The following is a 284,312-nucleotide window of genomic DNA, read 5'->3' on the forward strand; positions in this document are numbered from 1 at the left end:
AGATGTGGGGAGCAGGGGGGAGCATCATGATCTTACAAACTGAACATATCATCTGAGCATATCAGAGAAGAAATGGTGGCCTATTTCTTCTTTGCATTTTCTGCAATGACTGGTCATTTCTTTATTTGAAAATAAACCCATACACATAGACATTCACATTTAAATACTATTTTGGGGCATATTTTCTCAAAATATGAATTTCTATATATATTTATCTCAAAATATGATTTTAAAATGCATTTTTGTGTTTTCTGAGTTAAGCACTGCATCACATAATTCAGAGCATGTGAAATCAAAAGAATAACTATGTTCTGTTCTGTACAGAAGCCCGGGAATCATTGATCGGGTCCGTTCCTATTGAAATCTGCAAAAATCAAATAAATCAAACATCCCTACCCCCACCCCCAGCTACTTTATAGGCATACGAATGCAGACCTATCTTATAGGATTGCAGTTATAGTATATTAAATCACTGTGAACACTCTCAAGTGCTACACAAATGCTAACTATTATTTGTATTAAAATGCTATTTAGATATTGTATTAGTTTGAAATGTTAGGTTAAACTGCTTTTATGAACAATGGATTCAATCCATTGTTGCACTTAGGGAGCAAACCTAACCCATCAAAGATGATGGCTGGGTGGAGTTTAGGATGAAGTGCAATTCTCTCTCTGTTGGTGGAGAGGAGTGCCACTGATTCACCAGGGCTTTCCTGTGGCAGAGGCCCGACCTCTGCCCAAATGGATGGGAAGTTACTACTGGCATAGCCTCTGTTGGACTCAGGGTGGAACTGGTCTAGCCAAAGATATGCTAGACCCTGTGCTGGCCCATTGCCAGGCAAGGGCCCCTATGCACTGCTGCAGAGAACCCCCCCAAGAACCCCCCCATTCCATCCTGACCATGAAGAGCCAGCAGGGCTTTGCATGCAGTGGTGGCTCTGCCACTCTGATCATTCCCAGGCAGCATTGGAATTGCTCTGCTCAGCTTCAATCCTGTACTCCATCACCTGGCAGTAAGTCCCACCAAACTCAAGAGGCTTACGTCTGAGTAGAATAGGGCCATCCCTACCATGAGGTAAAAGCGAGACAATTGTGTCAGGGAGCTATTGTGGGGGGCAGCAGGGATAGTCCCCCAGCAGTTCTTCCTGAGCCTTCTGGCCATACCCTTCTGTTGGAGGACAAAGCTTTGTCACAAGGCCTGTTCTGTACCCCCAGGTGCACTCAGGTGTGTTCTGCATAGCCCTTAGGTGCACCACCCTGTTGCAATTATTGAAGTAAGGTTCCACTCCCAATCCAGTCAGTTTCTGAACATGGAATGGGTGGGGGGACATCTTGCCCTTTGCTCCAGGCAACAAAATAATTTAGGCTTCTCCTAGAACAGGCATATTAAAATTAATGGTACTTCAATCATGATTAATTTTTCACATTGATTTCAATGTGATCTAAGTGTAAATAATACAGTCTGGATCCAACCCAATGTTAAAAGTGATGTTCGATTAAATGCCAGTTCTCCAATTAGGCTATTTGGCTGGAAAATAATGTTTTACCAAAAATGCAAACTTTAGTGAAAACCCAAACAAAGCAGAAAATTCAGGTCATCTACTGGAATAAAATACACACACAGTTCAGGTACAGCTGACACTTTATTCCATAGTGATGCGTGTACATAAAGTATTGAAACTGCAAAAGACATAACAAAATGGAAAATCTGGAGCAACTTTTTCCGGTGTTAACAGACTATGGAATGCATTAATGTTTTGGCACAAAAAAGTGAGCAACAATATACTGTATTGCAATAAGGGTATCTCAAAGGTAACAGAGTCTAACGTACTGTGGTAATTTAGTAATCATATTTATGTACTGCAGAGCAACACAATGTACATGATTCACATGCGACTTCATACAAGTTGCATCATCAAGCATCCACTGTCAGGCTTTCTGGGAGTTCAAATGAGGTCCCTGATATTTTGCTCACAGCTACTAACAAATGAAAAATGCTCTTCAAAACCAGTCTCTCATATTTTATGAATAGGTACCACTCCTGAGAAACATTTGATTACTCAAATTAATTCTGCCGTGCCTATGTTTAAATAAGTGTCTAGATTGTACCAGAGTTTGCTGTCAATAAGGGAGAAGACGGGAGGGGGGGTGTTGACAGTTCTGTACCAAGCTGAACATGGTGTTCTATATGAGCTATGATCCTATCTTAAGGGGATTGTTGTGTTCCACATGTCCTTAAACAAAATTCCATAGTCTACATCTAAAACATTGAATCTGTGAAAGATTTAACTGAGTGTATACTTTGTGGTGTGGGTGGGAGTGGAAAAATGCCAAGTGTAGCAACATAAGGTACAGCATGTATGCAAACTTCTCATTGGCACAAGGAAGGAGGGAACCTTAGCTGACACAGTTCACATTGTCCAACAAGGAAACCCACATATTGCATCACTTTCTTTAGCCCCCCAAACAAGCAAAACAGCCCAAGAAGCCAGACAAGAATGCTTATATCTAGGGCTTCCAATTTTATAACCATCATAGGCTATCCCAGAAAAAAGTGGGACAAGTAAGTTGTAGAATAAAATAATGCTAGGGTTTAGGCAGTTCAGAACACAGAACTAGATCGTGTAAGGGAGACCATTTTAGATGCTATTATCAGAGATTCAGGGTCAGTTTACGCTATCAGTTGAATCATCAAGTGGTAAATCTCTTTGTGGACTATTTCTTTGGACCACAGTTCAGGGACAGGATGTCACATTTTTAAAATGTCAAAGTCAGCCCAAATAACAGTGCTGATTTTGTTTTAGCAGGAAGGAAGTAACAATATTAAGACAGTTGATACGGTTCAGATAATCACTTTAAATGTTTGATTTACTTTGCAATTCTAGTGGTTTCCTATAGTAAATTATTTTCTTTTGCTTCTGTTTCTTTGAATATGTGAAGTACAGCAACACTTTGCATAATTTACACTAAAAAACCTCCAAATGTAATTGTAGAATAATGGCATTGACTATTCTGCAGAATTGTCTCCAGTGGACATGAGGAGTGTCTCAGTTTGCACAAGATAAAACAATGGGAGATGAAATATATTCTAGCAAATTTCTAGGTGTGCTCTATGTTTTTAATTGACCATGCCCACCCTTTCTTTAAGTGGAGTGGTTTAAGCACAGCAGGCTGAACACATGCATCTTGGGCAGACCAAGTTTTTCCCCAACAGCTAGATTACTTAAGTTTCAGATTCAACTGTTAATGCACCCAAAATAGAAATAGAACATAACCTCCAGTTTGAAACACAAAAGGATGTCTTCACCATCATAAAGGCTTTGAAATTACTAAAAAATAAATTTGACATAGATTTCTAGGGTGAATAATGAGAGAAATATGATTTTCTAGGTTAGCTTCTCTGTAGAAACAGTAGTAACACAGGAAATTTTATAAATTTGTAGGGCAGTACATTATCTCAGAGAGGAGGTCAAGGCTCCTGCTCCCCTGGTGCATTCACTATAGCTGCCCAATTTCCCTGCTTTGTATGTTTGATAGCATTATCTGTTGGCTACAGGTACGTTCTTAAACCACAAGGGTTTTTTGCCTATTAGTGAATTTCTCTGCTTTTTAATCTGGGAGGTAAGAAGTGGGATCATGTGCAAGTTTATTGAGAATGGATTGATCATTTGCATGCTTATTGAGTTAAATGGGATTTACTCCCCTGCAATCATACTTAGGACATGTGAAACTAGCCATGGGGGGAAGGGAAGGGGAAGAGGGGGATAGGAGCAGCCAGAAGAGAAGGAGGAGGGCAGGTTTCATTATCTGCATGCTTATTCAGTTCAGTCGGATTTACTCCCATGCAATCATGCTTAGGATAGGTGAAACCTGGCCCTGGGGGGAAGAGAAGGAGGATGGAGGGCTCAAGAAGGAAGAGGGGAAGGAGAGGAGAGGGGAGAGGGGTGAGGAGAGGGGAAGAAGACAGAGGGAAGGAGGAGATATAAGGGGAGGGGAGAGGAAAGCAGGTCTGATCATTTGCATGCTTATTGAGTTCAGTGGGATTTTTTCCTGTGCAATCATGCTTAGGATAGGTGAAACACCATGGGGGAGGAGGAGAGGGAGGCAGGGAGGGCAGGTTTGATCATTTGCATGCTTATTGAATTCAATGGGATTTACTCCTGCATGATCATGATTAGGATAGATGAAACTGATGTGGGGGAGGGTCAGGGAGGGGGGAAGTAGGGAAGCGGAGGAAAGGTAGGGGTAGGGAGGAAGGTGCAGGGGAGGGGGAGGAGGGGAGGAGATTGGGTGGGTGAGCACTGAGCAGAGATTGCCCTTTCCTTTTCAAAAGGAAAACACTGTTAACAGTATCATTATTTTCCAGGGTTTCCCCCACCTTTTTATTCCACAGGAGACACGTGTAGTCTCCCACCCAAATTTAAACCAAAGCTGTCCTTGGCCACATCCACACCAGACATTTATTCCACTTTAAACAGTCATGGCTTCCCCCAAAGAATCCTGGGAAGTGAAGTTTGTGAAGGGTGCTGAGAGTTGCTAGGAGGCACCCTCCTCCTCTCACAGAGCTCCTCTCAGCACCCTTCACAAACTATGCTTCTCAGGATTTTTTGGGGGGAAAGCTATGACTGCTTAAAGTGGAATCAGTCTGGCATGGGTGTGGCCCCTTGATTAGCCAAGCCAAACAGCTGTTAGTCTGGCTTTTATAACACTGACAGTTGGTTCTTACTGAGCATGCCTGTGCTATCATAGAGTCCAATGTTAAATGTATTAATTAAAAATCAGACAGGCATTTTAAAAACTTTTAAACTGCAGAGGATGAAGGTCAGAGTGTGGGGCAAGGTCTGTAACAGGATTACAGGTACTCTGTGAACATGGCTGGTTTTTAATTAATTTCAACAAATTATGAGACCACTGACAGAAAAAAGTCCAATAGAGGCTTTTATACAGCCACTCTTGTGGCTGTATAATAATGAACTATTCAGACATGAAGCCTGAAATAGTAATGTCTAGGAAAGGTTTTACCACTTCATTCTACTGTTTGTACAACTAGCCCTGTGTCAATGCCAAGCAAAGGCTTAAATCATTATTTTTTAAATAAAGGTTCAGTGCCTTAGGCCAAAACTGGATAGAAGTGGGACAGCAGCTGAAAATAGCTCCATGTCCCCTTCTGCTTTCCTTGTCCCTACCCATAACATTTAAGGATATTCAATGCAATGATGTTACATAACAAATCTGTAGATATTGTGGGGGAGAATTGGCTTTGGCAGCAGCTCTGCATTAACAGTAGAATCTAGGTCCAGCCTCAGAAAGAAATTTGCTATGCTACAAAGTTGAACTGTAAGCATTGATTCTGGAGCATAGACTCCATATGTTTAACATATGTGTTCATGTTGTGCACCATGAGAAGGGAAATGTACCTGCTGGAAGAATACAAAGTTGACATACAGAGAGAGAGCTCAAGGAGTCCCCCCCCCTTTAAATTCAGAGAAGTCCCATTGTAGCAAGATGGTTCTTGATTCAAGAATGGGTGTGATAGTGATCTCCTGGACCCTAATGACATTCGGGAAAGCTGGCAATCCTAAAACTGTTACATAATCAGGCACAACTATCAATCTTTTAATTTGGGAACCAACCTGGAAACTGATTTTGGAGAGCAATAAAGCTACCTGCCTAGAAAGCCTTTAATGAAAGATCAAAAGCTCAGGAGATGCAACATCACAAAAATCTCTACTCAAGCCTTCAGTTAGAAAGATATATGCATGGTACATTGGAAGTGTTCTGACAACACAGCTTCTATAGTTGGAGAACAGAGACAAAAAAAGCACCAAGAATGCAGACCCTTTGATAGGAAATTCCAGATTTCAGTTGCATGACAAGAAGTCCACCGAAGCTGGTTTAGCACTCCTTATGGCAAGGATTAGAGAAACAATAACAAAACTCCCATCTTTTGGGCTGTGGGGTTTGTGTTTGGGTACACTAACTTCATGTCAATGGTGGCTGGTGCCCATTGGGACTGGTAGGGCAGAAGGCAGGGAGAACCGCAGTAGATGGAGGGGAGTCAATCACAGGTGGATCCAGAGCCAATGAGAGGTGGAGCCAACTAACTGTAGTTTTGTCCCCAACCTCCCGAGTTCCAAAAGGGGCATTACTGAGACTAAGGAGGAGGAGGATGCTGGACTGTGCCCCCCTCTGAACTGGATGCAAGTCGAAAGGCAGGCAGAGGTAGGCTGGTGTGGGGCAGTGCCACACTTGCCCTAATAGACCAGTATCCACTGGTGGAAAACAGGGAGCCCAACAGTAGGTGTAGTCAAAGCCAGTAACAGGCAAAGCTGACTAATTCTAGTTTTGGCCCAATCCTCTTCGCTGCATCCTCCTTTGTTCTACAAAGAAAAAACTGGCTGTGTACACACCTCTTCTGCTTCATACCTCTTCCATTTTTCTTCTTCAGATGGAGAGATGAAGACTTCTTGAAGAGTGGGCTTACACAACCATTTTTATTTTATTTCCCCCCCAGGGAATTGACACAAAATTGTAATTCTTCTACAGTTATTTGCTTTGATTTTTTATAAATTCACTTCCAGATTAATTCCCTATCCAAATGAAATCCTTCCCTTAAGGATCAGCACTGCCTCTTGCATGGATATTTCTCTATTTCACCTTGCAACTTTCATATATATGCATTCTACAGCTTCTGGATTGATTGAAGATGAGCAATACCTGACAGGGGAATAAGATATATCCCATTTTGGGAGTATAATTTCTAATTAAAAGGAAGGGACAGAAGAATTATTAGCCAGAAAGTTTTTAATTATTCTAAAAGGCAACAGAATGGTACTGATGACATTTCCCAGTTTACATTTCTTGGATTCCCAACGTAGTTACATCAAACAGTTTCATTTGTACTTTCCTTATTACTTGGTTAGCTGAACTTCCTGATATTACACCTCAACCACTAGCCAGAAGTAGCACTGGAAAATGGTTGACTTAACCAGGAAGTTGATAAAATACTCAGACTGTATGTCAGCCCCTGGAGATTTCCTACCACTGCTTTTGTTAGATACTACCCTCTTTCTTTGAAATACTACAACAGGATTCATGAGAACACAATTGTCTATTCTTGTGTGTATGTGCAGTGAAAAAACATATGACTAAGGCCATAAGTGTGTTGCAGAATTTGCCATAACAATTATTTCTTTCAATTGAATTCCATAGTAAACATTCACACAAGTAAAAGTTAGAAAAATCAGATATTTAGAGTTAGATATTCATTGTCCCAAGCACAACAACCTGAATGCTTAGATAGTCATGGCAGCCTGCTGGAAGACAACTCTCTTCCTTATTCAGAGGAACACACCACAGTAAAAGTAAAAAACTCTTTAGCTAGAACTCCCACATTCTCTTTTTCACTGCCAAACCTTCCCAGGAAGTTTAGTGTTGGCTCTCAGAAGAACTCTGCTGATCAAATGAAAATTTAAAACAAAACATTAATTCCATAAACGTAAAGCATAATAGGTGAAGGCAAGATAAAGAAGAAATTTGTTAACATCATTTGCTAAGACTCACTACATGGGTGTCAGCACATTAAGCTTGAGAGTCATATAAACACATGAATTATTTTTAGAACATGATTTATATAAGACTTACTTAGGAGCTACCTGAATTTCCAGTGGATAAACAAAGAGGCCACTGTCTCAGCTTCTAGGATATACTCACAAGTGGTTTAAGCCTTGCTGAAATTCAAGACTACCAGAATAAAATCCCTAGTGAATCCTCCTCTGCAGCAACATTTTTTCCCCTAGGTGCCACCTGCAGTTTGCAATGGATTCTGCTCACAATTATTTTCAAATGCACGTCCATGGCATAAGCTGTAACGTGATACTTTGGAGCAATAAACACAGTACATTTTACACTGCAGCTGATGCTGTGAAAAAGACTACACAGAAGCCCAGGTTCATGATGCTATTGAATTTCCTTTTTAGTTACCTATAATACGGATTTTTGGAAGAGAGCAAGGGAAGAGTAATGGGGGGGGGACAAAGGAGAAAAAGAAAAATTAGGCAATACCTACAGGGAGACACAGAACAAAAGAAAAAAGGGCAGAGATGATTAAAACTGGGCTGATTCTTGCATTACTCTTAACACAGGTTTTAGAACCAATGTCAGCTTTTGATGTTCATTAGAGACATTTGCAATGTGAGTATTCTGGCCAATACAGATTTCACATTTACGTTAAAATAGATTGAAGCAAGAACTAATATAAGCCACAAGTATGATAACACCCTATGTAAATTTCAATCCCAACAGATGCATTCAGAAAAGCAACCCACCTAATGAAGGTGCAAAGACCTTGTTATAATGAGCAAGCATCCACAAATCAAGGGAAAACTTGAGGTCAGCAAAGTGTAACTGTCCCATTTGAGGGCATGAAATCCCTCTTATTACACACCTGTCCCTGGTTAAAGGCATTGTGTTATTCCGAGCTATTTCTCTCCCAGCTATGGCTGAGTCTGAGGGCCAAAATAGAAGTCACATGGCAGGCACATATAGACCCATTCCTTTTGCCAGTGAAAAGTAGCTGTGCAAAGCGTCAAGTCCAAGTGGATGAATAAGCAGAAGAGAGAATGCTTAACCCTTTCACTTCTAACCATTCTCCTCTCCTCCCCGCTCACAAAGAAAAACTCTTCTCATATTGGTTTTCCACCCACAGGAGAAAATACAGTACCATATTTTTCCCCAGAAGGCGTAAAAACTGTTGGAGGGCAATATTGAGCATAAAAGCAATCAGTGGGCAGGAGTCAATTAGCCCCTTCCCTCTGCCATTCTTCTTTTCTAATATGAACCTTTCCATAGTTTTGTTGTTGTCTCTAAAGCCTATTTTTGGTCATAAGTACCAGGGCTGTGTAATTGATTAAACCAAATCTTGAATCCCAAGCTAAATCGAGGTGCCTCAGGACAATTCATGCTGAACACAGGGTGGGACAGGATAGCCCAGGGTCACTTTGAGGTGTAGTGGGCTTGCCTTGAATTGCCTCAGAGCTCCAAGGGGATCCCCCAAATCCCAGGCTGTTTCAACGATGAAACTAGAAATCAGACAGACAGCATGTAAAGAAAGTGGCAGGGTGGGGAGAGGGTAAGGTGGGAGGAGAGCTGGATTTTACTTATTGACAAGCTCTCCTTCCAATCCAGATCTTAAAATGCTAGAGTAGGGAGAGGGTGTGAGAGAGGTGGGTTTTGCTTATTGAAACAGCCCCTCTTGCTTCCCATCCAGGGCTAGAAAATCTAATCTGGTTGATACATAAGAAATTTAACTTAACCTGAGAAGCTCATATTACAAAGGGTGAGTGATATAAAATACAAGTATTCCCAGAGGAAAAATTGAGATTCCTGTATGAGGCATTCTAATTGTATTTTTCTGTAAATTACTCTACATTTAAAACATCTTTTCCCCAGTTCTAGACTAACAGAATGAGTATGATACATATATTGTATACGTGTTTTTTCTGCATATATAGAGGATATATACATTTTTTGTGTATATATACTGTGTATATATGTTGTTATATGCCTTTAAGTCAATTACAACTTATGGCGACCCTATGAATCAGCAACCTCCAATAGCATCTGTTAGAAACCACCCTGTTCAGTTCTTCTAAGTTCAGGTCTGTGGCTTCCTTTATGGAATCAATCCATCTTGTTTGGTCTTCCTCTTTTTCTACTCCCTTCTGTTTTTCCCAGTCTTTTGTAGTGAATCCTGTCTTCTTATTATGTGTCCAAAGTATGATAACCCCAGTTTCATCATTTTAGCTTCTAGTGATAGTTCTGGTTTAATTTTATAAGTGCAAACGGACATCCTTGATTTTCACTCTATAGATCATATTGTTGATGTTGTTATTAATATTGTCCATTGAAGAAGACCTGATAAAGGTTGAAATATGTTTGGCTACACACTTAGTCTAAGATTAGACTATCTTGATAGTATGCATTGTTCTTTTGCAAAGTCTGCACAATAGGACTCCCTTGTGAAGTTGGCATGCTAGGATACATAAGACAGTGAGAAATCATGTTTGTTATGCAAGCTTTCCATCTCTCTCTATGTTTGTATTGACATTTTAATTGTATATTTTGGTTGTTTTACGTTATGTTCAATTGTGTTATTAAATTTATATTAAAATACATTAATTTTAATAACAGTATATTACTTACCCAATTTTGTAGTTCAGCTAGAAAATCTAATCCAACACTCTTCAGACACAGTGCTGGGGTGGGGGATGGTGAAGTCTTAAAACCATGAGTTTTTTTCCCCCCCACTGACATCACTCTTTGTTAGTTCGAGAGAACACTTTAGAGAATTTGGTGATCAGAGTTTGTCTGGTAGTTAGTTAATATTATTCAGCTTGTCTTGTTTTATCCTCCATCCTTACCCCACTAATACTGAGCCTTATAACTGTTTTGTTTCCATCCTTTCCAGTCAATTAGTCCCATCCTTCCTTATAGTAATAACATTTAAAAATGTTTGTGGTCTATGCCTTATCTTAGCTATGTAGTCAGTGTGTCCCCCTTTGGCCCCATTTTTGTAGGTTTTGCATAGCCGTGTCTTCTCTTGCCGTGGGTGTGCATGCCAGTATGTCTTTCCAGTAGTATCCTACCCAGCCTTTCTTTCTGTTAGTAGTTATTTTCTATTAGTGGTTTTATTATTCAGATTGTCTTGTTTTATCTTCCTTTCCCTACAACTACTCAGTCTTGTATCTCTTTGTTTTCCAGTGCTTTCCAGATCAAGCATTCCTGCTCACTCTTATGGTAAAAATTATTTAAAAAATGGTTTGTAACACAAACATAGTCAGTGCAGTAGCACACATCACACAGCACATAAGATGAGGCATATGCATAGCATCCATGGTGCCAGCAGAGGCAAAAGTGGCAGAGGTGCAGGCAGTAGCCAAAGCACCACTGGCCAGACTCCCCCAGTCAGGTTAGTCTATCCTGCTCGTGGTGGTGGAAGCTGAGAAGGATCCCTTAGACTGCTCTTCCCTAAGTAGCAGCAATAGTCAGCAGAGTGCTGGGGAGCATCAAAAGCAGCAGCAAGCATACCGTCCACCATTGCCATCAGATACCTCCTCTGATGTCCCTACTCCTCCTGTGATGATCCCCAGACTGAAAACAGCAGCAAGTCTAATTCATCACCACAGACGTGGCAGAGCATTGTGCAGGACCACTTTGAGGTGGGAGTGGATCCCAGCACTGCTACCTGCCATCATCGCAAGCGGGCAGTGTTCAGGGATATCGCATTACAGTACCAGCAGCCTGCTCCTGCATTTAAGAGGCAGAATTAATCTGTCTTGCTTGGGACAGAGGCAGACATGCCCCAGCAGTCAGATAGCAAGGGCAAGAAGGCAGTGCATGAAGGAGCAAGGAGAACTGAGTCCTCTGCCAGCTCTCAGTCTCCCACCCCCCAAGAGCCTTGGGTAAGCAATAAAAGAGGACATCGGCTGAGGGAAGTATGGAGCCTAGCTGCCTGCCGCTGCTCTGTACACCTGGCCACCTTGCTGCCTTTCAGTTCAACTCTGCACTTATGAGACACCTCCTAGTGCCCACCAGGCAAGTGTGTCATCTCTCTTTCTTAGCTACCTGGGAGAATGAGCTGCACCCTTCAAGTGATTTGTTTTTTAAAATCTTCATGGAGCAGGCCAAACAGGAAACCCTCTGGAGCTACTTATCTGAAATTTGGCTGGGTTAAAACCCTCTGTACCTATGTGAAAAATTGGAAAGTTATGGCTGTTTTGGTTTCCCAATGCAAATCAATGGGATTTCCAAAAATTTGATCACAATCCAGATCTGGTGGTCGGGCTGGGGCCAGATTATCTCAGTCAGGTCTGAATCCAAGACAGATCAATGGGAAAGAAGTTGACAAAACCCTCATGGAAGCATCATGAAGTTCCTGTGACAGAGTTACCATTGGCAGAACCAAGAGTTGAACCATTGGCTCCTAACATCTGTGTTACATTTGGGCATAAGGGTGTACTTCAGCACCATATTACTAGATGCAAAATACCTTCACAAAGCTGGTTTGTGAAAGAGGATCAATTAAAAAAAGTTATACTTTCTCCAGCAACTGGCCATAAGTCCTTAAGGAGACTTGCTTGCCTTATGCTTTTGGAACCTAGCGCCTAAGAGATGCTTTGGGAGTAATATGTACACAAAATAAATATACATCTGATCACTGTAATATATTTCGACATAGGTCTTAAGATTTGTGTCTTTTAAAAGTAATGTTAGAAGTGGACCCTACTTCTGGTTCCTAGATCAGTTTCACACCAACTATATAAACCACTAATCATCATAATGGTCTTCTGTAAGCCCAGACAAACATGCAGCAGAGTCCTTTTACATCAGAAAAAGTATACACACACACACCTTAATTACCACCTGAAGGGGCACCATTGTAAACTAAGATTAGTAGCACAGTGGTACAAGTAGATTGTCAAGAAAACCAATAAAAGTGGATACAGATTCATCTACCTTGCATGTTCATTATTGCCAGTTACAAGGGAGGGAGTCTGTAAACTCATAATGGTGAACTTTTATTAATAAGGACAGAACAACAAGTGAGTGCCCCATCTACTTTTTCTAGCTCTGTGTTCGCTATAGGGATCAACATGTGGTCCTTCAGTTTTTCGAAGACCTATTCAGGAAAAAGAAAAGAAAAAGGTGTTATGTTTATGAATTTCTTATTCTCACAGAAGTGGTTTCTTCAATAAGAGGTTGCAGTAATAATTTGTTTTATTCCAGATTGACTTATGCCACATACAGACACTAGTCTACAGCTCTCAGATCACAATGGGAGCACATATTTCAGTCTGATGAGGTCCTAAAATGAGCCCTTTTTGGAAGTACTTTCTGGATGACTGGAAAAGCCTCTCTCATTCCAACAAATTGTTAACATTGGAAAGAGTGATATGAGGAAATGATTCATCAGAGAAAAAGAGCAAGTGTACTATGGAGAGAATCAAGGAAGGAGTTATACAAATATCAGGTTGTGAAAATCATTGCATGTGTTAGCATCAGTTCTAGAACTGATTAAATGGAAGAACAATTTTAAAGTAGCAGCGAGCATCCCAGCCTACATTATGAATTCTTTACCCTACTAAAAGGCAGGGATACTGGAAGGTATTAAAGATTTACTAAGGAGCAAGAACTGTAATTAGGTCTCCTTATGCTTCAGTCATGAAATTACAGAAACAAGACAAATAAAAAGACTTTGCACTTGGGCATATGCTTGGGAATGGCAGCCTTTGTACCTTCATCTAGAGCAGCTAAGAGACGCTCTTGGAACTCCAGTACAAGCCCCATTGCCTACAACTCTCACTGGCTCCATGCATGCTCATCTCCACCATTATGCCTCATCTCATTCTTTTCTTTTTTATGCACAAAAATATTTTTAAAAAATTGGTAGTATTTGGAGGCCTGGTTAAAAATATGTTCCCCTCCCTCCCCTACACAGCCATTCTTAATTTAACATTGATCACCACCTTATAGGAACAGGCGACTATTCTATTTGCTTTTACCTTTGCACTTTCTGGATATTCTTCAGGGGCTCGGTGCAACAAAATATTTCCTTTGCCAGGAATGTTTAAATATACACAGTTTGCTGCAGCATCATCAGGAACTGTAAGCTTGTCATAGCGATGATCACTCATCTGCTGCATGGTCTGTTATGAAAAGTTAAGATGGAGACAGGTTTAATCACCTGTAAAAAAATGGGTTTGTCTGGGAAGGGGGTTACAAAAAATAATCACATAAAACATACTGTTGCCCCAGAGATGTGTTTAATTTATACCAGGAGACCTCTTACCTAGTAACAAGCACTTCATGTGACCCAGCAAAGTCACAATGAATTTTTGGACAATTTAGGCCTGCTTATTTAAGACTTCTGGGGGGGGGAGCAGAAGAGGGACAAATATGTACAAAAATAAGTTCCAAGATGCTTAGCATATCTACAAGACTGTCTGGAAAATGTTAAACCTAAATTTGCAGACACCCTCAGAGTTTTAAAATCTAAGGTTGGCTGCTTTAATTCGTACCTTCTTTGAGAGATCTCTCTGTAAAATTAAGGTAAACAATATTTAAATAATTGTGAGGTAACAGACCATCATAATTCATGGCACTGTAAGGTAAGCAAACTAAGGCAAATGCTATATTAGGCTGCATTAACAGGAGTATAGTTTCCAAATCGCGTGAAGTACTAGTTCCCCTCTATTCAGCACTGGTTAGGCCTCATCTTGAATACTGCTTCCAGTTCTGGTCTCCGCACTTCAAGGAGGATGCAGAAAAACTGGAACAGGTTCAGAGGAGGGCAACAAGGATGATCAGGGGACTGGAAACAAAGCCCTATGAGGAGAGACAGAAAGAACTGGGCATGTTTAGCCTGGAGAAGAGTACACTGAGGGGAGATATGATAGCACTCTTCAAGTACATGAAAGGTTGTCACATAGAGGGCCAGGATCTCTTCTCGATCGTCCGAGAGTGCAGGACATGGAATAATGGGCTCAAGTTCCAGGCAGCCAGATTTCGACTGGACATCAGGAAAAACTTCCTGTTAGAGCCATACGACAATGGAACCAATTACCTAGACAGGTAGTCGGCTCTCCGACACTGGAGGCATTCAAGAGGCAGGTGGACAGCCATCTGTTGGGAATGCTTTGATTTGGATTCCTGCATTGTGCAGGGGGTTGGACTTGATGGCCTTATAGGCCCCTTCCAACTCTACTATTCTATGATTCTAATATATATCCTGCTCTAAATACCATGATCACAATCACACTCCATTTCCACCAGTGGCACAAACACATGCTCCAGCTATTCTTACTTACCAGGAAGTCTTATAATCTGGTACCTATTTCACTCTTTTTGTTTTGTCCGTTTTGCATTTTGGAAAGACCTTAGAACTTTTCTTTCAGACCTTTCCATTTTCTTTTAGAGTGCACTGGATTTGCCATACTTGAGGATTCAGCTGATTCCCTCATCAGTCTCTAGAAGTTAAATCTATGAGGATGGGCATAAAAGTACTGACATCAAGTCTTCTCGGTTTTACAACTGAATTAACAGATGAGTATGAGTACAAGTGAAATGAATGCTGTTAGTTCAAGTTGTCAGTCTTGTCTTTTCCAGCCTGCTCATCTGTTTCTCCTCTTCAGCTGGGGAGCCACTACTGGACAATGCTTAAGATGGAATCCTTCCAGATGTTGTGTGAACTTTCTGCAGTTAGAGGTTGAGGAGAGGTTTGTGGAAGGGGCAGCAAAAGAGGGTATGGGAGGGGGCAAGACACCTTGCAACAACATTTGATTTGCTGCTATGTTCATCTATCAGCTGTATGTTCTGAGGCTGTAGAGCCCACAGATAGCCTGGCAGTCAGGAGGCAATAGTAAAAACCAGGATCAAAGAAGAGAATAGTTCACGTTATGATATCTGCAAGAAGAGACAGGCAGCCCATATAGGTACAGAGTTCATGAGAAGCAAGAGAGTGAGACAGAAGGCTTGCAGGACCATGGACAGATCATTAGGTGCAAGGAACCTTTTCCAACTAGACTGTACCAATCATGTCTTCTCACCTCTGAAGGTCCACAAAAGTCGGGAAACATTTTCTGCAATTTTTGGAAGTGGCAGGAGAAAAACTGCAAAATTTTCAGAGGGGCAGAGAGCTTACCAGGAAAGCAGCAATATCAACACAGGCTTTCCCTTTCTTCTCTTCCAAACAACCTGGCAGCCCTGTCTCTCCCTCCCCCCCATGCTTCCCTAAACAATGCTATGTCCTGATGTCGCATTGTTCGAGGTGCACTGTTGGGTGGGGGACCAGAGTGGCAGCAGGAATGAGACATGTATTGGGTAGAGATTGGACCATTGGTCTCACCTGAAGGGTGATTTTCATGAGGATGGCCATCACTGCGGGTTGTAGCTCCACCTATCGTGCAAAGGCAAGAATGTTTTTGAAGTCAAGACTAGGGGCGTCAAGCCCCTCCCACTCTCCAGTTCATTCGCAGCGAGTCTATAGAGAAAAATCTAAAAATACAAGGACAGGGCCAACAGGCTTGCCAGCAGGAAAATAACATGCCTAATAACATGACTCTAACATAGCGATATAACAGAACTAGTAGTCTTGACTTCACTAGTAACTTTAAATACAATAGCGTAACAGTAATATATAACATCTTAGTAAAATATCTATACATCCTCCAACTGGGAGGGTCGTGATGGCCGTCCTCATATGAAAATCACCCTTCAGGTGAGACCAATGGTCCATTTTCCATATGAGGCCGGCCATCACTGCGGGATGTACCAAAGCAGCCCATAAGAGGGAGGGACCACCCACATGCTAATCATCATTAAGAACCTGTTGCAACACTCGTCTGCCAAAAGAGGCATCGGCAGAGGCATAACGATCTATTTTATAATGCCTGATAAACGAGTGAGGGGTAGACCAAACAGCAGCCCTGCAGATATCAGCAACAGGAGCGTTGGTAGCAAAAGCAGCCGTAGTGGCCGCTGACCTAGTTGAATGAGCCGTTATACTAGCTGGAACTGGAAGTTTAAGGGACTCATATGCTAAGGTAATACATGCCCTTAGCCAGCAAGATAAGGTAGAATTGGCTACTTTATGCCCCACAGACCTTGGATGAAAGGATATAAACAGAGACTCCGTTCGTCGAATCTCTTGGGTCCTAGACAGGTAGGTCTTGAGAGCCCTCCGAACATCCAACAAATGCCAAGCCTTCTCCAGAGGATGAACAGGAGTCGGGCAAAATGAAGGCAGTACAATGTCCTGATTGCAATGGAAAACTGAATTGACCTTAGGATGGAAGGAAGGATCAGTTTTCAACACAACAGAGTCCTTGTGAAAGACACAGAGATGGCGAGCAGAAGACAATGCGCCCAGTTCTGAAACTCGTCTGGCAGAAGTGATGGCGACCAGGAACAAGACCTTGAAGGACAGTAGACGTAAAGGCACAGCCCTAATGGGTTCAAACGGAGGGCGTTGTAAAGCTTGTAGGACCTTGGACAGACTCCATGAAGGAAAACGATGGACTACAGCCGGTGAACATAAAGCAGTGCCTCTGAGGAAGCGTTTAATGAACGGATGTGAGGAAATAGGGGCACCAGTGGAGGAGACTGAAAGAATGGACGAAAGAGTGGACACATGTTGACGTAGAGTGTTGGGTCTGAGTCCCATCATAAAACCGCTATGGAGATATTGCAGCACCTGATGCACAGTGGCCTGGGATGGATCACAGTGTTGAGCCTGGCACCACTTAGAGAAAGCCACCCAAGTATGTTAATAAATACGGGTGGTAGATGGCCGTCTCGAGGATAAGATAATATCAATAACAGCGTCAGACAGTCCAGCCGACCTCAAATGTCCCCGTTCAAAAGCCACGCTGTTAGATTGAGCCAAGTGGGATCCTGATGCCATACTGGACCCTGGGATAGAAGATCTGGCCTGACTGGAAGTGTCCAGGGATCTGTCACCGACATTGCAAGAAGATCCGAGAACCGCGGTCGGCGTGGCCAATATGGTGCTATCAGAACCAACTGTGCCCTCTCGCTCCGCGCCTTCCGCAGTGTTTTGGCTAACAGCGGTATGGGAGGGAAGGGGTACAAAAGACCGTCTGGCCACGGTATGGACAGAGCATCCACTGCTTCCGCTGCTGTGTCCAGGTATCTGGCAAAGTACCTGGGAAGCTGGTAATTGCGACTGGAAGCAAACAAGTCGATCGAGAAGACACCGAACCAACGCTGGAGACGCTGGAATATGGTCGGATGAAGTTTCCATTCTCCCGGAATGAGCTGTTGTCTGCTGAGCCAGTCTGCTGTCACATTCCAAATCCCTCTGAGATGCTCTGCTTTTAGGGATTGTAGATGTTGTTCTGCCCAGACGAAGATGAGGGAAGCTAGGTCCTGCAGAGGACGGGACCTGGTGCCCCCCTGTCTGTTCAAATGTGATTTTACACATGTGTTGTCCGTTCGAATGAGGACATGGTCCAAAGGGAACAGAGACTGAAAATGAAGTAGAGCTAGGTGGACCGCCTTGAGCTCCAGCCAATTTATGTTCTGAGTCTGCTCTGCTGTGGACCAAACTCCCTGAACGTACTGGGAGTTGCAGTGTGCTCCCCAGCCGATGAGACTGGCATCCGTGGTGACAACAGTCCTGCGAGGTTCTCTGAATGGAGTGCCTCTGGAAAGATGTTGGACCCTCATCCACCAGCGGAATGAAAGGCGCAGTGTGGGGCTCAGAGGAACTGTGCGATGATTGGAGTTGGCAATGTCCTGTTGAAAAGGCAACAAAACTGAAGGTGGAGAGAGTGGGCTCGAGCCCATGGCACAATGTGGATGGTAGAGATGAACATTCCGAGCGCCCTGGCTAGAAGCATGACGTCTGCGGTTGTTTGTTGCATCAAAGACCTCACGATGTTTGTGATGGCAGTTATGCGATCTGGAGACAGAAACACCATTGCCTGCAGGGTGTCCAACATTGCCCCTAGATGTAGTAGGCATTGGGTCGGTTGAAGATGGCTTTTGTCAAAGTTGACAAGCCAGCCGTAGGCCTCTGCCCTGGAAATGTCGGTTCCAGGTTCCCCTGAAAGAACTGGAGTCATAGGATCGGAAGTCGCGGCCTCGTCCTCCTGGCCGCGTTCCTCGAAAGGGCTGGTTAGTACGGAAAGAGGGAAATCGCCTGAAAGGTCTATGATCGATGTTCTTGACAGTGGCCAAGACCGGTTTGTGAGCGTCTTTGGGATCAACCAGCACTGCCTTTAGAGCTTCCTCGCCGAAGAGCAAAGATCCAGCGTAAGGAGCTCTAGAAAGATTCACTCTGGCTGTAGAGTCAGCTTGCCAGTGGCGAAGCCAGAGGGTCCGTCGAGCGACTATTTGAGCCGTCATGGCTTGTGCCCCTAGTTGAGTGGCATCCAAAGTGGCATCAGCCACAAATGCCGCTGTCTTGTGCAACTTAATCAATGATCGTCTGAGAGAAACAGGAACAGGGGTAGGGTCCTCTAGCATATCATCCAGCCACATCATTGCTGCCCTGGAGAAGACGGAAGCTGATGCGGAGGCTCGCATGGAGAAGGCAGTGGCCTCATGATTTTTGTGGAGAGCGAAGTCTAATCTTCGCTCAGTAGCATCCTTTAGTTGGGATTCTCCTTCGCTAGGCAAAAGAGATCGCGAAACTAGGCTAGCGATCGGCTCGTCTATGCCGGGAACGGCCAGCTTGGAGGCAAATTCAGGAGCCAGGGAGTAAAGCTTGTCAGCCAGGTTTTTGAAGCGGCGAGTTTGGAATGGATGAGACCATTCTTCGGTGGCCAGTTTAGCGATGGGATCCGGCACCAGGATGTAATGCTCAGTAGGTGCAGGGGATGTGAGAACCCTGGCCCCTTTAATAGCTGGAGCGGCAGCTGTTGGGGGCGCAGCTTGGAGACCAAGGGTGTTAACTACCCTGCGAGCTAGAGGTTGATAGTCTTAGTTGCCTTAGATGGTTGTGGCTTGGCTGTCTGAGACATGTCTGGCTGTTCCGCCATCTTATATTCACTATGGGTGCAGTACACGGCCACAGCAGGGGCAGAATGTAGAGACCCGAACAGGCACAGTACGCGACCACAGAGGGGGTAGAATGCACTGGCAGATGGCTAAGTACACGGCCACAGAGGGGGCAGAATGTACGATGGTAACAGCATCAATATGATGCAGACTAGACTTCGGGCTAAGTACACGGCCACAGAGGGGGCAGAATGTACGATGGTAACAGCGTCAATATAATGCAGACTAGACTTCAGGCTTGGTACACGGCCACAGAGGGGGCAGAATGTACGATGGTAACAGCGTCAATATAATGCAGTCTAGACTTCAGGCTTGGTACACGGCCACAGAGGGGGCAGAATGTACGATGGTAACAGCGTCAATATAATGCAGACTAGACTGCAGGTTTGGTACACGGCCACAGAGGGGGCAGAATGTACAGTACAGAGCGCCCTGGTACACGGCGGAGGGGCAGAATGTACAGTTCAAAGAAGTTGTTGTTTGTACAGGAGCAACTGGTTGTGCAGAGCAAACAGCAGCGGAGGTACGTTCAGTAGCTGCAGAGGGCTAATGTTGCAAGAGGCAGCAGTATAAGGCAGTGAGAGAGGAACTCTTGTAGAGCTAACTAGTCCTATCTGAAAACTCACATACAAGACAGCCTTCTCAAGGTAAGAAACCCCCTTTGTTTAGTTCAGGAGAGACGAAAACAAAAAGGGCGGGAAAAAACGGGACAATCAAGATGGTGTCCGTAAAGGGAGCGGAAAAAGAGCACTTAAAATGGCGGAGGAAGCGGAGTAATGGCGGGCGCTGAGGTGCGACAGCGAACTGACTGAAAGGCTGTCTAGCGCCGTCTCGAGAGTGTGCGATAGCCATGTGAGGAAGGCACAATCGCGGCTCGTAATAGTTAGCACCGTAGCAGATAAGGGAGTCGGTAGCGGAAGCAGCCGCCGACGACTACAGAGACTTTCGCGGCGAGACTTAAAGCCACAAGTCTGGGAAGCAGTTCAACGAATAAAAATCTCCAAGGTGAGAGCCGCAGCCGCAGGCTCCCAGAGTGAATTTTAAAGGCACGTCCGCGAGGCAAACCGCCGCGGCAGAGCTCGGGACGGCAGCGAAAAACAAACAACCTCCTAGGGGAAGTGAGGCAGGGAGCTGCAGCCGCAAGCTCCCGCTAAGGCTGGAGAGAACCGCAACCGCGGTCTCTCTAAGATCTAAGGCTAAATAAGCCGGGGAAAGAAAACGGCCCCGGCCAGGGAGAACCCCCCCCGAAGGGAATTCCCCAGGAATTTCAAACAAACAGTGTTAAAGACAAGACAGAGGAAAGGGAAGCACTTGGATACACACAAACGACAATACCCTCACGCCCTGTCATACAAAGACAAACGAACACAAAAGACTTAGCTAAATGCTACGCTATAGAAATCTCAATCTTGTTCGTACGAAGGCAAGAATGAACTGGAGAGTGGGAGGGGCTTGACGCCCCTAGTCTTAACTTCAAAAACATTATTGCCTTCGCACGATAGGTGGAGCTACAACCCGCAGTGATGGCTGGCCTCATATGGAAAATTTATCAGTTTTGGCATAAGCAGTATGTGGGACTTAAGATCTTTTCTCACCTTTGGTTAAATGGATGCTAATGGGAGTGACTGATCATCTTTTCCATGTTTGGCTCATCCATTAGTGAGAGTGGGGTTTGGGCACAGGGGGATACCTGGAGGGGCTGTGGGGCTCAGGCCTCCTCTAGATTCTTCTGGTAGGACTCCGCCCCCCTCACTGGGCAGCCGTTGCCAGGTGGTATTGATAGGTTCACATGATGGATGCAGTAACAACAGCAGCTGCAGCACAGGACTGCCCTGCCTCTCTGTTGTGTGATACTACAATTTCCATGGTTCTTTGGGGCTTTGTTCCTGTTTGCCAGTGTTTATTTGTTTGTGCCTTAAAGAGCCTATGGTTCTCACAAGTTGGCATGGTTCTTAACCCTGGCTCCACTTACTTTCTTTGGAGCAACAGACTGCAAGGACTCAGATGGGCCCAGCAGACTGCAAAGCTGTAAAGAAGACTGAACTAGGTAAGTCAAGAGCCTCCATAATATTAAATATAAATAAATTCTTCAAAGTATTTTACAGGGTCAGTAACCATTTTGTCACAGCTGGGGTGGGTTCTCTCAGTCACCATTAAAAACAGCAAAGAGGCTGTCGGACTTTAATGTCTGTTTTTATTATAGCATAAGCTTTTGTAGGCTAGAGCATATATAAATAGGGTTTTCATGGTAAGCGGTATTCACCATTGCCTTCCTCTGAGGCTGAGTGGCAGCGACTGGCCCAAGGTCACCCAGTGAGCTTCATGGCTATGTGGGGATTTGAACCCTGCTCTCCCAGGTCATAGTCCAACACCTTAACCACTACACCACACTGGCTCTCATACATACATACATACATACATACATATGAGTTTTAAATAAGTTTTTACAATAAACAAAGAAACAAACAATCATAAACAATCTTATTTTCTTATTGTTTTTAGTCTAACTGGAGTCACCTTGAGATTGTTTTGAAGTTAAGCTCTTGTGTTGGGCTGGCATACAAAAACATATATATTTTAAATAAATACAGTTAGTCTTTAGAGTGCCACAGACTCTATGGTTTTTTCCCGATACTACAGACTAAAATGGCTAAGCCTCTCCTATCTTTATATGCAATTTTGACCAAAAAAGTCAAACATTTAAAGCAAAGATTAAGGCAGAGTGGTTATAAAAGAGGGTTTTTGTCAGCTAACGTGAGCTTGTTCAGCTGGCCAGCTTGACCCAACATGAGATAGACTTATCCCTAGTCTTAAAACGGCAGGGGTTTTTTTGATCAATGAATATACTCAGGTCTAGAGTAGTTGCAATTGTGGTTCTCCTCCTGCACAATCCTGATATTTCCCTTTGAACTGTGTTCAGTCCACCATTCTCACCAATTTGCCATGGATAATTTTGTCATTAAAAGCAGAAAGTCCATTCTGAGGTTGATGCTTCCAACTGGGGAAAATACACCTACAACATCCTATAGTGGAGACCTGAATGCAGGGCCAAAAGGAATCTCCACTACTTCTTCCTTAGCAAGAAACTTAGCTAAGGGGGAGGGAAAGTCTTCAAAGATGAGAGCTGCTAATATGCCAAAATACTTGGAAAAGAACCTATGATTGCTTCTCATATGATTTGTTAACAAAGTATATTGTGACATCTGTTGCTCAGCAACAAATGACATGAATGCTCCTCTTCCAAACATATCAAGAAACAAGTTTAGGAGGGGGGATGGGATTGTTTGAATTTTTTTTTTGAAATTTCACAATTTCAAAATATTTTAAAAAATTGTTTGCATTGTTGATTAAAAGTGAAAGGTGGTATTTCAGCTGTCTGAAGATATTTGTTAAAGCCAAATGTGTTTTACAAGTTGAAATAATACAGCAGAAATAAGCACCAGTAAGTTTGATAGTGCTTACTCCCAGGTAACTATGCACAGGATTGCAGTCATGCCCCATAAACTTAATTATGATATTTTATTAGTAGCTTGTTTGTTTTGAATGTCTTTATTAAAGTGGTGTTTTTAAGCAGCGTGTTAGAAGAGCAAGTTATATAAAATCCCAGTGGCATGACTCTGGATTTTCCTTGGGTGCATTACTATGGGGGCTATCATTATGCACTTCACTATTGTTAGGAACTTCCCCAAAATGTGCTTGCACTCATAGGAATCTTGGTTAACAGTCTGAAATGAAAAGAAGATTGCCACTACTTTGAACTCTGTACAATGCTCAGAAATTGAGTCAGTGAACAATAATGGTTTTGCACTCTGCACTGGCTCAGAGACTACAAACATGCCTTTACCAAGTAAAGGGACCCACGATGTGATAATTTAGTCAATTCATATTGCTAAGTCACACTTTTTAATAAAGAAGAAACAAGACTCATGAAAATGAATGGCCAGGAAAATTAAAATGTTCCCCTACAGCCTCAAGTTTTTCTGTGTTACCTTTCTTCATGTCAAATTTATGTCCATTTATTATTTTGCATAGAGACTAACTCGTTCGTCCTATGTATACTTGCATTTGCTGCCCTGGGCTCGTGCTGGGAGAAAGGGTAGGATATAAATCTAATAAATAAAGAAATATCTTAAAGTGACCATCCTAACAACAAATTTCAAAGACAGGACACAGTGGGATACCACTGAGATACCACTATAAGCACTAGCCTGCACCCACCTTTTCCTCGGTTCCCCCCCCCAAAAAAAATTAAAAAGTCTGCTCCCCTGGGTTTGGGCCCAATTCTGTGAGATGGTTGGATGGCTTGGGGTCTCTTATAAGGGAAACTGGGAATACTGAACATTTTTGTGCCTTTGTCTTTCTTTGTTTTTAGAGTTTCTGCTCTTTTTTATTCTTGGTTTTATTTTGATGATTTTTTGAGGGGTCAAACTTCATTGAAATCCTTTTCAAGATAGTATTCAGATTTAGTTATTATTAATAATAATATTAACAAATAAGAACAGTAATAAAAAGAAATGTACAACTTAAAAATGAGATGATCCTCTGATAGATTATATATTAATACAGTATACAGAATAGGAAGCTCTATAGTACAGCAATGTACTCGCAAAATGGTACACATATCTTCCAGCAGTTCTTTTGTATATCTATATATAATAGCTTCAGTGCAGCCTGAATAATAAATAACCTGTGGAGAATATGAAAATATGAAAGTGAAGTGCAAAATGTCATGTATTCCTGAAGAAATGTCATCAGTGTATTCTGAACTCTGAAGCCAAGAAGTCCATATGGATTTCCAGGGCTGCATCTATTTCCCTAACAGAACAAACATATATGGCTAGAATATAATACTATCTTATGCCTAAATACTTAGTAAAACCTCCATTGTGTCCTGCCAGAAGTCGAGAGATTCACACTCAGACTATGGTTTTTTCTCTTTTTATTAAAGTAACAGATATAGCCAAAGCAGTTTACCTCATTAACTTAGCTACTCTTTCTAGGAACTCAGCTCTGCGCTAGCACTGAGTAAGCATGACTTTGCAAGTCTAAGACATTGACTCAGCAACCAGGTGCCCCCTCCCCAGTCAGCTTAAGTAGGCTTGGATCGCGTGAGCAAACGAAGACTCCACCTCAGCTCTGACTGATGAACTTCCTGCCTCAAACGCCTCCAAGCGTGGTGCAAAGGTGGTTTGATCTCAACTTCCCCCTCTGATGGAGGGGGGCTGCTAACAGTAAGTTCAGGCATGAAAAGCTAGGCAGTGCTTGGCTGGGAAACGTCTGATGTGTAAGGCTGAGTCTCTGGCGTGGGCGTGTCCAACTGGAGAACATCCGATGGGCCAGGTGGTGCTTCTACAGGGGGGTTAGGAGCTGAGGGGACTGAGCTGTCAAAGATGGGGGCTGGGGCACCCTGGAGTCCACCTCCTGCCTGCCCCCTCCTCCTTGGGTTCCCAGTCCAAATCCTCATCATCTGTTTCGCCCTCATCTACCTGCCCCCTCCCTGCCTGGCTCACAACACCTTGTGAGGAAACATTTTCTTTTTCCCTCTCTCTCTCATTCTCACACACAAATGCACACCCCGCACCCCATTTACAGACTCATCCCACACCCCATATATCTATTTCCCTAGAGGTGGCCTTGTTAGTCTCTTGCAACAAAAACAACAAACAGTCTTGTGGCACATTAAAGACTAAAATTTTGTTATGGCGTAAGTGTTCATCCACAAAAACTAATTACATAATATATTTGTTAGTTAAAAACAAGAAAGAGTCCTGTAGCACCTGAAGACTATCTACTGGCTGTTGCCACAACTTCCACAGCAACTTGTGCATTTCCATTCGTTTCTAAAATGGAGCTATAACACTTACAGTGCAATCCTGTACATGTTTACTCAGAAGTAAATCCACTAAGTTCAGTAAACTTGCTCCTAGGTAACTGTGAATAGGATTAAGCCTAAGCAGGCAATATCACATGTCCTCCACGAAAGTTAAATCTTCAATTTCAATTCCTCAGAATGAAGTGATAAGTTGAGCTGCTATAATTCTGGGCTATGTCCCTTCAGAGTGCAGAAAGAAGCACTGGTATTTTTAAAAAAAAAAATAGCAAAAATCTCTGCAGTAAACCAGTGCAGAGTGTTGTACAAAACAGTTCTCCCTGATATGCTAATCCTTTATGTGGTAGTAAGCACTACTGGATTCAGTGGGACTTACTTCTGTGTAAACATGCATAGCATCACATTGTAAGCTCCATAAATGTGAACACCTCAACAAACCTAATACAGCCACTATGCTCAGGTGCAGTAAACTTCTGATTATCAGATACTGAGAACAAGCAAGAAAATATCTGGCAGGCCATTGTAGGATACAGAACGCTGAGCTAGATTATCCTTAGAACAAATTCATGCTCTTATATGCCTTAATATTTAACACCAATTAAATAGATCAATCTAAACATCAAACAAGTAGGATGATGAATTATGCAAAGTTTGTAAATATATGCAAATATCTTTCCTTTGCAAAATTTTTATCATATATTTTAACTTTTCTTGGTACAACATTTGGATTGCTTTGGTTGAGAATTAATACAGAATATATTAGATCTGTTCATACTAAATCTATCTAGGTTCCATTTAAGGTCAGTTATTAAAAGGTGTTATTAAAAGGCCTCTGTGGCGCAGAGTGGTAAGCGGCGGTAACGCAGCCAAAACTCTGCTCATGGCCGGAGTTCGATTCCAACAGAAGGAGGAAGTCGAATCTCTGGTAAAAGGGGTCGAGGTCCACTCAGCCTTCCATCCATCCGTGGTCGGTAAAATGAGTACCCGACATATGCTGGGGGGTAAAGAAAGGCCGGGGAAGGAACTGGCAATCCCACCCCATATATACGGTCTGCCTAGTAAACGTTGCAAGACGGCACCCTAAGAGTCAGAAACGACTCACACTATAAGTGCGGGGACACCTTTACCTTTTATTAAAAGGTGTATAATTTATTATAGTGGCATCACAATACTGGTATTAGTGCAGAAAGAACCTGTGATTGGATCTGGTCTGACACAGTGAAGTGTCTGAATCTTGAAGGGAAAAAGATAAAAACCTGTTGTTGTACTTTTTTATGGAAGCAGTTGCTCAACTCTCAAGAATGTATTTTGATTCAGTTGCAATCATTTAAACAGAAGGCACAGAAACCAGACACCTTTTGCTTTTGTTTACAATATGCAATGCTTCTTTGGAAAATGTAACCCAATGTTGAGCAATAATTTCTGAGAGACATAAGGCCCCAGGTGTAATAGCAAATTAAACCAAGACCGAACTCTGGAGTAATAGAAGGCAGTTAGGAAGCACATAGGATATTAAAAATCCAGAGATGTGACAGTTGTGTTAATCTAAACACAAAGATAGAAAATAGCAAAGTGAATCTTTGTATTGTATACTATTCCATATTCCATGTTCCAAGATAGAAAATAGCGAAGTGAATCTTTGTGTTGTATACTATTCCATAGTTTGCATCTGTGGAAAAATATCAAACCAAGAAGTTAAAGGCCTTTTCAAAGACTTTACTGGTCTCAGAAGCCATATTTAAAATTGGGGGTTCCAGGATTGGCCCACAGCAGTTCTTAAAAATCTGTGACCTGAGGGATAACATATGGACAATGGAAATTATCCTGTACCAGGTCACATTATTTCTCCATCTGACACAGTACTGTGCATGACTAACAGCAGCTCTCCAGCTACCTGATCCTTTTAATTGGTGACTGAACCAGGGATCACCTTTTACATATGCAAACCATGTGCTCTACCACTATAGGTAGTGGCTTAATCTGTGCAGCATCTCTCAGCTCTGGTCAAATGAGAGAACTGCAGGAAAGCAGCCTCAGTAGTCAATGAAGCCTCTTGGGCAAGAGCAGGTACTTGTTGTATAAGTGCTTCTAGGCCCGACCTTTTCACCCATGTGAGCATTGAAGAGCTGTTACTGTCTACAGACTTGTCTTTGCCACACATTTGACAGCTCAGGAGCCACATCTGACAGTGAGAAATTCTGCACAGATGATCCATCTGTACATGGTTGCATTGCGTGTTATGTTGTTGGTGTTCTGAGAACAAAACATTTATACTTGCTCTTCTCCACCATACCTATGAAGATACACTTTAAGCAAGTGTACAAATTGGGCTTAAGCACAAAGACAAAGCTCATATGCTGAGGCTTCCTGAAGTATAAAGTAGCATAAGTATAAATGCTCTAAAATCTCATCTCAAATTTAATCCTCTAGGAGACAGTAATCTTTTAAATATATGCATGTGTTAGAAGATGAAATAGAAGGAATATTCAAGGAATAGCAGGGAAACATGAAGTGTATGCAAAATGTATAGTTATGTCTGTATGAAACTATTGTGAACCCAAAATGATGTTAAATGATATTATTTCTAAGGAAAAATAAATTCTTTGTCCAGCAGTTTGCTGTTTGGTCCCTTTTCAGGCAAGGGTCAATGGAGAAATAAAAAGGCAAACACTTTAGAAATACTAAATATCAGTATTTTGTCTCTAATGTAACACCTACAGGTCTACGTAAGAGGAATCACATCCATGTGGTGCAGGAATGGCTTTGCTAACTACAAGTATAATTGAAGAATGCTGATTTAAAAATTGCTATTTTTGAGAGTTCTTTATTGGCTCAGAATGCTTTGTGCATGTCTCTCTTCCCACTAGAAAGGTTATGAGATGCATGCATGTTCTCACACCACCATTTAGTGTGGGGGCTGGGAAGGCAGCACAATGCCTGGTAATCACGAGCAAGGATAATTCATTTATGGCTAAAGCCTTCTGCCAAGAGACTCTCCCACCCTACTGCTCATCTGCATACAAGCCTCCACCCCAGTCATTCCTTGTCTGGATTGGGCTGCACATGAGGGATGCATGTCTTTGGGGCATACATGACTTTTTCATACTAGGAAATTCCAGGTCCAATTGACTACTCACAACTGGAGCCAAGGTACAGTTCTGTAAATTACAGGTCCATTTTTTACAATTTTAGTCTATCAACCACAGTTTCATCAAGATAAGGATTTCAACAATTAACTTCTGAACATGCACCAACAATGCTGCTGGCTTTGAGTGCCTAGTATAATGAATGTAGACTGCACAAGCGCAAACATGGGACATATACTCATAGTATTTTTTATTTAAATTCCATGTAGACAAAGGATTTCAGGACAAGTTGAGATCTTCTTAGAATACATCTGAGGATTGCAAGCTGGGAAAATTCATATTCTGAACCTTTTATTTACCGAATTTCCACATTATCACTACTGGGAAACCTCCAAATGAGACATTTTGCAGGATGTATGGATAGCATAGTCAACTGCATATTTATGCAAATAACTATGGGAACAAAAATGCAGTGCAGTGGTGCCAACAGCATCAACAGCAACAAGTAGGGTTTCGTTCTGGAGCTATTAAGGGGAAGAAGCCCCTCTATTTATCACGTAAATACAAACCAGTATTTTCCACAATGTATCAAAAAGGGTTCCTGAAGGAAATGACACCCTCTTCTCAAACCTCTCTTTCAACTAGCAGTTAAGAGATGACAGTAATGGATTGGAATCTTCTCTTTGTTGTAAAAAGACCTTCTGAACAGATGGTGATCACGAGTGTATTTAATTCATTGCAAATGTTCAAAGTATAGAAGAAATGGCATTCATTTTGCCAGGGTGTGCTGCGTTTAAGATGTACTACCGGGAAAACTTCCTTGTTTACCAAAGATTATAACAGTAACAAATTCAGTTTGTATGAATCCGGATTCCTGCCTAGAAACCTTTGCATGACCAGCTATACTAGCAGCCTGGCATTTCCTGCATGCATAGTTTTTCTGGGAATTCTGTCCTTCCTGTACAGGTTAATTTTTGCTCTGCATTCTCTAAAGCCTGAGTCATGCCTTCCTGATGTCAAACAAAGTAATTTCCAAAAACCCCAATCTCATTTTTTCCAATTGTGTTTTACAAGGTATACTGTGCGAACTGAAGTCTAGGATAACAAGTAATGCAATTAAATGTGCCCAGAAAAGACCCTAAAATGTTTGAATATTCTTCATGCAAATGCTGTCATTCCAGCACTGTTACTTTATGTCTTGAGCCTCATTCCAGTCAAATCATTGTTTGTTGTTGTTGTTGAGACATCAGATACTTGTGTTTCTTGCAACTGTTAGACGCCTTACTGTAAATATATGTTGCACTGGGAAAGAGTGAATACAGGAGAACCAACTTAACATGTGGTAAGTATGGGGAAGCCTTCACATAAGGGCAGCTAATCCTTTTCAGCCTGAGGGCCACATTGACACTCAGTCACCCCTCTGAGGGCTGCATGCCAGCAGTGGACATGGCCAATGCACATTTAAGCACACATGTACATTCACCACATATACAGCATATACACATACACACCAGCATTACACATGGAGCCCACAGCAGACCGCATACACACTGACCACACATGCAGGCACGTGACACTCTGTCTCTTTAAAACACATAAATATACATCTTACCACCATTACTGCCACCACCATTGTTTCTTTTTGTCTTTCCGAGGCAATTAGGAATTTAACTGGTAACCCAGGCTGTAGATTCACACTACTCTTAACACACCCTTGAACTGCTCTACCTCTTCTGAAATAACCTTGAACCAAGGTCACACTGATAGGTTAGCATCAGTCATTGCATGGGAGCTCCTGCAGAAAGCAAAAGCATGTCCAGGAAAGGGCACAAGGAAATGGCTCAAACTGTTGTTGCATTCAAGAAATTTTGGAGAATGAACATCCTGCCTTTTGGGACATGAACATGGGAAGAAAAGGGAAGCTGGTCCTCAGAAAAGCAAAGGAAAGCAAACAAGAACAATAACAAGGGAAGCAGAGTTCCTATTTGCGTAAGCCAAGCTGAGAGCTGCCTCAGACACAAAGGCTGGCAAACTCTGGGTGGTCAGAGGTGCATAATTAGAGGATTCCCAAATTCTGAACACACCTTAATTTACTAGCTTAACTTCTTTGCTCACTTTTCTTTGCTATGTTAATTGTTATGTTTTCAGCATTAATGTGGTTAACTAGCCTCAATCACAATTACAAAACCTTGCAGTTCAAAATGCAGGAGCAAGGACAAGACTTCTGAATTTTTTTTCTAAAGAGTGTATAAGGAAACCAGGTAAGGTAGAAGCTGAAGTTAATAGCTCTCCAATAGCCTGAACTGAAGAATGATTGTACGTGCTGCAAATGGCTGCTTAAAGTGGAACGTCCCAAGTCCTTCATCAACATATCACAGAACATTATGCAGGAATGATGCTGTAAGCAGATATGCTGGGACAAAATGGGATCTAGTGTAAATTTAATAATCTTTCTAAAAAAAGTTTAAAATTAAAAAATTACATGTAGGTCAGCTGCATTCAATATTATGCTTCCCAGGTAGCTTTATACCCCATGAGCATTCTCTTCCCTCCACTGGGCTCACATTAAAGATCAGTTTGTCATTTGTCTTCTGCAATTCTTTTCTCTCATTTTTCTCAAAACAAGGCACTATGAGGAGAGACAAAGAACTGGGCATGTTTAGCCTTGAGAAGGGAAGACTGAAGGGAGATGTAATAGCATTCTTCAAGTACTTGAAAGATTGCCACACAGAGGACGGCCAGGATCTCTTCTCGATTGCCCCAGAGTGCAGGACACGGAAAAATGGACTCAAGTTACAGGAAGCCAGATTTCGACTGAACATCAGGAAAAACTTCCTAACTGTTAGAGCGGTATGACAATGAAACCAATTACCTAGGGAGATGGTGGGCTCTCCAACAATGGGGGCATTCAAGAGGGAGCTAGACAACCACCTGTTGGGTATGCTTTAATTTGGATTCCTGCACTTAGCAGGGAGTTGGACTCGATGGCCTTAGAGGCCCCTTCCAACACTATGATTCTATGACTATTCTAAGCCAGAGGTGGAGAACTGGATCTGGCCAGTGAGTCAGATTCTCATCTCCATACACAATTGTGGGCCACATTTAACCCATTTTTGCCTGCATGGTTTGAAATCAAACTGCATGGGTAAAAAAGTGTGCATAGCACTTTCTCAGCACACCAACAATCAGTTGGTTGCCAGTGTGGGGGAAGTCCTGTGTGCATGCTTCTCACGCCTTGAGTGTCAGTTGACAGTCACACTTGGGAAGTGCTGTGCAAGAGGATTTGCAGACACTGTCAATCAGGTGATTAGTGGTGCCTGCAAAGCCCCTTTTGTCCAAGCCAATGCCTTTACCTGCATCAGGTGTAGGGCATGTAGGTATGGCTTGGCTGAAATGGCCTCATGGGCCAAATGTGGAGGCCTGCAGGCCTGAGGCTCCTCACCCCTGCTCTAAACTCTGGCTTATTGTCTCATTTCTAATTGCTCCTCTTAGAAAATCCAGTTTCTGTCATGGTACACAGTGACTTTTGGTTAAATATACCTACATGTGTTGCAATATATGCATGTAGACAAAGACACGTGGTAACCAGGAGCCATCCTTGATGCTTTGTTTCTCTGGTTATTGGGCTCTTGCAGATCTTATTCAATTGCCTTTTGCACCAGTGGTAAAATTCCAAAATGTCTGCCATGCTCTTCTACAGCCAGAATGCTCTTGAGAAAGTTGTGGACCTTACTTTACAGATATACTTGGAGATAATTAGCATTATTGCAATTACTATTACATCCCATGGCAGAAGTCTCACTAGGTTACCATGATGCAATTAAGAATGGTCAACATCCCTTTGTTGAAGTAGTAGAAAGCTTACCTAAAATTAACAAAGCAATATGTTGGTAATATATCAAACCCAGGATGAAAAGCATTTGAATCACATGGCTTTTAGAACAGCTCACTATGAAAAGCATTTCCAAACCTTTTTTTTAAAAGCCAACCCGTTTAGCAGCTTTGATCTCTGTGTAACAGTCTTCACTGGATCTACCCAGGAGATGTTCCAAGCTGTCCCTGTTTGACCCATCCTCATCAAATATGCTTTTAGATGCTACAGAAATGAGCAGACAGATGCAGTTTCAACAAACCTGTAACTATCTGTGCCCCTTGCAGACCTTCCCTCAATTCCACTCCCTCCCACCCGCCAAACAACCTGAGTTATGCCCTATATACTTCTTTTGCACAAGAACCCAACCCTCTGCAGAGGAGAACAACTCAGTAACACACTCATCTAATGATCTAACCAGCCAGAAGACTCAAGTGTAAAGCATGTTACCTCTTCATTTCTCTGTAAAGACAGCAGTTAATGAACTGGAAAATATCTAATAGAAAATATTTCAGAAATAGGCATAAAATTTTGTTTTGTTTTTTGCTGGCGCATATGCAATAGTACTTAAGTCTGAATGGGAATACATATTGTCATACACAAAAGCCTTTTGGAACTAAAGAAAAGCTCTGAAGCATCTAAAAATGGCAGATGGCTTGAAACACAAGAGATGCTTCTTTAGTCAGTGGACTCAGCATTGAATATGCCAGAATCTCTGTCTACCTAAGATAAGTATGTTGCTTGGTAAAGTTGATACAACTGCTAGAGGATTATACAGAGCCTAGTAGCTGGACATTTATGTTTGCCCAGCCAGCTAAGTAAACAAGCAGAATCTTGGGATTTACATGTGAAGGAAGGGAAGAGAAGGAGTGCATAATAGGAATGAAATTAGTTTTTGTCCTTTCAGTAATTCCTGGTGGTGATTTTGTCTAGCCTGTGCCCCCAGGGCTAATGAAACTTTAACTGAATTACATCAGAAATAGGCAGAATTTCAACTATTGCTTCAGCAGGACTCTAAGGGCTGCTAAAAGTGACTCTTGAAACAAAACACAAGATAGGGAGACCATTTAAAGCATAATACTTAGACATCTATTGGCTGATGTGGAATCTAAATTACACTGAGCATGCTTCAGACTTCAGAGACCTCAAGTTCCTGATGGAACTCAGCAGCAAGCACCATTGGCCTACTAGAAGAGGATTTAGGAAGAGAATGCAAGTTACCTCACTTTTTCATATTAAAACAAGCAGCATTATCCAGTGGAATCAATCTAGGACGAAAGACCTTCACTTAGGGAGCAATCCAATTCACTTTTCCACTAGGCTGGGGTGAGTTGGATGCAGTGGATTGCCAGCAGGTTCCCAGCGCTGCCACAGGGATGGGCAGCCAGGTGGAAAGAGAGCCAGCAGAAGGCCCCAAAACAGGGGCTTCCAGGAGTGTGGAGGAGGACGGGCTGAGGCAAGGGAGCGTATGCCGTATCCAACTCCTGTTCGGAGCTGCCTCCAAGGTTCCGAGGCAGGGAAAAATTACGCTGGCAAAAAGTCCGGTCTAAGGAAAAAGTCTCCATGGAAGCCAATGGGGAGGGCTCGATCCCCTCTGATTGGGCCCAGGCACACTGAAGAGCCCCTCCCTCACCCACCTGAAACAGCCTACTGGATATGGCAGAGTCTGTGGCCAATCAAGTAGCAGTAGCAACAGGATTTAAACTGAGCATGTCCCAGCCCCTCCCCAGTCCTCTCTCTCTCATGCATGACATACTGCTGGTTGGAGTCCTGATGGGGGGACTTTGTGCTCGGGAGAGGGGCTCAGGGCAGATGGGAGAAGGCACTTTGCACTGGGGAGACACCCTCACGAACACTGGGCACTCTGAGCACAACTGCCACAAAGGCCACGCCTCCTGAGATGGAGGGAGCAATAGCTTTGCACACTTAACTCCCCTCTCTCTAGTTTTCCTCCCCAACAGAATTCCAGCAGCAGCAGCTCTGCAGCCCCAGGAAGCCCGTACCAGCCGCACACAAGCAAAAGGGGAAGCTGCCAGGGAGGAGGCAACCAAGGTCAGCCAAGAAAGCCGCCCCCTCAGCAGCCAGCCCCCCACCTGTCACAGAGGGTTGCGGCCAGCCCTAGGCACCCCTGCAGCCCTCCCAACAGCTTACCATCGCCCATGCAGACCCCCAGTTACATTAGTGAAGGGAGGCAGCCACCACCACAATCCCCATGCTGACCTAGGCAACCTCTGCACAGGGGAGGCATTGCCGTGGTTGCAGGAGCAAAGCAGCCAGGGAGCCTGCAGGGTGGGGTGGGCTCCAACTCTCAGGCCATACACTCCTAATGCTTTGTCTTTCCCTTGCAGGCACGCCATTCCCTTGGAGCCAGCTGCAGCAGCAGCAGCACGTGCAGTCACACCAGGGAGACACAGCTGGTGTGAGAGGCATGCGTCCATGCTAGCAGGTGGCACCACCAGGCAGCTGCTTCCTGAACCACTCGCTGTGCATCCTCCTTGCCTTGCAGGTCTCGCTAATGACATCCCGGCCCAGCAGCCACATGCATCAGCACACCAACATAAGCAGCAGCAGCGGAGGTAATCTGTGAGCATCCTCAGGAAGCCCACCTGCAGGGAAGGAGGTGCCATCTGGCACTGCCAACGTCTGGAGGGAACTGGCAAGGCATCACCCCCTAAGTCCCCCCACCCCTGTGTTTCCCCCCCTGCTGTTGCCACCCCTCCTCTCCACAGACTACCACCCACCTGGAGCAGAGACCACCATGGCGGCTGTCTGTGTCACCATAGTGGCGCCTGGACATATCAACAACAACCACTTCCCATTTTACCAGGTGAGTTGCTGGCAGTGCAATAAAGATCACTAGTGTCACTGCTCAAAATTGTGTTGTTCTTCATTGGGAGAATCAGGTGAGCTAGACAGGGCTAGGAAGGGGAGGGTGTGGGTGGGCGACAGGGTAATGTGCTGCAATCGCACACACACACTGACCCCGGAGTAAGCCCCATTGAACCCAATGGAGCTTAAGGCTGAGTAGACATGAATCTGATTGAAACCTCAACCCCCAGAAGGCATCTATACTGCTGCAGCTGCTGCTGGAAGTTTCACAGAGAGGCCCTTTGGGAGAGGAGATGTGAAGGCAGCAAGCCAGATACACATCCATCCCCCATGCACCCACCCCACCTACAAGTCGGGTGGAGCCTTCAGAGACACAAGTGGGCAGTAGAGGCAAGTGGAAGTGGAATTGGGGAAGGGGAGCAGTGGGACAGGAGTGTCAATCCCCCAATGAGGAAGTGGGAGGGGGTGCTCTCAAGGGGGGCTGGCAGACATTGGTATGAGCCACCATGCCACAGGGTTGGCCTGGCAATGGACCCAGGGAAGGCAAGAGCATGCTGACGAGGACAGGCAGGAGAGTGGTTTCAAGGGCCGAAGAACTCCCTGGCGATGCAGTCATGTGCAGCTGCTCCCAGGGGATCAACACCATGGTGGAGAGGGACCTCCACCTCCAACCCTTCCCAGACCCCCTCCCCAGGGGTGCTTGCATGCCAGACTCCACATCCAGGTGTAGGTGCTGCGACATGGCAACATTGTGCAGCATCTCACAGGAGACCTTCAGCAGCGTTCGCATCATCCAGCTTCCTGTCAAGTGCAGGCAGCGGAAGCATGACTTGAGCATCCCAAACGGGTGCTTGATTGCCATTCTTGTCAACCAGTGGGCCTAGTTGAAGCATGCTATGCAACCAGGCAGGTTGGCAGGATAGGGTGTCTAACAGTCAGTTGTGGAAAGAAGAGGAGAGCTAACAGTGTTTGGTGATGGCTGCCAAAGCCCCCCCACCTACCAGTCGGCCACCCCCAGTCGGGGGGGCATGCTTCCAAGGTGTTGAGGGCTCCAAGGTGCATGGAGGGCAGCTGCGGGCAGGCAGGAGTGGGGCAGACACCAGTGCCTTGCTGCTGCTGCTGAGGAGAGTGAGGGGGAGGGGTGGTTGCATGGGGTGCTTGTGCATGGGACCACCCCAGCCTGATGTTCGGTGAGGATGTACCATGGTGTCTGTGGGGCGGGCATGGTGGGGTTTTCCCTCCCTGACTTCTTTCTGTGCTGGAGCTGTGGCACTGTGTCTGTGCTTGTTGGCTTTCAATCAATGTCCTTTCTTATTCTGTCAATGTATGCTGCATGCTCTTTGGGCTGCGTAGTGAGGTGCTGTGAGTGTGTGACTGCGATGTGGGTCTGTGTGTTTTGGTGTCCTCCATGCGTGTTTGTTTACCTGGTCGTACTGTGATGCGCTGCCTGTGTGTCCGCACATGTGATTGACGGAGCTGGTATTGGGGGGGTGGTTAGGAGCCCACTGTGCTCTGATGCTGGGTGGCTGCTGCTGTGCCTGACACAACATCTCTGCAACACCACGGTGCGTGTGTGCTTGCATGCCACTGCTGCAGATCATGGGTCGCTTCCCAAGGGCTGTGACAATCAAACAAACAAGCAGCAATACTTTGTGCTACACAAACCTTAGCAATTATTAACAGGAGGAAAACACAAAACAAAAGCCATAAATAACTTTTTGTCAACATTCACAATAGCCTTACGCAGTTCTATGTGCCTAGGAGCATCTGCTCATCTTAACAGAAACTATTTTCTCTTCTGTTTTCAAAAAGAGCAAATGAGGAAAAAATACTTTGGATATTGCTGGGAGGTCACTAGATGGCGCTATAAGTAGTAGATCTGATTTTACTTAGCTGAACTGAAGTATAATCTTTGAGTCCTTAGGCCCAAACTTAATTTCACAGAAAAGATCTATTATTCAGGCCCTTTGGATATCGTTTCTGTCATACATCAAAACCCGCAAAAGAAATACAGACTCTACTCAGGCCACATGGGGAAAATCTATAAAATGATTTAGTATCAGGAATCTGGTTGTAACATCACCTTGATGATTGCAAACCTTATAAGGAGTCCACAACATGCAAGTGATGAAATAGACTCTTAGCCCATGAAAGCTTACAATATATCTTACAGCCTGAACCACAGATTAATTTGGCTATATTTCTGGATTTTTTAGTTACAAGAAAGGTAGAGAGAAGTGGAGTGATTACAAATGTAAGCCTATGTTTCTCCATAACTTGGGATGTTCCTGTGATTACTTTGTCTGCCATGGCAGGGAATTAGGTAGCTAAACTATATTTTCAGCCTCAACTTAGTTACTTCTCTCATGGATAGTTTTGCTGGGAGCTCCCTAAACCTCAGGTGCATCCACTTAAGTTTTCATTTTGCCTTCCACAGCAGTATTCACACTGTTCACTAGGAAAGCTGCACTCAGAAGTTTGCTAATGTCTAGACAATGTCATGTCCCAAATAAGAACAGAAGTTAGTAAAGGTCTCACTAGTCATGACATTGATAAGGGAATGCAACAAAGGTGCATGCTTTTGTTATGTAAAATAGCAGTCACAGGGAAGCCTCAGCAGCCTTTCTCTCCGCCATGGTTCTGACCAAAATCATACCTGTTCTGAACCACATTTCAGGGGAAGCCTCCATTGGCTAGTCTGACCCCAAGCTCTAAATTGGCAAGATGTGTGTGTGTGTGTGTGTGTGTGCATGCACGCGCACACACACATGCACCTACACTTACACACATGCACATACACTTACACCTGCCTGCAGGTTTTTAATTTTTTAAAAAATCCATGAAGCGATGTAACTTTTTAAATCATAAGAACACAGGAGCATAGAAAGAGCCCTGCTGGATCAGGCCAGTGGGCAATCTAGTCCAGCATCCTATTCACACAGGGGCTAAACAGATGCCTATGGGAAGCCCGCAAGCAGGACCTGAGCACAACAGCACCCTCCCCTCCTTGGTTTCCAGCAATTGGTATTCAGAAGCACACTGTCCCTGACTGTGGAGGCAGAGCACAGCCATCGTGGCATAAGAATAAATACATAGGGCAGGAAGATACAAGTTTGGAGATGCACCTGCTAGTCCTTGCTATGCCCTGGAGACTTTCCTACTCCATGCCAGTTCTGTAGCGCCACAAGGAAACCTTTTCTACTACAACACAAAAACAAGCCTGATCAGCTTATATATATGCTGATCCAAAGAAGGCCAAGAGACCACGTAGGGCCAGTTGTTGAACTCTTGCAGAGTGCAGACTTATAAGAGTGTCCATGGAAATATTTCAGGCATGTGGGAGAGGTCTCTAAATTGTTTACTACAGGTCACTGGCAACCCAATTCACCCACCATTACATTTAGAATTCCAGGGTGTGCAAGCACCCCTTCTCCTTCCACCCCCCCCAGACACCCTTGCAGACTTCCTGTCCTGTTCATTCAAAGTTCCCTTGAGCATCTGCCCTAGAAATTGTCTCCTTTTGATAGGAGTCCTGCCTATCTCCACTGCCCAAAACTTCTTTGCCTGGCATCACTTGCACACCAGCTTGTCCAGCTTCTGAGTTACCTTGATGCCTGCCTTAATTCCAGTCTGTGGCACTTTGTGTTTTTTCCCCCCTGCTTTGTTTAATCTATACGCAGAACATATCATACGGAAAGTAAGATCGGACCAAGATGAAGGAGGTGTGAAAATTGGAGGGAGAAATATCAATAATACAACATATGCAGACAACACCATACTACTAGCAGAAACCAGTAATGATTTGAAACGAATGCTGATGAAAGTTAAAGAGGAAAGCACAAAAGCAGGACTACAGCTGAACGTCAAAAAGTCTAAAGTAATGACAACAGAAGATTTATGTAATTTTAAAGTTGACAATGAGGACATTGAACTTGTCAAGGATTATCAATACCTCGGCACAGTCATTAACCCAAATGGAGACAATAGTCAAGAAATCAGAAGAAGGCGAGGACTGGGGAGGGCAGCTATGAAAGAACTAGAAAAGGTCTGCAAATGCAAAGATGTATCACTGAACACCAAAGTCAGGATCATTCAGACCATGGTATTCCCAATCTCTATGTATGGATGTGAAAGTTGGACAGTGAAAAAAATGGATAAGAGAAAAATCAATTCATTTGAAATGTGGTGCTGGAGGAGAGCTTTGCGCGTACGATGGACTGTGAAAAAGACAAATAATTAAACCAGAACTGTCACTAGAAGCCAAAATGATGAAACTGAGGTTATCATACTTTGGACACATAATGAGAAGACATGATTCACTAGAAAAGACAGTAATGCTGGGAAAAACAGAAGGGAGTAGAAAAACAGGAAGGCCAAACAAGAGATGGATTGATTCCATAAACGAAGCCACAGACGTGAACTTGCAAGATCTGAACAGGGTGGTTCATGACAAATGCTTTTGGAGTTCACTGATTCAAAGGGTCGCCATAAGTTGTGATCGACTTGAAGGCACATAACAACAAGGGTAGGGTGAATTTTTAACATTGAAGAAAATTAATGTTGAAATGGCTTTAATATGTCAGTCCTATCAAGGAACAACAGAGAGAAGCACAGCCAGGAAACCATTTAGCAACTTTCTTTTTTGGGTACTCTGGCCCCAATGTGTTAATTAAAAAGGCTTTTGCCTGCTCTAGACATAATGTAAAGTCCAGAAAGGAAGAAGTATTCAAGAGAAATTGAAGCTGGGGAGTGGGGGAGCAAAGTCATGAATCTGAGAATTGGCTATGAACACACTAGTCGCCAGATCAAAGTGTTTCCATTAGCCACACCTGGAGGGGCCAATGGGTTGATCTGCCAATCAGTTGCAAAATCTCTTTAAAGCTGAATTTAAAAAATGCACTCAGGCTGCTCCTTTACAGTAAAAAGGGCGGGGTTTGACTAATGTTGCATCCCCGTTTTCAGAAGAAATAGGTGGAGACGCTCTGGAACCAACAGAACAGCATACTCTATGTATACTCTAGAGCTGTCGATCAATTACAGGGTTTTCTGAGTCAACTGGCTATCTTTCACTTTCAGTATATAAATGAAGAGATTCAATTAAGGGAGCAGTTTCTTCCACTTAACACAGACAAATGTGTAGTTTATTGGTTGAGGAGGGGGCAAATCGCCCTTAACAAATTTCCTGAATCAAGAGATAAACATATAATTTACAACTCCCTGAGCAACAAAGATCAGAAGCAACAGTTATTATATAGCCACAAGAGTGGCTGTATACTATAGTCAGCATGGATTTTTCACATTCTGCAATGTTAAATTGAAAATACCGCCCATTGCCATTCTGATGCTTGCCATAAACTCATTTCAAAACAAAACCTTACAAAACTTATAGTCCTGGACTCAGAGACACTTGCTTAACAATCCTCTATTCATGGCGATACAAAAAACAATCAGAAAGAATCGAGAGTTCAAAGTGTAAAAAGAGGGGGGAAACCAGACCCCTTTTGAACTTTTTTCTGTCAGAGATCTCATAATTTGTTGAAATTAATTTAAAATCAGCCATGTTCACTGAGTACCTGTAATCCTGTTACTGACCTTGCCCCATACTCTGACATTCATCTTCTGCAGTTTCAAAGTTAAAAAAATGCCTGGCTGATTTTTAATTAATTTAACACATTTTACACTGAACTCAATGATAAGGCCAGGCATGCTCAGTAAGAACCAACTGTCAGTGTTCTAAAAGCCAGACTCATAGCTGCTGGGCTTGCCTAATCAGGGGGCCACACCAACATTTCACTTGAGACAGTCATGGTTTCCCCCAAAGAATTCTGGGAAGTGTAGTTTGTGAAGGGTCCTGAGAATTGGGTGGGAGGCTACATGTGCCTGCTATAGAATAAAAAGGTTGGGGAAACCCTGAAAAAGAATGATACTGTTCAAAGTGTTTTCCTTTTGAAAGGAAAAGGGCTTCCCATCTGCCCAGTGCCCACCCACCCAATCTCCTCCCCCAGGTCAGTTTCACCTATCCTAAGCATGATTGCACAGGAGTAAATCCCACTGAACTCAAAAAGTATGCAAATGATCAAACCCACCCTCCCCTTTTCCTCCCTCCTATCCCCTCCCTTTTGCCCCTTCCCTCCTCCTTCCTTTGTCCCTCCCCATCCCCTTCTAATCCTCTCCTTCCCACTCCTCCTCCCCATGGTCAGAATTGCACGGGAGTAAATCCTAATGAACTCAAAATGGAAATGGACTGCCTTCAAGTTGATTCTGACTTACGGTGACCCTATGAATAGGGTTTTCATGATAAGCGGTATTCAGAGGTCGCTTACCATTGCCTTCCTCTGAGGCTGAGAGGCAGTGACTGGCTCAAGGACACCCAGTGAGCTTCATGGCTGTGTGGGGATTCGAACCCTGGTCTCCCAGATTGTAGTCCAACACTCTAAATTGTCCTCCCCTCCTTTTTCTTCCCATCACCTCCCTTTCCCCTTCCCTCCCCCTTTCTCCCTCTCCTTCCAATATCTTCCTACCCCCTCCCTCTCCTTCCAATCCCCTCTCCCCTCCCTTTCTCCTTCCCTCTCCTCTCCCCTCCCCCATGGTCAGTTTTACCTATCCTAACCATGATTGCATGGGAGTAAATCCCACTGAACTCAATAAGCACGCAAATGATCTGACCTGCCTTTCCCCTCCTTCCCCTCTCCTCTCCCTTCCTCCTTCCCTGCCCACTCCAGCCTTCCCTCCCCCACCCGGTCAGCTCTACCTATCCTAAGCATGGTTGCACGGGAGTAAATCCCACTGAACTCTATAAACATGCAAATGATCAAACCTGCCCTTCTCCTCCCCCTCCTATCTGCTCCCCTCCCCCTCCTCCCCCTCCTCCCCCTCTGCCCTTCCTCCCCTCCCTCTTCCTCCTTCCCTCCCCCTTCCTCCTTCCCTCCCCATCTCCTGTGGTCAGTTTCACCTATCTAAGCATAACTGCAGGGTGATAAATCCCACTGCACTCAATAAACATGCAAATGAGCAATCCATTCTCAGCAAACTTGCAAAGGATCCCATTTCTTACCTCCCAGATAAAAAAGCAGAGAAATTCACTAATAGACAAAAAACCTTGCGATTTAAGAATGTACTTATAGCTCACAGATATTTCTATCAAACTTTAAAAAGCAGGGAAATTAGGCAGCTATAGTTAATGTACCAGGGGAGCAGGAGACCTGACCTCCTCTCTGAGATATTGCACTGCCCTACAAATTTGTCAAACGGCAAACACCATTTGGGTTGATCTTTCACAGCCCAATCCACTTCCTGTGTAGCTTGGGAAAATTTGGTAACATGTGTCTCTGAGCATATGGTGAGTGGTGGCAACACCTGCCATCTCCAGATCCTCCAAAAGGATGGAAGTACAATATCCTGGTTACAGTGAAACACGGAATTTACTTTGGGGTAAAAAGACAGATCAGAACATAGAACAACGGAATCCTTATGAAATATTATTATTATTTGATTTATATCCCGCCCTTCCTCCCAGCAGGAGCCCATGGCGGAAAACAAAAGCACCAAAAACATTAAAACATCATAAAAACAAACTTTAAAACACATTAAAACAAAACATCTTCAAAAATGTTACTTAAAAAAAGCTTTCAATACATCTAAGATTAAAAACATTTTAAAAAGAAGGTTTAAGAACATATTAAAAAGCAATTCCAACACAGAGGCAGACTGGGATAGGTCTCAACTTAAAAGACTTGTTGAAAGAGGAAAGTCTTCAATGGGTGCCGAAAGATAACAGAGATGGCGCCTGTCTAATATTTAAAGGGGGGGGGGAATTCCACTGGGTAGGTGTTGCCACACTAAAGATCAATATGCAGAGATGGTGGGTCGATGATAGTGCTCCCAACTCTGATACTCATCTAGTCAAAGTGACAGCTACCAGAAAAAGGACCTAAAAAGAAAGAACTTGCAAGAGCACAGTTCTGAAGGGCTCAAAGGGGTGAAGCTGCAGTGCTTGCAGCACCTTCTGTAAGCTCTAGGACGGAAAACGGTAACACTGCTGTGGAGAGCGAAGCTGCCCCCTTCAGAAAACACTTGACCAGAGAGTGAGAGCCCATAGGAATACATGAAGGATTAACTGATAAAATTGATGAAATAGTAGAAGCCTGGTGATGCAAGGTGTTGGTCTTCAGTTCCATCTTCAAACCTTTGTGAAGGAACCGTAGGACAGTAGCTTTGGAAGGTTGGAGACCACAGGAGTCACACCAGCTGGAAAATGCAGACCACATACTCTGATAAATTTGATTAGTAGATGGCTATCTAGAGGCTAGAATAGTATCAGTAACCTCCTGCGATAGACCTGTGTGGGTCAGCTATGACGCCAAGCCATCAGATTCAGCCTGTCAGGATCTGCATGCCAGATCAGGTCCTGCCAAAGAAGATCTAGCCTCACTGGAAGCCTCCAAGGGTCTGCGACCCACAGGGAGAGGAGATCTGAGAACCACGGATGTTGTGGCCTGTATGGCGCGAGCAGAATCAATCGAGCATGTTCACACCGAAGCTTCCTCAGTGTCCAGTTCAGCAGGGGAGCTGGAGAAAATGTTTATAGGAGGCCTTCCAGCCAAGGAGTCAGGAAAATGTCTATGGACTCAGCCTTTGCCTCTAGGTATCTTGAGAAAAACTAGAGAAGCTGAGTGTTGTGGCTTGAGGCAAACAGATCCACAATCAGAAGGCCAAAGGAGCACTGGAGAAGGAGAAACACAGCAGGATGTAGCCTCCACTCCACCAGAATCACTTCCTGCCTGCTGAGCTAGTCTGCAGTAACATTCAGAACCTCGCTGACTCTCGGTCCAATTGAATACAGTAGGGCCCCACTTTTCGGTGGCCCACTTTTTAGTGTTCCGCTAATACGGCGGCTTTCAATTAGAGTAAGGCCCCATTCATACGGTGCTTGTTCCGCTTTTACGGCATTTTTGGGTGTTGAGCGCCATTTTATTGACAGAGTTCCACTTTTCAGCGGGTTTCACTTTTAGGCTGGGGTCTGGAATGTAACCCGCCGTATGAGTGGGGCCCTACTGTATAAGAATGGCATCTGCTTGAAGCGTCTGAGACCTAGTGCCACCTTGCCAGTTCAAATGTAATTTCATGCAGGTGTTGTCTGTTGGGATCAGGACGTGGGTCAAATGAAGCATAGGCTAGAAGTGACAGAAGGCCAGATGGACCACCCTCAGCTCCAGCCAGTTAATGCTGTGACCACTCTCTGATGCGGACCAGGTGCCTTGCATGAAATAGAAGTTGCAGTGGGCCCCAGCTGATCAAACTGGCATCCATTGTTATTACAGTCCTGTCTGGCTCTCCGGATGGGGACCATTTCTGGAGATTATTAGTTAGCAACCACCACTGGAAGGAAGACCGTAGCGAGGAGGAAAGGCGAAGATCCCACTGTGTAGAATTGGCAATATCCAACTGAAATGGCAATAAGGCCCACTGGAGTGGATATGATGGCAAGCCCAAGGAACAATATGAATGGTTGATATGAACATGTCCAGGGCTTTTGTGAGTAGCATGATGTTGGCCACTGTGCAGCGCATCAGCTGTGCCATGTCCTTGATCACTGAAACCTGCTCCGGTGCTAGGAAGACCATGGCTTGAGCTGTGTCGAGAATGGCTCCTAGATGCTGAAGTCATTGAGTAGTAGATGACTTTTTTTGAGGTTGACTAGAAAGCCGTGGTCCCTCAGGGCTAAAAGGGTGATATGCACATGGATTTGTGCCTGATCCACAGAGTCCGCCTGGACCAGAAGGTTGTCCAGATATGGATAGATGTGGATACCCTGGAGGCAGAGATAGGCAACCAGGGTAACCATCACCTTTGTGAACACTCTCGGAGCCAATGAGAGACTGAATGGCATGGCCCAGTATTGTAAATGGTGCTGGCCAAAAGCAAATCTTAGGAAGCATCTGTGGGCAGGGCAGATTGGAACATGGAGATATGGCTCCATCAGACAGATGGATACCAGGTAGTTCCCCTCCTGAATTGCCTCTATGATGGAGGCTAGGAAGTCCATTCTGAGGTGGTGATATCTCACAAACCTGTTGACAAACTTGAGGTCTAGAACAGCCTTCCAAGAGAGATCTTTCTTGGGAACAGCAAACAAGATGGAATAAACTCCCACATATCATTTGGCATGAGGCTATAGTGCTATGGCTGCTAAATCCAGAAGGTGACATATGGCTTCCTCCATTACCATATGTCTCTCAAGAGAGTGGGACAGGGCATAGGAGAGGAACCTTTTGGGGGGAAGTAGCCAAAACTCTACTTGCGCAAGCTATCAGATCTCTTGCCCAGGAGTCCATAGTTATGTGTTGCCAAGTTTCTGCAAAGTAGAGCAATCTGCCTCCAACTGGAATGGTGTCAATATTGCTGCTGCTGGCAACCTCCTCTTCCAGAGGAGAAGGATGAGGACGACCTGGCCTGGTATTGAGAGTGACCCTGGAAGCACTGCTTGGACCAAAAACCTCTGGAGAGCCAAATTTCGCAGCTCCTCTCCCCAGGAAGCATTCCTTGAAATGACTGAAAGGAACAGTATAGAGCAAATAATCTGAACAATCTCTAATCCTCTTTTTTATTTGTGGCTAAAACTGGTTTCCGCTTATCTTTGGGTCCACCAGTACAGACTTCTTTTCCAAATAGCATTGTGCCAGTGTAAAGTGCTGTGGAAAGATTGACTTGGGCTGTGGTATTGGCATCCCAGTGCCAGAACCAGAGAGTCTTCCACGCTACCACACCACATACATAGCTTGGGCTGCAAACTGTTGCATCCAGGGTGGCAGCAGCCACAAAGGCTGCTGACTTGCAGAATTTCACCAGAGTCCTTCTAATCTTGACAGGATCAGGATTGGGATCATACAAGAGCTCATCCAGCTACATCATGGAAGCTATACTGAATATGGATGCTGTGCAGGAAGCTCGGACAGAATAGGCTGGTTCTTACGGACTGCAAAATCCAGTCTCCATTCAGATGGATCCTTAAATTGGGAATCCTCTTCATTTGGAAGAAGGGATTTGGTAACCAAACCCAAGATCGGCTCATCTACTGCCGGGATTTTCAAGCAACGCATAAAGTCCGTAGCTTCTTGTTGTTGTTGTTATGTGCCTTCAAGTCGATTATGACTTATGGCGACCCTATGAATCAGTGACCTCCAACAACATCTGTCATGAACCACCCTGTTCAGATCTTGTAAGTTCAGGACTGTGGCTTCCTTTATGGAATCAATCCATCTCTTGTTTGGTCTTCCTCTTTTTCTACTCCCTTCTGTTTTCCCCAGCATTATTGTCTTTTCTAGTGAATCATGTCTTCTCATGTAGTGTCCAAAGTATGATAACCTCAGTTTCAGCATTTTAGCTTCTAGTGACAGTTTTAGTTTAATTTGTTCTAACACCCAGTTATTTGTCTTTTTCGCAGACTATGGTATGCGCAAAGCTCTCCTCCAACACCACATTTCAAATGAGTTGATTTTTCTCTTATCCGCTTTTTTCACTGTCCAACTTTTACATCCATACATAGAGATCGGGAATACCATGGTCTGAATGATCCTGACTTTGGAGTTCAGTGATACATCTTTGCATTTGAGGACCTTTTCTAGTTCTCTCATAACTGCCCTCCCCAGTCCTAGCCTTCTTCTGATTTCTTGACTGTTGTCTCCATTTGGGTTAATGACTGTGCCGAGGTATTGATAAATCCTTGACAGGTTCAATATCCTCATTGTCAACTTTAAAGTTACATAAATCTTGTTGTCATTACTTTAGTCTTTTTGACGTTCAGCTGTAGTCCTGCTTTTGTGCTTTCCTCTTTAACTTTCATCAGCATTCATTTCAAATCATTACTGGTTTCTCCTAGTAGTATGGTATCGTCTGCATATCTTATATTATTGATATTTCTCCCTCCAGTTTTTACACCTCCTTCATCTTGGTTCAATCCCGCTTTCCGTATGATATGTTCTGTCTATAGATTAAATAAATAGGGTGATAAAAGACACCAATCGGTTTCTCCATATATTGTCCTTACAGTAGCCTCTTGTCCAGAGTATAGGTTGCGCATCAGGACAATCAGATGCTGTGGCACCCCCATTTCTATTAAAGCAGTCCATAGTTTTTCCACAGTCAAAGGCTTTGCTGTAATCTATAAAGCATGGGGTGATTTTCTTCTGAAATTCCTTGGCCCATTTCATTATCTAATGTATGTTTGCAATATGATCTCTGGTACCTCTTCCCTTTCAAAATCCAGCTTGGACATCTGGCATTTCTCACTCTATATATGGTAAGAGCCTTTTTTTGTAATATCTTGAGCATTACTTTACTTGCATGGGATATTAAGGCAATAGTTCAATAATTACTGCATTCCTTGGGATCCCCTTTCTTTGGAATTGGGATGTATATTGAATGCTTCCAGTCTGTGGGCCATTGTTTAGTTTTCCATATTTCTTGACAGATTTTTGTCAAAATTTGGACAGATTCTGTCTCAGTAGGTTGTAGCAACTCTATTGGTATGCCATTTGTTACTGGTGATTTGTTTCTTCCAAGTATTTCACCTCACATCCTAAAATTTCTGCTTCTTCTTCATACAGTTCCTCCATGAATGAATGTGTCATCCTGGCATCTCTTTTATAGAGTTCTTCAGTGTATTGCTTCCATCTTCCTTTTATTTAATCTCGGTCAGTCAGTGTGTTCCCCTGTTGATTACTCAACATCCCTACTCTTGGTTTAAATTTCCCTTTCATTTCTCTGATCTTTTGGAATAGGGCTCCTTTTCTTCCCTTTTTCTTCCCTTTTTGTTGTCCTCTTCTATTTCTATACAATAACTATTATAATAGTTCTTTGTCCCTGCGTACTAGGCGCTGTATTGTTGCATTTAAGGTTCTGACCGTGTTTCTCTCTCCTTTTGCTTTTACTTTCCTTCTTTCTTGAACCATTTTAAGAGTTTCTTCAGTCATCCATTGAGGTCTTTCTCTCTTTTTAATTAGAGGTATTGACTTTTTGCATTCTTCCCTGATAATATCTGATTTCATTCCATAGTTCTTCTGGTTCTCTGTCAATTAATTTTAAAGCCTCAAACCTTTTCCTTATTTGATCTTTATATTCTTCTGGGATGTTATGTAAATTGTATTTTGGCATTATGATTGCTTTGTTGTTGTTCTTTAGCTTTACTCTGATTTTCGATACGACCAGTTCATGATCTGTACCTCAATCTGCTCCTGGTCTTGTTTTTCCAGAAAGTATGGAACTTCTCCATCTTCTGCTACCAATTATATAATCAAGTTGATTCCTATATTGACCATCTGGTGATGTCCATGTGTACAGTTGTCTTTTCAGTTGCTCAAAAAATGTGTTCGCAAGAAACAAATTATTGGCTTCACAGAATTCAATAAGTCTTTCTCCTGCTTCATTTCTGTCTCCTGGGCTCCATTTTCCCACAATTCCTAGTTCTTCTCTGTTCCCTACTTTTGCATTCCAGTCCCCCATGATTATCAGCACTTCTTGTTTTGGTGTGTGATCAATTTCTTCCTATACTTCTGCGGAAAATCTCTCCAATTCCTCTTCATTTGTGTTTGCTGTTGGAGCATAGACTTGGATGATGGTTTGTTGATAGGTTTCCCATTTAATCTCATTGATTAACCTTGCGTTGCAGCTCCTAATTGCTTTTGCTACATCACTTCTCACTATTAAAGCAACCCCGTTTCTTTTTAATTTCTCATTTCTTGCATAAAATGTTTTGTAGTTGCCTGATTGAAAATGTCCCATTCCTGTCCATTTTAATTCACTCACGCCAAGTATTGTAATGTTGATACGCTCCATTTCTTGCTTGACAATCTCTAGCTTTCCCTGATTCATGCTTCTCACAATCAATGTTTCTATTGTGTGAGTTGTACAACTCCTGACTCTCCTTTCGCATCTGTGTGCATCAGCCTCTGGGCTTCCTTTCGACTTTGACCCAGCTGCATTATTAATCACAGCGCTACTTGTCCTTGTCCTGTGTTCTTCCCCAGTAGCTCGGTGAGTGCCTTCTGACCTGGGGGTTTCATCTTCCAGCATTATCTCATGTTGCATTTTGGATACTCTGTTCATAGGGTCCCTCTAGGATGCACACCTTAACGTGGTGAGGGGGTTTGAGAGTGTTGAAGAAGCTGAGAGCAATGCCGTCAGGAGTCTAGACCAAGAGGCTAGACTTCTAGCAGGGGCACCCAAGGCAGAATGGTCAAAGCTGAGACACCAGACTAAGATACATCCAAACTCAGAGGAAGGCAATGGTAAACCACCTCTGAATATCTCTTACCACGAAAACCCTATGAACAGTGCCTGTAGCTAAGGAATAGTATTTATTAGCCAACCCATTTAGCATGCAGAGGTCAAGCCCATTCCTCCTTTGCCAACTTATCTAGAGGATCAGGAATGGGAAGTGAATGTACCACAGACTTGGGAGTTCTCAGAACCTTGGTGCCCTTAATTTGAGGAGGTGAGGGTTCTGATGCAGCCGACTGAAGGCCAAAGGTATCCAGCATCTTGCGAAACAGCGGTAAAAACTCACCTGACTCAGAGACAGTGGGAAACATCCTCTCCCACCTCTGTTTGCCACTTCAATCAACCCCTTCAGCCTCTAGAGGAATGGACAGATCCATTGGATCTGCCTCATTGATAATAGCTTACCTCTGGCGACATCAAAGGGGTTCACAGAAAAACTGCCTGACCCTCATCTGAGTGACAGTGAAAAGAAGCATTCCTGGCATGAGGCTGTGAGAGAGGTAGGACTTGAGAAGATGGTGGGGGCTGGACTTGCGGCTGCACTGGGAGTTGGACTTGCGAAAAGGAGCCCAGCAGTGCATCTTTTAGTTGAGAAACGAATTCAGGGGTCAACTGTAAGCCAAGCAAGGGTACTTGTGCATGAGGCAGTGTCAAGTTGTGGATCCATGGTCACTGGATGCACCTGTTGAGATGAGAACATGACTGAATGGTCTAACTGGCAAACAGGAATTGAGGGCAGTCCCAGTATGGCAGTGGCAAGGGACTGAGCCCTAACCTCAGGGATGGGCTGACTGGAAGTGGAAGGAAGAACCAGTGACTGGTGAACTGACAGTACAGGTGTAGATGGCTGTTGAACAATGAGGGGCTGTACTGGGAAATTATCAAAGTCTTCCTCCGATGACACAGGTGGAGAATGAAACAGCACTGCCAGTCTCTCTTGACCTGTTACAGGGGCCTCCGTAGGAGTCTACAGCAATGCTGGCCGTAGTGGATGGCGCCTCCAGCAAACTTGGAATGGACACATACCATGTCCACCTGGCAGCCAGCTGAGTAGAATTATGCTTGTTCTTGGTAACGGCTTAGAGTGGAGTTCGGAGGCTTTGAACTTTGATGCCTTGGATCTCATAATGGAAAAGACTTTGAGCTGACATCTTGTGGTGAATATGCACTGCTGCTCTTCATCAGAGGGCTGGTCAAGAGAATCTGCAATTGGCTCTGGGTCTGGCACGGTATACATGCATACAGTAGAGGGGTGCGGTAACTGAAGTCCAACACACACACCATAGGAGGGGTGCAGTGATTCCGGAGCTGGGACACATGCACACAGCAGAGGGGTGTGGTGATTTAGGAGCCCAGGCACACACACACAGTAGAGGGGTGCGGTGCAATCCCCAACTACAGGTTAAAGTCAGCTCCCTGCCTTCAGTTCGATGTAGAAGGGAGGAAACAGGGAACAGTGGCAAAGAAAAACAGGAGAAGGTAGCAAGGATGGGAAAATGCCAACCAAATTACAAGGGGAGCAAAAAGAGCAGGAAAATGCAAACAAAATGGTGGTTGGGAGGGAAAGAGGACAAAGGACCAAACAAAATGCCTGCTGAGGAAAAAGAGAGAGAAACGCCAAACAGCCCAGAGCCGCAGCTGTGAGCTCCACACAAAGACAGGAACTCACGGAGGTGGGATCACCTAACATGGTCGCCTCTGCCTCAGTTACCAGCTGCAGCCGCAAGCACTGGGAGAAGCAGGGGCGCTTGCTTCCACTTTGGTGAAGTCAAGAGCAGGTGAAACCAGCCCAGCAATGGGCCGGAACTACAGCTGCGAGCTCTGGACAAAGTTGGGGCCCCACTGCCCGCAGCAATCAGGCCAAGGAGAGCTCTGGGGCCACAGCTGTGAGCCCCATGGGAGGGAAGGAAGCATCAAAAGAGACCTCTAGGGCTTCAGCCGTGAGCCCCATGAGGGAGGGAGAAAGAGGCTTGGAGACCTGCAGGGTCACAGCCAAGAGCCCTGTGATGTAGGAGGAAGCAGCTTGAGAGGAGCTGCAAGGGCTGGAGTCAAACCAAGGGACCTGCAGGGCCGCAACTATGAGCCCCACAGGGGGAGGACTAAGAGGTTGGAGAGGGCTACCAGGGCTCCAACCGTGAGCCCCGGAAAAACTGGAGGAAGAAATGAAAATCCCCCCCTCTAAAACAACACACACACTCTCATCACTCCCCAAAGTATGCAATCACACACAACTCCTCACACGCAACACAAACCAAAGACTCACTAACAAAAGTCAACAGAAATTAGCTGCACCAAGGAGAAAGAGAACAGCCTCGGACAAAGGCAAGAATGAACTGGAGTGAAGACTGGAAGGAGCAGCCTGGGTCTTGACTCCTCTGCATTCTTGCCTTTGGATGCTAGGGGATGCTATAACCCACCTGATGGCATACTGCCTGGGGAAATTATCAGCTCCTCAAGCTGATGTCGTTTGCATTTTTTCAAAAACCGGCACACTGAATTTAAAGATACCTTGAATATCACAGCTAGAATGGTCCTTAATTTGAAGTTACTGAGGCTGTTTATATTTGCAGATTGGATAGAATGTATTCCATCTTACATGGATTCTATACAGAAACACTGGAGTGAAGAGCGTTTTTAGCACAGATTATTTTTAGTATGTTTTACCTTGAGGGCTTTTTGTGCAGCTTCACTTGAACCAATAGCAATGAGGTTTGGTCCGGCCATACTGCAAAAACTCTTCAGATGCAAGGAATCAGATACAGGGACTGTAGAAACAGCATAATCCTGTATGGAAATTAGGCAATTGCAAGGGAAATACATTAGACCAGTAATCTTATAAACTAACTCAATTATAAACTGTACTTTTTCAGGGCATGAATGAATTTGTGTGTCTTGAAGATATAGAAAAGTCAGCTCTAGAACCACAGAGCTGGGGATAGTTTTGGCTTGTTTTGTGCACCAAGTTAATAGAACACACTTCGGTGCCATCATTATTTTAGGAAATAATTGACAGTGACTTCAAGAGCCTCTAAAAAAAGAAATGAGGAGTAGCTAACAGCATGAAAAGGATACAACTGCTTCTTAGTAAAAAGCATCCTTATCTGGGAGGCTGTCATTCTTATATTTGGGGATAATGTGTAAATTAATATTTTGTATTGATTTCAGACATTGTCTATTTATTATACTGTACTCCATTCTTCCTCCAATGGTTTGACTAGGAACCTGACATATGGTTCCTATTTATTTATTTAATTTTTATTTATTTAAAATACTTATACCCCGCCCTTCTTCCGAGGAACTCAGGGCGGCTCACAATTAAAACAATAAACAATCAGAACAACCAATATACATGTTAAAAACAATTAAAAATAGATTAAATCAAAATAGATTAAAACTATAACATTTTCAGTTAAAAGCCCGCCTAAATAAAACAGTCTTCACCTGGGCGCGAAAGGATGACAGCAAGGAAGCCAACCAAACCTCGCTAGGGAGGGAATTCCACAATCTAGGGGCAGCCATCGAAAAGGCCCTATTCTGTGTCTCAGCAAGAAGAACTTGCGAGAAACATGGAATAGTAAGGAGGGCCTCACCGGATGATCTTAAAATCCGGACAGGTTCATAGAGGGAGACCCGGTCTAACAGATAGCCTGGACCTAAGCCGTATAAGGCTTTATAGGTCAAAACCAGCACTTTGAATTGTGCCCAGAAACAGATTGGCAGCCAGTGGAGCTGGTATAGCAAAGGAGTAGTATGTTCTTTGAACCCAGCTCCAGTTAACATTCTGGCTGCCGCTCTTTGTACCAATTTAAGTTTCCGAGCAGTCTTCAAGGGCAGCCCTACGTAGAGCGCGTTACAGTAGTCTAATCGGGATGTAACTAAGGCATGTGTTACTGTAGCCAAGTCTGACAGGTCAAGGAACGGGCGCAGCTGGCGCACTAATCTTAATTGAGCGAAGGCACTCCCGGCCACAGCAGAGACCTGCACCTCCAAGCTCAAAGTCGAGTCCAGGAGTACTCCCAAGCTGCAAACTTGAGATTTCAGGGGGAGTGTAACCCCGTCCAGCACAAGTTGAATCCCTATTCCCTGATCCGCCCTCCGACTGACAAGGAGCACCTCTGTCTTGTCAGGATTTAGTTTCAACTTGTTCGTCCCCATCCAGTCCATCACTGATACCAGGCAGCGGTTTAGGACTTGTCAGCTTCCTTGGTTTCATTAGGTGGAAAGGAGGAATAGAGTTGGGTGTCATCCGCATATTGGTGACACCGAACCCCAAAACTCTGGATAACCTCTCCCAGCGGTTTCATGTAGACATGGTTCCTAGACAGTCTCCCATCTAGGTAGCTTTTAGTATAGGGATGGGGAACCTGTGGCCCTTTAGATGCTGTTGGACTACAACTCCCATCATTGACTACCACTTCCTATGCTGGCTGGAACTGATGGGCAGTTAAGAGTCTAATGGCATCTGGAGGGTCACAGGTTCCTTATCTTTGTTATAGGGTCAGATCTGCTTAACATCACTGATTCATGTGTAGGGATGGGAAAGTCCAGTCTATTCCCAGCCTGTGTTAATTCTTCCATGTGTTAATTCTTAAATTTATTCTATCCCATGTTCACATCAATCTGCATTTTTAAAAAGATTGGTATGAAAAAATTGTGTTTAAATGAATATTTACATACATATTCATTGTTGTTATATGCCTTCAAGTCGATTACAACTTATGGCAACCATATGAATCTTTTTTATATATATATTCATAGGGTTTTCATGGTAAGAGGTATATATGTATATTATCACAAAATATTTATTTAAATTTGCAAAATATCTCAATGTACACATTTCTAAACCTATTTTATCCTAAAATAGTCAATTTTTAAATACATTTTGGTACATTTCCGTATTGTAACATTCAGAGAAGTGAGAAATCTGAAGTATAATTATGTTCCAATCAGTGTGCTTGTCTGGGAAGTTCAAATTAGGTCAGTTCACTTAAACATGCAGACTAAACAAAATTCTCTTCCACCCCATATGTGTCTTCAAAACATTATCTGCCCATATTGTAATGATGCTTAGACACAGAAGAACTATTGAACATCAACTTTTTGGGAATGCTGACCACTTTTTAAATAAAAAATGAAATGCTGATTAGGGAAGCCTTGAAACATGAACATTTTAAAACTTTACACTGCAACCCTGTGATACTTATTTGTATTTGGATATAAGTTCCACAGTATGCTTTTTATTATGTATTTTTTCACAAGTGTTCTCCAAATTCTCAGGGCACCATGCATTCTCATTGTGTCTGGCCAAAACCCAGCGACACTCATGGTTGGGTGGAGTTTTCAACCTGGGTCTCACCAACTGAAAACAAATACCCTTTCATCTGCCATACTGACATTTTGTAGCTCACCAAAATCTTATAGTGTATTAACGCAGACATGAAGTTTTAAGAAATGAACAATCCTTTTTCCACCCTCACTGCATAAGAGTTAGGTGAGGCATAAGATCTTTTAGGCGCTTCAAAGTAAATTTGCCAAAATCAGTTAAAGGTGACTAACAACAAAAAGTTACTATGACACTGTAATAATCTCTTACATTAGTTTTAGTTCCTTGCACTGTAGTAATCCCTTGAAATATCTACAGAAGATGCCTCAGTGCTGGCTTATTTCCTGGCTCCTTCCTTTTACACACTGTACAAAACATCACCACTCCTTGTGTCAGTGTGTCCCCCAACAGAAAGTCAATCTGCAAGTCTGCTAACCTTAAAGGTGTCTGCTAGAATTTCTGCACCACGTTGATTGGTTCGCTTCGAAAGACCCACAAAAAATTCCCTGCCTGGGAAAAGAAAAGATTAATAAGTATGGTCAAGCTCATATGCAAGAAAATTGTTTACAACTTTTTCTTTCAACCAAGTTGAAGCCAATAACATTTGAATAATTAAACTAACTACAGAACTGTCATTTGAAAACACACACAAAACACATCAAGCTTAGCAATAGTTCTACAATTTTTAGAAATAGTAACTTACAAGTATCATCATCAGCTCCTTCTGAAAGAAAAAAATAAGTCCAAAAAAGTAGAAGGCTTATTCATACTTATAAGTAGACACCTGACCTATTAAAAAGTATGATCATTCCTGCTTGGTCTCTTGTTCTTGGGATCAACACAATAATCAGTGCTACTTCTAGGTTTTGAGGGACAATTTGGCATGATGCTCTCAATGAGCTATCCCTTTCAGAGTGACTAAAAATATGGTACAATTACATCCCCAAACACCTTAGGACCTAGACATTTGAGGAAGCACCTCCTCCCATGTTGATCTGTTCATGTACAGTAGGGCTCTGCTTGTCGGTGTGCTGCTTTTCAGCATTCCACTAATACGGCGGCACCAGTAGGGCAATCAGCTGTAGCGCGGGGAGCTGCAGCTGACAGCTGGAGTGTGCGATCAGCTGTAGCATGGGGAGCTTGCACACTCCAGCTGATCGCTGTCAGCTGGAGTGCAGTGGCTGGAGCTCCCCACGCTACAGCTGATCACACGATCAGCTGTAGGGCAGGGAGCTCCCACGCTACAGCTGAGTAGGGCCCCACTTTCCGGTGGTTTTTGCTTTTCAGCGGCAGCCTGGAATGGAACCTGCCATATGAGTGGGGCCCTACTGTATTAAGATCAGCAGCTGAGGCCTACTTGGCTGTTCCACAGCACAAGGACATTTGTTATGTGGCAACCAGGGAAAGGACCTGTTCTGCAACGGCACTCTAAATGGGTAATGCCCTCCCTCTTGCTGCAAGACAGGCATAATGACAGACAGTTTTCAGGGCCATCTGAAGTCCCTATTTGTGTTGGTCAAATGAACTGGCCTGGGTTTGATAGTTTCTGCTGTAATACATTCTTTTGTTGGTTTTTATCTGCTATTTTGTCTTGCATTTTGGTTCTCTCTCTCTCTCTCTGTAGATAGAGAGATAGATATAACATTTTTAAAATTATGATTGTATCCCTCTCTGATATTATGTTGTAATGAAGGGTGGGTTTGAAGTATTATACATTGCACTTTTAATAGGACAGCTAATTAAGATGGAACCTGACATAAGTGACAGATATTATTTGTCACTGATCCTTAAAGTACTGTACTGACCGCCAGTGAGCTACTGGCCCCAATTCAAAGTGCTAGGATTAGCACTGTTGTTGTTATGTGCCTTCAAGTAGATTACGACTTATGGCGATCCTATGAATCAGCGACCTCCAACAACATCTGTCATGAACCACTCTGTTCAGATCTTGTAAGTTCAGGTCTGTGGCTTCCTTTATGGAATCAATCCATCTCTTGTTTGGTCTTCCTCTTTTTCTACTCCCTTCTGTTTTCCCCAGCATTATTGTCTTTTCTAGTAAATCATGTCTTCTCATGATGTGTCCAAAGTATGATAACCTCAGTTTCATCATTTTAGCTTCTAGTGACAGTTCTGGTTTAATTTGTTCTAACATCCAATTATTTGTCTTTTTCGCAGTCCACGGTATGCGCAAAGCTCTCCTCCAACACCACATTTCAAATGAGTTGATTTTTCTCTTATCCCCTTTTTTCACTGTCCAACTTTCACATCCATACATAGAGATCGGGAATACCATGGTCTGAATGATCCTGACTTTGGTGTTCAGTGATACATCTTTGCATTTGAGGACCTTTTCTAGTTCTCTCATAGCTGCCCTACCCAGTCCTAGCCTTCTTCTGATTTCTTGACTATTGTCTCCATTTCATTAATGACTGTGCCGAGGTATTGATAATCCATGACAAGTTCAATGTCCTCATTGTCAACTTTAGTTACATAAATCTTCTGTTGTCATTACTTTAGTTTTTTTGATGTTCATAGAAAACTCTATATGGTGTGGGACCAAAATACCTAAAAGAGTGCCTCTCCCAAAATTAATCATCTTGGGCCTTGTGATCAGCAGGGAAGGCCCTGTTGATTGTGCCACCACTGGGTGCAGCTTGGTTGGCACTGACCCATGACAGGACCTTCTCAGAGAAAGTTCCCCATTTGTGGAATTCCCTCCCTGGTGAGTTACGTCTCACTCAAGAGGAATTTAAAAACATTCCTGTTTAATTTAAAAAACATTCTGTTCTCAACAACCCTGAAATTATTAGCTGTGACAATATGTGACTTTAAAAAAAATGTTTTTATATGTTCTTAATGCTTTTAAATGCTTTAACTTACTTTATTTTTACTTGTGCAATTTTGCTGCTTCATTGTTTACAGCCCTGGGAGGAATGGCAGGCTAGAAATATAATAAATATATAAACAATGCTTTATTTACTTTTCCTAATTCACTTGTTATTCTGAAATTAAGGAATTTGCATTAGAAAATTCTTTCCTGTGTTCAAAGCCTCAAGTCACTGCTTGGCAAAGAAATCAACTAATGAAAATGTTATGTCAAGAGAATATAGAGATGGATGTTAATGGGTAGCCTACCATCAACCTGTCTAGGCAACAAAACATTATGCTGAAGTTTATTTTATTTTACTGTACCTGTAAATAAAACATCTCCCCCATCTAAGGTTGCATGTTCATCTGTCATCTCTACAATATTCAGATTAAGGCTTTCAAGTGCTCTCTTCATTATTTCCACCTGTTTGAAAAAGGATAACACTTTAGAATTCAAGTTCAAGCTGCAATTCCAGGCACACTTTTTAAACATGCCTAATATTGGGCTTCATGTCTGCTGCACTGTAACATTCATGAATCAAACCAGAAAGAGATGCCTGGAAATTTACTTTTAGATACCATGATTCTAAACAATTTTTAGAGAACTATCTTCCAGTCTGGCATAATCACACCGATTATGACTACTAATTCACTAATAGGCAAAAAACCTTGCGGTTTAAGACCGTACCTATAGCCCACAGATATTTCTATCTAACTTTAAAAAGCAGGGAATTGGGCAGCTGTAGTGAATGCACCAGGGGAGCAGGAGACCTAACATCCTCTCTGAGATATTGGACTGCCCTGCAAAGTTGTCAAAATGCAAACACCATTTGGGCTGGTCTTTCACAGTCCAATCCACTTCGTGTGGAGCTTGGAAGAATTTGGTAATATGTGCCTCTGAGCATATGGTGAATACCTGCCATCTCTAAAGATGGAGAATTACATTTTTGTATATTTGTTGGTGTTTTTATTTTGCTTCATTCGTGTGTTACTATTGTTTCTACAGAGAATCTAATCTAGAAAATTTTATTTCTCTCATTATTCATCCTAGAAACCTGTCAAATTTATTTTTATTAATTTCAAAGCCTTTTTATTGGTCAGTGTCATATGATGGTGAAGACAACCTTTTGTGTTTCAAATTGGAGGTTATGTTCTATTTTGGGTGCATTAACAGCTGAATCTGAAACTGCAGTTTGATGTAAAATCAGACTGATTACAATATATGTTGCTACTTCAGCAATGACTCTAGCTGTTGGAAAAAACAAACTTAGTCTGCCTGAGATGCATATTTTCAGCCTGCTATGCTTAAACAACTTCATTTAAGGCAAGGTGAGCATGATCAATTAAAAAGATAAAGCACACCCAGAATTTTGCTAGAATATATTTCAGCTCCTACTGTTTTATCTTGTGCAAACTGAGACACTCCTCATGTCCACTGGAGACTATTTTTCAGAATTATTTTTGGAGTATTTTTAGTGTAAATTTTGCAAAGTCTTGCTGTACTTCACATATTCACAGAAATAGAAGCAAAAGAAAATGATTTCCTATAGGAAACTTCACTAAAATTGCAAAGTAAATTAGACATACTGAAAGTAACTATCTGAACTATGTCAACTGTCTTAATGTTTCTTCCCTGCTGAAACAAGATCAGCACAGCACGTCTTCTTTCTATTATTTGGGCTGATTGCAGTTGTTGCCACCACTCACCATATGCTCAGAGGCTTCACAAGCTACACAGGAAGTGAATTGGACTGTGAAAGACCAACCCAAATTGTGTCTGTAGTTTGACAAATTTGTAGGGCAGTACAATATCTCAGAGAGGAGGTCAGGTCTCCTGCTCTCCTGGTCAGCGGCGTCACTAGCGGGAGTGCGGGAGGGTGCGGACCTCCGGCGCGCACCCTCCCAGGTGCATGCACGGGGGTGGCTGGTCTTGCACGCGCATGCGCGCACACACACACGCACCATGTGCTCCCGGCTGGCGGTGGAAGGCCTGTCCCGGCTTCACCGCCAGCGAGCGGGCACCTGCTTTTGGTCTTGGCTGCCCGCCGCCGAGGAGTTGGTGCGGGGCAGCGGCGCGGGGCGGCTCTGGGTGTCACCCCCCTCAGGGTGTCACCTGGGTGCGATCCGCACCCTCCGCACCCCGGTAGTGATGCCCCTGCTCCTGGTGCATTCATTATAGCTGCCCAATTTCCCTGCTTTTTCAAGTTTGATAGAAATATTTGTGGGCTATAGGTACATTCTTAAACTACAAGGTTTTTTGCCTATTAATGAATTTCTCTGCTTTTTAATCAGGGAGATAAGAAATGGGATCCTGTACAAGCTTGCTGAGAATGGATTGATCATTTGCATGCTTACGGAGTTCAGTCAGATTTACTCCCCTGCAATCATGCTTAGGATAGGTGAAACTGACCACAGGAGATGGGGAGGAGAGGAGGAGGAAGAAGGGGAAGAAGGGCGGAGGGGAGGAAGGGCGGAGGGGAGGAAGGGCGGAGGGGAGGACAGGGATGGGAGCAGGTAGGAGGGAAAGGGGAGGACAGGTTTGAACATTTGCATGTTTATTGAGTTCGGTGGGATTTACTCCCACACAATCAGGCTTAGGATAGGTAAAACTGTTGGGGAGGAGAGGCAGGGATGGCTGGAGTGGGCAGGGAAGGGGAAGGAGGAAGAGGGGAGGGGAGGAGGGAGAGGGGAAGGAGGGAAAAGGCAGATCTGATCATTTGCATGCTTATTGATTCCAATGGGATTTATTCCTATGCAATCATGGTTAGGATAGGTAAAATTGACCATGGGGGAGGAGCAGGGGGAGGGGTACGAGAAAGGGAGGGGTGATGGGAGCAGAAGGAGGAGGAGAGGGAAGGGGATTCAAGGGGGAGGAGCAAAGGACAGGCCAGGGAGAGCAGGCTTGATCATTTGCATGCTTATTGAGTTCAATGGTATTTACTCCCATGCAATTATGCTTAAAATAGGTAAAACTGACCATGGAGAGGAGGAGGGGGAGGGGAAAGGAGGGGATTGGAGAGGGGAGGGAAGAGGCAAAGGGGAGGGGATAGGAGGGAGGAGAAGGGAGAGTGGGTTTGATCAGTTGCACACTTTTTGAGTTCAGTGGGATTTATTTCTGTGCAATCATGTTTGAAAATGGAAATGGACTGCCTTCAAGTCGATCCTGACTTATGGCGACCCTATGAATAGGGTTTTCATGGTAAACAGTATTCAAAGGTGGTTTTCCCATTGCCCTCCTCTGAGGCTGAGAGGCAGTGACTGGCCCAAGGTCACCCAGTCAGCTTCATGGCTGTGTGCGGATTTGAACCCTGGTCTCCCAGGTTGTAGTTCAACACTGACCTGGGGGAGGGGCAGGGAGGGTAGGTGGAAGGGAGGAGATTGGGTGGGTGGGCTCTGGGCAGAGAGGAAGCCCCTTTCCTTTCCAAAAGGAAACACTGTGAACAGTATCATTGCTTTTCAGCATTTCCCCTACCTTTTTATTCTACAGCAGGCACATGTAGCCTCCCACCCAAATTTAAACCAAAGGCCACATCCACAGCAGGCCTTTTTTTTAAAAGGTAAAATACTTTTATTGTTTACAGCCATAGGCCATCACAATCCGGGAATAAAAAAAACATGAGCATGGGTAATTCGCAAGTAAGACACATATAACAAAATCGCAAAAATTATACATAGAATTCACACTACCCGTTACTCCAGTGCATGGGGTGAACCTAGCCCTATGACAAATCCCTGCCAACTGTTTAGTAATGAGGCGTCCGGATGTGCCGCGTAGTCTTGTCCTTTAAAACGAACTAACATTTTTTAAACTGTTGGACACTTCAAGGAAGTATTATTGACCACCGTTACGAAAGGGTCATAATGGAGAGTATGAGGAGTGAACTGGGAGGTTGCATTTTTGTCTGGGGGACTACAGGTAGGGACAGATTAAACAGAGTTATGCTGGTTTGTGCAGTTTAGCACATTTGGCCCGTATCTTGTCCGCGGCCGATGCAAAGTTGGCGACCCTGGATGTTGTATAAATATCCGTGCCAGCCAAGAGGATGGCAATCTGTTCTGGAATGGCCCTATCCACCATGGGGGAAATTATAGGTGATATAGTTTTCGATCTCAAGTCCGCATAAAGGGGACATCTCAAGAGGTAATGGGCCAGGTCTTCGACCTCCCCCATCTGACATATACAAACTCGTGCGTGATAGGGGGTATTGGCGTAGAGTCCTTCGAGGAAGGAAGTGGCCATTGTTTGTAATCAAAGGGCCGTGAATGATATCCTCAAGGAGGGTATTGTTAAGAATGAGAGATATGGTTCCATGATAAAGGTGGTTTTATACCAGGGATACCATATTGAAAAGGTTGATTGAGAGGCCGAGTACAAGGACCATCTTTGCGCATAGAAATAGATCCTACCTTTAAATAGTTTAATGGCTTTTGCAGAGACAGACTTGGGTAGAATGGAGAGAGAGATCCCATATGCAGCCAGTTTATGTTTGGTTTGGTGGAGCCAAGGGAACTGATGTGGTGATTGCATCTGTTCCAAGAGACACTTCTTGGGAAGAGAGGAATCATCCATTCCGGACAACCGCAGCCAATAAGAGCCCATGGCAGCATGTACCAGTGATTCTAGTGGCTGAGAGCCCGTCTCGAGTCTTAACAGAGCGGCTGGAGTACCACGCGGGGTTGCCAGAATAAACCTGAGAAAGGCAGTCTGAACTTTCTCAAGGGCTAAGGTGTTACAGTAGCCCCAAATTTCTGCTCCGTAGAGGAGTTGAGGTACTAGTTTCCTTCGGAAAATTTCCAGAGCAGGGGGAACAAGGTGTCCGCCTTTGCAAGTGAAGAAACGGTTAAGCTCATAAACCGAATGTAGGGTTTTCAATTTAACCGATTCCAAGTGGGATTTCCATGATAAATTTGAGGCAAAGTTAAGGCCCAGGTATCGGTAATTTTGTTGCTGGAGAATGGTTCTGCCATTCAGTCTCCAAATATGTTTGGTGCGTTTCTTCCCAAACACTACCACTTTGGTCTTGTTGAAGGCCTTCCTTTGCACAGTATGAACCTAGGCTGTGTAGGAGTCTCCTCATTCCTACCTGTGTTGTAGAAATAATGGCCAGGTCATCTGCATAGAGTAGAACTGTGAGTTTATCTGATTGAATTGATGGAGGAAAGTATTTAGGGCCCGAGAGTTCCCTTACTATATTGTTTATGTAATAATTGAAAAGGAAGGGCGCGAGAACGCAACCCTGGTGGACCCCACAGTGGGTGGTGATCAGCTCAGAGAGAAGGCCATTGGCCCCTAATCTCACCCTGAGTGATGTGTTGGAGTGTAAAATTTGGAGGAGAAGGAGTAAACGCTTATCGATATTGGTATCTCCAAGTTTCTGCCAAAGTCGATCTCTATCTACCGTGTCAAAAGCCGATGTGAAGTCTACAAATGTGATAAAAAGTTCTTTCCCTTTGTAGAATGCATATTTCTGGATTAAATGCAGCAGTACGAAGCATTGATCTATTGTGGATTTGCCTTTAACGAATCCAGCCTGCTCCTTAACAATTATGCCATTCTCACTGGCCCATCTATCCAATTTTGCTAGCAGATATTTTGAGTATAGTTTGGATATAATGTCCAGCAATGAAATGGGTCTGAAGTTTTTTGGATCAGACTTAGCTCCGCTCTTGTAAAGCGGAATAACTATGCTTGTTCCCCAACCCTTCGGAACTTGGCCAGAAGCATTTATATGAGAAAACACTTTGGCTAAGACAGGAGCCCACCATTCAGAGTTGGACTTGAAAAGCTCTGAGGGGAGCATATCTTCGCCTGGTGCCTTATTACGCGGAAGCGATTGAATCAGAGAGGCTACCTCCTCTTTTGAGACCGGGCTCCACACAGGGCAGAGTTGTAGGATTCCAATAAGGTCTAGAGGGATGGCCTGTGTGAGGGGCGAGGGATTTTTACAGAGCAATGAAAAATATTCAGCCCATTGGTCTGATGTAATTTGGTTGTCAGTATGAGAGCACTCTCCCCTTAGGCCGCCGGCTCCCAGCTCCCAGAATTTGGACGTATTTTTTTCCCCAACAGCAAGACCCAACACTCTCCATAGGAGTTGAGTATGATCAAGGTTTTTTTTTTTTTTTGGATAACAGTTTTTTGTAGGCCCGTCTTTGGTCCAGGAATCTAGAAAAATTTTCGTGCGTATCAGCCTTTCTAAGGGCCCTAATGGACTGTCCGAGTTTGCGTTTTGAGTTTAGACAGTCAGAGTCAAACCAGCCCCTACTTTTCGGTTTGCCTAGTTGGGAGCTAGTTAGCAGGGGTTTTAACAGCCTCACAATGGATTCATAAGAACCAATGGGGTCAAGGTCAGCAAGGAGGTGGGCTGTCAGTGACAGAAGCAGTGGCAGATTTAAAAGAGATACAACTTCATCATGCAGCTTCCCATTCCACCGTAGCCTTCTTCCCCCTGGACCACTAGTGTCTCGGGAGGAATGATGTTAGTATAGGGGGGATGTAGTGGGAGGGAGAAGCTGGCGTGTAAAGGCATGTGGTCACTCTCGGGTCGTGGTATTACCTTGAAGGATTTTATGATTGGAAGAAGAGGCTGTGATAGGGCCATGTAATCGATGACACTTCTGCCCTTAGGTCCCGTATAGGTATATGTATCAGCGGCACGGCTTAGGTTCGATCCTTTGAATATAAACAATTGATATTTAAACAGCAGCTTAAAGAAAGCTCGGCCGGCCTGATTTACTCTAGGGTCCCTTGAGTTTCTGTCTGGAAAGGCCACCAGGTCATCGGAATCTAATCCTAGCAGGGGAGCAACCGCCAGATTATTGGGGCCCAGTCTGGCATTAAAGTCTCCCATCATCAAAATTCTGGGGTCCTTGTAGTGTTGATTTAAAGTGAGCAGGACCTGATCTAAATCCGAGGTGCCCCCCCGTTTAGAACACAGTGGTGGTACATAGACATTGATCACAAATAATTCAGCGTTCTCAGGACAGGAAATCTTGATAATTAGTATGTTGTTAGATGGAATCAGTTCGAGCTCAGTGACTGAGGGGTTCCAATCAACCGATATTAAAATGGCCACGCCTCCTAGCTGCCTGCCCCCTTTTGGGATTTAATCGCCGGAACTGTGTAGGCTTTATAGCCTGGCAGTGAAGGGAAGTCGGGAGCCACAATCCAGGTTTCCTGTAAGCAAATAATTTGAAAATAGTTGCAAAACTCTATGAAGCCTTGGTCCATCAGCTTAGAGTACCAGCCTGCCACATTCCAGGAGATTACAGTAATAGTGGTTGGAGCAGTAATTGCTGGGTTTTTTTTTTTGGTCAGGTTAATACAGGATCCTCCTGATGGATTATCGCTTCACACAGTAAGATGGGCCTGCAGACATTCGAGTAATCTGGTGGCAATACAAGCAAGGGTTCCTTTGTAGTTAATAGTTGAACGCTGGGGGGGGTGCCCAGTTCATAGTCCTCCAGATATCTAGAGTCTGTCCTTCTGGCCCGGAGGTTTTGAAGAAGAGATTGCAGTTTGTCAATGACCTCACGTTGTTCATGGTCAGAGAATGAGGAAAAACAATTTAACAGTTCTTCCTCACCCTCGCAGGAGAAGTCAAAGGTCGCATCCTGTTTCGTGCAGATGTTGGCCGGAGAGGGGGAAAGGAGTGGAGATGCAATAGTAACCGTTGATGGGGCAGAGGAACTTGCCACGTCCACTGTGATAAGGTCTGAACTGATGGAGTTTAATGCTTCCAGGCTTAGTTCAACCTGGGGCGAGGCGTGAGTAAGCCCAGGGGTGTACTTCGATGCATTTGGCCCTGCAGGTAGTGGGGAGATGCGAGTTTGAGTCAGATTACATGGGAGGGCCTGATTGAAGCTCAAGTCACAGAATTCAGCGTTTGATGCAAAATTATAAGCATCCAGGGGGCATGTCACTCTCTCAGGTGTGGGGGCAGGACGTGCTGCAATAGTACGCTTCACAAACAATGGCTGAGGTTTTGCCAGGTTCGTAAAATGTCTCTGGACATGAATTCCATATCGGTTAAAGGCGGTCTTGTATGCGAGTAACCGAGATGTCACAGCTGGAGATTTAAAAGAGAGTAGCACCGATGATTTTGAGGACGAGTTATAAAGAAACTCTATGTTCACAATGTCCTCTGGCCATAAGACTTTCAAGTCCAGCAAATGAAGTGCATTGCAGACCCGTAGTTTCCTCGCAGCAGCTCTCTCACTGATTCTGGGGCAGGGAAGATTTAGTAGGGCCAGCTTGTCTTGGCTGTATTATTAAAGTCCAGGTTCCGAGAGCCTTCTTCTGCCAAGAGTTGTTCTCACCAGGTAGATCCCTCCTATTTACAGCCCTCTGATTGAGAGTGGTAGATGTCTCTGTAGTTAATGAGTGGGTCGGGGTGACATGCAGCGCCTCACGTTGTGTCGGGGGCACCGCCCCCATGAGAGAGATGGATAACGCTGTCCCCAAAGCAGGTGGAGTAGGTATCGCTGCCCCCTGATTGGAAATTTTCCGTTCTGCCATCCCCATTCGCTGGTGTGCATCCAGTAATTTGTAAAGTCTACTAAAGTTCATCTTCGTGTGTCTGGGGGGCTTATACTTTTTAACGTTCTTAGGTTTTTTCCCTTGAGTTGCAACTTTGCATTTCCTTCCATTGGGTGCCACCTGGGCATTGGCCGACTTAGGGATAGTTATGTTGCGCTTTGATATCGTATTTAATTTGAGGAGTTCTTCTATGAGGTAATTAAGCAGTCCATTTGCTTCTGTAATAAAGTTTTTGACAGACTCAGTCTCTTTGGCAACAATCGCCATTTGCAACTGGAAGCACTGTTGTCCTGTTAACAAGAGCTTTTGGCCAATTTCTACCATTTCCAAACTAACCATGGCACCTGTAGAGCGAGTGGGCGATGAGTGGAGTTGCGTGTTAAACAAGGCGGGGCAATCAGAACCTGTGGGTAAAGAATTTGAATCAACAGCTGGTGTGGTTTGTAAGTCCCCAGGGAATTGTGCTAGCTGGAATGATGAGATCTCATCTTCAGTGGGAGGGGGTGACTCCCTCAAATTGTGGGTGCGTGTGGGCATTTGTGGCACACCAACGTCACATGCCGACAACGGGGAGGTATCCAAACCAGCTGGGGAGGTCTGGTCGGAAGAAATGCCCAGGTCAGCTCTTGAAATCGAGCCGTACAGATCAGCCAGGTCATCAGGATCAGCAGTATAGTCCAGACCCAGGCTCAGCAGCTCCGTTGGAGGTATGTCAGCAGCATTCGCAACGCTACAAGTCCCATTACTCTCATCCATGCCCTGGTTGTTCAGTGAGAAAAACTGAGTGATTCTGAGTTGAGACCCTCCACTGCGAGACTCCCCTAGGTTCTCAATCAGCTTTCTTCCTTGCTCATGGCACATTTTGCGTGTTTGAACCATTGTTTGTATAATATGGGGAGCCCCCCTGCTTTGAGGTTGTTTGTTGGATTGTGGAGTCTAAGTATTACCAGATTCTTAATCAATGTTAGAGTAATACGGTGAGTCTTACAGAGGACTGACACAGCAGGCCTTTATTTCACTTTAGACAGTCATGGTTTCTCTCAAATTCTCTCAGTTCCAATCCTGGGAACTGTAGTTAGTGAAGGGTGCTAAGAGTTGCTAGGAGATGCCCTGTTCCCCTCACAGACCTTCAATCAGAGTGGCTGACTGTTAAACCAGTCTGGCCACTGGAGCTTTGTCAGTGGAATAGAAGTCTCCTCTCAGCACCCTTCACAAATGACACTTCCCAGGATTCTTTGGGGGAGGCCATGACTGTCTCACATGAAATCAAAGTATGGTGTGGGTGTGGCCCCCTGATTAGGCAAGCCCTGCAGCTGTGAGTCTGGCTTTTAGAACACTGAAGTTGGTTCTTACTGAGCATGCCCGACGCTATCATTGGGTTCAAGCCAAAATTTCTTAAATTAATTACAAATCAGCCACGCATTTTTTTAATTTTTAAATTGCAGAAGATGAAGGCCAGAGTATGGGGCAAGGTCAGTAATAGGATTCCAGGTACTCTGTGAACATGATTGATTTTTAATGAATTTCACCAGATTATGAGAACTCTGACAGAAAAAAGTCCAAAAGGGCTCAGGGGTTTCTCTCTCTCTCTCTTTAGACTTTGAACTCTCGATTCTCTCTGTTTTGTGTATCGCCATGAAAATTTAGAGGGCTGTATAACGTTAATAGGAATGTCCACTCCGAACACTTATTTTTGTGAAGGTAGATTCAAATGAAAGACAAGTCTCAGGATAGATGGAATCAGTATGGGGTTTTTTAAGCAAAGAAAATATTTCAAGATCTAATGTGCATCTTGGGCTTGGGTTCACTTTGTTTGCTTTGGGATACTTGAAAACTCTCCACAATGTATTTCAAAGCCAACAATTTGACATCATGCATGATTTGCAAAACTGAATGTGAGTTTTAGGAAATCTGTTTTGTCTCTGTAAAGTCTTCTGAGTATCAACAATAAAGCACCTCAAGCATCCTCACTCTGTGATAGCATTGCACCACTCCTGACTTAGAACACTTCTGTAGCCATAATCCATCTTTGATCTTACTGTTAAATGATGTCAGTTATGCTAATGCATGGGGGATAAGACCACTGCATTCAATTAACAACTCAGGCAACCTGAGATGCCCACTCCCTGACAAACTCTTCTCTGATTTTTGCACCATCTTAAAGCATTTATTCCTTGATTAACATTAAATGTTTAATTTGGTGAGTAAAGTTTACAAAAGTTGGTGTGATTACCTAAGGCCAATAAAATAGCCCCTATTAGTAGAGGATTAAGTGCTTTTATACACCACAACTCCAGCAATTTCAGTTACCATTCTGGACCATGCAAGTTACTGGTTCATTGCTCATATGAGATGCCCATGTGTGAAAAAAGATGTGACAAAAGTAACATGAGAACTGGCCCTAAGGTTCCACTACTTTCTCTAGATTGCACCCAGCATATCATCATCATCATCATCTCCTCCTCTTCCAAAGGAGCCCAGGGCTGCAAACATAAAGCAATTTAACAAAAAGAAAAAACATCCTAAAAACATAAATATTTCAAAAACACAGTTACAACTGAAAACCTTCTAAAACACAGTTAAAATACAGCAAAACACAGTTAAAATATTCTAAGACATAGCTAAAATGGTCTTGCTGTCATGGGAAGAGGTGACATCAATAAGATAAAGCAGGTAAAGTAAGGTAAAAGGCAAGTTCTTACAATATCAAGACCTATGCCAACACAAAGAGAGTAAATGTCCCCTCTGCCTGCAATGGAATAGTAATGCTAAGTGAATTAGTTAAACTTCAGAAGCAGATAAATTTATCCTTCAAATACAGAAGGGGGAGTAAGAGAATGTAACTAGTGACAAGCTAGGTCATAATTTTTAAAAATACATTCACACCAAATTTCAAATCTTAAGTATTGAGTCAACACTGACCAGACTTTTAAAACTAATTCTTTAGTAAAACATTGAGTGTAATGGTACAAAACACTGCATTTGTAAGAAATAACTGAAGGCATGACCAGAATAGATTATCTTAGTCTGATACCTATCAACAATATTGTGATGCACACCCCTCAAGCCTCAAAAACTTACTTTATCACAGTCTCTCTCCCTCTGGGAGAAAATGAGATTAGTGATCACAGCCAATGACACCTTCACAAAGCTTAAAATCAAATATGGGAAGGGGGGTGCTGAATCAGATTGAAAGCATGGTGAAGAGGGTTAAATCTTTCCCCCTTCACCACTTTTTTCCTGCTCAAAATCATCACCCCCAGCTGCTAACAGGCACAATGTAACCGTATTGTACCAGTCTTTTCCCCTAGTGGGCTTTTAGCAGGTCCAGGGGAGGGAGACATGGACACAGACTGAGGGACTTGGTGCAGGTCATGAAACTTAGGTTGAGCTTAACAATTAAGTCTCCTTGAGCCTGAGAGCCCTGCATCTAGATCCCCCTAGACCAACCCTTCCCAACTAGTAGGCCACCAGATGTTGTTGGACCACAATTCCCATCTTTCCTGACCATTGGCAATGCTGCCTGAGGCTAATGGGAGTTGTGGTCCAACAACAGCTGGTGGCCTACTAGCTGGGAAAGGCTGCCCTAGACTGAATCCCTTGAGCCCAACCATTTGAGAGGGCCAGCATCCTCATCCTCAGGGTCTCATGTTCCATTGAGCCTATACACCAGTGCAGGTAATGCAGCTGGTAAAAAATTATGAGGTGATGGGAATGCTCGGCTCCAAGTCAAAGGATGGCCTGTTAAGGCTTTTTACTACTCAGCACGGAGGTGGAATCTGAGAGGAATTGTCAGGCCCAAATTTAGCTCAACTGAGATTAAGCTCTTGTGGGAAAAGCTGTCTGCTCCCTGGGCTCTGTCCGGGGTCCTGAAAGTTCTGCCTGTGTCTTCTGGAGTCTTGGCCTGTCATTGAATCCTGCCTATTCTCTTCCTCTTTCCTAGAATGTTTGCATCCTACTGACCCATCAATGGGCTCTACCTCACCAAGACTGGACAGGAAAATGGCACGATTCCTCCAGCACTATGTTCTGAATCCCACCTACCACTACTCTCAGTGCTTTATGCTTTGAAAAGTTCCCAGAGAAATCTGATCATGGATCTTCCACTTCATGTCTATGTTTAGTGTTCCCTCTTGTGAGATGTTCTTGCACACACACACAAACAAGGATTGCTATATATTAGAGTAGACTTCTATAAGACCAATGTTATGTCCTACATTAGTTGTAATTTCCTCACAAAATGAACTGCAGACAAATGAAGGACCAAGATAAGGTGAAAGGATCCTATGTGCCTTGCATTCGCACTCACCTCATTGCAATCATTCGTTCTCATTGTCTCCCAAAAGACACATGCTTTTCATATGAGCATTGCTAAGATTCTGCAGTGGATGGAAGGGAAAGTGACAGGTCAAAATTCTTATTCTTATCTAGTGTTTTTTACTTGTCAGGAAATGGCTGAATAAAAAGTTAAAAGATCCCTTGCTAGTTTCAGCAGTCAAAAGTGTTGTCATCTGCAAATCACACAGAAAAAATCTCTAGGAAATATGCTAGTTTGGTTGGTTATCATTGGTTTCACTGCTTACTTCTATCTGATCAACTTTACAATCATTGTAGCCACACCAGAGAAAAGTGCATTATTTTCCTTTTTTCACCCCACCATTTTTGAGTTTAAAAAGCATGCTTATACATTTCATATGCAAAACATTAGATCAGGGTTGGCCCTCTTATGAGCTACACTGAGACCTATGCCTCAGGAGACAGAATGGAAAGGGCAATGGATATGTACACCCTTACCTGGTCACCCATCCACCACTGTTTTGCACTCTAGGAGTGACATCAATAATTTGCTGCAGCACCAAAGCACACAGCAGCACTAATGCTAGAATGCTTTTTCTTCAGAGTCCTCTCTCAGAGTGAGGCATTCTGGGTGATGTAGCCTTGGAGATCACCTGCACTCCTGCTGCTTTGCCACAGCATCAAATACTGTTTGAAGTTTAATAGTAGTGAACTGTTCAACGTTAAAAGTCTAACAATCAACTGCTCTTAAACTTAAAATAGCCTTTACTGCTGTGCCCAAGGAAGAGTGATGCAGGAGCTCTTTGGAGTCACTTCACTAACAATGCCTCACCTTGGCAAAAAGTATTGTCATGTGTGAGGCACCGGAGAGCATCAGTACACCAGCACTGCTGACGTGACAGCAAAAACAACAGGAGGAGGAGGATGGCAGTGATAGCATGTGGGACAGTGGCAGCTCTGTCTCAGGTGGCAGAATATCTTTGACTTGCCCTGGATAGAATACCTATATTTGGATGAAGATGCACATGATATAAAAAGTGATGACACAGCATGTTCTTATTTATTTTATTTATTTATTTAATTTGTATCCCGCCCTTCCTCCCAGCAGGAGCCCAGGGCGGCAAACAAGGCACTAAAACCACTTTAAAACATCATAAAAACAAATCTTAAAATACATTAAGACAAAACAGCATTAAAAACATTTTAAAAACTTTTTTAAAAGGTTAAAAACATTATTAAAAACATATTAAGCAAATCTGACACAGATACAGACTGGGATAGCTCTCAACTTAAAAGGCTTGTTGAAAAAGAAAAGTCTTCAAAAGGTGCCGAAAAGATAGTTCCCTATCATATGAACCCAACCTCCTTCTGGCTTCAGCAATTACACGACTTGTATTTCCAATGAATTAACAGAAGGTTCAGTTTTGCTCCCCCTTCCCAATGTTTCAGATAGGCTGTCCGTATTTTTTCTTCTTTGAAAAAGCAACACACATGAATTTGTTCATCTATCCATTTATTTTTTACCCTCAGAAAACAAAGGTAAAATAAGTTGCAAAACTGTTCCAGGAACTGGGTGGCGGGTGGCAGGTGGGGTGGGGAATGGGTTTATAAAATCACAGGCTCCAACTATCAGGCGTTCTCCAGTTGTGGATCTTCCCCACTCAGACTTCACTATGTTGAAAATGTGCAGTTATATTTTAAGCTCAATCTGGAATGGAAGATTTACATTTGTTTACAAAAGAAGAGAAACTGCTCCACCACACACCACACACATCCTTCAACATTTTAAAAGAAAGCTGCATACAGCCTCAATCTGAGGTCAGCACAAGGCTTTTATAAAAATTGCTACCCGTTAATATATCAAATGTTCTAATAAATAAAATAAATAAGTGGCTGAATACTTAAGCCTTTATTGCTTTGCACTGTGATTCCCCCCCCCCATAAGCACATTCCTGTTTTGAGATGGAATGTATCTAATCCATGATAAATCTGGTTGAGAGGCTCTGGGCTTAAGCCAACTGAGCTATGTTTGAAGGAAAAGGATATTAAATGTGTTTGATGGCATTTCTAAGAATCCTGTTTCCTCAGCCCCTCCACTTTGAAATGGAACTCATTAGTCTTTGCATAGATGCAGTTCATCAATTGCCTCAACTGCGGTATGCAAAATATCCATCCTCTCCGTATTTGTGCCAATGTACTTCAACTTCAAGCCATTTCTTAAAAGTTATTTATTGGCACTCACTTATCTCAGCTCTGGCACCAAAATAAATGTTTTCAAAATGAGAACAGAAGTGACAGATTGATGAGCAGAAGGAGGGAGGGAAAAGAAACAGGAAGATGGATCCTTTGTTTTCTTAGCTGTCCAGTGCAAACAGCATGCAACATTTTACAAAATGAGCTTGAAGCTAAACATGTTGAATAAATGTCTTTGGGGAAATCTGGATCTATGACAAAACACCATAGCTCTGCTGGTCTTTGCATGCATTCTTAAAAATGGCAGCACAACAGCTATACATAACTCAACCAACACAGGAGTTCAGTGGGGTTGAATTTCTCCTTTTGTGAATGCCTTGTTCAGAACTTGCTGCTATAGGCTGCAGGAAAGTATGTAAAAATATATCTCCGCCCCACTAAGCTCAATTATTTTCTTCCATGAACAAAGCAAGGTTTGAATTTCACTGTACACGTAATATTCAGGTATGCTGGCTGGTTTTAACTGTCACATATCCCTCCTTCAACCAATCAAGTCCTAGGGGAAAAGCTCTGTGAATCCTTATTATTTTCACTTCCAGCAGTTTTCTTCACTGCTTCCTCAGAAGTTTTGAATCTCCTTCAGATTTGAAAAACACTTGATGCAAGAGCTATATAATGGACATCTGAAGGGCTTTTTAAGCAACAACACTGCTTAGAAATATGTGTGTGCCATTAGCTTGTGTGTGTACATATTACATTAGTGGATTACAGATTTATGCATGTGTATTTAGAATGAGAGCAAAAAAATATCTAAAATCTTGAGACCTAATGATGAAGAAGAAGGGTATGGAAGGGAGGGCTCTAGTTAAATAATACCAAGATGAGATATGGAAATAAGTTGTAAATATATGGAAAACTTTTGCTGGGAATTAGCTTGCTGCAAAATACCAGCAAATATTTGGTTGGATAGAGATGGCAACAGAAAAATGTAAATCTTAGACAAATATGAAAACAAAGCAACATTCTAAATAGTTTTCTGCTCACAGATACAAAATGGCCAATTGTTAGACACGGGACTGAGACAGGCACAGTCTATTTTGCCTGGACATGCACGGTAGGCCAAGAATGCACCTGCATAAGCCAAGCATTCATTATCTTTGAGACACCCAATATCCCATAATACCCAGAGTGACTGCTAGTTCCAAGTCCACCATTGACCACATGCCATGTGCCCCCCCTTTTTGCAATGAAAAGTATTTAAAATTCATGAAGCTTGCTGAAAGCTCAACTGTCACATTCTACTCATTCCAAAGTGCATGGGAAAAAGAGAGCATAATGGACATTTCATCTGGAGCTATTATTGCCCTTGAATAACCAATATTCCATTAAATTGCTAATAAACCCACTTGAAGATGTTAACAATCAAGCCATACAGGAGCATTCCTCTTCCCTAACACTGAGATGTCAGATTTCACTTTGTACAGTACTGCAGTTTCTGTGCTGTTTGTTCAAAGCTTGATGCAAGATTTTCAGAACACTTACTCCATTCTAGAGAGCACATAACAACAATTAAGCACCTAAAATGAATGAAGTAATCTACAAAAATACTGTAGTTAAACCAAGATAAAAAAGCCCTGCCTAAAGCCTTACTATCAAATTAGTTAAAATATAATACAAGATGGGGGGAAAGGGGCGGGAGACAGAAAGGAAGAGAAGAAATAAAAGATAATGGGGAATTTAATAATGCAATCATGAGAATTGTGTAATTTTTCTTGCTTCACATACATTTTTTAAAGCATTATAGAAAGTCAGAAATGTAACAGGAATGTTTGTCTATTCTCCCATGATATTAAACAGTTTCACAAACCTATGTGCATGCCTGCATGAATACAAACAATATTAGAGAAAGATAAAACATTACAAGTTTTATATTGACACAGTTGTGGCTTCAAATTTGCATATAGATTCAATCTTTTCTGAAATATTTTTGTTCTAAACCAGAGACCGAGAACCTGTGACCATCTAGATGTTGTTGGACTACAACTCCTATCCTGACCACTGGCCGTGGTGGTTGGAGCTGATGGGACTTGGAGACTAACAACCTCTGAAGGACCTCAAGTTCTCCATCCCTGTTCTAAACTTTTGAAATGTTCCTAACTTTTTTTCTTCGGAATACACTAGCCTTCAAAAGGATTCGTTTAGTCTGCCAAAGTCCATACCCTTTGGATGCAAGAAATATTTGAGAGGTTGGGGAGAAAGAGAGATCTGTTAATTATTTATAATTTAATGTCTATTGCTTTCCTTGCTTTCCTTGATAGCAGTTACCTGTTTTTAGGAACTCTGGGACTTGAAGTGGGAACTTTGTGTTCTTCTGAGGCTATCCCTAGTTAACTACCCAGGCAGGTCTATGTGTGCACTAAGGTTTCAGATTGCAATTCAGGAACAGAAGGTAATGCAAACAGAATTCTGTGTGTTATAAGAATGGGCCCTAATTTGCAAAGGAATTAACAGAAAGGTGTACAAAGAGAGATGTAGCAAAAACAAGCCAACCCAAAACAATAAATGTCTTGCACAGCTTCTGCCAGTTATCAGACAAAAGAAGAGTTCTCTTTAATTGTACGTCCAAGGAAAAAGTAAATTAAAATCACTTCAATGGTGTGCATTTGGTAGGAATAAAATAGAAAGAATCTGCAAACCTTGACCTTGGGGTGTGAAGACTATTTGGACTATGTTGCTTCCCCACTCCATACGTATCCCAACACAGTCCAAATAATCTTCACATCCCAAGGTCAAGGTTTGCAGATTCTATTTTATTTATTTATTTATTTATTAAGTGCATATCCTACCTTTCCTCCCAAAGGAGCCCAGGGCAGCAAACAATGTAATAAAATATCTTTAAAATATCAATATTTCATATCCATGCTATGATGCTATCCACAGACATGCATAACTTCAGATGTTTAAATATTTTAAGATGGCAATCTAAAAGTTGAGTGAATTCACATATATGGATTAAGCAACAATTTAATTTCCACCATAAAGTAGCTTTCTAGTCATGAGAGGTAGTGACTCATGATGACTGACCAAGTGGCCACTGGTGACAGTAGTTGCATAGTTATCTGGTTATCAAGTACAAAGCAGAATCATCATTAACTGTTAAAACAAGTTTTTAAAGATAGTTGAATTGCACCAAATGCTACAGTGCCTCACAGATTTTATTTAAGATAATTTTATACCACCCTTCATTCTGTTCAAGAATTTCAACATGGTGTATGGTAAGTTAAATCAAACATAAATACAACTATAAAAAAGGACAAAAATATTAATTCTTAAAGCATACAAAATATTACAAAGTGCCTGGATGAACAAAAAATGTTTTAGCCTGATGTCCAAAATACTGCAATGTAGGTGCCAGGCAAGACTATAGCAGGGCTGGGGAACCCTACATTCCCTCACAGGTAAACTTTCAGGAGTCACATGCCAGCGGTGGACCAGGGCCAGAGGCAAATGAGAGTGGAGCAAAAGATTGATTGCTACCTTTATTCAGTAGGCTACATTCCAGCCATGCAAAAGGCAAATATTTCTACTAGGGCTGTGCACGGACCTCCCAATCCGATTTGTAAATATAGATCAGGCCCAATCCAATCCAGGCAGATCTGGACCTCATCTGACCTGATCCAGAACGAAATCCAGATCACAGCCCAGTTATTACAAATCTCCAGAAATTCCACTGATTTACATTGCAAAACCAAAACAGCCTTAACTTGTTTTTTTACCTAGGGACATGAAATGTGGAGATATAGTAGCTGCCATATAGGGGATTAAACCTGCAGGTGGATAGCTCCAGGGCTTTTCAAGCTACCCATCTTTAAATTTTAAAATCTTTTAAAATTAAAACGGACGTAATGGTTTTGTTTTTTCATACAGGGACATGAAATTTGGCAACATTGTAGCCTTTACAGGAGGAATTAATCCTACCAAATTTCAGGTGGATATCCCCAGGGGCTTTCATGCAACCCATCTTTAAAGTTTGCTTTTAAAAAATAAATAAAAAAGACTGAGCGCTCTGACATGCCAATTCTCATGCTCCTGTGTTTCTCATGTTCTCTTCTTCAAGAGTTTGAAAAAAGAGTAAAAAAAAAGGTTTGTGATACTAGGCATGAGTATGCAGCATTAGGCAGGCACGGGCAGGCAGCATCATGGAGGTAATATATGCGTATGGACATGAAATTTGGGGACATGGTAGCTCCTGTAGAGGGAGTTAACTCTGCCAAATTTCAGGTGGGTAGCTCCTTGGGTTTTCATGCTAACCACCTTTAAAATTTGTTTTTTCCAAGGAAGATTTTTTTTTAAAGACCCTGTCATATAGGGAGTAGATTGCCAATAGCAGTAGTGAGTCAGAAAAAAATACTATTTAATATTAATAATATTCACTGTGGTTAGCAACTGGAAATAATAACAATGATGATGATGATAATTCTTAACTTAGAATGCTGGCTAGTATGCCCACAAGGTTTGGTTGGCTGTCTGTCTAGCTAACAACAACAACAATAAATGTAACCACACTAGGTGGCTGCTTCTTATTGTTTGTGGGTAGCAACTTGAAAATAATAATGAATTCAGAAAGCTGTGACTAAATATGCCCACAAGGTTTAATAATTCTTAGCAATGAGAACAGAATAATTTTTAAAAGCAAACTTAAAAAAATGTAAATAAGGATGGGAATGGAATTGACTGGGAAAGAACAGAAAACATATACAGGATGAGCAAAAGCCTGCCAAACCCCACCAAACATTTCTAAGAGACAGAACTTACAAATGATTTCTGCATTTTAAGACTTCACCCCTGCCAAGCACTGAGACTGGAGAGTGTTAGGTGGGGTGATAGCATTCTAGCCTCTCCTCACCCTGGTGTTCTCCTTATCTGGTGTTGTAATTGCTCCATTTCAGAGACACCATATCTGGGTTCATTAGACACAGTTTTGATATACAGATCTGTACAGATCTCTACAAATCAATTCAGAAAACTAGTTGATCCACTCTGTAGAGATCTGTAGCTGCTTAAGCCTGATCTGGAAAGGATACAAATCGATCCAAACCCGCCCAATTTGGTTTGGGCAAATCCGGTGCACAGCCCTAATTTCTACACTCACACACACATCACTTCCTCATTCATCCAGGCAAGCAAGGTTATTATCACAATTCAAAGACACATCCCAGCTAGGCAAAAGCACTCAAGAAAGACATGGAGCAGGGGTGGTAAAAGGACACAGCCTGCAGAGACTTGTGAGGGCTGGACAGAGAGACCTGGAGGGCCACATTTGGGCCCTGGGCCTGAGGCTTCCTACCCCTGAAAGGCCCTTTCTTTTGTTTTCATATATTGCATCTGAAGAAGGGCCTCAGCAGAAGATCTTAAGCCAGGGCTGGTTGATATGGAAAGAGGCATATCTGAACATATATTTAAGGGCCAAACTGGATGATATATGAAATGTGCAGACACTTTTGAAAAAGTCACATGCACATTTAATTGCCCTTTTACCTTTAGCGCTGTCCAGGACAACCCACCCACACCCTGATACCATAACACAACATTGTGTATTTCCCCATTATTGGTCCATATGACTGTCTGTCACAATGGAGGGAAGGAAGGGTAGGCTAAGACAGCTTTACATCAAGACATAAATAAATTGTGGGGGGACTTAGGCATATGCTTGCTATTTTCAGGGGCGGTCATGCATTTACTGTATCATCTTGTTTGGTTCCAAAGCAAGGTCTGCTGCACTGGTCTGCACTGCCAAACCAGTACAACTTTCAAAGTGTTTTGCTGCATCAGTGCAACATCATGACCAACGTTGCTGAAGTGGTGGAAGAACACTTGCATCTGATCTCTTCATTCTTTATTTGCCTTGCATCCTACAATCCACACAGTTAATTTGATTTTCTGTAGGCATTTAACATAATAAATGTGAAGTGGATAAGCTATGCTCTCCAGATGTTGATGGATTTCATTTTCCCTAGCCATTAAATATTTCGGCCGGGGCTGATAGGAATTGACAGTTACCGTAAGGAAATAAAAAGAGCCTGCTGGATCAGGCCAATGCCCATCCAGTCTAGTAACCTGTTCTTGCAGTGGCCAAACTGATGCCTATGGGAAACTTGCAAGCAGGACCCATGCACAGTTTCCAATAACTGGTATAATTCACAGACATACCATCCCTGACATTTCAACATCTGGAGGGCTACAAGTTAGCCACCCCTGGTTTTACACCCACACATATTCTGTTAATTGAATTGAATGGCCTGTGTTTCTTAATTGTGCTCCTCCTGAGTCTCAGGATAGCACATGTCCATCTTTCCTTACATGTAAATCAGAACTTTTTAAAAGAAGCTGGTGATTATTCTCTGCTATGTTATACTGTGGAATGCGCCAGTGCTGTATTCACTGTATACTTTCTGGGGCTGTATGCTATCAAACAGTGATCCAAACAAATCTGCTTAGTAGTAGTTCCTTTGCAAGCCTTTCAGTGAATTTCACAGATTTCACCATAAAACTTTCAATGAATGGTTCAAATGTCGTTCCTGTTACAAGGAAAAATAAAGGCCTGGTTTTTAGTTCTAGTTCAGGTCTCATTCCCTAGCAGTATCAGAGAATACTAGCTGACTTCTTGAAACTACACTGCATAAGAGAAAAGTGTCAGAGGTAACATAAACAGAAAACAATACACGCTCCTTTCCAGACCCATGGACAGAGAGCTTGTTCATTGAAATATAATCCAGAAAGCAAGAACACTGTAGCAACAAGTGTTACTTTAGAGGTGATCTAATAATATATTTTCTTTCCCAGTCCTTTACAACTCCCATTGCTGTATCATGATCTTGAATAGGGATGGAAATGTTGCAACTTATAAAATCATACAAAGTGGAAAATGATAGCATCATGGAAAACTAGTAAATTCATTCAAGATGTGCAACTAACCAAATGTGGTTATTTCAAGGATTTCTCACAAGGGGCATTTTTACAATAAAAACCTGGAATCTTGCATCCTTGAGAAAACAATGTTTTATGCTTGGAGCATTCACACAAAAAGGGACTGAAAAGAAAGCAGCTTTAGTGTTCTTTTTCAGCTGATTCTTCCAAAAACTATTTTTATCCATCCTTTCTGAAACCTCTCTGCCATGTCCAACACTTCTCAAAAGATGCCTCAAAGAATCAGTTAGAATAGACTATAGAAGTGGTCAACTTGAAGGCACATAACAATACAAGTGGTAATTTAGAGACAGATCAAGGATTTATGTTGCTCTAAGTGTGAGTTGGTGAGAGCACCATTGCAGAAGATTCTGGGCATAGTTTTCAGTTTGCATACTAAGCTGTGCCTCCCCATCAGGCTGCATACTACACTTGCATAGTCTAGCCAAACCTGCGGCCACTTTTTACCACCATCAGGCACTTTGAAGATCTAAGCTCTTACGACAGCCTATGTAGTAACAAATAGTCCACAGCAGCCAGCCACAAATGCAAGGGCAGGGCCAAAACAGAACCACAGGATGTTATCATTAAAATGCTTAAAATCATTAATTTATTAAGTGCTCCTGAAATAAAAACAGGCCCTACTCACTTTCTAGATTTCAAGACAAGATACCATTAAAAAGGAAAGAGAATGGTTTTGCTTTCATCCATAAGTCCTTTCCCACATCCTACATTCATCAGTGGCCCTGCTCCAGATTCCTCAGCCGCGCAAGGCTCAACGGAGAGCAACAAGGAGTAGGACCTTGCCAGTTATGGCAGCCACCGTGTGGAATGTTCTTTCAGTTGAGATTGGTCAGGCCCCAACACTATGATTTTAGGCATTTGGACAAAACCTGGTTGTTCAAGACGGCATTCAACTGAAAAATCTTTATCTCCTCATTATGTGTATGTTAAGGCTGTTTTCTTTTCCCTGTGCCTTCACTTTGGGTTGGAGGGGGGGGGGGTAGCTGCTGCTTTTGTTGAGTTTTTAAAAAATATTTTTATAATGTTGGTAGTTGGTTTTATGATAGTTTGGTGCATTTTGTATATTTGGTTTCATTGCTTGTATATTTTATTCCTGCAAGTCACTTTGAGTGGAGGGTGGGTGAGAAAGCAGGATATATACAGTAGTGTGGTGGCAAATTGAGAAGTGCATACACACACACACATACACACACAACATCATTAAAAGCTGAAACACCATCACACACACACACTTTCTCCCCCTCCCCCCTAGAACATATTTTCTCTCTCTTTTCTTCCTCCTCCTCCTCTACTGCTGGTTTTGGGCTGGAACAGAACCACACATCTCCCCCCTTTTTTTGCTGCTGGGTTGAGAATGAGATCTTTTTTAACACCTTCTCCCACAACAACAGATGTCCCTAGGTGCCAATCAGCATGAAAGGGGAGTGTGTTAGTTACTGAGAAGAGTCTTCTCAGTGGTTGACTCTCTTCCTTTCACTCTGATTGGCTCTAATAAGCAGAAAAGGACAAAGATGTATGTTAGAAGACTCTTCTCAGTGGCTAACACTCTCCTTTCATGCCAGTTGGCTTGAAGGATGCTGGAGACATAGGGACCTTGCTGGGACCTGGCTCCCAAAAAAGTAAGAGGTCTAAGACTCCCCCCCAAGACCCCAACAACTTACATATATATATATAAATAAAATAAATAACTAATGATATCCTGCTCTCTCTCTCTCTCTCTCTCTCTCTCTCTCTCTCTCTCTCTCTGTGTGTGTGTGCGTGTGTGTGTGAGAGAGAGAGAGACAGAGAGAAAGAGAGAGAGAGAGAGATCCTGCAGTGAGTATCCCCTCTGCAGGCAATTAGTTTTCTCAGGCATCCTGATCAGTGAGATGTTCAGAAAATACAAACAATGGAATGGAAACAAGAAAACCACTTAATTATAATACAATCTCTATAACACAAATAGCTGGCATGGTTCACCTCCACTACTGTGCTCACTAAAGCCAAGAGTGGCTCCAAGCAATTACATGAGAGATCAATTACCTGAATAGTGTTTTAGTGCTCTCTGTTTAAGCGCTACCCTGGCTCATGCTGCTAAAAAAGCATGAAAGGCAAGACACATATGTTGGAGATTTTATTGGGATCATACATAGCAGTGACACAAAATCTTCTGCAGCGCCTTTAGAATCGAAAAAGCAGCAAGGATAAAGGTAAATATTAAATTCCACTTGATAGGTACATAATATACTTCCTATCCTTGTATTCCAATTGTATGCTTGGGAGTAGGAGAACTGGAATGAGAAACACACGCACACCCTTTGCTTTTAGAAAGTAATGCCATGCCATCTCACAGTGAACCCAAAAGACTTTTCATTAAGATTCTATGAGCTTTTTCATTTTAATCAATGGAAACCAAGATCAGTTTCTAATAGTTTGTTGGTAATTTAAATACACATGCACAAGAGGCTGCCAAAAACATGGTGGAAGGAAGGACAAACAGCAGGAAGCCTAAGGGTTGACTATAGTACTTTTCCTTCTAAGCATATTTAACCACCTCGAAGCTGTGTATTTTTTTAAAACTTTGATTAAAGAAAATACGGCATGTTGTAAAAAGAAAATCTAGGCCACTCCATAAAGATGTGATTTATTGCAGCATTAAAGAGAGAAAACAATTCTGTTAGCAGCTAGACAGCTACAAGCGCAATCCTTAGTTATTCAGAATTAAATCCTACTGTGTTCAATTACGCTTTTTCTTTGGTAAGTGTGTTTAGGATTATAGCCTACATTAGCATCTGCATATCAGTTAATGTGTAGAGGACCTTCCTGGTTAATGATAGATTCTGACATGCCTTTCTAAACACAGAGGATCAGGTAGAATAAAATGTAGACATGATGCCCAATACAGGTTTGTGAAATATGCATTCCTTCTTTTCCATAACCACCCTTAATAAACAGAAGGAAAAAGAACAAGTCACACTGAACCAAGGGAGGGATTATTTTTCGCTCCAACTAAAGTTCAGATAAACAACTTGAAAAGGGCTCAAGGCAGAGAAAAGCAACTTTGTGCCTTGGTAAGGAGTCTGCATTCATTTCAATGGGTTTTTAGGGTCATAAAAATAACCCTATTTCCTCCTATGATATACTCAGCTGTAAAGAGCAGTTCACAAACAAATGTCTATTCACTAATAGGCAAAAATATCTCTGAGATATTGTACTGTCCTACAAATTTGGCAAAATACAAACAGAATTTGGGTTGGTCTTTCACAGTCCAATCCACTTCCTGTGGAGCTTGGAAGAATTTGGTAACATGTGCCTCTGAGCATATGGTGAGTGGTAGCAACACCTGCAATCAGCCCAAATAATAGAAAGAAGACGTGTTCTGTGCTGATCTTGTTTTAGCAGGGAGGAAGCAACATTATTAATACAGTTGATATAGTTCAGATGGTCACTTTAAATATGTCTGATTTACTTTGCAATTTTAGTGAAGTTTCCTATAGGAAATCATTTTCTTTTGTTTCTACATCTGTGAATATGTGTACAGCAACACTGCAAAATTTACACTAAAAAAACTCCAAAAATAATTGTGGAATAATGGCACTGACTATTCTGCAGAATAGTCTCCAGTGGACACTCAATTTGCACAAGATAAAACAGTGGGAGGTGAAATATATTCTAGCAAAATTCTAGGTCTGCTCTGTTTTTAATTGACCGTGCCCACCTTGTCTTAAATGAAATGATTTAAACCTAACAGGCTGAAAACATGCATCCTCTCTTTTCCAACAGCTAGATTCAGTGCTGAAGTAGCAACATATTGTAATCAGTCTGATTTTACATCAAACTGCAGTTTCAGATTCAACTGTTAATGCACCCAAAATAGAAATAGAACATAACCTCCAATTTGAAACACAAAAGGCTGTCTTCATCATCATATGACATTGACCAATTAAAAAGCTTTGAAATTGGATCCACTAGGTGGCGATCATTGGAGCAACAGGGTAAGCTGTGAGCTCTGCTAACCCTGCAGCCTTTTCTATGAAAAAAGCCTTGACACGAACTCCAAAATCCTATCAAAAATATCTAATGGAATCAGGAATACCTCCTGCAGAGTTAGATCAACAGCAACACTTCTTATTTTGACAAAATAACCTTTTGCTGGACACATCACACATCGTGAATCAAATCAACTCGAAGATCTTAAAATGGCGGCGAAAACATCAACATCGTCAAAAAGTGAGTCAATACAATTATTAACCCCTGAATCAGAACAAGACCCAGTTACAAATCTCCTCTCCACACAAATTGCCTCCCTACAAAGCTCCCTGTTTCAAAAATGGGATGACAGCTTTAAGATCTTAGATGAAAAAATCTCATCCCTGGCAACCAAAATGGCCGACGTTACTAAAACTGCAGATGAGGCCTTAGAACTGGGCATTCAACACACAGAAGTGATCAAACACATTATTCTTAATCAGAAAGAAATATTAACTCGCGTCAATGACCAGGAAAATCGGGGCCGTCGCCGAAATTTAAGAGTGCGTGGGATCAAAGAATGGACTGATAATAAAAATATTATTCAGGTTTTAACAGCTTGGTGGTCATCAATCATGCCGGAAGCAGGCATTATTGCATCAGATATAGAACGCGCACACAGAAGTCTGGGTCCTCGCCCAAAAAATAATGCCCCTCCTAGAGATATTATAATTGCATTTTATAATTTTGCAAAAAAAGAAGAACTGCTTAAAATCGCACGTACAAAAAACCAAATCGAATTTGAAGGCAGCCCTGTCTTACTTCTACAAGACCTGAGCACTGCAACATTACAAAAACGTAAAGCATTTCGCCCTGCTACAGAACTTCTGAGACAAGAAGACATTAAGTATCGTTGGGGCTTCCCATTTGCTCTAATAACAGAAATTGATGGCATACAACACAAAGCATCAACTAAGAAAGACATGCTAAATATATTAGCACTATTCAACATAAACTCTCCGTGGGACGAAGAAGAAATAGAATCAGATGATTTATTCAATATGTTACTTGACTGTGAAAACTGGAAATCCTTCCCTCACACTACAAGACGCAGAAGACGCCCAAGAATGGATATAGTCAGCAATCCAACTACTACTCTAAGAGCACTGAGATCCACATCCACCAGGAAAAAATGAACATTAATGAATAGAACAACATATGAATCATCGCACAAACAAATCTCTCAAGGACTAAACCGCAAATCTCTAATACAAGCAAAGGCTAAGTTGGTGCAATTTACTACAGGCTGGGGTTAGCAGAAATATAATGAGTTATTTAGTTAAAAATTTTCTCTATTTGCTACTATTCAAGCTTATACTATTTTATTCTTCTCCGAGGTAATAAACCTCGGAAATTCGACCGACTAATACAGGGCTGTCGTAGACAACACCTGTAAGCAGAGTTAGTTTACTCTGTCTTTCATTAGTCAGGTACGGGGGTTACATGTTGGGGGGGAAGTTATGTTTTACTTGGGGTTTTCAGAGCTATACCTTCAATACAAGTCATTATAAACGGTTAAACGCAGTAAAATTAAGATGGAAATGGAATGGAACTAAAGGATATTGGTATATTCAAGTGATCGAAACACTCAATTTAAATGTTTCTAATGGTTGAACTTAAACTGTTAACACTAAATGTGAGGGGACTGGGAGATGCTATCAAAAGACGGAGAGTTTCAGATTATATTAAAAATCAACAACCCTCAATTATATTCCTGCAAGAAATATATAAACCAAAATCTAATTATCACCTTCTTCCACATAAATATTTTGGTAAACAATTTTTAGCTATGGGAGGAAATCATTCAAGAGGAGTAGGAATTGTCTTTGCTAATACACTTAACTTCCAAGTTCAAAAACAACAAATAGACCCAGAGGGCAGATATATATTCCTTTCTGGATTATTACAAAATCGTAACTTCACCCTAGCATCAATTTATTCTCCTAATACTAATCAGCTACATTTTCTATCCAAAACACTTAAAACACTTCAGAAATTTGCTTCAGGAGAAATTCTTATAGGCGGGGATTTAAATATGAGCAGTGACCCTATACTAGACAAAAGCACAAGACCACCAATATCAATTACAAAAACATCATCTCCCATGCAGTCTTTATTACAAAAACACAGATTAATAGATGCATGGCGCCACATGAATACTAACATTAAAGATTACACATATCAATCTCCCAGATTTAAAACTTTCTCGAGAATAGATTATATCCTAGTATCTTTAAAACTCCTCACTAATATTACTAAAGCGGAAATATATCCCAGAATAGTATCAGATCATGCTGCAGTAGGAATAAATTTAAACACCCTACAATACACTCCATACAATTCAATATGGAGATTTGACTCTCTCCTTATCACTGACCGATCAGCCACTAACACACTACAGGAAAAGTTAAAAGAATATTTTGAATTTAACAATACCCCTGACATCACAATGAATATATTGTGGGATGCTATGAAAGCAACAATGAGAGGTCACTGCATAAATGAAATGGCTAAGAAGAAACGTCACACTGACCCAATTAAAACTCAATTATTAACAGAGATAGATAGACTCGAATCTCAACATAAACAAAATAACTCAGACATTATATTTGAGGAACTACAACAGAAGAAGAAAGCACTAGAAGCTATAGATGCTACGAAAATAGCTAAATCTCTCTGGTACACTAAACAAAAATACTATGAATGGGGAAATAAACACTCTAGATTACTAGCTCATACTCTAAAATCACGACATACCGCCACTACAATTACAGCAATCACACATCAAGAGAACTTAACTTCTGATATTAAAGAAATCAATAAATGTTTTATGGATTTCTACAATAAACTATATAGCACTACACCTATCAAAATGGAGGAGCTTCATAAATACCTCCTTGATTTCTCCCCACCCACCCCTTCAGATGCTCAAAAAACATTTTTAAACCAAGACATAACAACAGAAGAAGTATCTGCTGCAATCAAGAATCTCAAACACAATAAGGCACCTGGACCAGATGGCTTCAATAGCACATTTTATAAAGTCTTTAAAGACGTGATAACCCCACACCTAACACAACTATTTAATTATATTTGGTCAGGTGGAATTATTCCAGAAACCTGGAAAACATCCCGCATAATAGTTATACCCAAACCAAATAAAGACAAATCAAAAGTGGAATCCTACCGCCCAATAAATCTTCTTAACCAGGATCAAAAATTATTTACTTCTATATTAGCATGTAGAATCAATTCAATGATAACTGATCTTGTTCATGTAGACCAAATAGGGTTCATTAAAGGAAGACATATATCTGATCCCATCCGAAGATTGCTTAACATCATATTTCACGCCAAAACAAACAAAAAAACACTAGGTATCTTATCTTTAGACATATACAAAGCCTTTGACTGCTTAAACTGGAATTATTTAATCAAAGTACTAGATAAATATAAATGAGGTAAAAGGATACTAAATATGGTAAATCGATTATATGACATCACTTCTGCAGTAATTCGCACTAATAATCTAGATTCTGATCCCATAACAATACACAGAGGCACGAAACAAGGTTGTCCTCTCTCTCCATTGCTATTTGCTCTTACCCTGGAACCTCTAGCTATGAAATTACGCTCACATACCCAAATACAGGGCTACAAAATTAATATGACTGACAAAGAACACCTATTGAATTTATACGCAGATGATATGACTTTAATGTTAGGAAATCCATCACAATCAGCCTCAGTACTTAAACTGACGCTTGACACTTTCTCAGACATATCTGGACTTAAAATAAATTTCAATAAATCCTCTATAATGTTTTTTCATGTTGGTCCTCAAGACCAATTGACCACCCGCAAAATACTGGGAATTAATATATGTAACTCTTGCCTTCAGATACCTGGGAATTTTGATTCCAAAAAAGACATCAAAACTGTTCTATATTAATTATCACCCCCTAATACGAAAAATGAAATCAGATTTAAATAAATGGAAAAAACTCAATCTATCCATATTAGGACGAATAGCGATCATTCGCATGAAAATAATCCCCAGATTTCTCTATCTATTTCAAGTTCTCCCTCTTCTTATTACACACAATATTATTCGTAAATGGCAAAATATGATAAATAACTTCATTTTTCAAAATAAAAGACCGAGATTAGCAATGACATCATTTTACACACACACAAACTCCGGAGGTTGGGGACTCCCAAATTTATATTTCTATTACATAGCATTTCAACTTCGCCAACTTAGTTTCATCATAATGAAATAAAAAAAATCCTGGATTGGACTAGAGGAAACTATGTTATCAAAAGGCAAGATATGGAATTTACCTTTTTACCAATTACTCACACCTGGATTAAAACTATTATTAATCCATATACAAGATCCACATTCTCCATTTGGAAACAATGGCAATTAAAACTATCCTCAATATACTCCCCTCTAACTCCCCTACCTGCTTATCCGAAAGCAGGAGATGACTTTTTGAAAAAATATATAGGAATTGGGGAGGAGAAAAACTATTTTAGATTGAGAGATTTTTTCCCACAGGGTAACCCAATCACTATTCAACAACTAAAAATTGATATCCCATCCTGGAATTTAGATTGGTTTCACACATATCAACTACAAACTATACTAAAGGATCCTCACATCAAAACATACGCCACTAAAGACATTACACCATTTGAAAAAATATTATTGGATAATGGTCACTCTGGTAAAGGAATAGTTTCTAACCTGTATAAAATATTATTAGAAAATGATATGGGGAAACTAACAGGTCTGAAAAACCAATGGGAAAAAGATCTGGGTTATCAACTGGAAACATCTGAATGGTCTTCTATTTTTCACTCTAAACACAATAAAACAATATCTGCAATACATAAAGAAACTATGTTGAAAACAATTCATAGATGGTACTATACACCAATACAACTCTCTCATATATCTTCATCAACATCTCCCTTGTGTTGGAGAGGATGCAATCAGAAAGGAACATATTTTCATCTATGGTGGAGTTGCCCGCAGATCACCACATTCTGGACTTTAATACAGACTGAACTCAACAACATTACGAAAGAAAAGATACACTTAACACCGGAATTATTTCTATTATCTTTATTCAAAAATGAAAACAAATCATTAAAATCAAAACATCTGATATGTAAACTACTTATGGCAGCAAGACTAACAATATTACAGCACTGGAAAAATCAAGATGGACCAAACTTGCAAATCTGGTTTAATAAAATCTGGACGATAGCTTTACTGGACAAAATCACACTACACCTTCGATTTCTAAGAGGTGCTGCAAAACCAGAAATGTTCACGTCAATATGGTGGAACCAGAGCTTGGAAAAGTTACTTTTTTGAACTACAACGCCCATCAGCCCCAGCCAGCATGGCCACTGGATTGGGCTGATGGGCGTTGTAGTTCAAAAAAGTAACTTTTCCAAGCTCTGGGTGGAACTATATGGAATACACCTCACAATGAGACTTACACATCCAACTTTCTCCATCTGCAAAAACTATCTGGTTTTCATAAACAAATAATAATATCCTTTAACTTACTTCATGTTTATATTGTACTCAATTGTTACTCACTAAAACAATCACTTATATACCAATACTTACCTGTACATCTTCCATAACATAGCACATATATTGAATCCCAAAAAGAAAGGGCTCCATAGAAGAGGGAGGGGGGAGGGATTTAAAGTTAAACTGTTGTATTTTTGTATTATACATTACCTATGTTAAATTACTGTAAAATCAATAAAAACAATTAAAAAAAAATAAAAAGCTTTGAAATTAATAAAAATAAAAATAAATTTGACACAGATTTCTAGGATGAAAAATGAAATAAAATTTTCTAGATTAGATTCTCTGTAGAAACAGTAGTAACACAGGAAAGAAGCAAAGTAAGAAGAACACCAACAAACTGTTGTTGTTGTTGTTGTTATGTGCCTTCAAGTTGATTACGATTTATGGCGACCCTATGAATCAGCGACCTCCAAGAGCATCTGTCATGAACCACCCTGCTCAGATCTTGTAAGTTCAGGTCTGTGGCTTCCTTTATGGAATCAATCCATCTCTTGTTTGGCCTTCCTCTTTTTCTACTCCTTGCTGTTTTTCCCAGCATTATTGTCTTTTCTAGTGAATCATGTCTTCTCATGATGTGTCCAAAGTATGATAACCTCAGTTTCATAATTTTAGCTTCTAGTGACAGTTCTGGTTTAATTTGTTCTAACATCCAATCATTTGTCTTTTTCGCAGTTCATGGTATGCACAAAGCTCTCCTCCAGCACCGCATTTCAAATGAGTTGATTTTTCTCTTATTCGCCTTTTTCACTGTCCAGCTTTCACATCCATACATAGAGATCGGGAATACCATGGTCTGAATGATCCTGACTTTGGTGTTCAGTGATACATCTTTGCATTTGAGGACCTTTTCTAGTTCTCTCATAGCTGCCCTCCCCAGTCCTAGCCTTCTTCTGATTTCTTGACTATTGTCTCCATTTTGGTTAATGACTGTGCCGAGGTATTAATCCTTGACAAGTTCAATGTCCTCATTGGCAACTGTAAAGTTACATAAATCTTCTGTTGTCATTACTTTAGTCTTCTTGACGTTCAGCTGTAGTCCTGCTTTTGTGCTTTCCTCTTTAACTTTCATCAGCATTCGTTTCAAATCATTACTGGTTTCTGATAAGAGTATGGTATCGTCTGCATATCTTAAATTATTGATGTTTCTCCCTCCAATTTTCACACCTCCTTCATCTTGGTCCAATCCCGCTTTCCGTATGATATGTTCTGCGTACAGATTAAACAAACAGAGTGATAAAATACAACCCTGTCTCACCCTTTCTGATGGGGAACCAATCGTTTTCTCCATATTCTGTCCTGACAGTAGACTCTTGTCCAGAGAATAGGTTGTGCATCAGGACAATCAGATGCTGTGGCACCCCCATTTCTTTTCAAGCATTCCATAGTTTTTCATGAACTACACAGTCAAAGGCTTTGCTGTAGTCTATAAAGCACAGGGTGATTTTCTTCTGAAATTCTTTGCTCCGTTCCATTATCCAACGTATGTTTGCGATATGATCTCTGGTGCCTCTTCCCTTTCTAAATCCAGCTTGGACGTTTGGCATTTCTCGCTCCATATATGGTAAGAGCCTTTGTTGTAGAATCTTGAGCAATACTTCGGTAATTACTGCATTCCCTGGGATCCCCTTTCTTTGGAAGTGGGATATATATTGAACGATTCCAGTCTGTGGGCCATTGTTTAGTTTTCCATATTTCTTGACAAATGTTTGTCAACATTTGGTCAGATTCAGTCTCAGTAGCTTGTAGCAACTCTATTGGTATGCTGTCTATTCCTGGTGATTTGTTTCTTCCAAGAATTTTAAGAGCAGCTTTCACCTCATATTCTAAAATCTCTGGTTCTTCCATCATATGGTTCCTCCATGAATGATTCTGTCATCCTGTCATCTCTTTTATAGAGTTCTTCAGTGTATTGCTTCCATCTTCCTTTTATTTCATCTCAGTCAGTCAGTGTGTTTCCCTGTTGATTATTCAACTTCCCTACTCATGGTTTAAATTTCCCTTTCATTTCTCTAATCTTTTGGAATAGGGCTCTTTTTCTTCCCATTTTGTTGTCCTTTTCTATTTCTATACAATAACTATTGTAATAATTTTCTTTGTCCCTACGTACTAGTCATTGTATAGTTGCATTTAGGGTTCTGACCATGTTTCTATCTCCTTTTGCTTTTGCTTTCCTTCTCTCTTGAACCATTTTAAGAGTTTCTTCAGTCATCCATTGAGGTGTTTCTCTCTTTTTAACAAGAGGTATTGTATTTTTGCATTTGCAGTTGAGGGGTGAAATAAAACACAGAGACATCAGCTTGGGTTGAACAAGGGCCACTTTATTTAAATTATAGTAAACAAAAACCCAATTTAAAGTGACCTGCAGAGGGAAACCTAGGTGCGGGAACTGTCTATAAGCAAGTAGCTTGCCACACAGCTCTCGGGCGACCAGCCCCTACTGGGGCAAGGGCAAGCCAATCTGCTTACCCTTCACCCCAGCCACACCTTGCAGGTGAGTAGGGGGGCCTTCCCACATCATCCCCACCCGGGGCTGTAGAACCCCTGGGTAGATGAGGATAAGTTGGCCCCAGAAGCAGCCCATATCCTGCCCTCGAGCCGTAAAGCCCTGAGAGACAGGCCTCCGGAACTGCCAATCACCTCCAAAGGTGCCTAAGGGGGCCACCTAGCTGTCCTTACCTATTTCCCTTCCCGCACCTTCCCGCCACAAAAGGGGGACATTTAGTCCCCCTTTACCCCACTGCCGAGAAACACCTCTCGCAGACACCCCTGCAGGTCGCCCAAAATAAGTCGTTACCTGCATGAGACAGGTGAACGCCATCGGCCCTGTACAGTTCACCCTTCCAGTGCTGAATGCGGGGATGCGGAATGGCCAACCCCCCATGCCCAAGAAGAGTCCACCGAATTTGCCAGTTGACCTTCTTCCATGTGCGATCAATTCCAGCTGGATCCCATATGCTACGCCATGTCTGACCACATCAGACGCACCAAAGGCCAACGCTGCCTTATTGCTTGCATGTCCTTACATGCCTGTACGCTGAGGGCCTTGCCCATCGCCTGCGGAAATATCTGCACCACACCTTGCTGGAACAGAGCGGGTAGGAGCCACTGCCCATGCATTCCTTGCCGGTCAAGCCACTGCACAACAGCCCCTCTACTGAGGCCCAACTGTGAGCCCATGCTCGAATTCGCTGCCCTCCAGGGTGCCCGGAAGACCATGCCGTGGCTGCATATTAGGATGTGCATCTGCTCTATCCCTGTCTAGCAACCTGTCAAAACAATGAAGATTGTGAGGCCGCCGCATTCCCCTGCCCTCTAAAAGGGGGGAATATAGCCATTATATGCATCAGAGGAGCAAAGTCCCACGTCCTGTACCAGTGCCGGGGGGAAACCAAAAACCTTCTGCCGTAGAAGCAGCTCCCATTTTAATTGAATAGGTTCCAGACTGTAAGGGGTCATACCCCAGCCCCTGCAATGCTCGTTTTGTTAACACCAAAACTGGTATTGTTGATCCAGATAGGCATATATGGCCGATAGATAGGGGGTCTAGATTAACATGGGTAAATAAATATCCTTCGGCAGAGGTTGGGCGCTGAGGCCGGGTCAACCGTACACCTCTGGTCCATTCTAGACCCTCAAAGTTGAGCAAGCATAACCCCCCCTCCATGGAAGCATCAAAACTGGAGGGCGACGTCTCAAGAGACGTCTCAAGTAGAGCCAGCCACCACCTCTTCTCTCCTGAAAGCCTCAAAAAACAGTGTATGTGCCACTGCCTGGAATAGCTTGGGTCTTAACTGAAGGAACAGACCATTTCCCACTGGTCCACTACACCCATAAAATGTCCAGCGAGAAGGGGCGATGGGGATAGGGAAAAACCGCCAGCCTGACTAAGAAAGAAGCTTACCTCGAAGTGCTCACACTGCCGAGCCCCTTCTCCTGCCGTGCCGTCTACCAGGAATATCAGCAGGTGACTCACCGGAGAAGGCCACTCTGGCATATAGCCCTTGCCAGCCCAATTCCTGAACACCTGTTTTCTGGAAGCTGGCGAGCATGCTGGGGGCAGTGGAATCCATTGAATCCAAGGGAATTCCAGCACGCAGCTCACAGGATTACCCCCCCTTCACACTGCCCCTGCTGCCCTATTCTGCATTCTGATAGCTGGTGATCACGCTAGGGCAATAGATAGGCTTATGGCCTTCTCCGACTCCCTGCTTAAACCTCTGCCAGAACAACGGAACAGGCAAGGGCCATGAATCCTAGTGTTCCTAATTATAAGAGAGTTATGAGACCCGACCCAAGGCCATGAGCCCTTCTGTCCAAAAGTCACCTTGCAACCCTGGAAAAGAGTTAATGAAAGGTAAAATTCATAGTTAAACCCCTTCCCGAATCCAGGCTTGCAACCGCAGGAAAGAGAACCACACAGCCAGGTCGGTGCATAAGGCAGCCATAACCCTGAATTCGTAGTATGGGTGTTCAAGCCCCATCATAGCATAATAACCCTCTTAAAAGACCCCTAACATCAAGAGGGCTGAAAAGAAACACTTCATGGTCCCAATCCAGGATCTGATCTGGGACAGTTCAAGCTTGCCCCTGTGCGGCTTTCAGCCCTGGGCCAGAGTCAATCCTGTTACAGAAATGTGAACACAGGGGCAGGATCCTTCATACTATAAGCTGAAACCTCAGGTGCTAACATACCTCCCAAAAGCTGCCATACCTATGAACAGCCACTCAAACAGATAGTGCCCCACTGTTTCGGCGCCCACTTGTCTCCTGACTGCCCCCTCACGGAAGGCTCTGAAGCACTCCATGTGAGAATTATAGCATTTCGTAGGTAATGTTCTGCCACTTAAAATGCATAAGGCATATGCGCGCACTATGATGATGAAGTGCAGTTCACTGATCCTAGACTAACTAGTGTGAACCCCTCACTGCCTGCCCCTTTAAATAAGACTGGCGTGAATCAGGTGTAATTTGCCCACTACATCTTAGGGCCCTACACTGCCTGGGGCATCCAGGAGGGGGCCAAGAAACCTGACCAAGTGTACTTCTGTACATTCTGACCACAGCCGTTATTGCCATAACTACACGGGGTGAAGATTATAGGCCATGAGGGCCAGCCAGGAGTTGGAGGCCATGAAAGCCAGCCAGGAGTTGGAGTATGAGATTGGCAAACAAAAGGCAAACACCATAACATAACAAACCTCCCCTTAAACCGGGTAGCCTGCAAACAAAGTTTGTAGTACCCGGAGTCTAACTGGGGGACACCTGTCCCTAAGCAGCCGGTGGCTCCTGCTTACCCTTTTGAAGGCCTCTTGCCTCCTTTCTCCCTGTTGCACATATCCATCTGCAAAAAGGGAAGGAAATAATTTATGAGTAAGTACACTTTACCAACTATTAGTTCATTGCAGCTCACCCAGTTCTGCAAAATCGCAGAGACTAAGGATAGACCTTTATCCCAATATTGGTCCCCACTTCCGTAGCTTTCTCTTAGCGGGTGTCAAACGCCAATCAAATATAAGTATCCTTGTAAGGGTTGCATGTTATGCATGACATCAAGTAATTGTGGTCAGAAATCCCACAAAGAAAGGTTTGTTATTGTGAAATTATCAGGAAGGGGTGAAGAGTCTGCCTGGATCCTAAAATGCAGCCTCCGCATCACAGAGCATCTAAGATTCTGTCAAGGTAACACATGTTTCAGAAAGTCTAAGATCCTGGAAATGAGGATAAGAACCCGATAAGTATTCTGTCTTTTCCTCTGTATTCCTATCTACTGCTCCAGCCATACTATCGTCTGTTAGACCTTCAAATCCCTGCAGAAATTTGCATGTCCTTCCTTAAATATAATTAATGCCATAAGCTTTGTTGTTGATATGAGCCCAAGTTCCTGGGACCAAATTCAAATAAATGTCAGTTCTGCCACAGAGTTAACAAGGAATGTGTAACTGACACTTGAAAAGGATCACTGTCATTTAAGCCACCATGTAATAAAATTAATAGCACAAAGTACCTTGAACCTAATATAAGCCTAACCAAATAGAACTCGCATCCAAAGGCTTGTGCCGCCTTCTCTCTTGTAATTTATTCCAAGCCTACAGCTGTCAGTGGGGATTTGAACCCTGGTCTCCCAGGTCGCAGTCCGAACACCCCAACCACTACACCAAAACCTATCCCAGGCGTATGGGGGGTGTGGTTCAAAATTGCCCAAAGGCCCGCATTTTATGAGGGGACCTTTGACCCCCCCTTTTCCTGTCTTGGTGGCATTACTGCTTTAAATCCACCCTTGACTTATAATTATAAACATTATTATTATTAATTTTATACCCAATGACTGTATGTGACTCCCTCATTCCCAGTCCTTGGCTCCCAATTATAACTATGAATACCATTATTATGATAGTATTATTAATAATAATAATAGCATAAGCCATCGACTGTCCTGACCGTAGAATAATAGATACAATTAAAATCATTAGTCATAAGTATTATAAACGGTGCATATAAAGTAGGATTTCTCTAATTAAAAACCCCCAGCTCCTGTTATCCAATCTTTAGTTCAAAACCACATGTACATTATTATTATTATTATTATTATTATTATTAGCCGCAGAAAAGAAAAGCACAATTTAATATTATAAATTACCAACTGTAATAAGTCACTGTCCGCAAAGTATGATTAGTATTGCAGCTCTTTCGCTTAAAATTATTTTGATTACTTATACTACTGTAGGTGTGTGTAATCTTGCTTAACCAGCTGGCTAAATTATAGTTATAATATAATTATCTATGTGAAGACAATACTAAGTTAATTACTGTAAAAGTATGAGCCACTGCCCCTGAAGGTGTGATCTTGCTTAAACTAGCTGTTACAAGCAGCCGTGAAGCCAGAAGCCTCAAATCAGCTGTTGGGGGGGTTGTTATGATCTTGCTTACACTGGCCGCTAAAAGCAGCCGTGAAACAGAAACCTCAAGCCAGCAGTGGGTGAGTGAGTTCCATCCCTATCAAGCCTTGTAGGCCTCTTTCACGAGGCCCGCTCCAGCAGCAGCTGCTCCGTGAAACAGAAACCTCAAGCCAGCAGGGGGTGAGTGAGTTCCATCCCTATCAAGCCTTGTAGGCCTGTTTCACGAGGCCCGCTCCAGCCGCAGCCGCTCCTTCTCCAGCACCCCCAAGCCAGAATCAGCTCCGCACCCCCCATGGGGAAGCAAAGCAGCTGAAATCGGCCCCTAATGAGGCCCGTGTGCCGCAGAAACCAAGCGCCTAAAATGGCGCCGACCATGCGGCCTTAACCGAACAGCTGCTGCCGTTTCACCGCGCTGCGTTCCACTCTGTCCCTCGTCGTCCATGTCACGCAGCAGAAGAGGAAGGTAGGAGGGGCGGCTGGACTCAAATAGTCCTATAGTCCCCGCCCCTTAAGCTGCGCGTCGCGCTGATGTCACAGGCACAACACGCAACATTGCCCATTAACAGATGGGGGCAGCATCTTCACCCCCACCTGCAATCATGCCCCGCTCGTCAGCTGTGCGGCGAGCGGAGCGTCATTCCTCCCTGATGTCCCTGACTTCAGTCCATAGTTCTTCTGGTTCTCTGTCAACTAAGTTTAAAGCCTCAAACCTGTTCCTTATTTGATCTTTATATTCTTCTGGAATGTTATTTAAATTGTATTTTGGCATTATGATTGCTTTGTTGTTCTTCTTTAGCTTTACTCTGATTTTCAATACAATCAGTTCACCATCTGTACCGCAGTCTGCTCCTGGTCTTGTTTTTGCAGAAAGTATGGAACTTCTCCATCTTCTGTTTTCAATTATATAATCAATTTGATTCCTATATTGACAATCTGGTGATGTCCACGTGTACAGTCGTCTTTTTGGTTGCTCAAAAAATGTGTTGGCAAGAAACAAATCATTGGCTTCACAGAATTCAATAAGTCTTTCTCCTGCTTCATTTCTGTCACCTAAGCCCCATTTCCCCACAATTCCTAGTTCTTCTCTGTTCCCTACTTTTGCATTCCAGTCCCCCATAATTATCATCATATCTTGTTTTGGTGTGTGATCAATTTCCTCCTGTACTTCTGCGTAAAATCTCTCCAATTCTTCTTCTTCTGTGTTTGATGTTGGAGCGTAGACTTGGATGATTGTTATGTTAATAGGTTTCCCGTTTAATCTCATTGATATCACTCGCCCAGACCTTGTGTTATAGCTCCTAATTGCTTTTGCTACATCACTTCTCACTATTAAAGCAACCCCGTTTCTTGATTTCTCATTTCCTGCATAAAATATTTTGTAGTTGCCTTATTGAAAATGTCCCATTCCTGTCCATTTTAATTCACTCACGCCAAGTATTGTAATATTGATACGCTCCATTTCTTGCTTGACAATTTCTAACTTTCCCTGGTTCATGCTTCTCACATTCCATGTTCCTATTGTGTGCGTTGTACAACTCCTGACTCTCCTTTCACATCTGTGCGCATCAGCCTCTGGGCTTCCTTTTGGCTTTGACTGAGCTGTGTCATTAGTCACAGCGCTACTCATACTTGTCCTTTGTTCTTCCCCAGTAGCTCGGTGAGTGCTTTCTGACCTGGGGGTCTCATCTTCCAGCACTATCTCGTGTTCAATTTTGCATATTCTGTTCATAGGGTTTTCGTGGTAAGAGGTATTCAGTGGTGGTTTACCATTGCCTTCCTCTGAGTTTGGATGCATCTTAGTCTGGTGTTTCAGCTTTGACCATTCCGCCATGGGTGCCCCTGCTAGGAGTCTAGCCTCTTGGTCTAGACTCCTGACGGCATTGCTCTCAGCTTCTTCAACACTCTCAAACCCCCTCACCACGTTAAGGTGTGCATCCTAAAGGGGGACCAACAAACATACAAAAGTATAATTCTCCATCTTTGGAGATGGCAGTTGTTGCCACCACTCACCATATGCTCAGAAGCACGTTACCAAATTCTTCCAAGCTCCACAGGAAGTGGATTGGACTGTGAAACACCAACCCAAATGGTGTTTGCATTTTAACAAATGTGTAGGGCAGTACAATATCTGAGAAGAGATCAGGTCTCCTGCTCCCCTGGTGCATTCACTATAGCTGCCCAATTTCCCTGCTTTTTAGATAGAAATATATGTGGGCTATAGGTATGTTCTGAAAGCCTATTAGTGAATACATTTCTATCATGTCATCTCTTATTCAGCTTTTCTCTAAGATGAAAAGCCCCCAATACTGCAACCTTTCCTCACAGAGGAGTCACTCCAACCCTTTGATCATTTTTGTTGCCCTTTTGTGAATCTTTTCCAGTTCTACAATATCCTTTTTGAAATGAGGTGACCAGATGTGGACAGAATATTCCAAATGTGGCCGCATCATAGAGTTATATAATGGCATTATATTAAGAGTTTTATTTTCAATACCTTTCCTAATGATTTGCCTTTTTCACAGCTGCCACACACTGGATTAACATCTTCATCGAGATATCCGCTATGACCCAAAGCTCTCATTCCTGGTCAGTCACTGCCAGTTCAGACCCCATGAGCATTTATGTGAAATTAAGATATTTTGCTCCAATATGCATAACCAGTGGTAGCTGGTGGGGCTACTATGAGATCACAGGGGCATGGCCAACACCTGACATGTGCTGATACAAAACAAGCCTCCCCTCTGAATAATGAAGTTTTGTAGGAGATACAGTAAATGGTTTTCTTTAGGGGTTTGGGGTGTTAATGGTTACTTTTTTGTTTTTAAATAATTGTTTTATTATGTTCATAATGTTGAAAAGTTGTTTTTGGTTATTATATTTGTTATGTCACTGTTTTATTTTTTTTGTTATTAGGAAATTGTTTTTGCAATTGTTTTTGACATGTATTTTTGTTCACCTTGTTGTAAGCCGCCTTGAGCACAATTTTATGTGGAAAGGCGGCATACAAATAAAATGATGATGATGAAATGATGATGGTTGTCTTACCATCCTCCTGCATTGAAAGATTTTGTGGATGCTTAAACATTGCAGTTTTTCAAATAGAACCTAAAGAAACTGAAAAGTGGCTTACTTTGGTTTAGAAGACAATATAGTTATTGGAAAAAAGGAGCATTTAGATATGTATAAATGCAATTGTTTGAGCATTGACTAGGATCTGGAAGAACCCCACTTAGCCATGAACAACACTAGAAGCTCTCTCCTTCTGCCTGCCTTCACATGCGCACAACACAGCGGCCACTCTTTTCTTTCAAGCTGTATCTGGTTAGATGCAAAACATCAATAACCTTCCCCCCCACAGAGCTATCCATTTGGGTCCTGCTTTTCCCTCCTCCTCCTCTCCCTCCCCCTCCAACAGCCAGCAAAAGACCCATCAGGGCCAGGGCCTATCCCCCGCTGCCACTGCCATCCTCCTCCTCCTCTCCCTCCCTCTCCAACAGTCAGCAAAAGCCCCACAAGGGCCAGAGTCAAGGCCTACCCCCTGCCACTGCTATCCTCCTCTCCCCCCCCAAACGATCAGGAAAAGGCCCATCATGATGAAAGCATACCTCCCCGCACCACTCTGTGTTTTTTTCCCTTGCTCTCCATGCAGCAACATACACCCATCCACCTACTCTGCACAATCAAATACTGAACTGAATTCACACATAAATTTTGCAGCTGGTTTCAAAGGCTGCCTGCAGAGAAAGAATCATGCTTACTGCTGCTTTAGCCTGCTGCTTGCAAAAGCGAGGGAATAGCAACGCAAACTCAGAGAGGAGCTAATGCAGATTGCAAATGCATGCATCTGATTGGTTCAGATAGAAATGCATTGGGGAGGCTCTTCACAGTCCTGCCCTAATGCTATGAAACTTCCAATGCACTTCTGAGGGACTCCTCCAAATAAAATCAAAATGGAGGTCCTGGAGGTGCTGAGGGAGCCCCTGCCCTTCCTAAGCCACTCCTACCATATTTTTAACCTTGGAGACAGGGTGGGACCATAGCAATGATTGGGATTGGCTGCACTATTCAGAGATGATTGGGCAGAACAGAAACAACTCCAGAGGGTCTCTAAATGTAAGGTACTGCATTGAATATTACTGTAAGGAACAGAGAAAGGGCACTGGGTTATAGGTTTGGAGGTTAGGGTGGTTAAAGTGGGCAGTGCCCTACCTGCTCTTAATAAAGGGCCTCCACTGTGCATAACTTTACATTTGTTTACACTGAAGTGCATTTGCCATTTTACCACATATTCACTCAATTTGGAGAGGTCCTTTTAGAGCTCTTCGCAATCCCTTTTTGTTTTAACAACCCTGGACAATTAATATCATCAGCAGACTTGGCCACCTCCCGGCTCACCTCTAACTCTAGATAATTTATGAACAAGTTAAAAGCATGGTGGGATTTTATTTCATGTTTTGGAACATCAACTACAACAGCAGTTTCCTGGGAAATGTGGAACTCTTGATTTGACTCTGGACTATTCCTAGTGATACATACCATTCATCCACTTTGAATTTTTTTCTTCTTTCCTTGGATCTGTGTTCTCTTTTTTCATAATATCAGAACAATTCAATAAAAATAGTTACAAAAAAAAAAGTTAAAAACCATAGATCCCAGGACCAATCCCTGTCAATTTGTTCCTTTTCTCCGATTCCTGCTACTTAATAAATTCCAAGTACACAATGTCAACCAGATCACCTCTATCAATATGCTTGCTGACACTCTCAAAGAACTCTAATTGGTTAGTGAGACAGGACTTACCCTTACAGAAGCCATGCTGATTCTGCTTCAGCAAGGCTCGCTCTTCTATATGCTTAGCTATTTGATCTTTAACAAAACTTTCTACCAGTTTTCCCAGGACAGATGTTAAGTTAACCAGCCTGTAATTTCCAGGATCCTCCTGGAAACTTTTTTAAAGTTTGGTGTTACATTGGCCACTTTCCAGTCCTCAAATATGGAGGCGGATCTGAGGGACAAGTTACATATTTTTGTTAGAAGAGCAGCAATCCCACATTTGAGTTCTTTGAGAACTCTCAGGTGGATGCCATTTGGACCTGGCAATTTGTTAGCTTTTATTTTGTCTATTAAGCCTAGAACTTTGTTGTTGTTGTTTATTTTTACCCAACCTTTTGGCCAAAAGGCCCTCAAGGCAGCTTACAAAAAAACCCACAAATATAAAAATACATAAATAAAAACAATACAATTTACAATAGCCAATACATAAATAAATAAATGTGGGTGAGAAGAAGGATGGGCACAAAAGAAATCCAAAGGAATGGATCTTGAGGGGAAAGACCTGGAGGAGAGATCCTTTCTCCATGACGACTGAGATGATCAATCAATCAATCAATTTATTTCAGTCATAGACCAGATACAAAAAATACAAAAAATAAAAACAGATAAAATGTATTACAATTTGAAATTAGTACAACCAATCAAGATTTTAACAAGGATTTGACCTGTACTTTTCTACACGAAATAGAAGCCGCAATATATTTGGCGACTTTATATGTAACTTGTGGGGAGCAATCTCCCAATAAATAATCAACATAAAAGGATTCTGGTCTACCTGGGAAGGAAATTAAAATAGGGGAAATTAGCTGTTGCCTTAAATCATGATAAAAAGGGCATCTCAATAAAACATGCACATTGGATTCAGTTTCCCCTTCGCCACAGGGGCAAATTCTTTGACTGTATGGGACTTTGTTGAACTTGCCTTCCAACAGGGCAGAGGGGAGAGTATTCATTCTCACCAGAGTGAAAGCCCTTCGATACTTAGGGAGTGTCAAATCCTCCAAATAGGGCATGGGAGAAAAACATCTAGGATTGTACCTATGTTTTCTTACAAGCATCAAATGGTGTTGGAAATCTATGTCTTTGATGTGTTGCTGGATGGCCACCCAGGCTGCGTCAAGGCCCATTTTTAGAATTAACGGGACGGAGAAGCCCAACTTGGCAATTTTATCTAAAATCTGCTTTCCCATATAGAATTAAAATCGTCGACTAAAATAAAAGGGGAAAGACCTTTTGGATCAAAAATCAATTTTAACCACGCATTTATTTTTAGGGCCCAGATGCGTGACTCTATGGATTGCAATCCCATTTCTAGCCTCAAAATAAAACTAGGTATACAGGTAGAAACAGCTAGAACAGATCTCATAAAAGTGTTTTGGATCGATTCCAGAGCCGAGAATTTCTCAGAGATGAAAATTTGAGATCCATATAGCAATTGGGGAATAATTTTCGCCATAAATATTTTAACAATTCATGGAAAGGATTGGCCGCCTCCCTGATAGAAAAAGGTCATTAGTGCCTTCATAGATCTTTTTGCATTTAGAGCGGCTACACCAGTCTGCAGTTGAAAGGATCCCGAGGCTTAAAAGTTATGCCTAGATATTTATAATTATTTACCTGCTCAATCGGCTGGCCATTTATATGCCAAAGGTGTTTTGTTCTCTTTTTAGAGAAGACTATAACTTTCATTTTTGCATGATTTATAGTCAAAAATTCCTATGCACAGAAAGATGTTAATGCAGCTAATAAACGCTTTAATCCGATGGGAGTTCTTGACATTAAAGCTATATCGTCCGCGTATAATAATAGAGAGCGCGGAACTCCTGCTAACCTTGGAGGGTGAGACAAAATAGGAGCTAGCTTAGATACAACATCATTAATGTAAATATCAAATAATAGGGGCGCTAAAGGGCAACCCTGTTTTACACCTTTAAAGGTATAAATAGGGTTTGAAAGATGGCCCTTGTTGGAACATCTAACTTGGAGTGATGTATTTTCGTATAGGCCTCTTATTAGTGCCAAAAGACGTTTGTCTATACCTAGACTGTTTAATTTCTCCCAGATTGTTTCTCCTAGATTGTTTAATTTCTGAGATGATGGATTAGCAACGCCATGCTACTCAGAGTGGATTTTAGTCCAGTCACCACCAACTGCCCCAACCCAGATCATCAAATGGCACCAGTCTCTTCATTCCGGGCTCGCTCCTTGGCGGCTGCTGCTGCAGCTTCCCCTCCGGCCCCTGCCCTGCCACTGCCGCCGGCGGCTTGGGCAGGCCCGGCATAATCTCTCATCTCCACTATTTGCCTCAATTCTTTAGACTCCCTTCCTGCAAAAGTTAGTTCAGGCACAGGGATCTGCTCTACATCTTTCTCTGTGAAGACAGATACAAAGAATTCATTTTAGATTCTCTGCAATCATCTTGTCCTGCTTTAGCACACCTTTGACTTCCTTCTCATCCAAGGGTCCAAACGTCTCCCTAGACAGTCTCCTGCTTTAAGTGTATTTAAAGATCTGTTTGTTGTTGGTTATGTTTCTAGCAATGTGCTCCTCAAATTCTTTTTTAGCATCTCTTACCGTCTGCATTTCTTTTGCCAGAATTTGAGTTCCTTTTAATTCTCCTCATTCGAACAAGCTTTCCATTTTTTGAAGGAAGCCTTCTTACCTCTAATAGCCTTTTGACTGTGCTAGTGAAACATGCTGGTATTCTCATGGCCCTGGTGGTACCTTTCCTGATCTGCAGTACACACTTAAGTTGACCTTCTGATAATTGTGTTTTTAAACAACTCCCAAGACTTTGCCTTTCAACTTTCTTTTTACAGGTTTCCTCTTTTGAAGTAAAATGTGACCATGTTGGATTTTCTTGACCCCTTTTTCATGATTGGGACGCACATGTAGCCAGTCTATATCAGGATAGCAGATGTCACTAATCACTACAACTTTTCCTAGTTTGGATGCATAAATCACAGAGCATAAGTTTATCAACAGCTATTTGCCATGATTGCTAAACCAATCCTCCATACTCAGAAGCCAGTTGTGTGGTGGGAGGGGGAATGAAGAGAAGCAGCAATAGGATGATTCCTTCAGGCCTTGCTTGTGGGATTCTCAGAAGCAGATGGATAACCACAGAAACAGGGTGCTATTCTAGCTAGATGGACCCCTTGGTTTGATCTGGAAGGGCTTTTTTGCTTTTATGATATGGGCAAGAAATCCAATAGAAGCAGAAGCCAAGCCAACAACCAAAACAAAGCCAATACACAATTCCATAAAAAAAATTAAGACAACTAAAATAACCAAGAAAAGCAACCTTGGTCTTCCACTTCCATCAGTCTCCTCTTCCCATCTGGCTACAGCAGCTTTTGACTAGGGTTTTCCCTCAGAGAAACCAAAACAAAATAACTAATCTTGTCAACTACTATCAGGGCCTCCATTTACTGCGCACATTACGTCAGCATCTGTAGGACACTGACAAAAGAACCCGTCAGGTTTCCCAATACAAATCTTATTTTCCATTCATTTAGAAAGGAAAGAAAAATATTTATTAATATGATATTTTTAAAAAAATAATAAATGAAAGGAGATGTTGATAAAATCGTGATTCTTTATGTAGATATTTTAGAGGCAGTTTTTAAATTAAAAAATCCATTTTTGAAAATAGCTGCAGAAAATATCTACATAAAGATCCCACAACAACAGGGAATAAGCAAATTAACGGAAAATTCAGTACCAGACACAAATTGGGTGGAATTCCAGCACATCCCTAATCCAATGCTAGTTCACTAAGAATAGACACAATGAAAATAATGACTCTCTCTGCCACCCCACCTGGCCTCATTTCCAGAAATCTCAAGCCACCTGGATAGCAAATATACCCTGCTAACACAAGGCAAGCTGGGTGGGATGTTGTGCTTACTGGGATCATGAAGAAGGGAAAGAAGCCAGAGAAGACATTTTATTTGGCAATATTGATACTTAACTTGCAGTATCACTGTAAAATTTTAACCCTAACCTGAAGAAGTTTTAATCTGCAAAACTATATTAAAGGATTAACAAAGCTAGCAGAAACTGACTAATTATGGCAAACACTGAAGCAGGTTGTACAATACAACCATCCAGTTACATTCATCATTAGGCCCATAGGGGATAATATTCTCAAAGTATGGAACTAAAAAGCTGCTCCTAAATTTAACATCTAGTTGTACCCTATGATCTTGTAATTTATCTGGTAAACACTAGACTAGAGCTAGGACACAAATTAAGGAAGACACATTTTGAATGAGAATTTTAAAAAACTCTAAACTCTTCCATCTTTGGACTCCGCACCCTTAGGAACAGTATAATTATACTGCACAGATGGTCCCTGTGGTACATGCAATGGACCTGATCATCCTGGCAGGAACTTCAGCACCCAAGATTCTTCCTGGATCTGGTAACTATGTGGACACTAGCGATGGGCACCAGTTCTGCAATAATTGGATTTGCCATCAGATTAATTATTATTTCTGATATTCTCTATCTTTGTGGGGAGAATTTTGAAGTAGCAACTCTCTGCGCCTTTTTTCTGATTAATTTTTTTTTAAAAAATTCACTTTGAAATTGATAGTGTGAGTGATACTTTTATTGATCTACTTTCTATGTGAGCTCTTCAAATGTGTATTCCCTTTCACTGATGTCAATGAAGTGTTGATTGTAACTGACAGACAGAAATCAGCAGGTGGGAATGAGGTGCTAATTGTAAGCAACAAGGGGGAAGACACTGGCTTGATTATCTGCTCTGCAGTACATTTGAAAAGGAATGTAAACAGGCAATCATTACAGAGTTCAGAATAAAGATCGATACCAGTGGAGACTTGTGAATAAATAGTGATTATAGTATCAATAATTCTCTACAAAGCAAACAAAATCAGGGATCGGAAAAATGAAAAGATCAGAGGAAAAGGGACTCAATGACTACCAGGGAGCCACATTTAAAATGAAACCTAAAAAAGGAGAGGATTCCATCCCTAGTGGACACCTAGTTTACTTTGCTTATTAACAAATGGGGAATTAGCTACTCGTTATGTACTTTGTGACTAGCTAAATAAACAACTTTCTACTGTCACTAAATTAAAAAAGAGTGCTGTGTCTCACTATGTGGTTGCATTGTTGAAAATAATGGAACTGGTGTATGCCACTAGAAGCCTTTTGAGGAAAAACTGTTCATTCAGTGGATCTTATTTACACAGGTATCATTGCTGCCAAACCACTGCATACTAGTTTTCATGCTGTCCTTCCATCTTTTTCAGACCAAATTTGTACCATTTTATTTTTTAAAAAAAATTAAAATGCAGTTGTAATACCAGCTGCTCCTGGCAACTAACCCTTTAATCAGTTGTTTCCTCCTTTCCTCTTTTTTGTTAAACTGACTTTTACTTCATAGCTTAATATTCTGGTTAGTTAACTAACATAAAACCAAAGTTAACTATTTTAGATGTAACAGGGAACTCTGGTTTAAAAACAAACCAGGATCTCTGTACCAGCGTGGCTTGTGAGGGGAGGGGTTGAGAAGGAGCATGCACAGGCCTGATACTTGTTACTGGCTTCATAAACTGGTTCATATAGCCAGAAATGTTACGTCTAAGCTAGACCATTGCCTTGAGCCAAAATTCAATTTTTTATAGATCATCATAATATCAACAAGCTTAAAAACAATACTAAAACAGAACCCTGATGTAATCTTTTAATTTCAGGGAACGTACTGTTAATTTCAGAAGGGTTTGGGCTATAGCAGACACCATAAACTTATTACACAATTAATGAAATTTAATATATGCTGCAAAGAGGTTGATATACATGTTGACAAAATACCAGGAGCAGTGCGTTATGGAGAGTGGAAGAACCATTGAATTTTTTAAACCTTTTAAGGACATCAGAGCCAGTTCAGCAAACCTGTCTCTTCACACATATTTTTTGCAGCTGCTGAGATGACTTCATTGCCAAACTCCGAATTTGGATTCCTACATTTTGCGATAATCAGCTGGGGTTTGGAAAATCCTTCAAAAATCAAACTGGTCTGGCAACTTAACAAGGCTTCTGAAAGAAACAACAGTTTAACATCTGGAACTAACATTCTTCATGGAAGCTGAGACTTATAATAAAACATTTTTTCTTATATTAAACTTTTAGTTTAATAAACCTAATTGATCTTAAAATATAAAATCAGGATTGTTTGTATATGGATGTTGAAATATTTCAATTAAAATAAAATATACAACATGGGTGCTTCATAGCTGTTTAATAATCTGGATCAGCAAGGACACTGAAAGAGAGGTTATTATCTTCATATTTAATACTCATGAATTTCTTCAAACAGTTCTTGAATACTACAGGCAAAGAATTGGCTGGTGAATTCAAATCAGTATGTCAAATTCACTCCCATCTCTTATCTTCCTCCCTTAGCCTCTGCCTTCTCTGCTCATTTACCACAGCCCCTTTCTCGTTCACCTACCCATTGCTCAATCTGTTGTTTACACTGAACCTTTACTTCTGCCCAATTGCCTCACCAGGAACATTGCCCCTTAGATTCCCTATTTCCCAGCATCTCTTTTAAGACTTCAGTCTGCCCAGGAAAGTTTCCCCTGCACCTAAGGTCAACATGTGGTTTTAGTCTCAACTAAACTTTCTGTTCTGTCACAGACACTGGACTGAAAACTGTTTCCTAAGCAATTAGAATGTTCATTAATATTGGACTTCCTGGAAGGAGTGCTGGCTGGTGGTTGTCTCTGAGGGAGCTCTGCCTCAGAGGAAGCTTTTTTCAGTTAAAAGCCGGTCAAGAGGAATCTTTGACTGGCGTAAATGTTCTCCAAGATAAAGGAGAACCGAAGAGATTATCCATGAAACTTCGTTGAGCTGTAGATGGCTGGATTTGATCAGGAATCCCCTGAGATAAGAAGGCTTATCTAGCAGCGGAAGACGGAGTCCAGACTTCCAACAAGCTGTGCTGAAAATAAGTGAGACTTTTTTTTCTTTCAAAAAACGTTTTTAACGAGCGAGCCTCCTTCTGTCTAAATCTTATCATTTGACTTAAATTACTACCGTAAAAGAGACTTGTTTACGAATCGGCAATTCAGAAATATGGGTGAGTTACACTTTTTTTCTTTCATATAAAGTTAAGGAAGAAGGGAGCAATTAAAAGAAGTTTTATTTTTTATGACAAAAAGCTGGCTTAAATTTGGAATTACAAAGATTAAAACGGATAAGAGGCAACTTATTAGATAAGATGATTTGATTATTTGAAGGAAATATATCTGAGACTATTTTTTTATTCCTTTTTTCTTGGATTTTTTTTTTTGAACGAATCTGCTGTTCGTGTATGTTACTAGCTGTTGGATGCTGAGAACTGGATTTGTTTTACATTCCTGAACGTGCTGGAGATAAGAACCGTGCTGGTTAGATCATATTAACAGGCCTGGAATATTAACTCTTTTATTGTTGGAGGAAAAAAAGAAACAGTTTGCCTCTAAGTTTGGGAACATTGACTAATAATAGAAAAGGGTTTTTTTTCCCAAGAATGACAACCAGGAAAGCAGCTAAAGTTTTAGAGCGAAGAGGTTCAATTGATATAAAAGAAGGGATAGACATGTTCCAGAAAATCATGGAGGGGATTAATGATTTTAAACAAGAGATGAAACAAGAGATGAAACAGGACAGACAAGTTTTTAAAGATGAATTTCGTAATATGAAAAAGGATTTTAAAGATTTGAAAGATCATATCAAAACAGAAGTGGATCAGATTAAAGATACAATTGGGCAACTAACACAGGACGTAAAAAATGTTAAAGACAAGGTGCAAACCTTGGAGAATAGAACAGATATTTTAAATGTGGAATTGGAAAAAAAATTGGACTATATTGCCGTTATGGAACTCAGAGATAAAGAACATTGCTTGAGATTCCGTGCAATTCCTGAGGAAACAGGTGAAGATATTAGAGAGAAAATTGTTAATGCCTTGGTAAAATCCTTGGATTGGGATGAAGACCGGATAGAATTTGAAATAGATAAAGTTTATAGAATTAATTCCAGATATGCAACAATGAAAAAAATCCCAAGAGATGTGCTTGTTTACTTTCTAAAAAAGAGGACCAGAGACATGGTTTTGCAACATCATTTTAACAATGTCTTCAAAATTGACGGTAAAGAAATACTGGTGATGAAGGAAATTCCTATTAGACTTCTATGTAAGAGAAAAGAATATGCTTTCTTCACAGAAAAACTCAAACAATGTAAAATTCAATTTAGATGGGATGTTCCAGAGGGAGTAATCTTTACATTTAGACAACAGAAGTATCGACTGAATACTGTTCAAAAAGCAAGGGATTTCTTGAGAAAAGCCTCAAAAGACATGGAAGAAGACAAATTCAAAGACATGGATATAATTCCTGGGAAACAAAGTCAACAGAAACAGGTAGAGGAAGAAAAGGATGATGATGAATTAAAGGGAGCAACAGGGACAGACTTTTCTAAAATACATGCCTAAAAATGGATTACAAATTTCTAACTTGGAATATAAATGGAGCTAATATGTCGCAGAAGAGAAAGAAAGTATTTCATTATTTGAAAAAATTAAAATTGGATATAATTTGTTTACAAGAAACTCATATTAAGAAGAAAGATTCTAAATATTTGATCTGTAAAAATTTGGGTGAAGAATTTATTTCGGCAGGATTTAAAAAAAATGGTGTTGTTCTTTATATTAACTCACAGTTGTCTCCTAAATTGATATTATTGGATGATAGTGGCAGATTTGTGGGAGTTGAAATCACCATACAGGGTACAAAAATTTTGATAGTGGGCATTTACGCCCCTAATGAAGATAAAACAAGGTTTTATACAGGACTCATGGAAAAATTATCAGAGTTTGCATATGATCATTGGTGTGTCATGGGTGATTGGAATGGGGTAATTTCACCAAAAATGGATAGACCTTCTGAGAAAAATATTAAAGAGACACAGGGCAAACTGCCGAAGATCTGCTTTGAATTGATGGAAAATTTAGAATTGGTGGATGCTTGGAGATATATAAATGACAATGCAAAGGAATTTACTTACTTTTCAGAAAGACATAAAACATTTTCGAGGATTGATATGATTTGGATGTCTAAAAATTTAGTGAAAGACATTTCCAAGATGGATGTATTACCAAAAACTTTTTCGGATCATAACCCTGTGATACTGACTTTAAAAAAAAATAATCTTGGATTTAGATGGAGACTAAATGAATCTTTATTACAGAATGATAAAGTAGTGCAAGAATGTAAGAAGAAATTAAAAGAGTTTTTTGAACACAATTTATACAAAGGAACAGATGAAAATATTGTTTGGGATACAAGTAAAGCATTTATGAGGGGATATTTTATTAAATGTAATTCTGAACTAAAAAAGAAGAAACAACAGAAAATGCAATTAATTTTGGAAGAAATAAAACAGAAAGAGGAAGAATTGAAAAAGAATCCAACTAAAGTTTTCATTATAAATCAAATAAAAATGTTACAGAAACAAGTGTCAATGTTGACAGTTAGAGAAATTGAAAGGAAATTAAATTTTGCTAAACAAAGGACTTTTGAATTTGCAAATAAACCGGGGAAATGGTTGGCATATAAATTAAGAAAAGAACGACAAAAAAATCTCATTTTAAAGATACAAGAAGGAGAAGAGATGTTGACAGACAATGTAAAAATCCAAAAAGCTTTTCATCAATATTATTCAATGTTGTACAAATGTCAGGAAATTCCTTCTGAAAAAATAGAAGAGCATATATCTAAGTAGAATTTGCCTAAAATCACAGATTTCCAGAGACAAGCTATTAATGGTCCTATTACGTTAAGAGAAATATCTGATGCAATAAGTAAAATTAAACTAGGAAAGGCACCAGGACCAGATGGATTATCGGCAGCGTACTATAAATGTTTGGAGGAGGAACTCTTGTTACCTTTACAATGTACAATGAATTCAATTTTGCAAGAGGGAAAGATACCGGATAGTTGGAAAAATGCTAATATAACATTAATACCGAAAGAGGAGCAGGACCTAACTAAAACAAAAAATTAACGGCCAATATCTTTATTGAATAATGATTACAAAATTTTTACAATGATTTGTAATCATTGCAGAAAGAATGAAAATAATATTGCAACAATTTATTCAGGAAGATCAAGCGGGGTTTTTACCTAAAAGACAATTACGTGATAACGTCAGGAATGTTTTGAATGTGTTGGAATATCTAGAACAACGAAATGACATACAAGCAGCTTTGATTTTCTTGGATGCTGAGAAAGCATTTGATAATTTGAATTGGAAATTTATGTTTAAGGTTCTAGAGCAAATGGATTTTGGAGATAATTTTATAAAATGGATCAGATCGATTTATACATCACAGAAGGCACAGATAATTGTCAATGGGGATTTAACGGACTCATGTGAAATACAAAAGGGTACAAGACAGGGATGTCCACTGTCCCCTCTTTTATTTATTTTGGTTCTAGAAGTGCTGCTTAGAGACATAAGGCAAGACAAAGGGATTTCGGGAATAAAGATAAAAAAAGAGGAATATAAACTGAGAGCATTCGCTGACGACTTGATAATTGTATTAGAAAATCCCTTGGAAGGAATTAAAGTATTGATGGATAAATTAAAAGAATTTGGACCATTAGCAGGATTTAAGATCAATAACCAAAAAACAAAGATGTTGGTGAAGAATTTATCTTTAAGGGATCAAAAAGAGTTAATGGAGAAGAAAGATTTTAAAATAGAAGAAAAGGTGAAATATTTAGGTATTATTATGACAAATAAAAATTCAAAGTTGTTTCATAATAATTATGAAAAATTATGGATAGAGATTAAGAAAGATTTGTTAAAATGGGTTAAATTACAGTTGTCATTAATGGGTAGAATATCTGTAATAAAAATGAATGTATTGCCGAGAATGATGTTTCTATTTCAAACAATACCTGTCATATCCTCTGATTTACCTTTTAAACAATGGCAAAAAGATATTTCTAAATTTGTTTGGCAGGGGAAAAAACCAAGAGTTAAATTTAAATTATTACAAGACGCCAAAGAAAGAGGAGGACTGGGATTACCAAATTTGAGACTTTATTTTGCTGCTTGTTGCTTAGTCTGGATAAAGGAATGGATTGTATTGAGGAACAAAAGATTATTGGATTTGGAGGGCCACAACCTGAAGTGGGGATGGCATGGATATCTATGGTATGATAAAGTAAAAGTTAATGTGGATTTTAATAATCATTTTATAAGACGTCCTTTGTTGAAAATATGGAATAAATACAAAACAAGGGTTTTTTTTGAAAATACCACTATGTGTTTCAAGTCAAGAAGCATTTTATAGAAGAGAAATGGCTGGAAAAGAGAAATGGTTAACTTACCAAGAACTATTAGAAAATGTGCATGGAGAATATATAATGAAAGAGAGAGAACAACTATTAAAGGAAGGATATAGTTCTCAATGGTTTGCCTATTTACAATTGTTAGAAAGATACAAATTGGATAAGAAAATGTATGGGTTTGAAATAAATAAATCTGATTTTGAAATAGGTTTGTGTACAAATGATGAATGTATAATTGCAAAAATGTATAAATTTTTATTGAAAATGGACATGGAAGAAGAACAAGTAAAAGAATGTATGGTCAAGTGGGCAAAAAATTTTGGTTATAATATACAAATGGATCAATGGGAAAATATGTGGAAAAAAGGTTTGAAATTTACATTATGCTATAATCTTAAAGAAAATTTTTATAAAATGATGTATCGTTGGTATATGACTCCAGAAAAGTTGTCAAAAATGTATAGTAATGTTTCTAATGTATGTTGGAAATGTAAACAACAAGAAGGATCTTTTTATCATATGTGGTGGTCGTGTAAACAGGCAAAATTATGTTGGGCACAGATAGGTAGGATCATGCAAAAAATCTTAAAGATAAATATTCAGTCAAAGCCAGAATTTTTTTTATTGGGTTTTATCGATAAACAAAAGGAAAAGAAATATGGAAGAATAATATTATATATGATTACGGCAGCAAGATTATTATATGCACAAAAGTGGAAAATGGAATTAATACCAACAATGGAAGAATGGCTATTGAAATTAATGGACTTAGTAGAGATGGACAAATTGACATGCCTTCTCAGAGAAAAAACGACAGATACATTTCTTAAGGAATGGAAGCCTCTTTTGGACTTTTTGTTGAAAGAAAAAAATGAAATGATGATAATGGGATTTGACGATTAATTAAAATAGACTATGGAAAAAAGTGAATTTCGTATGTTTTAGGGGACAGGTTTGATATATATTATATACTTATAGCTGATCTGTAACAAATCGGAAGTCAAGTTCTTCTTTTTATTTTTGTTGTATTGTTTTTGTTGTTTGATTTTGTTTGTGTTTGTTTTATGAACATTTGAATAATAAAAAAATTATTACACAAAAAAAGAATGTTCATTAATATTCTATGTCACCATACCAGGTCAGCCAGTCAGAGGCTTTATCGCCACACACACAAAACCATATAGCCACTGCCCAGTTTGTTTGTATTTTATTTCGTAACACATTTGACAGGGCTTGAGTATACACTGGTCCAAAAACCCAATAGCACACATTGCAATCAATTAGACATCAATTAATTGTGACTAATTTGTCTCATTGATTTCAGTGGTACTTAGGTACAACAACTAACTTCCTGTTGATTGCGGACCACTGTATTTTACTCCTTGGTCACTATACCAGTGTAGGAACACAGGAAGCTACCTTATACTGAGGTTGGCCATTGGCCCATCTATCTTAGTATTGTCTACACTAACAGGCAGTGACTCTCCAGGGTTTCAGGTAGGAGTCTCTTCCCACTCTACCTGGAGATGCCAGAACTATAAGTTATTCATGAGACGTAAGCAAGAACCTATCACAAGGTAAAGCCTGCTTTTCTCTAGGGTAAGACAGGGGCATATGGCATCAATGCTAGAATAAATACCACAAAACAATATATTTGCCATTCCTTGGCATTTTCCTACTGAATTTTATTAGAACAAAATAAACAGTAGGGAAAAAGTAGAAAAAAACTCCTAACCATCTAAGCTGCATAATTATTTCTCTGTCTTTTACTACAAAGCTATCAAGATAAAGGGAGATGATTATATTATTGTCAAAGTAATATTTATTCAGTCAGTTGTCCAGCCTTAAGAGCATTAGGATGAGATCAACTATTGCATCAATCAGTATATCACATAATGTTATACCACTGTTTTAGAAATATTGCAATTGTATTGCAATCAACATAAATATTTAAGATTACAAAGTGCCAGTCACTTGAGTAGGGCTCTCTCCAAGCTGCATATATTCCTGATGCATACACACCTGTTTTTAGGACTACACTGCAGAAGTCTCTGGTCTTCCCCCCTCCGTCCCCCAGATCAGTCCCCTCCCCCCATAAGATGAGAAAGGGACAACACACACTATACTTTCCCAAGGCATCTGGATACAATTTGGATCCTGTAGAATTGATCTGAACCTTGAAAAGCGCTTATAGCTGAAAGAGGAAGTGGGAAAGGGTAACACTCTTCCAACTTCTTCAATTCTGTGTACTTTTTAAGGAAGATTTCAAGGAAGAAAAAGGTAACCAACCTCACCATGTCATGACACAGGGGTCAGTGAGGGAGGTCTCAGAGTCTTTATGGGCACCAGGGAAAGATCACCCACAGGTGTCATGTTGGCAACCCTTGCACTATGGTGTTACACTCTGGTGCTGAAGCAAGTGGTTATTAAATGGAGGATTCTGATCAATATTCCTTTGATAGAGGCAACCTGAGAAACAAAAAATAATAAGATTTCCACAGATTTCTAATGAACTAAGTAACATGATACTGCAAGGCATAAGAACCTGCCACTAGTTTCAGCTAACACTTCACATACACCATTGATGATGGGTGCGGTATGCCAAATCATGAACATAAGGGTGTTTTGCCCAGTGCCCATTTCCCAAGTGGCTTCTCCTTTTCCCTCATCCCTTTACCCTCTACCCAGATTCTGTGATATAGTTTTGTTCTGGTGTAGTGACTCTTGTGAAAAAGCTCAAAAAAGGCTACATCCCACTGGACAATTCTGTCACAGTCACATTTATAGTACAAATTAAAAACAATTCTGCTAATCTAATCCTCAAACCACAAGGTGAATTTCAACCCCCATTGTTGTCTAACAGTGCATATAATACATCACATCGAGAGCACATTACAAAGAGATCAGGGTGGAACAAGACACACTGAGGCCAAAGTGGCTACAGGATAAGCAGCAGCAAGCTTTAATAAAACAAATCCAGATGGCTCAGAACAAGCAAGCTGTGCCACATGCTATAGGAGAAAGCAAAAACCCAGAGGCCATTTCCTTAAAAATGCAAAAAAAAAAGTCTACCCACTGTTTTTTACATTTTCAGAGATGCTGCATTCAGCTACAGTATATTCCTTGCTCTCTAATAACCAGCAACAGGCAAGCCTCAGAAATGGCTGACAATCTCAGGAGACAGGATCTCACAAGAATTTCCTGCTTCTGGTTCGGCCAGACAACAGCAGACATTCTTGTGGTATTTTGGCATTTTTATTTTGTTCCTTATTTGTTCAGCCCAAAACTTAGTTTCAGTGGAAAATTAAATAACTTAGTGTTTAAGATATTAGAATATGCTGTTCTTTGTGTCTTGCTAGTTTACAATGTTATTAAAAGCTGCTGTGTTATTAAACATATGATTTCTGTTTATTATTAAAGACCAAGAGGAAGTGTCACTCAGAGTGCAGTTCAATAAATATTGTAAATGTTACATAACTGTTATCCCACATAAAGCTAGGCGATGAACTCCCAAACCAAGATTTCTTGGACTCCAGCTAAAGTTACTTATGTCTATATGCCACTGGAACAAGTTAATCATGACTATCTTAAGTTCCATTGCTTTCAGTGGGACTTAGTAATGACTAGCTTTAGGTGAACTGGGATTATACATTAGCAACTCCAATTACAGATGTTGTTATGTGCCTTCAGGTTGATTATGACTTATGGCGACCCTATGAATCAGTGACCTCCAGTAGCATCTGTTACAAACTATCCTGTTCAGACCTTGTAAGTTCTGGTCTGTGGCTTTCTTTACGGAATCAATCCATCTCTTGTTTGGTCTTCCTCTTTTTCTACTCCCTGCTGTTTTTCCCAGCATTATTGTCTTTTCTACTGAATCCTGTCTTCTCACTATGTGTCCAAAGTATGATAACCTGAGTTTCATCATTTTAGCTTCTAATGATAGTTCTGGTTTAATTTGTTCTAACATCCAATTATTTGTCTTTTTCACGGTCCATGGTATCTGCAAAGCTCTCCTCCACCACATTTCAAATGAGTTGATTTTTCTTTTATCCACTTTCACATCTATACACAGAGATAGGGAATACCATGGTCTGACTGATCCTGACTTTAGCGTTCAGTGATACATCTTTGTGTTTGAGGGCCTTTTCTAGTTCTCTCACAGCTGCCCTCCCCAGTCCTAGCCTTCTTCTGATTTCTTGACTATTGTCTCCATTTTGGTTAATGACTGTGCCAAGGTATTGATAATCCTTGACAAGTTCAAGGTCATTGTCAACTTTAAACTTACATAAATCTTCTGTTGTCGTTAGTTTAGTCTTCTTGATGTTCAGCATTTTACAAACAGATGTGATGTATGCTGTATAAGGTCTTACAAGAAAGAAAGGAAACTTCATCCATACATGTTCATTTTGCAGGGAAACCAAAACATTAAAAATAGGTGTTTAATCCATTTATTTACTGTGTTGACAACTCTTTAAAATGATCCAAGGCCAGCACACATTCAGTTCACATTCTTTCATTGTGTAAAGAGTGTGAAGGCATTGCAAGTATCTTCCCTCCTACCTTCTGCTGTGAAGATGTGAACATTATATTCTGTATCTTTTTAGGGCCTGGATGTTTTGGGGACATGGATATACATGAAAGGGTGTGAGAAAGCATTTCTATTTATTTGTGGGAGCAGGGAAAGAAATGTGCATTGGGTGTTTTTAAGTACTTAATTCCTTGACTACATAATACATGTTGAGACAAACTGTAGTCCATGGCTATGCACAACTATGTTTTAGAATGTCTTTTAAATGCTTGATACCTTAATAACAGGCTACATTAAGTATGTGCTGTGCATGTGATGTGACATGTACATTCTGTGTTTACCTGCTTATTTACTGTGTGTGACATTTAGTTCTTGCTTTGTACTTGTGTTACCATTATAATCTGAAGTGTACTAAATTAATATGTGATGGTCTGGTATCATGTGTGAGTGATTGTTTAGAGGGAGAGAACTAATAAACATATCTAATAGCTGTACAATGAAATAAATAAATCTAGCAATATGTACATAGCACTTTACAAATTATGAGGGACCAGGTCCCTATTCTGAGATGCTTATAATCTAGAAATCAACACAAATGAAGCAGAAGATGGGAAGAGAAAGAAAATGTAGCTATTATACACTGCAATTCATGGTGCAATTATGGACTCTGCCCAGGTACCTTCATTTTCTCCAATATGAATTCTGATAAGGGGAGAAAATCAACTATACTAGTTAATTCTGACAAGGGGAGGAAATCCATATTAGAGAATGAAGAGAAAGCATACATTCTCAAGGATAACAGCTGCACTGCAAAGAGTGATTTGCAGGGAGTCATATTTATGTGTACACAATATCCATTGTCAATAGCAGAGCTTGGAAGATTACTTTTAAAAAGCAATAAATTACAGTTACAATTACATGGACCAAAAAAGTAGTAACTACCATTACAATTACAATTGCTCTGAAAGTAACTGATTACTTTTTCTCAAAAGTAATCACTGCAATTATATTTCAGTTACTTTTTTAAAAAAAACCTACAAGGTGCTGGCCTTGGCTGCTGCACATCTAAGTAGCCTAAAACAACATTAAAAATAAACACACACATACAGGTAGTAGAATAATCCTTTTTAACCATAAGATAGCAGTGGTGGTCTCTCCGCTGGAAAGGGTGGTGGGGAGGGAGGCAGAGGCCACTACTCAGATCTTTGCATGTCCAACCAAGTGCAACCCCCCCCACTCAGCCAGCAAGCATAATCTCTCTCACTTAACCCCCTCCCAGACCCTGCCCACAACTGTGGGGCACTCACTCAAGCAAACATTTTCCTCTGAGATGCGAAAAAGTTAAAATACTGCAAATGCAGTACAGTAGCCAGAGAGGGTGGTGGAGGCCACTTTGTATGTGAAGTGCAAACACAATATTCACTCACACACTGTCAACTTTCACCTCTACAGTTCTTTATCCCTATTCTGCTGCTGCCTCCTTCTCCTCCTTTATCCATGTTCTTGCCCTCCGGCTCCTTTTCCCCTCCACTCCATTCTTCACCACCACCATCTATGTTTGTTAAACAATTGTTTTCTCCACTCCACCCCATCTCACTCTCCACCTTCTCCCTTGTCGCCTCCTACCCACCCACAGAGCATGAGGGAAGAGCAAGGCTGCACAGAGGCCCAATTTGAGGCACATGTTTTTCATCCACAAATCAGAGGAACAGAAGACTTCCCCTGCCCCCCCCCAAGTAATGCCCAAAAGTAATGCTGGAAACATTACAATTACTCCACAAAAGTAATAAAATTACTCCTAGTTCTATTACAATCAAAATGTAAAGGAATTACCCACTAGTTCCTCAAAAAAGTAATGAATTACAAGTAATTCGTTACTTGTGATGAATTACTTCCAAGCTCTGGTCAATAGGACCCCTCATAGATGAGGAAGAATGCTATTGTACAATCTCACAGATCAGAAGCCACAAGGAAGGCAGGTGGCCTTACCTCATAAAAAGATCAGGAGGCTGCTCACAGTGAAAAGCCACCCCATGTGGGAAAGCATTCCACATGAGACTAGGCACACACAAGCAGTGAAGAAGCAGGGAACGGTCACAGGGTAAGAGACAGGATATGTGGTGTGAAGTGCAGCTTCTAGAGAAGACAACTTGTTCTGATGAACTCTGAAGCCAAAAGCACAAGCTGACAATGTGATGCCCTCCAGATGTTGCTGGAATACAACGCCCATCATCCCTAGCCATTACCCTTGCTGGCTGGGGTGATGAGAACTGTAGTCAAAATAATCTGGACGGCACTACATTGGCCAATCCTGCCAAAGGGACACTTTATATCTTCCTCTGCTATACTTCCAGTCCCAGGCTTCACCCCTATCTGGGTTCTGGAGATCTTAAAGATGAGGCAGCCTCCTTATCTAGAGCCTTGCACCTTTTGACACTCTGGTGTTTCTAAATGAGTTAATTAGCATCTGAAGCAAAAGGGATTAGGCAATGGTGATATAGCTTTTGAGTTCACATGTAACTGGTTTGGAAGGTTCTAGTAGCTTGCCTACTGGGATCTGGCCTACTCCAAAGCCCAGTATGTCGGGCCCTCAGAGTGTTCTTGCAAGCTGGTGCTCTCATCACTGCTTGTGGCCAGGGTCACAACAGCAAAGCTTGTACAATTACACAGGTAAGAGCACTCACACTCATTGTGTAAGTGTAGCTTCTTTATTCTTTTTCCAAGCATTTTTATTTTTACACAATGCACAACTGCTGAGGATACCTACATACCTTTTCACTTGGAGGGAACAGAAACAGCTTGGGAGGAGGAAAAATTGTCAGCAGAAAAGCAGGATGAGAGGAAAGGATTAAGAAATCCCTCTTCCTTCTGTCACAATTTCTAATGTGGGTTCATGCCACAATAATTGTACATTAGTCAGAAGCAAGCACCGCTGAACTCCAAGGGGATTGCTCCCTGATATTTATTTATTTATTCAACTTATATACCGCCCCATAGCCGGAGCTCTCTGGGCGGTTTACAACAGGTAAAAAAAAAAAATCTGGCATACAATTAAAACCTCATATTAAGCAGTATAAAATAAGTTAAAAATATCAAGAATTAAAACATAATTAAGCACATACTAAAATGCATATTAAATACTACTACTAAAATGCTGAAAATGCCTGGGAGAAGAGGAAGGTTTTTACCTGACGCCGAAAAGATAATAATGTTGGCGCCAGGCGTATCTCATCAGGAAGAATATTCCATAGTTCCATAGGATTGCACCCTGAATTGACTATGACTGTTAACAAGGGACCCCGTGAATTTCCAAACCTATAAAAAAAATACCCTGCTTATTAACGTATACATTTTTTTTCCAGATTGGAGTAAAATGGAAGGAGATTAAGTGGACTAGAACCTGGGGGACCAGGGTTAAAATTAGCCATTAAATTCACTGTGTGATCTTGGGCCAGTCACTGTCTCTCAGTTTAACGTCAGGGTTGTTGTGACCCATGAATGCCACCTTGAGCTTCTCGGGGGGAGGGCGGAATTGATATAAATGTGATACTGATAAAAAAGGAACAATCAAAATAAAAAGTTTCTCTCTAGCCCACAGGTATTGAATCATGAAAAAACCCTAACCTAAAAATCAAAGAAAGAAGAATCTGGGACACAATCAGGATATTCAGGTCTACAAACACTGGACTTTGCATGTAGATTCTTGGCAAATCCAATGTGTGGCTATCTACTAGGACAGGGTTGCCTGGGGTGTGCAGGCAGGAAGCACTTTATGCTCCCATACTACATATAGTATTTTTTTGTAATAGCATTTTAGGTTTGCCAAAATATTTTGTAGTCTTTTATCCTCACAACCACCCTGTAAATTAGATCATAGCTCAAATTTAGCAAAACAACAAAAAGAACAGCGACTTCAAGACTAACAAATCTATTATGGCATAAGCTTTCTAGGGCTAGAGTCAGCTACACTACATGCATCATTCTTGGTAATCCAAGAAAGTTTATGCAATAATACATTTGCTAGCTGTTAAAGTGCTACTGGACTATTATTTCATTTCGGCTGTAAGCCATGGCCAACTGGCACCTGCCTCCTTAATGCGGAATCTTTTTCTGTATTTAATAAGATGATTCCACAACAGTAACTTCAGCCTAAAATATAAGTTTTTCATTGCCAGTCAGTCACACAACACATGGAACCACTGCTATTCTTTTACCAAAATGCCAAGGAAGAAGAGGAAGCAACTGGCTCTAGTACCAGTAGATAGCAATCATTGTAATGTTAAGTGAATCCAGTTAGTTCCGAGAGTGGTTCCAGGCCAGGTTTTACGAAAAATTCAGAAGCCAATGTTACACTCTGGTAAGGAACAAATTAACTATTTTTTGCTGCAGTTTAACAGAGGCCTAAAACAGGACAAGTTATAGATCTTCTTCTAAATTGGCCCATAAATCTACACTTCCCTCTCTTTCCCCAGAGTTCTACTTAGTTAAAAGGGAAACTCAGATTATTCACACCTAGGCCCTGAGGCGATTGAAGAGACAGATTTCTGGTAGGCTTTTCTCATGCCTTATTGTGTGTTCCAGTTTGTTCTAAATAAAATGCTTTGGTCGCCACCATCCTTTGTGTAAAGAGTACAATCTTCCATACCAAACTGATAAAAGCAATCAGGACATTTACACAATAAATAAACCCAGGTTAAATCTATTATCATCTGTATCAACAAGTTGTCAGACTCAAAGAATACAAAAGGAAGTACATATCCCAGAATGTTTTTGAATAATGCTACTCCCCTTTCCCTTTCAGCATAATTAATTACCCTATTTATTCCATCAGCTTTTAATGAGGGTGACCTACTGCTGCAGCAGAAAACACAGTTTTAAAAAGTAATAATTTTAAGCCTCCCCTTCCCATTCAATAAACAATTGAAAATGGTATAATTTTTTTTAAAAAAACTGTACAAAGAAGGGATTTAGCAGGGTTGTACTTACACAAATAGGCAGCTCACTGAAATCAAAATCCAGCAATCATAAAAATAAGCGAACAGTTGATCAGGGAAAACAAACAGTCCTGAGGCCTAGTTAAGGCTGTCTGGGTGTGGCCTTCAAAGAAATAGCTCTGAGCATGCTCAGAACAGCTCCTGGGTCAAACACGTAGACCAGTTAACCACAGATGCCTTAGCTGGACTCATATAATGATAACAGGAGACAGGGGGAAATTGCAGACAGGTAAGATTTAAAAATGTGTTTTTTTCTACCTGGAGACAGATGGGTGGGATTTCCTAGCCATAGCAATCCTTTTGGATTGAAATTGGCTGAGTGGTGCAGAGAGCTGATTGGCCAGAGAATGGGAGATTGACAGAAAAGTATCCACAACTCTCTCTATATTGAAATAGATTATGGAAGGATGTGTGGGACAGAAAAGTGTGGCATTAAGATTTTGGAGAAAACTTAAAAAAAAAAACACTGCTGGGCATTTCACTTGGAAGGGCTAAGCTCCACTGACCCTATAAACATAGGGACAATCTGCTTAAAGAGTTAGATGCACACAGTTGGATGTATAGAAGGAACTATCGTCACTGTCTGCAAAACTTCATCATTATTTGTGAGGAAAACATACGAAGGCACCCAAAGCAGTCAACAGAAGAAGACTGCCCTTCTAAGCCACAACAACTATTCTGCAGAGAAGGGGGTAGCAATAGCTAAATATTATACTGGAGAGATTTCGGAGGAAAGGAAGGAAACTTATATGATTTAAAATGCAAGGAAGGGACCACAGTGAGCTAGTAACACATTTGGTCTCAGCAACGTTTGCAGTCAACAGAGTACAAGAAAGCCAGATCCTCTGAATTTTAACGATTTCCAGGCACATTGCTTTCAGACATCAACATCACTCCACCAAGTGAAATACAAAGGATACATAACATAAAAAGTATTCACTGCCACTTTATATTTGTTAAGATTCCAATCCTCCCATATTTCTTAGGTTCTGGTGAAAACATTACTCCAAATATCCTATGTGTGTTTACTAAGAAGTTTGGCTCTGTTTGATGGACCTTTCTCCTAAGTAAATTGTATAAGAGCTCAGATTTAGAGGTAGCTCACTATTACACTCAATTATAAACCTTGCTGGATTATCTTGGACCACAGTTTCTCAGTCTACCCTACTTCACTGGGTTGCTGTGAGGACAGAATGGGAAGAATAGGATACAAATATTATAAACAATAGTAGTAAATCAGCTCTAGTGTTAATAAGGCCAAAAAGAGGTGCGTGTATCAGGTAGGGTTGCCAGGTCCATGGCCTGAGACTGATCCTGTATCTTTAGGAGAAGAGAAAGTCAACCAAGTGCAGGTGTTCCTGCAACACTGTAATGAGAAAAACCACAAGGTGGAATTCTTCCTCCCCCCTGCACAACTTGTAAAGATACAGAAGGAGGCTGGGCCTGGCAGATGTACATGCTGTGTTAAGGCTAAAGGGACTAGACCAAGTTTTCCTAAGCAGAGTGAAAGGAAGACTAAGCACCTCCTAGAGTTGATTCACAGCGTCATTTGTGAAATGCCAATTCCTTCTAATGGTGGAAATAAATATATTCTTAGTTTTATTGATGACTATTCAAGGTTCACCATAATTTATATATTGAAGAAGGGGCAAATGCTTCAGAAATTCAAAGAATATGTTGCAATGGTGACCAATAAATTTCAGAAAAAAACACAAATTCTACATTCTGACAACGGGGGGGAGTACATGTCTCACGCTACCCAGCAGTTTCTGCGTGAACGTGGGATTGAACGTCAGACCACTGTACCCCACAACCCAGAACAGAGTTTCGGAGAGAAAATTCAGAACCCTAATTGAGATGGTGAGATCCATGCTAGAAGATGCCAATCTCCCACAGAAACATTGGGGAGAGGCAGTGTATACTGCCACCTATCTACAAAATCGTTTGCCAACAAAGGCGAATGGCAACAAGACTCCATTCAAATTATGGTATGGACGCATACCCAGTTTGGCTCATGTAAAGGTGTTTGGATCAAAAGTGTATGGTCACATTCCACACCAGAAGAGAACCAAATTGGACAACACTACAAAGGAAGGAATCTTCGTTGGATATTCTTCAAAACAAAAGGGGTATAGAATCCTAAATCCCAAAACAGAAAGGATTGAAATCCAAAGAGCTGTCCACTTTGATGAAGGTCAAGGTGCATTCCAACCAGAAGGGGCACCATTCCAAGACCACGACAGTGAAGAAGATAAAATAGAAATACCATACAGTACTACAGATTACAGCAACATGCCAGCACTGGAGGACAGTGAGGAATCACAGCAAGAAGGGGAACCTGCACAGCCAGAAGGGGCAGCAGAGAGTCCTGCACCAAGACGCTCTAACCGCACCAACAGAGGTGTACCTCCACTGAGACTGTCCTACCTGGCAAGAGCTGATGAACTTCCAGAGCCAGAGACCTGGAAAGATATTGAAGCCTTACCCAAAGCTGAAGCTGAGAGGTGGAGGCAGGCAGCCAAGGAAGAGCTGGAAGCTCTACACAAGAACAAAACTTGGACACTTACTGAGCTTGCTCAAGGAAGGAAAGCTGTAGGTTGCAAGTGGGTATTCAAGAAAAAGCCAAACACTGAAGGGAACATTGAGAGATACAAGGCAAGACTAGTGGCCAAAGGATACTCTCAAAAGTATGGACAAGACTACTATAAAACTTTTGCTCCTGTAGTCAAACATACAACAATCAGAACTCTTCTAAGTGTTGCTGCTAACAAGAAAATGCAGGTGGAACACATACACATAGATATAAAAACAGCGTTCTTGCATGGAGAAATAGAAGAGGAAATCTACATGCAACAACCACCAGGTTTTGAAATACCAGGAAAGGAAACCCTAGTATGCAAACTGCAAAAGAGCATCTATGGACTGAAACAAGTTGCAAGAGCATGGAATGACAAACTGAACCAAATGCTCTTGAAACAAGGCTATAAAAGAGGTGAAGCAGACCAATGCCTATATAGCAGATTCAAGAACAACAAATGGACTTATATTTTGATTTATGTAGATGATTTACTACTGGCTTATGAGAGTCCACAAGACAAGCAAGAGTTAGGACATAATCTAAGCAAGGAAGTTGAAGTGAAATGTCTAGGCGACATCACATACTACCTTGGAATACAAATTGAAAGAGAGGATGATGGATCCTTTCTTCTAAATCAAAAACAAAAGATTCAAGACCTACTTGAGAGTCTAGGACTGAAGGATGCACATCCAGTACCTACACCAATGGAAGTAGGATACTTGAAACCAGACCACAACAATCAACCCTGGGAAGACAACGAAAGCTACAGACAAGCTATAGGGAAACTCCTATACATCAGCATAATAACCAGACCAGATGTGGCGTTAGCAGTGGGATACCTATGCAGAAAAACCAGCTTGCCAACCAAGAAAGACTGGGAAGCAGTCAAGAGAGTGGCAAGATATCTGATAGGCAATGCAAACTTAAAGCTAAAGCTATCAGCTACTCGAGATCCTAAGCTTCTAGGATATGCTGATGCTGACTGGGCTGGAGACACCAAAGATCGTAAGTCAACCAGTGGAAACTTGTTCTACTATGGGCAGTCACTTATCTGCTGGACAAGTCGAAAGCAAGAGACTGTAGCACACTCATCTACTGAGGCAGAGTATGTATCAGCTGATGAGGCATGCAAGGAAATGCTGTAGCTACGCAAGCTTCTACGAGACTTGGACATGTCTGAACCAGAGCCTATCAGAATACTTGAGGACAATCAAGCTTGCATAAGACTCGCGGAATCAGAAGGGCAAAGTTCTCACATGAAGCACATTGATGTGAAGTTCCACTACCTGAAGGACATAAGGGAGAAAGGACTTCTAGAGATGACCTACTGTCCAACAGAAGAGATGACAGCTGATGCTTTGACCAAACCATTGGGCAAAGTCCGACACCAGAAGCTACGAGGCAAGATGCACCTTGTAGAATGAACCAAGTTCTCATTGAGAAGGCGTGTTGGAATGTATGAGGTTCAACTCCAACTTGTGGATTGAGGCTGCATGGGGTTAAAAAGAGTAGCTTGAGAGGAGACCTCTTGGTTGCTATGCTATACCTATCCCTTTGATCTCCTGCTGTCCCTTCCTGCTAGACTGATATGCAAAGGATGTTGATCCCTATTCCTTCCCTCCTTCCCAGTCTTCTTCTTTCTCTCAAGAGGAGAGCAGACATTTTTCCTTTGTCTCTCCCTCTCATCCAGCATGAGGGCCAGCACTGGGATCAGTGCTCGCTGCTCCAACATAGCTAGTTAGCTAGATATAAGACTCTTTCCTATCAAACATGTACTTCCAGAATAAAATAGTTCTTTCTTATTTTAAAGCTTAAAGTCTCTGTCTGACTAATTTGCAGGGAAGGTAGATTCAAACACACACACACAAGCTCGCTCAATACTCTCCGTTCTGCTATGCAAGTCTGCAGGGTCCTATAGGTTATTGGGCCCAGCCTCCTATAATAACATATCTTTAAACACAAATACACACAAACATAGCATTTCTCCACATGCCTTAGGATTGAACTGGGAGAGTTGGGGCCAAGTCTGATTTGGATTTCCAATAAAAAAAATCCCCAGTACAAAATACCCTTCAGGTTACAGCAAAAGTCAGTATATGTAATTTGTCGCTTCAGCCCCTCTCACCTCAAATCCAGTGTTCAAACATGTGCAGAAACCTTCTGCTCATTCCCCTGATATGCATTGCAGTTTTAAATGTTTAAAAGCTTACAATATTTTTTTCACATGAAATGAGATCTGAGTTGGAAAGAACATGAACTCTCACCTTTACTGTTATGCTTTGGTTGGATGGGGTGAACTTCTGTATTTTTCCATTGCTTTATATTATTTCCTCCCCCATGAAAAGAAGGATATATTCTACAAAGTATATAGTCTGGATTGTATCTTATTTGATCAAAATCAAATTTAAAGTATTCTACAACTTTTCTTGGATTACTGATTACCTGAAGTCTCAAAATTACTCCCACGATGTTATATTAATGGGCTGGATTAATCCTAACCCTACTTACCTGGTAATAAACGCCACTTAATTCAATACTACTCAATAGACACGGTTAGGATTGTACTGAAAGTTATATGTAGCACCAGCAGCTAATGAGGGGGGTAGCTCCTTCAATCTAGAATGGTATCATAAGGACTGTTAAATACATTTACTGAAAGATGAATACTGTTTATAACACAGTAGAAGAGTAAATTTTAGGATAACATGAAATCCTATGTGTCTTTTCCATGTTATCATTGTTTTATTTACCCCCTACATGTGACATCTTTCTTCTGTATTTTATTGACATTATTATTAAACAACAACACATTCTTCAGCTTTTCAGAGCCATACAGCTCTTTGTTGGTAGAGGCACTGAAATTAGAAACAAGAGACTAACAAACAAAAGATTTGTGTAAAAACCTTAGTAGTTTTACCACCTGGGATGATCTAAGAATAAAATATGAATCAGAGTTTGTTAATATATTTATAATTATTTTGACTTTATCCAGAAGATTTACTTTTTATTTGAAGCATGGGCATCCACCATCACATTTGCCTAAATTAAGCTGGAAGTTATCGCAACCCAGTCTTTCTTTTTTAGCATGAAAGAATTAATGTTCATTGCATCTCATGTTTGACCAGGTTTGCAAGGTCCCATTTCCAGCAGCGGTTCACCACCCAGCAGCAGCATCCTCAAGTTAGATATAGACTATGAGGGGGCCCTGGCGTGTTTCAGAAGTTTATGAACGAAGTGTTTAGAGACCTCTTGGATCAGTACGTGATTTGTTATCTGGATGATATTCTGGTGTTTTCAAAGAGCCAGGAAGAACATGATCAACACGTGAAAACTGTGTTGAAAAGACAGAGAGAACCACTTGTATGCCAAGTTAGAGAAATGTGGGTTTGACTTGTCATCTTTGGACTTCCTTGGATACCGAATCTCGGCAGGAGGAGTGGAGATGGACCCAGGAAAAGTGAGTTGTGTATTGGATTGGGGCCAGCCAACCACCAAGAAGGACATACAACGTTTTCTGGGGTTTGCCAATTACTACAGAAAGTTTATCCCAGGCTTTTCCAAGCTGACAGCTCCCCTCACGGACTGTTTAAGGGGAAAAGGAAAGTTCCAATGGACAGAGAATGCAGCGAGAGCTTTTGGGGAACTGAAAAGGAAATTCGCATCTGAGCCTCTTTTGCGTTTTGCTGACCCTACCCGCCCTTTCGTCGTGGAAGCGGATGCTTCAGATGTAGCCATAGGGGGGGTCCTTTTGCAACTAGACCTGGATGGGAAGGAATTGTATCCTTGTGCATATTTCTCCAGAAAACTAAAGGATGCCGAAAGAAATTATACAGTGTAGGAAAAAGAGCTGTTAGCCATCAAAGACTCATTTGAGAATTGGAGACAGTATTTAGAGGGAGCCCAGCATCAGATAGAAGTGCATTCTGATCATAAGAACTTGGAAAGTCTGCAGACAGCTCGGAAGCTGAACCAGAGACAGATACGTTGGTCGCAGTTTTTCGCCAGCTTTAACTTCAGGGTTGCTTATCACCCCCATGCAAAAAATCAGAGAGCAGATGCTCTATCCAGACAACCGCAATATAAAGGAGATGAAGTTTGCAGCCCTCCCCAGTACATTGTCCCGCCGGAAAAAATGATGTTGGGGTTATGCCAGCCTTCATGGGAAGAGGAGCACAAAAAGGCACAGCAGAGGGATCCATGCATGCAACAATACGTTCAGGAAATGGAACAGGATCCGGATTCAGAAGTAAGTTTCCATTGGAAGGATGGACTGTTTTGGTTTAAAGCTGCCAGATATGTGCCAAAGGGGGACCTAAGACTCAGAATTTTGTGTCAATGTCATGACTCTATCACGGCTGGACACTTTGGCATTTTTAAGACCATTCAAAATGTAGCTAAGGATTTTTGGTGGCCCCAAATGCGCCGAGACATTGAAAACTATGTAAAATTATGCTGTGTCTGTATGCGGGCGAAAACAGACAAGGGAAAACCTGTAGAGTTGCTGGAACCTTTACCAACGCCGAGTGAACCTTGGAAGGACCTTTCCATGGATTTTACAACTGATTTACCGAAGTCACAAGGAATGACAGCTATATTGGTCATAGTGGATTCCTTGACCAAGATGGCACATTTCCTTCCTTGCTCAGGAGCCTTAGAAGCTAGAGAAACAGCAAAATTGTTTATAAAGGAAATCTACCGACTGCATGGATTGCCCAATAGCCTAGTCTCGGATCGAGGAACTCAGTTCACAACTAAGTTTTGGAGAGCTGTTTGGAAGCAGCTGCAAACAGAGTTAAAACTTTCTTCAGCTCATCACCCCCAGACGGACGGGCAGACGGAGAGACTTAATGCTGTCTTAGAAAGGTATTTGCGTTGTTATGTGTCTTACCAACAGACTGATTGGGTTTCCTATTTGCATTTTGCAGAATTTGCTTATAATAACTCCTTGCATACCAGTACTGGACAAACGCCTTTCTTCGCTAACTATGGATTCCATCCCAAGGCTTTCCCCAGTAGTACAGGGAGTATGCCTGTACCAGCCGCAGGGGAATTTCTGCAGGAGCTTCAGGCGGTGCAGCAGATACTGAAACAACAATTAGACGAGGCCAAAGTGGAGTATAAACAAGTTGCTGATCAACACCGACAGGAGGGGACCCCCCTTCAGATAGGAGACATGGTATGGTTGTCTACCCGCTTTTTCCAGATGCCGGGCAAATGCAGGAAGCTGCAGGATAAGAGAGTGGGACCCTTTGAAATAGAGGCGCAAATCAACCCAGTGGCTTATCGTCTGAAGTTGCCAGATACTTTTAAAATACATCCTGTGTTTCATCGCTCCTTGTTAACTAAAGTAGCCCCCCCCCCAGTGAGTTAAGACCGGTAGAATCTCCAGGGGCGCCGTTAATAGTGGATGAGCAAACCGAGTTTGAAGTGGCAGAGATTCTGGACTCAAGGAGAAAGCGTAATAAACTACAGTATTTGATTCACTGGAAGGGTTATGGACCAGCTGACAGTAAGAGACTTTCATCAACGGTTCCCTCATTGTCCTAAGCCGACAAGTTGGGGGGGAGCACAGCTTGGAGGGGATGGTGTCAGGATGCAGGATTGGGGCCCTGAAGTTTCAGACGATGAGGAGAGGGAGGGGATCATTTGGCCAGAGTCGTGTGAAGGAGAAGCAGAAGAGGGGGAGGGAATCTCAGAGATAGAACAGTCTGGGAGCGAGGACCTTGAATGTCCGACAGACACAGATTCTTACTGTGAGCTTCCCACGCCTCTCCCCCTCCGAGCTTGGAGGAGTTGGAGAAGGAGGGAGGGCAAGGGGGAATCCAACCCCTCCTGATCCAGGGAAAAGCAAGGAGGAGCAGCCAGATGGTTTAAGCATTGCCCCCCCGCTTTCCCCCATACCTGAGTCAGATTTCTCAGAAGGGGAGGGGGCGGTTGCACCCCCTTCACCACGTACAAGGAGACAGCAAAAGAGGCGGCAAAAGAAGGGGGAGAGGTGGGGTGTGGATGAAGGCACTTTGAGGTGGTGTGAGAGAATTCGTGCTCACTTGCACCCTTCTTAAGGGACAGTGGGAGTACTGGTTCCTTGTTCTGTCAACTCTCTTCTATGTCACAGGTTATGTTTAGTAGTTAAAGTTCATGAGACGGCGTAGTCTTTGTCTGGATATCACTTTAATAAAAACTGATTTGCTTTCACCAACTGGTCTGGTTCCTGAGCCTCAACCTGGACACGACACAGCCTTGCACAATCCACCCTAGTTCTGCAGTAGTACCAGGTAGCTGAGTGGTTGGGTCTTGGTCAACTAACTTGGAGTGAAGCAGAGAAGATTCAAGTGAGAGGCTGTGTATCTAATTTCTTAGATGAGAGCCATAGGTATCCTCTTAATAGTTAACCAAAATCATATTAAGCAGCAAACACCATTTGTCCTGCTTCAAGTGGCAGCTACGAATTAACAAGGGCCAGCACCAGGAGCACAGTCTGAAGGCAGTCCAAAGTTCAAACAAAAGGTCAGCACAAGAAGCAGGGTCTAGGCAGTCCAAAGACCAGGGTGGTGGCAGGGTTCCAATAAACAGCAAGTTAGCCAGGGTCCCAGACAGCCAAGACTTACTACATAGACATTGCTCTAACACTCTGTATTTAGAGCCAAAGTATTTCAAGCCTGAGCCTTCAGAGATCCACCCAGAACACAGCTGCAGGTCATCAGTCTTAGCTGAGAAATTGTTCTATTTGTCAGGACTGGCTTACTCACAATTATCCCTTTAGTCATGCAGAGATATTATTCTTCAGACAGACACTGCAGTATCTCAGAGGGTGGGGAAGGATAAGACCATGCTGCACTCCTGATTATATCACAAGGGGTGTGACATGGTCTGAGTTAGACTTTGAATGAACTGAGCTATTTTCCAAGGTTTTTTTCCCTTCAGTTTTCCAAACCTGGATGTAGGGATTTTTGTCATTTCTACTTTTACAATCATTTGGAAATCTGCCTCCTAATCAGGGATGCCAGGTTCTTGGCCTGAGGCTGATCCTGTATCTTTAGTAGAAGAGAAAGTCAGCCAAGTGCAGGTGTTTTTGCAACTCTATAATGGGAAACACCACAAGGTGGAATTCTTCCTTCCCCCTGCACACCTTTTAAAGATACAGAAGACCTCTTGGTTGCCAGGCCCGGCCTCCAAGAGGTCTTCTGTATCTTTAAAAGTGGGGGAGGGAGAATTCCAACTTGTGGTGTTTCCCATTACAGAGTTGCAAGAACACCTGCACTTGGCTGGCCTTCTCTTCTCCTAAAGATACAGGATCACTCTCATGCCATGAACCTGGTAACCCTACTCCTAATTGAGACAGGGAAAAGAACAAGGGCAGAATAATGCCTAAATGCAACACAGAGAAAAGAGAGAAACACACAGTCCACCAAGCGTACATACTGGTACACATAAACCTTCTCTAAGCAGTTAAGCAGCTGTGTATGCCATTGGTGTATTATACAGCCACAAGAGTGGCTGTATACTATAGTCAGCATGGATTTTTTTTGCATTCCAGTATATTAAATTGAAAATACCCCCCATGCCATTCTGATGCTTCCCATAAGCTCAGTTCAAAACAAAACCTTACAAAACTTATAGTCCTGAACTCAGAAATGCTTGCTTAACAACTCTCTTTCATGGTGATACACAAAACAGTCAAAGAGAATCGAGTGTTCAAAGCGTAAAAAGAGAAAGACAAAAACCCAGACCCCTTTTGGACTTTTTTCTATCAGAGTTCTCGTAATTTGTTGAAATTAATTAAAATTCAGCCATGTTCACAAAGTAACTGTAATCCTATTACTGACCTTGCCCCATACTCTGACCTTCATCTTCTGAAGTTTCAAAGTTAAAAAAATGCCTGGCTGATTGTTAATTAATTTAAGAAATTTAGCATTGAACTCAGTGATAAGACCAGGCATGCTCAGTAAGAACCGTCAGTGTTCTAAACGCCAGACTCACAGCTGCTGGGCTTGCCTAATCAAGGGACCACACCCACACCTGACCTTTATTTCACTTTACAGTCTTGGCTTCCCCCAAGGAATCCTGGAAAGTGTCATTTGTGAAGGGTGCCGAGATTTCCCTGACAGAACTCAAATGGCCAGAGTGGTTTAACAGTCAGCTGCTCTGATTGAATCCCTGTGAGGGGAACAGGGCATCTCCTAGTTGCCTAGCAACTCTCAGCATCCTTCACTAACTACACTTCCCAGGATTCTTTGGGAGAAGCCATGACTGTCTAAAGTGAAATAAAGTCCTGGTGTGGTTGTAGCCAGGGACAGCTTTGGTTTAAATTTGGGTGAGAGGCTACATGTGCCTGCTGTAGAATAAAAAGGTGGAGGAAACACTGAAAAACAATGATACTGTTCACAATATTTTCCTTTTGGAAAGGAAAGTGGCTTCCCCCCTCTGCCCAGTGCCCACCCATCTAATCTCCTCCCTCCCCTCCCATTCCTATCCTCCTCCTCCCCTCTCTGCCGCTCCCCCAGGTCAGTTCACCTATCCTAAGCATGATTGCACAGGAGTAAATCCCACTGAACTCAAAAAGCATGCAAATGATCAAACCTTCCCTCCCCTCCCCTCCTTTCCATCACCTCCCTTTTGCCCCTTCCCTCCTCCTTCCTTCCCCCCTCCACCTCCCCTTCCAATCCCCTTCCAATCCCCTCCTTCCTCCTCTTTCTGCTCCCTTCTCCCCCGTTCCCTCTACTCTCCCACCCCCTTCTCCTCCCCCATGGTCAGTTTTACCTATCCTAGCCACGACTGCACGGGAGTAGATCCCAGTGAACTCAATAAACATGCAAATGATCAAACCTCCCTTCCTCCTCCTCCTCCTGCCTGCTTTCACCCCCCTCCTCCCCTCCCCATCCCCTGTGGTCAGTTTCACCTATCCTAAGCATGATTGCAGGGGAGTAAATCACACTGAACTCAATAAGCATGCAAATGATCAATCCATTCTCAGCAAACTTGCACAGGATCCCATTTCTTACCTCCCAGATTAAAACGCAGAGAAATTCACTAATAGGCAAAAAACCGTGTGGTTTAAGAGTGTGTCTATAGCTAGCAGATATTTCTATCAAACTTTAAAAAGCAGTGAAATTGGGCAGCTATAGTGAATGCATCAGGACAGCAGGAGACCTGACCTCCTCTCTGAGATATTTTACTGCCCTACAAAGTTGCCAAAATGCAAACACAATTTGGGTTGGTCTTTCACAGTCCAATTCACTTCCTGTGTAGCTTGGAAGAATTTGGTAATGTGCCTCTGAGCATATGGTGAGTGGTGGCAATACCCCATGCTGCTTTCACCAAGGCTAACAGAGCACTTTGGTCCCAGCCCTCCTCGAGTGAATTCAGATATGGAGCCAGAAATATGGTCTGAGCCTCCAAAGTGCTAGATTTACTACTTCAAGATAGACTTGCAGTGCCCAAAACATTTGGGGTTAGTTGTGACCTTACCAGATAACATCTGCTGTTTTTTAATTACATGACTGTTTATGCAAAAACATATACTCCACCTTACATTCAATTTTCTTTAAAACATACAATACCTTCAAGAGATGTACTAGTGTATCATGTGGAAAAGAGGAACAGAGATGCGGCTTTGCAACAATACTTCAGATACGTTTGGATTTGATGGCAAGAAAATATCTGTGATGGAGGAAATTCCTATCAGACTTTTATTATATGACTATGACAGCAAGATTTTTGGGTGCGTAAAGATGGAAGATGGAAGATGGACCCAATATGGATAATGACAGAAGAGCGATTTAAAATTACTGGACTTAGTAGATTTGATGAGTTGGATTAATTGATATGTTTATTTAGTAAAAAAATTGATTGATATATATTTCAAGGATTGGAAACTTCTCTTTGACTTTTTGTGGAAGATTAAAATGATAGGATGTTAATGAGATTTGAAATCAACTAAGATAACCGCTGGAGGAAGGTGATTTTATAATCTATTAAGAGATAGGTTTGTTATATATTATAGATTTATAGCTGAATTATAGCGATTTGAAATTACTGGACTTAGTAGATTTGATGAGTTGGATTAATTGGCATGTTTATTTAGAAAAAAAATTGATTGATATGTATCTCAAGGATTGGAAACTTCTCTTTGACTTTTTGTGGAAGATTAAAATGATATGATGTTAATGAGATTTGAAACCAACTAAGATAACCGCTGGAGGAAGGTGATTTTATAATCTATTAAGAGATAGGTTTGTTATATATTATAGATTTATAGCTGAACTATGACAAATCGGAAGTCAATATTCTTTCTTTTTATATATATATATATATATATATATATATATATATTTCTTTTTGTATTGTACTAGTTATTGATTTGTGTTGTTTTCTTTTTGTATTGTTTTGGTTCTGAAAATTGGAATAAAAATTAATTGAAAAAAAAATAAAACATACAATACAAATTATGTTAACACAAACCATTTCAAGTCTTTCTGTATTTCCCCCAACTTTTCCTATTGTATTGTTACCTCTTATAACCTTTTAACCACCCTATCACACACACAATTAAGCTAGCCAGCCTTTCCCAACCAGTGTGCCTCCAGATGTTGTTGGACCACAACTCCTGTCTTCCTGACCATTGACAATGCTGGCTGAGGCTGATGGGAGTTGCGGTCCAACAACATCTGGAGGCACACTGGTTGGGAAAGGCTGAGCTAGACAGAGCAGTAATCACGGGCAAACTAACTTGAGAGTAAGCCCTACTGAACTCAATAGGCCTTCCTTCTGAGTAATCATGCTCAGGATCAGACTGTAAAAAATGGTAAAGGAATGGGTTTTTTCAACCCTTTAAATGATTATCTGTTCCATCCGTTAGTGACGTTATGGAATTGGGTCAATGAACAAATTAACACGGAACCAAGATGGTGGCTATGTGCGCGCTCATTTGTTGCACAGAAATGTAGTTTTTCTCAATACGGAATCATTCATGCTGCTTTCAATCTAGATTTATTGTAGATCCTGCTGTTTAGGTGGTGTGTGTTGTTATTTGATATGTGTTTGAAAACCCTTCCCTCAATTAGATTATGCATTTGAAAACTCTCCCCTTTAGGGTTGCCAGGTCAGAAGCATCCCAAACCCTGAGATTTTGGGGGCAGGCCCAAGTGATGTCATGGGAAGGTCCGAGTGATGTCACAGGGCGGGTCCGAGTGATGTCACAGGGCGGGTCCGAGTGATGTCACAGGGCGGGTCCGAGTGATGTCATTAAGCATGATACATTAAGCATCAACCACAGTTGCGCATACAATTCATACAAAAACATTTATCTGATTGGAAATTAAGATAGAAATCTTAACTAAAAGATGGAGCCTGGGTGGGCAACATTTAATCTAGCCAATTAGCTTCTGGCAAAAAGCGTTCAAGTGCCCTCAGGCCAGGCCAGTCACCAGAAGGCCATTGTTGGAAGAAAGGAGCCTAGTGTTGTGGAGATTAGATGGGAGCACTCAGGAATAAAGATGGATGCCCCTGAAGAGCTGCAATTCTAAACACACTTACTAAGGGACTAGGCCCCATAGAACTCAATAGGACTTACTTCTCAGTAGATATGGTTTAGATTGTGTTGTTGGTAAAGTTTGACAAGGGATCCTCTGCAAAGATATTCATATCCAAGTAGAGTTGGCAACCTCCTGCCTGGAATGCCCAGCCCCTACCTTTTAACATCCAAATTTCTTTACAGATTTGACCCTTCACTTCAGAAAGAGGTCTGAGTAATGAGTAAGAAGATTCTCTACCCTTTTTTGTCTCCCCTGTGGGCTGCTATAAACTCACTTTATCAGCCAACCCAATTCCAGTGAATATAATTGACAGAGAGAAAGCACACAGGATTTGGTCTACCTTCATAGGCAGTAGCTTAGGAACAACAACAATTGCAGCCACACTGTCCAGTATGTGAATTCTCTTTTACCACTATTGGACAAGAAACAAACAACAAGGTGAATCATCAGTGGGTTTAAGAAGGTTGAGTGGAGTGCATGGAACCGCTGCTGTTGCTTCTATGGATGAAAGGGGGTGAGGATAAAGGTAAATGAAATGCAAATAGAAAAAGAAGAACAAAAGACAGTGATGATTTCTTAAATGCAATACCATACCAACCACAAGATTCCTATGAGTAAGGCAGAAAACTAAGCAACTCACAACCAGTCAGGATTCCTAACCAAAAACCAAAAATATGATAAATGAAGAAATATTTGTATAAGCATGACTATCAAATATATTTATTATTTACACAACCTTTAAAGATATTAATAGTGCAATCCTACGTTTATTTATTTAGAAGCAAGTCCCAATGTATTCAGTGAGGCTTACTCAAACAGGGACAGAACTGAAACCTCAAGCAACTTCATTCATGCAACCCAAAATTCCGAATCATGCCACTTTAAGCTGTTTTGCAACTGTTTATACTTGTTTTATGGTTATTGGATTTTAAAGGAATTTATCTATGGAATTTGCTCCCACAAGATGCAGTAATGGCCACCAGCTTGGACGGCTTTAAAAGAAGATTAGACAAATTCATGGAGGACAGGGCTATCAATGGCTACTAGCCATGATGGCTGTGCTCTGCCACCCTAGTCAGAGGCAGCATGCTTCTGAAAACCAGTTGCCGGAAGCCTCAGGAGGGGAGAGTGTTCTTGCACTCGGGTCCTGCTTGCGGGCTTCCCCCAGGCACCTGGTTGGCCACTGTGAGAACAGGATGCTGGACTAGATGGGCCACTGGCCTGATCCAGCAGGCTCTTCTTATGTTCTTATGTTTGTTGGAAAGATTCCCATATACACACACACACTGGAAATGTAAAAATACATACACCCCATATAATAGTTTATTGTCAAAACCAGTTGATCATTGCGGAACATTAAAAAAATAAAATCAGTATTCGTTTCCAACATAATAAAAACAGTGATACCTAAAGTAAGCCCTGCCTAATTGCTTTAAAAATAGGATTAGAGAGGCAGAGAATAATATACAACACAAACACAATTCTTTCCTATGTTCACTCAAAAATCCCATCAATATGCAGCGCAATCCTAACCATGTCTACTCAAAAGGAAGTCCTATTGAATTCAATGGGCTTTACTCTGGGTATGTTTACTTTGGAAAATAAAGTACTAGATTATTGTTGTTGTTGTTGTTGCATTTATATACCGCCCCATGGCCAAAGCTTTTTTGGGCGGTTTACAACAATTAAAAACATTTTAAAAAGGATACAAATTTAACCCATTAAAACCCATAAAAACAGATAAGCAAGTTAAAAACACATGTTATTCAAATGCAGTTAAAATGCCTGGGAGAAGAGAAAAGAGGGTTAAAGCTTCAATTTGGGAAGTTTGCAAAACACTGCCCTCTTCAAAATTTAAATCTGTCCGACTCCTACACACAGGAGAGAAAAAGACTGAAAGCTTACTTATTCAATCTGTGAGATGTTCAGAAAAGCAGGAAAAAGCACGTTTCTGAGCCTTGGGCCAGTCACTGCCTCTCAGCCTCAGAGGGAGGCAAAGGTAAACCCCCTCTGAATACCTCTTACCATGAAAACGCTGTTCATAGGGTCGCCATAAGTCAGAATCTACTTGAAGGCAGACAATTCAATTTGACTCTACATTCCTTGTCAATCACAACCCTGATTTCTTATTGGCTAAAAACCTGAAAGGGCAGGGATTAGAGCAGAACTTAGAGCAACCAATAAGTTGGGGGGGGCTGACGTTTTGGTGTGTATCTCTGGAACCAGACCACCTAGAAACATAAAAAAAAAATTAAATGAAAGCTGAAAGTCCGGAGATTAAGGTGAGTCAGCCAGAGAGCCAGAGGGAACCCCCAGAAACCAGAGTCTCAGGCTGAAAAACAGAGATCTGACAACCCTATTCCCCTTGCGATCTTGCTGTATACCCACCCACAACATCATTGGGCAGGTGCATTGCTATGACTACCTACATCTGTTTTCAAATGGACACACTCTGTGATAATGCAGAATCAATCAGGAATTAGCTTTTATTTTTGGAATGAAACCAGTTTGTCAAAAAGCACTTTTCAGGGGCCAAAAATAAGAAATGGGCCTAGATTGTGTGTCGATTAGGTAGAAAAAACAAGTACTCACTCTCCATTGATTCTAAAATAAAATGTCATCTGCATGTAGCCTGTACATATAGGATTTCCAAAGCACATTCTGTTTCATTTTTTTAGTGGGTCTGTTCGATAATGAACTGACAGTGCATCTGTATATACATAACAGGGCTGTCAGCCAATCACAGAATTTTAAGCTGATAAATCATCTTCCTTTTAACAAATTAACCAATTAGTTTTAAATAAAATGTGCCTATTACAAAACTCATGAATTGCCTTTTGCAATTATTGACATTAAGCCCTGTTGAACAGGACAGCAATCTGAACTACAGGGCTCATCAAGGTTCAATTTGTGACACAGCAGGACTATCAGTTGCCTTAAGGGAACATGGGGCACTGCCTCACCATCTTCAATCTGCCCACAGCCAGTCCTCCCCACTTAGCTGCCTTCTTACTTATAGGGGTGGGGAACCTCCAGCCTGTGGGCCAATCTTGGCCTGCCAAGAGGTCCAGTTTGACCCCTGAAGCCATTTTCTCCAAACCATGCCTACCCATCCATCAGCTATCATCACTGGCGATGTCAGCTGATGGTTGGGACCTTCTTGGAAAGCCCGCCCTGTGCTGATCTCTTCAACCTCTAAAAAGGATCAGCACAGGTTGGGCTTTCAAAAAAAACCCCTGGGTCTGCTTGCTTTCACTGTGTCTGTATCTAAAACAAGCAGGCCCAGTTTTTTCTTCATCACTGTGTGACAGAGGGACTGCTCTGTTGCACAGCGATGAAGAAACATGTGCATTATTTTGCAGCCCTCTTTGAAACAGTCGCCCCACACCCTTTAAAGAACACTGGAGCAATTTTTAAGGTGGGGAAGAATACTTCAAAGAGTGCTTGCTTTAAGATAGTCTGTGTTCTCATGTTCAGACAGGAGCATGGGGACTGCCTTAAAGCATTTTGCAGCACTGTTTGAAGCCTCCCCCCTTTAAAGACCACTGCTTTAAAAAGCGCTTGCTTTAAGACAGTCCCCACTCCTGTCTGAGCACTGGGGCACATAGACTGTGTTAAAGCAAGAGCTCTTTGAAGCAGTCTCCCCCCCCCTTAAGAGACTACTTCAAACAGTGTTGCAAAATAAGCGCCTGTTTCTTCAATGCTGCACGATGGAGCAATCCCTGTCAGAGCTGATGTCTGCAATCCATCTGTCAATCATGTGACCCCAGTGATGTCATGCTATTGTCAAGTGGATTGCCCCACCCACCTGTCAAAGTTGGCCTGCAAGATGGAGCCAGATCTTGGGATCCCCATCCCTGTCACACAACACTGACCTCTCTGCTGCAGGAACTGAACCTGGGATCTGGAAGAAGCTTGTAGAACCAATTTTGATTTGATGATAAATAATGTCATCTAGATTGGTTGGCTAGGTCTCAAATCTGGATGTTTAATGTTTTTGTGAACTCAGAAAGAGAACCCAGGCATTAATTACTTTTTGCACTGTGCCTGAGGCTCTGGGTTCCAGGGTCAACACAATTTAATGTTCTGAAGTACCTCATTTAAAAATCTCTGGAAATAAATGCAAGGTTCTGCATATTTTATTGATCAGTAAAAAACCTATCCTTTTATCTATCCTTTGGGGTGAAGCAAAAAGTTCAGGGTGGCATTCATAGAAATTATCCCATTTTAGCCTCATAACAACCTTCTCAGGTAGTTTGGATTGAGAAACAACCCAGTAAGATGAATGGGGATAAGCTCAATTCTTCTTGGCCGAAGTCTACACTACACTGGCTTTCTCTGTACATATTAATGTCGCCAAGTAAATCAACTCCCTAATACGTGTCATAGTACATGATTCACAGTACATGTTCAGTGCTGCTCTATGACAGTACAAATAGCTCAGGGAATTAAAAAAAGAAAGTACTGCTTATTAACACCACTCATCTTCTCTATAATTCTTGATCTACAGAGTCCAACTGTAGTGGTTAGCAACTATGACTCATAATTCCTTCAGTCACAATGCCACAGCCTATTGTCCTCAGGCTATAGCATGCTTATAATGAATCGTGGGTAAATATCCTTGGAATAGATTCAGACAGATTTCCTCTTCTCTAATGGACATGGGCTACTATCTTTTCCAAAACTTGCTGTTTGTTTCACTGCTCAGTCAACCTGGTTCCACTAGAACCACTCAACTTGGTGATTCCAACTTAAGCGCTATTGGGGGGAAATTGTTGTTTGAGCATGTGCTTAAGGAATGCAACTGGGTGCATGTTTTCTGTCTGGATGGATTTTGGTATGCCCATGGCAAAATTGTCTTGAGTATTCCACTATAAGCACAAATTGAAATTCAGCACACCCTCCACTCAACCTTCTTTGCAGACCAAGTTGTTACTGTCAACATGAGAAAGTAAAATGGAGACAGTAGCATTCACAACTCACTCTGCCCCAAGAAAATGTTTAAAAGGTCATTGGAGTCCAAGTCCATTACTTTGTCCAATGAATACTCCTGTCTGTCAGTCAGCAGTTTTATTCCCATTAATTTCTTACATAAAAGTTATCCTTAAAAAACTTTTCAATAACTAAGCCTGTAACACTTTGAACTTTGCACTGTGCTTCCTCTTAATTCTTTGCCAACATCTCTTTCCTCCACCTGACGCACATAAGCAGTGGGAAATTTTAGGAGAGATACGAAAGATCTGAGACAATCTGTTGCTAAAGCAGCTAATAAAAGCAAAATGCTGGGTATGATTTAAAAGTTTCAAAATAAATTAGCAATAAATACTTCTGAATGTAAGGGTCCCACTGTAACAAATTACTTGCACCAGTTTAAATACCAGTCTGAAATGCAAAGAAATCTTATTCTCCCACTGTGCAAGAACTTGGGGTGTAGAAGCAATGCAGGATGAAACTACGGGATTGAAACACCCTAGTTGCACTAATCAAAGCAAACTTAAATTTTACTCTTTTAATTTAAAATTTAAATAGAAAAAGAATAGAGTGCATCTCTTACTACAATGTACGTATATTCTGCTTACATGGCAAGTAGATTAATGTATCACTCTAGTTTAATTACAGGCAAGTTTTTCTTCATCCTCCCAGATATCACTGCTCCTCCCTCCATTTTTCTTGCTTCTCTCTCTGCCCCCTCCAGCTTATGGCAACAGTAGGTGAGAAGAGGGAACCAACAAATATGTGTACTCACTGCTTAGCAATGGCCACACACCCTTCGTTACTGCTTCTAGATAATTTACTCTTCCTTGCTCAGTTATAGGCATACCATTGTCCATCTAATTCCCTAATGTTGCTTGAATTGTCTTTTTTCTTTTCCAGTGAGCAGAGAAAGAGGGCGGTCAGCAACTGGAAGGGAAAAGCCATACCCTTTAATAAATTTGATACGGCCCAGAGAGCTATCCCAAACCTATTATGGAATCCAGTACTCCTCAAAAGTTCTGATAGCTGGGGCACACTTTCTAACTTGAAATTTGATCCATGTGCTTTACTCTTTGACATGTAAATGTTTATTTTTCGTGTGTATATGAGAAAACATATCCCACTTTAAATTAAGCTAATGTAGCCCCGGTGTTTCTGCATGAATTGCATTTCTAGGTGCACCTGCTGATTGGAAGCAGAAAACCCAGGTTAATTACTTATGCAGAGATCTACCAGGCACCCCTCATGACATGGCACTTCTGCCACATCCATGCATTTGGAGTGACTGAATGACCTCATCAGTTGTGGCAAAATTACCCACTTCTAGTAGACACTGTTTGAAAATAGGCAAGGCTAGAACAATGAGTAATGCAGAGATGCAACCATCTCCTCTGTGCATGGGAGAAGGGAAGGGTGTACTTTGGGCTCAGAGGAGCCTTTAATTCTATAATTGTATTTATTACTGTATTAATAATTGTATATTAATGTATTTATCACAACAATTATTGAATTGATGTGTTTCTCATAGTTTCCTGTGATATATTACTACAATTGGGACACAGTCTGGAAATGTCTGATATAATCACATCCTATTAAAGTCACAGACACATTTCTTGAATATTTGCAGAAGATTTTAATGGGATATAAATTCATTTAACTTTCTCTAGACCGCACCCATGAAACATTTCTTTCCTGATATCTAGCAATTGGCAGTTCATGGAAGATCTTTGGTATATTTTCCTGTTGCATTATTAAACAGCCTGGTTTTTCTTAGCTGCTAATCTGTTTCAGCCTTTTCCCAAATCATACTCTGCTGACTGCTTTTATTTCATTTTCTGGCTCGCTAATCTCATTCCTGTCTGTCCAAATGGATTGCAGAAGTGGTTCTTGACATGACTGTCTTCTATCCTGGAAACCAGTTACAACTCATAGGGTATATGAGCAAAACGTAAAAGGGCAGAGCATAATGCACTTGGACTTTATATTAATAAAATATTACTGAAAACAAAAGCAAACTTTAGAGCACGTACCGCTAAATAAAATGAAAAATTTAGCACTCAGGTTCCACCCAAGCTATCTATCCCATTTGTTCTCAACCTGAGATCTAAAAATCACTCAAGATCTCCACAAAATCATGGTGGAAGAAAGGAAAGGTGTCTTTGTAACTACCAAATAAATTAGCAAAGTCTGTATTTATAAAGGACAGCATGTAACATATGAGTATGTCAACAGTTTGAGAATTCTTCCATTCCACTGTGCAAATATACATTTCAAAATATACACTGGAGGAACAAAGACTTTTTCTTTGTTTAGGATGGATGTTGTAGAGGAAAGGTTGCTGCACAGAAAAAATATTACCATCGCCTGCCCCCTCCTTCTGGCTCCCAATAGTTTTCCATCTGTTTGTGAAGTTCTACAGCTGCGGCAGAACCCGCTGGAAGTGTGATGGTGGTTGAGAGAACTCTGGGAGGCTGAGCATAATCTCCTGCTTATACATATAAAAAGCAAGATGCTGCAGTGCAGTGGGCCAACACTGAAGAGCTATACTAAAGGGAATCACCCCTTTGGGGTTTCACTTCAGGGCCATCACATCCCCTTTTTTATTTTTTGTTCTTGGGGTAGTATTGTTCTTTAAGAGATATTGTTTTCATTTTTATCTGATTTACTGGGATGCTACGTGTAAAGTGGTGAGTATCATGATTGCTGGTGGCTGCACCCGACACTCATCAGGGTGAGAGTCTGCTGGTGGGGAAGGGCTTAAGCTCCCTAGGTGAGAAGTAGAGAGAGGGTATTCATATTGCCCCAGATGAGAAATGGGGTTGAAATGAGTGTGTGTTTTCCTGCTGTTATTTGATTGTTCTTACTCAGCGGACCAATTTTCCATAGGGTATTGGTTAGCTAAATGTCGAGTGTTTTACTGAAGTAAGGATTGAATGAATGGAGTGATGTGGTGGGTGTAAGGAGGGTGCGATTGTTGAGTGATTGGGTATATGGTGTTTGTGTGTTTAGTTTTATGTAGTGAATATGTATGTGAATGATTTTGGTGATTGTATTATTATGTTCTATCTATGATTATATAGATAATAGAAAATAATATATATACATACACACACACACTGTAATTAAGTTTCATTTTGGTACTGTATCTTGATGTATTTTGATGTTTCATGTATGATTTACTTTTGTGGTTCTTATTTATTTTAAATATGTACATTGGTTTGAGATATTTAATGTTGCTTAATTATGTTACTTAAAATGCAGAATCATAGCAGTAGGATTGTTTAGTTTTGAATGTGGAATATTTTTTTTACATTGATCTTTTGGTTGGGAATTGAAAATCACTTCGAGAGTTCTGTTGAAATATAAAACTCTATATAAGTAAACTAACTAATGGGCAGAACAATCCAAATCCCAGTAATGCTGAGCTGGTGCGAGGAAGGTTGGATGAGGTGGAGATATTCCTCTACCCATCTTTCCTGCTTGAGCCAGCCTTCCACTAGCCATTGACTGTATAATACTGAGGGAGTGTTGTCAGCAGGCTGTCTGACAGCGGTAGCCAGCAAAAAAACCCCAAAATGGGGCATTTCAAAGGGGGTACCGGGCTGAACTGGCCTAGGATCCACTGGATCCCAAGCTGATCTCACTGCCATCTTCTGATACCATTGGGTCCAAGTCAGGCCTGTTTATTCTCACTTCCACCTTCTGCTGTAATCGCTATGCACAGTAGGGTTGCAGATGCAACAGTGGCCCTGCCATTTTGCAAAGCCCTAGTAGCAGGAAGTGCGAGTTTGGATTACAGTGTAAATAAATAAAAAGAAACTAACCTTTTACACAGTAGAGCTAATATACCTGCTTGACTCTAATGCACAGTTAAGACTATTATTATTTAATGTCAGAAGAATATAAATTGTATTTTTTTATATGTGGAATTCACCACTTTGTCCAGGATACATAAATTTCATTTCTGTTGGGAGTTTTTGGAACAGAAAGAAATGTCTAAGAGGTTGTGATCTTTCTTACTGAAAAAGAGCACAGATTGATACATTAGGGCTGTAGTCCTATGAACTCACATCTGGGAGTAAGCCCCATTGAACAGTGTGGCTCTCTTCTGAGGGATCATGGATTGATTTGCACTGTAATATGTCCTTTTAATTACCATAAGCATGAAAGCAATTGAGAAAATTGGATCAAGCGATTGTTAGTAAGAAACACAAAAATAAAATCTCTACTTGTGTGGTGGGCTAAGCAACTGTTCCTCTAATAATGTAGGATACTTTTTTCAAAGATAACTAACTTATATTTCAGAAAAAAAACCTCATCTATATGTTCTACAGTTCTTCCAAGAGCACATGCACCCGTGTTTTAAATATCCTACTCAGAATTTGAACAAAATACATCAGTTCAACAATATTTATGGGCAACTTTTCCACTATGCATGTGTAGGTTTTCTTTTGGGCTCTTGTGAAGATTCTTGACAAATGTGATGTGCATCATCCTTGATTCAGCTTCGTTATAAGGAAACCTGATGTGATTTCCTTTGAACCAACTGTGAGACATTACTACTTCCTAAAAGTGCACGTGAAAGATCCTGCCAATTTTAACAAAATAAAAAAGTCATCACTTCTAAAATACAGGGAGGGAAGACAATACAAAGAAAGAAACTACATTATCTGTTCAGTCCAATCAATTTGCAATCATTTCTAAAACTACTACGCTGTCACAACGCATCTAGGCTATTCCCCCAACCCCAGCTGAAAACTGATTTATGGGTGGGGTGGAAAGGTTCATTCAGATATACTTTTTCTCCTCATTCCAATCTGCCGATACAGTGCTCGCTTGATGAAGGATGCGTGATGAGAAGGCTTCTGAGTTCAAGATGAACGAGAGAAAGACTGCATTTACGTTGAGCATCTTCTTTTTCTCCCATCATCTCTTCTGCCGCCTCCACCCCACCCTCCCCGCTTCTAGCACAGCCTGCCACGCCTTACATTACCGCACTCCCCACATCCAGGACGCCCAGAGAAGATAGTCTGCCTTTAGGGTGTAGCTGCTCAGCGCTCCCCAAACTCGCTACACGGGGGGGGGGGATTTCAGCCCACCCTTTTACATCCCGCGCAGGGCTTCAGCCTTCCTTTCCGGTCCCATCAGTGTCACTGGGATGAAACAGCAGCCTGTCTTTGCTAGGAAGCCTGCCCATCCTAGGAGGCAGCACCAGGCGCTGTTGCTGGCAGCCGCCAGTTAGGCGCTTCCCCTACCCCCAACCTGCTTTCCGCTCTCCGCACCCTTCGGTTATGATGGGAAGTTGCAGGGAGCCCCCCCTTTCCCCGCGCGCAGCGACCCCTGCCCAAGAGTCTGTGGGGGAGGGGAGGAGGCTCAATTTTCTTGTCAGAGGCGCCCACCCACTTCCACCATGCCCGGCTCCACAGAGCCTGACCCGCCGCGGTACCTCTTTCCTCCTGCTGGGGGCCCCTGGGCGAGTGAGGAGAGCCGACTCCTCGCACACGACGGCCACGTCCTCCACAAAGACACAATCGGGCAGGCTCTCGTCGGCAGGCAGCTCAAGCACCTGCAGCCCCAGCTTGGTCTTCAGCACCCCTACGTAGAGCTGGTGCTCCCGCTCGGCGCGCGCGTAGTCCACCTCGTTGCCCTTCTCTCGCCTCAGCGCCTGCTGGCACAGGGACTCTGGCAGAGCCCGCACCACGGCGTGGCTGCAGCGCCCGAAGCTGGAGATGCCGCTGCTCAGCCCTGCCATGTTGCGAGAAGGATGCAGGGAGGAAGAAAAGGGCAGCCGCGGCGTGACCACAGCCCGTCTTCTCCTCTGCCTTCGCGCGCTGCGCCGCACACTGAGCCAAGCTGCCAAGCTTCCTCCCCCCCCCGTCCGCGCACCAGCTGAAGCGTCCTCCCCACCTCCTCAGAATAGGAGGAGGTGGGCGCGCGCTACAATCCGAAACCGCTTTGGATTGGCCACGTATCATTCTTCTTTCATTATGACAGTCCCAGATTCTAGGGACTGTCCATTGGCTGGGTGTTTTGGTTAGGGAACCTGATTGGTTCACGCCGACAAATATTACCTGTGCACACTGATTTACAACCTTGGTCGTACCCACCTAGCACAAACCCGCTAACTGTACTTGTTCAATAGATTATTTTTTACGCTGCCAGCAGCAGCATCCTGTGTGGACTTAAATTTGTATCTAGTAAGGAGGTGCAGTCTGCAGAAAACATGAGATAGTTTTTCAAGTTTTCAGATTCACATGGGTTCTTTATGAGAGGATGATTTAGGCTAGAAATAGACTGATAGGGTTTTTTGTTTTTTTCTCATAAGGCGCAAGGTGAGTTAAAAGAGAGGCCACTTGTGCGCACACATCTCACTTTTCCTCTGGTAGGTATAGTCTAGTTAATAAATTTCAAAAACTCACCCCTTTGATAAGAAATGACAGTGAAATGCAATGAATTTGCTGTCTGCCAAGAGAGGCAAGAACTCTCAAACCACTTTTAACTATTCTATAAATGCTAACTTGTCTTCAGTCCTACTGTGTTTATTTGGCTGGAGAATACTATCTTTATTGGTTTGCTACAGTGACTTCCATGCTCTTTTAACCTACCATAATATTCCTGATATACTAAACTCAAGTGAGGAAAAACATTTTGCTGGTATTCATAGTTTTCTATCCCTGCCTATTTTGTATTACTATTATTTTCATTATGTCTAATGCAGGTGCTTACACCTGTTAAATTTCATTCTAGTGCTCAGTATAGAAATTCCTTTTACTGACCCAGCTAGTTGCTTACATGATCTCTGGTGCCTTTTCCCTTTCTAAATCCAGCTTGGACGTCTGGCATTTCTCGCTCCATAACCTTTGTTAGCATTTAAACCTCAGTGGCTGTTCCTCGAAACACCATCTTGCTGTGTTTTTGATGCTGGAATGCTGGATTTTATTTATTATATAAATAATTTTTATCCCACTTTTAAAGCCTAAAGGGTTTTCACAGTGGTTCATAAATTATTTTGTTTAAATAGCAATGAAACAACTCTCTTCACTTCCATACAATACTTTTGGCATTTGATCTGGGTTTGGAGATTAGACATTTTGGATATTATATTTGTAGAGTCAAGACTTGTAAGACATGCACTGTAAAAAAAACCACAGATATGTTGAAAAACATTTTAGGTGATCAGGATATATCTTTCTAGTTTGTAAAATTATATTTCAATGGATGCCAGCTAACAGATACCATATAATTTAGTATTGTAACAGCTGAATCTTATTCCCTTGATAGCAGAACTGGTGTTTTTTTCTGTATAACGAACAAATGAAATATGCCTATTCTCAACTGAGAGATGATGGAAAATATATGCCTACAACATCACTAGCTACAAGTTATTTGTAACTGGACTTGTTATAGAACAGTCCCCTAGCTAATAAGGATATTTCAATGTATGTCTTTTATAAGGGAAAGATGTTGGTGTTAGCATTGCCTAGTTAGAAATAAGGAGGACGAAAGCTGATAAGAGTGTTTAGGTATTGCAGAAATGGAAACTTTTTGTATCATGGCTATTGTGTATAGTGGGTTCAAGTTTATTTATTTATTATTACATTTATAACCCACCTTTCCTCAAAGGAGCTCAAAGTGGTATACAAACATGGTTCTCTCCCTCTCAGTTTTATCCTTACAACAACCCTGTGGGGTAGGTTAGGCTGAGAGAGAGTGAGTGCACCAAGATCACCCAATGAGCTTCATGGCCAAACAGGATTTGAACTCTGGTCTCCCAGGTCCCAATCCACCACTCTAACCACTACACTGTATCTGTCTCCCATGCGACAGCTGAGTAGGGCCCCACTTTCTGGCGGTTTTCGCTTTTCAGCAGGGGTCTGGAACGGAACCTGCCGTATGAGTAGGGCCCTACTGTACTCAGTGAACTTAGCTGATTTTTAATGAATTTCAACAGATTATGAGAACTCTGACAGAAAAAAGTCCAAAAGGGATCTGGTTTTTTCCTTGTCTTTTTAGACTTTGAACTCTCTATTCTCTCTGACTGTTTTATCGCCATGAAAATTTAGAGGGTTGTTAAGCAAGCATTTCTGAGTTCAGGACTATAAGTTTTGTAAGGTTTTGTTTTTAAATGAGCTTATGGGAAGCATCAGAATGGCATGGGGGTATTTTTAATTTAACATTGCGGAATGTGAAAAATTAACGCTGGCTGTAGTATACAGCCACTCTTGTGGCTGTATAAGTAATAAGATTGGTGAAAATTACTAGGTAGCATGATACAAACTCCCAACCAGCATAAAAACTCACTTTTCACATAAGCACTCACACAATCTCACTTTCATCACCCATTCCCACAACCACTACTACAACCATTCACTGCGTTATATAATATCTCTGCCAATCAACCAAGATGAAATAAAAGGAAGATGGAAGCAATACACTGAAGAACTCTATAAAAGAGATGCCAGAATGACTGATTCATTCGTGGAGGAACCATATGAAGAACCAGAAATTTTAGAATGTGAGGTGAAAGCTGCTCTTAAAATACTTAGAAGAAACAAATCACCAGGAACAGATGTCATACCAATAGAGTTGCTACAAGCTACTGAGACTGAATCTGCCCAAAATTTGTCAAGAAATATGAAAAACTAAACAATGGCCCACAGACTGGAAGCATTCAATATATATCCCAATTCCAAAGAAAGGGGATCCCAGGGAATGCAGTAATTATCAAACTATTGCCTTAATATCCCACACAAGTAAAGTAATGCTCAAGATTCTACAACAAAGGCTCTTACCATATATGGAGCGAGAAATGCCAGACGTCCAAGCTGGATTTAGAAAGGGAAAAGGCACCAGAGATCATATCACAAACATGTCTTGGATAATGGAACAGACAAAGGAATTTCAGAAGAAAATCATCCTGAAAATCATCCACAGCCTCTGACTGTGTAGATCATGAAAAACTATGGAATGCTTTAAAAGAAATGGGGGTGCCACAGCATCTGATTGTCCTGATGCGCAACCTATACTCTGGACAAGAGGCAACTGTAAGGACAGAATATGGAGAAAATGATTGGTTCCGAATCGGAAAGGGTGTGAGACATTTATTTAATCTATACACAGAACATACCATACGGAAAGCGGGATTGGACCAAGATGAAGGAGGTATGAAAATTGGAGGGAGAAATATCAATAATATAACATATGCAGACAATACCATACTACTAGCAGAAGCCAGTAATAATTTGAAACAAATGCTGATGAAAGTTAAAGAGGAAAGCACAAACGCAGGACTACAGCTGAACGTCAAGAAGACTAAAGTAATGACAACAGAAGATTTATGTAACATTAAAGTTGACAATGAGGACATTGAACTTGTCAAGGATTATCAATACCTCTGCACAGTCATTAATCAAAATGGAGACAATAGTCAAGAAATCAAAAGAAGGCTAGGACCAGGGAGGGCAGCTATGAGAGAACTAGAAAAGGTCCTCAAATGCAAAGATGTATCACTGAACACCAAAGTCAGGATCATTCAGACCATGGTATTTCCATTTTCTATGTATGGATGTGAAAGTTGGACAGTGAAAAAAGTGGATAAGAGAAAAATCAACTCATTTCAAATGTGGTGTTGGAGGAGAGCTTTGCAGATACCATGGACTGTGAAAAAGACAAATAATTGGGTGTTAGAACAATTAAACCAGAACTATTATTAGAAGCTAAAAAGGGAACAGTGTGCAACCTTGCATCGGTAGCAATCTCAGTAAGGGGTCAGGATTGCAGTTCGAGATTGATAAGGAGATAGTCAGGAAATACCTAGTTAACCTAAATGAGTTCAAATCTCCAGGGCCTGATGAACTGCATCCCAGAGTATTGAAGGAACTTGCGGATGTACTCTCGGAACCTCTTGCCATCATCTTTGAGAAATCCTGGAGAACGGGAGAGGTGCCGGAGGATTGGAGACGGGCAAACGTCGTCCCGCTCTTTAAAAAGGGTGAAAAAGAAGGTCTGGGGAATTACAGGCCGGTCAGTCTGACTTCAATACCGGGAATGATATTAGAACGGATAATAAAAGAGTCCATTGGCAACTATCTAGATGACAATGCTGTGATTAGTAGGAGCCAGCATGGGTTTGTCAAGAAAAAATCCTGTCAAACTAATCTCATCTCTTTTTTTGATCGGGTCACTAGCCTAGTAGATGGTGGAAATGCTGTAGATGTCATCTATCTAGATTTCAGCAAAGCGTTTGACAAAGTCCCCCACGACCTTTTGATTAGCAAACTCGTCAAATGCGGACTACATGGAAATACTGTCAGGTGGATTCACAACTGGTTGGAAAACCGTACTCAAAGAGTGGTTGTCGGTGGCTCTGCTTCGGACTGGAAGGAGGTTTCGAGTGGAGTGCCACAGGGTTCTGTCCTGGGGCCGATGCTCTTCAACATTTTTATCAATGACTTAGATGATGGGGTGGAGGGAAGCCTTATGAAGTTTGCGGATGATACGAAACTGGGAGGGATAGCTAACACAATGGAAGACAGGAATAAAATCCAAAGGGACCTGGATAGACTAGAAAATTGGGCTGAAATTAATAAAATGACATTCAATACAGACAAATGCAGGATTCTGCATTTAGGCCACAAAAACAAAATGCATGGGTACAGGATGGGAAATACCCGGCTTAGCAGTAGTGCGTGTGAGAAGGATCTTGGAATTGTAGTGGATTGCAAGTTGAACATGACCCAGCAGTGTGATGCTGCGGCAAAAAAGGCAAACGCGGTTTTGGGATGCATAAACAGAGCTATAGTTTCCAGGTCGAGGGAAGTAATAGTCCCACTATATTCTGCATTAGTCAGGTCTCATCTGGAATACTGCATTCTGTTCTGGGCGCCTCATTTTAAGAAAGATATAGACAAGTTAGAGCGGGTTCAGAAGAGGGCGACGAGGATGATAGCCGGTATGGAGAACAAGTCTTATGAGGAAAGGTTGAAGGAACTTGGCATGTTCAGTCTGGTGAAGAGAAGGCTGAGGGGTGACATGATTACACTCTTTAAGTACCTGAAGGGCTGTCACATAGAGGAGGGTACAGATTTGTTCACTGCTGCCCCAGAGGGTAGGACTAGGTCTAATGGTTTTAAGTTGCAGGAGCGTAGATTCAGATTGGACATTAGAAGGAACTTCTTGACAGTAAGGGCAGTTCGGCAATGGAACCGACTGCCTAGGGAGGTGGTGGGATCCCCTTCGCTGGATGTCTTCAAGCAGAGGCTGGACAGCTATCTGCGGGAGATGCTCTAGCTGTGGATTTCCTGCTATGAGCAGGGGGTTGGACTTGATGGCCTACAAGGCCCCTTCCAACTCTATGATTCTATGATTCTATGATGAAACTGAGGTTATCATACTTTGGACACATCATGAAAAGACATGATTCACTAGAAAAGACAATAATGCTGGGAAAAACAGAAGGAAGTAGAAAAAGAAGAAGGCCAAACAAGACCTGAACTTACAAGATCTGAACAGGGTGGTTCATGACAGATGCTCTTGGAGGTCACTGATTCATAGGGTCACCATAAGTCGTAATCAACTTGAAGGCACATAACAACAACAACCAATCAACCATTCACACTCATCCATTCAACAATACTGCAACCTATATATTTACTACACACTCATAGCCTTTTTAACGCTGTTCCATGTAAAAACAACAAAACCTCCCTGCAAGTAAAAATCTAGCAAAATGGGGGGCAACATTCTGGTCCAATAATCTCTCTGATATAGTAGTTTTCTTCTTTCAAGGTTTTGTTTTGTGAAGATGCATGTTTTGAAATGGGGGATTATTTTTAAAAAATAATTTCCACCTGCACTCTGAAGTGGTATGATACATGTATAGATCCAGATGTAGAGACCTGACAATGAATTTTCTGTAGAGCAGCTTTTTCCAGCTTGGTGTCCTCCATATGTTTTGAACTACAGCTCCTATCAGCCCCAGCCAGTATGGCCAGTGGTCAGGAATAATAAACGTTATAGTTTTAAACTGTCTGGTGATGGAGGTGGAGAACAGGATGGGAAAGTCTGCTACAGATCATCACATCCTCTGCTTCCCCTTCCAGATAACCCTCCTTTTTTAATGTGGTGAGCAAAATTGTGCGCATAATATTCCAAATGTGGGTCAGCATGTTGCTGTCATTTAAGGCTTTTCCTAATTATTTTGTATATATTTCCACACATTTCTACAAAGGCACAATAATTCTTGAAGTTTAATTTTCAGTCCCTTCCCTAAATATTCCCAATACTAAAGTTGACATTTTCACCACAGCAGGAAACTGACTTAATACCATCAATAAGCTTTCTAATATGATTGACTTTTAAAACAAACTTCACCTGACATATGAGGAAAAGGTAATATTTACTCCTCTGAATAGTCCACCTTGGAAAATGTTGATTAATTTCCTGAAAACTTCTAATGACTAATCCCAGCAAAACACCCTACACAGCGAAACTCAACCTTTTCTGCAGGCAATGTAGGTAGGAAAAACCTAGTTGACAGGAAAATGCCACCCAACTCTGAAACACTGCTTTGTTTGTGCTTGTTTGCCATGACAAACATGAATTTAAAATGGTTAGTATGAGCCTGTTTTGGTCACTTGGTAAGACATGGAGTCAGTTATTCTTTATTTACTTAAAATATGTATATTTTAGAGCAGCTTGAGGTAGCTTACAACCAGAGTTAAAATAATAGCAACCATGAGTAATTAAAACAATTTTTCAAACAAGTAAAAAAGTCCCACCGAACAGCTGATTCGATTAGCAAGTGCATGTATCAGGGATGCACTTTGATAAACTTTCTCCAGGAAGTCATTTCATAGCATCCACCAACAAAAAACCCCTGCTCCTTGCCAAGGTCAACTTACCTTTAACAATTACGTAAATACAAATTATTAACATTTGTATTATTGTGGCATTGTGGGGTTGGGATGGATGATTTCTGAGACTCCTCTTTAAGCCTATAATCCCGTATCTGGAAGTTGGAATTTGTAGAAAACCCTGCTCTGCTGCTCAAACAACTTCCTTTCATAGGGTAATGGGTCTGACAAGTGGTCCTATTAACTTGTGCAAGGGCTTGGGGATGAGCAGATCTATTGCATAATAATAGTCTTCTCTCTCCCTTCACCTGGCTGGAGATACCCCTCATCCTAGAGCCAGAAAGTGGTCTGTGCGTTTCTGAGGGAAAGCTTAGAACTGAAAAAACACAGAGAGGCCTGCTGTCTGTGCTGAATCTCAATCCATGGCTTTCGGTTGCCTTCCTGGAAGCCTGACCGGGAAGCAAGATCTGTTGGACTGTTAATGCATTAAACCCCTCTATCTTATACTCAGGTTGTGTATATGTGTAAATAAATTATATATCATAAAAACACCACAGCCTCTGCTGACCTTCATTCTAAAGAAATCAAATCCTGGATAAGTGTAGGAAGTATCCAAGATTGGGGTGCACACAACAGTATCCTGCCCTTCCTTCAGGGTACTCAGGGAGGTTCACACCATACATTTAAAGCACATCCAGTGCACTTGATTTCCGCCAAAGAATTCTGGGAACTGTATCTGCACCTTGTTCCTTGCTGCCACTCCTCTCGTGGATGGTTTCCTCGTTGCTCATCTGCTGTGCCCACTGGCCTGTGTGTGTTGTTGTTTAACGCCAGATCGGTACATAATAAGACCACTCTCATCCATGATTTGATTGTGGATGAAGGTGCCGATTTGGTGTACATTACCGAGACCTGGGTGGGTGAGCTTGGAGGAGTTGAACTGACCCAACTTTGCCCACCTGGATACTTGGTGCAACACCAGCACAGGCTGCAGGGACAGGAGGGAGGAGTTGCTGTGGTGTACAGAACTTCCACCTCTGTCACCAGGAAACCACTATGTCTTGGAGCTGGCTGTGAGGGCCTGCATCTGGTGTCGGGCCAAGGAGACAGTAAACTACGGTTGCTGCTGGTGTATTGTCCACCCTGCTGCCCCGCAGCTTTTCTGACCGAGCTGGTGGAGGCCATCTTGGCTGTGATGTTGGAGGAGCCCAGAACGATAGTGATGCGCGATTTCAATGTCCATGCTCACACTGCCTCTAGTGTTCCTGTTCGGGACTTCATGACCTCCATGATGACCATGGGGCTGTCTCAAGTTGTTACTGGCCCAACACATAGGGCAGGGCACACCCTCGATTTGGTTTTTGCTCCAGATGGAGGAAGGGGTGGTCTGAAGATGGAGGGGTAGATGTCACCCCATTGTCATGGCAAGATCACTTCCTGGTAAAGTTTAGACTTATGGTTCCGATCCTTCCCTGCAGGTGTGGTGGACAGATTAAGATGGTCCGCCTCTGGAGCCTAATGGAATCCACTGGATTCCTGAATCCCTGGGGGAGTTCTGAGTAGATAGAGAAGGTGACCCTGTTGAAGCCCTTGTCACGCTGTGGAACAGCGAGGCGTGTCAGGCTCTTGACATGGTTGCCCCTGAGCGCCCTCTCCGGCATTGTGGAGCCCGGCTTGCACCTTGGTACACCAGTGAGCTAAGGGCAATGAAACAGACTGGATGACGGCTAGAGCGCAAGTGGTGAAAGACGTGCTGTGAGGCTGATCAGGCACGAGTAAAACATCATAACCATGCCTACTATGTGGCGGTGAGGGTGGCGAAGAAGGCCCATTTCTCTACCTCCAACGCATCCTCAAGTAACCGTCCGGTGGAGCTTTTCCATATTATCAGGGATCTGTTGACATCAGCTCCAGGAAATGGAGTTTTAGACCCTTCAGAGGCCCAATGTGAATTGTTTTCAAGGCACTTTGAGGGTAAAGTTGCTCGCCTCCGTAGCAGTCTTGATGCCCCATCCACATCTACTGTAGTCCCCAATGAGGTGACCAGTGCAACGTCTGCTGCAACTTTTTGGAAACGGTTTCAGTTGATGCAGCCTGATGACGTAGACAAGGTACTTGCAATGATGCGGCCAGCAACGTGTCCTCTTGACCCTTGCCCTTCTTGGCTTATTAAAGCTTGCCGAGGGGTTCTGACCGACTGAATCCAGGGTGTGGTCAACACATCATTGCAGGAGGGAGTGGTTCCAGCCATCTTGAAAGAGACGGTGATCCGACCGCTCCTGAAAAAGCCCACCCTGGACCCATTGGTTTGTGACAACTACTGACTGGTTGCAAATACCCCCTTTTTAGGGAAGGTGGTTGAGAGGATTGTGGCGCAGCAATTGCAAGTACTCTTGGATGAAACAGATTATTTTGACCCATCCCAGTCTGGATTCAGGCCTGGTTATGGGACTGAATCAGCCTTGGTTGCCCTAATGGATGACCTTTATCTGGAGAAGGACAGGGGGAATGTGACCCTGTTACTCTTACTTGACCTCTCAGCAGCTCTTGATACCATTGACCATGGTATCTTTGTGGGCCGACTTGGTGAGCTGGGTATTGGAGGCACTGTTTTACAGTGGTTCCGATCCTATCTCCAGGGTCGCTCTCAGAGAATAGCATTGGGTTACTGTCTTTCGGCCCCCTGGCAGTTGTGCTGTGGGGTGCCGCAGGGTACCATCTTGTTGCCCATGCTGTTTAACATCTATATGAAGCTCTTGGGAATGGTCATCAGGAGCTTTGGGGCAAGGTGTCAGCAGTATGCTGATGATACCCAGCTCTATTTCTCCATAACATCTGAATTGGGAGAGGCTGTGCAAGCCCTAGACCGGTGCCTGGACTTGGTGGTGGGCTGGTTGAGGGCCAATAAACTGAGTCTGAATCCTAGCAAGACGGAGGCACTGTGGGTTGGTGGTTCCCGAGTTTGGATAATTGGTCAGTTGCCTGCTTTGGATGGGGTCATACTCCCTCTGAAAGAGCAGGTCCGTAGTCTGGTGGTGCTCCTGGATCCATCTTTGTTGCTAGAGGCCCAGGTGACCTCCGTGGCTAGGAGTGCCTTTTTCCAGCTTCAGCCATTTCTGGACCGGGATAGCCTGATCACTGTTATTCACACACTGGTAACCTGCAGACTGGATTACTGTAATGCTCTCTATGTGGGGCTGCCCTTGAGGTTGGTCTGGGAGCTGCAGCTGGTGCACAATGTGGCAGCAAGACTGCTCACTGGGACAGGGTATCGCCAACATGTCACCCTGCTGCTGAAAGAATTGCACTGGCTGCTCATTTGCTACCAGGGCAAGTTCAAGGTTCTAGTTTTGGTGTACAAAGCCCTATACAGCTCGGGACCAGGATACCTGAAAGACCGTCTTACCTCTTACATACCCAGTCGATCACTGCACTCTGCAGGTGAGGGCCTCCTGCAGATACCATCTTATCAGGAGGTTCGTTCTGCACAACATAGGAAACGGACCTTTAGTGTGGTGGCACCTACCCTGTGGAATTCCCTCCCCTTGAATATTAGACAGGCACCATCTCCGTTATATTTTTGGTGCCTATTGAGGAACTTCCTCTTTCAACAAGCCTTTTAAGTTGAGACCTATCCCAGTCTGCATCTGTGTTAGAATTGCTTGTTAATATGTTTTTTTAATAATATGTTTTTAACTCTTTTTTTAAAGATGTTTTTAAAGCTTTTTTTAAAAATGTTTTTAATGATGTTTTGTTTTAATGTATTTTAAGGTCTGTTTTTATGACGTTTTAAAATGTTTTTAGCATTTCTGTTTGCTGCCCTGGGCTCCTGCTGGGAGGAAGGGCGGGATATAAACAACAACAACAACAGCAGCAACTGCAACTGCAACTGTAATTTAAGGTTGCTGGGAATTTGTAGCTCTGTTAGGGGAAAACCACAGCTCCCAGGATTCTCTGGAGGAAGTCATGTGTTTTAAATGTATGGTGTGGATCATCACAAATCCTCACAGTGACTTGAGAAGCAGTGATGCCCCAAACGGACTGAGGAGGGATTTATTATTATTATTATTATTATTATTATTATTATTATTATTGTCTTTATTATCTTTATTTATACCCCGCCATTTTTCCACTGTTGCTTCATCAATTGAGAAGTATATAGCATTCAGTCCTTTTCTCTTTGTGTAAGGGAGTCAAACTAAGTTTAAATTTTCCTGGGCTGTTGAAGAGGGCAATGTTTTGAAAACCTTCCCAATATGAAACTTTACTCCAGTACTTGCTTTTCTGGGAGTAAAGCTGCAATGCTTATCCCACATACCCAGAATAAACCCCACTGAATTCAAGGGACTTACTTTTGAGTGGTTAGGATTGTGCTGTAAATTGATGGGGCTTTTGAATGAACAAAGCAAAGAATTGTGTTTGTGTTGTAAATCTTTCTCTCCCACCTCCAATCCTATTTTTTAAAGCAATTAGGCAGGGCTTACTTAGGTATCACTGCTTTTATTATGTTGGAAACTAATACTGATTTTTGTTTAATGTTCTGCAATAACCAACTGGTTTTGACAATAAACTGTTATATGAGGTGTATGTATTTTTTCATATCCAGTGTGTGTGTGTGTATGGAGTATTTCCAACAACTTTGTGAGGTAGGGTTGCAGACTGGAAACCAAGGCAGCTCAAAATAAGAAATAAATCCTTTTAAAATCCAATAACCATAATAACAAGTATAAACAGTTGCAAAACAGCTTAAAGTGGCATGATTCTGATTTTTGGGTTGGGTGAATGAAGTTCCTTATCACTTGAGGTTGCACTTCTGTGCATGCTTCCCTGTTTGAGTAAGCCCCATTGAATAAATTGGGACTTGCTTCTAAGTAAACAAACATAGGATTGCACTATAAATATATTTACAGGTTGTGTAAATAATAAATATATTTGAGTCATGCTTATATTTTTTTTAATTGTTTTAAATTTTTTAAATTGTGTTTTAAATTGTGTTTAGAAGATGTGTTTTAAAATTGTATATTTGTTTTTAATGTTTTTAGTTACTGTAAACCTCCCAGAGAGCTTCGGCTATGGGGCGGTATATAAATACAATAAATAAATAAATAAAAATATTTCTTCATACTATGTCCCGATAAGTATTTGATTTCACACTATGGTTGTACATGATTATTTTCTCTGCTTTTTAAGTGTGCCCTTCTTCTTTGGGGTGATCATGGTTCCCTTCTGTTGTTTTCATCCTGAGGGGCAGATTAGGTTGAGAGATGATGAGTAGCCCATGGTGACCCACTAAACTTTATAGATCATTTCCATTTTAAAAAATGAATTAAAACTATTTACATGCAGGCAATGTTTATTAAGTAGATCCACACAATACATTTAAAGCACATCCAACTTGCATTTAAAGCACTTGGCTTCCCCTAATGAATCCTGGGAAGTGTAGTTTCCCCCTCACAGTTATAGTTCCCACAACTCTTAACAGACTACAGTTCCCATGATTCTGTGGTGGGATTCATGTGCTTCAAATATGTGTTGAATGTGCTTCAAATGAATGGTGTGGATCTGCACTAAGTATGATGTGCATTCATTAGTGAATTGAAAACAACAATTTAAAAATATTTTTTTAAAACGGGAAGGGTTGTAGCTCAGTGGTAGATCATATGTTTTGCATGCAAAGGTCCAAAATTCAATCCCTGGAAAAGACTATTGCCTGGAATCCTGGAGAGCTAATGCTAGTCCATGTAATCAGTACTGAGCTAGAAGGTACCAAAAGGCCTGAGTGGTATAAGGCAGATTCCTTTGTTCCTAAAAATGGAAAGAGACCCAAGGGCCAAAGTGACTCCAAAATTTATGTATTTTATTTACAACAATTACATATTGCTTTACTGTAAAAACTCTCAAATTAGTTTAGAGAAAATTAAAACAATAAAATTATTGGCAAAAACAGTTAAAGACAGGTATTTAAAAACATTCAAAATAATAAAACCAACGATGAGTTAAAAACAGATAACAAACACTATAGTTTCTACATGCATAAGTAGGCTAAACAAACATGTTTTTAGTAGGTGCTGAAAAGAGTACAATGAAGGCACCTGCTGATGTCAATAGGCAGGGAGTTGCAAAGCATAGGCGCTGCCAAGCTAAAGGACTGATTTCTTACAAGAGCAGAACAAGTACTATGTGGCATCCATAACAAGGAAAGCATACCTTGAACTTGACTTGGTAGCAAATCAGCAACCAGTGCAGATTTCAGAGCAGAGGTATTATGTGCTGATAGGGTCTCACTCATGTCAGCAATCATGCCACAGCATTCTGCAGCCCCCGGGTCAGGTTGTGCTGCATTGGGATTTCTTGACCTTGGCTGACTGGCTGCCAGGATTTTTTTAGTTTTGGTTTTTGGTTAGGAATCCTGACTGGTTTGGGGATGCTGAGTTTTCTGCCTTACTCATAGGAATTGTTGTGGTTGGCATGGTATTGCTTTTAGAAAATCATCGCTGTGTTGTGTTTTGTTTTTCTATTTGCATTTCATTTACCTTTATCTTCACTTCCTTTGATCCATAGAAGCAACAACAGTGTTTCCATGTGCTCTGCTCAATCCCCTTAAACCCACTGAAGATGCACCTTGTTGTTTGCATGATGGTTTGTTTCTTGCCCAATAGTGGTAAAAGACAATTCACATACTGGGTAGCGTGGCTGCAGCAGTTGTTGTTGTTCCCAAGCTGCCGCCTGTGAAGGTAGATCAAGCCATGTGTGTTTTCTCTCTGTCAATTATTATTCACTGGAATTGGGTTGGCGGTCAAAGTGAGTTTATAGCAGCCCACATGGTAGACAAAAAAGAGTAGAGAATCTTCTTATTCTTACTAATTTATCGGACCTCTTTCTGAAGAGAAGGGTCAAATCTGTAAAGAAATTTGGAGCAGCCATGTTAAAAGGTAGGGGCAGGGCATTCCAGGCAGGGGGTTGCCAACCTTGCTTGGATAGGAATATCTTTGCAGAGGATCACTAGTCAAGCTTTACCAACAACACAATCCAAACCATATCTACTGTGAAGTCCTATTGAGTTCTATGGGGCTTAGTAAGTGTGTTTAGAATTGCAGCCTTTGGGGGCATCCATCTTTACTCCTGAGTGCTCCCATCTAACATCTTCACAACACTTGGCTCCTTTTTTCCTACGATGGCCTTCTGGTGACTGGTCTGGCTTGAGGGCACTTAAACTCTTTTTGCCAGAAGCAAGTTGGCTAGATTAAATGTTCCCTACCCAGGCTCCATCTTTTAGCTAAGATTTCTATCTTAATAAATTTCCAATCAGAGAAATGTTTTTGTTTGAATTGTATGTGGCAAGCAGCTGTGGTTGATGCTTAATATATCATGCTTAATGACATCACTTGGACCCGCCCCATGATGTCACTCAGACCCACCCTGTGACATCACTTGGACCCACCCCATGATGTCACTTAGACCCGCCCCATGATGTCACTCAGGTCTGCCCCTGTGGCATCACTAGGGGCCACCCCCAAAATCTTAGGGTTTGGGATGCTTCTGACCTGGCAAGAGTAGTCCAGTATAGGCTGGTAACCGGAGACTAAAATGTAAGGATCAACAGAACTTCTGTTTTACCTATTCATCTGACTCTCATCTAAATATTATAATTATTTATGATTTCTACCTTACTCTGGGCTGTTATTGAAGCAATAGTAAAAGCAAGACCTTCATACCTGATCAAAACTATATTATGCAAAGGTAAGTTCCAGTGAAATCAGTGGGGCTTTATATTGTGCAAGGGGCTTCTCTGGAGCAAGAGGGAGGGCAGTGCCAGTGAATATTAGTACACTACCAGTTCAGGGAACAAGGCTGGCTCATAGCACTTGAGCAAGAAATAATTTGTGCCCTTGCACTGCTGTTAGAAATCCTTTGCACCAGATCTTGTGTCACACAGACTCTGCAGAGCAGAACACAGAATGGTGTCTTCTGCATTCTGACAAAGTCCCTGGATACTATGCTACAAGTCAGATTGTATATTGCATAGATTGGTGGTAGGAGTACTGGATTTCCTGACGAAATTCTTTGAATGGTCCCTCTAGATTGGAAGCTGAAAGTCAAGACTGACAGCCATGACAAAAAGGATAGCTTTGGCAGAAATGTGCAAGTTTATCTGTGTATATTCTGCAAAGAAAACACCACTGTGTGTGAGGCAGAAGCAAGAAATAAATTGTGGTCAGTGTCAGCTGACATTAATGGCTTCCAGTAACACCACTGCAATGACTTTAGCCAAGGTGATGCAGTGCTGAATAAGCCTTGAATCTATTGTGAATTAATTAATTTATCTAAAGCTCTTTGAAGACGAAAACCACTAGAAATGAGGAATTATCTTAATGTCATGGAGATTAGAGTAAATTTGCCCATTCAAAAAAGAAAAGAAAAAGAACAGCACATCTAAATTTCACAGTATTCCTCTGTGTTTTGATGTTGCCACTGCCTGTAACATTTTCCAGAAAGGTAGCAATGTTAATCTGTTGCAACAAAAACAACAAAGAGTCTTGGGTATCTTAAAGACTAACACATTTATTATGGTATAAGCTTTAATGGAGTTCAGTCCACTTCATTAGATGTAACCCTGAGTGTTATCCTTGTAACGTGTCTCTTGTACAGGGGCTTCAGGGAGAAGAAAAAGTTTGTCCAAACTAGTATGCTGAAAATGGCTGCTTTTACTACCTGAAGCACTCCTGGTACCATTAGCTGAGGGCTGGTGGGGCTGCAGTGCTCACCTGACATCTCTCTGGCTGAGTTGCTGCCGCATACCAGGATGGAAAGAAGGAGGGGGAGGCGGCAGTGAGGTTTGTGCAGTGCAGAAACACTCAGCCGGAGGGAGGTCAGTTGAGTGGTGTAATCCCTCCACACTGTCCGCTGCTGCTTGGTACTAAATTCTTGAATAGCATACCTGAAACAGTCGATTGAGTTTATACTGGATCAGAATTTGTAGAATGGGGGATTTTAGGTATTAGTTCACTCTGTTCGTATCTTGTGTACATTGGGCTTTACATAGAAATGTCACACATCTGCCTTTTGATCTCAGTTTTCCTCTCTGCACACTTATATCTATGTATGTACAATTCAACCTGCCCATTTAGGATAACATGTCATGCAGTAGACAAAGTTTGCTTTATTGAACAAAAGCTTATGCCAAAGCAAAACTGTTAGTCTTTTAGGGTGGAGACATATTTACTGTTTTGCCAGTTCCAGTGCATCTCCAACTCCCTTTTCTGAAAACGGGCACACAACGCTAGTCAAACTCTGCCTCTTTCTACTGTAAAACCTGGTGGGATCAGCTCCAGTGCATTTTAAAAAAATTCAGTTTCAAAACAGATTTTGCAACTGATTAGCAGATCACCCCTTTGCCCTTCCAAATGAGGCCAATGGAAACACTTTTTTGTAGGCGACTATGTGCTCACAGCCTAAGGTATCACAGGGCAATTGTGTTTTATTACTCTACGCCAGCTGAGCAGCAGATTGTCATATTTGTGTATCAGAAAGTGCACTTAGCCTTCCTGATGGTAGAATCAAGCATTTAAACAGCAAATGTATAATTAGTTTGGTGTCAATCTTGTTGATCTCTGTGTTGTCTTCATAGTTCCTGTTCCAGAAACAATCCATTTTCTGCTTTGTAGGTCTTGTTAGGACAATATACTTTTGGCTGCTTTACAGATATCATATTTAGAGGGAACAACGTCTCATAACGTCTCTTTTAAGGAAGCTAGCCAAAAGAAAATATTCACATTATGGGATAAGCTGTTCTCTGCATCTGACCAGATCCGCACAGGAGGACCATTTTATTAAGTGAAAATAATGGATAATGAATCTGCAAAATGAAATAAAGCTTTCATCAGCTGAGAATTTCCAGCACATAGCTATGCACTCTGGGACCTCATTAGAATTCCAAAAGTTCCAAATTTGTCTTTATAAATTTTGTAAATTTAATTTTACAGATTCCCAACATAAAATATCATGAAATGTATTTAGAATATCTCCTAAACTCTGGCTTAGCATCTACCTAATTCATAAAACTATGCAAATGAGGAAATGTACATAATCAAAATATGCCCATCTGTGTTCCCAGATCTATGCCTATACATATAATAAAAATGTTAAGTGTCATGCTGTGCAGTTCACAGTGTCACAATGCTGAGAACTGCACAGTGTGACCAAGCCATGCTAGGCTCAAGGTGGGGGGGGGAGGAAGGAAGGTGGGCAAGACTGAGCAGACAGTAGCAGAGCACGTGGGCAGCAGTGGCCTCGGAGACCTGCAGACCTACTTCATGAGAGGCCTTGGTGTACTATCATGAGGCCCTCCTTTGCTCCTTTGTGGGGTCAGGAGGAACCTAAGCAGGGCATCAGCGGCGGCGTCAACCTGGGTGGCCAGGCGAGCAGGAGGCTCGTAATTGGCCTAGACATGGTGGCAGCAGCACCAGCAGTGGCGGGGGACTACAGCGGCATGGGAACAGGCGAGGCAAGCAGGCAAGGAGCTTAAGCAGGCCTGTGGCGGCTGAGGCGCACTAATACCTGCAGGCACTGGGAGTATTGTGAGGGAGGGTTGGCAAGGAGAGTGACCTGCCAGGAGGGTGGTGGTTTGAAAGTGCCAGAGGCAGGAAGATGGTTTAAAGGTGCCAGGGGTATGGGGGATGATTTGAATGTGCCATGGGCAAGGGGGAATGGTTTGGGAGGGCCTGGGGTGTTGGCACGCAAAGCATGCAGGGGCAAAGCCCCTAGTTTATACATATGTATTTAAGACAGTGGCTCCCAGCCGTTATGAGTACAGGATCCCTTTATAACCTCAAAGATTTTTGCGACCCCCACATGCTAATTGTTGTAGTTTTAGTCTCTGTTAATTCAAAAAAAACCATAATGAAGCATTAAATAATGTCACATTTTATTCATCACAAAAACAAATACGATGATATTTATCACCTGCCCTTCACCAAAAGATCCGAGGTTAAGTTAACAGCAATATAAAAAACTTTTAACAAATTTTGAAGGAAATGAAAGGAAGAAGATAAAAGTTAACCACCCAGAGTGGTGAACAGAGCCTGGTTGATGCCAGGGCATTTGGACTTTGGTTTTAAGTGTTCCACCTGTATACAACGATGACTCCTCTTCAGCAGTTGGCTAAAGAAACTCCATGTGATGATGATGATGAATATGTCTAACAGAATGTCAGCAGGTGAAGCTTTCCCCATAACTTAATTTTTGTTTAATTTCTGCCTGCCACATAGCTGTTAAAGGCACAAGAGCTCCGCATTTCCCCCAGTGCCAACCCTAAACCATGCAAAGAGTTCAAGTTAAGAATAAAAACAACAAAATTTGGGCAACTTAAAATATTTTAAACTATATTTTAAACGAACATATACAACTGTATAAAAATACCCTGAGCATGTACAATTTCACAATTTTAAAACTTACTTTACTCATCATTTTTCTGCACACTTACTGCCTTGGGTCAGCCACTAACTCTCAGCCAAACCTACCTTATGGTTGTTGCAGCATTGAATTCTGTAGAACTTACTTCTGAGTAAACCTAGTTAGGATTGCAGCCTAACTCCTTGTGTTATAGGCATACTTTTTTTCTTTCTTAAACCAAAATGATGCATCTTGGTACTATAAAGCCCCATGCCCCCACCCACCCCAAAATTAGTACAGCTTCAAAGCTTTGACAGAATCTTAGTCTGGTCTGATTACTACAATTTGATTTACCTGGGAGTATGCCCCATTAAATAAGAAAAGATTTAGTTCTGAGTAGAGGTATACATTGTACTATAAGTTAACTATACAGTGAATTTTTCATGAGTGCCCAGGTCTGCATTTGTGGGAGGATGCTCCGGGACTCTGTCCTGTTACTTTTTGGCAGGCGGCCCCCTTGAATGAGCCCAGCTGGCCCCATCTCTTGATGCACTCTGTGCAGTGGGAACTGACTGTGCCAACTAGAAGGGAGGCAGGGGAGGCAGAAGCAGCTGCATGCGCATGCAGTGCAGGTTTGCAAGTTGGTAATTCACAGATAACTCATTAACTAATTTTTAAAATTAAGAAATAGTTCTTCTTTTGGCTGTTTGCGATCCCCCTGGGATGACTTCACAACCCCCCTGGCGGTCCAACCCCCACGTTGGAAACCACCGATTTAAAAGATGTCTAACCTGCCTTTCAAGAAAAGTTTCCAAGGCACCTAACCGTAACAATGTAAAATTCAGCAGTCAACACTGAATTAAAACAATTGTATTTTGTCCATTCATTGTTAACTGCTAAATTATCTCACCTGATCTGAAAGTGTGCTTTGTGATTATGTGCCCACCTCTCTCTATTACTTACCTGGCTCTCCGGCCTCCAACTCCTACATCAGAATATAAGAACACAGGAAGAGCCCTGCTGGATTAGGCCAGCATTCTGTTCTCACAGTGGCCAGCTGAATGCCTTTGGGAAGCCTGAAAGCAGGACTTGAGTACAACAGAATTCTCTGACATTGTGTTTCTCAGTAACTGGTATTCAGAGGCATGCTGCCGTGGAGGCAGAACATAGCCATCATGGCTAAAAGCAATTGATAGCCATATCCTCCATGCATTTGTCTAATCCTCTTTTAAAGCCTTCCAAATTGGTGGCCAGCACTACATCTACCCTTTGGAATTCCCTCCCGTTAAGCATTAGACAGCGACAGCCAATGTGGCATAGTCGTTAGAGTGTGGGACTGTGACCTGGCAGACCAGGGTTCGAATCCCCACACAGCCATGAAGCTGACTGGGCGACCTTGGGCCAGTCCCTGCCTCTCAGCCTCAGAGGAAGGCAATGGTAAACCACCTCTGAATACCGCTTACCATGAAAACACTATTCATAGGGTCGCCATGAGTCGGGATTGACTTGAGGGCAGTCCATTTCATTTTCAACACACAAATAATACACACATTCAACTCTGACAGAGAAAAAGAAATTCTTAAATGATACAATAAGATAGCAGCATAATGATGATGCTACACATTTTTGAGCCAATTTAATGTTCAGTCACAGTAAGTACTATTATTGGCATTTTGTTCTGCTTAAATATACTAGTTTGCAATATTCATCCAAAGATCGGTTGTTGCCAAGGTGGGTGGTTGTTAAGTGAATAATCCTATCCCCTGATGGGCAGCAGCAGGACTTAACCAAGCGGCAGAGATGCCCCTACATCTGGAGCCCATCTGTTTCCACTGGCCAGGGTGGAAGATGAGAGGGCAGGAAGAGTATGCTTATTTGCTGTGAGAGCTCCGGGCTGGTGCTGCAAACAGGCCCAGATTGGGTACCTTGCCACAACTTGCAGGTAACTAGACTGGCTTAGAATCCAGCAGATCTTAGCATCACCACTTCCCTGGTCCCGAAACACCCCATTCTCAATGGAAAGCTAGTGGCAGCTGTGACATAGGCAGCCAGTAGCCCCTTGACTCCCTCTGTTCTGTGTCCTATTTGCATGTTTGAACACTTGTGACATCAGCAGCCAATACACCAATCCTTGCCCTCTAGATTCACCAATAGAACTGATACAGGAACCTCCAAGAAATAGAGCCTAAGCCAGGATCAAAACAAACAGGATGGGACTGTACAGCAAGGAGTCTAAGATGGCCTCAGAGATGAGCAACAGCTGGATAGGACAGAAGAAAGGAATGAGCAAGGAGCAGATAAGGATGGAGGTGAATTAGGCAATGAGCAGCAGCAACAGTGCAAAGGGATTGAGATAGGAAGAAAGCTGATACTAAACGTGGAAAAAAATGTGAGGCAAATGCAGCTGGAAAAGAAAGTTGGCACTGTTGCCCAAGAATCCACTCAATCACAGTGAATCTTTTTCTTCCATACACATTTCCACCATTTGGTGGACATCTTGCTAGTCTCAGACAATTAGCTGGCCAGTTTGTAGCACAAAGCTTTTCATGAGTTGCTATGCATGTCCAGGCTCCCCCTAGAAAATCTTTTCAAATCTAAAATGCCTCATTTTGAGTTTATGTATAAAGCACACACTTCTAAAGAGGAAAACTAAAAGGGGGGGAGTATAGTCTTCTCTGTTTCCCGTTTCTTCTTTCCTCCAAACAAGTTTATTTTGGTTATATACACACAAAGGCAAAAGGTACATAAGGGCATAAAATGGGCAAAGACTTTGAATTTTATTTAACGGATTGTTCCTTTGTCAGTTTGTCCACTTTAGTAAGCTTCAACAAAGCTTCACAGTCCTGCATAAATTCTGTCACAAAGATTTACTTTGCACATTTGGAGTATGAAAGCACTTTTCACATTCAAGCCAAACTCACTTGCATTAGCTCAGTGCTCACAGTGTTGTTCTTTTCAGAATAGCATAATTAAAGTAATTGGGTTTGATCCAAAGTTAATGGGTTGTGATTCTGTTACAGCTTTTTAACCTGCACATACATTGTATTTATGTGGTACTGACTCCATTGTAATTGGGTAATTGCCATCTGTTCCCAGCTACATTTTAGGCAGGCTGCAGTCAACCCTGGCTGATCGTCTCTTACTTATGGTGAAATCCTCTCCATCTGCTGCCCAGAGACAGGTTTGCAGATACCTATATTAACCAAAAGCAGCCTTTTATCTTTTGGTATGACATTAAAAAAATAATACATAATGACTGTGATTCAAAGCTGTGCATGTAAACAGGATTCGCATTGTTGGGTATGAAATGTGACAGCCCTGCATTAACACATAACATTGTTGACCATAAGTGACAATGGAGAAAGCTGTTGCTCATGGCTGTCCTTCTCTTTGGTGGATCATCAGCACAGTGTTTGCTCAGACACTCAAGTAATATAACAAAGACTGCTATTGGTAAAAGAAGAGGGAGGGACATGGAAGCTGCCTTATGCAGAGTTGGGTCATTGGCCCATCCAGGTAAGTACTGTCTATGCTGACTGGCAATGGCTCTCCAAAGTTTCAGACAGAAGCCTCTCCCAAATCCTGGAGATGCTAGAGATTGAACGTGGGAATTTGCTGCCCTATTGAGCCACAGCCCTTCCATTGGATGACCTTGAATCCTCGTATCATGAGGCAAGAATAGAGAGAAAAAAACTTCTCTCCACTTTCTCCTCACAATTCACAACTCTACACACTTCTATTGTATCTCGCACATTTAAGTATTTATTTCTGAAAAAACCTAAAAAGCCCCGAACACTTTTCCTCACAGAGAAGGCCAACCTCCCTGACCATCCCGGGGCCTCTTTTCTGCACCCTTTCCAACTCTACGATATAATTTCTAAGATGAAGCAACCAGAAGTATAGACGCATTAGAAAGTATTCCAAGTGTTGATACTTGAAGTTTGGGATCAAAATCTGACATTGAAATTTTCCTGGTTTGATGAATTATGTAAAACAAACCCAACAGAATATTTGGGAAACATCTGCACATCCACAGAATATTCAGAGGATATGTATTTACCACCAACATTTGCACGGGAAAATCATATGCACAAATATATCCAAGCAATGATGCACTAAAGTTTGCAAAAAGCTGTGCTCAAATCAGGACCAAGGCGATGCCAGAGAGAGAGAAATTAGATCTCAAAATGTCTTGCAAGGTCATTTATCGAAAAGACTGACACAGCAGAATATGAGAAAAGCAGGGGGAAACTTCTGAAACAGAAGCTCAGCTGGGAAGGAAGAGTAGGAATTTTCCCTTGCCCAAGCTAAAGGGAGAAAATCAGCTGACAGACAAGACAGTGGCATTAAAAGGACAAGGGCCAATAGTAGAAGCATTTAAATTAAAAGTTCCTGAGTAAGACAAGGTTGCTTCTATGCAGGAAAGTGAAATGTAATTTGTCCAGAGATTTATGAACTTTTAAATTTAAAAGGGGCTCACTTTAACTGTGAGGCTGGCTCCAGGTTTCTGGGGGCTCTTGGCACACACCCCTCTCCTTTAAACTACAACACATTCTGACCATTATAGCAACCTCCTATTGTCAAAAAAAACCCCACACATTCTAATATTTCACTTGTTGCCGTTTTAATTTTTTTCTCCACAGTATAACTTAGAGATAACTTAAACTGCTATTCAATACACACTTACCTGGCAGTAAGTACCATTCAACTCATTGGGACTTACGTCTGAGAAGACATGCATATAGGATTGCACTGTCAGAGGTAGAACTTAAGAGATACTGTATATAACTTACAGAAAAAGTATGTATCAAAACTAAACCACCAGAATAAATTTTACCCCCTCTCCTACAGTTAGAAATGTTTGTCTCATTTCTGTATGCTGCAACAAGGAAGAAAAGTTACTTATGGAACCTTAAAGATCAGATTAGATTAACACTCCCACACTCCCTTAGTTTGAGACAACAATGGTCCATATAATTATATATTTTCTAAGTTCTATGGCTGACAGCACATTCCTTTCAGAGACAGAACTTAATCTGCAATCCTAAACATTCACCCATGAGGCTAATTCTGAGCTGACATGTATAGGATTGCACTCCACCAGAATACATTTCTGCATTTCTGGGGCTGCACTACCTATTAAGGCTATACCAACTACAAATAACCAACCCATTTATTGTGACATAATCTTATAAAGGCAGGAATGGGTTAGTATACTCCGACACATGTTTACTCAGAAGTAAGCCCGACTGAACTCCATGGGGTTTACTCCGACTCTGGTACGTGTGTATAGGATTTCCTAACTTGATTAGTCTTCAACAGTATTACACAGAACTGTTAACAAGGAACCTAATAATCTTCCAGCCCTAGGGAGAAAATGTATCCCCATCCCTGCCAAGCTTGTTCACTTTCTTTACAAAAATGTGGAGTCAGGCGGAAAGGTATTAAGCAGACTAGGACGTGGGAGACAAGGGTTCAAATCCCCACTTGGCCAGGAAGCTCATTGGGTGACCTTGGGCTCGTCGCTGTCTCTTAACTCACCTACCTCACAGGGTTCTAGCTAAAATGGGGGAGGGGTAATGTGTGCAGCCTTGAGCTCCTGAAAGGAAAAGCAAGATACAATTTATAATGTGGCCTTGCTCATGTAGAGAAAAATAAATATGCACAAAGCCAGGAAAGCAGCCCCCCTCCCCACTTTAATTGCAGCTTTCCACAGTCCTGATATTTTGCAGCAAAATCCCCCCACCCCGAAGTTTGTCAACCCTGATGAACAACAGCAAGCAACAAATACACTTAAGCATGTGCAGTTTCACAACTCTCAGCAAAACATACACACAGAATGTTCCTGTTGTTCAGTAGTATTACTGTCAAGGTCTCTGTAATACCTTGATGAAATTTGATCGTTTCAAAACAGCAGCAAAAGAAAACATTTGTGGAAACAGAACGATTTTTTTTTTAATGAATGGGCATAACAATGCTTTGCAAAAGATGCTATGCATGCATAGAGTCTGAAGATCTTTATCAATCCTCAGGATTTGTTCTGTAAAAGTGGGATACAATTTATCATACTTCTACATAGATAAGTCTTGAGTAACCCTCTCTATATGGACTAATACAAAGGAAAGATAGCCCTTATGTCTCTTCTGGTGATGCAGTTTCCAACAAGGGAGCGGCATAGAGCCAACTGTGATAGTGATTTGTGCTTGTTGGATAGTTTCCACTCAGTCCATCAGAATTATTTTTTAAAGCAGTAATAAATATACTGGGAAATTTATTCAAAGCTAGACTGATTAAAGCAGTCAATAGAAGGCAAGAAAGAGGTTTTGGTCTCTAAATCCTTTACAGGCTGTTCCAAGTGCCATGCCCGTATAATGGCCATGATCCTGCCCTCCCCACAAAGGGCAAGAAGCTCAAGTTCACCACTGAGCATGGCCTTGTGTTTATCACAGCCTGTGTGGGGAATAGTGCCAGGCCCACATTGCTGGGCAGCTCCTGGGATGGAGTAGGGAAGCTAATGGACAGCATAGGTTGTTTACTTGTTGGAGGCTGCTGGATGATGGAAGGAGATGGGCAGACTGGCTTGCAACAGGATCAACACCCAATGCACCTGGGATCGAAGTCATCAGACTGCACTGATGGCCGAGGCCACTGAAGGCATGCTGACTCACCTCATTCATCGCTTTGTGCCTCCTGCTACATTTGTAAAAAGGTAAAGGTGTCCCCGCACTTATAGTGCGAGTCGTTTCCGACTCTTAGGGTGATGTCTTGTGACGTTTACAAGGCAGACCGTATATATGGGGTGGGATTGCCAGTTCCTTCCCCAGCCTTTCTTTACCCCCCAGCATATGCCGGGTACTCATTTTACCGACCAAGGATGGAGAGATTCGACTTCCTCCTTCCGTTGGAATCGAACTCTGGCCGTGAGCAGAGCTTCGGCTGCGTTACCGCCGCTTACCACTCTGCGCCACGGAGGATCTACATTTGTAGGTGCTTGCTAACTCCACTCTGCTTGCGTAACTTGGAAGTGCTCTCACAACTCAGTTTTGGGCCAATTATGCACCCCCTCCATGCACTTCAGAAATTAATAGCTGGATACCTGTCTTGGATGTGTGGGATTTTATTTATTTATTTATTTATTTATTTATTAGTCGCCCATCTGGGAGGATATCCAACCACTCTGGGCGACGTACAATCAGAAGTATAAAATTACAATGAACAATAGTTCACCATGGCTTGCCTCTTGCACCTGTGGCACCTGTGCTGTTCCTGGGAGCTGGCTTGGAAGCAGTACAGGTGATCCTGTCTAGTATTTACGAATATGGATGAGAAATTACCATTTTCCTGAGCATCAATGATTTGACCACCATTTACTGCTGAACACACATTTAGTAATATGGAAGTGATCTGTCGAAACCCTGGCCACGCTGTGGAATACAGAAATGGCCCGGGCAGTTGACACGATCGCCCCGGTGCGCCCTCTCCGTTGCAGAGCTCAATTGGCTCCCTGGTTTACCCCGGAGCTAAGAGTGATGAAGCAAGAAAGGAGACGGCTTGAGTGCAAATGGAGGCGAACTCCCGACGGCTGTAATCATGCACTTGTGAGGGTCTCTACCAAACTCTATGTGAAGGCAGTGAGAGCAGCAAAGAAGCAATACTTTGCTGTCTCTATTCAGTCATCTCTTAACCGCCCAGCGGAACTTTATAAAGTTGTCCGGGGACTTTTACACTCTGGTCCCCAGGACGCAATAACACCATCAATTGCCTGCTGTAATGAGTTTGCGCGACACTTTTGTGATAAGATCATGAACATCCGCCGGGACCTTGACTCCATTATTGTAGCAGTTGATCCTAATGAGGTGTCCAGAGCACAGTCTTGTCCTGTTTTACTGGATGAGTTTCAGTTGGTACAGCTCGAGGATGTGGACAAGGTGCTTGGACAGGTGCGGGCGACCACTTCTGCTCTGGATCCTTGCCCCTCATGGCTAATAAAAGCTAGCAGGAATGGAACAGCCGGCTGGGCCAAGGAGGTGATTAATGCCTCTTTACGAGAGGGAGTGGTCCCATCCTGCCTGAAACAGGCGGTGGTGAGACCGCTCCTAAAAAAACCCTCCTTGGACCCTGATAATTTGGACAACTATAGGCCGGTAGCAAATGTTCCATTCCTGGGCAAGGTCCTAGAGCGTGTGGTCGCTCGCCAACTCCAGGCTCTCTTGGATGAAACTGATTATCTGGACCCATTTCAATCGGGCTTTCGGCCGGGGTTTGGTACAGAAACGGCCTTGGTCGCCCTGTATGATGACCTCTGTCGGGAGAAAGACAGAGGGAGTGTAACTCTGTTGGTTCTCCTTGATCTCTCAGCGGCGTTTGATACCATCGACCATGGTATCCTTCTGGAGCGACTTACGGATTTAGGAGTGGGAGGCACTGCTTGGCGGTGGCTCTGCTCCTATCTCGGGAATCGTCTCCAGAAGGTGATGCTGGGGGAACATTACTCGAGTCCCTGGGTACTCCAATATGGAGTCCCGCAGGGTTCAGTTCTGTCCCCCATGCTTTTCAATATCTATATGAAGCCGCTGGGTGAGGTCATCAGGAGTTTTGGAGTGCGTTTCCAGCAATATGCTGATGATACGCAGCTCTACTACTCCTTTTCATCTTCGTCAGGTGAGGCTGTTGATGTACTAGACCGCTGCCTGGCTGCGATAATGGGCTGGATGAGAGCTAATAAACTGAAACTCAATCCTAACAAGACTGAGATGCTGTTGGTGGGAGGGCCCTCTGCCCAGATGGTTGACGTTCGACCTGCCCTAGATGGGGTTACACTCCCCCTAAAGGAGCAGGTACGTAGTTTGGGGGTCTTATTAGATCCGCTCCTGTCACTTGAGGCTCAGGTAGCCTCGGTGGCACGGAATGCATTCTACCAGCTTCGGCTGGTAGCCCAACTACGACCCTATCTGGACAGGGAGAATCTCGCCTCAGTTATCCATGCTATGGTAACCTCTAGATTGGACTACTGTAATGCACTCTACGTGGGGCTACCTGTGAAGACGGTTCGGAAACTTCAGCTAGTGCAAAATGCTGCGGCCAGAGTTCTCACTGGGACAAAGAAATTTGACCATATAACACCTGTCCTGGCGCAGCTGCACTGGCTACCGATATGTTTCCGGGCCAGATTCAAAGTGTTGGTTCTTACCTATAAAGCCCTAAACGGCATCGGACCGCAATATCTGGTGGAACGCCTCTCTCGCTATGTACCTACCCGTTCACTACGCTCGACGTCGAAGGCCCTTCTCCGGGTCCCAACTCATAAAGAGGCCCGGAGATCAACAACTAGATCTAGGGCCTTCTCGGTGGTGGCCCCCGAACTATGGAATGCCCTCCCAGACGAGATACGCCTGGCGCCTTCTTTGTTATCTTTTCGGCACCAGGTAAAAACCTACCTTTTCGCCCAGGCTTTTTAAACATTTTAAATTTAATTTTAAACCTAATATGGATTTTAATTTATAAACTCATGGTAATTCTATTTTGGATTTTTATCATGTTATATTTTCCACACTTGCTCATATTTTAATTGTGATTTTATTTGTTGTACACCGCCCTGAGAGCTTTCTGCTATAGGGCGGTCTAGAAATGTAATTAAATAAATAAATAAATAAGTTCAGACTGATGACTCACCCAGCCCCACTCTCAGAGCTTTATTGAGTATTAGTGCAATGCAACACAGGTGATTCATTATCATAATTATGGGGCTGCAAATAAAACAAATGGTGATAAATCCCTTAAGTGTTTGCAGATTTACATTACTTGCTTTTCTGTATTACTGTGCCAAATGAGAGGAAACAGAGCTAATTCAATCATTCTGTTTTGTGTTCAAAGGAAGAGGCTCCACACTGTAAGAATCATGGCGGTGACATTTTGAAGCTTGCTATAATGTGTTCATGGAACCTCTTCTGCCTTAGTAGTAGTATTATCACCTACCCTTCACTAGCACGTCCCAGGGCAGGTTATAACAGTTTAAAATTCAGTATTAAAAACAATTAAAACAAATTACAATCACAGGAATAGGATGGGTCTTGAAATCATACTTCTCAAGTGCCAAAGGTCAGAGTAAAGATATGCTAGATATTAGGGATGTGCTAGAATTCCGCTCAATTCAGATTTGGTACCAAATTTTCCATGACTTCACTTATTCTCAGTTGCTGAGGACCAGATTTTAATGTAGTGAATTTCCACAGCTATTTTTGAAAATGGACTTTAAAAAAAATAATCTGCCTCTAAAACATAAATTGTAAGAATTATTATTGATATTTCCTTTAAAAATATCGATATCAATATCAATATTTTTTCAGAGCGGAAAAAAAACGGATTGGTAAAAGCAGTGGCTAGCAGATAAAGAAACAGTTAGGTTGATGGAATGCTTTCAAACTAGCATCAGCCAATGGATCCAATCCCTACTATATGCATAGTATTTCAAGTCATTTTAGGGGAACTACATCCAGATTCTCTTCCTTTCAGAATGGAATGCTTAAGTCTATAGTTCACATTTCCCTAAATTTTCCACTGTAGTCTGATGAAGCCTTGATTTTTAACTTGTGTGTGTGATTTATGTCTGAACGTTGATGGAATGCATATTCTTCTCCTTTGCAATACATATCCCCTCTCCTTTATGAGAGAAAAATATAGATTTTTGTTCCTGATTCTGAATAACAATAAAAAGTTTGGCATTGGGACAGATGTAGAATTCTGGAGATGACCCCCCCCCCAGCAAGAGATTTTCTAAGAGGCTCCATAAATCAGGTAAGGATAAAGGGAACGCAGCATGTAAATAACACTTTTCCAAAATGCTCTTCTCAGCTGAATCACATAATCAAGCGAAGTCATATAGTTTTTTTAAAAGTTACCTTTCAACTGTCCATGGTATAACTAAAGGATAGCTTCTCCATTCCTCATAGAATTGTGTCCTGCTCTCCCACTCTAGTTACACCTACACAAGATCACAAGAATTGCAGGCTAGATCCGTATTCATAATTACTAGTGGAGATTAGAATTCTCTGTTCACTCATAGGCATGTATTGAAAGTGTGTTAAAAAAATCCATAATAGGATGATTAATAGCAAGCTGAGTTAAGATCTCAGGGAAAATCAAAAGACCATGTTGTACTTTTGTGGGCTTCCTACTGGCCCACAGCTGAACATATGTCATGTGGTCAACCACACTCTTAGTGAACAGCCAGGTTTTTGCTTTGAGTATCAGGCATCCACTTGGGACACTTACAAACTGTTGCTACTTTGCAGGCAGGATTCAATTACATACTGGCAAATTCAGGTTGTGCAATGGATTTGGAACTCTTGCGCAGCAAGCCCACTTCCCCCTCAAAATCAGACTGTTTGTGGAAAGGAAAGTGACATGACAATACAGTGGAATATTTGCTTCATGCAACATTGTCTAACTTTCCTGCACACAAATCAGGATGAATGCACAATAAACAGTGACCTAGGACCCACCAAAGAGGACATGGTTCTTCCCTCCTATTCAACTCCCTTCTATCTGACTATGGAAGGAAGACCTGAGCACCTGAACTGAAGCCTCTTTTCGCTTGCCAGTAAGGTCTTCAAGGAGAAACAGGCTGATTCTCTGGGTTGCAAGCACAAGGATGGCATGCTAATTAGTGTGCATATATGTGTTTTGGTTCTTGATTGCTGCAGTAATATCTAAATAAAGGTACTGTGACTTAAGTTTGTATCAGGCATCATATACATAGTTAGGAATGATCATAATGTTGGAATATGTGGTTCAACTAAAACTTGTGGGTTGAGGCTGCATGGGGTTAAAAAGGGTAGCTACAGAGGAGACCTCCTGATTGCTAGGCTAATACCTATTTTTTGATCTCCTGCTGACTCTCCCTTCCTGCTAGACTGATATGCATAAGATGTTGACCACATCTCCCCCCTCCTCCCTCCTCCTTTCTCTTGAGAGGGAGAGCAGACATTTTTTCTTTATCTCTCCCTCTCCTCCAAGCATGAGGGCACACAGTAGGCTTAGTGTTTGCATTTCCAACTTAGCTAGTTAGCTAGATGTAGAACTCTTTCCTATCAAGTATGTACTTCCAGAATAAAACAGTTATTTCTTATTTTAAAGCTTAAAGTCTCTGTCTGACTAATTTGCAGGGAAGGTTTAATCTCTAGCAAAGATTCAAACACATAAAGGCTCACTCAGTCTCTCCATTCCCAGTTTCACCACTCTGCGACACATAATGCCAGAGGAAAGCCTTGCTATCCACTGGAATGGCTACAGTCAGCCCTATAAGTTCATATGTGCTTACCACAGGGAAACTATCTGTGCAGCCAGGGAGAGGGGCAGCCACCATTCTGCCAGGACAATGTATTAACTGGCCCAGACAACCTCCAGAATATGAAAAACCGTACAGTCAACAATGACAGTTCAGTTCACACATGCATGTTGACCACTTGATGACTGCAAGTAATGATTTGACATATGTGAATGGATCATTGCATATACAACACCACGAACAGAACTATCATATCACCTCCAGTACTCTGCTTTTCAGCTGAGTCATTTTACACCAGGGGTGGAGAACTGAATCTGGTTGGTGGGCCAGAAATCACATTCTCCCCCCCTCCAAGCAACTTTTGACAGGTGGGTAGGACCACTCACCTGTCAATCACCTGACATCACAATTACATCACAATCACACCTGTCAATGTTCAAAGGAGGTTGCTGTGTCAACAGCACTTTCAGTGCCAATCAGCTGATTGGTACCAGGAGCACACATCAAAGAAGCTTGCTCTGGAGAGAGAGAAATTAAAAGGACATATGACATAAGATGTGGGACAGGTGGGTGTGGTTTGAGAAATACCTTTGCAAGCCAAATTAGGATCCAGGCAGGCCAAATTAGGCTCCCCACTCCAGCTTTACACATTCAGCTGCCACTCATCAAATAAAGAAAAATCAAGTGACACAGACATGTGTGAAGAAGCCCCCAAACTGCTGGATTTACGGATGGGTGAGCAGCCTGGGGCTCACCCCAGAAATTCCTGTCAAATGCCAGAAAACCCTCAGGGGTAGTGGGTAGCAGAAAGCTTCTCCTCCTTAAGGAAAGGAAGGGGAGCATGGGTCCCTCTTCCTTAAAACACTACCTGCTGTTGCCGACTTCCGGGTAAGATGGCGACCGCACAGGCAGCATTATCAAACCTGCTCCTATAAAACGCTAAGTTTCTCTTTTCAAGCCGGCCTTTCATCTACCTTTGCAATCGTAAATCTTTTTTATTACTGGGCTTTAATTACTGGGTAATTGAATGAACTGTTACAAACCTGTAATTTATAGTTCCTGCTTGATTTCTCGGTGGCCATCCCGGCTGTAAAACACTCAGACAACTAAGAAACTAAGATCTGAGCTAAGTAGAACTGGTGTGTGCATAAATTGATTTATTATCTTCGTAAGAGTTCATCTAACAATGGTACTGACAAGGAAGCGGTGCAGAGAGTTGGCAGATAGCCAGTCAACCCAGCCCTTATCTCAAGACATGATGCAAACAAAAATTACTACCTTTTTCCACCAGGACCCAGCCGCACCGTTTCAGAGGCAGGGCTGCCTGCAGAAGCTTCCGACGTCTCCACCTCTGATAATGGTCATTAGACCGCATTAATGATTATGCCTCCTGCCAGGAGGACCCCCATTCCACCCCATTAGGGGTTGAACTGGCTGAAGCCGAATTGCTACTCAGAGGGAACTCATCTGACCATCTTTCGCCATGAATTCCTACATCTCCCCCTCCGTCGTCCATCATGACTCCCTCTTCGGATAAAGGCTCGAACAATGATGTAACTGCCTCACTCCCACCGACTGTTAACTTTATGGGCATTCTTCTTATGGTTCTTGACGAATTGAATTCAATTAAGTCTTTCCTCACAGAAAGCAATGGCCTTCTAAAAACTCTGACTCAACTAGCTAAATCACCTCTATCAATAAAGGCAACACACCAAAACCCAGAGACGAACAAAGTGTGAAGATACAGTCAAATTTAAATGAACCTAATATACCTGCAGCTTCTCTTCAGAAACGTAAACAACGTAAACAACGGGAAAAAAATGAGAAGCAATCTAGGAAATCCAAGAATATTAAGAACTTTAAGCAACCACCTTTCAGAAAATTTAATTTCAAACCTCTGTTTGAAATTCTGAAAGCAATGGAAGTGGCAACATCTCATCCAGAAATTAAGTCATGCCCTTTGGGGACAAATATAACCAATGACGAAAAACTGATACTGAATCAGCATACAGACGTTTCTCCTTCCTTCTCTCAAAAATCCCATGCCCCTCCTCCGTTAAATAGAACAAGAGACGGTCTACTACCAACAAACAAGCTTCTTGACAACCCGGCCACAAAACTTATGGGCAAAAAGGTGATAGAGACTGACTTTTCATCATCCCACCAGAAGTTAGTTATAGAACAAAACAAGGTGGTCCTGCTTAACTATCCCAACTTCCCGAGGTTACGTGGCCACTATCCAAATAAATTTCAGTTTTATGAATATCTAAGTTCATTCCTACCGTCACAATTCCCTATAGCCGAAATAACACGCATCATGTTTCTCTACAGTAATCAACACTCGACAAGAGTAATAATAACCTTTAAGAGCTTGGAAGCAACAAGAAAATTCTACTCATTTGAGCCACATTTGGCTGCCCAAGGTCTATTTTTGGTTCACTGTTTCAAAAATATTGCTCCACCTTTACCTTTGATCTCTCGATCAGCTTCAATGAGATCTCCCATCATCACTTCTAATAGCAATCTCCATGCAAACAATTCGTTGATTGAAACAGACACGCTGTGGCACTTGCCAACTCCTGCGCAGCAGCACTCTGTAAAGAAATCAAATGACAAATCACGTGAGTCTGAAGATCTACAACTAATTGAAGTCTTTTCTGATCTCCCTCTAGAAGAACAATCTAAAATAATTAATTGACTGGATCGCCTGAAGATTGACCTCCAACAACAACAACTTTTGACTTCCAGGCCACACTCCAGATCTGTTTCAACCTCCAATGCCAAAGGAACTTCACCACAAATAAGTGAAGCAATTTGTACTAGTCCGACATGGACGGACAGACGCTACCTCGCCCCAGACGAGATCGGTTCAACAGCTAAGCAAAAGCATTTCTTTTCCCAATGCCACCAAAAAGGGAAACACATTATCTCAAATGTTAGCGTAATTCATCCAGAACTTGATCAAATTTGCCCTATAAATGACGTTGAAAATTAAAACACCACCTTTCAAGAGGAATACATACCTGTACAAACAAGTCAACCAAGTTCATCGCCACTGCCTCCACCACCTTTATTTAGTATTATATCTTGGAATATTGCTGGTTGGAACAATAAGACCTCAGACAAAGAGTTTCTGACCTTTCTACAATCATTCGACATCGCATGCCTTCAAGAAACCTGGCTATTAGAAGCAAATACACTCTTGATAGACGGATTTAAATGTTGGTCTAAACCCGCGATCCGGACAGCTTCGAGAGGCCGCGCAAGTGGGGGATTGGCAATTTTAATATCAATTAAGAGTGATGTTTTAGTTTCAGAAGTAGCAGTCCTGGTTCCCTCCACATGTCACGCTTTAATAATAACGCCTAACCCTCCTCTCTGCCCTTTTGTATGTATTAATGTCTATTTCTCGCCCTGCACCCCTCAATCAAGACCCCAAGCTTGGCTTGAATTCGATGATTTCATCGATTCAATTTACCAAAAATATCCCAATTACAATTTAGTAATTGGAGGAGACTTTAATGCAAGGATTGGTGCCAACTTTCCACACCCTTTTGGGCCTTCGGACTTTGATAATACAGACCTGGCACCCTTACATCGTGTCTCACATGACAAAGTAACCAATAAAAATGGCCAAGCATTATTTAGGAGTATGCTTAATGCCCACCTCCTCTGCCTTAATGGCTCGAAATTTGACAGGTCAAAAGGTTTCTTTACCTGTATTACCAAACGAGGGGCCAGTGTGGTAGATTACATCCTGGTCTCTTCGCAAATGCTAGACCTGGTGAATGAGCTTTCCATCGGCGACAGACCTGACAGCGACCACCTACCATTGATTTTGAAATTATATAACCCTAATATACAGCAAATTCAAAATAACAGAATACCGGACCTAGACTCTTTTCAGCGCCCTAGTCGCTTAAGATGGACGCCGCGTGTGCTAGAAGAGGTCAAACAAATCCTAATGTCACCAAGGTTGATTGAGTTGCGCCATAAAGCCTCTCTCTCGTTAAACGATAGTGGAGATCTATTTGAGCAGATTATTACGCGGCTCCAATCGGCAGTCACTAGATCGAAATCCCATACTACTAGGGCTCGTCTGGGCTCTAAGCCCTGGTTCGACAAAAGCTGCCTAGCCAAAAAGAAACAAATCTGTTTCCAAACACGATTCACTAGACTCCACTTTTCGGAAGTAGCCATCTCTAAACTACAAAAACTAAAAAGAGAACCTCTTTTAAAGTTTAAAAAATCACTATATATTACCTCGATTTGGCAACACCTTGGTAGGGCGGCTTTACAAGGGAACCATGGGGAATTTTGGAATTTAATTCATACCAATCTATTCAATAGACTACCGCTTTCAATCCCCCCAATATTACCAGAAGCGTGGGTATCCCATTTTCAGTCTATTTTTGGGAATTTATCTCCCTTACCATACACTATACCTACATCCCCTACTGACTGTCCATCATGGCCCCCTGTATCTGGAGCGGAAATAGATAACTTAATAACTTCATTGCGCCCGGGGAAAGCGCCGGGACAAGATATGATCCCTCCAGATCTCTACCAGGCTTTCTCATCTTGGTGGCGTCCAATTCTCGCAGTTCTTTTTACTAAAATAAATGAATCGGGATGTATCCCGACTGCTTGGAAAACAAGCATAGTGGTCCCCATTTTTAAAAAAGGCGATCCTGCGTTGCCTAAAAATTATAGACCCATCTCTCTTCTGGATGTTGCAGCAAAGTTATACGGACGTTATCTTTTAAATAAATTGTCTGATTGGGAAAAGGAACAACCGATTATAGCCGACGTCCAGGTGGGTTTTAGGGAAGGGTCTAGCACGATCGATCAAGTCTTCGTCATACAACATCTTATTAGGAAAGTTAAAAAGGGACCGCTTACATCATTATATCTAGCTTTCATTGACTTCACGGCCGCTTTCGACTCGATAGACTGTTCCCTACTTTGGGCGAAACTAGAAAAAGCTGGCATCGATAGACGATTGCTATGGCTCATTCAAATACTCCATCACGACACCTCCATAAGAATTCGCCTGGGTTTAAATGGTTCCCTTTCCCAAAGGATTCCCGTATCGAAAGGAGTTAAGCAGGGATGCATTTTGGCCCCTTTTCTATTTAATTTTTTTATCAATGACATCGTAAACAAAATGGCCTCCCCAGCTTTTTTCCCACCATCGATTAAAGAGAGGAAAACCCCTGTTCTTTTGTATGCTGATGATTTAGTTCTTCTGTCTCAAAACAGGATAGGCCTTAAATGCATGCTTTCTTCCCTTCTAGAATTTAGTAACGCACACCTTTTACAAATAAATTATTCCAAATCCAAAATTATGGTGTGTGGCAAGAACTCCAGATCTAAATATACTTGGCATCTTAATCACCACTGTCTGGAACAGGTAAATACCTTTAAATACCTGGGTACTCATATAAATGACAAGCTGTCATGGTCCCACCAGTTAGCATATATTAAGATCCTAGCAGCCAAGACCCTAGGACAACTGAAAAAAAATTTCTACTCCAGGGGTGGGCAACTGGTAAGACCACTCCTTAATTTATATGTGGCAAAATTTCTTCCAATGATTTTATACGAAGCTGAAATTTGGGGCCCTGTTTTACGTTCTGCTCTGGAGCAAATTCAAAATATTTTATTTAAACAAATTCTGGGAGTACCGAAAGGTACCCCTGCAACACATGTTAGAGCTGAACTTAATCTACCCTCTCTAAAGGCCAGAATAGATTTGATGTTCCTACGGTATTGGCGGAAATTATCATTACTTAATTCACGTTCCTTGGTTAGGCTCTGCTGGGAAGAACAGTTGCAAAAGGGGGGTTGGGCGACACAAATTTCCGTTTTAGCCACTCATTACGATTTAACAGATAATCTCCTTAGCACTCTCAATACTAAGGCTCTCCGTAACCAGATTTTTAACCACGAGGCTCAACAAGACAGAGCAGCTATCTCCATAGCACGTTTTTCTTCCTGGTTCCCACTCATTAAAACCAACTATGAGTGGGCCCCTTACTTAGACATACTAACAAAGCCCTCTCTTCGTAGAGCCTATACGGAACTGAGATTCCAGGTCATTCCCTCAGCGAACTTACAGGGTAGATACCTTGGAATCCCGTACCCCGCACGTCTATGCGTTGCAGCATGTAAGGTACCGGAGGATTTAAAGCATTATATGCTAAGCTGCCCTTTATTTAGTGCCCCAAGAGAAATTTTTTTATCCCCGTTGATATATAGAACCATAGTCATGACGGAGTCCCAGACAGTGGTTTTCCTTTTATCCTCGGATCAACCTCACATAATGGTGACCACCGCAAATTTTGCTCTGGCGGAAAAAAAGCTTGCAGCTAGTCATGTTAAAACTCATAATTAACATATGTTTTTTAAAATGTCTGATCTGTTTTCTTTTATTAAGTTTTATGTGTTATACTACACACTGTTTTATGTATTACTCTTGTGATTCTCTTGTAACAGCCAATGGCTATATACAATTTTCAATAAACAAACAAACCTGCTGTTGCCTCCCTTTCTCCAAAGAAAGACTTTTTCTCTTTAGGGAGCAGACTGAGGAAGCAGGTGGTAGAAGGAAGTGGGGTGCAAGCAGTATTGAGGTAAGCAATGGTTATCTTGATTCTGCTTGCAGTAATTCAAATGGGTGCTTGCAAGGTCACACACCACTGCTTCCAGTTTGAATGTAGCAATCATAAGATCTCTCGATATTAGCTCTATAGACTTTAGAAAAAGCAACATCCATATCTATCACAGAACAAGTGGCTAAAAATCCCACCTCCATCGATCCACGTCCCTTGCATAGCCTCAAAGTTCATTACTAGGAAGGTATATTCCTCCAATGTCAGAATGGAAACTCCAGGAGTTGGACTGAAATAATAGAAAAGTTGCTGAAACAGAAGACCTACAGTTAATCCTGAAGATGGATCTAAACGTTCCTGGAAGAGCTCCTGTATTTGGTATTCACTACTGTGGTAAACCAAAATATTACTAATTACCATAACATCCCACCATGTATCACACGGTTGCGTCACACGCACAACCTATTCAACAAAAGCCACACTTAAGACAGTATGTTTATTTTTAAGTACCAGTAGTTTAAAATATATTTTCCAACCATCAGTTCATGATGAGTCATTCTTCCACTAGCTACCTTCCAGTGTAGCACCAAACCCATACACACACAAAATAAAACAAAAAAAACCCTTGCCTTACATAATTTTAGGTGGTAAAGGGTCTGTATTTTGAGGACCATTAAATACTTTTTTAAAATGAGGCATTTCCTTCAGCTTGCTACTTCTCATTCTCAGGACATACCCCTCTATTTTACTTTCCACAATGTTTGTCTTCTCTGGTTATGCAAACATCTTTTGGGGCAAGATAAAGATGTTAGAACTAATGTCAGCTAACTGGTCTCTAGTTAGAACCATGTCTCTGGTTCTAATTGCCAACTTGCACAGCAAGGTATTTCTAATTAACCAGCTATAACATTCTGGTGTACATCTCTGCCATCAGAATACTTCTCAGGCATACCCCCCCAGTTCATACACTCACCTACCCAGAAATCCTGTAAGACTGGGACATAAGAACATAAGAAGAGCTTACTGGATCAGGCCAAAGGCCCATCTCATCCAGCATTCTGTTCTCACAGCGGCCACCCAGATGCCAGACTTGTTACTGCCCGTACAATGTGACACAGGGAAAATGTGCATAATCTGTATATCCAACTGCCTAATACCTGCAGTACGTCAACCTCTTAGAATGATACTGGGGAACGTGTGGCCCTTCAGATGCCATCAGATGCAAACTCCCAACAGCCCAAGTCAGCATGATCAATAGTCAGGGGTGATGGGAGTTGTACTCCAGCAACATTTGGAGGACCACAGGTTCTCCACCCCTTTCTTGAAAGAGGCAAGCAGGGCCTATTTGTGTAAACACTTATACATGGATGCCCTACTTCTCAGTTCTCACATCTTGGCTTAATAAACCAAGATACAAATGAGCCCCCTGCACCTGCATGCAGTTGCTTTGCCACTCCCTTTGTGCTAGGAAGCTGCAGTAGTTTCCTGTTACATCCAAAATGGGAAACTATGGTTAATGGCTTCCAAACAAGCCAGTGTATTAAGCCAACTTGAAACCATGACTTGATATCCAAGCTCGTATGGAAGTCATTATAACTGTAGTGTGGATACCGGAGGCTCATTAGTATCTCAGCTTAACAGGAAGCTATCATTAATTGCACCTTCCTGGCTTGTTTCCCTGCTCATGTGAAGGAAGAAGCAAAGCAGCTGCATTTGGATGCATGAAGGTCATTTGTATTTTGGCTTATAAAGCTGAAATACAATCATCCAAATGCAGCCAGTGGAAAGAGTCAACAAGCTCACTGTGACAGCCTGCTTCATATTCATTACATAGCTATATACCAGCTGAAGGATCTGTCCTGAACCCTATACTAAGCACCCAGAAAAGGGTGGCTGCATGAGCCAGTGGGGAAAAAATTATTTATTTATTTATTTATTAAATTTTTATACCGCCCCATAGCCGAAGATCTCTGGGCGGTTCACAACATCAAAATATCAACATACAATTTAAAACCACACATTAATCAATTTAAAACATGACTCATTAAATTTCCAAAAAACCTATACTAAACTAAAATACTAAAATACTAAAAATACTAAAATGCTAAATGCTACAATATTGAAATGCTAAAATGCTAGAATGCCTGGGAAAAAGAAACACTGAGGCACCCTGCAATAAGAGGTGACTTCTGGAATGTAATCCAATAGGTGGATTCCAATCAAGAGAAGAATTCCATTGGTGAGGTATCTTAGTAAAATCTTTGACAACCACAAACCTTAGCCAGCAAGTGTAATAGATAATCTGTTTATAGACAAAGTCATTTTGTCATTGCCATTAATATGAGAGACAACAGACCATGCCTGTGCAAACATGACAACTGCTATTGAGCCTTGAAGAGTTATTTTTAAATCACTGTGCATAAATATCAAACTTCACATGTTGGATTCTGGTTTTGGAGGCCCTTGAGCAAGACACTCATAGTAGTCCTCTTTCCCTGAGTGCATCCACCTCTTCTTCCCCATTGTTACCACCACCCATTTACTTCCCCTCTCTCTGGGCACAATCACTGCCACCTCCTAGATAGAGAAGACAAGGCTGTGTGGAGATTATTGCTCCTCCTTCTTGCTCTTCCCACTGCTCTCTTGTTCAGAGACAGTAGGGCCAGGAGGGTCCAAGGATTGCCCTCCTTTTTGGACATGACTGGAGAACCTCAGGCTCCAAATGCAGCTCTCCAGACCATTCTATCTGACCCTTAGAAGCTTCCCTTGGTCACACCTTTTCTTCTCAGCCACACCCTCACTGGCCCTGCATAGACGCCTGGATGTTTTGCCTGGCTGGAATTTGTCATTGAACTTCATGTCTGGATGGAGGATAGTGAAGGGTGTGTGAGCGTGTGTAGAAACTAGTCTACTGTACAAAAGTAAACTTTACATTCAGTGCTAGGCTCACTTTTGCCTCCGCCCACCACTGGCATGTGATCTCAAAAGGTTTCCCAGAAGGGAATGTGGCCCTCAGGCTAAAAAATGTTCCCCAGCCCTGTTCTGGGGCATGGGCCTCAGCAGATGCCAGTTGATGCCAACCCTTGGTGTCAACCCTGAGACTGCACAAATTATCCTTTCTTTTCTGAAAATGCAGATCAGGCACTCTCTTGAACTCTGTAAAAGCATTTGATCTGTGTAAGACATATATGTAATGCATGTGGGTTATCTGTGATGGAATCCTGCTAAGTGGCTCTACCACACTATGCATTTTAAGTCCATTCTCTTCAGCCTATGAATATACCCCAATTTAATGTGTGTAGGCATTACATGCCCAATAAATAACTTCCATTTTGTAGGGCACAGGACACATGTACACTTGTATGTGTGGAAGGTGGATGCAGCTAGGGGTTGGGACCAGTGGGCATGATCCTGATCCCCCCCCCATGTGCACAGATCTACACAGTACAAATGTTTGCATAGGGCTTCATTCTCCAACTAAAATAGGAAGTTAACACTTTACTGTTCTGGAGTTCAGTAAAAAAAAGGTAACATTTAATGGCCAGAAGTAAATGGAACACAAAAACTGATGAAAAAGGCCTACCCCCTCATGAGATACCTGCTAAAAGATCTTATCCATAGTGAAAAAGCACTGGGAGAAAATTACTTTATAATATGTTCATAAATATCTCTATTTTGAAATGGTTTGTTATAGGAAAGCACACTATGTACCAAAGTGCCAAAAAATGTTCACAAACTTAAGTGGAAAAGAACAGATTGTCTCAATCAAGAAATGGCTGACAAATTGTGAAATAGTTAAACTAAACCTAGCATAATATCAGCCCTGTAACTTCAGTCAACTCCTAGTGTAACTCAACAATCCAAAACTGAATCCTGGCGTACACAAAAATATGTATAGTTTGACTATCCACCTTTATACCACTTACTGCAAAATTAGTCCTCTCAGTGCATAAATTGTCCATTATTATTTTTTACATTCCTCTCTCCCATTTGTTTCTATATTTATTTTTTAAAATTTATTTAAAATATTTATATACTGCTTTATAGTAAAAAAAAATAGAGAGAGCAGTGTACAACATAAAAATGTAAAACTCAGCAAAACAGTAAATCAGTTAAAACCCATAAACAAGTAATACATATAAAATCCAATCCGACAGTTGTGTTATATCTTTTGTTCTTATTTCCAAAGCTTGAGAAATTCACCCATTTCCTTCACTGTCCAAATTTTGATAATTTGGTACGGAGTTTACCTATATCTTCATGGCCCTGATCTGACCAAACCTCTGAATTTATACATTCAACTTTAGAAAGACAGGCACTGGCATAAGTTGTTGGTTGGATAAAAGAAAAGTAACACAATCATCAATTGATCTGTGCAGTGTACTGGACAGATAATTGGAGGATGTCTTCTCACATTTTGCAATCAAGTAAAAATACACCAGTACAAAATATGCACAATCCAGAATAGTTGTTAAAGATATCCATGTATTTTTCCATTTAAATTCCTGGAAGATATCTCCACCTTTCTGATTCTAGCACACTTGTAGTTTAGTTTGTATTGATATTTGGGAGCCTGATATCCTGTGTTGATGGCACTGGTTGGTGTGGTATGGGACTGATAAGCGCATGAAATAGCTTTATATCTTAGATGCGTTGGGAGTAAAGCACCAACACATGCAACAAGTAATCTGAACCAGTGGGGGGTGATAGACAGAACAGAAATCTATTATCTCTTCTGATTTCTTCTTTAGAATAGGTACTTGTTTCTTTGTTTTCTCAGGGCTTTGCTCCCCCACTCCTTTTTCTCTTTGTTCTCAGAGATGGTTCCTCCAAATGCAAACCTAATGACTCTGCAATGACCACATGTATATACTGTATGTAGTCAGAATGCCTTTATTTCTCAGTAGAATAAAACAAGTTTCTTTATTCTTTCAACCACCAGCCTTACCACACCAATTCTCTGCACTCCACTGCAATATATATATATCAAACTTTAAGAGGTTATGTGCCCAGTTTACTGAGGGTGCAGAAAGTTTTTGAATGAAAGAATAAAAATTGTGCAGGCAGGCATTACCGGGTGTGCCTTGACCCAAAAGCTGCAATCAGAAAATTTCCATGCATGGATATACAGAATTGAAATACAACTGAAAGACTCCTAAGATTAACATTATCTCTCTCATTGCTCAAAACATGTGATACCTTTCCTCAAACACCCATAATCCCTGTTTTAGCATTACATTCAAATCAGGGATTGTGGTTTGTTTCACTTTAAACAAATTATGCTGATAAGCCAAGCTTTTCTCTTGATTTACCAATCATGGTTTAAGTGTAACAAACCATAATTCCAGAATCTGGACATAATGCTAAGCCAGGGACTTTTTTTTCTTCTGCAAGAAGTAAAGCAGGAATGATCAGCTTGTGCACAGTAAACTGGTTTACTGCAGGGGTGTGGAACCTCAAGCCAAGGGGCCAAATGAGGTCCTCCCAGGCTCTCTGTCTTGGGACTCTCCATGGGCCATTCTCCTTTCTCAGGCCATGCCTCTCATTGGCAATGCTCCGCTTCCTCCTCAAGTTTTTTTGTCTGGCTGGAATGTATCCTTGAATTGTGATAATGCTTCAGAATGGAGGATGGAGATATGGGCGTGTATAGAAACCTTCCCCTTTTTTTTGCATGACTGGAATATAACCTTCTGTACAAAGTAAGAGTCGCATTCATCAATTTCTCTGCCCAATTTTGCCTCTGGCCTTGCCCATCACTAGCATATGGCCCCTGAAAGATTACCTGCAAGTGTACGTGGCTCTTGGTCTGAAAAAGGTTCCCCATTCCTGGTTTATCGTCATGTGTAGATGCTACCACTATGTCTTATACTTGCATCTCTCTCTTCTCTTTACATTCCCTTAGTTTTCCTCTCCACTATCAAAGTTCTGTATACATTGATGATGCTATATTATCATTCAATTAAAAATCATAAACTATATCAATAGAGTAATGGGATTCACAGCTAATCTGTAAACAGAATATTTAAACTCCTTTTCTTTTGGCTTAGGTTTTGTTTCCACTTTAATGGGGTAACTGCATAGTGTTAATAGCTCTGATCAAAGATGGAATTATTGAGTTGATGCCAGGCATATTGTTAGGGCAACACTAACCACTTTTGTGGTCCATCACATCACTTTCTGAAGTATAGTTGCATTAGACAGAAAGAGGCTTAAAGTACTTCCACAAGTCAGTTGTGCGACAGTCAAATCTATTTTTGGAAACTTTAGTGCACGGTACTTTCTCCCACTGAGGTGATTTCTATTTTAAGAATATAGGTGGCTGGTCATGAAGAACCAGAACGATGAAATACAAACACTGCATTGTGCATATCCCCATCTTGAGTTAGTGGTCAAGTGGCCATTAGTCATCTGTGGCATCTTTGCAAGCATGACCTCCCCCTGACCAGCTGCACTTCTAAACACCATGATGAGTAAACCAATGCTGACTTGAGAAGCATATATGGTGTCTTTGGAGACCACACATGGATATTTATCCCAATAGACGCTGTCAATATCACATTTTAATTTCTTACAAATTACTATAAATCTTGTAAATTAGAACTCTGTTATATGTTTTGGAAATGTTATTGAAAAGTATCGTTTGTGGAAGAAGGAAGGACAACCACAAACTAGAAAGGGCTAGGCAACTGCAGCATTCACTTGCTTTTGTTTTCTAAATAAATTATTTCCTGTAATGATCCAAGAACCAGAAGACCAAACTATAACAAAAACACCAAGGCTATAACCCTTTGCTCCCTGGGAGAGTGTCTCAGAGGTCACAGGATTTTCCACAGGAAGGGCCATAGCTCAGCGGTAGAGGATCTGCCTTGCACGCAGAAGGTCCCAAGTTCAATCCCCGGCATCTCCAGGTAGGGCTGGAAGAGACTGCTGCCAGAAACCCTGGAGAGCCGCTGCCAGTCAGTGTAGACAATACTGAGCTAGATGGACCAAGGGTCTGATTCAGTACTAAGGCAGCTTCCTATGTTCCTATGGATTTTCATCTCCAGGGGCATAGAGGTTTTCCCTCAGAGAAGCAGATCTTACTTCCTATGCCTCTGTGAGGCTCCTGAAAGGTCTGCAGACAGTCCAACTCACCAACTAATGTGGGAGCCCCAACATCAGAGAAGGCAAAAAGGAAGCATGATGGCATGGCAGAAACATTCCAGGAGAGGCTGGGGATCCACAGCCTTCCCATTCCACTGACACACCCGTGCAATGGGAAACAAACTATACCTGCCCTGGAGCTGGTGTACTTTATTTTCATCCCATTGATTTCAATGGGAGGGAAACTTTTTAAAAACCAAACAAACTCTGGAATAGGAAACAAGAAAACAGAAAAGCTCCCCTGCCCCATTTTCCACCCTGCCACTGCGACCCCAGTAGGGCATAGGAAAAGGTGGTTCATCTGCCTGCTCCATCCCTCATTTTTGTATTACTCTGCAATTGTTATTGTTACTGTTATTGAAAAATTGTAAGAAATCTGGATTTTATTGTTTTGGTGCCAAAAATGTGGTTCTCGAACTACTGAGGCTGGTAATAATGGGTCATACCCAACACCGCTGTTCCACTTGCACAGCAGATGTCTGGTTGCACAATGGAACTTTCCTCTCTAGTGAAGCCCCCTGCACGCTCAAAATCTGCTCCAGAAGGTTAGAGGACCCTCCGGAGCAGATTTCGATAGCATGAGGGGAGAGGAGAGGAAGGGAAAGTCCTGTTGCATTAGCAGAATTCTGTATGCACAGCCCTGGATACAATCCAGTGTCTATATTGTTTTCAATGATTACTTTGTGGCTGAAATTAGACATGATGTGGTGCGGCCCTGAGTTCAATGAAGAAAGGTGGGATATAAGTATAATAAGTAAATGAATGGAATTAAAGTGTGTATTAAATGAAATAAGTAAACTAGGCATTTATGGTAAACACACAGATTCATTTGCTTAAGAAGGGGGAAATGGGGTGACAACAGATATAACAATACATCCAAATAAGGCAGGATTTGTCTGTATGCCAAAATTGGAAATAATATTCAAACTGTAGAAGCAGTTTCCCCAATCTAGATGTAACACCAAACAATGCTATTTTGCTGTGAACTAAGATGTTAGGGAGACAATCAGACCTCCCTGGTTGTAGGAAGAAGGAAGTGCAAAACCGAAGTCTAAGGCCAAACTGCCAAACCATGATTTGACTGTTAAATCTGAAACAGCTATGTTGATAACATTTCTGCAGTTGTTATGATAAAGTTAAACAAAAAGTCACCACAATAAATGGTCTCATAATGCACTATTATTTTGCAATTCAATCTTGAATATATCCAAGAACAGACTTCTGAATTTAAACTTCACTAAGAATCTTCCATAACACACACACACACACTGAAAATTTTTGCCCACCCTACAGAAATCTGAAGTGGATTCCTTAAGCCCACATGTGACCATGGGGCGCCATGTTCCTTTTAGCAGTGATACTGCAGTGGCTGTTAGAAGCACTTCCAGCAGCCAAAAGCCTGCCTCATGTATCTTATTGTTGTTGCAGAGTCTATAGGAGCCAGGAGGAGGCACCCTTAGAGTAGGGATAGACAGGTCAATCTGTTTCTGGTCTGTGTCATTTTCACATTTGTTGGTTCCTAATTCTGTTTCCACATTTATTTATTTATTTATTTAAAAGACCCATGTGACAATCTGTATTTATATACATATTTTATCACGACATATTTAAATATATATTAATCTCAATGTAGACATTTCTAAATGCATTATATCTTAAAATGATGCATTTTAATGCATTTTGGTTCCTTTTTTTTTTTTTACTGAGAACTATATCGCAACATTCAGAGATTATCCCAAGGATAATTACATTCCAATATGCACATTAGTCTGGGTGGTGTAGATCTGGCCAGTTGCACTGGAATTCACAGAAGTCAAATTCCTCAAGCATTCCTACCATGGAGCAGCATTGGTGTTTTGAGTCCTTATGAGAGCAGGTGTTGCACAGTTCATTTCAGTGTCAGTCAAGACTCTGCATGTGCATTTCAAGGTGAGGCTGGAACTATAGGCAGCCATACCCATGGGCATAGGTCAGTGACAGAGTCCCAGGTTTAATCCCCCGTATCTTGAGGCAGGACTGGAAATATTTCATCTGAAACCCTGGAGAGCTACTGCCAGTACACACTACTGAGCTCGATGGACCAATGGTCCAACTTGGTATAAGGCAGCTTCATATGTTCCTATATCCAATCTAGATCTGGAGGGCATGATTTGTAGCTCAGGATCCTTAGTGCCTGCTTCAGCCTGTAGGACCAGGCGCTTTGCTCTGTTAATCAGGACAGGCTCCCAGTATTTCAACAACACCTGGCCTATCCAGAAACTGCATGTTGCCTGCCAATTATGGATACTGATGCTACATATGCAATTCCATTCTACCACTCAAGATCACTTTGAAGCTTGAGCACACACACCCTGCAGAGGGCTACTAAGCTAGATCCAAGATACAGATCTTGTGGCGTGTGGTTGGAGTCCCTGACAGCACAATCTAATCTGAACAGGTCATCATCATCCTGCACAGACCACCATGCATGTACCCTGCATGAGTACACAGTTGTTGCATCAGGATTCATTATAATAAATTATACTCCATTCGTAGTTGTGCACTAAAAAAATTAACAAATAAAGCCACACTTCATTCTTTCAGTATTTTTAGGCATTTTCAAAATTTATGGTGACAACAGCAGACATCAGGGTAACCATTCTTAACCCGGCTTTATTATTACAGCTTGCAGTACTTGACCCAAGGCCCTAGCCAAGAGGTATGCCTGATATAGTGAGAATTCCATTCAAGACCTTGAGTCGAGTTCTTGTGTTACTTGAGAAGATGCTGTTCTTGGCTGCTTTTTATGGGATGGGAGGTGAAGGTGTAAAGGGGAAAGATTCCAGACATGTTAACTTTCTTGCTCTCGTTTATGGCTTCTGCTCTAATCATAGAAAGTTCAAGAATGAGAAAGACTACAGCTGTATAATGAAAGAGATTTTATTTCCTCTTCCACAGGAAAGAACCGTGTTACTGTAGGCCAAGACTATTTCCTTCCTCTTACATCAATTAGAATCCCGTTGACTGTAAAATCTACTGAAAATAATCTTCTCTGTGCAAAATTATGTTCACCCAATTCCGATTTGATTCTGGCCTTTTCTGCATAATCAAATTAAGTGATGCCCTATGTTCTTTTAGCTTTAAGATTATATTCTTATATGTCTCTGTCTAAGGGCACCTCTTATAATGGATGGGGATTGGTAAACAGTTCTGCTGGGGCAGGAGAACAGACTCAAACTGTCAACCAAGACTGACAGAATAGTTTAAAGACCTGTCACTGGATATACTGAAGATTAAACAGGGAAAAAGTGATGTATTTTAAGAGCATTTTTATACCACACAATAACCATGTGCTTCTGAGAAATAATCACATATGGCCTGTAACATCAGAGGTGGATGCCTCCCCCTCCCCCTGCCTTAAACAGCTCTCCTAGTAATGAAAGATGGCCCATTTAAAGTTTTCACATTGTTTCTGTTGTTTACAAGCTTCTAGCTTGCCCAATCCAATCCTCAGATTCTGGGTAAACATATGGAGTGTCCAATCAAACTCGACCTAAACCAGATTTATGACGTACTAAATTGGTGCTGGCTCCAAGTTTTCGAAAGCTGCCTTCTACCGAGTCAGATCCTTGGACCCTTTAGCTCAGTATTGCCAACCCGGACTGGCAGTGACTCTCTAGACTAGAGCTTCAGACAGGGGACATTCCCAACCCTACCTAGAAGTGCTGAGGACTGAACCTGGGATCTTCTGCATGCAAAGCAGATGCTCTAGGGCTCAGATGACAAATTTCCCAACTGGGACCCCTTCATGAGTGGGCAAATCTCATCCTCGCGTCTGTTGCAGCTGCCCATTTGCTTGCCCTCTTCCTTTGGGTTCAGTCCGCGCAGAATAAGAGAGAGAAAGCGAGGTGAGCCAAGGTAATTTCTCCTTCTCCTTATTCCAGCCACTGCTCACAAGGGCCAGGTGAACAGGCTGTAACAGCAAGAAAGAGAAGCAACAGAGCCAGCGGCATCAAGAATTGGCAAAGGCTCCCCTGCTAGGGTGTGGCCTTGGCACGGACACAGTGATGCCAACTCCTGATGCTGGTCCTGTACTAAGCCCTTAGCCACTTACTGTCCAACCCTAGCTATCATAAGCTAGCCCATGTTAAAAATGTCTTTATTAAAAGACTTCAGAAAGATGCTCTTGGACTCCAGAATTATTTCAGGAGAAAACAGCCCATGGTCCTGGGTAACCACAAAAATGTGTCTCTGCTTCCCATTGCTATCTGAAAGTGATCTAGCATTTCCCCCTAAAATGTTCCACAAAGTGTTTTTCTTAAGGAATAACAATAACGACAACTTCTTCTGTTACAATTTTCTTCCTCTCACCTATCAGTGCTTGACCCATAGTGCTCTAGAAGTCTCAGATTTGTTCAGTTTGTGACAAGCATTCTTGAGAAGCTCACACAGTCAGCACTGCAAGCTATTTGAGCTGCTCTTGGCCCCCCTCCAGCTGCTACTTGGGATTTCACCTCTGCTTTGTTGCATTTCTCGACCTCAAAATTAACATTTGACATTCATTTTTGCACACCTGAAGAACTCATCTGAATAGAGCAGCTCTGTGGGTGTCCACAGTCTAGTGATGTACCTTGCAAACACTACAGGCCAGCAACTATTAAAAATAGATGGCTTTGTGACAACAAAATTCTCATGTACTCCTGGGCATTATAGTTCAAAGAAGAAATAAATACTTCAAGAGGGATACAAACTCCAATTTGCAATCATTTGTCGGATTTTGCCAACATTGTAATCATCAAAAACTAATGTGTCAGTAGCAAAATCTCTTCTGCATGGCAAAGAACATGAAGGAACACAAATGCATATAATGTAGTCCCAAATGCTATTTTAAAGAAAAGGCATCTTGAGGAGGAGGAATTTTGAGTGTAGGAGGAGGTGATGCTCAGCATTTCCACTGCCCGCTGGTTCTCTGCTCAAAATTACACACACTTCAAAATGTAGCAAACCACAGGGCAGGGAGTCCTTGGAGAGGGGATATGAAGCAGAGAAATACCAGAAAGGGAAAGAATTATGCACACCCTTCCAGAGCTGTCTTCCTCCTTCGAACATGTTTATAGCACTTTCAAGTATTTAAAGCACTTCACATACATTATCTAGCGATAATCCTTACAGCAACACAGGGTAGAGATGCACTTACTGTTCTGCCAGGTCCGGTGCGTCTCCACCTCTTTTGAAAACCGGGGAATACGATGCTAGTCAAACCCTGCCCCTTTTTACTGTAAAACCTGGTGGGATCAGCTTGAGTGTTGTTGTTTTTAAAATTCTCTTCAAAGAGATTTTGTAACTCATTGGCAGATCAACCTGTTCCCCTTCCAGGTTTGCCAATGGAAACACTTTGCTATAGGCGACTAGTGTGTTCACAGCCCCAATAAGGTAAATCAGTATTACTATTCCCATAATGCAGATGGGAGGACCAATGTTGAGAAAGAGAGTGTCGCTTGCTGAAGGCAAGGGAGTAATAAAATAGAAGTGTCAGGTATCCTTACATGTATTTGCATGTAATATGTAGTTGGCCCCTGATAAATGACATTACAGCCCTCTTAACATAAGCAGAACATCTCTAGGATGTTCTAACACATACGCCCTTAACATTTTATTAATAGTGGCGTTCATTTTCTCACATAGCCCATTCGAGGAATGGTGACCAGCAGTCGTAATATGATGTTCCATACCAGCAAGTTCCCAAAGTTTTTTAGTTAACTTGGCCACAAAACTCGGCCCTCGGTCTGACAAAATAGTCTTGGGAAACCCCCAACGCGAAAATAACTCTAACAAGGTTTTAGCAATGACTGGGGCAGTGATGGAACTCAAAGGAATAGCTTCAGCAAATCTCGTGGCAAAGTCAATTACAGTCAAAATAAATCTTCTCCCAGTCTTAGTCGGATTAAAAGGGCCGATCACGTCCACAGCCACTTGAGCAAAAGGTTCTGCCACAATCTGGGATACTTGTAAGGGTGCCTTGGGGTGATCACGCGCATACCCAAGTTGTTGACAAATATCACAGGATTTTACATATTCTTTAACAGTCTTAGCCACTAAGGGCCAATAAAAATGCTGGGTAACAGAAAACAAAGTCCGTTTCACACCCAGGTGCCCCGCAGTCACAACATCATGGGCCAGCCGCAATACATCCAGGCGAAAAGGTTTTGGCACAACTAATTGTCTGACTGGTTGCCAGTCCGTAGAATTCCCCCCAGGTACATGTTCTCGATAAAGCAAGCCTTTGTCCCAATAAAATCTCACTTTCACAGTCTCTGATAAGGCAGGAGGGCTTCTCTCGGCTTCTTCTCTGCAGTTTTGCAAACTCTCATCCTTCAGTAAAGCTGCCTTAAAGGCTTGGGAGCTGGCTGCCGGTAATTTACATTCCTCCGTCTCCCCCACACTGGGTTGAAAGGAGTTTTTTCCCTGTTGTTCGGGCAGGGTCCCAGCCCTCCCAACGGCAGCCCTCTCTTCCTCGCCACCCAGAGGCCATTTCTCCCCACAGTCTTCCATAGGTTGTGACAAAGTTTGAGACCTGGTAAGAGCGTTTATTTTCGCTTCACGTACAGTCTCTTGACGGCTTAGGAACAACAAATCAACTCCTATTAAAACATCCCATAAATGGTCACTGCCACACATCCATACAGGGCTTCTGTCAGATGATGTAGCTGCAGCTTGCAGACAAGTCCTGGCTCAGAATTTATCCTTTTAGAAATTAATATTTTACATTTTTAGAACGGGACAGAAATTCTACATGGCACATGGCTAGATACCTAAGTGCTAGTATTGCTCTTTCCACATCCTATATTCTAGCCCATGCTTCAGTCACAGATTTTACCTCTGTAGCATCCTTCATCGCATGAGACAATCCACATTTGTTTCCACTACAATGCCTTCCCCTTGCAAAGGTCTGCCTCTTGCTATTAACATTCTTGAAAAGCATTCAGGAATTTGCCAGTTCTGGAATATTTCTCCTGATTAGGGCAGCTGAGAAGTGGGTTAGGAGCTCTTATGTTTAGAATTGGGTTTGTCCATTTAAATGCCAATGGCTGCTTAATGCATGGGGTTTTACGATTATGGAGAAGATTATGCAGCAATGCAGTGCAATGCAAAATGGCCTAAATTAGGGCAAAATCATTAAACTTCCTCCCTATTGTCTGTTTTTAGTGTTTGGATTACCTAAAATAGGAGGATAGCATCACTGGAAAAACTCTGAACACACACACACACACAGATCTTAACACGAGTTCAATAAATAAGGAGTACAGCACCAGTGACAGCACACATTTACATGTTGGTGTGTGGAATGTACACAGACTGACAGCATGAAGAGGGGATTTTGCACATTGCTTAGTGTAGTCTCCAAGTGATGTTGGAAAATGTGTTCAAGTGATTCATATCAATGGGTAGTGTGCACATTGGCTAATCATTGCATGTCAGTGATAATCCCCTCCGGATGTTGTTGGACTACAACTCCCATCAGAGCCAGCCAGCATAGCCAATGATCAGGGATAATGGGAGTTGTAGTCCAACAACTTCTGGAAGGCATCACTTTTGCTGCCGCTAGTGTATGTATTCTGTACGTGAGGATATTGGCTAGGCAATTTACAAACTATACATAGGAGCTATACATACTAAGTAGACGAAAGACTAGAAAAAGACTTACTGTTTACCTGTGTGTTTTCACTCTTCCTGTTTGCTTTGTTACACCAAACATCTTCTTGTTATTTCACAACTCCTGTTCTTTCTTTCTTTCTTTCTTTCTTTCTTTCTTTCTTTCTTTCTTTCTTTCTTTCTTTCTTTCTTTCTTTCTTTCTGTGTTTGTATATCTGGAAAAATGCAAATCCTTTCTGTCATTTGAAAACTATAACAGTGTGGGGATATCAGCACAACTGTAACTGTAAGAGGAAAATTTGATTTAAATATATATTGCTCCTGAAGAATTATGTTAACTAAGCTTGGTTGGAGGGAGGGAAATCAGCCTCAGTGGAAAACATTTTAAAAATACACTTTTCTTTAAAAAGAAAAGACACAGTGGAACATCCAGCAAATACGTTGAATTCTAACAACCATTTCCCCTAAAATAAATGTTTCACTTTTGCAGTTTAACAAATCGTGGGAATCAGGTAAAAAGGTTATCTGAAAGGATTTGAGAAGTGATGCCTTCTACAGCTAAGTTTATAAGCTCGCTCTGGTGACAGCTGCAGTAACATAGATCTGATATGGCTAATGGGGACTTGTGTAACTGCCCTGCAGTGCAGATCTGCATAAACTGGTGTTATTTAATATTTAATAATTACACACATGCAGAAAAAATTCGTTATTTGATAATGGGCACAGAAGTCAGCATCCTAAAAATCTTTGCTTTACTACCTTTTTAAAAGCAAGTTTCTAGGCCTTTTGGCTACAAATATAGGCTTGAAAGCCTATGAGCAATGCCAGGTAAAATCTCTGAGGCTGGAAGTGTTTTGAAAAGTTCCCTGTTCCTCCCCATGACTATTTATTTTATTTATTTATTATTTTATTTATATCCCACCCTTCCTCCCGACCTGATCCAAGGACCTGCTGGAGAAAGAGCCCTCTGCCATAAGTTGGAATATACAGGCATTCTGCTCTAGAGGAGATTCATGTAACATGTCCATAGCCTCTTGCAAGGATTTATCAGTGGATTGTTCACAAATGCCTGTAGGCGCTGCCATGCAGCTAATCCCTTTTGGAGATGAGACGTTGATTAGGTTTTGGTTTTCAGCCAGCACTATTTCATCAGCCAAATTCGCTGCAGTGGGATTCCTCCAAGTGCTATGGGAGAGGGCTTTAAGGGGAAGGGACCAATCCAAAGGAGTGGATACATGCCTACTATCCCTTTCAGTGCGATGTTGTGATATTGTTGAAAAAAAGTTTGTGATTTTTTGTTGTCCCCTTAGCTCCTTAGGTGGGTTTTCAGCCTGCCTTGATAGTGGGGAAGTTTCCTCCGAGGCCTTTCCCCGTCTCCTCTTTTTCTTTTCTTTTTCTGGCAATCTTTCTAGAGGAGAAGCAAGTCCTAAAGCTTTTCTCCCCTTCCTTGTTTGGACCATTATCTAAGTTATAATTCTAAAACTCAGTAGAGCAAAAAATAAATTAAAATGTAACTTGAGCCATCTGGCTATCTGGTAGTTTACAGGGTTTCAAGGCCGCAGACTGAATAGTCACTGCAAGTTTCTTCAGCCGGTTGAATTACTAGACTAAAAGGGATGGTAGGGCGTTTGTTTATCATATAACTCTCGTCTTTGAACAGAAAGATAAGAGTAATTAGAAAGCGCAGACTGAATAGTCACTGCAAGTTTCTTCAGCCGGTTGAATTACTAGACTAAAAGGGATGGTAGGGCGTTTGTTTATCATATAACTCTCGTCTTTGAACAGAAAGATAAGAGTAATTAGAAAGTAAATTTACAGAAGTCAAAGACGGGAGCAAAAAAGCTCACCCGACGCCATCAACCGGAACCGGAAAATCCACCCTTCCTCCCAGCAGGAGCCCAGGGTGGCAAACAGAAGCGCTAAAAACACTTTAAAACATCGTAAAAACAGACCTTAAAATATGTTGGGGTTAAATTGAAATCCCCAGTGCTTGTAAAACTATAGTTCACTTGTCCTACCTAAACCAGCTTGGGCTTTCGGGAAATAGAACCAAAGTGGCCTTTATTTGACTTTTGATATAAACTGTCGGTTTATTTCCTGGTGACCTGACCCTTACCTACATTCCAGTGGCTAGCATAATAAAAGCCGGTTTAAGCTGGAAACTTCCCTACTATGCATTTCTTGTATCACATCTATGCTTATGACCTTACTTATTGTTGCAAATGTGCCTTGCATAGAAATGTCAAGAGCTGTTCCGCTGCCCCACAAACCTTGACTTGTAAAACCCTTTGATATGTAAGCAAAATAATATCATGTCTGTCTCCAGTTTAGGGGGCGCCCGGTTGCAGCTGGGCCTCCCCTGAATAGTTGCCTTTGTCTGTTCTGCATAGTGCTTATCTCAAGGACATGCGAAGTATGCAGACATAGAGTCTAAGAGATAGTCTTGATGTTTCCACTTTTGTCCTTCCCCCTGTACCCCTTTACCTCCTCACATATGCCCCTAAGCTATAACAGTTAGCAATTGCTTCTTTTGTATTTTATGACGTGAGCCCGATATTGTAAACTTCGGGGTAAACCTATATAAACCCTTGGACACCAATAAACAAGGTTCCCATGCTGACCTGCTTCGGCTTGTAAGTATTGGGTCCCCTTTGCAAAGGTTTTTGTCTCGTGTTACTTGATCTCTGATAGTGGGTTCATTTGCACTCAACTCCGCACTCTTCCCGGGTGTAATAAGTGAGTTGGGGTTGACAGGATGACTTGCGTGTTGGGTTTGGACCTAACAATTGGGGGCTCATCCGGGATCCCTTGTGCAGACCCCCTTTTTGCCATTGCACCCCTTAATTTGATAACAGGCGCCACGAGAGAATTTTCTCGGTTATCAATAAAAGCGGGCGGCTTTGACACTTTGGGGATAAAGCACAGTTGAGGAAAAACCCGTTATCAGACATCATGGGAAATAAAGGGAGTGTGCCGGTAAAGGACAGCCCTTTGGGAATCATGTGTATGCTGTGGCAAGAGGAGGAATTGCCTGTGAGAAGGAGAGGTCTGAAAAAGAAAAAGATGATAGAGCTCTGTGAGGAGGAGTGGCCACGGATGACTGCAGTGTCGGTACCGGGTGAACGGTGGCCGAGGGGTGGGTCCTTTGAAACCGCTCCGCTACTGGGAGTGCGGAGACGGATTGGGGATACCCACCCGGATCAATTGGAATTTTGGCTCCTATGGAAAATAGGGTCACAAAAATGGGATAGTCTTACTTTGATGGCAGTGAGAACTTTGTCCATTGAGGAACCCCCTCCTCATTATTTTAATGACAATACATCAAGCAAGAGAACGGTCTTGAACCGTTCCATAATACCCTCTGCTCCGGATCCGCTCCCATCTCCCGGGGGTGGGAATCCCAATCCGGAGGAAGGGGCCCTTTCATTTGTGTCAGATGATGAAACAGATGAAAAGGGGAAAGAGAAGGGGGTCTCAGGGGGTATGGGCACGCGCCAGCGAAAAAAGGAAAAGAACAGAAAAGAGGCAGAAGCATTGGAGATGCCTTTGCTTGTACATGATCAGCCGTATGTGGATGGCCAAGGGGGTATCCAGCATACTGAGGTGGTTGAATTAAAGAGTTGGTTAGAATGGGACTTGAAAGAGTGGAGTAGAATGGCTGGCACTTTTGGGGAGCAGCCGAGGAGAATCAGGGAACTGTTGGGCAGGTTGTTTGAGAGCCACAATCCAACATACTCGGATGTGGAACATCTACTGAGAAGGGTACTGACAGGTGAAGAACGTAGCAGACTGTGGACAATGGAGACCGCATGGGCTGCGGAGGCAGCAGGAAATAGAGCTTGGTCGGACCGAGCACAAACGGCTGCAGCTACAGACCGATAGGGATAGGATTTTGACACATTTGGAACGAATGTCACAGAAACCCCCCAACCAAGCTAAATTCATGGCAATAAAACAGGAAGCCAGTGAACCTCCCAGAAAATTCTGGTTGCGCTTGTTAGAGGGAGCACGCAGCTATACCAATTTGAACCCAGAAAATGTGCTGGATCATCCGACCCTCATTGCCAATTTTGTTCATCAAGCGCAGCCAGCGGTGAGGGATTACTTTCTAAATTTCAGACCCGGATGGGGGGGGGGAGGCTGTGACTGTAATTTTGGAAGTAGCAGATTTTGTGTGGGACTAGGATAAGGAGAAAAGTAGAAAAAAGGAGAAGAAGGAGGATTTTGAAATGCTGGCTCTTGCTATAAGAGGCCAGCCACCAAATAGAGGATTTCGAGGCAGGGGAAGAGGTTTTCCGAGGGGGCCAAGAGCCGGAGACCAGAGAGGAAGGGGACAGATGACGCAATCATGGCACGGAGATAGGGCTTGCTTTCAATGTGGAGAGTACACTCATTTCAAGAAAGACTGTCCGTGGAGGGCAGGGAACGCGCAGTACGCCCCTAACAACCCTTCTTACCCAGATTTTACAGGCACGAATGCAGACTTTCTGTCCCCACCTCCACCTGCCGTTCAACAGACACCGGCTTCATGGGACCAGTACGGCGGTCGTCAAGCGAACCAGCAATGACTAAATGTGGATAGGGAGGGGCTGGGAGTGGGGTTAATGAACCTTATGTCTTTGGCAGGTTTCTTTCTCTCTCTCTCTCTCCCAATCCAAGAACCCAGACTGTCCTTAAATGTGCAGGGGCAGGCGGTGACTTTCCTGGTGGACACTGGAGCCACATACTCCCTGATAAATGTTGCATCCAGTAGTTGGTTAAGTAAAGAAGTGAAAATGACAATGGGGGTAGACGGAAACCCCACACCTATGTGCATAACGTTACCGTTGCAAGTAAAATACAATGACAAAATGTTTAACCATGTTTTTCTTTATTCCGCTTCATGCCCTATTTCTCTAATGGGCCGCGATATGTTATGTAAACTGGAGGCTACCTTAACCTGCACCCCTGACGGGGTGGGATTGTTGATGAGTGTATTGGGGGTGCCTGTGGGGACCACAGTTAAACACAAACATCTAGGTTACAGCTTACCAGAAGATCTCACCGACTTGCCACCTGACTTGTGGGGTACAGAGGATACGGATGTGGGACTACTGCGATCAGTAAGCCCCGTCAGAATACAGGTAAAGCCATTCCTTCCGCCACCCAATGTTGCCCAGTATCCTCTGTCATTAGAAGCAAGGGAAGGCATACGCCCCATAATCGAAGGTTTTATTGCAAAAGGAGTCATCCAGCCGCAGCGAACCCCCTGCAACACACCTATTCTACCTATAAAGAAACCCCCAAAGAAAGCCGGAGTTCCGGTCCGGTGGAGATTTTGTCAGGACCTGAGGGCGGTAAACAGGTATGTGATCCCTTTACACACTGTTGTTCCAGATCCGGTGACAATCATCAGTCAGATTCCATGGGACGCGAAGTGGTTTACCGTCATTGACCTAAAAAATGCCTTTTTCAGCATCCCTCTCCACCCAGATTCGCAGCATTTGTTCGGGTTCGAATGGGACCAGCGCTCTTTCGTTTGGACCCGAATTCCTCAGGGATATTGCGATAGTCCCAGGGTGTTTAGCCAGTGTCTACGGGACGATCTCGAGGGGTTCAACCCAAAAGGGGGTTCAGTTCTTGTTTTATACGTTGATGACATCTTGATTGCGAACGGACACCAGGGGGCGCTGCGAGAAGACGGTAAGGCTTTTTTGCTATACTTGCATTCAAGGGGTCATAAAATCGACCCGAAGAAAATTCAGTAGCTATCAGAGAAAGTTAAATACTTGGGGTTCATTCTAACGCCAGAAGGGCGACAAATGGATCCCGGGCGTGTTTCCACCATACAAAATTGTCCGCTCCCAAAGACAAAGAGACAATTAAGAGGGTTTCTGGGACTGATTGGGTTTTGTAGACCGTGGCTGCCATCCTGTGGAGAGTTGAGCAAACCGCTACACGTGCTAACTGCAAGTAAAGCTCCTGATTTGATACAATGGAGCCGGGACAATGAAAAGGCGTTTGAATTACTAAAACAGAGTGTAGCCACGTCTATGTCTCTGAAACCGCCGAATTACGGTAAACCCTTTCATTTATTTGTCCATGAAAGATCGGGGGTAGCTAGCGGAGTTCTGACACAACTGTATGGTCCCAGTCACTTCCCAGTGGCGTTTTATGCACAGCAAATTGACAATGTGGCTCGCGGGACCCCCACATGCACACGCACGCTGACAGCGGCGGCTTTACTTTTGACCAAGGTAAAAGGATTGACCCTCGGTCATTCCACCACTGTCTGGACTTCGCATGCACTCTCAGCTTTATTGCGAAAAGGCACCACGCAAGTGTTTTCAGCGCGGAGACAGCAACAGCTGGAAGCAGAGCTGTTAGAGGATCCTAATGTGCGGTTTGAACGTTGCGGACCGTTAAACCCAGCCACCCTCCTGCCTGAGTTACCTCCGCCTTTCCCGGACCATGACTGCGTACAAGTTTTGCAATCCACCTTGCAGATCAGACTGGACCTGTCTGATGAACCGCTACCGGAATCGGATGTCATTCTTTTCACGGACGGCAGTTCTTATTACCAGGATGGGGTAAGATACACGGGGTTTGCAATAACAACGCAATGGGAAGTAATAGAGGCAGCAGCGCTCCCGGGACGATGGGGAGCTCAAGCGGCAGAGATTTACGCTCTAGCCAGAGCATGCCAGTTGTCGGCAGGTAAAAAGGTGACCATCTTTATAGATAGCAGGTATGCTTTCGGGGTCATACATTGTCATATTCATTTGTGGAAGTACAGGGGGTTTACAACTGCGGGGGGCAAACCAATCCAACATCTGGAACTTGTGCAAAAGTTGTTACAAACTATTCTTGAACCTTTACAGCTAGCAGTGTGCATTGCAAAGCACACACCAAGGAGCAGGATCCTGTGACACTAGGAAATGCCCTGGCAGACCAAACTGCGCGCCAAGCGGCATTGCTTCCTATAAGTATGCCAACTTTGGCGCTGGCAACCACTGCTTTTGTCCCGCCTGTATCTGTTTCAATACCCCCGCAGGAATTGAAGCAATGGACCGAGCTAGGAGCGATCCTGAAGCAGCAGTTATGGACTATGCCTGACGGTCGAGCATGCCTTCCCAGAGCTTTGTACCACACGGCAGCGAAATGGTTCCACGACCATGGGGGTCACTATGGCAAACATTCGCTAGTGGATTCGATCATGCGCTTCTGGTATGCTCCCGGAATTCAACCAGTATGTGGTGCAATAGTGAAAGCATGTCACATTTGCCAAGCAAACGGCCCCGCTTTATCAAATAGGGCCCTGCAAGGGGGTAGACCCGTACCGGCTGCACCATTCTTACATATTCAAATTGACTTTGTTGATCTCCCTAAAGCAGAAGGAAAGAAACACCTTTTGGTCATGGTATGTCCTTTAACAGCATGGATAGAGGCATTCCCAACTACAAATGCCACCGCCACAACGGTGGCCAAATTATTACTGAAAGAGATAATACCACGGTTCGGGGTTCCAGAGGTAATAGACTCGGACCGAGGAACACATTTCACAGGACAGATTTTGACAAAAGTTGAAGAAGGTCTGGGAATCAAACACCTATTTCACACTGTTTATCATCCACAATCATCCGGGGCGACGGAGAGACAGAACCGGGAAATTAAGACTGCATTGGCTAAGTATACTCAGGAAACAGGTTTAAGGTGGCCTCAGGTACTCCCTCTCGCTCTTTTCCATTTGTGTACCCGCCCTACCCGAGCCTTAGGGCTCTCACCGTATGAATTAATGTATGGCAGGCCTCCGACAAAAGGGGGGACCTTGCCAAATGTGGATGTTTCACTATTGGGGGGGGATCACATAACTGTATCCCAGTATCTTTCTCTGCAGAACAGACTCTGTGAATTGTGGAAAGCTGCCGGATCCACCAAGACGGTGCCCCTTGAGGACCAGGTGCATCCATACTGCCCTGGGACTTTGTGCGGGCAAAGAAATTCGTAAGGGGCGATTCTTTGCAGCCAAGGTACACGGGACCGCATCAAGTCCTTTTAACTACACAAGCAGCCATCTTCCTGGAGGGACGGAAGTCGTGGATACATCATTCCCACGTAAAGCCTGCTGTGGTAGCGGCACCTCCACCTCCCCAGGTCCCCAAAGTACGTTTGCAGAGGAACGAAGAAACAGGCCAGTGGCAGGCGGCCCAACTCCCTTTCCAGGATGCAGACATCGAGTAAACATCAACGCAGAAATGCTCCGACAGAAATGGAGGGTGCCTGCCTATTTGTGGGTTGCGGGTGTTTTGATTCACCATGCCTGGCCCCTATGTTGCCCCCCAAATGTGAAAATATGCAGTGACAATGACTATTATTATCTGAAAGATTTTGGACGAACAATTCCGAAAACACAGGACTGTCCGGATCCCTTCCTGTACGATGTGGATCAGATAAAGGAAGGGATGGTGAAGGCTGACATTGCGGGACGTTTATGTCATAAAGCGGCCGTTATATTGCAACATAACTATACAGGCAGATGGATAGTACATTGTATCCGTGTGGAAATTGAATGGCCCATCAGACTCGCGCTTCGGTGCAGACAATATCGCCCTATGCCTAACTATGGTTGCCCCCCTAACATAGATGTAAAGTCCATAAGAGCAGAGTATAACATGCTCACTTTTCAGACACAAGATAACAGAATTACTTTTCAGCTCCGGACAACGGAAAAACAGAAGTTTTGTGTGGGTATTGGTATACCATCTTGTTATGCGTGGCTGAATGACAAACTAAGTGCTCAGAAACCCTTACAGAAACAGGTAACACAGGCTACACATAAGATAAAGACATTAGGTGGGTTTAAACAAAGAAACACTAAAATAGGCGATGGGTGGGACGGAAACACGTTTGTTGCCTTAATGGAAGAGACAACTCCTAAGAAGGGCACTTGTTATGTCTGTGCACACACACCACCACACGGACAGGCTGGAGTCCCCTTGACTGGGGCCCCTTTGCCGTTAAAAGAATATCTTTCCTTTGCTTCACATTCCAGCTCACAGGAACTAGAAGGGGGGTTGGTTCTAAGCGGGCCCATCGCCAGATCAGTCTGTGTAGGCAGCGGAAGCCAGCCGACAGGAGGGATGATGTGTGACGGCTTGATTTTCTCTACAAACCTGGGTAATTGGACATTCCTAAATGGGACACACAGAGCAGAGGGCTTAACTTGGTTATCCATCTGGCAGCATCTGCTGCGGCTGACTTTTACAGACCATCATCTGGTGCCTTTCCTTGCGGACTTAGTGGATCACCAAACCCCAGCTGGACTCTGGTGGCTTTGTGGACACTCAGCGGTAAGGAAACTACCAGTATCAGGCTCTTGGACCTGCACCTTGGGAAGGGTGGTGCCGGGGCTTCGGGTTTCCCCCACCCTGCCAACTCTGCGCCGTCGTAACAGGAGAAGCGCAGGGGAGGCAGTATTAAGAGGTTTTTTCCCAATGTATGGAGCAGCCAAAACATACCAGGAACTCGTAGAACTTTCTCAAGCCTTTGAACGTTTTATGAATGATTCGGCTATTTCCTTTTTGGACCTTACAAATGAACAGGGACAAATTAGAACTGTAGTTTTGCAAAACCGGCTCGCCTTGGATTTTTTATTGAGCTCTCACGGGGGGATCTGTTCGTTAATCGGGAGCGAATGTTGTACCCATATTACAGACAGTAAAGCTGACGTTATCAAACACATTAATGATATCGGTAACATTTATCATGAGGTAGAGCACATTGGGAATTTCTCTTTGTTCTCTGGGTTTTCTGATTGGTTTTCTGCATGGCCAGACTGGCACAAAATTTTATTTTACATTGTTATGGTACTTGCCTTATTGATTTCGGTTTGCTGTTGTTTGCAATGTATTCCAAATTTAATGCAATTGGCCTCAGTCTGTTTAAGCAAGCTCACTCTGTCCTTTTCCCGAAAACCACAACCGACTTACATGGAAATGGCTTTGAGACCGATTTGGCAACCCAAGCAAGGTAATACAGCTACCTGAGAGACTAGTTAGTCTCTCAGGGCTGAAAGGGGGGACTGTTGGGGTTAAATTGAAATCCCCAGTGCTTGTAAAACTATAGTTCACTTGTCCTACCTAAACCAGCTTGGGCTTTTGGGAAATAGAACCAAAGTGGCCTTTATTTGACTTTTGATATAAACTGTTGGTTTATTTCCTGGTGACCTGACCCTTACCTACAGTTTAAGCTGGAAACTTCCCTACTATGCATTTCTTGTATCACATCTATGCTTATGACCTTACTTATTGTTGCAAATGTGCCTTGCATAGAAATGTCAAGAGCTGTTCCGCTGCCCCACAAACCTTGACTTGTAAAACCCTTTGATATGTAAGCAAAGTAATATCATGTCTGTCTCCAGTTTAGGGGGCGCCCGGTTGCAGCTGGGCCTCCCCTGAATAGTTGCCTTTGTCTGTTCTGCATAGTGCTTATCTCAAGGACATGCGAAGTATGCAGACATAGAGTCTAAGAGATAGTCTGATGTTCCACTTGTCCTGTCCTTCCCCATCTTTTGTTTTACGTGTGACGTGATCCCGATATTGTAAACTTCGGGTAACCTATATAAACCCTTGGACACCAATAAACGAGGTTCCCATGCTGACCTGCTTCGGCTTGTAAGTATTGGGTCCCCTTTGCAAAGGTTTTTGTCTCGTGTTACTTGATCTCTGATAGTGGGTCATTTGCACTCAACTCCGCACTCTTCCCGGGTGTAATAAGCGAGTTGGGGTTGACAGGACGACTTGCGTGGGTTTAGGTTGACCTAACAAATACATTAAAAAAAAGCTTAAAAACATCTTTATAGAAAGGGTTAAAAACATTATTAAAAAATATATTAGCAAGCAATTCCACTAGCAGAAGGGGAGTAGGTTATGCAAAATGTTTACAAAATAGTACATCTGCATAATGTATACCAGTTGTAGAATTTTAGTTTTGTTGGCACATGCATACAGTTGGGCTGCTGAAGGTTTTCAAAAGATGCATCAAAGTACTATAAGAAGCACACACAAGCTTTTATATTTCCATGCTATTTTTAAAGGTTTATCTACCACAGCTTGCTCAATGGAGTGGCACTACAGTATAGCTATAGGACAACATACAAGACTTCAGCTAAACAACAGCACATAACTCACCATATGTATGTAGCACACTCCCAAAACAGGCCTCATTGTTTATTTGGGCGGTATCCAACCAACTTTTTGCATTAGTGCAAGGATTAGTACTAGGGTAAATGGATTCCTCTCTCCCCTGTGGCCCGTACACATTCTGTACCATCCTCAGATCTGTTCCAGAGGATTAGGGGAACCCCTAAAACAGATTTAGGGGGACCCCTGGGGAAGGAGAGGGAGAAATTGTGCATGAAAAAATCCTTGTGGTGACAGAATCTTAGCTTTGGCATGGCATTGAATACAACCCTTTATTTTTTAATTTATATTGTGACTATCTTCCATGATGGAACCCAAGATGGTATGTATATTGTTCTCAGGTGGTCACCCATCCAGGCATTGGTCAGGCCCAAACTAGCTTAGCTTTCACAAGGTAGCGGCCTCATGTCTTTTTCTGCTTATTAGCTGTTGTGGTCAGGCTCCCTGGAGCTGTAGGGTTCATATGAACACCCTGCCCTACTAGTGTAGGTATATGCTTGCCATTGCTTCATAAACCTAAGACTCTGTGCTGCTGCAGATTTTTTAGCAGCTTCAGCGAAATGTTTCTTGGTTTTCAGCAAAGTGGGAGAATAAATAAGTCCTTGTATCAGCTACCCAAGGACACAGAGTTTCAGCTGTCAGCCTCCTGGGTTCATGGCTGCACTGACATGTGACAACAAGTTGTCAGCTTAGTGAGACACTAAGAACAACATAAGGACATGGAAAGCTACCTTACTCTGTTGGTCCATCTAGCTCAGTATTGCCCAGGGTTTGAGACGGGACATTCCTAGCCTTACCTGGAGCTGCCAAAGATTGAACCTGGACCTTCTATTGGCGAAGCAGATGATCTCTACAACTGAGTGACAGCCCTTTCCCTAACTAGAAGGGAGGAGTGCCAGTCCCTTGAAATCTTATTTGTACTCTGCAAGGTGTTTGGCTCATTATTTGAAAGTTTTAACTAGTATTTAATTCCCCCCGAAGTTGTTGAAAATACAACTACAGTTCAGTTACTGTTTAAATGGTGCTCAATGGGGTACGATTGCCCCTGAAAGACCAGGTCCGCAGCCTGGGGGTCATTCTTGACTCCCAGCTGACCATGGAGGCTCAAGTCTTGCTGTGAGCCGGGCGGTGCTGTATCAACTCCATGTGATATGGAGGCTGCGCCCCTACCTTCCCAACCATCTGCTCCCACCGGTAGTACATGCCCTGGTTACCTCTCGCCTAGACTACTGTAATGCGCTCTACGTGGGGTTACCCTTGAAAACGGTCCGGAAGCTGCAACTGGTACAGAATGCGGCGGCTCGTCTGATTAAAGGCAGCCGCCAGCAAGATCACATCACTCCAGTGCTGAAGGAGTTGCACTGGCTACCGGTTGTTTACCAGGCCCAATTCAAGGTGTTGGTTTTGACCTTTAAAACCCTATACGGTTTTAGCCCAGTCTATCTGAAGGAGCGCCTCCAGCATCGTCAGGGATGCCGCTCAACAAGATCAGCCTCAGAAGACCTTCTCTCGATCCCACCGGTTAAAACAGCTAGACTGGTGAGGACTAGAGAGAGGGTTTTTTCAATAGTGGCCCCCACCCTGTGGAACTCTCTCCCAAATGATCTCCACCATGCCCCTTCTATGATAAGCTTCCGCCGGGCCTTGAAGACCTGGCTCTTCAGGCAGGCTTTTGGGGTGGGTTAGGTTTTTTACTGTTATGGTTTTAAATTTTAATGTTTTAATGTATTGTTTTATCTTGTACGTCGCCCAGAGTGGCTGGACAACCAGCCAGATGGGCAACTAATAAATTTAATAAATAATAAATAACAATAAATAATAAATGAAACTGATCAACTAATGTCACGAGCTGTATTCGTTGTTACTGGAGTAGTGCTACAGGGTTTTTTGCATATATTGTTTTCATAAGCTTAAAGAACTCTTTAGTGTCCTGTTGACAGAATCTACATCATTCTTCTTTTCCACAAGAACCCATTATGTATTGTGTGAGTCACACACACACACATACCAGCAGTGGAACAGAATTTTGATGTGCATAGAAAAGGCAAATGTCACAATAAAAACCACTTAAATTGGCAGAAGATTTAGGAACATCTGAAGATCCTTTTATTTCTATTCATAGACAGGTATGCAAATTTGAGGGGTCGTTTGAGTTTCTGTAAAGACAACAAAGAGTCTTGTAGCACCTTAATGACTATCAAATTTTTATCATGGCTTAAAGCTTTGTGGGCTACTAGAGATCACGTCATCAGATGCATGCTGTGAAAGCAGATTCAGTTGCAGATACGGATGGACATTATTGTAAGGTTATTGTGCTTCACCCTGGGAAGGAAGAGAGGAGTTCCGCATCTTCCCTGGGCCTGACTCAGGCCAGGTCTGCTGCATGTATGGCTTTATTTCAGGTCTGTTGCTTCACCGCCAGCTTCCACCACCCCCAGGTTAGTCTCAACAATAAGTACAGGAATCCATACTGCCGATCAATCTTCTCAAGCTTCGAGCAATCCATCTAGCCCTCAGACACTTTGTGGAGAACAGACGGTTAGGAGCAGTGCTCATCAGAACAGACAACATGTCGGCCAAATCTTATTTAAACCGTCAAGGGGGCACACGCTCCCACCTTCTCCAAAAGGAAGCTTTTCTCCTCTTCCAGTGGGCAGAGAGGAATGTGGACTCTATAGCGGCAGAATATCTCAAGGGGGAGGACAACAGCCAAGCAGACTGGCTCAGTCGAGAGAAACTGAATCAGGGAGAGTGGATGTTTCACCCAAACGTCTTTCATCAGATAGTGGCACATTTTGGCCAAATTCAAGTGGACCTGTTTGCCACCAGCCGCAATCGACAGGTAAAGAGATTCTTCTCCAGGTATACAATGCCAGATGCAGAGGGGATAGATGCCTTAACATCCCAGTGGCCTCCAGGCACACTGTATGCCTTCCTTCCACTTCCAATTATTCCCAGGGTGATCAAAAATCTTCGTGCTGAGAGGACAGCAGTTCTACTAGTTGCTCCCTGCTGGCCAAGGAGACCTTGGTTTCCGGATCTCCTCGAACTGTCGGTGGAACCCCCATGGAAAATTCCAGTAAGGTAAGACCTGCTCTCTCAAGGGCAGCTTCTTCATCCAGACCCGGAGTGGTTGGCACTTCTTGTATGGAATTTGAACAGAAGCGACTCTTAAAGAAAGGCATCTCCCCACAAGTACTGGAAACCATGATGGCTTCTAGATGTCCATCCACACTCAGAATATATGAAGGCACATGGAAGGCCTTCTCATCCTGGTCACGGAGGAAAGGAGTTCTTCCTCAGAAAGCGGGGGTCAACGAGATTTTATCTTTCCTGCAAGATGGCTTATCATTGGGTCTCAGACCTGACACCGAGGTGCCAGGTTTCAGCCTTATCGTCGATTCTCTCCAGATCTCCAGACAATCTGCTCGGATCTCATCCTTTCATCAAACATTTCCTCAGGGGAGCAACGACAACAGCACCACCTACTGTTCATCACTACCCGATATGGGATCTGCACATAGTGTTAATAGCCCTTCAAAGACCTCCATTTGAACCTTTGAGTCAAGTTTCTCTCCATCTGCTTTCCTTTAAGGTCTTGTTTCTTGTGGCCATTACTTCGGCCCTTAGAGTGTCTGAGCTGAATGCCCTATCCGTCCATAAAAATTTTTGTGTGTTTCATAAAGATAGAGTAGTCCTACACACAGTCCCTTCCTTTCGTCCCAAAATACTGTCTGCCTTCCATTGCCAACAGGAGCTAGTATTGCCATCCTTCTGTCCTAATCCTGTCCATCCTTCAGAGAAGGCCTGGCTCTCTCTGGATGTGAGGAGAGCCCTTAAAGTTTATATTTCCAAGACAAAGGCAATTCGGAAAACAGATAATTTGTTTGTCTCCTTTCACCCAGCATCTCTAGGGAATAGGGTGTCCACTTTTACACTAGCCAGGTGGATCAAGGCATGCATTTCTTTGGCATATGCCTCTCTAAGACTAGCCCAGCCAACGGGATAGTGGCTCACTCCACTAGAGCAGCGGCCACATCAGCGGCCTTTTCTCACAAAGCCCCTCTAATAGAGATTTGTAGGGCAGCCACATGGGCCACGCCCAATAACTTCATTGAGCATTACAAAATAGATGCCTATGAGTCGGCTGAGGCAGCCTTTGGGAGAAGAGTGCTACAGCATGTCCTCTCAGACCAATAGTAGCTGCAGCCCAGCGATTTTCCCACGCTACATGGGTCAGCTTTGGTATGTCCCACCTGATATTATCTTTTACATGCACAGGAGAAGAGACATTTGGTCTCACCGTGAAATCGGTCTTCACTGTGCATGTCAAAAGATGATATCAGGGCCGCTCCCTAAGGGGATTGGGCTACCATTATAAGCACTAGTAGGCCTTTGGCAGAGAGTGTATGAGTACTGTTGTATTGTCTCTGTCAGTGTTTGCTATCCTGTCTTACTCATTTATGGGCTTGTAATTGAAAACTGAGGCAGAAACAGACACAGACCAGGAATGGACCTGAGAAAAAAACTTAAACAGTGCTCTTTTGCCTTCAACTGCTTGGTGGAGCTTCTTCGCTGCGGTGCCTGGCTTCTGTGCTACTGGCCTTTGCAGGCTTACATCCAGGACTCCTATGACTTCCTGAGGAAGAAGGAGGCTGGGAAAACCTGGAATGCAGCTAATCTCTCTTTGGCCCCACCCAATGGGGCTTAAGGGAGGAGTCTGAAGATGGCCTCTGGCAGGGTAGTCAAGGCCAAGCCACCCTTCCTTTGGTGGAGGACCCTTGCTTAGAGGCCTAGCTATTCCAGCCTGTTCTCTGGACTTCTACTGCCCCTCTACCCCCTTTCTGAGTCCTTTTATATCCTCTAGCTCCTCCCCCTTCATTCTGAATGAGATGCATGAGAGTGTCCTGCCCTGCATCTTCTAGCACTAGTGAAGCCTCCAGGCAATGTCGAAATGTGGTTTCCTCAGGAGCCATTGTCTGGTTGGTGCTTGGTGGTGTGGATTGGGGCCTACATAAAGGGCAAGGTGCTGGCAAAGGACTGGCGAGTCCCTGCAGCCCATCACAGTTATATGCAGATGGCTGTAGCCAAAGTCACAAGCTAGGGAAGGGATGACCTGGGGTTAACAGCAGTTTAGGGTTAGTTGAACAACTTCAGGAACAAGCTACAAACTTTTAAGGCTAATTTATTTCAATGGAAGGATTTAAGCACAAGTTGTGCAGGGATGTCCCTAGTCCCAGATGGTCCCCAAGGCAGAGGAACAGAGATGCAGCAAGGGAAGAAGAGACAGGATCTGCAGCCGTGACCACTCCTGGTTTTGACACCAGGATCACAACAAGAATGCAAGTCTAAATTCTTGAACAGTTGAATTCTGGCCTTTTCTTTTTCAAAGTTGTTTGGGACCATTGTAATTCTTGCCCAGCGTGACTCTTCCAGGGGAGGGCTCTTCCGAGGGCTCCCCCTTAGGCATCTTGGTTCCCCATGCCTGTGATCAAAACATCGTTTGACCAAGATTGCCATTTACTTATAAAGAAGAGTATTTAACTCACATCAGACGTGGCCACTGTTTGGGAGGCTAGAATGAATGTTATCCTTCAGAAGTGCCAATATGGTTCAAGTTACTCAAGCACCTCAACTATATCATCGATGAGGAACAATAGTCTGAAGCCCCTCTTGTGTGACATGTCTCAAGCTAAGACCAAAAAGGAGGCTGGGCAATTCCTTTAGCAGATATTGTAGCTGCTTCATCCCTATCCCCATTGTGACCCCATCTGCACTACACATTTAAAGCAGTATTATCCCACTCCAGTCATGGATTCCCCCAAAGAATCCTGGGAACGGTGGTTTGTTAATGGTCCTGAGAATTGTTAGGAGACCCTGAATCTACTCACAGAGTTACAATTCCTAGAGTGGTTTAACAATCAATCCCTCTTCCCAGGGAAATTTTTGCAGGTGCCTACTAGGAAATACTCCTTTTTGGTGGTGGCATCCTAACTCTTATTTATTATATTTACTAGTTGCTTTTTTCAAAAATGAACTCAAAGTGACTTGCAAACATTAAAACAGGTATAAAAACAACCTAAAACACTCACAAAATGCATAAAATCAAAATCCAACTTGTCCCCACCTGACTAAAAATATGCAGAAAATTGAGCTCCAAAGACCTGGGTGAATAAAAATGTTTTTACCTGGTACCTAAAAACAGTGATGGTGCCAGGCATGCCTCCCTATTGCCCAACACCAGGTACAGACCCTCTAGATCAGCCTTTCCCAACCAGTGTGCCTCCAGATGTTGTTGGACCACAACTCCCATCAGCCTCAGCTAGCATTGCCAATGGTCAGGAAAGATGGGAATTGTGGTCCAACAACATCTGGAGGCACACTGGTTGAGAAAGGCTGCTCTAGATCCTTACTCAAGTGGACAGGAAGCCTGGAGAGAGAAGGGGAATTCCTGTAGACTACAGCAACTCCCCCTCCCCAGCCCTCAACCCTGCCCTGATGCTGCACCAAGTACCTAGCTGGGCACAGCTGGGTAAGGTCAATCCTACCCTGCTTACTAACCCAGTTCTCAGTAATACATACCAGGTCAGCCTTTTCATCTACAATCAAATTATGAATGAGGGAGATAGTATTTGAAACTGACAATATTTAATAGTAGTATCCATAGGCCTGAGGGCTGACTAATAGAACAACCACAATTCCTTTGGCTAGAGGGGTTTGTGACGCACAGCACAACCACCAACTGTCTGTGTCACATGCCCCTTACCTGACATGCCCCTCCACTCACACCATACCTCCCCTTACCCTGGACCACTGTAGCTGGGCCCCTCCATGCTCTCCCTGACTGATCCCATCCCAGGCACATATCTGCACCTTAGAACCCAAAAACATAAAATGCAGGCTTTAACTTAACAATATTAGTTCCAAGAAGCCTCCACTGGGGCCTGTGTCAGCCCAGCTGTTGAGCCCCCAGCCCCAAAACTAGACCAACATGGCTATTAATCAATACCAGCGGGAGGGTCTTTCCTGCCAGGCATTTCCCAAGGAAGTGGGGAAAAAGAAAACAGGTCCAGCAAAGCCTCCAGCTGGAGTCTGGGTGAGCCCAGCTCTTCAACCCCAAGAGGAGGGGGCTGCTCTCTCCTGCCAGTGGTGGTTAGCTGGCGGGTCTCAACCTTTGCCCAAGTAGGCAACAGGGGGAAAGAAGAGGAGGGATGCAGTAACAAGTGGAGCAAGGCTGGCTGAGGAGATGGTCAAACTATTCTGCTCTGCTTGATGGTCTACCCCAGCTGCTACATCCAAATATCAAGTGAGCCTCCAAAGTGTCTTCCCCAGGTAGGCACACCTGATACCTACACTCATGCCATTTCAGTGTCAGGCAAACATCCTTTTATTTTCCAAGGCATTTTATCTGCTCAATTTTAACCCAGTTTGACTGATACCTTTGCCAAGCAATTTTGGCCTTTTTCGTTTTACAGTTTCTTCTGTGTGTGTAATAATATATGCTTCTTTCACATAATTTTCAAAGCCACCCTGTGAAGTTCATTGAACAGGTGGGTATACAGTACATAAGAAAAATAAGCAATGTAATACCATGCTAGTGACCACCGCCTCACTGCCACCGATCAGGATGCAATGGAGTATGGCAGCTCTGTTTCTGGGACAATGGCTGCCCATCCTTGCAACCAAGCAACAAGGCAGGAGTCAGGGTAGGGGACAACCCTCCCTTTGTGAAACAGGGGTGCTTTCTTGAACTATTGTGAGCCCAGGCAATCTTGCAAGAAAGATAAGGCAGGTGGGAGACACATGTGACCTAGAAAAGGGCCTACAATGGCTTGGAAGGCCAGTGTCTGAAAAGGAGGATTTCCAGATCTCCCCAAATGCTAATCATGGAGCTTGAAGAAGGTGGCATCTGGATAGCTGACAGCTTCTTTCTCTCCAGCTGAGGTCACAGAAGGCGAGAGAGGAAAAACCTGCGGCTACAATCGGGAAGGGTGGGGGCACCTTTTAAGTCCCTGTCTGGGTAGGAAGGTGCCCCCACCCTGCCCAATTGTAGCTGCAGATCTTTCCTCTCTCTCCTTCTGTGACCTCAGCTGGAGAGAAAGAAGCTCTCAGCTATCCAGATGCTGCCTTCTTCTCTCCACGCTCCATGTGCTTTACTGTGACTGGACTCTGACATTTGTTTCCCATTCCAGTTGGGTTATTCCAGGAATACATGAGTCTGCAAGAGCACAATGTTTGAAAGGGTTTTATTTCTTTAAAAAAGGTCAAACTGGGAGGATAATAGATGAGCGAGGGAAAGCCAAGTATAATTGTCTGGAAGTTGGCAAAGGGGGGGGGATAATGTGTGCAGCAGCTATGAAAGCATGGCAATGAGAAGGGTGATACGAGGGAAATGCATTGCAAGCAACGTGAATGAAAAACCACACAAAATTATTGTGAGCAGGATATCTTACATTGCAGCCTAACCTCATATGATCTGGACAAAGTTAAAGCCAGTCAGTTGGTGAGACTTTTTGAGAAATACCACAATATTTTTTTTTATTAATAAAAGCTTTGAGGAATGGTGAGATCCTCAAGAGGGATTTAGATGTAGTAAGAAAGACACTAGAATAATCCACAATATACGTACATACATGTCTACAAATGAATTTTTAATTAGATTTTCATATTTCTAAATTCACAGGTAGACAGAGATTCAAAAACCTCCCTAGAGAGTTCAGTGAAGATTCTGACTAGATAACAGGAATAGTTAATTCAGATTTAAAATTTTAACAGGACAAAAATGGCACGGCTGTTATGTATCCTTGAATAACCCCTTTCCTCTGAAGAAGGAGAACATTCCATTTTGTTTTAACAGCCTAATTCTGAGGTCACACACCCATGTGGCACCCATGGGCACAATGGCACCACTAAAGATTTCCCCTGGCACCCACAAAGCCTTTCCCACACACACACACATACATCTTGCCCTTTTGTCACGAGGTGGCAAAGGTAGTTACTTTTTGTCTCCTTGAAAAATTCATAACGCTGAAGGAGGTTGGAAGGCTTTCCTACTTCCTCTTTCAGCTCTATGTGCTTTTTAAAGCTCAGATTGGCTCAGCCTTAGACCTGAGCAGCTGAACAGAAAGCAGAGTGACCAAGAGAGTTGGAGGAAAAGGGGATAAATCTGGAAGACTGTGGGGTGGTGATGGGGAAATAGAGCAGCCAAGGGGAGAAAGTGGAGTACCACAGGAGCCAGGGCGGAGAGAAATGAGTGCCAGAGAGAAAAAGAGAGAAGCAGAGAAGGGGGGGGGTGAGAGGGAGAGAAGGAACACATGCACACAGAGATTTCAGTCAGTAAAATGGATTCTCTGAAACTGCATAATACTTTATGCAATATGGGTTCATTCCCCCAAGGCACCATAAAAACACGGATCACTTCTGTCATCATTGATTGAAACATAAAAATCACAGGTCCAGTGCTTTCTAGCACTGTCATAGTGCAAAAACATGGTTCCAAGGCATGGACCCCTGTGGATCTTCATGATTTTTTAAGTGCTCAGAACCATGGGCCACCTCTTTGTACCCAGACATGTTCTGTGATCTGTTGGTTTTGTTAACACATACTATGTAAAAATCATGAATATCCATGAAGATCCATGTGTTAAATCAATGTTTTCATGGTGCTGGTAGATCTGTGATTTTTGCTGTGCAGATTATCACAGTAAACTTTAATTTGATGGAGGTTTTTGAGGTACCCCATGTAAAATCTGCAAATCAAGAGGATCCCTTTTTAATAATACTGGATCCCTCTTTTACCCAGACGTCTTGGAAAAGCAAAGCATGTGTGTGCTTTCTGATAACTTGGGGGGCTGGGAAAGAGAGAGAAACTGACTGACAAGGAAGGCCTCTGTGGGCAGATGTGTACCTGCAGATACCATGTTGCTGACCTATGCCTAAAAAAAAAGGATGCTCCTGAACATCCTCTACCACCCCAAACACCCTAAGGTTTGCAGAGGACTCAAATAACCAAAGCCACAGAGTGTCTCCCCCCTCCCCATTTAAGATTTGCTGTGTACTGGACTTAACAACCTTCCATTATTCAACTGGTTGTAATCGTGTCTTCTACAAAGGGGACCAAGTATAAGTATACACTGTGCAGAAATGGGGGGGAGGGTTGTTAGCCACTAACTCTGAAATACAAGAAAGCTTCCATCATGCATTGTTGAAAGGAATAGTGAGCACAGCCACCTTTGTGGTCAGCACCCAACACTCCACTCTCCTTATTGCTGTTACTATCAAGTAATTCATGATGTATTCTTTCCCACAGCTAAAGAGCCATGGTACAGGGAGCAGAATAAACAGGAACAGCTAACAGGGTTCCAGTGCAACTCCCTATAGTGGATGAGCAAGTAGTTTTAACAAACAGGTGAATGTAGACATCAGACCCACTTAGAGACTGTCTTAAGTATGAAGTGGTATAAGAATATATTAAATAAATAAATATGATAAGAGGAAGTGTTAATAGGGAGAGTAGCAGTGAGCTCAGCCAATGAGACACCACCTTTGGGATTACAGAGCCAATGAGAGCAGTGAGGAGGTAGGCTGAGGGGGTTAGGCAGGGGTGTAGTCATCTAGGGTCTCAGGGAGGTCTTAGACCCCTTACTTTTTTGGGAGCAGGGTCTCAGCAGGGTCCCTATGTCTCCAGCATCATGCGAGCCAATCAGCATAAATGGGGAGTGTGTTAGCTATTGAGAAGATTCTCTAACATGTTTCCTTGTCTTTTCCTGCTGATTGGAGCCAATCAGAGTGAAAGGGAGAGTCAGCCACTGACTCGCCTTTCATGTTCATTGGCCCCTAGGGATGTTGCTGTTGGAGAAGGTGAACTCCGGTGTAGTGTTAGCTACCTTAGCTGGGCCATGTTGGTCTAACTTCAGCTGGATAGGGCCATTAAGCCTTATGACTGATACAGAATTATTTTATGAGAGACATTAGCAATATATCCCATTTTAACTGCTGACTCTTTGATGACTTTGTCCCTACTGTTTGGTTCCCTTTTGATGTAATAGAACTCTTTTATCATTCAGTCCATCAACTAGAATCAATTCATTGTGATGTGCTTCTTTCCCCCCCCCCCCGCACACCTCACCCTGCCTTCTAATACCTTTTGTCCACTTTTGTAGGGTTCCTAAGGATAGCAAAGAGGAGGAGTAAGGGATGGCTAGTTTGGAGAAGCTTCTGTAGTGACCTCAGGGCTTCCTAAGCAGCAAGAGTAGTGAATCGTATTTAAGTGGCCTCAAGTCAATAGTCATTAACTTCAGTGGTGCAGAATCTAGTGCCGTTTGTACAAATTGACAGATTATGAATAGGGTTCAGGATGTCCCTTTGCCTTTGTTTATTCTTGTCAATCTGTCTTGACATTACGGCGTTCCTTACTCTTGGCTTTTTTCAGTTTGCATACAGTTTGAAAGTATCTATCTCAAATATTTAACAATGTGTAAAATTGCAAACACGTTCAATGGCAATATGTTCCTCTTGCATAAACCTCTCTGCTTGGCCACATGCATAATGAAAACCCTGTTGAGTCCATAATAAAATCCAGAAATCTTTCAAGTCTCAGAACTGAATGTTCAGATGTTGTTGCTCGCTTCCTTTTCTAACCAGACAGCAGGAGCTGCCAAGAGACTTTCTGGGCGCTCAGCCCCTTTCCATATTAATATAGGCGTGTATATATTTATAGCACTTTACCAGAGTAGCTGAGGATCAGATCAGATGCTGATTGTTTTCAACCTAATGAGTTATATATGTAATTTCCCCTTAATATATATGCACATACACTCCCTCAAACTGACACACGCATGTGTATGTGTCCTCTGCCTTAGAGAATTAAGAAAGAAAAAAAGCTCAGTTTATCAATAAATAATGTATTTAAATTTCACTCTAATGAATTTATTGGGACCATCTTGATAAACATTGCCTTCATTCACACGTTTATATGTGGGTTCCTAGATGGTCTACATAACAGGTATTGGTAAGAGAGTGTGTGCAGCTTGTAAATGAGCAAACCATTTGCTTCTCACATGGCTTGTTGAACTCAGTATGCTGCAAGAACACTTTCTACAACACAGGAATATGCTCTTTCCACTCAAGCACAAATACATTAAAATTATATCTGATTCCTATGTCAGCCATTTATAGTTTCCTCAAGAAGTCAATTCTGAAAGAAGTTAGGCTGGGTCTTCGTAGCTGCAAGTAGCAAGGGATACTCCTACACCCAGGAGCAACTGCAGCGCCATATTCAGAATACACAGCATACCAACAACTGCCATTTTAAAAAAAGGCAATCAATATGCATGCACATGACAAGCCTATTTTTAAAACAAACATAACCTTTTAACTTTGTTTTGAGGATTTGCTCTGAGGCTGAGGGGTAATGCTAGCACCTGTGTCATGACAAGATAGAAGATGCTGCACAAGAGCATTGGCCAGTCACTTGTCTTTATCTAGTCCAGTGCTGTTTGTGATAGCAGCCAGCCAAATGACTCCGGGAGGCTTAGCCCTGAAGCCGCTATTCAATGAAGGGCACAATATAAATGTAATTAAAAAAAAACACAAAGTGCTTTCTTGTTTGTCCTCAGCATCTGACATTCAGAGAAAGAGAGAGAGAGATTGAGAGAGAGTTTATGTTATGTGTGGCTATATGAGTCCTGACTATGTGCATGAGAGCGAGAGACAAGGCTGTGGGTATTGTCATCTCTCCTCAGGCTTTGTGTCATATTCCTTGTCTCTAAAATGGGCGAATGTTTCCTAGGGCTTCTGCATGCTTGATTATATAATGCATGTCATGTGTGGCTGGTTCATTTCTTGAGGCATCTGCCTCTTTTTTGTTGGGGCATAGTTGCAATCTGGAGTGTGTGAGGTTGTTATCTCATGGCCTGGAATCATGGATGGATGGTAAAGCTTAGTGGCAGGCAAGAGACTTGTACACACACCTGGTGTGGGGAATCTTTGGCCCTCCAGGTATTGCTAAACTAGTGCTCCCATCATCCCTGGCCATTGGCCATACTTGCTGGGACTGATGTGACCTGTAGTTTAGCAACATCTGGAGGACCAAAGGTTTCCCCCAACTGTTTTATACTTTAGATTAACAGGGTTTTTTCTCTGGGCTTCATCTCTTGACCTTTGACCTGCTAGGATCTGCCTCTTGTTCATTAACATGTAGGCTCCACCTTTTGACCCGCAAGCCTCCACTAATGAGAGAGATCTGGAAGGATGAATCTGTAGCATTTCCAGTTTCAGGAGGCAATAGCCATCCGTGCTTAGGGTGACCATTAAGAAGGATTAGGGATGATTTCACTCTGGACTATTCATCATGACAGCATATTGTATCATCCATCCTACTGGGGTTCTCTCCCCCCTCTTTTTTTTTCTTTTTTCTTCCTTCGGACTGTATTGACTTCTTGTATAATATTTGAAAAATTCAATAAAAAAGGAAGTATTAGAACAGGTGTGGGCAAACTTTTTCAGCCCAAGGGCCACATTCCATTCTGGGCAACCTTCCAAGGGCCACCTGCTAGTGGTGGGCAGAGCCAGAGGGAAAAGTGGGTGGAGCAACAAATGTTAATTTTACCTTTGTACAGTAAGCTAGTTTCTACACATACTCACATGCCCCCTTCTAGGCAAGCAAGGTGCATTATTAGAGTTTGCGGATGCATTCCAACCAGGCAAAAATATTTGAGATGTGAAGCAGGGCAGTGTGCTTTGCAAAGAGTTCTGAGGGCCAGATAGAGAGGCCTAGGGGCCACATTTGGCCCCCAGGCCTGAGGTTTCGCGCCCCTGGATTAGGGGATATTGCTCCCACATGCTTCAGACCATATGTGCTTATTTTGTCCACAATTGATTTTAGTCTAACCTATTATGGGATTGCTTTGGCAATTAAGGGTGGGTATGAAATGTTTTAAATGAATGAATAAATAATCAGCAGCAGCACCTTTGGGCATCTCACTGGTTCTGTATCTTGGGGGACTATTCTAATGAACAGTTAAATTGTTCTATGCACCGTCTACATGCAAAAGGCACAAATCCCTTTGCTTAAAAAAAGGGCTGGGTGTATGTATGTAATTGGCCTATGTTGACAACATTACTGTAGCTATTACAATATTAAAAACTAACTACAACAAATATTATTAAAATGCACTGTTTTTAATTTTGTGATTTACTCTTAAATATGTCCATGACTGGGCTTTAAAAAAATACTGAGAATGTTGTGCCATGTATGATAAAGCTGTGAATGGCACATTGCCTATACCAGTTTCACCCCTGCAGTTATGCATGCAACCACTCAAGCAAGCAATCCAGGCTGATCTAGATCCTCTGGCCTGTGTTGTCATTAACTGTAGTTGTAGATGCTGTACAGGCACAAAGTTGATGACCATTTACCTCAGGAAGAAAGTACAGCCTTGCAAATGCAGTCTAAGGCTGCAATCCTATCCTCACTTACTTGGGAGTAAGTCCCTTTAAATTCAATAGGACTTACTTCTGAGTATACATGGTTAGGAGTGTGCAATAATTTATTAAAACCAAAGGGGCTTATTCATGCTGAAGTGTTTAGAATTAAGACCATAATCTCTGCCATTATTTCTGGACTAAAATGAATTGAGCAGCTTGCTTCTTATTGCTATTTCTTCTGTCTGCTTTTTTCATTTACCCTAAAAGAAACATATTATTTTTACAAGGATGAAATAGACTTGACAGATGCTAAGGCAAAAAATGATGCCCAAGAGCAGGCAAAGTCCAACCAAAGGGAAGGACAAATATTCCAGAGTTCAAAACAGCATAGAACACAAAATGCAAAGTTCACTTTGAAGGCTTTTCCCCCCACGCTTCAGCTCAGCACATCACCAAGAAGTCTCAATGAAACGTATGCCAGAAGGACTGTAAATGACTTGCCTAAGTGGGTCCCTAATGGATTTTTTTTGTCTCTTCCATCAAGCACTAGAGGTACACTTTATTTGTGTTATTATATTATCCAGTGCAAATGAAGACCCGCAACATTTTGCAAAGACATTTGTGTGGGGTGAAGGAACATATGTGTGGGGAGAAGAGAATCTCCCTCCAAAGTGGTGTAGGACAACAATGACAGTTCATTTGGGAGGGTCTCAGTACTTAGTTTCTAATGTAAGTAGTGCTGGGGCTTTAAAGGTGCCTCAAAGAAAACCTCAAATCCTAGGACTGTGAACATTGTTGTTAATTCCTTGGTGAATGAAATATTCAGCAAAACGCTCAGATACACTTTATTTTTATTATTACTTCACACTTTGCAGAGCTAACCCCGTCATAAAACAAAATGTTCTGGGGGTCAGCACCCACCCAGAGTTTGCTGATTACTCTTGACAGTATTTCAGGAGTCTTATATATACATTTTAACATCTTTACCTAATACATCTCCCATAAAGTAGGATGATCTTTTTGAACTTGTATGGAGGACTGGGAAGTGGGGTGTAAAAATGGCTGTACAGGCCCACCATTTTAGATTTCAGTGGATAGGGGGCATAAATTATTTCACGGCAGGTGGGTCAAGAATCATAGGAAAGTTTTATGGCAAAAAGCTGGGGGGGGGGAACCCCAAACCCCAATGTATTTTTTCTGCTCATTTTATGATTCCTCACAACAACTTAATGGCAATGTTATCAACACAAGTTACAGTCATTCAGCAAATCAGTCATAACTGATAAAAGCATTGATGCCCATTGTTGCCGTACCGGCTTCCAGGAGCAGGGCTGGATCCAAGACTATTCCCAGGCTGCAAATCTATGTCTTGGATACAGTGTCCCATTAGTAAAATGGAGACAATAGTGACCTAACACAAGGGCTCTTTTGTGGACAGATGTTAGGCTAAAACCTTGTTTTACAGTGCTATGTAGCACTGGGGATCCCATCTCCCTCAGGAGCTTCTTTGGCAGTCACCGGGCCCCAAGAAATAAAGAATGCCACACCATTTCAAATTGTATAGTATTTCAAATTGTATTGAGGGGGTATTTCGGGGGAGGATGGAGATTCCTGTGTATTTGAAATGAGCGCTTTGCTGTACCTTATACTATAGCAATGTTATCAACACAGGTCAAACAGTCACTTTTTTTATGAAGCAAAGGAATGCGTGCCTTTGGCATGCATACTTAGCACATGCATTAATTGTTTATTATAGTAGTCTCTCAATATACAGAACCAGAGATATGGATTTGTAAACTGAAACGCTCCTTGCCCTCCCTAGATGATATTTGTGGGCTGAGTTGAAAAGGCTGCCTTTCCCCCTGTGTGGGTTACCCTCATAAGAAAATGGCAAGTACCTTGACATTTAGTTATGCCCCACAGTGGGCATCCATTCATGCATTGTTCCACCACCCTCTTTTAATCTTAGCCTGTCATATAATCACTCAGAGCAAAACATCTACATGAAGAATGTGGATGAAATAAATTTGAAATATGAATGGATAGCAAGGAGGAAAATCACAGAGGAAAAGACAAAACATGGGGATTCCTAGAGGAAGGCAAACTAGTAGGGAATGGGAAAGATTGCAGTGGTGCTAGTAGGCTACAAAACATTGGGGAGCCAAAAAGACATCTTCTGTGCCTCTTTTATATATGAACTTTTGGGGGTGGTATTTTAGCTAGACCTTTGCCACCCCTGACTCTGTTATTGGTGAACTGTTGGCTTCTGAGGGGAGTTGTGGGAGGATGCATGATTAAAGGATAAGATGGAAGGGGACAGTAAGAAAAAGGAGCATGATAGGAATGCATGGGAGAGTCAGAAATGACAGAAATACCCTCATTCCTTCACCCTCCCACCCCACCCCAAATAAAACTTTGGAGGAGAAATTTCCATTTTTGTGGTTCTCCTTTTTATAGGTAATTAAGTAAAACCATAACCTGATCTGATGCAGAATCAGATCAAAAGAGCAAGCAAGTGGTAAGTGGTATATTAACTCAGATGGCCAGCACTGGAGTGGGGGGGGGGAGAGAGAATATATTCTACAACAGAACTATGTGTCTCCAAAAAAGGGGTCATTAACATTTGGCAGTTTCTCAGAAGAACAATGTCCGGCACTCATGTGTTCAGTATGGGGAACTATTACTAATCCACTGAAATTCAGGAAGCAGAATAGTCAAATTACAAATGGTATCGTCTTGAGAGCTTAAAAAGTAAAAAAAGAAAAGGGGAGGGAAGAAAAACAAAAAGAAGGCAGGGTACTTGAAGATGTAACTGACTCCAACTGGCAAATTCTTTGCCATCCCATCTTCCGAGTCCTAGAAATACAGTTGACCTCGGCTAATAAATTTCCCTAAAACCTAGACACACTCTTGGCCTTAATCCCAAATTCACATAAGAAGCCATTTCATAGTAAAGGGTCTTATTTATACTTCCTTGACTTCTGAAATATTTTATCTGAGGTGGCACGTTTAGCAAACCCCCACTTCTGAATGAACTGCCTCTTTGCTTTAAAGGTTTTTTTTTTTTTAAAGTTAATCTAGTAAAATCCCATAAATATCAGGAGGCTTTAAACTCCCTACATTCAGATGGGAAAAAAGACTGAGAAGAAACCACATTAGCATTAAAATAATGGTAACATCCAGACGGAGGCTGACAAAGCATTCATTTTTCACATCTCCTGTCATCATGCCAGCTGTCCCCAATTCTACCAAAATGCAAAGCCTTCAAAAAGAATGAGAAATTCAGGGAAAAGTAAATTGCTAGTCTGAAAGATTACAGGGAATTGAAAAACACAGTTTTCAACTTCAGGAGACCTGGTCCCAATCCCTACCCTCCTGCCTAAACCAGCACAGTGCCTAATTTGCTACCAATATATCCATCCTATTTCATAGAAAATATATTTGTAACAGTAATGTAGCTAGATCATCTGCCAGTAAGGTAGCTAGATCATTTTAAGATTGTTGCTTCCACATCTGCCAACGCTACCACATTTACTCCATGGCTGACTAGATAAATCTGGCTCTCCCTTTTTGAAAGCCAGCCCACTAGCAACTTGCACTATTCTTGATGACTCTTTCCACCTGACACAGTTCAATATGGCCACCTAGCATGGCATTTTGTATGAAGTAGGATCTTTGCTACACAGCAGTAGATACAGTGGTATTCTCCTCTTTGTTGTATGCACTTTGGTTACACAGAAACAGCACGGAGTAATTGAAGGCTTGGTGCTATGTGGAGGCAAGGAAAAGGTGCACCAGACAACAACAAGGCTATCCCAATGGCACTGAGAGTCTAGGCGTCCAGTGCATAAAGGCTCTGTATGAGGAATTGGTGGATAAGCAATAGCACCACACTGGAATTTGAAAGTCATGGATCACTGAAAGGTGAAGATACAGTAGGTCAACCTGTGGACCTCCACCAAGAACAACTGGTAATGGTGAAAAGTATCATGAAGGAAAAGGCCACACAGAGAATCTAACAATAACAAGAACTTTACTATAACTAATTATATACAGAGAACAAGGCCTACAGCATGGTGCTGCTTGTAAGGCAGGCCTGGAACTGAGACTGCCACAGCCTGGGGCTGACTCAACAGTTCCTGGTATGGCAAGCCTGGAGGGCCAATACATTACAAATGGATCAGGGAGATAGAGTGAGTGAGCCATAGAATTGGCAGGATGGATATGGAGAAGTATCCAGGTCCTCTAGGATTCAGTTCAGTTCAGTGCTTGTGGTGATATGGAGTAGGACTTAAAGGGAATTAAGACTAGAAAGATTTGATACTATTCTGCTGGTTCAAGTCAGTTAAAGTTCATATGGTATTCATGTGAATAATGGCTATATGTGATGTGAATTAGCCCAAAGATCTCTCCCCAGACATGTACATTACTTTTCAATTTGGCACCAACATTGACACACACACCCATCTCACCAAGAGATACCTTAATTCTTTATCCTGGCCTTGGATTTTTTTAATGCAGTTCCACATTGGTGCAGGGTGGTACGTTATTCTGTGGTTGCAGAAGATAGCAAATAGGGTTTTCTGGGGACAGCTGAAGGTCAACTACAGTTACTATCTGGCTTGCTGCTTTTCCTCATTCTCCTGGTGGTTATGCAAGTATGCAGGAAAAAATATTTGGGCTCCATCAATTCTAAGGGTTATTATCCAACTGCCTCCCACATAGGAAATGTAAGGTGGTGGGGACTCACTTCCTCTTAATGCATCCTCACTCAGTCCTCTTTTTCTGAATACTATGGCACCAACTCTAGCAACCTTCTAGTCCTTTCTCTAGTGTCAACAGTTCAGGCCTCATATACAGGACTGAGTTGCTGTTTTTCTTAAAAGGAAGCTTTCCCACCAACTAATATTAACACCAATGTTTTCCTGAATTAAAGAAGAATAAAAAGTTAATGGAACCATTTTATATTTTTAAAACATTCCCCTCTGGAGCCCACAAGCCAAACAGTATGGCATTGTGCTAGCACATGGAAATTACTATAAACAGTCTGCTCTCACTGTTAAGCTGAGCAAAGTCAGCATGAATGTGGACAAGAAAATTTGTATATTGCATATTTGGTGTTTTCAAGGTATATGCTGAAACAGTGTAACCAGTAGTGCAAGAAGATTAGGGTTGCCAGGTTGGTTTTTGCCCGGAGACTGAATTTTTGGGGTCCTCTCTGGGTCTCCGGGTGAGTCACCCCAATCTCTGGACTCTCAACTTTCATTTTTAAACAATTAAGTTTGTAGGTGGTTTGGTTCAAGATATATACACCAAAACATCAGGCACCCCCCCCACCTTCTGTTAAATGAGCTTGTAGATGGCTGCTCTAATCCCACCCTTTTCAGGTTTGTAGCCAATAAGTGAAGTCGGTTGTAATTGACAAGGGATTTGTTGACCTCCAGGCAGTAGCTAGAACCCATTGCAAGTTCAGAAAACTGTTGCCTTTTCCTGCTTGTGTGAATTCTCATAAATTGAGTAATTTATTTATTTATTTTATTTTGTTGCATTTATATACCGCCCATAGCAAGTAGCTCTCAGGGCGGTAAACAGAATAGGATAAAATACATACATCATAATAATAAAATCACAAAACATATAAGACACAATGAAAACAAAATACAATTAAACAAAATATAAGATGATAAAAGGATTAGTATTACAAGATTAAAAAGATAAAAAGATTAAAATGATTAAAATGCCTGGGAGCATAAGAAGGTCTTTACCTGGCGCCGAAAAGATAATAATGTAGGCACCAGTCGTACCTCTTCGGGGAGGCTATTCCACAACTCGGGGGCCACCACAGAAAAGGCCCTAGATCTAGTAACCACCCTCCGGGCTTCACGATGGGTTGGTACCCAGAGGAGGGCCTTAGATACTGAACGAAGTGAGCGGGTAGGTTCATAGCGGGAGAGGCGTTCCACCAGGTATTGCGGTCCCACGCCATGTAAGGCTTTATAGGTCATAACCAGCACCTTGAATCTCGCCCGGAAGCAAATAGGTAGCCAGTGCAGGCGAGCCAGAACAGGAATTATGTGCGAAGACCAACTGGTCCTCGTCAATAGTCTAGCTGCCGCATTCTGCACTAGCTGAAGCTTCCGAACTGTTTTCAAGGGCAGCCCTATGTAGAGCGCATTACAGTAATCCAATCTCAAAGTTCCCAGAGCATGAACAACTGAGGCGAGGTCGTCGCCATCCAGATAGGGGCGTAGTTGGGCTACCAAACGGAGATGGTAAAACGCATTCCGTGCCACCGAGGCCACTTGAGCCTCAAGAGACAAGGAAGGATCAAAAAGGACCCCCAAACTACGGACCTGTTCTTTCAGGGGGAGTGTAACCCCATCCAGAACAGGATGCATATCCACCATCTGAGCGGGGAAGGCGTTCACCAACAGTGTCTCAGTCTTGTCTGGATTGAGTCTCAGTTTATTGGTTCTCATCCAGTCCATTATCGCGGTCAGTCAACGGTTCAGCACATCAACAGACTCACCTGAAGAAGATGAAAAGGAGAAATAGAGTTGCGTGTCATCAGCATACTGATGGCAACGCACTCCAAAACTCCTGATGACCGCACCCAGAGGCTTCATGTAGATGTTAAAAAGCATGGGGGACAAAACCGACCCCTGAGGGACTCCACAATGGAGAGTCCAGGGTGTCGAGTAATGTTCCCCAAGCACTACCTTCTGGCGACGATCCGCGAAGTAGGAGCGGAACCACTGCCAAGCAGTACCCCCAACTCCCAACTCCGGGAGTCTCCCCAGAAGGATACCATGGTCGATGGTATCAAACGCTGCTGAGAGATCAAGGAGAATCAACAAAGTCACACTTTGTTTATGGCTTTCAGCAATAGCAAATGTCCCTTTCTCTCTGTGTGCAGGAGACCTAGAACAAAGTTCAGAGCAGGATCTTGGTAGGCATGCACAGTAAACAATGTTAGTTATGATTATAATAAAAGTGTAAATGCAGTGTTTTTTAAATTACTTGCAAAAATAGCATATTATACATTTTATCTTTCAAACAATTTTTGAACAGAAAATCTTTAAAAAGTACATGCGTCTTGAAAATGGAAATGGACTGACTTCAAGTTGATCTTAACTTATGGTGACCTATGAATAGGGTTTTCATAGTAAGCTGTATTCAGAGGTGGTTTACCATTGCCTTCCTCTGAGGCTGAGAGGCAATGACTGGCCCACGGCCACTCAGTGAGCTTCATGGCTGTGTGGGGATTCAAACCCTGGTCTCCCAGGCTACACCACACTGGCTCTCACATGCATCTTATGATGCCATTACAATGTGTTATACTTTTCTAATTATGAGGAGTCAAATAAATTTAAATTTTCCTGAGCTGTTGAAGAGGGCAGTTTGTCTAATTCATAGCCTGTTTTGACAACCTTCCCAATATGAAGCTTTAATTCTATACTTGCTTTTCTGGGAGTAAAACTGCAATACTTATCCCACAGTCTGGGAGTAAACCCCATTTAATTCAACAGGACTTACTTTTGAGTACACATGTTTAGGCTTGTGCTGTAAATCAATGGGATGTTTGAGTGAACGTAGCAAAGGATTGTGTTTGTGTTGTAAATCTTTCTCTCCCCTCCAATCCTATTTTTAAAGCAGTTAGGCAGGGCTTACCTGGGTGTCACTTCTTTTATTTTGTAGGAAACTAATATTGATTTTATTTTAAAAAATGTCCTGCAATGACCAACTGGTTTTGGCAATAAACTATTATATGGGGTGTATGTATTTTTACATCTCCAGTGTGTGCGTATATGGAGTCTTTCCAACAACCCTGTGAGGTAAGGTTGCCTACTGGAAACCAAGACAGCTCACAACAAGAAATAAAGCCATTTAAAATCCAATAACCATAAAAACAAGTATAAAACAATTGCAAAACAGCTTAAAGTGGCATGGTCCTGAATTTTGGGTTGGATGAGTGAAGTTCCTTATCACTTGAGGTTGCAGTCCTGGGCATGGCGCATGCTTCCCTGTTTGAGTAAGCCCCATTGAATGAATTGGGACTTGCTTCTGAGTAAACAAACATAGGATTGCACTATAAATATATTTACATGTTGTGTAAATAATAAACATCGTTGACAGTCATGCTTATATACATATTTCTTTATACTATATCCTGATGTATCTGATTTCACACTATGGTTGTACATTATTATTTTCTCTACATTTAAGTGTGCCCTTCTTCTTTGGTGTGGTCATGGTCCCCCTCTGCTGTTTTCACTCTGAGGGGCAGGTTGGGCTGAGAGGTGGTGAGTAGCCCATGGTCAACCGGTAAACTTTGTAGCTGATTTCCATTTTAAAAAATTAATTAAAATTATTTACATGCAGGCAATGTTTATTAAGTAGATCCATACAATATATTTAAAGCACATCCAACTCGCATTTAAGTGCATGACTTCCCCCAAAGAATCCTGAGAAGTGTTGTTCCCCCTCACAGGTATAGTTCCCACCACCCTTCACAGACTACAGTTCCCCTGATTCTGTGGTGGGATCCATGTACTTCAAATGTGTGTTGAATGTGCTTTAAATTAATGGTGTGGATCTGCACTAGGTATGCTGTGCATTCATCAGTGAATTGTAAAGAACAATTTTAAAATATACTTCTTTAAAATGGGAAGGGCTGTAGCTCAGTGGCAGGGCATATACTTTGCATGCAAAGGTCCAAAATCCAATCTCTGGAAAACACTATAGCCTGGAATCCTGGAGAGCCAATGCTAATCCATGTCATCAATACTGAGCTGGATGGTACCAAATGGCCTGACTCAGTATAAGGCAGATTCTTTTGTTCCTAAAAGAGGAAAGAGACTCAAGGGCCACTCCAAATAAATGACTCCAAAATTTATCTATTTTATTGACAACATTTATATACCTCTTCATTGTAAAAAAAATCCCAAAGCGTTTTACAGAAGGAATTAAAACAATGAAACTATTGGCAAAAACAGTTAAAGAGAGGTATTTAAAAACATTCAAAATAATAAAACCAACAATGAGTTAAAAACAGATAAAAAACATAATAGCTTCTATATGCCTGGGTAGGCTTGCCTAAACAAAAATGTTTTTAGCAGGTGCCATAAAGAGTACAATGAAGATGCCTGACTAATGTCAATAGGCAGGGAGTTCCAAAGCGTAGGTTCTGCCACATTAAAGGACCGATTTCTTACAAGAGCAGAACAAGTACTATGTGGAACCCATAACATGGAAACCAAACCACACCTTGAACTTGGCTTGGTAGCAAATCAGCAACCAGTGCAGATTTCAGAGCAGAGGTAATATGTGCTGATAGGGTCTCACTCATGTCAGCAATCATGTCACAGCATTCTGCACTAACTGCAGCCCCCAGGTCAGGTTGTGCTGCATGGGAATTTTTGTGACCTTGGCTGACTGGTTGCCAAGATTTTTTAGTTTTGGTTTTTGGTTAGGAATCCTGACTGGTTGTGGGATGCTGAGTTTTCTGCCTTACTCATAGGAATCTTGTTGGGATTTGTATGGCAACAACGGTGGTTCCCTGTGCTCAGCTCAACCCCCTTAAACCCACTGATGATTCACCTTGTTGGTTGCATGATGGTTTGTTTCTTGCCCAATAGTAGTTAAAGAGAATTCACATACTGGGAAGTGTGGCTGAAACTGCTGTTGTTCCCATGCTATTGCCTGTGAAGGGTGACCAAACCATGTGTGTTTTCTCTCTATCAGTTATCGCTCGCTGGAATTGGGTTGGCTGTCAAAGTGAGTTTATAGCACCCCACAGGGTAGGCAGAAAAGGGTAGAAAATCTTAATCTTAATCATTTCTCACACTTCTTTCTGAAGTGCAGGATCAAGTCTGTATAGAAGTTTGGAGCAGCTATGTTAAAAGGCAGGGGCCGGGCATTCTAGGCTGGGGGTTGCCAACTGTACTTGGATATGGATATCTTTGCAGAAGACCCTTAGTGAAGCCTTCCCAACAGCATAATCCTAACCATATCTACTCAGAACTAAGTCTTATTAAGTTACTAGTCCCTTAGTAAGTGTGCTTAGAATTGCAGCCTTCAGGGGCATCCATCTTTACTCCCGAGTGCTCCCATGTAACATATCCACAACACTAGGCTCCCTTCTTCCTACAATGGCCTTTTGGTGACTGGCCTGGCCTGAGGGCTCTTAAACCCTTTTTGCCAGAAGCAAGTTGGCTAGATTCAATGTTCCCTACCCAGGCTCCCTAAGCAGGTGAGAAGGAATGATTTTGTCAGTTCAGCTGGACCTGGGAACACCATCTTTTAGCTAAGATTTCTGTCTTAATTTCCAATCAGATATTTTTTTTGTTTGAATGATATTTTATTTTTTATTTATTTTGTTGCATTTATATACCGCCCATAGCAAGTAGCTCTCAGGGTGGTAAACAGCATAGGATAAAATACATACATCGTAATAGTAAAATCACAAAACATATATGACATAAAGAAAAAAACAAAAATACAATTAAACAAAATATAAGAAAATAAAAGGATAGTATACAAGATTAAAAAGTTAAAAAGATTAGAATGTTTAAAATGTTTAAAATGCCTGGGAGCATATGAAGGTCTTTACCTGGCGCCGAAAAGATAATACTGTAGGCGCCAGGCGTACCTCTTCAGGGAGGCTATTCCACAACTCGGGGGCCACCACAGAAAAGGCCCTAGATCTAGTAACCACTCTCCGGGCTTCACAATGAGTTGGTACCCGGAGGAGGGCCTTAGATGATGAACAAAGTGAGCGGGTAGGTTCATAGTGGGAGAGGCGTTCCATCAGGTATTGCGGTCCCACGCCATGTAGGGCTTTATAGGTCATAACCAACACCTTGAATCTCGCCCGAAAGCAAATAGGTAGCCAGTGCAGGCGAGCCAGAACAGGAGTTATGTGCGAAGACCAACTGGTCCTCGTCAATAGTCTAGCTGCCGCATTCTGCACTAGCTGAAGCTTCCGAACTGTTTTCAAGGGCAGCCCTATGTAGAGCGCGTTACAGTAATCCAATCTCGAAGTTACCAGAGCATGAACAACTGAGGCGAGGTCATCGCCATCCAGATAGGGGCGTAGTTGGGCTACCAAACGGAGATGGTAAAACGCATTCCGTGCCACCGAGGCCACTTGAGCCTCAAGAGACAAGGAAGGGTCAAAAAGAACCCCCAAACTACGGACCTGTTCTTTCAGGGGGAGTGTAACCCCATCCAGAACAGGATGCACATCCACCATCTGAGCGGGGAAGGCGTTCACCAACAGTGTCTCAGTCTTGTCTGGATTGAGTCTCAGTTTATTAGCTCTCATCCAATCCATTATCGTGGTCAGGCAGCGGTTCAGCACATCAACAGTCTCACCTGAAGATGAAAAGGAGAAATAGAGTTGCGTGTCATCAGCATACTGATGGCAACGCACTCCAAAACTCCTGATGACCGCACCCAGAGGCTTCATGTAGATGTTAAAAAGCATGGGGGACAAAACCGACCCCTGAGGGACTCCACAATGGAGAGTCCAGGGTGTCGAGTAATGTTCCCCAAGCACTACCTTCTGGCGACGATCCGCGAAGTAGGAGCGGAACCACTGCCAAGCAGTACCCCCAACTCCCAACTCCGCGAGTCTCTCCAGAAGGATACCATGGTCGATGGTATCAAACGCCGCTGAGAGATCAAGGAGAATCAACAAGGTCACACTCCCCCTGTCCCTCTCCCGACAAAGGTCATCATACAGGGCGACCAAGGCTGTTTCAGTGCCAAAACCGGGCCTAAAACTGGATTGAAACGGATCCAGATAATCGGTTTCATCCAAGAGCACCTGGAGCTGGCTAGCAACCACCCGCTCCAAGACCTTGCCCAAAAAGGGGACATTCGCCACCGGTCTGTAGTTGTTCAAATTATCTGGGTCGAGGGAAGGTTTCTTTAGGCTACTAGGGACTACTCCCTCTCTCAAGGAGGCATTAACCACTTCCTTGGCCCAGCCAGTGGTTCCAGCCCTGCTAGCTTTCACTAGCCAACATGGGCAAGGGTCCAGAACAGACGTGGTTGCCCGGACCATTCCAAGCACCTTGTCCACTTCCTCGAGCTGCACCAACTGAAACTCATCCAATAATAAAGAACAAGGCTGTGCTCCGGACAATTCACTGGATTCATCTGGATTCATCTGTCACAACATCAGAGTCTAAGTCCCTACGGATGCAAGCAATCTTATTTTGAAAGTGTCCAGCAATTTCGTTGCAATGGGCTTCAGATGTTTCTATAATATCGTGAGGGCCAGAGTGTAAAAGCCCCCGCACAACTTTAAAAAGCTCCGCTGGGTGGCATAAAGATGACCTAATAGAGGCAGCGAAATAAAGTTTTTTCGCTGTCCTTACCGGTTTCATATACAACTTATTGGTGGCACTTACCAAAGCATGGTTGCATTCGTTGGGAGTTCGCTTCCATCTGCACTCCAGCCTCCTCCTCTCTTGCTTCATCACTCTCAGCTCCGGGGTATACCACGGAGCTGTATGAGCTATACATCGGAGGGGGCGCGCAGGAGCGATCGTGTCAATAGCCCGAGTCATCTCCGTATTCCACAGTGCGACCAGGGCCTCGACAGGAGCACCAGTCTTATCACCCGGAAAATCTCCCAGGGCCCTCTGAAAACCAAGAGGATCCATCAGACTGCGGGAGCGGACCAACCTAATAGGTCCTCCACCTTTGCAGAGGGGAAGAGCTACTATAAGCCTAAATCTGAACAAGCGGTGATCTGTCCATGACAATGGGGTAGATGAAAAACATCCCACCTCCAGATCACCATCTCCCTGACCAGTGGCGAAGATCAAATCAAGGGTATGTCCCGACACATGCGTTGGGCCAGTAGAAAATTGAGACAGCCCCATTGTTGTCATGGAGGCAATGAAGTCCTGAGCTGCACCAGATAAGACAGCCTCGGCGTGGACATTGAAATTCCCAGGTACCAAAAGTCTAGGGGATTTCAATAGTACCTCCGAGACTATCTCTGTCAGCTCAGCTAAGGAAGCTGTTGGGCAGCAAGGTGGACGGTACACCAACAGTATTCCTAGTCTGTCTCCCTGGCCCAATACAAGGTGGAGACACTCAAAACCAGTCGCCACCTGGACAGGGTGCTTAGTGAGAGGAAAGGTACTCCTACAGACCACAGCAACTCCCCCTCCCCGGCCCTCAGATCTACCACAGTGCTGAACCGCATACCCGGGTGGGCAAAGCTGGGAAAGAACGACTCCTCCCTGATCACCCACCCAGGTCTCGGTTATACACGCCAGATCGGCACTCTCCTCCAGAATTAAATCATGGACAAGGGAGGTTTTATTATGTACCGACCTGGCATTCAAGAGCAGCACATGGAGATCCGAGAGCTGGCTGATAGGACAACCAGCAATCCTGTGGGTAAGAGGAGAACCGGAACAAGGCACAGACACAACTTGTCTGGGACGAGTTCCCCTTACCTGGCCAGTTCTCCTCCTAACACCATACCTCCCATTACCCGTCACTACGTTAATTGGCCCCCCCGAAAGTCCTCCCACGAAGGACGGAATCCTTGCTCCCAGGCACATAGTAAAAATACACGAATACACATACACAAAACAATCATACAAAACATTCACACCACACTAATCCACACACACAGAACACACAGAACAACATATGCACCAAGCAACTGTGGTTGATGCTTAATTTATCATGCTTAATGACATCACTAGGGCCTGCCCCCATGACATCACTAGGGCCCACCCCATGACATCACTAGGGCCTGCCCCTGAAAACTCAGGGTTTGGGATGCTTCTGACCTGGCAAACCTAAAGAAGTTGACATTTTTTTATCTGGGATTGTTCCCTTGCCAGTGCAGAACCCAGCATTTTATACCCAGTACGTTCTGAAAATGCACACACTTCCAACTTTAAGCTATGTTGGTCACCATCAGGTGTAGACAGTATTTATTTATCTCCCCATTACTTGGCATGGAAGGGCAATATCCCTTCTTACATTCTTGGGCCAAACTTTCTTTCAGTTCTCCCTACATGTAGAATAATCAAGAAGTATGTATCTGAATAGTCTGTTGGAATAAGAGCATTAGCTCCCTACAATTAAGAAACAGAACTAGATAGAAAGATAGCACCGGAGGTTAAGTAGCAAAACAGAAAGAAGGGGTCAAAAGTGTAATAGCATATAAAAGTCAACTGCTCTGGAGGCAAATAGCTTTGAGTCTTTTCATAATTTTGTTTTATACCTAACAGGCGCAGGAGCTGGATTTTTACTGTTTGCTGGAGGAAATATTTGTCAGTATCCTGGATAATTTTAATACTCTGGCACAACATAAACACTTTGCACTAGGAGTCTCAGCTTCTCTAACTATTTTAAATAACTATTTGAATGAAATATTGAAAGGTGCTTCCTGGCACAGTCATTGCCAGAAATGGGGAACCTGTAGCCCTCCAGATGTTATTGGACTACAACTCCTATCAACCTCAACAATTGGCCCTGATGACTGGAGCTGATGGGAGTTGGAGTTCAACAAGTTGGATAGCCACAGGCTCTCTATCACTACCATATGCTGTTGACAATACAAATAAGGAAAAAAAAAACACAATTCCAAAACAACCCAGAAAATATCCATGATGCATTGCCACACTTTCTTCCCATTGCCACCAGTGGTAGCATATGTACCTGCAAATATTTCCACCACAATCTTGCTGTATTTCCTGCTTATGCATCTCTGAGAAATTATGAAGGTGTCTTAAGTATGTCCAAATATGTAGCACTGTCTCTTTTCTGTGAACCTAGGGAAACTGCCTAATGCTTTATGATACAACCTAGGAAGTCAGATATGTCCATGACATCCTCAAAGGGAAGCCATCATGATATTGCTACTGTAAAATAAAAGGGTTCTTTAAACAAGTTTCATGAGCAAATTGATTATACCTCACTAGAATAATGCAGGTGATCTTCCACAAATAAAAATGCAGTTAAATCTCACAAATGGCATAAAATGGAAATGTACTTTTATTCCCAAGGATCTGTGTTCTGTGCCCATTTAAAATTTTGACAGATTCAAAGAGCCATCCTTCCCCCTCCCCTCTGCTGATAGTGACCTGGGCTGTCAAAGCAATGTGTCAAAGTAAGAATTTTGCATTGTACACATAATTATTAAAGGAGAGACCGTTCCAGACCTTGCCCATCTCTTTCCTATGGTCTGTGTTTAGTCTTATGGAGAAATAAAAGAATGATGAGATTTCTGTCTTGCCACCACCCTGACCCCATCATTCCACTCCATTTAGATAAGCCAGAAACCTCAGGTATGAAATAGCATTACGTTTGGATGCTACCATTGGCTTCATTCGCAGACATTCAATATTGGGATGGACAGTTCCTTGTGCATTCCTAAATAGAAACGCTACGTCAGTCGCTCTTAAAGCACATACATGATTTCTTGGCTGCCAGCAAGTCTTTCCTATCTGTAGGAAAGGATGACATCGTGTCTACTTACATTTCTCCTTCTCACAGGCTTTTTGAGTCCCTCCCAAGAACACAAAGCAGCCTAAAATTGGAGGCCCCATGACATTGCAAATACCCACTCTTCCGCAGGAAGGCCTTATCTCTAAGAGCAATGCCATGTGTGGCTAAGAATGGATAGGATGCCTCACTGCAACTTGTATTTATACTTTTACAAGGACGAAGAACAGAGAGTGGTGTAGATAATTTTCCTGAGCCAAAAGGCTTCCAGATGCTACAACCAGGATGAGACATGATAGGGTCACACATACTGCAACATCAAGTGGTGACTTGGATGTGTGAATCACAGATCAAACGCACATTCATATCAGCTCACATCACCTGACATACTTGGTGTCTTTCAGTGAACTAGTTCAGCTTGAGTCAAGAACAAAGAAAAATATGGATTTATATGCATGTGTGATCTAAGCTTTTGATATTTTTACCCTATGAGAGAAGTCAGAGCTGTGATTGACAAGTGAGTTGTTTAGACACCAGGCACTAGGAACCTCTGGGATCCTAAAGAGTTCCATTCCTCCCCTCTCCCTAAGTGCATTTTTGTCTTTCTTCAAACTGTTTTGGAATCTCTGTAGTTTAACACTCTACTATTTACCCTCTTCTCCCTTTGCCCTTCCTAGCAACCAGAATGCATCTTTCCTCTGGTGGGTTTGCCTGATATCAGGTACTTCCTACAAGTTAATTTTCTGCAAATACTATTAAACAATAAGTGTGGATGGATGTTAAAGGATCCCCCACCCCAAAGGCAAATACAAAATGTGAAAACTTTTGCAAAGAAGCTTTACTTCCAAATAAACAAGTTTAGGATGGCTAGCATGTTGTAAGATGCTTAGAGATTATGTGATCAAAAGTTGAGGTATAAATCTTCAAAAGATATAATCTGATTAATGGTATTTACTCCCCCTCTTGGTAGCATGCATGCCCCCACCACCATTGTAATTGCACACAACGCTGTGAGATTTTGAGGAGGAGGCAGAAGGGATCATAGTGTCCATATGAATCTCCCTGTGCCCACCAACCTGGGAGTAAGCTCAGCTGAACACAAGGGAGATTTATGTATCTAAGTAAAAATGCAATAATCAGGCCATATAAAGATTAGTTGAAGTCTTGGAGCTGTAGTAATTTGCAGGGAGTGGGGTCCAGAAAAACTTGGCCCTTTATAGTACAAAGATACATCATTGTGGTTAAAGGAGGCAAACTCTGATGGCTATAATACAAGTACTAGGTTCCCTTTTGAAGATACAGGTCTTCCTATATCTTCACAACAGCCATGAGACATAGATTAGACTGTGATTTGGTCCAAGGCAGGAAGTGAGTTTAAAATGTGAAACTGCACTTGCTCAAGAGTATTTTTGTTGAAGTTGTTGATCAAGGTTGGCAAACTGGTTTTTAGTTGTGTCTGGCTGTAAAAATATCAGGAGTGGAATGTAGCAATCAAAGCACTAGTAGGACAGGTATGCTTGCTTACCTGGCCTTGGGTGCGTTTTTATTTCTAGTATCTTTTTACCTATTTTTTACTGTGAATGCTATTTTACATTTATACAGATGTTAATTTTCATTTTATTTTTAATTTTTAAAAATATTATCAATTTGCCCATATGTTTTGTTGTTGTTTAGACCATTGTTGGGTTTTTTTTAAACTTTAACTGGAGTTCTTTGCATACTTTAGTGTTAGTACTGGGAGAGAGCAGGGCTCTTGTGCCTTTAACAGCTGTTTGTTAGGCATATATTAAACAGCCTTTTCTACTATATGGAAATACAGTTATGGGGAATGCTTCACCTGTTGACATTCCTGCCTGTCAAACATCTTATTACTTATGTGCAGGCCCTGATTTATTTTTGGGCCTTCCACCCCCACCTGCGAAAGAGGTTATATACATTTGCATATGAAAAAGTGTATCCATATAATTTTATGCAAATTTGTGTCTTTTGAGAGTGCAGCAGAGGGCCCAATTCACATACAGTTTACTGGGCCAAGAAAATCCTGTTGGCAACACCACATGGAGGATAGCTCCATCAGTGGCAGCTGTGATGGCCCTATGGAACCTCCAGATTCAGAAGTAGTGGGCCACTTACTAGTAATAGTGGAGAACAACAGCAGCAGAAGGCTTCATGCCTGCTTGTGGACTTCCTGTAGGCATTTGGCTGACCACCATACAAAGCAGGATGTTGGACTAGAGGGAACTTTGATCTAATCCAGTAGGGCTCTTCTTAAGCTTTTAGTATAATTGCTTCAATTTTTGATGGGAAAAGCTGCATCGATAGAACCTTTGGACGTTATAAAGGACAAAATCCCCTTCCTTTTTGAAACCTGGTCTCTCCGAGCAAAATATTGCAGTATGTGCACTTGCTGCAAAATGACTGGTGAACCCATTGAACATATCAAAAGAAACATGTAAATAAATAGACACACTCATTGGGTGGCATCCAACATTGTAAGAGTGGACTTCCACTTGCAAAATGGGACTTACCTTTTGTGTCCTCCCTGCCAGAGCCCCCCCATGCACCCCCAAAATCTGCTCTGGAGGGTTGGAGCACAACATCACCATATGAGGGTGTCTTACAAACTGCTTGTGTAGCAAGCAGCAGCACTACAATTTCTACGTCCAGCACAACAACAAAAGGAGGGAAACATATTTAGTCTTTACATGGTTTATACTCTCTCTGATATAAAATTAGAAGGCATAATTAAACTGCTTGGTTTTTTTAAAAAAAACAAAATCTTTTGACAACAATTCAGGTATATGACCCCAAGGGTTCCTAAAATGCTTCCAGGTATATAACAGTGACATCATGCCTGTTCACTTGCTTCCTATTGACAAACTGGCCAAATCCCATAGGTGAGAGGAGCTTTTTTCTGGATTAGGAAGGAGCTTGATCGTCCTGGATGTTTGTTCAGTGACTGCTTGAGTGGCCAAATTCCATTTGTAGTCATTGTGACACTGAAAGCTATGTTGGTTTAGGTGACTACTGTGTCAATGGAATTTTTTTTCTTCATAACTGGAATGCATATGGCCTGATCAGAAACTTACTCATAGGACAGTACAGTCAATTGGAATCTTATCCAAAGATATGTGGACCTCCATGTTCACAAAGAGTATGCTTCTAAATTCCAGTTGTTGGAGAGCAACATACTCTGGACTTTCCAGAGGCATCCGGTTCACCACTGTGAAAAGCAGGATAAAGGACTAAATCAGGGGTGGGTAACTTTTTTTGGGCAGAGAGTCACACTGATCCACAGACAAGGTCTGTAAATTGCCTTGAGACTTATATGTAAAAAATGATTAATAAATTTATTAGTACTAGTGTAAAAGTGGGTGTGGTCATTTTTTTAAAAAGGACACATGTTGGGGAGCCCGGGGTGGGGAATCACAAAAAGATTTTGGCCCCACGGAATCACAGCAAAGGATCCACAGGAGTGGTCAATAAATATATATATATATTGGAGGGCTACAAAAACATTGTAGCATCACAGTAGTTTGTTTTTTAATATATTTTTAAAATGAACATTTGAGGGGCCACAAAAAACTTAGCATCACAGTATTGCAGCAGGGGGATCTATGGAAGCAGTCTGTAAAAAACACACACCACATAACTTATTTATATTTTACATGGCATGGGTGGGGTCTTGGGTGGCCACAAAAAAACTCTGCTGGTTGTATGTGACCCCTGGACTAGATGGACTTGGATCTGATTCAGCAGGGCTCTCCCTATGTTTTCACCAACTATGTCATAGGGAGTGTTCCTAAGATAAGGATAAACCTTTTAAGCTTCCCCAGTTGTAACCAAAATAGAACAAAGGGCGAGTTTTCAGTATGCATCTTTATTGATGACAGTAGGACTCACAGAGAAAGGACCTCAGAAGTCCCGGAATTGCCTTAAGGTCTTTATTTTATGAATCCCATAGAAGGAAAATGTCCCAAGAGGAAAATGCCCCAATATGGACCCCTAGAATTTTCAATCATCATTCCACTCTAGACTGATTTGGAGGTAGTAGTTCTTTGCCGGTTTTGATCCAGTCAAGCTGTCCCAATATTTTGGGTGAAGTTATTTCTCAATTTTGAAAGAGCTTTATTGGTTTCCACTTTGTTTTGGGGCACAATTCAAAGTACTAGCATTTACCCTTAAAATACTAAATGGTCTTAAACCAAGGATGTGCCCACCAACGAAGACTGGCATTTGAAGCCCTTCTCTGGCTTCTCCTACATCAGAAAGGTGGGTGGTACTGGAGAGAGGACCTACTGTGTGGGACCCCAGTTTTTAAATTCCCTCCTTTGGGAAGTTCATCTGGGATCTTCAGTGGGTGCCAAGCCAAGACCATCCTACTTTCCCGAGTTTTTAGTTGACATGATGGATTTTAAGGCATTTTTGTTGTTTTATTTTGTATTTGCTACTTTGTTTTGGTATGTGTACTGATTGATTGTTATTATGTGTTGTTTTTATAATGGTACTGTAAGCCATCTTGTGGATTCTATGAATGCCAAGGCAGCATAAGGAAAAAGAAAAAGACTTCTAAATAAATAAATTTTATATATTTATTTATTGTATTTATATACCGCCCCATAGCCAAAGCTCTCTGGGCGGTTTACAGTAACTAAATATTTGACAGCAATTATAATTTTATCAAGCTAGAATTACTCTCAGACTTTTCGTTTTACTAACTTGTGAGTTGTTCAGATTGCAAATTTAAATCTAGAGTTCATGTAGAACTCTTTCAGCACAAGGGAAGCTTATTCTTTGCTTTGACTATGTGGTTTTTATTTTGAGAGCATGCGGTCACCTAAGTTACATGGTGATATTTTGCTCTTTGAATGGATGACTGAAGCTTACCTAGCGTGCTGGAGCTTTTGTCCTTTTTCGCTCCATCTCTCCTATTGTTTGTCATGGCCTTGTTGTTCTGTCATGTATAAAATTAGATTCTAAGCTCCTCGGAGAAAAGGCAGCAAGCACCTTTCTCCCTTTGTTCTCCAAATGCCTCACCCACTTTTAGGTTATATAGAAAAATTATTAACCTAAGAGTTACATAAACTCCAGGAATTGAAGAAAATATTTTGATATAGCATATTGAAAGAACCTTTAAGGAAAAATACATGAAATGGAGAACTGAAGCCGCCAACACACATGTTCACCAGCAAAGAATAAAAGAACCTGGCTTCTTGACTGCAAACAGCGTCTGTAACAGGTTTGGGGCAGTCAAGTACAAACTGTAAAGAAAGGAATTGTGTTTCCACTTCCATTCTCCAAGCCCAAACAGTGAATTTCTGCAGAGCGTTCCATTGGTCAATTTAAAATTCAGAGTGCATTCTCATGGTGTTTTACGTTTGTTCAATGCAATCTAGGACCAAGACACTGGTATCACACATGCATTTAGGCTCATGGTTGCACTACATTAATGCATTGCACTTTGAATCATTCACAAACATGCATTATTTTCGCTAACATCATGGGACTGTTAGTCTTAAAGCTGCACAAACATTGTCAGGGATCCAAAGATACATGGGTAGAAATCTGCTTGCGCAATGGTGCTTTCTTGCTCCCTCCTTCTTGCCACACCTCCTGCACTCTCTCCAAGAGATATCCCTGAGGATTAGGAGAACCTTTGCAACAAGGTGGTATGTGGTGCAGGAAACTGCACTGGGAGGAGGCAATGAGTAGAAACTGGGATGCTGGGTTGTCTGATCAAGCAAGAGCAGGGTTGGATCTAAGCCACTGAGTCATTATGCAAATATGCATAATTGACTTTGGCACAAAACAGGACAGAGGTTTGGTGAGATTATTGGAGATGGTTTGGTGCAAAAGGGTTAAATGGTCATGAGAACACAATTATCATAGGAGTACTTTTTGTCAGAGATGAGTCCATAACATAACAGATGTAACAGGGGCAACAAGTGGTAATCTTGCTGCAATACATGCTGCAGTGACCACCCACCATTACCAAGCAGTGAAGGAGAAGAGCCAGTGTGCTTTAATGGCCTCTGCTGCCCAATGGTGTAGCAGAAACAAAGTTTCATCCTTGCAAACTAGTTTGTGATCTGATTTATATTTATTGTTCTTACTCGTTTTAAAATGGTTTCATTATTTATTCATTACTATAATCATCATATGTTTTGCTGCTATTATTCCCTGCTGTGGGATTTATTTTAATGAACAGTGGGCTAAAAGTGCCCTTAATAATAAGGGGAGAGGGCTACATATTCCATGTGCTGATTCTTTCCACAGAACTGTAGCATCAAAACACCAATATGAGCCAATTATGTAATTAACACAATACATGGACTAAGCCACTCTTTACCTTCCCATCTGTGGATGATGCCCACAAATGCACTAGCTTTATATCTCCACAAACACCAGCCATCACTCTCTATCTCTTATCGTTCTACATACAGCAACTTTGCATGTTGCAAGCTAAGTGTGGGGGAGATGAAAGCACGAATCACACTTTTGTTTTTCATGTTTCCAGTGTCGTTAATTAAAAGGGAATGTACACATCTATCTCTTGGTGAGATGCTTGTGCTACAGATGCAGAAACAGATCACACATCTTGTTGTGGGGGAGAAGCCTGAGTTCCTCCTTTGCACATTAATCAGAAGTGCAAAAGAAACAGAATTAGTCATTCTGTTTCTTCCCAGCCCTCTTCATAATGCACAAAGCCACCGCCATGGCAACATGTTCCTTCTGCATTGGAGCTAAATTGAAACTAAACTGTACTGAGCTTGAAACTAAAATTTAGCAAATATTACAGAACTCATTTTGTCTTTGCTTTATATTTCCTTGGTCTCTGATTTTGTCTCAACTAGTTCTGGTGATTGATTCATACATACTTGTGCCCAACTGTCAGAGATATCAAAATGTTAAGGAGGGTTCCCAATTACTTAGAGCTCTGAAATTTGGTGCATGTATAATCCAGAGCACTCTGATTACTGGAACAAGCTGAAAACAGGATATCTGGACACCACTCTATCAAAACAAGGGACTCAAAAGTCCACCCCAAATTATTAAGGCACTTCTGGGAAACAGAAAACTGAAAATGTGGCACTCATGTAGTCCAAAAAAAAGCAAATTATTAGGAAAGTCTGAAAGGGAGGCATCTGCAAGGATCTTCCTAGACATTGGGATGGAACTGCACTCCCAAATAGCTAAGACTTCTAGACACTCAAGAAAGCTGCAGTTTGGTGTATACGTAGTCCAAGGCCTTGTTCACACATAGCACTAAGCCAGTGGTTCCCAACCTGGGGGCCGGGACCCCCAGGGGGGCCGGGAAGTAATCCAGAGGGGGCCGTGAACAGTAAAGAAATGAATTTATTAATTTTTTAAAAAAAGTCTTCACTTCCTCGACACTGTCTGCTTTCCACTGCCGCTGCAGATGACACCTCCCCCTTGCTCCAAACGAGAGGGGAGGCCTATTCCTGAAGTGCCAGAGTGTCTTTCAGGCGCACTGAGGGCAGGCATCTGCCTATAAAATACATGATGCCAAAGGAGGCTGAGGGTGGGGCTACCAGGAAGAACAGGGGATTACTATCACTGATTCCTGTCTCCTTGCACTGCCGCTACTGGCAACGCCCTTACTTAGAATGAGAGGAGAGGCCTTTTTGTGAAGCAAAAAGAAGCAAGCCTGCAAAGAAAGGCTGCTTTCCCACTTCCTTCCTGGCAGCCAGCCTGCCTCCCTGGGGGGAGGGGGACACAAAAAAAATTCAGCTTATAAAGGGGGTCCCATGCTCATAAAGGTTGGGAACCACTGCACTAAGCCAAACCATGGTTTTCTGGTAGTGCAGCAACAGCAGGAGCAGCAGTGGAACGAGGTGTCCATAATTTTCAAACTATGCACCAGTACTCTTGCTTACAGCTCAAGATTTATTTGGAGAAAGACAAACCTCAAACTGTAGCACTAAGCCAAGCCATGGCTTAGATCCTGGTAGCAACAGGGAGCAAGGTGGCCATGATTTTCTAACTGTACACTAGGATGCTTACTTATTCACACTAAATCTATAGTTTGGCTTAGTGTTACATGTGAACTGGTCAATGAGCACTAGAAAAACCTGACACCAGGATCTTTTTGCAACTAAACATCAAAGTATGGGGCATGAGGTTCACTTGTTAACAGAGGCTAGTATTCCAGTACCAAGCAAACCATACTGCATGTAGGATGGAATACTGTAGTTCAGTGGCTTCATTGCTTCTTCCGACTTGGATTTGAGGAGTGGACACTTCTCATAGCAGCCAAGAACAATAATCTGTCCTTGGAGAATGCAAGCTTTATCTATGCTGGTAAATGAAGGTGTCTGAACTGAAATTGTTAAGGAGTATTTCTCAATGAACTAGAGCTCTAAAATTTGGTGCAAGATAGCCTGATGACTAGTACATTTAGAAGGGGGGCATTTGTACATCTTTCCCTCAAACTGAGGGAGTCAAAGCGTACTTCAAATGATTAAGTGCTTCCAGGCCACTTTGAAAGCTGGACATTGGTACATACTTAGCCCAAGGCACATTGACTACTAAGCGTAAAAATGAGACATTTGTACATTTGATGGTCAAAATGGGAGTTACCTTATTACAAAGGTGACCATTCCTGCACAGAGTAAGCCAAACCACATCAGATACAATGTTGGGCGGCCTCTACCATCTGTGTGATTTTTATATTAAAAAAGTAGTGCCATTATTGTTGAGTGTCTTAAAGGAAACACTAGGAGACATCCCTGTCCCATGGCCTTTGCTCTGACTTTTTTTTGTTCTTTTTTGCAAGGCAGTCATCCCCTTTTGAATAACTAGTGGTAGACAGGTCAGCCTTAGTCCAGGGCATGGTTTCATTAATTTACAAAATACTTTTGGATGTAACATTTGATTCAAATATGAGCCAGAAGACTGGTGGGAACACAACTGGGGAACTTCTGTAGATGATGAACGTTGGTTGCAGCTGTGGGCTAGGGCACCATATAAATCGCTCTCAGCTCAAACATGAGTACTTTATTTAAAAATAGCATATGGCTGATACCTAACCCATAGGCAATATTCATTTATACACCCAGGCATGTCCCCATTGTACTGGTGAAACTGTCAGTTGACTGGCACATATAGTCACATGTGGTGGGATTGCCAAAAAATTCATGACTTCTGGGTCAAGGTATATGCAGGGATATCTTTAATTATCAAGTAACCTATTTCACTCTCCCCTTATTTAGCCCTCTTAAACCTCTTTGATGGCAGCAATCAGGACATCAAGAATAAGGAAATGGCTATTCGTCTTTTATCAGCTGCCTGAGCTGTTTGCATTTTGGGAAACATTTAGGGCTTATGCACATGGGAGCATAACTTCGTGCTAAAGATGCTGTTTTTACCTCCTTGTTCTATTGGCACCGTCCACAGAAGGGCTCCGCTCAATGCAGGCTGCAAATGTGTTTTCTAGTCACACTTGAGGAGAAACATCAATCACGCAGTTTCCTAAAGACCATGCCCTCTAATTTAACATTCCTACTCCCTTTCATTACCTGGAAACCAAGCATGCTCAGTTTGTTCTACCAGTTTCATTTAAAAAAAAAAAACCCAACTCGGAAGTGCAATTATTTGTATTTTCACTGGTACAATACAGATGAAATACATATCTTTGTTTGAGCAGTGTTATACTTTTGTGCAGAAGTTAGGGGGGGGAAGAAAATAAAGGCACCGTTTGCAGCAACATAAAAAAAGCATTGCAGAACGGGGGAGAGCAGCTGTAAGTTGCTGCGTTTCACTGCAGCGTGAAAAAGGGTTTTTGTGTCAATTGCACTGCACCCCCTATGCTCTCCCGGCTTCGAGGGAGCCCAGAGTGCATAACACCTAACAAATATGATGGTCTGTCTGTCAGGAGGAACCTCTCTATGGTTATCAGTGATGAGCCCTGAGAGGAGGGTAAGCACTGTTGAGGCTTACTTCTGAGTAAACGAAGACTGGGTAGTTGCCTGAGGCTGCAGAAGGTGAACGCACGCATGCACAAACGCGCACACACACACACACACTTCCACTAAAAATTATATTTCATAAGAACTTTAAAAAGGGGGGTGCCCCCCACGCTCTCCCCACTTCAGTGTGCAATTGATAAGAAACAATGAAATAAAAAAACCCTCCCCTTCTCCATTAGCAATACTCCAGAGGAAGTAAACATACAGATTTGGGGGCGGGGTCACAAGGAAACAGTGATACGAAACCTTTCAATAGGAACGCCAACTATGTGAATGGGAAACAGCAGGCTGAAATGTTGTGGAAAACAACGTGTGTGAATGTTGCAATTCTATCGCAATGGGAAAAGCTTCATATTCAATGTGGATTTTAGCTCCCGTGTGAACCAGCCCACAGTTGTTCCAGACTGAATTTAGACTTGGTTGTCTGTTCCTGAAGAATACTGCGTTAACTTTGTGCAAACCAAGGAAGTGAAAATCTGAAACCACTTGAACATTAAACACTGAGGTCATACTTGAGTTCTGTTGTCTTTCCTTTGCATTTTCATGTTTAGCTGGCCCCCTCCCCAGCTTTTTGCCTCCCTTGTGAGTCACACAACCAAGACATTTACTACTGAAGGGATGATTTAGGGCTGCAGGAACCAGTGGTCTGGCAAAGGCAGTAGGAGAGGCCCATTCTAAGGTAAGCACAAGTTGCACAACATCAAATATAGAAAAGTGTAGTGAGGGAAGAAACCGAAAGGAGAGAAAAAGAGAAGGAAGAAACAAAGACATAAGGAGAAACTAGAATATGTAAATATTAAGAACAACACAAAAGGTTTTTCCTTTAAATAAGAACCTTCCTAAATGAAAGTTTGACAGCAGTCTTTTGACTTGTCGGCCATCCATCTGAATATATTTTCAGGACATTCATGCAGAATAAAACCTTGGTCCTGAAAGATGCTCCTCAACTGAGTTACTGACCTTAAATAAAGAACGGAAACTCAGAAGAGTGCAGTAGGACATAAGGCCAAATTCAACTCTACTCCGACATAGCCTGTACCAGGGGTGCAAGCTGCAATTCCTGGCCCTTCAAGGAATTGGCAATTACATAGAAAGGGAAGGCCCCAGTTTGTGATGTCCAAGTGCCACAATATTGTGCTTATGCAGAGATCTATAGCAGCTTCTGCTGGTAAGAACAGCTGACATCGTTAGGCTTTGCAAACTGCTCTAGGAGTCAATCTGCAGCACACACAACACTGCCTCATGAGCCCTGGCTGGCCAAGAAGACTGACTGGAACTGTAGTTTTTGCCTCCAAAGCAACATAAATCTGGTGTACAACTGGCACTAGGAAGCTAAACACAAGGAATCCTGCCATGACAAGTAATGGGTTTTGTTTTTTTGTGGGCTAAGTGGCAAAACCATATTCTATGCTGTATAATCTAAACTGCTCCAAACTGCTGTATAATTGAATGCTCCAAAGCAGCCATGGGCCTTCCATGAACGACTTCAGGGGGGAGGATGACCAAGGTACCCCGCATAGATGCGTTATATGTCAAGTATCCACATACTTGACATATCTAGACATATGATCTGTTTGTCATCAAGGAAAGCTTACGCATCCACTAAAGCCCCATTTGCAATATCATACTACTTTAATGAGTCATGGCTCCCCTACAGAATTCCAGGAACTGTTAAGTGTGTTGAGAGTTGTCAGGAGACCTCTATTCCCCTCCGAGAGCTACGATTCTCAGAGTGATTTAACAATCAAACTGTCTTCTCAGGAAACTTTGGGAATTGTAGCTCTGAGAGAGAATAGGGTCTCCTAACACCTCTCAGATTTATTTATTACTTTACTACAGGTCCCAGAATTGTTTGCAGAAACCCTTGACTATTTAGAGTGATATGATACTACTTTAAATGTATAGTGCAGATGGGGCTTAAGACAAAGATGGCGGATCTGTGGCCCTCCAGATGACGGCAGAGTACAACTCCCACCATCCCTGACTGTTGGCCATGCTGACTAATGGGGGTTGGAACCTAACAGCATCCAGAGGACCACCCCACGCACTAAAGTATGGAGGAAAAGAAATGGAACAAAGAGGCAGGCAGTGACTAGACTTATGGAAGTCAAGTATAGGAATTAGGGTTGCCAGGTTCATGGCCTGAGACTGATCCTGCATCTTTAGTAGAAGAGAAAGTCAACCAAGTGCAGGTACTCTTGCAACACTGTAATGAGAAAAACCACAAGGTGGAATTCTCCCTTCCCCCTTAAAGACACAGAAGACCTCTTGGTTGCCAGGTCCGGCCTCCAACACTGATAGAGACCACACACTGCCCCCTGGATAACAAGGGCTGGGAAGTGGAAGTGAAAGAGAAGTTACTGCTCTAACTGATTGGATTTTACCATTGCAAATCCTGGCCTTTTCCTCTTGTGATGTTCTCACTGGCCTCATTAAAGAGGCGAGGGACTCCCCAGCAAAAACACAAGTGAGGGCAGCACAAGGGCAGTATCTAGGGTCAGTCCGCAGTCAGAGTCCAGAGTCTACCTTAAAGTCAAAGGGGTCATGCAAGAATGAGGGTCAGAGTAGTTTAGGGTCAGAAGCCAAGCAGTCTATAAGCAACACAGGTAAGGGGTAAGGCAAGAGGCAGGTCTGAGGTCCACAGGCACTCGATAGACACGTCAGGTACAGACCTGGAATACAGATATTATTCCAATAGCCCTTCCAATCCAGTACTGTTTTTTTTATGCTAGAGTTGGTGAACCACACCCCAAACCTCAGCTGATTCCCATAGATCACCTGCAGCTAGACCTTTTCTCTCGAGGAGTCCTTTACTCCCGAGGAGTCTGGGCCTGTGGCTGGGCACTCCTTCGGATGCGCTGGGTCTTCATCTGACACCAGAGGCAACAGCTGTTCCTTGTACTCAGTCAGAAGCCGAACTTGCCCCAGGTGCAGATAGCCCGTCCTGGAACTCATCATAGGACCCTGGCCCCTCACCCTCAGATGGAGCCTGAGCTAGGGCTGGGTCCAAGACCAGGGCCTCCTGGTCTTCCTTCGATGATGACTCACCAGGCTAGGACCTGACACCTCTGCACAATACTTCTCCATTGGCCAAGGAGAATATCAAAGGGCTGGTCTGGTCCTCAATTTACCATGCATGTTCTGTAGCAACCTAAACCACCTCAAGAACCACTGCTATAGAAGACCTGACATATGTTTCCAATACAAGGCTTTTTGTCAGGCAGAAATGTTCTGAGCAAAATGAAATACAATTAATTGTGTTGTGTTCTATACCTTCTTGTATCTGTGAGGAATTTCACGACTTACATTTAGAAAACTAGAATCATTCCACTATTCTTTGACATTCTTTCTCTCTGGAAGATATATCAGGTAATAACCCCTTTAACTACGTAACAGCAGCCAGTAATCTTGAAAGAAAATACGTGTGTGTGTGTGTGTGTCTATATATATATGCGCTGTTCTAATATGCGTCTAGAGAAGTAGATTAATTCTCTAAGGGAAAGATTGGGGAAAAGTCTACAACAGGAAAGCATCTAAGAAATGCTCACAGGGAAATCTGAATTCAAAAGTAATGCACGTAGCTGCTGGATTTTAACTCCTTAAAATTCAGTGCAGAACTGTAAAATGATGTGTCTTGGCCCCTGCTTTTAGCGGTTCCCACAGGGGTGTGTGAAGTGTGTGGGTTTGATATGACATTTACTGGGATAGAGCAGCATCTGCCAAGGGGCAAACTAAGAAATAGGGAGCGTGGAAAAGAAATTGTGAGCTCTCTTAAGGAGGAAAAAAAATGTGGAAACAATTTTGATAAGGTCAGATTTTATCATTTTATTTTGTCTTTCCTTTTGTTCTCTCCTTTTGCCCCCCCCGCTTTATGTGCTTACTCACATCCAAACCATACATTTAAAGCCTGTTAAGTATGTGGCTCCCCCAAAGAATTCTGGGAACAGCCTTTCCTAACATTGGGTCTCCAGATGTTATTGGGCTACAACTCCCATCAGCCCCAGCCAGCATGGGCAATGGTCAGGAATTATGGAAACTGTAGTCCAGCAACATGTAGAGATCCAAATATTGATAAAGGCTGGTATGGAAACTGTTTACCCCTCATAGAGCCAAAATTGCCAGCAACCTTTATATAAAATTACCAGCAACCTTTATAAACTACAGTTCCCAAGATTCCTTGGAGGAAGCCATGTGCTTTCAATATGCTTTAAATGTATGGTCTGGACATAACAGTGGGGTATCTAAAAGAAATACTGAGAGTGGGGTGCCAGACTAGCAAATAGGGGTGAAAGGACCCATGAGGCAATGTGTGCACATGCATGTAGGCCTGTAATAGCTTCTGGTTATGTAACTTGCCAGTCCTTACTGAACAAAGAGGACAAAGATATGGCCCCAGGCCAAACCTCAATAAAATGCTTGGGAACCACTGCTCTACAGCTTGACAGAGCCAACCAAAACATTGTGCTGGTCTGAGCAGCTACAACCACATGATGTAAGAGGTGCACCAAAAAAATCCTTACAATATCACAGAGGATATGGGGGCCTACTCTCAGATTCTGTGCAGTTGCGTTCCTTCTGAGAAACAGGCAGTGGCATCCTCTATAATACTGCAAGCTTTGCTCACATGCACTTCTCAGATTGCACACGGCTTGAAGGCTGTCCCTACAGATAGTGATACTCCCACCACCAGTTGCATGTGAAGCTGGTCCAGCAGCTTTAAAAACTGACTGTGCATTTTAATGAACTTTTTTTAAACAACCACACTCCAGACTGCCCTACTTTGTCCAGTAATGACTGCCAAATCCTATTGCGGATGCTTTACGCCTGCAGGGCCCATCTTTTCTCTCTTCCCAGCATCCACTGCAGGAGGGGCTCGGCGGTACCAAGCACTCCCCAGTCCTTAACTCGAGGCAGCCTGCCAGCAATTCTTTAGGACACTCAAGTTAGAGTATAGCTGGGCGGGAGGCCGTTCACGGGGCGGAAGGCAGGAAAAACCCCTCTCTAGGAAAGGATTAGGAAACGTGCCCAGAGATTCCCGAGTGACCTGGATCTCTGGTATGCAGGTCAAAGACCCCAATGAGCTCTTCTTGCTAAAAAGAGCGCTGGGCACGGTTTACGCCTACCCTTCAGCTACATCATCGTCATTCTAGTGGCGGATGACGAGGTCCTTAAGACTTTCACCAAATATGGATCGGGGTTGGAACCCTCCGGAGTTTGTTGAGCTCAAGCCGGCCATCACTTTGGCAACGATCTGCTCTCTCTCCCCCTCCCCTCCCACCTCAACCCCTCGGTTTCTCGGAGCCGAGGCCAAGCAAGCGAAGGGGCTAATGCGGCAGCCTCTCTCCCCAGAGCAGTCTCTTGTAGAGTTTCAAACACGAAACGCTCCCACAAACAGTGACGAGGCACCTCTGGAGGGAAAGCTGCCCTCCTCAGCACTTTCTGTCTAGGAGCAAAGATGCTAGGAGGCGTCCCCCAACACCCTCGCTGCCCTCCAGCCGCACAACACGTCGTTTACAAGCGCGGACCTTTTTCCGGTGGGGGGGGCGCTATCTGTACGAGCCGTTGAAACAAGTTTCTTCCTTTCCATTCCGGGGAAGCGGGAGAGGATTTGTGGGAAATGCAGCGATTGCATACTGGGCTCAGCTCCTTTTTGGCAACCTCGCGGAGGGACAGATGGTTTCCTCATGTTGCCTTATGCTGGGGTGGGGAGAGGAATTGAGGGAGAATTTCCTCCAGGAAAATCTGCAAAAGATGGGTCTTTTATACCATCAGCCTCGTGTTTATTCTTTTGAGGGGGGTGAGGGGAGAGGTGTCTGGAGCCAGCTAGAAAATATTCCCATGTTTGAGAAGTAAGACAAAACCATGTAAGTTCGTGGAAACTCCACTGTACAGGCGTGCAGGCTGGCCTTCTACCTCCCGTCAGTATAAGACACAGGCTCTGTTATATTGGTTCTACCTCCCTGGCTGCAGAGACACTCAACCCCTTTCGCCTAAAGGGGGGAGGAGAAAAAAAATCTCCTGTCATTTCTGTAGCTCCTGTAGGATTTAACAAAGCTGCTTATTATTCCTAAAACATAGCCGCAATAACTTACTAAAGCCGCATCTACCCCTCGCCCGCCAATTAGGACCCAGGAGCGACACTTACCCTGACACACGTTCGCAGCCCCTATGAAATGTCTCCCTGTGTGTGGACCAGTCGACGAGCCGTCTGGGTTTTTCCTCCCTCAGAGCAGCAGTGAGGCTGGCGAGGGGTTCGCTCCCCTCCCCTAAATGGCCACCCTCTGTGAGTGTAAGACCCAACCCGTATGGCAGCCAGGTTGATCACATTGCTTTCCCCTTCACATCTCCTCCCCCCTCTATTAGTCTACTATAAGTTTTTGCAGACCTTGTCCTCATGTTGATGCCGCAGCACCTTTTGGTTGTCGAAAATCAAATAGCACATACGGAATCGATAACTTCTTTATTGAAAGTTAAAATAAATGCAAACACCCCTCCCCCAGAAAAAATATTCAGCTAGGAAACCTGTTCGGTAGCAAAGGTATTTCTCACAAGCGGGGGTGTTATTATTTGTCACTAACAGACCAGCAAGCCACAATTGTTTCCTCCAGAGCCATCCCTCCTGAACCATAATAGGCAGGTTGCGTGAAGAAGGGGGGGGGATAAACCCCACGAGGAATTCCAAAGAATTTCCTGCCCTGGGAACAAAAGTGAAGTCTATATTTAACAACATCTGAAGCTGTCAAGAATGCCTTATGGTTGGATACTAGAGTAGAAAAATGTGGAAAATGCAGACTACTGCTCTACCAAATATGGAAATATTGTTACGTCTGGTGTCTGACTCACCATCTTACAGCCATGGAGTCGAACTGCAAGACGCCACTCCAGAAGCTAGGAACACCTCTGCGCGCTCCCCCCACCAGACCCAGAGAAGAAACATTATTACAGAGAACTGTAAAGGTAAATACTAAAACCCCTGATAAACGGCAGGTTTACAAAGGAAGGGGTGTTCTCAAGGCCTACTGTACCTTTTACATTACTTAAGGCCTGGGGGGGGAATCAACCCACCTTCACCCAAGTGTTTGCCTTCCGCGTAATTAAAGCACCAATAATGAACCTCTGGATTTTTACATATGTGGAACAAAACGTCATATATAAAACCATTCGAAAATAAGAATCTGAAAGATTTTATAATCTCTCTCTCCAAATACATGATATCTCTACATGGCAGTAACAAACATTTGTCTTCGAATACTCCTGCTCTCCAAGTCGGGACATGGCAGTTTAGGCGCTGTTTATTCTAATTGCTTATCATTCCCCGCTAGAAGGAAGGTCACTGAAAGTTCAGTTGCATAGGAACAACGTTCAAGTTTGCTCTTCTCTCTCTCTCTCACCCCCCCCCCCATGGGTCCTTCAAGGCAAACCAAGTATCAGGAATAAAAAAAGGCTTTTACATTCAGCGGTCTATATTCTTGCAGAACGCTGCAAGTACAGAGATTGTCGGCTGAAAAGGTAGAGAGAAGAGCAGACTTTTTCCTAGGATGCAGTATCTAGAGGGGAGGGGGAACGACTTCATTTCCCTGAGCAGGGATGGAAAGACAGAAAACATTTGCAGCGGAGGACAGATCTATAGCATGTTTACTTTTCCAGCCATCAAAATGTAGCAATTAAACCTAGAGAAGTTAATAGTTGCAGGGGACGCTCTGCTTGATATGACCTCAAATAGCGGGAATTGAGCTACCGAGCATGAATGTGACAGCGTAACCGAAGGTAAAATGTCCATAACCCAAAAAAGGAAGGGGAAAAGAGAATCCCCCCTCCCTTCCTGGAACTGCTCCAAACGACGAGGAGCAGTTTCTCTGCAAAAAATGCCTCATTCATAAAAAGTTTAAACTACGCCATCTGGGTATTAGTCTGGGATACACCCTTTCATTCTATCACTGGATCAGATCCGAATGTCTCGGAAATTTGCACGCTTTCCGATTCTTCCCTCTAATTTTCAATAGCATATAAATTATTTAGCAAACACACTGGGACAATCCGTCTAACTCGCTTGTTTCCCAGGCTACGAGTGGAGAAAGTTTCCTGTGCGGGGGGAGTTGGGGCGGCAGCGGGGAGTAGAATAAATATTTAAAACAAAGCAAAACATTTTCTACAAAAAGAGGCGTGTGTGTTATATTACAATCTATAACTCTGTGATTGTTTAAAACGTTGAAAAGGGGAGGGGAAGGAGAACCTGTTTTCTTGCTGCGAGACAAAAAAAAATGCAACTTAGACAGGGAGGAGCTTGGATGCAAACAGCGCCAAGGAAACATTCCTGAGATACTTTAGATTTCCGGAATCTTAACGTAACTACACACGCGGTGTCGGCGCACTGCATATAAGGCGATTTTCATCAGCCTCTCCTCAGAAGGCAGAGGGATCCCCGAGAAACTGCGCAGCGCAACGAGTAACAGAAGGCAACCGGTTTCTCCTCTTCGCCTTTCCCATAAAAGAACCAAGACGAGCCCTGAGGCTTTATAGCGCCTTCAAGGACTCGTCTCCTTTTAAAAAGACAGCGCCAGGACCGAGTCACTTCGCTTAGTCAACCCCAACCTTGCCATTTTAAGGCAGAGAAATTGTTTAGCCTCGTTCTCTCTGCTCAGGGTTGTTTCTTGCCTCTTTGGGCTGAAGAAAAAGAGGGACCAGAAATCCTTGCCTAAAAACAGAACAAAGATGAGTTCTCAGACAACCAACTGTTTCGTCTTGACTTTTGTCCTCCTTCAGTTAGTAAACAGGGTAGGTATTTATTTTTATTTCTAACTTGCTGTGACTTCTTCTCTAGTTGGCTGCGAGTGGAAAGGATTTTTTAAAACCTTTTAAATAAGGTCTTTCTAGTGTGTCTCCTTGTCTTGGCATATGCTTACCTTGTAAGAAACTAAGGGCTGGCAGGCAGCCTCCCTCGGGTGTGGGTGTGTTACAGAGAGAGGGAAGGGAGGGGGATTGTGTTTGTGCCGGTAAATAGAGGTATAAGGAACTTGAGCTCTAAAATGGCAATGATCAAAGGTGAAGTGCCTGTGCTTTTGGTCTGCCTCTACTGTAGGCAGGCTGATGATTTCCTGGTTCAGTTAGTGTACCCATTTATATCTCATCAACCTTTTAATTCACTTCTCCTCCCCAGGTGCTTTCCACTTGCCCAGCAGCTTGCCAATGCCCTCTGGAAGTCCCCAGATGTACCCCAGGAGTTGGGCTGGTTCTGGACGGCTGTGGATGCTGTAAAGTCTGTGCTAAACAGCTCAATGAGGACTGCAGCAAGACGCAGCCTTGTGATCACACCAAAGGACTGGAATGTAATTTCGGCGCCAGCTCCACAGCTCTAAAGGGGATCTGCAGAGGTAAAAAGCTTGTGGCTTGGCTCCCTTTAAAGTGTGTGTGTGTGCATATACCATACATACATACATATACACCAACCAGTCCATTGTAGTGGTGAAGTTTAGTAATTTTCAGACCATGTATGGTTATGCTTTGTTGTTGGTAGATTGGCAGGAGGGCATATGACTTCAACAGTCAGGAATGCAATTCACTATGTCTGGGCTGCACTAACAGCGCATAAGGAAAAGTGATTCCTGACTAACTTATTGTTCTAGTCTAGAGCTCTTGGGGATTGTAGGAACGTTACCATAAATTGAATTTAACGGAGCGGGGGGGGGGACCGTCCTGCTTCAGCCAACTGAGCCCCATTTTTAATTCAGTCTCTTCCCCCCCCTTTCCTAACCTTTGCAGCACAGTCAGAAGGGAGACCCTGTGAATACAACTCCAAAATTTACCAGAATGGAGAAAGTTTTCAGCCCAACTGCAAGCACCAGTGCACATGCATCGATGGAGCTGTTGGCTGTATCCCCCTATGTCCACAAGAACTTTCTCTTCCTAACTTGGGCTGCCCCAATCCAAGGCTAGTGAAAGTCCCTGGCCAGTGCTGTGAGGAATGGATCTGCGATGACTCCACAGATACCCTGGAGGAGCTGGAAGGTTTCTTTGGCAAAGAGTTTGGTCTGGATGCTTCCGAAGGAGAATTAACCAGAAACAATAAGCTAATAGCCATTGTGAAAGGAGAGTTAAAAATGTTACCCGGTGAGTTAAGATTATCAGGGTTAAGTTATCCTTTTGCCAGGGAGGGGATTATCACTGGAACTTCTGTCATGTGGGGATTATCTGTTGATGTTTACAGTGTTTTCCTGTGCATGTTCCTGAGTAGAGAAACAAACAGCTGCTATGAACAAGAAGTTTATACTGTTATTTTCTCTTCCTCTCTCCTTTTTAGTTTTTGAATCTGAGCCACGCAGTCACTCATTTGAAAATCCAAAGTGCATTGTGCAGACAACCTCATGGTCCCAGTGTTCAAAGACCTGTGGGACTGGTGTCTCTACTCGTGTCACCAATGATAATCCTGACTGTAGACTAGTCAAAGAGACTAGGATATGTGAAGTGAGGCCATGTGGGCAACCTAGCTATGATTCCTTAAAGGTAAATACAGCCCTTTACCATCCCACAATAATTTTCAGGTCATTTGGGGTGGAGGATGTGTCTTGGCTAGAGTTCTAACTAACCATGCTGTTAATCTCTTTCTTCCAGAAGGGAAAGAATTGCACCAAGACCAAAAAGGCCCAAATTCCAGTGAAGTTCACCTATGCAGGATGCTCTAGTGTGAAGAAGTATCGCCCCAAGTACTGTGGCTCATGTGTGGACAGCAGATGCTGCACTCCTCAGCAGACCAGGACTGTCAAGATCCGGTTCCGCTGTGATGATGGAGAAACCTTCACAAAGAATGTCATGATGATCCAGTCTTGCAGATGCAACTACAACTGCCCTCATGCAAATGAGGCCTACCCTAATTACCAGCTATTCAATGACATCCACAAATTTAGGGACTAAGCTGTGATATGTGCAGGCTTCAGCAGAAGGCTTACTAAAAAATAATTTTTTTCCCAAGTAACAGTGGAGAAATGAACTCTTATGGAAGTGGCGCGTTTGCCCATTGGAGGGCAACACTGAGACACAAGAATGCACTGTGCAACTGGATACTAATGCAACAGTTTAAGTATACTTAAAGCTTCATAATACTGGAGCAATCTTATTGCTTCATTTTGGAGCACTTTCATGATTACTGATTTCTGTTTGTAACTGATCTGTTTATATATTGTCCTTCTGTTCTGGTTACAAAAACCTTCTGTTCCATACTGTTCAGCATAATACTACACTTTAGTTGTTGTTCCAAACTCATGTTGGAGGTTACATTCCTTCCTAAGGTGAGCACTTTTGGAGTTCTCATCTATGGCAGCTGTAGGCACTAGCTATATATTTCATACTCACAAACAGAAATCGGTTGTTTTTAAAGCTATTTTATTTATCAAAATGTAGCTTTTTTGTTTTGGAGGAAAAAAATCCTTAATACTGGAATAAGTTGTAAATGATTTAATTTTATATTCAATGAACTAAGAAAATTTATTTATGAAATTAATCATTTAATAAAGAACTATTTACCTAATTTCATTTTAATATGATTTGTTGATTTGGGAAGCAGGAGGACACTGTAGAATTTTAGGCTGCTACAGGAAGCAATTTCTAAGAAAGCTACTTTCATTTACTGTGGAGCTGTCCTAAACTTGCTAGCATCGGAGGGCTTGTTTCCAGCTGTACACGTTTTAAGCATTGGCATTTCCGGCTACAATCATATACCCACTTACTTAGGAGTTGTTCCATTGAACTTAGCTCTACTGGCAATTTATCAAGATGCCAGTGTTTCTTTAGAGAGAAAAGGTTAATAACTGTTGCTGTATTAAATTATGCATATCTTTGTACCTGTAATCTTTAAACACACCGTTGTGTTTGTTCAAGGCCAGTTCTTGATTATTCTAAATCAAATCATATGCTGCTTGTTAAGTACACAATCAAGGCAAAATAGTTTTCATTAAAGATGGCATTTCCTTAAAATATGTGCTCAGTATTCAGCTAAATAGGTTGTAGTGGAAAGGCCAGTCAATGCTTGTAAGGATTTCTAATGTTGCTTCTTGAAAATTAATACATTTCTTTGTGGGGGGAGGAACGTTTCCTTCAGTCTGCAGGATGTAGTTTGCTTTCACTAAACCCAACCTTAAATGAGCTTGAAGCAATTACTTGCGTTAATCCTAAATAACATGGTGATTAAGAGTAAACAAGTTTTTAAAAAGAAAAGAATACTAGGAGTTCACAGTATTTTCCCAACAGGCCAAGAGCTACTCTTTTGTTTTGCCTTTGCTTTTTCCCTTACAATGCAACGTTATAGAGAGATGAAGTTTGATAATCCAAAAGATTAAAGGAGATAGGACTGTTCAAAAGGAACAGAGAGAACTATTACAGTGCAATCTTACACATGCCTACTGAGAAGTCTCAGCTGAGTTCAATGGAGCTTAATCCCAAATTAAGTAGTATAGGATTGTAGCCAGTCTCTTCATATCCAGCAAGAAAGCTAATTAATATTTCCATATACAGTTTGGAGGGGCTGGGATTGATGGATTGGGTCTTGCTAAAGGCCATTCAAGGAAGCAGAGCGCACAGAAATCCTATGCTCAGTCTAAATTGAACCACACTGCCTCAAGCAGCATAATTCCTTCTATTCCTGATGTTCAGCTATGATAGCTGATACCTCTGTAGCCAAATGGCACCATTCACATACAGGTGGGAAGTAGCAGCGGGCTTGGGTGAACCTTGGAGTTTACAGAAATATAAAAAAAATCAGGTGGGGAAAAAATCCAAGGGGGTGTGATGCCTCCCCCCCCAAAAAAGCCCATGAGGACTCTTGGGGGTATATGTAAACAAACCAGGTGAGAGGGGGAATAGAATGGGATGACTTGATGGATTATATGACAAGCAGCCATACATTAGCTTCATTTAGATCCAGCCCATGGGGAACTAGTGCATAACAGAACACCATGTAGGACTTTAACACATCCACTGCAAATCATTCATTTTGTAGGTCTGTGGTGATACTGGGAGGTCCTGACTGGTTAGCTTAGATGCCTTTTTTAAAGGACTAGACAAATTCATGACGGACAAATTGTCAATGGCAATTAGCCATGATAACTAAATGAAACCTCCATGTACAGGGGCTGTGAATACTAGATGCTCAGAAAACACAAGGAAAGGCCTTTATCTGTCATATTTCCGAGTCTCCCCATAGACAGGGTTTTCTGGGTTATGTACACATCTTTCTTATGAGCTCCAAGATAGATATAAATTGGCCTCTTTTGGAGTTGAGTACTGAATGAGATGGTCTGATTTACTAAGACAACAGTTAGGAGCCTTATGCAAACAACAGACTCTTTTAAGTGGAGCAGTTGTTATATACAAGGCTGATGTCAGAGGTAGGTATTGTTGGGCACCTGCCAAGGCCCATGGCTGAGTGGAAGGGCCCACTGCCTGTTCCTGTGACCTACTATTCTGGCTGCTGCTCCTTTTTGCACTTACTGCCTGTTCATCTTCACCCTCTGTGTGATTAGGGAGAGGAATGAGAAGGAAAAGATAACTTAGCATGCTGTGTCCCTTTTCACTAGGAGGTGGTGCAGGCTGGGGCAAGAGAGGTAAACAAATGGGCAGCAGCAATAGTGCCCAGGAAAAGATGGACATATCGGGGGGGGGCTCACTGAGAATATCTTACACAAAGATCCCCAGAACCTAAAAGTGGGGCTGTTCATATAGGCACATTTTAATATGAATATACCATCCAGTGGGAATGCTCATTGCAGGTAATCACGTAGGTATAATTTGTTCCTTGGGCAGTGTGCAATTATTCTTTTAAAATTACAATCTGGTGAGAAAGTTTGGGCTGACAAAGAGACCGGCTTGCCTAAGCCTCCAGCCCACCCTGATGATCTGGATGGCTCACTAGTGTTTGAACCCAGGATTCTTCTTCTAATCTAATATTCCTCACAGTATCACATACGCACATGCGGATGCTGTGTTGCTACTGTTTCACAACACTCCTGGCATAAGTACCAGGAGACATCAGCTACGGTTTCCAGCACTGTGGATAAAAGTTTACATTCATTTTCTATAAAAGTCAAGGCAAGAAAGAACACGTGTTGGACTAATAAATGTAATACATTACAATCAAACCACCAACCAAGCATCTCAATAACCACAGCCGCCACTTTACTTCAAAAAAAAAAATGGCAGCTCCCACTTTCTCTGCTCAGTCATGCTCCTCTCGCTGCAAGGCATTCAGATCTTGAGCTGTTTTGGAATTTAAGTACCACCTGGCCACCAGTCTGAGCTACATCTGAACTTGTCTGTACAATATTTTGTTGACAAGAGAAGTGTGAAGTTAATTGAAGCATGTTTGGCTGGGCTTCCATTTAATCCTGGGAATGAGCAGTGTACCAGTTAAGAGGACAATATGTTCTCCTGGGGATACTGACAACAAACTGCTTTTGATACACCTGTGAGCTGATTTTCTGTGACTGTGTGGAGATGTTCCCCTGCTCAAACCGGGAGTGGGTTTGCAATTAATGAATATTCACTAATAGGCAAAAAACCTTGTGGTTTAAGAACATACCTATAGCCAACAGATATTTCTATCAAACTTTTAAAAGCAGCGAAATTGGGCAGCTATAGTGAATGCACCAGGGGAGCAGGAGACTTGACCTCCTCTTTGAGATATTGTATTGCCCTACAAATTTGTCAATATGCAAATACCATTTGGGTTGGTCTTTCATAGTCCAATCCACTTCCTGTGTGGCTTGGAAGAATTTGGTAACATGTGCCTCTGGGCATATGGTGAGTGGTGGCAACACCTGCCATCTCCAAAGATGGAGAATTATATTTTTGTATATTTGTTGGTGTTCTTACTTTGCTTGTTTCCTGTGTTACTAATGTTTCTACAGAGAATCTAAACTAGAAAATTTTATTTCCCTCATTATTCATCCTAGAAATCTGTGTCAAATGTATTTTTAGTAATTTCAAAGCCTTTTTATTGGTCAATGTCATATGATGGTGAAGACAGCCTTTTGTCTTTCAAATTGGAGGTTATGTTCTATTTCTATTTTGGATGCATTAACAGTTGAATCTGAAACTGCAGTTTGATGTAAAATCAGACTGATTACAATATGTTGCTACTTCAGCAATGACTCTAGCTGTTGGAAAAAAGGGGATGCATGTTTTCAGCCTGCTATGTTTAAACCACTTTAATTAAGGCAAGGTGGGCATGGTCAATTAAAAACATAGAGCACACCTAGAATTTTGCTAGAATATATTTCACCTCCCACTGTTTTATCTTGTGCAAATTGAGACACTCCTGAGGTCCACTGGAGACTATTCTGCAGAAGTCAGTGCCATTATTTGTTGTAAACCGCCCAGAGAGCTTTGGCTATGGGGGCGGTATACAAATGTAATAAATAAATAAATAAATCCACATTTATGTTTGGAGTTTTTTTAGTGTAAAATTTGCAAAGTGTTGCTGTACTTTACATCTTCACAGAAACAGAAACACAAGAAAATGATTTCCTATAGAAAACTTCACTAAAATTGCAAAGTAAATCAGACATATTTCAAGTGACCATCCGAACTATGTCAACTGTCTTAATAATGTTGCTTTCTCCCTGCTAAAACAAGATCAGCACAGCACATGTCTTCTTTCTATTATTTGGGCTGGTTGCAGGTATTGCCACCACTCACCATATGCCCAGAGGCACATGTTACCAAATTCTTCCAAGCTCCACAGGAAGTGGATTGGACTCTGAAAGACCAACCCAAATGGTATTTGCATTTTGACAAATTTGTAGGGCAGTCCAATATCTCAGCGAGGAGGTCAGGTCTCCTGCTCCCCTGGTACATTCACTATAGCTGCCCAATTTCCCTGCTTTTTCAAGTTTGAGAGAAATACTTCTTGGCTATAGGTATGTTGTTAAACCGCAAGATTTTTTGCCTATTAGTGAATTTCCCTGCTTTTTAATCTGGGAGGTAAGAAATGGGATCCTGTGTAAGTTTGCTGAGAGTGCATTGATCATTTGCATGCTTATTGCGTTCAGTGGGATTTACTTCCCTGCAATAATGCTTAGGATAGGTGAAACTGACCACAGGGGATGGGGAGGGGAGGAGGAGAGGAAATGCAGAGGGGAGGACTGGGATGGAAGCCGGCAGGAGGGGAGGAGAAGGACAGGTTTGATCATTTGCATGTTTATTGAATTCAGTGTGATTTACTCCCGTGCAATCATGCTTAGGATAGGTAAAAATGAACAGGAGAGGAGGGAGGGAGGGCTGGAGTGGGCAGGGGAGAAGGAAGAAGGAAGAGGGGAGGGGAGGAGGAAGGGAGAGGAGAAGAGAAGGAGGGGAAAAGCAGGTCTGATTATTTCCATGCTTCTTGCGTTCAATGGCATTTACTTCCATGCAATCATGCTTAAGATAGGTAAAACTGACCATGGGGATGAGGAAGGGGAGCGGGAGGAGGGAAGGGGAAGGAGGGGATTGGAAGGGGACGGTGATGGGTAGGGAGGGGCAATGGAAGGGGGAGGGGAGGGCAAGAGGGGGAAATAGGAGGAAGGATAAGGGGGTGGGTTTGATTATTTGCATACTTTGTGAGTTCAATGGGATCTATTTCTGTGCAATCATGTTTGAAAATGGAAATGGACTGACTTCAAGTCAATCCCAGCTTATGTTGACCCTATGAATAGGGTTTTCATGGTAAACAGTATTCAGAGGTAGTTTTACCATTGCCTTCCTCTGAGGCTGAGAGGCAATGACTGGCCCAAGGTCACCCAGTCAGCTTCATGGCTGTGTGGGAATTCAAACCCTGGTCTCCCAGGTCATAGTCCAACACTGACCTGGGAGAGGGGCTGGCAGGGGAGAAGATTGGGTGGGTGGGCACTGGGCAGGGGAGAAGATTGGGTGGGTGGGCACTGGGCAGGGGAGAAGATTGGGTGGGTGGGCACTGGGCAGAGGGGAAGCCCCTTTCTTTTCCAAAAGGAAAACATTGTGAACTGTATCATTGCTTTTCAGCGTTTCCCCCAACTTTTTATTCTACAGCAGGCACATGTAGCCTCCCAACCCAAATTTAAACTAAAGCTGTCCCTGGCCACATCCACACCAGGCCTTTATTTCACTTTGGACAGTCATGGCTTTTCTCAAAGAATCCTGGGAAGTGTAGTTTGTGAAGGGTGCTGAGAGTTGCTAGGAGACACCCCCTCACAGACTTCAATCAGAGTGGCTGACTGTTAAACCACTCTGGCCACTGAAGCTCTCTCAGTGGAACAGTAGTCTCCTCTTGGCCCCCTTCACAAACTACACTTCCCAGGATTCTCTGAGGGAAGCCATGACTGTCTCAAGTGAAATCAAAGTCTGGTGTGGGTGTGGCCCCCTGATTAGGCAGCTGTGAGACTGGCTTTTAGAACTCTGACAGTTGGTTCTTACTGAGCATGCCCAATGTTATCGTAGGGTTTCAGCCAAAAGTTATTAAATTAATTAAAAATCAGCCAGGCATTTTTTAAACTTTTAAACTGCAGAAGATGAAGGTCAGAGTATGGGGCAAGGTCAGTATTAGGATTACAGGTACTCTGTGAACATGGCTGATTTTTAATTAATTTCAACAGATTATGAGAACTCTCAGAGAAAATAGTCCAAAAGGGCTCTGGGGGTTTTTTCTCTCTTTTTACACTTTGAACTGTCTATTTTCTCTGACTGTTTTGTGTATAACCATGAAAATTGAGAGGGTTGTTAACCAAGCGTTCCTGAGTTCAGGACTATAAGTTTTGTAAGGTTTTGTTTTGAAATGAGATTATGGGAAGCATCAGAATGGCGTGGGGGGATTTTCAATTTAACATTGCAGAATGAATGCTAATACAGGCAGTATGAAAGATTCTTAAATAAGACAGAATTATTATACATGGGTGGGAATCAGCAGTAGGGGGTCAGAGCTGGGGCTTGTTCATACTTTCTGAAGATCATCACAGTACATGGCGGTACACTGCAAAGGGAAAGGAGTTGGTAGAATATGTGGACAATCCTGTAAACTGAAGGCAGTAGGAATTTGGCATCTTGATCATATACAAAGTTGCCTTAGTTAGAATACTGCATGTAATTCTCAGAGGTTTCTGATGGAAGTGTTTGCAAGCCCTGCTATCTGTTAAACTGGAGATGCAAGAGATTGAACTTGTGATGTTCTCCATCCAAAGCAAGCGCTCTGCCACTGAGTTATGGTTCTTCTCCCCCTTTAATGATCCCCCATGAAAAATCCATGTGGATGACACACACTCCAACAAAACATTGTTCAAATATTGGGAAAGGCAGCACTTCCATGGTTAATCCCATGACCTTCAGTGCAGAAATGCAGTTTGAAGTACTTTGGTTGCTCAAACTCCTTGGAGTTTTGCAACCATTCAGTTTGGAACATTATTACTATCCCCACCTCTGAAGCCTGTTCATACCCAGTCAAGGACCCAGCAGTGTCAATGCCTTCAATTCCTCCCAGAGACAACAAGGTGGGTTAAAAATATCAAGTATCACAGCTAAACCAAATAGTTTTAAATTCCCTGCCTTTTCATACACCCACATACCAGTATCTCTGGCAATCGCAGCAAAAGCAGCCCATGAGACTGAAAGCAACAAGACCTCCTGGGCAGGAGATTCTATTAATCTTCCAGTTAGCAGACAAAAATTACTAATGGCAAGACCAGTTCTTTAATGTTAAAATTGTGAATATATAAAAAAGCAATCTTCTCTAAACCAGGACTATGAACTGTAACTAGTACGTTATACAGCAGCTTTAAATTGTACAGTACTTCACAGTTTGGTTTGTGTTTCTTGATATTATTACTCCCATTTTATAGATAAGAACGAAGACTGTGAAAGATAATTACTTGTCCAAGTCCATAAAATGAATCTATGCTAATTCACTTAAGGGGTCACTTAAGTTTTGAACTTGGACACTCAAGGTGAGTTCTCCACTGGTCCTAATTCTGTAATTTTGTGCCCAGCTATGCCAATTAAGTCCCATTGAAATCAATGTGATTTAACATTGTGTAACTATATGCATGGTACAAGGCTTATATTATAAGCCCAACTCAGGCCCAGAGTTTGGAAGTAATTAGTTACAAAAAACGAATTACTTGTAATTTATTCCTTTTTTGAGGAACAAGTGAGTAATTTCTTTACGTTTGGATTGTAACAGAATGAGGAGTAATTTTATTACTTTTGGGGAATAATTGTAATGTTTCCAGCATTACTTTTGTGCATTACTTGGGGGGGGGAACAGGGGAAGTCTTCTGCTCCTCTGATTCGTGGATGAAAAACGTGCCTCAGACTGGATGTTGCTCTTTCCTCATGCTCTGTTGGTGTTTAAGAGGCAATGAGGGAGGAGGTGGAGAGTAAGACTGGGGTGGAGTAAAAAAACAATTGTTTAAAAAATGGATGGTGGTGGAGAAGAATGAAATTGAGAGAGAAAGGAGCCGGGGGGCAAGGATGTGGATGAAGGAGAAGGAAGCAGCAGCAGAATGGAGAAAAAGAAACTGTGGAGGTGAGAGAAGACAACATGTGTGTGTTAATACTGTGTTTGCACTTGGCGTGTGAAGCAGCCTCCACCACCCTCCATGGCTAATTTGCTGCATTTGCAGTGTTTTAACTTTTTTGCACCCCAATGTTTGCTTGGGTGGGTGTCCCTTAGTTGGTGGCAGAGCAGGGTCTGGGAGGTGATTAAGCGAGAGAGATGATGCTTGCTATCTGAGACTCTGTATGTGTAGGGAGGTTGCACTTGATTTGACACACAAAGGTCTGAGTGATGGCCTCTGCCTCCCTCCCCTCCTCCCTTACCAGCAGAGAGACCACCACTGCTGTCTGATGGATAACATTAATTATTCTACTACCTCTGTGTGTGTTTATATTTAATGTTATTTTAGGCTACTTAGGTATGTAGCAGCCAAAGCCAGTACCTTGTAAGCATTCTAGTTTTTAAGTAACTTAACTGCAATTGTAGTGATTACTTTTGAATAATGGTAAAGTAAACAATTCCTTTCAGAACAATTGTAATGGTAATGTAATTTATTCCTTTTGGGGGGCATGTAACAGTAATTGTAATTTATTTCTTTTTAAAAGTAATCTTCTGTGAAAAAATACACAATATCAAATTTCAAAGACCTAGTGTAATATAACAAACAAAATTGAGAACTCTGCGCCACCTCACCTTGTGGCTTGGAGAATGTCACCCTCTCTCAGCCTAACCAACCTCACAGAGTTCAGTTGCACAGATAAAATGCCACACTGAGGAATTTGAAAGATCTACAGAATACAAATGATAGGTAATAAAATAATCTTCCCATTCTCTTGGGAAGAGCTTAGATACTACTAAGGCCTGGGCTCCCAACATCTTAAAGCTGTACAGCAAGACTGTCTCTAACTATATTGCTGAGGCAAAAGTTTGCTCTGTGACCCCCCGCCAATATCTTGTTGTATGTTGCAGAGTGCTTCCCTCAACAAATAAAAGTATCGGGGCGGCTTCTACATACCCCCAGGAGCAACTACAGGCTTTGGGGAGATGGCGTTCCAAGGCATATAAGTCCTATGTGCGATCGTTTACAAGGAGTCAAAATGCCAGCCGTTGAAGTTGGTTATTACTGTTATACGTTATTCGTTTGTTTTGACAGGCGACCGGAAAGAAAATGGAAGAGCACGCATCCTCCTCTGCGGCCATAGTATGATCTTTTGGGCCGGCTGCAGGATGGCAAAGTCCCGTGTTGGCACGCAGCTGGGGCTTAGCCAGTGGGCCATGGTGCAGTGGCTTGGCCGCCGAGGGATGAGGTGGGATGGGCTCATTCCAACGCTTTTCCAGTCGGCAGTGGTTCGTGAGGTGCCACAGTTTTTGGTTATTCACCTTGGTGGTAATGACCTGGGTATGCTAAAAGGCAGGGCTCTTATTGAACAGGCGTGTGCTGACTTCCGGGCCATTGAAGGACGCTGGCTGGGAGTGCACTTGGTGTGGTCGGATATTTTGCCCCGTAGGCAGTGGAACTGCATAGGTGACCCTAGGGGTATAAATAGGACCTGCAGGAAAGTTAATAGGCAGCTCAGGCTGGCTATTTTGGGCTCTGGTGGGTTGGTTATACACCATCCAGAGATAAGACAAAGTAGGATCGAACTATATAGGTCAGATGGAGTCCATATGACAGATATGGGTAATGATGTTCTTTTAGGAGACCTGCAGGGGGTTTTGTGTGAACTGTTGTTCATCGATGGGGCAAGCGGGGACTAAACAGAGGTTTGTCCCCTCTTTGGTGGCAAGGAAGTGCGGAAAGGTTAAGGGTGAAGGGCAGCTAGGTGACACCTTTAGGCACCTTTGGAGGTGATAGGCGATTCTGGAGGCCTGCAGTTCAGGGTTGTACGGCCCGAGGGCAGGATACGGGTCGCCTTTGGGGCCAACAGGTCTCATTCACTTGGAGTTTCAGGGCACCGGGGGAAGGCGGTGACACCTGTTGGCCTTCCTACACACCACATGGGTGTGGTCAAGGCAGGGGGTTGGCAGATTGGCACCCCCTTGCCTGGCAGGGGTTGAATCGCCCCAATAGCTGCAAGCAGACTTTGCATGACTCACCAAGATAATCCCGCACTTATGTTCCCCTCTGCAGGTTCATTATTCTGATATGGATTTGGTTAATAAAGTGGCCCGTTATTTAACCCAATGCATATTGTCTCTGTGTCTTATTTCAGCCCTGGGCCGCAAAATAAGGTGGTGTTGATTGTCTCTCACCCCCTTATAGCAGGGGGTGGCTAACCCCATCCCTCGGGCCTAATCCATCCCTGCTCCTCCAGTTTTTCTGGACCCTGAAGACACCACCAGTTTTGGCAGCAGCAGCAAAATACAATTAAAATGAAGCAGTCAGTTAAACAGTCATGCTTCTAAGCAAAGGAGAGGTTTAAACTCTCTGGCTATCCAAGCCCCATGAGAGGTGGAAATCTTCTGCTCCCTGGTCATCAGATTGATAATTTGATGAGGAAGAAGGGGGCAACAACCCCCCTTTGCTGACTGGGTGTGCCTGTATATGTGGTATGCCCTCACATCTATCTTTGGTCATATGCACCCCTGGTATGTGGCTCCCAGAGGGTTGAATTCAGTCTTTGGATTGAAAAATGGTTAGCCACCCCTGACTTACAGTCGATCACGCTGCCACAAAAGTATGTGCGTGTTTCTCTCTACAACCCCTTACTGATGGTACAGCAACATCTATGAATGAAGAGACAGATAATCTGTTCTGCTAATTTTATCATGCATTCTGTATTTTTAGCATCAACGCTCATGTATGAAGAGGCGCTGCTATATATTTCCCTCTGTAATAATAATAATAATAATAATAATAATAATAATAATAATAATAATAATAATAATTTAATTTCTGTGTCGCCTATCTGGCCGATGGCCACTCTAGGCGACGTACATGTAACAGTTAAAACACAATGTGATAAAATACAATAATACAATAAAAACATTACAGCAGCAACAACAGCACTAATGCAGGGTAAGAGGCATTTCAGTCATAACAATTAACCCTCCCCGGAAATCCCAAAGGCCTGTTGAAAGAGCCAGGTCTTTAAGGCTTTACGGAATACATTTAGGGAAGAGGCGTGCCGTAGATCTTGTGGGAGGGAGTTCCAAAGAGTGGCGGCCGCCACTGAGAATGCCCTCTCTCTAGTTCCCGCTAATCTAGCTGCTTTTGTTGGCGGGATTGAGAGAAGGTCCTGTGTGGCTGATCTTGTCGGGCGGCATAATTGGTGGCATTGAAGGCGCTCCTTTAGATAAACTGGGCCGAGACCGTATAGGGATTTAAAGGTTAATACCAACACCTTGAATTGGGCCCGGAAGACAACTGGAAGCCAGTGTAGATCGAACAACACTGGTGTGATGTGATCCCGGCGGTGACTATTCGTAAGTAGTCGAGCCGCCGCATTTTGTATAAGTTGTAGTTTCCAGACTGTTTTCAAGGGTAACCCCACGTAGAGCGCATTACAGTAATCCAAACGAGAGGTGACCAGGGCATGTACTACCAGTGGGAGCTGATGAACAGGAAGGTAGGGTTGCAGCCTTCGTATAAGGTGTAGTTGATACCAGGCTGCCCGGCTCACTGCCAAAATCTGAGCCTCCATGGACAGCCTGGAATCAAGTACAACCCCAAGGCTGCGGACCTGGTCTTTCAGGGGTAAACTCACCCCATTGAACCTCAGGTCAATATCTCCCAACCTTCTCTTGTCCCCCACGAGCAGCACCTCGGTCTTATCAGGGTTCAACTTCAACTTGTTCCTTCCCATCCATCCACTCACGGATTCCAGGCACTTGGACAAGGTCTCCACAGCCAACTCTGGTGAAGATTTAAACGAGAGATAGAGCTGAGTGTCATCCGCATATTGGTGACACTGCAGCCCAAATCTCCTAATGATTGTCCCCAGCGGCTTCATGTAAATGTTAAATAGCATGGGAGAGAGGATAGAACCCTGTGGCACACCACAATTGAGAGGCCAAGGGTCTGAAACCTCCTCCCCCAATGCTACCTGTTGGTGCCTATCGGAGAGAAAGGAGCGGAACCACTGTAGTACAGTGCCTCCAATTCCCAATCCCTCCAGGCGATGTAACAGGATACTGTGGTCAACAGTATCAAAAGCCGCTGAGAGATCGAGGAGGACAAGAAAGGTGAATTCTCCCCTATCTAATGCCCTCCTCATATCATCTACCAGAGCGACCAAGGCTGTTTCAGTTCCGTGACCAGTCCTGAAACCCGATTGGTATGGATCCAAGTAATCCGTTTCATCCAAGTGTGTCGACAACTGGTTGGCCACCACTCGCTCAATGACCTTGCCCAAGAATGGTAAGTTCGAAATTGGGCGAAAGTTATTGAAAACTTGGGGATCCAAGGAGGGCTTCTTTAAGATGGGCTTTACAATTGCCTCCTTGAAGGCTGATGGCATCACACCCTCTTTCAAGGATGCGTTTACCACCACTTTAATCCCCTTGCCCAGTTTCTCTCTACAGCTCATAAGGAGCCATGATGGGCAAGGATCAGTTAGGCAAGTGGTAGGCTTCACAGTCGAAAGCACCTTGTCCACATCCTCAGAAGGGAGAAGCTGAAACCGATCCCAACTTACCGGCATGCAACTGGCCAACTCTGGTTCATCTACTGTATCCACGGCGCACGGGATCGAGCTCCATAAGTGTTCGATTTTATCAGCGAAGTGCTTTGCTAATATGTCACAGGAGGCCTTTGACTGTTCCAAGGGTTCCTGGGCAACTGGACCGACCAAGCTTCGAACCACCTGGAACAGCCTCCTGGGACAGCACTCCGCAGACACAATAGAGGCAGCAAAGAAAGCCTTCTTTCCTGCCTTTATTGCCACTTGGTAGGCAGCTACTGCTGCTCTAACCTGTGTCCGGACATCTTCGGAGCGGGATTTCCGCCACCGGCGTTCTAGTTGTCTCACCTCCTGTCTTAGAGTACGCAACCGTGGTGTATACCACGGTGCTAACTGAGTTCTATTCAGGGGGAGAGGACGTTTCGGAGCCACCCGGTCTAATGCCCTGGTGATCCCATCATTCCACTCCTTCACCAGGGTTTTGACTGGGCGACCTTCAGCAGGTTCCAATTCCCCGAGCGCAGTCAGGAATCCATCCGGATCCATCAGGCGCCTGGGGCGGACCATTCTAATAGGTCCTTCGCCCCTGCGGAGGGGGCATGGCAACAAGCAGTCTATGTTTACCAGGTAGTGATCTGACCATGACACAGGGGTGGAATAAACCGTTCCCAACTTCAGACCACTTCTCTCCTCTCCCAGGACAAACACAAGGTCGAGAGCATGACCGGCTACATGGGTGGGCCCAGTATTACTAAGGTGCAGTTCCCAGGAAGCCATGGTTTCCAGGAAATCCCGAGGGGCTCCAGTGAGAGTGATCTCGGCATGCACATTGAAGTCACCCAGCACTAACAATTCTGGGGACAATGCTCGTACAGCCGAGACCACCTCTAGCACCTCGGCCAGGGAGTCTGCTGTGCAGCGGGGTGGGCGGTACACTAGCAGGATCCCCAAACTGCCCTTCGGGCCCAACCTCCAGTACATACAATCAACAAATTGAGTCCTATGGAGAGGAGGTCTGGCAAAAACTAAAGACTCTCGATAGATGACTGCCACGCCCCCTCCCCGCCTTCCCACCCTCGGCTGCTGTGCATAACGGAAACCTGGTGGACACATGGCCTCAAGAATGGGAGCAGAGGCCTCGTCCAGCCAAGTCTCCGTAATACATGCCAGGTCTGCCCGCCCATCCAAGATCATGTCATGGATGAGCGAAGTTTTTTGTGCCACAGACCTGGCATTACATAACAGCAGTCGAAGGTCAGTAGGAACCTTGCATCCCCCAGTTTTCGTCTGGTTCTCGGCCGACCCGGAACAGGGGATGGATATAATGCATCTATCCCCTGTTCCCCTATTATGGCGTGGTCTGCCAGCAGCACCCTTCCAGCGCCTGCCGCCCAAACTTTCTATAACTTGGCCCCCCACCTCCCTCCCTGGCTTGCACATGTCTCTATCCCTATCTGCCAGTCAACAGGCCACCCACCCTGAAATAATATTAGTCTGGAGACCCGCCTCCGTACCCTGTAGCAACTGTAAATTAATAATTTAAATTAAATTAAATTAAACTAAATCAATATAAATTTCGCCCCAATTCCATATTCGCACATCACACAATTTCATATTCATACACATCCCATCTTGAACCAGTGCAGTTCCTTCCACGTTAAATAACCAGTAGCAATCCAAGCACTGCGCCGTAGTCAGCAACAGCGGCCTAGAGTGGCAAAACGGCCTGAAAGCAGCCCCAGCAATAATAAAATAACAACATAACAACACCCGGGTCGTAGTAGCCGGCTAGGATGGTAGTCGCAGCGGTAGCCCGAAAGTCACCAACCGCAACCGGCCGCAATGATGGAGCACCCGGGTGAGCAGTGGCACTAAGGCCGCGATGGCTTCAGGCTTAGGGCGGTATATAAATTAAACTAAATAAAATAAAAAATAAAATAAAGGCCGCAACAGAAAGATGCCAAGTCCGGGTCGCAGCGATGGTATCCTGGGCAGTACGGGCGGCTGGCAGCGGCAACGATGACAACGCGACAGCGGCGGCGACAGCGGCAGCGCAGCCCTCAACGGCGGAGGCAGCAGCAACAGCAACGTCCACACCCCAAGCGGGCGGGAGGCAGCAGCGGCGAACAACCAGGCCGCAACTATGGTTCCCGGGGAGTAATACGACCCGCAGCAGCAACGATGGCGCCCATACCGGCAAGCGGGCAAGCAACGCCCCGGCAGCGGCACAACCCGCAACAGCGGCCACAAAACCCGTGCACGAGCGGGGAGGCGGCAGGGCAGCAGGGCGGCAACAGCGCAGGCCTAGGCAAGCCCAAGCAAGCAGGGAGCAGCAGCGGCGAAAACAAGAAAACAAGCTGCAACGATGGATCCTGGGGGCGACACGGCCCGCAGTGGCAGCAAGCAGGCAGACGACAACGGCGATGCAGGGCTGCCCCGACAGCCACCCAGTCGCTCAGCCTGCAGTGGCAGCACCCGCGCGCGTGCGGAAAAGCGGCAGGGACGGCAGCAACGCAAGGCCCAGGCAGCGATCCGCAACAACAACGACAGGGCCACAACTCCACCAGGTAAGCAACAGCCAGCTCGGCGACAGACAGGCAGACAAGCGGCAAGCAATGAGGCAGCAATTAGATGACAGTGGGGCGACAACACAGACCTTATTTAAATCTCAATTGAGATATTAAAAGATGATATTAAAAAATAAGATGTGGAGCTCCAAACTGAGCGTCTGTTCCATAACACTTAGCTTGCGGCGTCCCTAACCACAGCATAAGGTGATGCAAGCAGAATGTGTATAAATAAACTCAGTTAATTGTGCTCATTCATATGGTAGTGTGGAGAATGTGTGCAAATTGACAACATAAACAGGGAATTGTATACTTCGCCTGGCCTATATGCATAGTCCCCAAATGATGCAAGGGATTATGCCCTGACGGCAGTGTAAACAGAATACTTTGTCAACTGCCAGGTCTTTTAAAATGTGTAAGCTACCTTGGGAGACCATACATAAGGCCAGGCAACTTATGAACCCTCATAAATAAGTTCACATTTTCCAGTGTCACTTAGAGACTATGCATGTTAACTGTACCATGTATCAAATTCACTTTCTATGAAGGGACTAAGGCATAAGGAAAAAACATCCTGATCATTCCCATAGCGGTATTACTAACAGATACAAATATTTGCAGACTAGTTTCTTTTGATTTAATTTAAGAGTATGGTTCACAACAAATGTGTGTGTCCCAATATGGCACGGAGTAAGGCCAATATCTGTGTTTTAATTTCTCTAATAAGAAAGCATAGCAAAACTATCTTGTCTCGTGGTTAACAAAAAAGACTTGCAGTGACAAACAGCCTGAAAGCCACCAGTGATTGTGAGGTTCTACAGAGTATGCTCTTATCTAACTGCAATTAGAGTGGCAATTTCCAAAGCCATAACCTGAAGTATCGATCAGGAATGCATTTGGACTGGGACCTGGACCCCTCACCCCATCTCACTTCCAATCTAAAAAGAAAAGCATTTGGGAGTAATTTGTACATTTTAGAGACCACTGCAAGACATCATGGGATGGAAACAGAAACACCACTAAAACCATGATAAAATATATTACATAAAAGGCCAAGCAGCAGAGGTAAGACAAACAGGTTTGACTCACTGGGACCATGGTTTTACAGAACACACTGTTAGTATTGGAAGTGAGCCTTAACAACAAAAACATCAGTAAAAGCAATGCCATTTCCAATGGATCAGCCAGACAGGAACAACACACAGTAGCAGTGTGGGTGTCAGGCCCAGGATGTGACTCAGGAACCAGACCAACGATTGTAGTTAATTCGTGTTTTATTAGGGTAATGTCCAAACAAAGACTGCGTTTTCTCATGAAGCAATACAGGGATACAGGTCCTGCGGCATTGGGAGAAAGTTGACAGAGCAAGGGACTTCTTCCCGCCTGTTCTTTAAGAAGGGGCCAAACGGGCGCGCAATCTTTCGCTCCTCCTTAACTGCCCCTCAGGTACTGCCCGCCTTCCCCCCCTTCTCTCCTGTCTTTTCAGCTGTCTGCGTGTGCGCGGTGAGGGGGGAAGCATCACCCCCTCCTCTTTTAAAGTTTCCGATTCCAGGATGGGGGATAGGGGAGGGGCTGATGGTAAACTGCCTCCCCGCTTTTCGGCTGTGAGCAGCCCTCCCTCTTCCCCCTCTTGCTCTGAGCCTGAAAGAGGGGGAGGCGTGAGAATGTCCAGGGAGGGCTCAGGCTCCCCGTTGCTAAGCGACCTTATCACTGGCAGTTCCTCTGTTTCGTCTTCGCTCCAAAGGGGGGAAGTTCCTCCCCCTTCCCTCTGCCATCCATCCGAATACTCTTCTCCCAACTCTCCGGGATCCAGCTCCCCGGGATTGGGACCCCAGCTCTGCCTTCCGACACCATCCCCCCTCCCAGGCTGTGCCCCCCTCCCCTTGTCTGGCTTGGGACGGTGGGGAAAACGTTGATGGAAAAGTTTTACCAATTCTGGAGCATGCACATCAGCTGCATCTTCCCATGATCTGTCAGCCACCCCATAGCCTTTCCAGTGAATCAAGTACTGCAGCTTGTGGCGTCTGATCCTGGAATCTAAGATCTCCTCAACTTCAAACTCAAGCTGCTCATTTACCAGGAGTGGAGCTCCGGGAGGTTCCTCCAGCCGTAACTCACTGGGAGGGGCGGCTTTCGTTAAGAGGGATCGATGGAACACAGGATGTATTTTAAACGTGTCAGGCAGCTTCAGTCGGTACGCCACGGGATTGATTTGAGTTTCTATTTTGAAAGGACCCACCCTCTTGTCTTGTAATTTTCTACATTTGCCCAGCATCTGGAGGAAGCGGGTGGACAGCCATACCTGTTCTCCCGGTTGAAGGGGGGGGCCCTCCTTCCTGTGCAGGTCAGCAACTCGCCTGTACTCCGTTTTGGCTTCGTTTAACTGCTGTTTCAGTGTCTGTTGCGCCGCTTGCAATTCCTTAAGGAAGTTCTCAGCTGCCGGTACCAGCATTCCTTCTGAGCTGCTTGGAAAGACTTTAGGATGGAATCCATAATTAGCGAAGAACGGGGTTTGTTGAGTGCTGGAGTGCAGAGAATTGTTGTAGGCGAACTCTGCAAAATGCAAATATGATACCCAGTCAGTCTGTTGATAGGACACATAACTTCGTAAATATCTTTCCAAAACGGCGTTCAAGCGTTCCATCTGCCCATCTGTCTGGGGGTGATGGGCGGAGGAGAGTTTTAATTCCGTCTGCAACTGTTTCCACATTGCTCTCCAAAATTTGGCTGTGAACTGAGTTCCTCGGTCTGAGACTACGCTGTTTGGCAATCCATGTAGCCGGTAGACTTCTTTTATGAATAACTTGGCCGTTTCTTTAGCCTCTAAGGCCCCTGCACAAGGAAGAAAGTGTGCCATTTTGGTAAGTAGATCCACCACTACTAAGATGGCTGTCATTCCTTGGGACTTGGGTAGATCAGTTATAAAATCCATGGAGAGGTCCTTCCAGGGTTCGTGTGGGACAGGCAACGGTTGTAACAGTCCTGCTGGTGTCCCTGTTTGTGTTTTTGTCCGCAGACAGACAGAGCAGGACTTTACATAACTCTCAATATCCCGACGCATTTTAGGCCACCAGAAGTCCTTGGCCACGTTCTGAATGGTCTTGTAAATCCCAAAGTGTCCCGCTGTGATGGAATCATGACACTGGCGTAGGATTCTGAGCCTTAATTCCCCTTCTGGCACATATCTGGCTGTTTTGAACCATAACAGTCCATTTCTCCAGTGAAAGGTTACTTCTGAGTCTTGACCTTGTCCCGTCTCCTGCTGATATTTTAGCATGTCTGCATCTTCTTGTTGTGTCTTTTTGAGTTCCTCTTCCCATGAAGGCTGGCATACTCCCAACGTTAATTTCTCTGGCGGGATTACGTACTGAGGCTGGTCCTTGGATTCACTTTCTTTGTATTGTGGCTGTCTGGATAAGGCATCCGCTCTCTGGTTTTTGGCTTGGGCATGGTAAGTAATCTGGAAGTTAAACCTAGTGAAGAACTGGGACCATCTTATCTGTCTCTGGTTCAGCTTTCTGGCTGTTTGGAGGCTTTCAAGATTCTTGTGGTCGGAGCGCACTTCAATTCGATGAGAGGTCCCCTCTAGGTATTGTCTCCAGTTTTCAAAAGAGTCCTTGATGGCCAGCAGCTCCTTCTCCCAAACCGTGTAGTTCTTCTCTGCAGGCTTTAACTTCCGAGAGAAGTACGCACAGGGGTGCAGCTCCTTCCCTTCTTGGTCTAATTGTAGCAGGACCCCCCCGATGGCAAAATCTGAAGCATCTGCTTCCACTACGAAAGGGCGGTTCGGATCAGCAAAGCGCAGAATGGGCTCAGTAGCAAACCTTCTCTTCAGCTCCTCAAAGGCCTCGGTGGCGTTCTCTGTCCATTGAAACTTCTTCTGCCCCCTTAAACAGTCAGTCAGAGGAGCTGTTAATTTGGAAAACCCTGGAATGAACTTTCTGTAATAATTGGCAAACCCCAAAAACCGTTGTACATCCTTTTTGGTGACAGGTTGGCCCCAGTCCAATATGCAGCTTACTTTCCCTGGGTCCATCTCCACGCCTTCCGCTGAGATTCGATATCCAAGGAAGTCTAGAGACTTGAGGTCAAATCCACATTTCTCTAATTTAGCATACAGGTGATTTTCTCTCAGTCTCTTCAACACCGTCTTCACATGCTGGTTGTGGTCTTCCTGGTTCTTTGAGAACACCAGGATATCATCTAAGTAACAGATTACATACGTGTCCAACAAGTCTCTAAACACGTCGTTCATGAATTTTTGAAAAATTCCTGGACTTCCACAAAGCCCGAACGGCATGACCAGGTATTCATACTGTCCGTAAGCGGTCAAGAATCCTGTTTTCCATTCATCTCCCTCCTTCATTCTGATCAGATTGTACGCTCCTCTCAAATCCAACTTCGTGAAGATTTTTGCAGAGCGCAGTCGGTCCAGCAACTCTGAGATCAGGGGCAGCGGGTAGCTGTTGGGGATGGTGATCTGGTTCAATGTGCGATAGTCGTTACAGGGTCTGAGTCCCCCCCCTTCTTTTTCACAAACAATAGTGGCGCTCCAGCAGGGGATTGTGAGGGGCGTATGAATCCTCGCCTCAGGTTTTTATCCAGGAATTCCTTCAGGGCCTCCCTCTCATTCTCTGTGAGAGAGTAGATTCTCCCTGATGGGATGCTGGCTCCTGGCACTAGACCAATCGCACAGTCGTAAGGGCGGTGGGGGGGTAAAGTCTCTGCCTCTTTTTCATCAAACACATCTTTGAATTCTTCATACTTTGGCGGCAGGGTCACTTGCTCGATCTCTTGCACTGCCCCTGCTAAGGTGTTCTTGATTCCTTCAGGTTGACAGTTCTCCTGGCAATATTGTGAGGTGATCCACACCACTGCCTCCTTCCAACTTATTTTGGGTTCATGCTTTGCTAGCCAGGGCATTCCCAGAATCACCTCAAAGTTTGAGAGATCTGACACGTATAGCGAAATGAACTCTTCGTGCCCAGGGATTTGAAGTTTCACTTCCTCCATGGCTTGTGTCACCCTCCTGACTTCAGGGGTCTCCCATCGATAGTCTCCACAGCTAGGGGAGCGTCCAGTTTCCACCGGGAAATTCCATGACGCTTGACTAACTTTGCATCAATAAAATTTGTGGAGGCTCCACTGTCAATTAAGGCAGTGGAATTAAACACCACTCCTCTGGAAGTTGTAATCCGAATAGGCAAGACCAACACCCCCTTTGAGGGAGGTTGGATCGTTGGGGGGCCTTTATACAACGCTGCCCCCAGTCCACCGGCCTGCACGTGGACTGGGTGTTCTAGTTTCCCGACGTCTCGGCTTTCCCCCCTTTCAGTCCACAGTCTCTGGCCGCATGGCCCGGCTTTGAACAATAAAAGCATAAACGTTCCCGGCGTCGTCTTTCCTTTTCTTCTTCTGACAGTCTTGGCCTAGCCCCTCCCTGTCCCTCAGTTGCATTACCTGCCATCCCTGCAGTGGGAAGGGTCTTGTTGTGGGATGCCGAGGCTGAGTATCTCAGGACCTCCTGCTTCCTTTCCAGGCGCCTTCCTTCCATCCGGTGATCTATCTGTAGGCATAGCCGGATGAGCCCTGGTAGGTCAGTGGGGGGGGGAGGTCCTGGCCAACTCATCCAGGATTTCAGCATTTAATCCACTCCGGTACATAAACATCAGGGTGGCGTCATTGTAACCAGTTTCCTGGGACAGAATTTTAAAAGCGTTAGTGTACTCGGAAACAGTCCCTTTAGCTTGCTTCAGAGCGCCTAGTTGCCGCGCTACTGTTTCAGCCCTTTGCGGGTCTTGAAACATCTCGGTCATCTCCTGTATAAATCCTCTGTACCTTCCTAAGACAGTATCCTTTCTCACGAGATACGGAGTCACCCATTTTGTAGCTTCTCCCTCCAGGAGGCTAATCACAAAAGCTACTTTAGCCCCATCGTCTGGAAATTCCGTGTGCCTGACATCCAGATATAACTCACATTGAGCCACGAAGGTTGCCAACTGATCACTTTGTCCCGCGTATTTTGGGGGCAATCCAATGGGAACCTTTACTACGGCAGCTGGAGGGGCTGTTCGCATCTGGTCTATCGTGGCCTTCAAGGTTTGATTATCCGTCTTCAGCGCCTTGACTGCTGCTAGCAGGGCTTGAACATCCGTCTGCAAATCAGCTACCTTAGTCCTCAGGAGTTCCACTTCTTCCGTCTCAGAAGTGGGGTTCGTCCCCCCCGCTGCTCCCTTTGACATCTTGTCCCAGTCAAGTGAAGAGAGCATTGAGGGTGATTTAGGTGGCTCTGTCAAGCTGTCAGGCCCAGGATGTGACTCAGGAACCAGACCAACGATTGTAGTTAATTCGTGTTTTATTAGGGTAATGTCCAAACAAAGACTGCGTTTTCTCATGAAGCAATACAGGGATACAGGTCCTGCGGCATTGGGAGAAAGTTGACAGAGCAAGGGACTTCTTCCCGCCTGTTCTTTAAGAAGGGGCCAAACGGGCGCGCAATCTTTCGCTCCTCCTTAACTGCCCCTCAGGTACTGCCCGCCTTCCCCCCCTTCTCTCCTGTCTTTTCAGCTGTCTGCGTGTGCGCGGTGAGGGGGGAAGCATCACCCCCTCCTCTTCTGAAGTTTCCGATTCCAGGATGGGGGATAGGGGAGGGGCTGATGGTAAACTGCCTCCCCGCTTTTCAGCTGTGAGCAGCCCTCCCTCTTCCCCCTCTTGCTCTGAGCCTGAAAGAGGGGGAGGCGTGAGAATGTCCAGGGAGGGCTCAGGCTCCCCGTTGCTAAGCGACCTTATCACTGGCAGTTCCTCTTTCGTCTTCGCTCCAAAGGGGGGAAGTTCCTCCCCCTTCCCTCTGCCATCCATCCGAATACTCTTCTCCCAACTCTCCGGGATCCAGCTCCCCGGGATTGGGACCCCAGCTCTGCCTTCCGACAGTGGGCTTCCCACCAAATAATACAGCTTGGCAGGAAAAAGTCTACTGAATGTGTATGAGAATTTCCTTAACTTTATCACCTGCGACAACCCATTCAGCTTGCGCATTTTTGTGGAGTGGTATTTGTTGCAATTTCTTGTTTGTTTATCTTGCATACATCTGATTTCCTTCCATTTCATTGCAAACATCCATGAAATAAAACCATATGTTCTGCCATAGCAACATTCTAATACAAACACAGACTAATCTTTGTTCACTGGAGTACACAGTTCATTTTTTTTCTTATTAACACAATCTGCATCTGCATAGAGTTCACCCAAATTCCATAGCAACCACACAAATACAAATTAATGTTTTTGGGTTTTTAAAAAAAATGTTTTCCGGGAAATAGCTTGGAGCTTAAAAGGGAAGAATGCACTGTTTGTAAGCAAACACAGCTTGAATTGGGTAGCACTACTGGCTATAAATTTATTCTGTGAATCTGCCTTCTTGCTAGACATATGAGTCCTCAACATCATTACACTAGAAATATGTTGATTTTCATCAGTGCCTTAAAAAGCAGACTGTCTACTAGTATTCCTTCAAAGCACTAATTAGGAGTAGCACAGGGAGAGGGAAAAGGCTACACATTTAAAGCTCTATTTCTGAAATCACTTGCAAATCCCACTGCAGCTAATG

The 284,312-nt window shown here is 42.7% G+C and overlaps 2 protein-coding genes across 11 annotated transcripts; one reads left to right on the plus strand and one right to left on the minus strand.

Annotated features, from left to right (window-relative positions):
• Nucleotides 1–6,648: 6,648 nt before the first annotated feature.
• On the minus strand, nucleotides 6,649–201,626 carry DDAH1 (dimethylarginine dimethylaminohydrolase 1). 10 transcript variants are annotated; one of them, XM_061633535.1, is made up of 9 exons: nucleotides 201,571–201,586; nucleotides 199,009–199,164; nucleotides 180,029–180,154; nucleotides 57,990–58,089; nucleotides 55,234–55,307; nucleotides 52,139–52,258; nucleotides 13,563–13,706; nucleotides 12,517–12,679; nucleotides 6,649–10,033 (listed from the first exon to the last, which is right to left on the minus strand). In XM_061633535.1, the coding sequence occupies exons 4-8, from the start codon at nucleotides 58,078–58,080 to the stop codon at nucleotides 12,563–12,565; spliced, it is 546 nt and encodes a 181-aa protein (XP_061489519.1). In that variant the 5' UTR covers nucleotides 58,081–58,089; nucleotides 180,029–180,154; nucleotides 199,009–199,164; nucleotides 201,571–201,586; the 3' UTR covers nucleotides 6,649–10,033; nucleotides 12,517–12,562. The 10 variants fall into 10 exon arrangements, with proteins under 10 accessions (XP_061489519.1, XP_061489518.1, XP_061489520.1 ...); XM_061633534.1 differs by having other exon boundaries at nucleotides 199,002–199,164; XM_061633536.1 differs by lacking the exon at nucleotides 180,029–180,154 and having other exon boundaries at nucleotides 201,571–201,626.
• Nucleotides 201,627–258,353: 56,727 nt separating this feature from the next.
• Nucleotides 258,354–261,552, plus strand: CCN1 (cellular communication network factor 1). The gene is made up of 5 exons (XM_061633542.1): nucleotides 258,354–258,806; nucleotides 259,189–259,402; nucleotides 259,791–260,138; nucleotides 260,329–260,531; nucleotides 260,640–261,552. Exons 1-5 carry the CDS (start codon nucleotides 258,744–258,746, stop codon nucleotides 260,937–260,939), a joined length of 1,128 nt encoding a protein of 375 aa, XP_061489526.1. The 5' UTR covers nucleotides 258,354–258,743; the 3' UTR covers nucleotides 260,940–261,552.
• The last annotated feature ends 22,760 nt before the right edge of the window (nucleotides 261,553–284,312 follow it).

This window comes from Rhineura floridana, chromosome 6 (genome assembly GCF_030035675.1).
Source record: "Rhineura floridana isolate rRhiFlo1 chromosome 6, rRhiFlo1.hap2, whole genome shotgun sequence".
Classification (NCBI taxonomy): Eukaryota; Metazoa; Chordata; class Lepidosauria; order Squamata; family Rhineuridae; genus Rhineura; species Rhineura floridana.

Excerpts from the sequence above, each read along its gene's own strand:
- DDAH1 (XM_061633530.1), bottom strand. The coding sequence starts at position 146,781 with ATGGCAGGGCTGAGCAGCGGCATCTCCAGCTTCGGGCGCTGCAGCCAC. Across the intron at positions 13,707-52,138 it reads CTGCACAAAAAGCCCTCAAG|ACCATGCAGCAGATGAGTGA; the intron begins GTAAAACATACT and ends TTTTCATAACAG. Across the intron at positions 12,680-13,562 it reads AATATCCAGAAAGTGCAAAG|GTCTTCGAAAAACTGAAGGA; the intron begins GTAAAAGCAAAT and ends TTTCCTGAATAG.
- CCN1 (XM_061633542.1), top strand. The coding sequence starts at position 258,744 with ATGAGTTCTCAGACAACCAACTGTTTCGTCTTGACTTTTGTCCTCCTT. Across the intron at positions 258,807-259,188 it reads TCCTTCAGTTAGTAAACAGG|GTGCTTTCCACTTGCCCAGC; the intron begins GTAGGTATTTAT and ends TCTCCTCCCCAG. Across the intron at positions 260,139-260,328 it reads AGAGTTAAAAATGTTACCCG|TTTTTGAATCTGAGCCACGC; the intron begins GTGAGTTAAGAT and ends TCTCCTTTTTAG.